The sequence below is a fragment of the Lutra lutra genome, chromosome 6 (genome assembly GCF_902655055.1).
Source record: "Lutra lutra chromosome 6, mLutLut1.2, whole genome shotgun sequence".
Taxonomy (NCBI): Eukaryota; Metazoa; Chordata; class Mammalia; order Carnivora; family Mustelidae; genus Lutra; species Lutra lutra.
This window is the reverse complement of record NC_062283.1, coordinates 59,162,690-59,406,482: the sequence shown is the minus strand read 5'-3', so window position 1 is coordinate 59,406,482 and position 243,793 is coordinate 59,162,690. Positions and strand designations below refer to the sequence as shown.

Below are 243,793 nucleotides of genomic sequence, written 5' to 3'. Positions count from 1 at the left end.
CCTTTCCCTCCGCCCCTCCCCCCACTTGCAGGCACTCTCTCTCTCAAATAAATAAATAAATCTTAAAAAGAAAAAAGTTGTATTTTTGCACATCTGTCTTGTGTTCTAAGAGTCATACCGAATTGCTTATTCCACAGTTTCATTGAGATACAATTGACATACCACACAATTCATCCATTTAAAGTGTAAGAGTCAATGGCTTTTCATATACCCACAGAGATGTATGACCATTACCACGACCAATTTGAAACATTTTTATGACCTCCGAAAGAAACCCTATGCCCCTGTAGCTGTCACTCATTCAAGCGTCTTACCCTTCCCCTCCCCCCACCCCAAGCCCTAGACAGTCATTAATCTGCTTTCTCTCTTTTCAGGTTTACCTTTCTGGATATTTCATATAAATGGAATCATGCAATACATAGCCTTTTCTATCTAGCATCTTCACTTGACATAACGTTTTCCAGATTCATCTATGTTGTAGCATTTACCAGTATTTCATTGCTTTTTAGACTGGAAAATGGAGGACTACAGACATGAAGAAGAACACGAGCTAGATTTCATTTCTGAGATTGCTCAGGCAGTCTGGTTTATGCTGGGGTGGCAAGTGTCAGTGTTTTTTGCTCACATGTGTAAATTTGTCTCGTGCAAATTTGGGGGAAAGGGTTCTTTCCTCTTCATTGACACTCATTGACCTCACTGACCCAGGCTGATACTTTTTGCTGCTGGCTCCCCCATCACAATATCAGAGAAAGAGAATACTAAAGATAATCTATATTTCTATGTCCATATTTCAACTTGGAATTGACACCCATCATGTCTACTTATAAATCATTGACCCAGACTAATCATATGACCCTGTGTAACTATCCAGGTCCTGGGAAATTTGGGGAAGCATCGGCCATCCAGCAGGCATTAAATATCTCTGTCACACAGAGCTCATCTCAGCCAGCGTTTTTCAGCGTGTGCTCTTTTGATCCCTGGGGCTCTGCAGAGGTGCACGTGTAATGGGTTTGACAATGAAGTACAGTCGGCTAACGCTGTGTTGGATTTATCAGCTTTTATCTGCCTTTTTATTGGGAGATCTACAAATCAATGTGTGGAACAATGAAGTTTTGCTGCCCAGGGAAGTTCTGTTCCATTTTTCTGTCTGCAGAGAATCGCTCCCTTAAACTGTCTCGCCCAGAGAGTTGTCCCCAGACACCAAACATCCTACAAGGGCACATAACGTTCTCCAGCTTGGATTTTAGCTTCTTAAGCAGTAAAACCAGATGTTAGGCTGATATCTCAAATTGTGTATCCTACACGTTTATTTTCGGTAACAACAATAGTACAAATCAAAAAGGAGAGTTTATATGCATTATGAAGCAAACACCACAACCTTTCCTTTAGGTCATTTATAGAATTCTTCCCATATTTCCAAATCACCTGAAGACAAATCTTAAACTAAGACTGTTTGGTATTTAGCTAGTACCTGCCTCTGCCAGAAGAAAAAAAAAATCCATATATCATCCTTACCCTATAGTCTATTGGGTCCCTAATGACCAATATTTTTGTCAAGGAAGGAGGTAGAAAACGCTAAAAAAAAAAAAAAAAAAAAGTCAGTTGCTGTCTCAATAGACAATGCATATTATTGGAACTTAGGATATTTTTTCCAATATTTGCATTAAATTCCCCTACCAAAAGATGCATTTTTATCAGATTTTTCCCCCTCGAAACAGTGAATGGCCCCCTCCCCCATCTGTGGGGGTCTCACTGTAGGCCAGTCAATTTGGAAGTTCTCATGAGGGTTCGGTGGGGGTGAAGAAGGAAGCTGAGGAGGAGGGAAGCTGGCACACAAGAGTCCTCTTCTTCCTCTACTGGAGATCTAGGCTACACCACAAGTTAGCCACGTCCTCCCTGGGAGCAAAAAGAGAACCCAGAGTGTGGGTTATGAGGACACCAAGGTCAAAATGCTGTTGCTCGTGGGTTGCATTTTGTCTTATGGAAGGATACAATGCTGTTTGGTATTATGAGGCCATATGTTGCAGCCAGAAGCCCTGGGTTCAAACCATGCCTCCAACACTTACTAGGCCTGTGATAGGGAGTTAGTCACTCAGTCTCTCCAAGCTCCATTTCTTTCATTTGTAAAATAGGAATGATCATAGAGATGAACTGAACACATTGGACTAAATGTGTTTTTGAGACTAAAGTCAATGGATGGACCGGTAAGCTTAGCCAAGTGAGCAGCATATTATAACAGCTCACGTGACAAAAGGTCTTACTGTTGGTTTCTAGAAAGTAATAGGCATTTTGTCAAGAAAACAGGTAGTTTATACAAGTTGTACCTGAGTCAGTAACACCCTTTAGCCATTGACTGAAATGGAGAACTATGGGGATGTTTATTAATCTTACATAAAACAAGACACTGTGCTGATGGAATTTGGGTGCTGTGGTCCACTCTCGTGGGGCTAGCAGAGGCAACCACCAGCTCCTGGACTGCTACACGAAGGAGCATGGGACCCAGAGCAGCATTTGTGGGGAAGGGTCTTCCTTTTTTTTAATTTAAGTATAATTGACACACAACATTACATTAGTTTCAAGCGTACAACATAGTGATTCAAGAGTCGGTATGTTATGTGGTACTCACCACCAGTATTAGTTAACCCATCCTGTTACATCACTCCTATAGTATCATTGATTGTGGTCCCTATACTGTGCCTTTCATCCCCATGATGTATCCCTTCCACAACTGAAAGCCTGTATCTCCCACTCCCCTTTACCCATTCTCCCCATCTCCCCACCCCCTCCCCTCTGGTAACCACCTGTTCATTCTCAGAGCAGCATTTCTGAGTACTGCTCAGTGTCCTCCATCAGAGCAAAATCTGTAGACAGAGCTCCACTTAGAAAGGTAAGCAACTGTGGGGGTTCTTTCCTGCCATGGTCTACGTGTTTGTGTCCCCAACAAATTCATATGGTACAATGCTAGTGTCCAAAGTTGATGGCATTAGGAGTGAGGACTTTGGGAGGTGATTAAGTCATGAGTAATCCTCATGAATGGAATTACTATTCTAGAAGAGAGCCCACAGAGATTCCTCACCCTTCCACCATATGTGGACACAGCTGGAAGGTGGTGGCTATGCAAAATACGATCACAGCTACATTCTGAACTCCATTCTCCTCACCTGACCGCCATGTCAGCTTCCCCTCGAGAGCTGTCACCCCACCCCTAACTGCTTGTCCTCTGAAATTTTAAATGAAACAGTCTGTCCTCTGGCCACAGCCTTCTGCCCTCACTGGTCTCTATTTGTCCCCACTAAACTGGTTCTTCAACTTCACAGGGAGCCCAGTTCCCCAGCTGTTTCTTCTTTTCAGCCTTCTTCTGCCTCCTCTTCCTTCCCTATCCACCTGATGCTCCTTAGGTTACTGTCCACCACACTTACCTCTCCTGCCACACATTCCTCCAATGGCCAAAGTCCCAATTTATATTAATTCTATTTTTCCAGCTGTCTTGCAGGCTAATGGAAGTTCCTCAAGAGCTCAAACACAAAACTGCCATGGCATTTCATCATGAAAATATCTCCCCTCCCCTCGATCCTGCCCCCACTTCTCCATTCCCTCACTCAAGAAAAAACTCACCTTCTACTTGACAGGGAAAATAAAATCTGTCAAATGAGAATTTGCTCCATTTCCAGCTACTGCCCCTACCCTGAGTCCTTCCTCCTTGCTTCTTTCAGAGTGAAATATGTCACCTTCCTGCCTCCTGTCTAGAGCTAATTCCTGTGTGTAGGATCTCCATCCCAGTTCCTCCCATCTCAGAGGTCTTGCACAAAAACTGTCTTCTCTATTCCCTATTATTTCAATGTATTTCTCTCTACAGGCTTCTTCCCATAAGCTCTGAAACATGCTAGTGTCTCCCCTGTATAAAAGAAAGGGAGGAAGGGAGAGAGAGAGAAGAGGAAGGAAGGAAGGCGTGGAGAGAGGTGAGGAGGGAGAGAGGGAGGGAAGGATGGAGGGAGGGAGGGAGGGAAATCCTTTCATGTCCCTTTCCAAACACCACTCTTCCTTTTCTCCCCTTCACAGGAAAACCCCTTCCATATTATGTCTGTGTCTCTGTTTCTCTCCTCCCATGCCTTCTTCAGCATACTGCTTGTGCAACAGCAAGTCTATTCTTCAACTGTGTTTACATGGGCTTCAGCTAGAAAAAGTACAACAACACCCACTATGACTTTGATAACCCGCCTCCTAAGATTGGGCTACAAGTTCAACATCTACCCAGATCTTGACAAGCGCTTGACCTCAGAGTACTTTCTGAAGGTCTATGGAAAGGATAAGGACTTGGCCATCTTGTGCTTCCATGGAAGGGCATGCCTTCCAGTTCATCAGCTGTGGGAGAGATTACTCTCACTTCCACTGTCAGATCACAGTGGTGTCTTCAAGCTCTGATTGCCCTTCAAGCACTACCATTACTGTGGTGATGGGCCAATAGATAGATGGACAGATCCCTAGGATTCCAGAGCAAGATCATGCCTTCTGCAGCTAAAAACTATTTATCATTTGAAAACCAGCTCCTGACATACTTCTCAGCCTCCAATGCCTGAACATGCCCAGTGAATATTTGACCAGAGCCGCACATCATGAACTGGGTATTGTTATATTTATCAAGTATATTATCAGGACAGCTCAGCAGCAATCCATTATATAATGAATATCGTACATTTGGGATCCAGTTGGAGTTACAGTCAGTTACATAAACAAGTCATCACCAGAAGTCAGTTACATAAACAGGTCATCACTTACCTCAGTTAGGCTGATGCAGCTCTCTCAATCCACACCTTTGGCCCATTGGGTATGACTAGCTGGCAGAGGAGAGAAAACATCTTGGGCCCAGATGACATACTGGTTGGCTTGATACGAGGGAGGAAACCGACATCTCCTGTGCTCAGCCACATTCAGGAGAGCCCCCAAAGGACAGTGGTGAGGGGAAATTCTCCCACTGGGCAGAGTTTTGAGCAGTATAGTTGGCCATGTCCTTTGTATGGAGGGAGAAATAGTCTGAGGTAAGAATGTATATAGACTCTTGGGCAATGGCAAGAGGTTTGGTTGGTTGATTAAGGCCTGAAACGAAATTTGGACAATGGCTGACAAGATGGAAACTCTTCCCAAAGCTGACACAGCTGTGGCCCCAGCTGAATGCCTGACCTACCAGAAGAGGGCAATACAGAGTTCTTACTACACCATGGCCAACGGAGAGAGACAGCCACTTTGAACTCTGTAGCCTGGACATAGCAGTGATTTAGATACCTAATATAAAATCTTAAGCTAGGGAAATAAATAGATATGGGACCTCCAAGTATATTTCTCTTACCATAGTTTTATTTTTACCATTTTTATCAAAGGTCAATGGATCTCCTGCGTCTGCATTCTTTTTTAAAGTACATCAACTTGTCAGCTAACATTTATCCTTACCAAGCAAGAATATGGAGATAAACACTAGCCCTGAGTGGCTGCAAATTCAGCTGAAATGCATATTATAGGCAAATATTGTGTTTCATTGTGGGCCTCAGCTGTTCAGGAAGACATGTCTGCCCGAAGAACACTCCCGCCATATTTAGCAGACCCTGCCAGGTCTTCTAAGCTGCTTCCTTCAGCCCCTCCCATCTCTAGACACCAAACCTGCTAAGCTAAGCTGTAAGCTGGTAGCTAGGCTTCAGAATCACTGTATTAGCCTGGAAGAGTTAATGCACTCCAGGGTACTTAATTTTCTCCTAGGGAGTCATCTGCTCATTGGTAGGAAATAGATGACTAAGCAATCATTATCAACTCTGCAGGATAATTCTAGCACAGGGGAGCAAAGAATCCAGAGGACAACATGCACACAAAGCTTATTTATTGTGAAATAAAGGAGGCAAGCAGCATTTTACTGAATATTAGAGGACAAATCATGACATCACTGAGCACTCTGTTACTAGTGTGGTATGTTTTTCCTGGGGCATGACAGGTTTTCTTTTCATGGTTTCACAATAAATATTTCAGACAGAAGTCCTAAGTAATACATTCAAATGCTTTTATTTGCCTTGACTTCACTTTACTTCTGTTTCTACCCACAAAAATATTACCTCTTCACCTATAATTACTAACGTCTTGAATCAAGAGTACTTTCACCTTCATTAAAATACAAATCAATATATCCATCAGCATACCTTTACTGAATAAACCTTATACAGAAGGTGTTGTCCTGGTGTAGTTGAGCACAGAAAGAGTGTAAGACATGCTCCCCATCTTCACAGGTCTTAGAAAGCTATCATTTTATTCATTGTTTCAGCACTAGTCTTGTTTACCATAAAAAATTATATTAATAGAACTTAAGAATTGCAATTGCTGGGGACCTGGGTGGCTCAGTGGGTTAAGCCTCTGCCTTTGGCTCGGGTCATGATCTCAGGGTCCTGGGATCAAGTCCCACATCGGGCTCTCTGCTTGCCAGGGAGCCTGCTTCCTCCTCTCTCTCTGCCTGCCTCTCTGCCTACTTGTGATCTCTGTCTGTCAAATAAATAAAATCTTAAAAAAAAACAACATTAAAAAAAAAAGAATTGAAATTGCCAGTTGAGAATCATATTGAGAAAACTAAAAAAATTTCCAGAGATTACTGTTTTAATATTTTTTTAGAATCTAGGACTTTTAGCCTTTTTCAAAATAGAAATTTAAGTATGTGGCCTTCATAGTTTACTAAGATTTTCATTCAAGTGGCACTGTTTCTATTTAAAGTTTAATACAGTTACGCATGAAACCAAATTGCAACTCCTGGGGAAATGCATCTTTTAAAAATCATTTAAACATCTTCTATAATCCCTGTATGCAGACCTCATATCGGTGAGAGTGATGTCAGATTCTTTGTCTACTCTTAAGTTACCAAACACACCTACCATTTAGACATGCTCTTGAACTAAATCCTAAAACAGTTAAGCAGTATATTTTAGCAGAGCTCAGGTCATGCTGCCAGGCTAGTGGATGGGGACAATCACTCTTCCAGAAGGCCCCGGCCCTCTTTAGACCCAACAGATGTCATTTTCTTTGTTTAAATTCAATTCGGCATTGTCCTTCTGGCTGTTGGACACCCACCAAATGGAGAGGACTCTAAAAGCAGAAATGTAGAAGAAATATAGAAATTAAGAGACATAAGGTTTTAGACCAAAGGTTTATTCAAGTGTAATTATCTCTAAAAGTACAAAGTCTAGGTTTAGAAGACCAGATGTGTTTGCTTTATGTGTCTTATAATGTCAAGAATCAATTTTAGCCTTCCATTGAAGGAACGGACATTTGCAACCTGTTCTATCAGCCTTGAGGGTGGGGGGAAATCAAGAACAGGGAAAAGACAATCAGTCCAATTTAAGTAATCAGTCTATTGTCAGGTTTGAATGCAATAGGACACAGAATGGGCTTCTTAACACGGAGATTCCTAGGGGCATTGACAGAATGAGGTGCAGGGTTGTCATGGACTCCTTGAAATAGCAACTGCAAATTTGTGGGTATGAAAAGTTACACACATTTCTAAAAAAGGGATCCATAGTTTTCGTGAGATTATCTAAGGACTCATGACCCCCCAAAAGGCAAAACAGAACAAAGCCAACCAACCAAACAAACAAAACTTCAATGTATTAGCAAAAATGTGCTTGCTTTTGCAGGAGAATTGAAGTTGGTCTTATAAATGCTCAAAATGAACAGCCCCTATTGTTAGCATCTGGACACTGCTGCGTAGTTGTGGATCTTGGAAAGCTCTATAGTATTTGTTTAGTGGTTGGTTCTTAATGAGAGTTAAAATTAATTTCCTAAGACCCTTTGAGATAAAATAAAACACTGGGCTCCAGAAAAATTAAAATTGTGGATTCTAGAATTTGATTTTTACTACTATGACAAGTATATTTCTTTGGGGAAGCTAATTTCCAAGCCCAGAGATGCCCCCATTCTTGACAAGAGTGTTCAGAACATGCTTTGGCAGCCCACCCCCTCCCATCTTCTACAAGAGCCTGGTAATTTGAAGGTCATTCCCTGTATTTTTTGATCACCTCATTTTACCTTATTAAAACAAATCCAATAATTGCATAATTTTAATTTATCTCTTTCTAGAATAAGAATTATGAAATGAAATGCCCTTTGAGATCATGAGAATTCATTTAGACATACTTTTTACAAAATGAAATAATATTTCTTTTTTTCCCTTTTGTGAGATATTTCTTTAAAAATGCTCTTAGTGGGGCACCTGGGTGGCTCAGTGGGTTAAGGCCTCTGCCTTCTGCTGGGGTTGTGATCCCAGGGTCCTGGGACCGAGCCCCGCCTCAGGCTCTCTGCTCCGAGGAGACCCTGTTTCCTCCTCTCTCTCTGCCTGCCTCTCTGTCTACTTGTGATTTCTGTCTGTCAAATAAACAAATAAAATCTTTAAAAAAATATGTTCTTAGTATGTCAAAACAGAAATAGAATGTGTGTAGCTCAGTATAATAAATATAACTAATAGAATTCTTAGCTAGGAAAAGAGAACTGGGCAAAATCTTGCCTAAGAAATTGGTCAAAATTACTGATTGCTGGAGTTAGGTTTACATGGTTTTGACAAATGTCATCCATCTAATCTGGTAAGGCATTTCTGTGTCCTCTCACTGGTGGGAAAATATTTGGATGGGGAATCAGTCCTGGGCAAAATTGTGACATCCAACTCAATGGACCAGGAACTGGTATTTTGTGAGTATATTCCTGGCCCTGATCTTCATTTTGATAATAAAACTATACTTGCTGAGAACCTTTGTGAAGGGTTTTTTGGTTTCCCTTTCATGGTAGGATTTTGAGGGCTCTTCATCGCTGGTAGTTAGTGTACTCAAAATAGAAGTGCAAAAGAAATCAGGAGAAAGTGCTGAAATGTGCATATTTATGAGTAATATAATATTGTCTGTGTCACTTAGGCACTTACATAATTTCTATTGAAATGTCACCCAAGAGTTTTATTTATCCCTCCATACATTAGCCTTATTATATCAAGAGTAAATCAAAGCACAACAGGCTATGGGAACAGCCCTGAAATTGCAATGCTTAATTTCTGAGCTTTATCCTCAGTTGAAACAGCACATTTTATCCAGAGTCTTCAAAATGACTTCCAAACATCTGGAATTGAATTGAACTTTCCCTGTTGCCTAGGACAGTGATCCTCAAAAGTGTTATTCAGACCAGCAGCATCAACAGCACTGGGAACTGGATAAAAATGCAAATTATTGGGGCGCCTGGGTGACTCAGTAGGTTAAAGCCTCTGCCTTCGGCTCAGGTCATGATCCCAGGGTCCTGGGATCGAGCCCCACATCGGGCTCTCTGCTCGGCAGGGAGCCTGCTTCCCTCTCTCTCTGCCTGCCTCTCTGCCTACTTGCGATCTCTGTCAAATAAATAAATAATATATTTTTAAAAATTGCAAATTATTGCCCCTCCCTAGATGTCCCTAGATCATGCACTCAAGGAGTGGGGGTCCAGTATTCTGATTCCAGGTGATTCTGATGTTTGCACGTGTTTGAAAGACACTAGTCTAGGAGAACAGACCTATAGGAACACAGAGGAGTTCAATGATTAGACAATTCAATTGTCAGTGGTAGGAGTAAGGTCACAGCCTTTTCATTCTTGCTTACTGTCTTTACTGTTGCTCACTGTCTGCTCTTTTCTTCCATGCTGTTGCTTCCCAAATGGACTAAGGCCTATGACTTGCCTCTAAAACTGATGGTTCCTTTTGGGACCCATAGACACACCTCTTTAGGGAAATAAGCCCAAAATCAAGGCCATGTCAATTTAGCACAAGAAACAATGTCAAAAATTGGTGAATTCACTGGGGACCTCCTTAACACTGTAAGTGGTGCGAGCACTGCTATTTGGTCCTGGTCTTGTGGTTCCATGGCATATAGGTCAGATCCAGAAATAAGGGAATTAAGGGGTATCTTCTCAGCCCAGTTCCATGTAAGACACCTGTTAAGATCAAGCCTACATAAGGAAATTAGCAGCTTATCTCTAGTAGTTAAAACCAAGGTGTTAGAATTTATACCAAAATTAAAAACTGTGATAATTAAAATCCTGAAAACACTTACCTGCTTTGGTAATGGATCTAGAAGACTACAGTCATATTTATAAAGTATTAAAATAATACATATTTGAATCTGTAACAGAGCAAACCACCTGAAAAGAAAATATGAAATTATCACTTGGTTGTGAAAGATACATAAATATCTACCAAGAGAGAATATCTAGAAAGCATGCATATTTCAGAGCAAGGATGCTCTTTTTCACTATAGGAACTTTTACCATTAAAAAGAATAAGGAAGAACTTATTCTTTTCTTTTATAATACTGTCTACTCCAGAGGGTAGCTGGGATAATTAAATTGCTTAAAAATGTATGTAAAATGCTTAGCCAGTGGAAGTGCTAACAAAAGAGAGTCCAGGTCTCTCTTCAAAGTTTCATATCAGTGCTTCCCATCATGGTAGCCACTAGCTACATGTGGTTATTTAAACTTAAATAAATTAAAATGAAACCAAATGAAAAATTTCAGTTCTTCAGTTGTACTAGCCATATTTTAAGTACTCAGTAGCCGTATGTGGCTACTGATCTCAATACTGGACAGTACATCTTTAGAACATTTTGCATGATCACGTGAAGTTCTATTGGACACTTGTCTGATCTAGACTCCTACTGCCCATTAGAAATTACTGCCTAAATGTTCATACGCAAATAACTACCCATAACTACCCCATCACTACCAAATTTCCCATAACTATCACATTTATTATTCCCTTTGTAACCCTTCACTCAGATGTCTCCAAACTTTTTGATCGTACACCCTGATAATGAAATATTTGAGCATACCCAACAATATACTGATACTCATTTACTTATAAAGTATATACACATACTACTGTAAAAATTTACTATATACTTTGCAAGACACAGACACACACAAAGAGAAACTAAAAATATAGAGAAGAATATAAATGGAATTCTGCTATTTTTTCTTGCATTTCAGTGGGTTGTTTTGAGCTCTCCTTGGGGTAGGCAATGCCTCGTGGGGGTCCTAGTTCTTAATGAATAGAATTGGTCCAACAGATCAGAAAATTTTAAGTCATCAGAGACTCAATCCTCTGCTTCACTTTCTATATCCAGTTAGGCACTAGGTCCTTTTGTTTTATCTTCTCAATACTACCTGATCTCTCTCCTTATCTCTAGTCTCTCCACAACTGCCTCAGTGAGGTTCTTCATGATTGGTCTCCTGGATTACTAAATTAGCTCAGCTTCCAGACTAATCTTCCTGTTTCCAGTCTCACTTCACTCTATTTTATCCTTCACTCTACCACTGGAGTGAACTTCCTAAAATGTAAAACTATCCTCATTTGACACAGTCACAGACATAATCTGTCAATGCTTCCTATTTTCTTCCAAATGCCATAGGAGAACATGGACAGCCTTTGAAAATATGCCGCCTCTCTATCTCCCCAACTTCCTCCCCACTGACTCCTCTTTGAAACCCATGCTCCAGCCATCCTGTATACCTAACATCTCCTGAATGGTAACACTCTCTGTTGCAGCTCAGTCTCCTCTGGAGGCATTCTCTGATCACTTGCTTCAACGACGAGGTATGCTTCCTCTCCACTTCTGCTTCTCCACTTCTCCCATGTACACACCTCAGCCATAGCATCTATTGCACTGAATTGCAATTGCTTATTAGCCATTTCTCTACTAGAGGAGGAACTGTATTGTTGGGACTTATCAGTGCAGAGTATTGTACTGGTGCCTAATCATGTTCTGAATGTAATGTAATGGAAGAATGAATGAATGGATAGACGATGGAAACAGATAGCTTCCATAAAACAAATTCAGTTTCCGGTCCTTTCCAGCTTTCTTTCTCTGTGCTTCAGTGGCACTTTACGTAGTCGTCCACCAATGTCATTACTTACAATCTGACTATATCCTACCATATTATAGTTAATTATTTGCACGCCCTATACCCTTATAAACTATTGTATTCACAAATGGTGGGAACCACTGTTCCACTGAATCCTCAATATTTATTGAATGACTGAATGATTATGAGTGATCTTATATTCATCTCAGATAATTACATTTGTTGCCTACTAGTATTCTTGAAACATCTTGACTATGTTTTACTTCAAATGAAATCCTGAGTACTCCAGCTATTGTTAAAACCCACTTGGATAACACATCACTTCTTCACAAATATTTATAATGTGAATTTGACCCTACTTACTTATATGGGCTAAAAACAATTTATTCTAAGAGACTATCAATGTCTGTTAGAGTAAAATATATACAATATTTACTCATTCGAATCAAAAAGCAATTCTAAGAAAAAGCAAGTCTGCTAATTTGTGTGCAGGCTCAGAATTTCTCACAACTAAATTTCTGTCAAACTCCTAACAAAATGGAACTTCCACTTCTGGCCATGTCCTGCCCTAAATAACTCAAAAACTGAGTAAGAAAGAAAAAAAAAAACAACTGAGCAAGACTTACAGTGTAGGATGGAAATTTCCAAGAGAAAAGAAATAAATGAGGTGAGTCCTGCAATCTACAACTCACCATCCCTGTCAGATTCCAGGTCACAGTGCAAGGAGGAAAAGCTCACACAGACCTGAGGGTCTCACCACATTAAAAAGACAGAGATCAAAGTTCAGGGAAGAATTTGGAAGAAAGAATAAAAGAGAGGAGAAAGTTTCACAGAGGCAGCAAGAGTGCTTCCGAGAACTACATAGGAGTCTCCTTGGGTATTTGGCTGAGTACTGATCTCAGCAAGTGAGAGAAAGCTACTGAGGTGGAGACAAAAGATGAAAAAGAAAGCTAAGGAGCCATAAGCTGAGTAATGCCCAGGGCTCCCACAAGTTATGGAAGCTTGTGTTCCCACATGCAAGAGTGGGAAGATCCTATAACAAAAACAATTGATTAGGTCTTTAAAAGGTTATGGCCTTGGAATTGGTATTATTTTATCTTAAAATTAAGTGTCACTCCTGCTTTACCTTAACAAAGCTTAATAACAAGTCTTCAAAACTTGTTTTTCTGAGCAACTAACTACATGCCACAGTAAAGCCTAAAACTAAAGGAATACAATAAAATTTAGTATCCATGACACTTAACATCTATGTCTTGAATTTATTAAAAAAATAATCATGCCTAGAAGAAGCAGGGAAATATGGCATGTAAGTAAGAGAAAAACCATTCAAAAAAAATAGATGCTGAAATGACAGATATTAGAGATAGCTAGTTAGATATAATCCAGATGTTCAAAAAGGAAGAAGCACAATGAAGAAAGAAATGGGAAAACTAAAAAAATCAGACTGAATTTATAGCAATGAAGAATATAGTCTCTTTGATGAAAATACACTGGATGGGATTTACAGAAGATAAGACACTGCAAAAGAAAAGATCATGGTACTTAATGGAACAATGGAAAATATCCAAAATGAAGTACATAGATTAAAAAGACTAGGGGCGCCTGGATGGCTCAGTGGTTAAAGCCTCTGCCTTTGGCTCAGGTCATGATCTCAGGGTCCTGGGATAGAGCCCTGCATCAGACTCCCTGCTCGGTGGGAAGCCTGCTTCCCGCCCCTGCTGCCTGCCTCTCTGCCTCCCTGTCTGTCAAATAAATAAATAAAATCTTTAAAAAAAATTAAAATTAAAAATAAAAAGACTAAAAAAAGAAATAAATGGAGTATAAGTAACCTATAAAATAATATCAAGGACTCTAGCATACATGTAATTTGGTGATGCAGATAGGTAGATAAGAAAAATATTTGAAGAAATAAAATAATAGCTGAAACATTTTAAAATTTGTTAAAACTATTAATTTACAGAGCTAAGAAGCACAATGAACTCAAAGCAAAAGAAATGTAAAGAAAACTATTCCAAGGCAAATCATAACTAAATTATTAAAAAAAGTGACAAAGGAAAAAATCTTAAAAGCCGTGGGGGAGGAGGAAGACAAAATAAATAAATAAGCAAATTAATTAATTAATTAAAATGATGATGGACTTCTCATCAGAAATTATGAAAGCCAGATGACAACAGAAAAACATCTTTGAAGATTTGAAAGAAAAAAAGGAAATATTGTTTTTTATAATAATACATGAGAAAGATGTCTCTCTCATGAGAGAGACCAGCCTTGATAATTTGGGGGGTAAATATTTAATTTCCTCTTTATAGATATGGAGCATAACATCTCATAGGAAAAAAAGATGATTGCCTTTGGGGGCTATGTGAAAGAGAGAAAGAGAGTGTTGAAATGGCCCTCAGTTATTCAGTAGAGAATTTGAAGAATACACATTTTGAACATATCTTAAGAGAGGGGCAGATGGTGTGCCATGCCCACGAAGGACTGTTTTGAAGAACTCAAGTCCAAAGGACAATGGTGGACAGTCATGCCGAAAGCCCCCAGTGTTGTTCTACACTCAGACTTGGAGAAATGCACTAATGGAGGAAGGTGATGGATATTGGAGTGAAAGCAAGTCCTTGGGGAAGGGATGAAGTGAAAAGGAGGGTGACTGCTCTGTGGCTATTTTGCAACAGATAAGCACAGCCCTGTTACAGGAGACAATGGTAGGAACAGGGGACTTCTGTGAAGTGCTTTTCTCTTGGGCTACGGTAAAAGAAGTATATATTTTTAAAGATTTTATTTATTTGAGAGAGAAAGAGAATGAGTAGGAGGGGCAGAAAGAGAGGGAGAGACAGAGTCTGCAGCTGACTCTGTGTTGAGCACAGAGTCCAACTTGGGTGTTATGAGACCTTGGGGAACTTGGGGCTCAATCCCACAACCCTGAGATCATGACCCAAGCCAAATCAAGACACTTAACTGACTGAGCCACCCAGGTGCCCCAGTAAAAGAAATATTTTATGTACAATTTTTTAAAAAAAATTTAGTTATTTATTTGAAAGAGAGAGAGGGAGAGAGCGTGAGTGGAGGGGGAGGAGCAGAGGAAGAGAGAGAGAATCTCAAGCAGACTCCTGGCTGAGCACAGAGCCCGATGTGGGCTCAATCTTACCACGCAGGAGATCATGACTTGAGTTGAAATGACACGTTGGATGCTTTACCGACTAAGCCACCCATGCGCCCCATGTGCAATTTTTTTTTTTAAGATTTTGTTTATTTATTTGACAGCAGAAATCACAAGTAGGCAGAGAGGCAGACAGAGAGGAGGGGAAGTAGGCTCCCTGCAGAGCAGAGAGCCCTATGCGGGCCGGGGCTCGATCCCAAGACCCTGGGATCACGACCCGAGGCAAAGGCAGAGGCTTTAACCCACTGAGCCACCCAGGAGCCCCCCCATGTGCAATTTTTATATTTTCTTGACTATACCACAAGCATACCTCATTTTACCATCTTTCACAGACACTGCTTCTTTTACAAATGGAAGGTTTGTGGCAACTCTGCACTGAGCAAGTCTATTGCTACCATGTTTCCAACAGCATGTGCTCACTTTGTGCCTGTCACATTTTGGTAATTTTCACAATATCTCAGACTTCTTCATTATTATTACACTCATTATGGTGATCTGTGACCAGTGATTACTACTTGCCAAAAGTTCAACATAGTTTATAGTTAGCATTTTTTTAGCCATAAAGTATTTTTAAAGTCAGGTATGTGCATTTTTTAGACATAATGCTATTGCGCACTTAATGAACCCCAGTGTAGCGTAAACATGATTTCTATGTGCACTGGGAAACCACAGATTTCATTTGACTCACTCTAATTGCTTTGTTGTGATGGTCTGAAATCAAACCTGTATAATTTTTTAAATGTGCAGTCAAGAGTGATGCACTTACATGGTCCTGTGAGACAGTGTCTTGAAGAATAAAGAGATAATAAAATAATAGGAGGTGTGAAGAGCCTCACTTTTCCTCTCTCTGCTGGAGACAGTGTGAAGGAAACAGCACCTCGTCTTCCATGAGGAGCTGGGACTGGAGCAAACATAGAACACTAAGGGTCAAATTTGGAAGAGACAACCAAGGGTGTGGATATAAGTCATAGGCCTTTCTTCCTCACCCCTCCTGGAACAGTGACAGTTATGGGGACAGTGAACTGTCACTTACGTTATGTACTAAGAGTTCTTATGATAAAATGAGATCTCCATTCATTTAACCATTCAATATTTATTGTCTTTCCATGCTTTATGCTCTTCTAAGTGCTGAAGTTAACAAAAGTTATTTCCATAAACAAACAAACAAAAACCCACTCATGGTTTCATTAAAATGCTTAAATTCTAATCTTAGAGTAGGCAGCAAATAAATAAACAAGGAATGCATATAGGAGGTACAAGAATAACTACTAAAATAATAAGTGAGACAAGATAAGGGAAAAGGGAATGATGGCCTGGGCTACAATGTTTCAGGTGAAGAGGTTCTCCAGGAAGAGGTGACATTTCAGCAGACACTGGAATGAAAGACGAGAATGCGCCATATGAATATCTGGATACAGAATTCCATGCAGAGGCAGTAGAAGGTGCACAAATCCAGAGGAAGAAGAATGAGGAACAACGAGGAGGCTAGTATTGCCAAAGATGAGCAAGTAGTGGGTTGGGGGTGGGTGCTGAGAGAAATACCCCGACAAGTAGAGAGACCATGGGGCATCCTGAAGACTACAGTTTATTCAGTGAGACGGGAAGCCATTGGATAGTTTTGAGCAAATACGATTTAGGTTTCAAAAGAATTATTCTGTCTGCTACACTGAAAATGAAACATAAGGTGATGTAGATGAAAGCCAGAAAACTGATTAGGAGGACTTTACAAATTTTTCAGACAATAGAAAGTGGTGACTTGGACCAGGATGGTAGACATAGTCATGAGTCAGAGTGAGAGACTGGATATCCCTTGGATGATGGGCTTTGCCTTATGGATGTGGAAGGCAAAGAGTCAAGAGTGAATTTCGGACCTAAAGAAATGTAAAGACACAGTTGCTCTTTACTTCAGCAATAGTGGGGACGGAAGGGAGAGCAGGTTGAGGAGCTGTCTTCTGGAGCTCAGTTTTGGACCTGTTAAGCATAGCTTGCTGTCCAGACATGCAGTGCAGACGCTGAGGGGAGGCTGGGTAAATGGGCCTGATGTTTAGGAGGGATTCAGTCAGGACTGGAGACATATGAGATATAAATACAGGGTCATCATTATGCAGAGGATTATTTACAGCCGTGGGACCGGAGAGCTCACTTAGGGAGTAAGTTAAATAGAAAAAAGAAAAGAAAAAAAAAAAAAAAACAACAAAACAAAAAGAAAACAACTAGAAATCTGACAAGAGAATTCTGGGACACTCCAAAATATGGAGGTCAGGAAGGTGAGAAAGATGAACAAAGCACACTGGGAAGGAGTAGCCAAAGTAGTAGAATAACAAAAAGAGAGTGGTATCTCCTAAAGCCCCATGAAGCCCTTATAGCAAATGGAAAATGTTGCAAGCACCAACATATGAAATTTGACATCAAAGTTCCCAGTGACTAAAATGACCAATTCTCAGTACTTAGCTCCCTTCCTGGAAGTAAATTAGATGAGATCCCTTCCTCAGATAATAGAGCTGACGTTTTGGGTCAGGAGAATAAGCTGGGACTTCCCAATATTCAATGCTTACCTGGCAGCCCTGAAGAAATACTGGCTAATTCTGCATTTGTGAATTACACATCAGTTTTACAGGTTCCACTTGATCCAAACAAATCCTGTTTTCTTGCCACTCTGGTTTTAGCCCTTCTCTGACACCAGTCTGCTAGAGAACAGTGCAGTGCTGTGAGCTGGGCCCCCTGGCATAGAGGGCCGTTGGCACTCGTTCTGTCCAGTCATTAGAGCAGAAGCACGGTGGCAGCCTAAGGATAATAAACACTCTGGAGGGCAGGGTGGCGGCCGCTCCAGGAAAGAAGGCTCTCAGGGCAGAGGGACAACCTGTTCCAAGGCACAGTCTCACAAGGGGCCCTGGAACATCGAGGGGTCAGTGAAGGCTTCACACCTTGCCCTCCAGGAGGTGAGGTGACGAGAGATGAAGGTGGCAGAGCAGGAGGACCCTGTTCATGAGGGTTTGAGTGACAAGGTTGGGTCTTTGATCCTGAATGTGCTGCAGACCTAGTGAATAAATTGTGCTTATTGAAAAATTTTACCTGTGTGTGGAAACACCGTCTCTTTAAGCATTATGACACATAGAAGGGCCTCGACATAGAGTTCCTCTATCACGCAGGAGAATGGAAACAAGACCGATGTTCACAGGCTATTTAAGAGTAAACATGTTAGCAATACTATATATGTTTTGATTAGAGATAATTAGAAAATATATTTATCAATTCATTAAAAGAGCTTCCCACTACAGTCCGTAAGGCATTTCCTTAACTAACTCGAGTCTTTAAAATTATAAAACTCCACTTCCCATTTGGTAAAATGATAATGGAGGTTTTTTTTTTTTTTTAAAGATTTTGTTTATTTATTTGACACAGAGAGAGAGATCACAAGTAGGCAGAGAGAGAGGCAGAGAGAAAGGAAGGGAAGCAGGCTCCCCACCTAGCAGAGAGCCCGATGTGGGGCTCGATCCCAGGACCCTGGGATCATGACCTGAGCTGAAGGCAGAGGCTTTAACCCACTGAGCCACCCAGGTGCCCCGATAATGGAGGTTTTGACCAATGCATACTGTGTATTAGAGAGGCGTTAATATTTTTCTTCTTTTATCTTTGAGTGTTAGGTTAGTTTAGTTATTAAGTTAGTATCAGTTATTAAAAGAGCATAAAGTTAATATATTTCATATTAGTTTTAGATATTTTGATTGATATCCTATTTAAAGGAAAGCTAAGGTGAATTAATAATACAGATAATGAATAATATGTACTAAAAATGGCATTTTTCTCTAAATCCAAATATTTGAATATTGTAGCAAAATTACCACAATTATTCACTAGTCTTTTTTTTCCACACTTGCAAAAAAGTGTTTTCCAGCCTTTACCATGTTATTGAATTTTGTTGGGTACCTAAAATATCAGATACTAACATATACATATCTGTGACATTAAGAGCTTTTTATGTCAAAGAAAATAGGCTTCATAAATTTGTATTTTTACACAAGCTAGCTGAGCTATGTTCATGTTAGGAATGTTTTCTTAATGCTCTTATGTCAAAACAGTGAAAATAATGAGGCATATTATTTACAACAGATTTATTTTTTACACTTACAAGGACAATATTACACATCTACAAATAAAGTTCATTAAAATATGAACATTTTGAAAATTCCTTAAATACTTCGTACTTGTGTGTTTTCCCTGTTTGTAGATAAATGTTCAGGGAGCACTACTACACAGGCCTTGAGGGCACAGAGTCTGACGAAACAGACCTCACGCCCGTAATGCACATGGAGAGACAGAAAGCGTGACGCTATGAGTAAAGGTAGAAACAAAAGGGCTGTGGAAATTTGGAGTCTGGAGAGAGTGCTGTGATCTGGAGCACCTGAGCTAGACCTTGATGGAAGGAAATGGGCCTTAACTAAGTAGACATGTTGAGTGTGGGCATTCGACACACAGCAGAGAGCACGAGCAAGTGAAGGAGCAGACACGGTCGTTGCGGGCAGCTGGTTTGACCTTCTGGGGTGGCGCCTCCCCATGTTCGGAAAGGTACAATCAGCATCAGATCATGGAGAGTCTGGAGTTCTAGACTGAGGAGCTTGGCCTGTAGACAGTGGTGCCAGAGTCTTAATGAGAGTGACAGTTGGAGTTGATTATTTGAGGACAATTAATCTGTGTGTGGTGAGTAAGATGGATTGAAAGAAGAGCCAACAGGGCATGGAAAAGGCTTGGGAAGCCTTAGTGTCACTTGATGGTGGTGCATGAAGACCTGGTTTAGGAGGTGGGACGTCATGGATGGCAAAAGAGAAGGAGGAGTAGAGGATCCACAGCAGGGCCCCATCTGACAGAAGCAGGGGTGCTAAAGGAATGATAAGATTACGGGAAATGAATGATTTTAGTTTAACGTCTTGATTTTGAGATTGTTCCCTCTCTTGCATTTGAAAAGAAAATCTCTTGCTCCTCCCCCCCGCCCCCCCCGCCCCCGAAGTCATTGCGGGCAATGCTAGTGTGGACTGGAAAACTGCCACGGTTGCCAGGAGCAGGGGCTCTGAAGTATATTCCTAGTTGCTACCAGCTGCGGCTTATGAAAATAGAATGATCTCGCCCTGGAATTCGGAGAAGGCAGCAGACAGACATACTTTCACAGGCATCCTTCATGGAAGCCTGGCTACTCCGCTTAAAGGGGAAGTATTTCCCCCACAACCTCATCCATCTTTGAAATCTTTTAGGAAAATGAAATCAGTTTGGTGGCAGGACGCAAAGATTCTGGCCCAGGGGTTATCAAACTTTCACCTGCGTCAGAGTCCCCTGGAAGGCTCGTTAAAACACCCATCACTGTGACCTGCTCCCAAAGTTTCTGATTCGGTAGGTCGGGGAAGGGCCAAATAATTTGCATTTTTTGCAAGTTTCCAGGTAGTGTTAACTATTGGTGGTCTGGGGAATCACACTTTAAGAAGCACTGATCTAGAAGAAGTTGACAAGGAGAAAGGGAAAAAAGAAATACGTTAAAATATGTAGTTTATCAACTTTTTTAGTTTCAGTACAAAATTCACAATGATAAAGACTGTCTCAGCTATACATGAAACACTTTTAACTGGGGAAGATGGTGAGGATGTAATCTGTAGAGTGAACAGGCAGATGCTTACACTGAATAAGGGGGAAACCCAGAATAAGGTAGGGAGGGGAGAAAGGGATAAAGATAAGTGGAAGAGAAGGACAAGAAGAAAGCCTGTGGAAAAGAGAAGAGAATGGGAATTATATAGGAGGGGAAAGAGGTGAGAAAGCTTGTAAGAAGACAAAGAGGGAAGGATGGGAGCATCTCTGTCCTGGACTTGGGACATTGTTCTCTATTTCGTCAAAGCAGAAGGGCACTTTCTCAAGATCCCTTTTTCAGAGTTGCTACTGGAGATCTTCCCACTACCCCTTCTAGAGGCGAAGCTCCAGAACAGATGAACTATGAGCTAGGAGGTTAGATACAGTGTTTCAAGTTTCCTTTTCAAGCAAAGGGCCAAGGAACAGTACTGACTTCAGTGAGGTTAAGTACTCACCAAATAGAAATGATCTCACGGTGTATTTTAAATTCCAGATTCCAGAAAAAAATTTAAGATGTGACATTTACTTTTGTTTTGTGATATACCCACAGTGAAGGAAACTCAGCCCCTCTGCAAAGGGCAAGATATTTAGAAAAGCAATTCATGGATATGGCTAAGCATGTTAACGCAATATTTCGTGGAATTCAATAAACCTTGAAAGAACACTTTCTCTTTTGAGGAAATTTATATGACTTAGGATGTTTTTGGTTGCAAGTGACAGAGAACTCACATCTGACTGGTTCTTATGTTGAAGGGAATGCACTGCTTTTTGTACCTGGAAAACTGAGAGCTGATGCTGGCCTTGGGCAGAGATCACTCCAGCAGCTCAGCGATGTTCCCAGGGAGGCAGTTTGCTCTGCTACCCTGTTCTACGGTACCAACTGCATCCTAACACTGCCTGCTTTTATTGTCTCAAAATAGACGTCAACAGTTTTGGGGGCCAAGTGCTTCTTTATTCACATCCCATAAGGAATGATTATGTTTGACCCATAAGTCTCAGCAGAAAGCTTGGTAGTTAATTGCACTGATTAAAACATACACCGACATTGAAGTAAATCACTGTGGGAAAGGAGGGCAGGGACAGGGATGGGATTTGTGGATGGGCTGAGGGAACAGGGCTCCACTCCTATGGAGTTGGGAGTGGAATTAGCACCCCCAAATCCCATGGATGCCCAAATGAAAGAGAGGGCTATTAGGAAGGGAAGAGAAGGCATTAGATGATGCGGAGACAAAAGCCCATGGGCAGTACGGCAACACCGTAAAGTTTTAATTCCGTCCTCATTTCCTAGGAATTAAACCCTCTTTCTGATCAGGTGGCTTCTAACTGGTTCAAAAGCAGTCACTGAGTTGGATGAGGGGAGAAAACCCATAATAAATAAATAAATAAATAAATAAGAGGTAGAGCAGTAGAAGATCCCCCCGCCACACACACACCCCGTCCAGGCAAGAGTGCCCTTTCTTCCTCTCCACAGATACAAACCCCGTCCTGCTATTCTGTGTTCCACGGAGGAGCTGGAGATCTAGTTTGTAAACAGAAGGAAAAGAGGGTCTTCTCTGACATGTTCTGCTCAGAAATGAACATGTTTTATTTTAGAAGCACTTTGGCCCAAGTATCAAAAGTGAGTCTTGAATTGCTTCTTCTGTTCTTGACACACTTAAATCTTAGCCTCATAATGAAGTGTCAAAAAGAAATGGCTGGGAAAGGAATGATTGCGATTTTGCCCATGGTTTCTGGGTTCCTTCCAGTAAGTCATTGCTCCTCAGTAAAGCCGTAAGAGAGAGAAGCGGGGCTAAAAATTCATAAAGGGTTCTGGCTGCCTGACTCCGTTTTGGGATTAACTACATCCACCCCTTCCCACCCTCACTCCTAACCCTTTTTTATAGGCCCCCCAGGACATGTGCAGAGCACAGTGAAAATGTTAAGAAACAATTAGATACATAAATACAGTTTGTTCAAGTCTACTTAACAACCAGAGTGGAGGGGATGCGTTTGTTTATGTAACAAATTCCTCAGAGTAAACTGAATTTGCAACTTCTCATGAAATCCATAGAGACTGAGTGTGCTCCTCAAAAATCAGCAATTCCTAAGTATACAAGTACTTCTCAAAGTACTGCAAGGCTATTTTACTGAATTAGGCACAGTTATTAAGATTGTATTATCGTTCAAATGCACAAGTAGAAGCAACAGTACGCACGGGTACATTGCATTCCATCCCATTCCTGTGAGTGCTTACTTTTCTTCCTCCCCTCAGACTTTGTAATCACTGTCCCTCACCCTCGGGAGGTATGCTTTCCTCTGGCTGCTTATTGATGATTCCCCTCTAGTCCCTAAAGCCTTTTCTAATCTCCTTCCTCAAAACTCCGAAGGTGGTTATTATGTATGTATGTCATCTGGCATTTCTCACCGGTCAGCTTATGGTGTTAAGAAGAGCTTGTTTCTCCAGGGGTGCCTGGGTGGCTCAGTGGGTTAAGCCTCTGCTTTCAGCTCAGATTATGATCTCAGGGTCCTGGGATCAAGTCCCACATCGGGCTCCCTGCTCAGCAGGGAGCCTGCTTCCTCCTCACTCTCTGCCTGCCTCTCTGCCTACTTGTGATCTCTGTCCGTCAAATAAATAAATAAAATCTTAAAAAAAAAAAAAAAGCTTGTTTCTCATGTTGCTCTGTCTCATTTCCCCAGCTACATTATAAATGACTCAAGAATGTTACGTGTCTTTGAATTTCCCCAGTGGTTCCTGAAGTGACTTAAGACTAAAACTTCCTTGAGGGAAGGCACTTCATCCCCTCTTTTGTTTTCCAAGGTAACTCCCAGAACCCTATTCTGCCAGAGAGCATACTCTCAATAAATATTTACTGAATGAACGAATAAACATACTAATATTAGGTGCTTCAGAGATACCTGTCAGGTTGAACACTACCACTACTACTGATCTACTATCAGCTGGACCTATGTTTGAACTAATTTTCCCATTGCTGGGTGATTTTCATTAGTAATTCATTAGTGATTCAAGACAAGACCGTGACTTGTACTAGTACTGCCCTAGGATATAAGAAGGACCCAAAGGCCCACAAAAAAAGTTGAGATCACACTTTCTACTCCTGAGGAATCCACGCTTCATTTCCACCTCTCAAGCTCTTACTACACCCTCTTCTTATCCAAGCAAGCTTTTGTAAGTGAGGTATCTTGCCAAAGATCAGGGCTATTGTTTTACACTGGAATGTAACCCATATCAATGACCACAGTGAGGCAGTCAACCAGGCATCCTCTTTCAGGGATGCGAAGCAAGGGAAATTAAGGCTGTTGGCTGGTGGGGTGGGGGAGGTGGGTTTGCAATAGAGCAAGCACATTCCTTTGTGCTGAGATCATCCACTCTCACATACCCACTCAACACGGGAAATCTCATTCTAGTCCTTCATCTAAATTCACAGTTTAAGAGAATGTCCACTGCAAGGCAACTCCTTATTCTACTTGCTACCATTGCTGAAGAAATCTGCTAGCTCTTGCTGCTTTTTCCTGTTTTTCTGCAAAACTACTGGACTTCTTTAGCAATAGAATTACTGGGAAGAGTTCCCTTCCTTCCTGTATCCAAGGGCTTCCCAGCAATGGGGAAGTACCTAACAAGGGGTTCTTCCTCCAAAACATATTTCCGGAATTCCCATTATTCGGAGCAAGAACAATATTCTTCCATTCTGATTTTTGGTTGGCAGCTGATAGCAGCACTGAATACTTATTTACTAAATTCAGCAAAACCTTCTGTGTTTATTAATGAGAGGGGTCCTCATAGTGCCTCAGTGGCCTGAACTCCAAGGGGTGACAGCTGCAAAGCCATAAGACTATGCCTTCATGATGAACTTTGATTGTCAGCTACTTTAAAGGCAATTTTCTCTGACTCACTAAGTGTTTGGTAGATGAGAAAATAAATTGGCTCTTAGTAGACAAATTTAGAATGGGTGCAATTTTCTGAGGATTATACTAAAGATCTGTGGGATTAAATTTCTAGTGAAAAGATCCATCTTGCTAGAACACTGTCCAAAAGGAGTCCTTCGCTTTCCTCAAAAATTCTGCTTTGTCTGTCTTTAGGAATAATGTGGGTTGGCTACTTAAAATTAATAACAGAAAAGTTAAGGACTTCTAAAAGCAGAAACAATAGAAAAACTAGACTATGGAGGTTTTATTTATTGTTACATTTATTCAACCTTCAGATTTGACCTATAGAATTTGGTTATAGGATTCATATTTTGCCACATCTCAGACTAAGTAGTTTTCAAAGGAAAATGTAACACCTCGTCCTCTAAACTTTCTCTTGCTCCTGATTTCTCTATTTCCACATCTTCCAGCCACCTACCTTCAAGCCACAGTCCTCCACAAATCCTTCCCTTTGATCAATCCCATTTCTAATTATTTTCCAAATCTGGTAGATCTTACCACCCCATGTCTCTCACATGGAATATAAGCATGATTATATAACCTAAGGCATGCCCACTCTAATCCTTTCTATAAAAAAACTTTTAATGACCCTGTTGTCATCATACAGCAGCAATCATAATATTTTGTTCTCATGAGGTATCCCATCAGAAGTTATGGTAGACATTCCCACAAAGACATTGCATAATACAACTGGCCAACCAAATGAAACGTGGACTCCTGGATCTCCCTGTAGTTTGATAATAAAGAAAAGGGGGATTAAGCCAAAGTTTTCCCCCTCAGAGCCATCATCTTTCTTAGACTTTCTGGATAAACGTGGCTCAGCTGTCTCACTGACCTTCCAGGACATTGGTACTTCCCGCTTCCAAATGCCACGAACTGGTCCAAGAAAACGTGCTTCTCTAAATTTGCCTTTTTCCAACGTTCCTGTGGGAAGAAAGCATTTTTTTTTTCTCCAAATCAGCCTTATATAAATAAGCTTAACTTTATTTCTCTAGGCTAAAAATGACTTTGTACAGCTAATCCTTGCATATAAAGTTGCAGGGCTGTTGGTAATTTTTTTCCAACCTGTTATTAATATCAGACACAATTGTGTTTTTGGAATGTGAACCAATAAATAAAAAGATTTAAAAAGAATCTTGTTAAGTGGTAAATGTAAATGATAAGGTAAATCAACCACAGAATTGACCTCAGAAAAGGAAGACTATTTATAATAAGGTCTCAGTCCCCATCACAGAATTGCCCTCGGTAATAAATTCAGTAAGTTACTGGCAGCCCTGCTTAGTGGAGGGAACTTGGGATGTGGAATGAATACATCTGGATGCCATTTTTTAAAAGTTTTACCTAAAGGCAGAGAATGGATTAAATGAACTCTTAAGATTCTGCTCAGCCCTGTAACTCCCCAGTTTTAAGCAACAGTAAAGCAGTTTTAAGTTGCCTTGTTTTTCTTTTGTTATACTCCTTGGAAACCAATAACAGGAGCAATGGCCTGATAATATAAGTCTTCTATCAGAACCAGACATATTTACTTTAATGTACGTTGCTGCTTTCAGGTCATTTATTTAAAATTGGTGAATTTTATTCCAAAAACTTTTCTATCTCATTTGTGTTGTACCACTCATATTATAAGTCTGATTCTTCCTTTATAGTCAGCTTGGTTGTTAGTTACCAGAGAATAGGGCTGTTTAATGATAGAGTGATAGTTAATCTATGAATTCATACTCCTGGCATAAAAGAAATTAAAATCAAAGGACAATGTATATTGAAAAAGATAACTTACAGGTTTGAACAATGCAGGTTCAGGAAAATATTTCGGATTTCTATGCAGCCAAAATGGAGACAACATCAACAAGTCACCAGAAGGAACAGTGTAATTCTACGATAGAAAAATCAGTTTTGAGTTATTTTTTGAAATCTGCTTTCAAGAGAGTTTGGGTCATTAAAAATAATGCTCCAACTATATTGTAGAGAAGACACATACATTTTATAATCAATGGTAAGAAAATCTAATTCTTTCCTGGAAAGATAATTTCTATTTCCCAATTTAGGCAATGGCTGTGTTCTAATTCTGATGATTAGTTACATTTGTCTATAAATTTGGTTACATAGGGGAAAAATATTAGATCAATGAGATAAATGAGAATTTTAGAAACTAGTATACGCCTGCTGTGGTGCAGCTTTTGATGTCTGAAATTGGGGTTTACAGCAAGTGCTTTTGGTGATGGGAGCCACAGTGGACTCCCAGGTTGTGGTTATGGAACAGAAAAATCTGAGACAGGACATTGGCCACAGTAGCACTGAGGATAGGGCAATGGGTGTTCTGTCCCTGCGACACTCATGATAGGGTCTGGGAAGAGGGAGTGGATTTTCTCAATCTCTCCCTCTTTTTTTTTTCCTCACTCCTGAAGCAACTGTTAGGGCAGAAAGAATACAAAGACAACTGGTTAGGAAGACATAGGGCAAAGCAAATGTTGTGCATTTCTTTGGTTGATTTTGTTTTTGGGATCCTGTGGCTGTGGGACTCAGGCTAAGCAGTGTGTTTCCTCAAGCAGGAGAGCCTGCATTGTCTTTCCCCATTTATGTTATTGGAGGTTTTCATGATATATAAATCACCCTTACATCATCATGTTCAGGAACCATAGGACAAAGAGCTCTCCCATGGGGTGTAACCACTAGATGGCTATCAACTTTACTGAGACAGAAATATTTTATTAGTAACTCCCACAGCCAATTATTGGAAGCCATGTATCTATTTAACCCTGCAGGATTTTGAAATGTCCTCAAGATATTTGCAAAACACTTACCTTATGAAACTAGAATATGAGCACCTTACAAATAAAAAATATGTCTTTTTATGGTAGCAGGAAGTGGTGTATGGGAAAGGGTCATCAATTTTTTTTTTATTATTAGAGGTGGGGGAGGGGCAGAAGGAAAGAGAATCTTAATTAAGCAGGCTCCATGCCCACCATAGAGCCTGACATGGGGCTCCATCTTACGACCCTGAGATCATGACCTGAGGCAAAACCAAGAGCTGGACACTTAAACAACTGAGCCACCCAGGCACCCAGGGGTGATCATTTTTTAACGAAAGAGAAGCCCCGTTGGCTTCTGTGGGGGCTGAATATTGCTTGAGGTTTGGCAATTGCAGTCCCAGGAGCACCGGAGAGAGCCCTCAAACTGGGAAGTGAGCGAGGATTATGCTGGTGCCATCCTTCCATTTTTGAAGTAGACGGAGACTTGTGAGATCCGAAGCCTGTTTCTTCTACCACTGCTGGAACTGAGAGGCTAGAGAGCTCATGGCTGACTCAGATCAGCTGCTGAGGGCCCAGATGTGTGTTTGGAGTGGGGCTGGGCACAGCCCTGGGACAGAGCTGCAGGCAGGCCAATGCGGGCCCTTCCCTTCCATACCAAATAGTCCCCTTTGGTGGCTGTTGACCCATAATTACAACTTGGAGACTGCTGGCTGCCACAGCCTACAACACAGGCTAGTAAAATCCTTCAAATGGGATCTCAGTAACAGAATTAACACTAGCCACATGGAGGAGACCAGAAAGAAGTTCCTGTCACAGCAGCAACTACCAGGGTGATGACTGGCATAAAGGGTCTGAGATAGAGCCCCAAGTCGGGCTCCACGCTCAGCATGGAATTGGCTTGAGATTCTCTCTCTCCCTCTCCTTCTGCCCTTCCCCCTGCTCACGTGTGCTCTCTATCAAAATGAATAAAATCTTGAAAAAAAAAAGTACAAACTTTTGCATAAGAAATGCTCATCAAAATTTTAGAAAATTCAGAAAAATAGAAAAAGCTAGAAAACAACCAGAGTGCTAACAACAAAAAACAATCATCTACTGGCTAGACTTCCCTCTACTTAACAGTTTAGTGTTTTGTTGTTATTGTTGTTAAATGTATTTTTATCATGCTGAATAGTTAATTTGTGAATCTCACTTGGTTCACCTAATTTTATAGCTGAAGTATTTTTTCCTTTGCATTGTAGACACATTGTGAAGTTTTATCTCCAATGTCTGTTTAATCTTTTACTGGGTAGATTAAACCGTAAATAATTTAATCATTCCCTAGGGTTCTTTTCTATAATAAATAATGCCATCCAAAGCATCTTCTTCTGCAAAGCCTTTTTCATATAAAATCTTTTAACAAAGATGTGCAAAAGATAAAGGGCATGGATATTTTCAACGCTGTTAATTCCTTTTGTGCAAATGTTCCTCAAATCTTGTGCCTAAACGTGTTTCTACCTATAATATATGAATGTCAATTTCTTTGCCCTCTTCTCTGCTAGTCTGACATTTTTTTTCCTAAAGATTTTATTTATTTATTTGACAGAGATCACAAGTAGGCAGAGAGGCAGGCAGAGAGAGAGGAAGGGAAGCAGGCTCCCTGCTGAGCAGAGAGCCCGATGGGGGGCTTGATCCCAGGACCCTGGGATCATGAACTGAGCTGAAGGTGGAGGCTTTAACCCACGGAGCCACCCAGGCGCCCCTAGTCTGACATTTTTTAATAGCTAATTTTTGGTTGCTGCAAACATTTTTATGTTTCTGTTGAGCATATTTCCATGTGAAGTTATTTTCTCCTATGAACTCTTGTGTTTATGTCCTGTCCTCATTAATCTATGTGAGATTCATGCTTTACTTATTGATCTGCAAGTTCTTTAAATATTAAAACTATTTACCCTTGTGTTGTACTTATATTAACATTTGTTCATAATTTTTGGTTTACATTTAACTTGGATTATGACTTTAAAAATACATGTTAAATTTTAATATGATACATTCAAATCTGTTCATCTTTGTGGTTTCATTGATGAATCCTAAGCCCTTTTCTCTTTAACATAGTGGTTCTCAAAGGTGGTCTAGAAACTTCTAGGAGTTCTCAAGACCTTTTCAGAGGCTTTGAGAGATCAAAAGTCATTCTTGGGTAAAAGACTCATTCAAAGTATAGGACAAACCAAAGGATTTTCATGTAAGTGAGTACAAAAAACTCACTAATATTTCAGATTGCAATAAACTTTTAAGACACTCCCACTGTTGGGAGCGGGCGCCTGGGTGGCTCAGTTGGTTAGGCGTCTTCCTTCAGCTCAGGTCATGATCCCAGGGTCCTGGAATGGAGTCCTGAGTTGGGCTCCCGGCTCAGTGGGGAATCTGATTCTCGCTCTCCCTCTGTCCCTCCTCCTGCTCGTGCTCTTTCTCTCTAGCTCTCTTTCTCAAACAAATAAATTAAATATTTAAAAAAGAGAGAGAGAAAGTCCCACTGTTGATATGGGAGAACAGCCATATCTGAAAAAGCTATTGTAATATCAATCCTTTTCTGGTAACATGTCTGTGTGAGGCTGGATTTTCTTCATTTCCATGAACGGAAATGATATATCACAACAGATTGATTCCAGGCACGTTTATGGGAACCCAGATGTCCTCTATTAGCAAGGCATTAGACAGATTTGCAAAAACTTAAAATGATGCTATTCTTCTACATTTTTTATGTTTTGGAAACTACAGTTATGTTTCATAGAACCATGCCATTTTTTTAACATGTAGTAAGTTCCTTGTTATTTTTTTATTTACCAAATAAACGTTATAATAATTTCTCAGCTTTAGTTTCTAATAAAGTTAATCTCAGTAGATATAATTCGCATAGATAAAACTCTTTGGGATTCTCAATTCTAAGCATACAAAGCAATGTTGAGAACAAAAATGCCACTTTTTAGCCAGTCATCCCAAAACACATATTGATCTCTTCCCCCTTAATTGACTTATAATGATTCATTTATCCTATATTATGTTCTTATGTACAAAAGGGTTTCCTTCTCTGTTATCTATCCAGTCCGTTATACTGATACTGAACATCTAGTCTGACACCAATATCATACCATTTTATTTTATTTCATACCATTTCAATTGTTGTAGTTTTATAACATGTTTTAATACCTTGAGAAGATAATTAATAGTCTTTAATCATTCATATTTTCCAATACTTCCTTGTTTATTCTTTTCTGGGCATTCTTGCAGATTAACTGTGTACGAAAAGTACAACACCTTGAAAAGAGAATACTAGTAGAAGTTTAAAAGTTTTGGAAAGATAATATAATAAAGAAAAAGGAGGAATAGAATAAGTCAAAGAAAGTAGGTAGTATTTGTCTGTTTTAATTTGTTCCAAAAATATAGAAGAGAATAAGTACAGAAGCAAAAATAAACAATGAGACCATGTTCAGACAATATCAAGAAAGAGCAGGAAGAGAGCGCCTGCAGCATTCCCAGCAAGAAACTCTGACCAGTTGTCCGATGGGGGAGAAAACATGAACCTCTGCCAATGCTTGACACAGATGACCTCATTTGAAATGTTTTTATAGTCCAAATTTCTGGGAACCCATTAATATGTTCAACAGACATTCCACCTGTTTTAGAAAATTTATGAAGGTTGAAAGGACCATGTTGTATGAATTTATACTAAGGAATTATTAATGCGTACCAGGATTTGACTATACAGATGCCTATCTTTGCACTGTTTATAAACAACTGGAAGCCACACACATTTAGGAATAGGGAACTGATTTAAAAATCAATACTATGTCCATGATTACATTGTTATGCTATAATTCAAAGTGGTGTAGATGTCTTTTATTGAAACAGAAAACTTTGGTGAACTACTATCAATATAAAAGCAGATTATGAGAAATTTAGCATAATATGGCCCCAACTGAATTTTTAAAATGTAGAGACTACAGGGGAAAAATCTGAAATTATGAGAATGCCAAATGTTCTTAGTGGTCATCAGACTTGTAAAATTTTAAGCCACCTTTATATCCTTCTTTTTACTTTTTTTTTAATAGATGGTTTCCTTCTTAAAAATAATTACTATAATTTATTTATGTAATAATTTTTTAAAAAGCTGTGCAGGTTGTCATTTTCGAAGTTAAAGCCTCAACTCTGCAGGGGAGAAGTTCACAGGGATTAGTGTACACTTCCTCGGAGGTAAGTTTGTATTTATTTCATTTATAAAAGAAATAGTAAGTACAGAAGACCCTGCTGCACCTTTTACAAATATTAAAAAGGTATTTTGAAAAATAAGGAAAGGAAGTTCTGGAGTATTCTTGGAAGATGGCATCCTGAACACATGTCTCTCGGTTGCCCATTCACTATGAGAGCCATCACAAGGGCTTAGAGTGAGCCTGGATCCATCTGGGTCTCATGTCCTCTAGGAAGAAACTGTGAGTGTGAGGAAGTGGAGGTAAGAGACTATGATCATTTTATAACTTTTCTAATTGCTTCAGACATCAATTACTTTTAATTAAAAATTTTTATTGGGAATCCATAATGTTGGAATTATGAAACAGTTCAGTTGTGTAAGAGAATTATATGCAGTGAATCATAAATGGCTTGTTGCCTCCACTACTAAAACACATTTCAAGAATAATCATTAAAAAAATTTACTATGCACAAAGATGCAAATAAATATCACATTAAAATAACCACAAAGGAAAACAATCTAAATTCTCAAGAGTTAGGCAATAATTAAATATTTAAGCTATCAATTCAGTGGCCTATTATAAAGCCACTGAAATAAATATTAAGACTCTGAATGCATGAAAAGGATAATAATGTTTAAAAAATATTTAAATCAAAGATTTATACTATGATGAAACATAGATTTCTGTACTGATGTCAAACAAGGAGCATGTCAAATAAATGATCACTGGGGTTGTACGGGCACAAGTATATATGTGTGTGCCTGGGTTTGAGGTTGGTTGTTTCTTTTGGTAAAGTTCTCGAATGAGTAAAATTACCTTAAAGAAAATACGACATGTTAATGGCCACAACAAATTCATAACCTGAGATCAAAAAGAGGAAATGAGAGAAAAAGAAAAGAGTTAGGGAAGAAGAGGAAAAACGTACTGCTGATTTTTCTCTTTCCAGTCTCTCTCTCTCTCTCTCTCTCACACACACACACACACACACACACACTACACACAAAGAAAAATAAAGAAAGCAAAAGAAGGAAGGATGGAAGGATAGAAGAATGGAATGAAGGAAGGAAGGAAGGAGAAAGAGAAAGAAAGTAGGGAGGGTAGAAGAGAAAAAAAGAAGTAAAGAAAGGAATCTGAGTGTTCACGAGAAAGGTGGCAAGACAAGCACAAAATATTTTTTAAGAGATTGTCATGATATAGAAACCAGACAAAACAGTGCAAAAGAAAGAAAGAAAAGGAAAGGAAAGGAAAGAAAAGAAAAGAAGTGAAAAGAAAGAAAAGAAAAAAAAAAGAAAGGAAAAGAAAACTATAGGCCACTATCTCTCATGAACTGAGATGCAAAAATATCCTTAACAAAATATTAGTAAAAACAAATTTAACAATGTATAAAAAGAACTATACATCATGATCAAATGAGATTTATTCCAGGGATGAAAGGATGACTCAATATTCAAAAATCAATAAATGAAATCCATCACAACATGCTAAAAAGAAAAAGCATATGATTATATCTACTGATGCAGAAAAAGTGCTAGACAGAATCCAATACCCATTCAAAATTAAAATTCTCAGCAAATTAGAAATAGAGGGCTATTTCCTCAACTTGATAAGAAGTATCTACCGGGGCACCTGGGTGGCTCAGTGGGTTAAAGCCTCTGCCTTCAGCTCAGGTCATGATCCCAGGGCCCTGGGATTGAGCCCCAGGTCTACGGGCTCTCTGCTCAGCAGGGAGCCTGCTTCCTCCTCTCTCTCTGCCTGCCTCTCTGCCTACCTGTGATCTCTGTCTGTCAAATAAATAAATAAAATCTTAAAAAAAAAAAAGAAGTATCTACCAAAAACCTATAGCTAACATCTAGTCTAATAGTGAAAGACTTACCTCTCAGATCGGGAACAAAGCAAGGATATCTGTTGTCACTACTATCATTCATATGTTGATATCATTCATATCATACATATGTTGAATGATAGTAGTGACAACATATGATTGAATGATAACATATGTTGAATGATAGTAGTGACAACAGATATCCTTGCTTTGGACTTTAGAGCCAGTGTAATAAGGCAAGAAAAAGAAATAAAAGAAGAAAAATATTCTCTACATAGAAACTCTCAAGGAATCTATAACAACAGTTGTAGGATTAATAAGTACGTTGAGTTTTGCAAAGTTGCAGATACCAGGGGTACACTTAAAAATCAGTTGCATTTCTAAAAACAGGTAATGTACAATTGAGAATCAAAAATTTTTAAAGTACCATTTAAAAAAGCTCCAAAATAACTGAAATATTTTGGTATAAATATAACAAAGCATGTATAGGATCTGTATACTTAAAATAACAAGTACTAGCAGATAAATAATGTCTGTAATTCAGCTAATTATCTGTTAGCCAGGATATAAATAAAGCTTAATAGAAGTTTAATAAAAATTATAGTATTATTCAGAGTAATAAACACATTCCTTGACTAAATTGCACCTGGTTGTTGGATAATATCTTCTCAAAGCATATCATTTTATACCCATATTTTTTAAAAAAGACATTTATTTATGAGAGAGTGTAAGTTAGGGCAGGGGTTGGGGAGGGACAGAAAGAGAAGGAGAGAAAGAATCTCCAGCACACTCCCCTCTGAGTGTGAAGCCCAATGTGCAGCTTGATCCCAAGACCCTGAGATCTTGAATGGAGTCGAAATCAAGAGTCAGATGCTTAACTGACTGCGCCACTCAGGCACCCCTTTTTATACTCATATTTTATTTAATAGATTATTTAAAAACAAAAATTGTTAAAATCCCACTAAAACTAAATACTGTGATTTATGTAAGATCTGTTAAATAAATAATGTCTCCTTTAGATGTAGCAAGTTGCAGTTTTTATAAAAATTGGATTTTTTGGTCTCTTTTGTGTTCTATTACTAAAAACTTTTCTTGATTTGAATCCAAGCACTCTCAAACTTTATGTAAAAAAGCTAGTAAGAGTTGAGGGCTGAGTAAATGTCATCTATCTGAATAATGCAGGCCTTATATCAAGCCAATCTGAAAAAAATATTTTGTTCTGCCTGATTTGCCAAATATTAAATTGAAAGTCAGCCACATGCACATATCTTTCATGGAGCACTTGAGAATTTTCTCCTACTTTGCTCAGAGAAAGGATCTCTCTCCTTCACTCAGCACTGATTGCTAATATCAGTTGCTATTATCCACAGCATTCCTGCTCTCTGTTTCCATAGCTGTTATCTGTGGCCTGAAACTACCTTCCAGATACCAAAAGAACTTTCTTCATACCCTTAATTCCTCAACCTCCTGTTGCTCAGGATTACTTATAGGCTGGTTCAGCAGACGATCTAGTCTACCTGTTTGATTTCTATAGGATTATACTAATTCTGATACGAAATTACCTAACCAGAATGATTATTAAAGGGTTATATTTTAGCTAAAATTATTGTCTACAGATAAATAGCCATATTAATAGATGCTGCTGCACAACTCTTACTAGTAACCTAGTCTAACATCATTAGTGCTTCGTGGAACTTAAGGAGTTATCTAATAATATATGGGCATTATATGTATTTTTTTCCTTAGAAAGTTGATTACTTTTTTCTCTTTTGATTGATTTTTAAAATTAAATTCAATTAATTAACATATAATGTACTATTGGCTTCAGAGGTAGAGTTCAGTGATTCATCAGTGTTCTATAATACGCAGTGCTTGTTCTTAAAACCAAAGCAAAGCTCACCAAAATTTTAACTGGCTTCAGCACTTTTCTGGTAATGACACCAGGGGCTCTTAAACGAATGGCTTCTAAAATACACCACTTGATTAGTGGGAGTTTCTTCAAGTCATCCTCAGATACTTTCATCTTATCTTTACCTGCAAAGAGAATTTCAAAAATTTTTTTTAAAAGGTGGACTTAAAGAAACCAGAAAGTGATTTCATGGAAGATCATCAACACAGGTTAGAACCTGCCTCCGACCACAACTGTTAGCATTGCCATTACTTTTTGCATACCAAGTTTAGTAACTGAGTGCCTCTTTTTTTTTGTTTTCCTCTTACCAAGATCAAATGTATGGGCCCCCCCAATTAACCCACTGATTACTTCAAGGTGATGGAATGGGATCCAACTTTGGTCTTCACCTTCCTATGGCTATCAAATGATTAAGATAAGGTCCATCAGAAAGGTGCTCAATTTTCACTCCTTTCATTCTTTCTTGTCCAAATTCTTCTTCTACTTAAGGAAATAGTGATAAAAGATTAGCATCAGAAGCATAAAGTAAAAAATCTGAGAAGCCATCTCCCTTACTACTTCTACCTCTTTCCCGAGGATTCATTTTTGGTGTTGTCTTTGATTTTTCAACCAGACATTTCAGAAGGCCCAAAAAGAACATGAGGAAAGGGACAATGAGGCACATGCATTACATCTGGAATAATGAGCTCTCCCTCTAAACATAGGTGCATCAAACTCTCTAATGTAATATGCATACCTCAGCTTATGTTTAGAATGAAGGCACCTATAAAAGGATTGGAGTGAATCTTTTCTTTTCTTTTCTTTCTTTTTTTTTTTTTTTAAAGATTTTACTTATTTATTTGCCGAGAGAGACAAAGTGAGAGAAGGAACACAAGCAGGGGGAATGGGAGAGGGAGAAGCAGGCTTCCCACTGTGCAGAGAGCCCAATGCGGGGCTCAATCCCAGGATCCTGAGATCATGGCCTGAGCCGAAGACAGATGCTTAACAACTGAGACACCCAGGCGCCCCCTGGGGTGAATCTTTTTATGACCCAAAATATGGTTAGGGTCTTTCAGCCCAATTAGATATTTCAGTTAATGGTATTTCAAATGAAATGCTTACATTTTTGAAAATTATTTAAAACAATTCAGCTTTCAATTTACTTTTGATAGCATTTGCTTTACAGAATTCAACAACATTGTCAGTTTAGTTAAGTCAACTTTCACATTTGCTTCCCAGCTGTATTGGGAAAGAATGGGTAACAGTGGAATGTAAGATCTCCAGCCATGTCTCTCTTAGACTCTGGATAAGGCTAGTTCTAAAGCAAGCCCAACCTGCAGGAGAGGTTGAGGTGGGTGCTGCTGGGAAATCTCATCTGTCAGTACTACAGAACTCCTGAGTAGTCAGAAGGAAATGTCTTTGGTTGGTGGAATCTGGGAACAAGGTTTTTTGAGCTATAGTTCTATTAGTACCCATGGGGCATCTATACATTCCATTCAACTTGACAGATTCTTGAGCACTGAATCAGGACTAGGAGTTGAGTTAGGCTTTACTAGGGTTACAATTCTTAAGGCATTCTTGCAATACACTTAGTCTACTGGGAGGTAAGAGACAAGCCCACAGTTAACTGGTATTCCATGCAAGCAAGGAAACTGTTCTGTGATGTGTAAAATATTCCAATATTTTTGTTATAATATAAAAGCAGGGAGGTTCATGTCCAACTAAAGGAAAAGCAAAAAACTCTCTGAATGTCTTCCTCTAAAGCTACAACTATTAATTCTTTGCAGAGAGTAGACCTTAGCAAATAAATATCGAGTTAAAAAATGGTCCAACTTCAAAATGGGGAGACGAATGAGTGGATATTCTAGGCAAAGAAAAGAGGAAGAGTAAAAGGAAGACTGTGGAAAGCTTGGATATGTTCAGAAAATGGCAATGCCTATAGAGGGCCTAGAAGGTGAGGTAAATGTGATGGAACAGTGACAGGTCCACTGAGGCCATTACAGGCCATCTTCAACGCCATTCTGGAAAATGTGGAGACCAGGAAATTTCAGGACTTCCTGTCTTGGGCCAAGAAAGGATGAAAACTTCACAATGAAACAGTGATACACAGCATTGTCCTTTTTTTTCCCCCTCTAAGATTTACTTATTTATTTGAGAGAGACAGAGACAGACAGACAGAGAGAGAGTGGCAAGAAGGGGCAAAGGGAAAGGGAGAGGTTGTCCCAAGCAGACTCTTCACTGAGCGCAGAGCCTGACACAGGGCTTGATCTCACAATCCTGAGATCATGACCTGAGTTGAAATGAAGAGCTGGACACTCAACCGACTGCACCATCCAGGCGCCCCCACAGCACTGTTCTTTATTTGAACAGAATTTGAACTTCCTTCTGCTCATTTGCTCAGATCTAAGTGACCTAATACTAAAAGGAGACAAATGACCTCCCGGACTTCTTGTTTAACCTTCACAGACAGTGTCTCACAAAACTGTTGCTTTTGCTTTCCCATAACAAGGATTGGAAAATCATAGGCATGCTTTCTGCATCTTCACAACCTAAATATAACAGTTTTTCCAAATTGTGTTCTATGAAAGAACATGTGCAAGATGTTAAATGTTTAAAGCAGGAAAAAGGTTTTATGGCCCACGAAATACCAGGAAATGTTAACATTCTATGGGTGATTCACTGAACACATTAGCATATTATAGGTTTTGAGAAATCCCATAGTAGAGACCGCTATTTATGCCAACATTCCCAAACTTTTAAAAACTCCCATTACTATACAAGCATCATCAATAGCTATTCAATGAGGACACAAAAGATCATTAGCTGTGTAATGTAATGGCTATAGGTCCTCTCTGACAATTCTTCAAAAACAAAAACAACCAAACCAACCCTGGTTTTCATTTGTCTGAGCATTAGCAGCACATACCATATGCCTGGGCGTGCCTGTGGCCAAATTCCCTAACAAACAGTTACTGTGAGCCAAAGGAATTATTACCATCAGAAAACTATCTTGATATGCCATGGAAAGCTAATGGCACCAAAATTTTACTTCTTCATACTTTTCTTGAAGTATCCCTGTACATTTTAAGCTAATTCAGAAAAAAATAATTTAGAAAATTTATGCTTGGAATGAGAAATTCTTCATTTGAAAAAAGGACTGAGGTTGTTGCATAGGCCAGAGATATCACTATTCAATCAAATGAACAACATTTATTTGGCATTTAGTGCAGAGAAAAATGTTAACTAAGCATCACAGGGATATAAGAAATTTAAGTTTGAAGACAATAAAAAGACAATAAATTCTCAAACTAAAGGAAAAGAAGGGTAAATGCTTTCCCCAGACAGTGTTAAAATGAGGAATTCTGAGGTTCTAATTTATGAGTTTATAAACGACATACAAATTTAGAGCACCGTCTAACATCTGTTAAGTGTTCAATACAAGTTGGTATCTATTACTGTTACCATTATTATTAGTGTGAATTTAGTACTGACTCTCTAGAAGATTCACTTTTGCTCCATAGCCGATAAAGAGATTCTTTCCCCTGAAACCTCAGTTAGGAGAGAAGCTACAGTCTGAGAATCTATCCAGTACTAACCAGAGACCGCATCTGAGGAAGTCTTTCCATCACTCACCCAGCAGACAGTTCGTGAGAACCTCTGAGCAGTGTCCAAGTGCTGCGGATGAAGACGAATGGAAGGGCCCTGGCTCTTAAGGAGTTCACAGTCTGATCAAGAAGCAAAGAACTAAAGATAGTAAACATGGGGTAAGTGTCCCTGCACTGAAGCATGCAATGTGCAGTAGGACACAGTGGTGACAGTGACCAGACTGGGGTTGGTGGGGAGGGGGGGGTTGCAAAGGAGAGATCAGAGAGGTTTCTCAGAAGAAGTAAAACCTGAACAAAGGATTGAATATGCCAAAACGAAGGACATGTTCACAGAAGAGGAATTCAGCTGGCTGGAATAGAGTTCAGGGCAGGAAGTCATTAGACCAAGTGACTTCAGTGCTCCACTGCAGTCCCAGGCTGCCCATACCGGCTAAAGCCAGAGCTAGGGACAGGTGGCTCCTTTATCCAACCTCTGAGTGTGACCTGGATGTGTCCCAGTTTCATTTCTGGGCTTTCTTCTCTCGTCTAGGCAGATTCTTTCTTTTGGGGATTCAAATAAATACCTTCTATAAAATACCATCAATGGGCTGGTTATATCAAGAATTTCACCTTCTGCCTATGATCACCTTTCTGAATTCCATCTTATTTTTATCCAATTGGCTTCTTGATAGCGCTGCTTGCAGGTCTAAAAGACATCTTGAAGCATGCTTTGGTTAATACAGAACTCTTCATTTTCTCCACTGAAATAAAGCTTTTCCTCCCTTGGTCTTGCTATCACTGAAAATGATGGTCAATACAGAATTCTTCATTTTCTCCACTGAAATAAAGCTTTTCCTCCCTTGGTCTTGCTATCACTGAAAATGGTAGCAAAATTTGTCTAGTTGCTCACATCCAACAATTATGGGAGTCATCCATAATTCATCCCTTCCCCCTTTACTCCCATTTAATTAATCACCAAAACCTCTTGTTCCTATCCACAAAATGGATCCTACCGCCATTCACATCACTCCATCTCCAGAGCTACCAGTCTTGTCCAAAGGCACCATCATTTCTCTGCTGCCCCAGGTGATAGCCACCATCACTCTCCCTGCTCCCACCTGGCTCTGCTATAATTCTTATGCAAATCAGACCAAGTCAGTACCCTGTGCAGATCCCATTAAGGGCTTCAATGCTATTTAGAATTAAATCCAAAGTTCTTACTTTGGCAAATGAGACCCCATCTAACCCTCTCATCTAGCACTGAATCCTGGGGCTGTGCGACCTTTATAAGTGATCCAACCTCTTTGTGCCCCAGTTTGCTCACCTACAAAATAGGAATAATTAAAGAATCTGCCTATATGGATGTTGTGAGTAAAGCTCTTACAGCTATGACTGGCACGTGGCCAAAACTCAGTAAATGCTACTGTCATCATTATTATTTCTTCTGCCTTATTCCAACTGTTTGAAAGGCTAGCTCCTTCTTATCCTTCAGACCTCTGTTAAAATATTTCCTCCCCAGGAAGCCCTTCCCTTAACAGCTAATGTCTTCCAAATCACTAGCATGCCATTTTGATTCCTTTAGAGCTCCTGTTAATATAGGAAATAATTTGGCTTATTGTTGACTGTTGGATATGAGTCCATGTTTTTCACAATCTTGTTCTTTCTATTTTTTGATGTATCCCTAGTATCTAGCACACTGTCTGGCACATGGTAGGCACTTGATATATTTTTATTGAATGAGTAAATAGATAAATGTCTAAAATAGTGGAGGGAGAAATCAATTAAGAAGTTTTTATTTTGTGAAACAACAATGGGAGGGATGCGGAAAAGTCAAATTTTGAGACAATTCTGAGAGAGAATGTGAGAATCTTCAAATATATAAGAATTTATTGAGAACTTGGTATATGCTAGACTAGTGGTTCTCAAGCATTAAGCATGCCTCAGCATGCCTCAGCATTTCCTGGGAGGCTTATTAAAACACAGCTCACAAGGCCCTACCCTCAAAGTTTTTGATTCAATAAGTCTGAAGTGGGGCTTAAGAATCTGCCTTTCTCGTAAGTTCTCAGGTGCTATGGAGGCTGCCGGCCCAGCAACCATACTTTAAGAACCATTGTCCTAGACTGAAAGAAGTAGAAGAAACGCTCAAATTTTATTAAATAATCTGGGTTTAAAATAGTTTTTATTACCAGTTTTTAACCCACTGAGCCACCCAGGCGCCCCAGTTTTTATTACCAGTTTTTAAATGATCTCTTTAACACAATGGAGGGAAATCTACTTAGTGGGCAAAAAATAAGATTTAAGTCAGAAATTCTGAGTGGATACACAGTTGACCCTTGACCAGTGCAGGGATTAGGGATACTGACTGCCTATTCTCCAGTCAAAAATCCATGTAATAACTTTTGACTCACCAACAATTTAACTACTAATAGCCTACTATTTTTTTTTTTTCTGAAGATTCATCCATTCATTTTCAAGACAGAGACAGAGCACCTGAGCACACATGTACACGAGATGGGGAAGGGGCAAAGAGAGAGGAAGAGAGAGAATCCGAAGCAGAATCCACATTGAGTGTGGAGCCCAACATGGGGCTTGATCTCACAACCTGGAGACCATGATCCCAGCCGAAATGAAGAGTTGGACGCTTAACTGAGTCAACCAGCCCCCCAGTAGCCTTCTATTGACTGGAAGCCTTATTGATAACATAAACCGTTGATTAACTTATGCTTTATATATTATATATATACACTATACTATATTCTTAGAACAACATAAGCCAGAGAAACGGAAATGTTATTAAGGAAATCATAAGGAAGAGAGAATACATTGACAATATTGTAGCGTATTTATGAATACCATAAGTTTACATCATCTGTTTATAAGGTAAATCATCTGTCAGTACCTATATCAATATTGTCCAATATATTTATTTAAAAAAAAACCTCATGTACAGTTCAAGCCAATGTTGCTTAAGGGTCAACTGTATTGACACCAAAAGTCACTAGCTTTTATTAATGTCAAAGTACAAGATGGCAAAGTAGTTTTATTTATTAAGAACCCTAAAACTAAATAATGTGATAATTAACTCTGACAAAACTTTTAATTGGCCCATATATCAGAAACGGTCCAAAATTTTATCATTTTTATAGCTACAAAGATGCTATCTTCGTCTTAACAAAAATGCCAATGCACCTTCTGGAGGTCATTGACTTGAGCTTACACATAGCCACATATTCATGTTCTGTTTTTCTTCTCCCTTATATAAGGCCACAGCCAAAGGCACAGGCTGGCCTGGCCAAATGCATCTTGCCATCTATTTTTGCAAATAAAGTTTTATTGGAGGACAGCAACACTCATTTGTTTATATATCGTCTAGGGCTGTTTTCACATTATAACGGCAGAGTGGAGTAGTGGTGACAGAGACCTTATGTTCCATAGAGCCTGAAAGAATTAGTATATGGAATAATATAGAAAAAGCTTGCCAATTCCTGACTAACAGGCATCAATTCCTGACTAACATGCTGGTTTGCTCCTCATTGTACTTCCTTTTGCTCAGAAGTCCAGATTAATTCTAGTACTATAAATTCTCTGTGATCTCTATTACACATATCTTTTATATAACTAAGTCAACTGGACAATGGTTAGCACAGAAAATATAAACTGTCTCTTAGGAAAAGAAATGTCTTTGTTTAAAATATACTGGGGTGCCTGGGTGTCTCAGTTGGTTAAGCATCTGCCTTCAGCTCAGGTCATGATCCCACAGTCCTGGGACTGAGCCCCCCATCAAGTTCCCTGCTCAGTGGAGAGCCTGTTTCTCCTTTTCCCTCTGTCTGCCACTTCCTCTGCTTGTCTGTCTCTCTGTCAAACAAATAAATAAAATCTTTAAAAAACATACTGTACTATATTGGCCTCTAAATCACATTCATAAACAGAGAGCACATGGACACAGTAATGTTAAGGACACCAATTTTCTGATACTTCCTTATTTACTCTTTTTTAAAATTGGTCTATGTAAGAAAAAACTGTGATTCAGTTCTCTTTCTCCACCTCCCTAATATAATGAACTTTTCCTCACTTTATAATTTGCCTCCCAGTCATCTTGATATTCATACTGGTGCATTTTCTCTGCAGTATAAAAATTTCTTGAGTGCCAAACAAAAGGACAAGTAGAGAACACATTGTACCGAAAGGAAAAGCCCTTGAAAGCAAAGTAAAGCAGACACAGAAAAGAAATACTGAAAGCAGGTCCTGTTTCATCTATTTGTCCACTAGCACACAAACCATACTGGCGTTTCCATGTTTGTTCACACGTCTATCTTAGAACTCAAAAGTGAGATGAGCATCAGACGACAAAGGCTGAATGTCCTTGGTGAGACAAAGGGAGAGTCCCTGGCAGGAATTGCTGGAATCTTCAAGGTAAGTAAGACAAGCCTAGAGACCTAAGAGAAGAGAAGGGACCCAGTTACACAGCACCTAACTGATTACCCAATAGGAGGCCAAGGAAAATTCTTTAGAGCAATGGCAGATAAGACTTTTTTTTCTTTAGATTTTATTTATTTATTTGACAGAGAGAGCGAGAGAGCACAAGCAGGGGTAGCAGCAGAAGGAGAGACAGAAGCAGGCTCCCCACTGAGCAGGGAGCCTGACGTGGGACTATATCCCAGGATCCTGGGATCATGACCTGAGCTGAAGGCAGATGCTTAACCATCTGGACCACCCAGGCACCCCAAGACAGACAAGACTTTTAAGAACGGAATATTCAACTTGATGTCAATACTCAATTTTAAGTTGTTTCTGGCTGCAACATACTTTTCTCTTCCCTTGTTCCATATTTTTAATATTTTGAAAAGTTTTCTAAAACATCGCCTTAAGTTAACACTTAGGGAAATAGAAATCTTGTGATGTCCAGTGAGGCAATGCAATACCAAAAAGGGGCAAAACATGCAGAAAGCAAAAGAGAGAAGGAAATGAGAAATCAGCAAAGGCAAAAGCCAGGAGTCAAGAGAAAGCTACATGATATACAAGCCTCCACCTCTTCTGCCTCCCCCATTCTTCCCTCCAAGGATTCCTAGAATGCTGGGAAGGGATTAGGACCAATTTCACTTTTATCTTGAAAACCAAGATGGCCCCAGTAAGTGAGGGCTCTCACAAAGGAAAGCTACAAATAAATCAGCGGTGATCTACATTTTAGATTTTAAATCTTTATTGAAAAACTTATTTTCTCTATAAAAATCTATTTAGAGAATCTGCATTGGACAATCTCTCTATTCTTTTTTTTTTTCTGTTTTACTGCAGCTACAGGATACAGAAAATAAATATTTTTCTACTTGATCAAGGATAGATGACTACCAAGGGCCAGGATTTGTGTTTAAAATCAGATCTCTACGACTCCAAAGTGACCTACCTATAATAAGACAGGCACAATTTCAGCCTAAAGTGTTTGGACTCCAAGAATAGTGAAGCTTCTGAGCTCCTTTAATAAATAAGTAAATAAGTAAGTAAGTAAATAAATAAATAAAATTAAGTATCCTTATTAAACTAATTGAATTATAAAATGCAAAAAGTGTTATGTATTATATAACAGAAACAAAGGTTTGTTTTGAGTTCAAAATAATATTTAAAGTCTTATATGATATATAAGTTGTTGAAAGAACTTTCTAGGTCCAAGAAGAAGGCACCCCTGCTCAGCGGGCTATATCAGACACTCAGATAGCTTTCATGTCCCTGTAAATGTTCCACTTGACCAGAAACACCCATTGCTTCAGTTGGCCAATGCCAAGCCACGTCTGGGCTCTATACTTATTATTTTCTTGTTTCTTTTCACTCTAAACAAGGTTGATAATGTGGCCCCAGCCAATATTTTCTATTTGTCTCTTCCTTGTTCTTTATTCTTTATCGTATAAAACTTTCCTGCCTCCCACTCCATTTTGCGAAAAGGAGACTGTCCATTTCATGAAGTGTTAAATAACCTTTGTTTTTATCAACTGAATTGTGTTATTTAATTTTTTTTCAAACAAAATGTATGAGAGATACAGAGTACTCTTGGAAAATAGATGTTCTGATAAAATATCTTTAGTTTTCACATCCCAGTGTGATGTTGGACAAACAAGGTATATTCTGAGACTAGACAAAGGAAAAGCAAAGGAAATATGCTAAGTTTTCAAACAACAACTTTAGGTTAAAGACTTTTCTTATTACAACTCTTAGAAATGTTTCTGTACCCATACTGTGCATATTTCAATGCACCTCTGTGGTTTGTTCTCCCAGCATTTTGACTCTAAAAATAGATGGCTCCATTGGAAGACTGCCAAGGTAATCATCAAAAGAGCTAGAGCCTAATGGAGAATGGGACCAGAACAGAAGACAACCAGGGAAGAAGCTATGGGTGACTGGGGGTAAAATTCAGAAACCATCTGTTTAAGTCTTGGCATAAATGCAATAAAGGTCAAACCACATCTTAGGTTATTTGAAACCAAACAAAAGAAAGGATGATTTTTTATTCAGAAACAATAAAACATTGCTAAAATATAGATGGTTTAGGGATTCCATAGGTATGGTGGCAAGCATGTTACAACACAATGCATCATATGTATTAATCATGTGTTATATACTGGAATTCTATTATGTTAGCTGGTAATTCACTCAACATAACATTTGCTTCCTATCTGTTATGTGCCAGCCCAAGCATAGGTGCTCTAACAGACAGGAGGAGAGTAATACTAATTTACAGACCATCTAAGGTCCCAAATACCTCAGACCACTTCATTGATTCCTCGTAACTACCTGCCAGCTATTAAGCCTCAGAGATAATGTGCCCCAGGAGACAAGCTTGAATGTGTCAGAGCTGCCTTCAAATCTCTGTCCCGGTTTACCGTGACCCACCACTTCCCTTAAGAGGAGAAAGAGAAGAAAGGAATGAGAAAGACACAGCCCTGAAGGACTTTGGACACCAGGACACAAAATACTATATTTTTATAAATGACAATAATATTAGCTTCACAAGAGAGGAGGCAAGCGCCAGGGATGCTCATCCCCACTTGCCTACGGCTGGGCTTTTGGCTAAGCCTCCATGCTTGAGTGGGACTCACCCAGGCAGAGAGAAAAGCAACTTAAATTCCAAAATTAATCATAAAACTATGATTTCTTGGACTTAAAAAAAGGAGCATGACTCAAATAGGATCACTGAAGTCAGTTGTTCTTTGTAGCTCCTCTGGTTCCTTAATATTCCAAGCTCCTTCTCCTTATACACACACACACACACACACACACACACACACACACACTCATGTGCACCTGGAAACAGTAAGTGACTAAGTATATAAAATATAAAAATTCTATATCTATAGCCCAGGAACAACATGACATAAAGATTTAACTAACAATTTTGGGGAAATAATCCCTGTTTGTATAGGAAAGAGGGGAACAGTAGGCATTTGCTGAGTCATTCAGACCTTTCAAGACATAATTCTGAGGAGTCTGAATCAGAAGGCGGGCTTGCAAAGTGCGGGGTGGATACTGAGGAGGCCCCGTGCTCCTCCACGGTGAAAAACAGGTGTGTTGACCACCCAGGGACCCATGGCAAGATGATGAAGAGCAGATTGTCAGCTCCCACTGAAATGCAGAATATATCCCTGCACATTCCACCATCTCTTCCTTTACTTTTGAAAGCATGGATTCCCAGTTCTGTTTGCTTTTCTATGCTGGGAGATTCTCACAAACCACTGCCTTTTCATAGTCATGGAGCAGCCTGCTTAAACTATCTGAAGCTCAGGTGTGTACGAAAGGTCACAGTACACATGAAGGACAATGAGCCTAGGATAGAAGGACATGAGGCAGAGGTTGAAAAATAAAGGAACTGATGTCATAACCTTGAGCAACGATTCCCACCAAAGTGTGACCAAGACATTTGCTTCCCAAATTTTATAATAATTTGTTTAAAAAGAAAAATCAAAGCTAGCATTTACTTTCGTCTTATTTAGGGAAATTATATAACAGCTTTGAAAGGAATATCACAGTTCTAAAACTTCTACTCGAAAATAATAAAGCACTGACATCAATTGCTGACAGAAAATAAGGGCAAGAAACTAGCTTTCTGGCATGTTTTCTCGACCAGGGACCTCAAGATAAGCTCCTGGGGGTAAAAAATCAGTTTTTAGAGAAAAGAGACAAAGCTAAAGAGAACTAATAAATAATTTACAATATTCCAGAGAAGGAAAGAAGTATCTTACATCTACTCCTTCACTTCAGGAATTTTAAAAACTTCATAGGATAAACAATGTTCAAAAATTCAATTTTTAGCCTCTAATTTATTCCAGCAGTATTTTCTTATTTTACAAAATTGCTGTTGTCTTCCCAGGAGAAACCTATATTCACTGGGAAAAGTTAGCACATCTCAAATAGAGCGAGTAAGAGTGGATAAAATGTCCTGAAATAGATAATACTATTTATAACAGGTTTTATATATCAGATGACCCTATAACAGTAACAGGTAGTAAGAATGTGCTAGTTACAGATTTCTGGAAATTTTTAGTGAGATGAAGATTTGTTTGTTGGCCTGTCTCCCAAATGGGGAAAGCAATCACTTTCTACATTTAAAAAGATGTATTGTGACCCCTGATTATTGGAAAGGAAAATTAATTTTTAATTTTGGATAAAGATTCCAATGACCTTTCCCATCTCCAAATATGTACCTCCCTCTATTCCTGAGGACTGAGAGACAGTGAGAGAAAGGCCTAGGACAGGCATAGACCAGAACTGAGAAACAAAGGGTAGCAAGGGTGGAGAGAAGAAATGATGAAAAGAATTAGTGAGTAAACAAAGTTACAGAACGAAGTTGTTTAAGCAAGAAGCAAATTTTGAGGTACTTAATTATTTTGCAAAGCAAGACCCAGATTTTCCCTAATGTGGTGGATTGTATTTGGGGCTAGACCTTTTCAGGTAGTATGAGCCACAAGAGCAGGCCCCACTGATATCAGTAGGACACGAGCACACCACAGCCAAATGTCTGTAAACAGAAAAAAAAAAAAAAAAATCAAGTTTAAATGAATTTCGGAGCAGATGTGAAAGGAATAAAAGAGAGTCAAGAGTGTGTTGAGAAACGGAAAGGCTGTTTTACTTTTAAGAAGATAGAGAGTGATGGAGAAAGGTCAGTGGGTAGTGGGGCCTGAGAAACAAATCAGGGGTTCCCTTGTGTGAGAGATCTGAGTTGAGGACCTATCTCACCATGACAGTCTTCCAATCTCTAGTCCTTCCTCCTCCCCTTTTCCTCTCCTACCTTCTTGCCTCTTTCTCCTCCGTCTGGGAGAAAGCTCAGATCCTTGTCCATGTAGTAGGGGGTGAATCTGGATTTATGGCATCTGAAGATATAGAATGGGAGTTTATTGAGGCTCCTAAAATCATTAGGGAATAAACATGATTTTATACACACATACACACACACAAAAAAGAAAAGAAAAAGATAATGAATTAAAGAAAATGTAGAAGAGCTCCCTCGAGGTCAGTTCTATCCCGTTGCCTCATTCAGTTATCTCAGAAACCTTTGGAATATGAAGAGAGAACTAGAGAGGGAGGTCCATGCAGAAAAGCTCCAGAAATGAGAAAACATATGCAAAAGATAAGATATTTCTACCCTTCTTGAAAATACAAGGCTTGCACTCCCATACCAAGTAAACGGTAAGCTTATTGCACTGAGACCCTGCAAAAATTTGATTTAAAAATCAGTATTCTATGTTATCTCTCCAATATTTCTTTGAGGAAAAAAAAAAAGTCTTTGGGTCTTTCTTTCTTGCCCATGTACCTTACTGTACATGTTCTGTGAGACAAAACTCTGTAAAACTTTGTAAAACAAAACTCTGTAAGATATTAAATTAATAGAAAAGAGCGAGATGAGAGTAGATGAAAGATTATGAAGTACATGGTAGCTACGAAGTTAGGTGTTTTTAGCTCACTGCTGTTTCCTATAAATTCTTGAGAGGTATAGTCTCTCCAGTGACTGCAGGTTTCTAGCTTTTTAAAAGAGCGAGTAAGAAAGAGAGAGCGTGATGTGGGGGTAGGCGCAGAGGGAGAGAGAGAATCCCAAATGGCTTCATGGCCAGCATAGAGCCTGATGTGTGGCTCTACCCCCACGAAGGTGAGATCCTGACCTCAACTTAATCAAAAGTCAGACCTCAAGCAATTGAGCCACCCAGGGGCCCCACAAATGTTGATAGTTTAAACTATTGCCTCAAGAATGTGAAACAGAATTTTAAAAATGGTTTTCTTCCTATAATTTTTTTTTTAGTCTTGAAAGAAAATATCATGAGTTTGCTTGTTGGTAAAAGGTAAATAAATAAGGGTTGTGCTCATCTGTTGTCTTTTCTGTACCAACTTTTGTTATAGAAGCTTCATAATACATTTTAATATCTGGTAGGACAAATCTAGTCTTACTAATTTATATTTCCACTAATTTTTCTTTTTAATTACATTTGTTTTTATTTATATTTTAAATAAAAAAATATTTAAGTCATTTAGTTAGTTCTCCCCACCCCAAAATCCATCGGAATTCTCACTAAAATTGATTAAATATATATTGACTTGAAAAGGGTTGGCATTTTCATGACATTAAACCTTTCTGTCCAGGAACATGTGTGCCTTTTCTCTTTATTTAGGTTGTTTGGTTTAAAACTATATCTTTATAAAACATGCTAACTCCTCTATATAGGTCATGTCCTAACCCAATTTCTTTATACAAGACAAATACCACTTAAATGAATAGGAAGGACAGATGTAAAATTAAATGGAAGGCTTTAAAAAAAACGAACAAACAGGCAGTTTAAGGCATTGGTAGTGGATACAGATGAGAAACCAAAGAAGCAGCTGAGAGACTGCCCAGAGATTGTGGGAATGTGAGCACTGGGGGGTTTCTGGGCATCACTAGAGGCTGGCAAACCACAGTTCACTCTCCCCTTACAGCCCCAGCTTCTTTTAAACTCTCAGTGATTTTGGAACTTCCAGCTCTGGTTCTTCTGATTTTTCTAGGGGTAGACATGACTTTTTGGCATCTGAGGGATTTAAGATGAAATTTTATTATAAAAAAAGCATGTTCCTATCATGGGGAAAGCCAGCCTCATGCATCCAGTCTTTGGACTCCAACTCAGCTGCCTAAAAAAGGGCCTTGGGCCTGGAGCGCTGATCACCAGGAAATATAGAGCCCACAAGGCCTATGCTGGTCTTACTGCCTTGTGTGGGACTATCCCTCCTTGTCTCAGGTGCAGTGAATGCTCCCTTATCTCGGCTTAAAGTGTGTGCATCTTATGGCATCTGGCCAACCCCACTCTTCTATCTGTCCTTCCAAGGGGAGAGGGCATAGCGTCCTTTCCACTGAGGCATAAGAGCGGTAAGCTGGGGGACCAACACCCACTCCCGAAGCTGAGTTTGCTGTCTCTTCTCTATGAAAAGGAAGTGTTCTTCCTTGCGGGGCTTCACTGCACTGTGTTTTTCCTAAAGACTCTGGTACCAAGCTGCAATGGGCAGAAGCTCTTAGAATCTTCCTCTGGGGTTGATAACCAGTTCAAGGCACTTGGGCTGACATCAGTTGAAACAGTATAAGCACTAACCTTTTAGAAGTAACCTCTGCTCAGTGACTTCAGTTTGGCATTTATAACCATAGACTGAGTCTCTTTGAAGGAGGTAGTGATAGCAATGGACTGAGAAAGATATCAAGGAGGGGCCCCTGGGGGGCTTAGTCACTTAAGCATCTGACTCTTGATCTCAGCTCAGGTCATATTCTCAGAGTCGTGAGATTAAGCCCCACGTCGGGTTCCATACTCTGTGGGGAATCTGCTTATCCCTCTCTCTCAGCTCCTCCCTGCTGCTCATGCTTTCTCTCTAAAATAAATAAATAAAATCTTAAAAAAGGAAAAAAAGAAAAGAAAGGCACCAAGGAATGCAATGTTGCTTAGAACAGGTTATTATTACTGATGGAAGATCAGGAGTTGATAACCCACAGACTGACCCTCCACCCCACCCTTTCTTCCAAGACACATGTATAATAATATCCCAAATCCCATTCTATCATTTTGAGAAAAGTTTAAGGTCATTACACCAAGTTATCCATATAAGATTCTCCTCTGAAAAAATAATACTTTGTGCTATTTTCAGAAATATTTCTTTCATATATTGAAAAGAGGTTATTGGTTTCTCTATTTATTGGAATATGAAATGAAGCCTGCTTTATAATTACAGTGACTTTTTCAAGGAATAAAGGACATAGTCCAATTGATAATAAACATGAGGGAGAGAGATTGCCTCCAGAAGACAACAATAGGCAGATAATAAAATGTTAAATATACTTTGACCTAGAGATACCCTTTATTTATTAACTCTACCTAATGATTCTGAATTTTTAGGTGTTCTCTGGAGACACGTCAACCCAACCTCAAGGCCTTTACCTAAGTATTTTCTAAAGGGGAAGAAAGATTATCAAAATGCCTGAATAATTACCTGACAGAACATGCTGAAAAAAGAGCCATGTCAGAATGAAAAATGTAGAGGATAAATAAAGCAGATGAACAGTGCCCACTGAGTGAGATAACAGAAGACTTAATAAAATGAGGAGCGCCACAGGACCTGTCTCCAAGCTTGTAAATTTGAACAGGATATCAAATGATCTATAGCTATCTGAGGGATCTCTCTTAGCTTGTGGAAGTGAGGCAGTAAAAGAATGACTTCACACATAATTTCCCGAGTTGTATCAGAAGACACACATCAGGTATGAAAGGCAAAAAATGCTGGCGGAAACATAGGCACCTGGGAAATCTCTCATGGGATAGAAATCTTAAGGGCATGTCTCACGCTGGCCTTCATGGCTCAGGTAGTGGATTGGAGAGTAACAAGTTGTGCATTCTAAAGGGACACCATCTTGTCTGTAAGGTCAAAGGCAAAAGAAGATAAGAAAATTCTATATTTAGAGTGGAATGGAACAGTTCCAGATGGAATGTCCTGCATTAATAAATTCTTCCTTAGGTAATCAATGTATGATCTTCAAGGCTGATGAATGAAAAGTAGTTTGTGAGAAGCTCCAGCATAACTGAATGTTTGCTGGGCCCCTTCAGTATTTAAAAAGCTGGACTAGCAAAGGAAAACAAGGCTATGCAAGAAATTTCCTGTATAATATTATAGCCTCCAAAACCTCCATGTTGAGTTCATAATGACAAGCAACCAGTGGGAGTGGAGAGAATTTTTTTTTAAGATTTTGTTTATTTATTTGATAGACAGAGATCACAAGTAGGCGGAGAGGCAGGCAGAAAGAGAGAGAGGAGGAAGCAGACTCCCTGCTGAGCAGAGAGCTCGATGGGGGGCTCGATCCCAGGATCCTGAGATCATGACCTGAGCCGAAGGCAGAGGCTTTAACCCACTGAGCCACCCAGGCGCCCCAGGAAAGAAATTTTTTAATAATTTTCCTCCGTTCATGAATCCATCGAAGTGTCCTTTACTCAGCTATTTAATCACTTTTCTCAATATTTTGGGCCACAGAGGGCTAGGAATCTATCACAGATGCAACTTTGGCTATCAACCACCAAGCCCTGGCAGGTTGCAGAGGGGATAAGGAAGTGAGCTTCTTCAGTTAGCTGGAGGGACTCAGGTCTTTGATATGCCAGGATGGAGTCCTCCAAGAATGTTGTTATTGGTTGGCAAGATGGTATTGACACATATTCAAGTGGAGAGAAGTCCTATACAAATTATAATATAGATAAGAAGTGACTATAGGTAGGATTTCAAGAATAAATGAAAATGTTTAAATGCAAGGAAGTAAAACTAGTTAAAAATAATACAAACTAATTAAAATAAAACTAATTAAAATAATACAAACAACATGGACTTTGCCTAGGACGTCACCATATGTTCTGAACTTCATTTCTCACTCTGCTAGTTTTTATCCTTGTTTATAATTGGGAGCAGAGACAGACTCTTTTCTCACCAATGTGTGGTGAGTGTAGCCATGTAAGTTAATGTCACCGTGTAATAGCATCTGGCCACTCGGACAGTGTCAATGTCAGTATGTCTCCAGTCAGGATTGCTGCTAAATCAGAACACAAGGGAACCAAAAACAATGGTTGGCAATGAGTAAATTTTCTCCTGTATACAGTCACACTGTTAGTGAGTGGCCTGATTGAACTCATGAATCAAGTTCCTGACTTAAATCCAATGGAAATTTGGTCATGTACCTTTTATGATGCACAAATGATAACTTTATATAAAACAGGGATCATTTCTACATAGATGCATTTCTATTAACTAATCTGGCTCCATGTAGGGACAGCTAGATGGCTCAGACAGTCAGGCAGCTGCCTTTGGCTCAGATCATGATCCCGGGGTCCTGATGGAGTCCCACATTGGGCTCTCTGCTCAGCAGGGAGTCTGCTTCTCCCTCTGCCTGCTGCTCCCCCTGCCTGTGCTCTTTCTCTCTCTAGCAAAAATAAAAAAATAATAATCTGGTTCCTTGTACATTAACATAAAATTCTATTAATTTTTTCCTTTAAATAAACACACAGTAAAACTGCATGAAAAAGGTGTTAATGCTCCCTTACATTAAAAAAAATAGGTTGGAAGGGCCAATACAACCAGCTAAAAACTTCAACTGCATTTTTGTTTTATTTTTAAGATAAAATGACCCTCTCCTGGTGGACAGACATTCACCATGGGAGTCCAGAATTAGAAAGGAAAATTGCTTTATAATAGTCTAAACAGGACCCAAATGTTAATGCCTGAGATTGCTTTTGCTCAGTTGCTCATAAATATGAGTATTTATGCTGGGTTGGTTAATCTTTTGTGATCCAGCAGTCCTTTAGTAGTTATCTTGAAAATACAAAGTATAATGATTCTAAAAATGCAAGAAGCATCTAAATATATATTCCTATACCTTAAGTAAAATAAAAAAGGGGAGAGAAGTAAACCATCATGGCAGGTTAATGGAATGACACTTAAATTAAAATGCAAATACTTAAAAAAAACCAAATATGGCATAATACGTGGTTTAATGTTAAAGTAAAAATATGAGGAACTTAATTTTCTTCTTAGAACAGTTCTATGGGTACACATTCACAGTTCTATGGGTACAATATATTGAGAATAGATAAAACCCTATAGGAAGAAAAGGAGCTTCAGAAAAAAACCCCTTCCCTTTCTTTATCAAAACACATATAAACTCTAAGTTTGTGACTTTTTCAATAAACAGAATAAAGAAGATGAGCATTTGTCTTTGGTCAATACAAAGGTGTATCAGTTAATTATTGTTCCATTTTTTAAAATTCATAGTTTATACAAGCATGAAGTTTCTTGAGAATGGTGAGAAGCCTTAACTGCACTTTGTCTGCTGGCGTGGAATCTGTTAGCAAGGGGTCACCTCACCTGGGAACAGGTAAGGGATGCATGTGTGTATGTACACAGATATACAGATATAAGGGTACATAGTTATATTTATGAATGTGTTTATATTTATAAAAAACTATTAATGTATTATATTTATACTATAAATGTATTATGAAAATACATTTATATAGTGATAGAATATGCTTATTTCCTATACTCACGTACATATGTGAAGGTATATACATACGCATACTGATTTTATTAGTTTGGTCAGTGTAATATTTGAATGCCATGTTTCAACAGACGCTTGCCTACCATCAAATCAAAAAGTGCCAGATTCTTGCTTTCTTTGCCACCCTTGAATGAGGATGTTACTATGAAGAAAAGGCTTTACCAGTCAGATCAACCAACCCAAGCTTCGCATCAAGCGTTAGTGATCTAAAGAAGTGTAGACTGCGCAAGTGTTCTGTGGCAGCAACTGTGATTTTTGCAGGATCAAGTTCCTGAGGACCCAGGGTCATTAGTGCCTTGTCCCTGTGGCCACGATGCACTTGGCATTCAGTGGCAAGGTTGCGCTTGCCACCCTAGCTCTGCAGCCTGATTTGGAGCATGACTTCAGGCTGTGTATCCTCCAAGCCTGGAACTCTGGCCCTCCCAGATATTCTGTGAACCCATAAATTGGTAATACATTTGGTTTTTCACTAAATCAGCTCTAGTTAGGTTCTGCAGCTGCCTCTAAGAAACCTTGCTGATAAATTATAGAAGGAGTAACCAAAGTGACTAATGTGGAGGAAAAAATAGAAATGAAAAAGTCAGCTATTGGGCAAGTGAATGGAAGCACAGCAGGGGAAGGGGAGTGATCTCCAGTGGTGGTAAGAGGGGCTCAGAAGAGGAAGAGAAGACACATCCACACATACACCTGGATTTTCTGCTGCAATCATCTTGCAGTAAATTTTTATTTTATTTTGTTTTTTTAAAGAAAGGGAGAGAGAGAGAGAGGACAGGGGGGTGGGTGGGGAAAGGGCAGAGAAAGAATCTTAAGCAAGCTCAGTGTGGGGCTTGATTTCACAACCCTGAGATCATGACCTGAGTCAAAATCAAGAGTTGAATGCTTAACCCACTAAGACACCCAGGTGTCCCACAGTGAAATACCCATCTATGGGGGCAGAAGGTCAGTGAAAATGGAAATCTGGAAGGTATGATTCCAGCAGGTTCTTGTGAGGATGGAAACTTGGAAGGACTAGGCATATGCATGTCAAGAAAAGAAGGGAAAATTGTTCACAGGAATGAAAGCCATGACCTCTCCTCTTTATATATTCCTAATATAGTAAATCAGATTGGTTCTCATTTGTTAGAAATATGCTCATGTTCTTCTCTGGACAAAATGACATGAAAATGCCACGAAAATGCCACTGATGTTGTTGATCTAAGAGAATTCTGTGAGAACACAGTGAGGCCCCGCCTGCAGTCTCTGACCCCAACCAGCTCTTCCTCTGCATACCTGCTTGTCTAACTCCTAACCATCTTCAAGTGCTTTCCTGGATCTTAACTACCATGAGACCCACTCTTATCTGGCTCTTGAATACTTCCACCTGTTTCCCTGCTCAGCAATGATTTCTTTCTATACAGTATTGTCACCATCTAATATTTTTAGGGTTTACTTATACATTACATTTATTTATTGTCTGTCTCCCCTACAAGAATGTAAGCACCAAAGGAGAAGGGATTGTTGTTTTTTTTGTGCACCCCAAACTCCTAAGATAGTTGTTGGCACATAATAGGAACTCAGTAAATATTTGTTCAGTGAATGATAGATAAGGCTAGAGTGAAATAAATAACAGGCAGGGTGACAGAGACAAGATTGTTGATGTGACAAAAAGTCTCCAAGGCCACATGAAGGCTTTAGATTTTATTCTAAGTGAGATATGAAGTCACTAGGTGTTGCTGAGTATGGACTACCTGGATCTGACAGATCAAGGGGGAAGAGCCAAGAGAACAGTTGAACTTACCAAGGGATTGTGATTAATGGAACAGAGTCTCAGAGGTGATTACCTAGTGATCCACATGTTCAGGTGGCCTTGGTCAGAAGAAGGCATAGGTACACAAAAAGTAAAGATGATTCTACACACAACCACAAACTAGCTATCTTTTATGGTGTTTATTATCAGTCACCACTTTTTGGGTGGGGTAAATTACATTCTCCTGACAACTATATTTGTTTTAGAAATTACCTTGGTTATGAACATGGTAGTCACATTTTCTGAACCAAGTATGAAGTAAATAGTTTAGAAAATACTTTTTCTCATCTACAAATTTATTTATGTATGGTCTTCTGAAGATATCCAAATTAAATCACGTTTAGTGTTACATTTACACTAAACAGCATGACAGAAAGAAAATGAAGAGAGTGTTAGAGGGTATTCAAGGGGCCACCTTACTTAGATTGTTACACTGATTGCAAAGGGGGATCAGACCATCAGGCTATAGTTTCAGTCTCAGGGGTATGAACGTTTAGTCCAGGAATATATATATATATATATATTTTAAGATTTTATTTATTCATTTGACAGACAGAGATCACAAGTAGGCAGAGAGGCAGGCAGAGTGAGAGGAAGGGAAGCAGGTTCCCTGCTGAGCAGAGAGCCCGATGCAGGGCTCGATCCCAGGACCCTGAAATCATGACCTGAGCCGAAGGCAGAGGCTTTAACCCACTGAGCCACCCAGGCGTCCCCAGGAATATATTCTGAATACACACGCAATGTAACTAGAGGTATGCTTTAGGAAGATTAATATGTTAGTGACTTGGAATTAAGCTGGAAACTGGACCTCACCATGTTAATTCAGACATTCTGAGTACAATTTTGAAATAAGAAGATTTGATATTTTGTATTATCAACTCCTGAGTCAGACCAACATTGGTTCAAATTGTAGTTCTATCACTTACTAGTTGTATGGTCTCGGTTAAGCTACCGAATAGGCACATCATTTTCCTCATGTTTAAAATACACATAAATAATAACATTTAGGAGGATGATTCAAGGATTAAGGAAGTCAATAAGAAAAGCACTTGGAACAGGGCCTGGGACTTACTAAGTGCTACCTAAGTGTTGGCTATTATTGTTGCTACTATTTCTACCTCTTAGGATAATATTAAACAGAAATATCTTCATGCTATATTTCTGCTGCATTCAGTCTTTTTAAAGGGATGGCCAGCCAATATAAAATAATTCAACTATTGCTGTCAACACTCAAGAAAACTATGGTATTTTAAATACATATGTATATATATCATTTTAGAGAGACTGAGAGAGAACATTCATGTGTACCCCTGAGAGAGGCAAGGGGCAGAGGGAGTTGGAGAGACAGAATCTCAAGCAGACTCCACGTTAAGTGTGGAGTCCAATGTGGGGCTTGATCTCACAGCCCTGAGATCACCACCTGAGCTGAAATCAAGAGTTGGAGGCTTAACTGGCTGAGCTATTCAAGCACCTGGAAAACTATATTTTGAAAAGCAATACTGACTAGTATTTCAAAGTAGAAAAATTCAGTCATAATAGTCACTGATTTCATGGCATGGCAAGATTATAAAATTTCATACAACTGATATGGTTATATTGGTTTTGGTCATGGCTAAAATTCATAAAATGATTACAATTTGAAAGACATGGTGGTATTTTATATTTACCATATTCTCCTAGTAACTCCATGAGATGGGCATTCTTATTTTGCCACTTGCCTGAAGAGGAAAAAACCTTAAAAAAATTGGTAACTTGAATAAGGAATTAACCAGTAGTAAGGACTCAGACTGGATTTGAATGCAGGCATTTGGACCCCCATATTTGCACTATGTTTTTGGGTTTATGACAGGCAACTGAAATATGTGGTGATCTACAAATTAAAATCTAAAACAAATGGCAAATTTCCAGGAATTATGCCCCAAAACTCTGTAACAGAGCAAAGTATTCTTTGCCAGATCCTCAATAATTTGATAATGTATATTTCACCCAGGATCAATGGATAAAATAAAATAATAATCAAGAAGATGATTTATAGAGTTCAAAACCCAGAGACATGTTAGCATTCATTATCATTCTTGTGGATTCTTGGATTTGAGACTACTGATTATCTCAAAACTTTAGGGGCAGAAACTTATCAAAAAGTTCTTTACATAAAATACTCGTTTCATCAAGCTGTCTAATGGGATAGGTCATAAAACTGCAAATGAAAGCTAAATTAAGACATTCATCTTTTAATATACATTCTCGTATTTGTTCATTAAATTTATTCAGAAAATACTTGTTGAGTAATGGGTTCCAGACAGCTGGGGATCCTGTAGAAACCGAGACAGACACTGTTCCTGCAGCTGGAGAGACTATGTTCTGATGAAGGAGGCAGAAGAGAGATCGATCAATAGATAGACTAATAAACAAAAAAATCATTCTTATGAAAGACATAGTGAGGTGAGTCAGAGAATCACCAAGAGCAGAGTGACTTCAGACAGGGTAAGCCTAAAAGACCTATCTGAGGAAACGACATTCAAGCTGACTGAAAGGTAAATAAAAACAAGGAAAAACGTTCCAAGCACAGAAATCCTACAGAATTCATCAAGAAGTGTGTATCTCTAAAGAAGCGATGTAAATATTCCTTTCTCCCCCCTAACATCTTTGGTAAACTTCTAAATCTGTTTTCATTTTTATAAAATGCACTTCCTTCATGAACTTCTATGACAGCAGGCACCATACACTCGTCCTCACAGCCCTGATATTTCATACGACGCCTTGACATAGCAAGTACTCAAAAAGATATTTGATGGACACCTAAATAAACAGGTGAATGAAGGGTTAACAATAAATCTGGAAGGTTTCCTAAACGAAAATTTAAAACTTATGGTTCAGGGTAAGGTTAACAGAAATGGCAGGGTAAGGACTCCAAAAAGTGCCTCTCTAAAAATCAATGAAAAATCTGATAAAATTTGTCAATATCAACTTTTTTCAGGACTTTAGGAATTAACCAAAGGCTTGCAGCAGTGCAGGGAGTGTTTATCCAAGAAAAACGGCTAAATCTTCGTAAGAAGAACAAACTTAATGACACCTTAACTTGCCCTATTCCCATCCCTCTCTCCGTAGCTCCACGGTAGCCTTGAAAACCAATAGCCTACAATCACCTTGCAAACCAGCAGCTCAGCAGTTACCAGATGGGGACAGAATAAGATTGGAATTCCTTCGAGACCTCATTCCTAGAGAATTCTCATTATTTGAGCTGTCTGGCTTATAAGACTGAGAGTCTCACTTATAAGACTATCTTTATCTGATCTGACTTGGAACTCACACAGTGGAAAAAGTCTTTCCCCCAGGGGTTTTGATTGGGAACCTTTAAGGATAATTAACTTTGCAGAGGCAATAGATAACAGCTTGGACAAGCAACAGGCAAACTAAAAAGATTAAAATGAAGAGCTAGGGAATGAGCTGTCCTAGGGGCTTTAAAAGGTCCAATGTATTCCTGGGAATATAAAAATGCATGTACTTGTGTAGGACTGCACCAATGCCCAGGGCCTCATTCAGGCTCAGGAAAAACCTAAGAAGGCTCTAAGGTCTGACCTATGGCTGACCTTGAGGTTCCACGCAAGTGGGAAGTGAAAGTTAAGGCAGTGTTACCAACTGCCTAGTTGAGTATTGAAGGCATGCTCCAACATGCAAACAAAATCCCAAACATGCAACATGGAGGTCTTATTCGTGCTTAGTGTAAAGAAATCTTTGTCCAACAATTAGCTGAACAGTAACCTAACCAAGCAGAAACATATGTAGAAACATATGATAGTAATACAAAATACAATATAATCATACAAAATTTCTGGAATTAGTTCATGAAAGTCAATAAACAAATACACAAACAAGGCTATGACAAGAAGCAACATCAATAAACCCTGAGGAAACAGGAGAATCTGATTTCCAGTGTTGCCACATTGTATTATTTAAAATGTCCAGTTATCAAAACAAAATGTAAGACATGCAATGGGAAATGTGCAATAATACATGGAACAAGAAAACATAGACCATACATAGGGGGAATAAAACAATCAGTAGAAACTAACCCTGAAAAAACTCAGATGTTAGACTTACTTTAAAAAAAGGGGGGGGGGTTGGGTGGCTCAGTGGGTTAAGCCATTGCCTTCAGCTCAGCTCAGCGTCCTGGGATTGAGCCCCACATCAGGCTCCCTGCTCAGCAGGGAGCCTGCTTCCCTTTCTCTCTCTCTGCCTGCCTCTCTGCCTACTTGTGATTTCTGTCAAATAAAGAAATAAAATCTTAAAAAAAAAGACTTTAAATAAGAGATTTTAAATATAGTCAAAGACTTTAAGAAAAATTGTGTTTAAAGAACAAAATAAAGAATACTGATAAAGAGATATAAATTATACATAATAAAGAGGAGGACAGAGAAACTTGAAATAGTGAATAGAAAAGTGATACCAAAAAAGAACATCCAAAAGAACAAACCAAAAGCTCAATCTTTTGAAAACGAAACTGACAATCCTTTAGCTATACTGACCAAGAAAAAAGAGAAGCCTTAAAATCAAGGCTGAGGGAGATGCTTTTCTAGTGATTTTCCAGAAATAAAAAAGATTGTGGGCAGTAAAATGAAGTTATATGTAACAAGTTAAATAACCTAGATGAAATGGACAAATTCCTTAAAAAAAAAAACTACAAAACTGACCAAGGAAAAACTGATAGTGTTACTAAATGTGAAACAATACAGATAAGGTTAGCATGGCCCCTGCATAAGGATGACATAGAAATTTGTGCAGTGTCCCTATTTTTCTGTGTCTGTAATGTACAGCAATAGTGACCAGTTAACAACACTGTATTATGCATTTGAAAGTTGATAAGAAAGTAGATCTTAGAAGTTTGCATCATAAGAAAAAAAATTATAACTTTGTGATAATGGATGTTGATTGTGGTGATCGCTTCATAGTATATGCATATATCAAGTCACTATATTCTGGGTGCCTGGGTGGCTCAGTGGGTTAAGCCTCTGCCTTTGGCTCAGGTCATGATCTCAGGGTCCTGGATCGAGCCCTGTATTGGGCTCTCTGCTCAGCAGGGAACCTGCTTCCCCGTCTTTCTCTCTGCCTGTCTCTCTGCCTACTTGTGATCTTTCTGTCAAATAAATAAATAAAATATTTTTTAAAAATCACTATATTGTACACCTAAAATTAATACAATGTTATGTGTCAGTTATATATCAATAAAAAAGAAGAAATATATAGCCTAAATAGACTTGTAACAAGTAGAGTGATTAAATTAATCAAAAATTTCTCACAAAGAAAATCTCAGCACCAGATAACTTCACTGGTAAAGCTATCATAGAGTTAAAGAATAATTAGCATCAATCCTTCAAAACTCTTCCAAAACATATGAGGAGTGAATACTTCTGAAGTCATTTTATAAAGCCAGAATTTTCCTGAGACCCAACCCAGACAAACACAAGAAAAGAAAACCACAGATCAATATCCCTTATTAAAATAGATGTAAAATTCCTAAAATTCCTTAATAAGACGCTAGCAAAATGAATCTGGCAACAAAAAAATGATATATGCTATATGGATATAAATACCTATATGTAACATGGATATTTTATTTCCATAAAAAATTGTATGTATTATACCACAAGACTAAGTAGGATTTATCCCAGGAATGCAAGGGAGATTCAACATGTGAAAATCAATTAATGTATAACATCATAAAAAAAAACTTCATCCTAAGTGAAAAAAAGCCAGACACAAAGGACCAGTGATTCAATAGCAGCTTTTACTCTGAGCCTTATAAGAAAGTTGAGCAATACACCTGGGATGGACTGTAGTAGTGAGTGAAGAGGCCATAGAGATGTGGAAAGGTATCCAAGTCACTAAGGACATCTCTAAGAAAGAAATGATCTTGCAGTGGTGAATATAAGAATGGAGAACTGCTATACTGAGTCAGATTCTTGTTCCATGAACTCTAATGTCCTTTCTCTGACAGGATCCTTTGTATGGGTGCATGGATATCTTCCTTAGTATCAACCTCCAAAGAGTGAGTGGTTTCCTCTCTCATCTAAATTCCTGAGCTCTACTACATCTTATACAGGAATTGATCTGAATTGCTTCCAAATAAAAACAGCAAAGAACATTTGATATTTTATGTAAATTGTTTTCAATTTTGCATGAGTCTTAAAAACCGAAAGCATACACACACATATATATGTATGCTTTCAGTGTGTATATATATATGTGTGTGTGTGTGTGTGTGTGTGTGTGTGTGTATTTATATATATATAAAATACACTGGTATCACTATTTGAAGGAGCATTTGTCAGTGGAAAACAATGCATTCTAAAAATAAACCAGAATGTAGAAAAAGAATAAAGGATTTGTCTTTCTCCATTGAACTGTGTTCAAGAGTTCAAGATTCAAGTATTATAGACATTTAGACGAATATAATACTTCTGTTGTAGCCTTTGGGTCAGACAGGCTCCCCACATTATCTCCACCATTCCGTAACTACTTCATGATTTCCTAAAGACCAGGATTTTGGAGAACCCTATATGAGGAGAGGACTCTAGTAAGGAAATGGTGAAGTCGGAAATGTGACAGTCAAGGACACATTCCCTTTTACTGTTTGTAGACATACAGGCCTGCGTATTTCCGTAACTTTGTAGAGGTAAGCTCCATAAAGGCAAGTAGTCTTCTCTTTTACTCACTAATGTGTCTCCAGAATCTAACATGTTACATGGTTTATACTTAGTGATTCTAATCCTCACTCTTTCTATATGACTTAAGGCTCAGAGACAGTATGGCGTAGATAGTCGATGTTGAACAAGCCAATTTGCTTTCTGGTTTGATTCAATAAGAAGCAGTAGAAAATAAAGAAAAAAATTTCAAATAAAACATTTTCAGCAACCATGAAGCAAGGGATTGCTGTTAATTTATATCCTACCTTTTGTAGGATATAATATACCTATTATATTGTTTTCTTCCAAATCATTTATCATTCTTTTTATATCAGAATATATAATTTGACATAGTAAGGTTTTTTAAAAAGATACTACTTCCCAACAGGTCAAATTATGCGTAAAATAAACAAGTAGTTGAGTGCAAGTAGCTTGAATAAGCATCCAAGCTTATTTCTGCTTTTTAAAACAGATGACAATTGAAGAGTACAAATCTGAACTAAAAAACGCAAGGTGGCAATCCCCACTTAACTGTTCTAACCCCCCAAAGCTCTAACTTTTAAAACAATTCCTTTGGTGACAAAACCTTACTTAAACATCTGTGTTATGTAATATATGCACTGTATTACTTTTTACAAAATCTAGAAAATCCTGAATTCCAAAAATAACTGAGGGGCCACGAGATTTGAAGAAAAAAGGCTTTGTCTATACATATACAGTAGAGAAATTGGGCAAATCACAATCTCTCTAGCACTTATTTCATGATTTGGAAAGTAAGGGAGTTAGACTAGATGCCCTCTAAAATAACCTGGACAGTAATTAAATTCTAGGAACCTACCTGATCAATTTATACCCTAAAACACACAACTTGTGTTCAATTTTGGATTACGTTCAATTTCTATAAAATTCTGGGCCTTTAGCTGTACCCATAACATGTGATAAGCACACATTAGATATCTCTTCAACCAGGTCAGTTCATTCAGGTTTAGTACCTGCTGTGCCAAACACAGAAGATATGCCTTCCAGAATGGTCTCGTGGACAGTGGGATGAGAGAGGACAAATGCAAGTGTCCAAAATGCAACCTTAAAAAAAGCAAAACAAAACAGAAAACATGTATCACACAATACAACCTCCTTTGAAAGTGAATAAAAGCATGCTTAATATTCGCCATAAACATTAGAAGAAACCAGGAAAATGTTTAAATTAAACTTAAAAGTATGTTAGTAAGGAGCATTTTTGGAAACAACTAGATTTTTTGAACAAGAGAGTTGTTATAGACTTCTGAGAGGTCAAATCTATACTTCTATTTTGTCACTATAGTTTAACTCTGTTGTTTTTATAGATTAAACTATCTTACTACAAAATGAGGCAGGATTCTTTTTTAGTAATACACATTATAAAATATTATATATGCATACATTAAATATTCAGAAACAGCAAATTATGACACTTAAAATGTTAATCCCAATGAAAATATTTTTTAAAATTTAATTTCCATGAAATAGATATGAATGAGCAAATCCTATGTTCTGCAAAAAAAAATGGCAATTTTCAATAAACCCAGAAAAATATACCTCAAATCCCATAAATTATGAGAGTACTCAATATGAAACATAATGGTCCTTTCCCCAGCTGAATGTTACTGAATGTATCATGCTTGCAAATTCTCTCTAGACCAAAGAAGATTATTTCACATCTTTCCTCATTGCGGTATTACAAGGTTAAAATTATACTGCCATATATCTCAAAAATTAACTTTCCACTAACTCAGGTAGATGTTTTTGCTTCTAATTTTAGACTACATAATAAAGGAAACTGTATAAAATTAATAAAAGAAGTTAGGGTTTCCCTTGCATCTTTTCTGTAAACATGTATAGTAAAAGAAATTTCAGCTAGGACAATCAGTCCTGAAAGACTCAGACAATATTTCACATTTAAAACACTTAAGTCTTTTTGTCTCGTTTGTGGGGCAACATTACATAATCCCAATACTCCCCTCTGTGGCCAAAAAAGGAAGAGCAACTATCTGAAGGGAAGCGGTCAAGTAAGCCAAATTCGTGGCTCAGTGGGTTAAGCCGCTGCCTTCGGCTCAGGTCATGATCTCAGGGTCCTGGGATCGAGCCCCGCGTCGGGCTCTCTGCTCAGCGGGGAGCCTGCTTCCTCCTCTCTCTCTGCCTGCCTCTCTGCCTGCTTGTGATCTCTCTCTGTCAAATAAATAAATAAAATCTAAAAAAAAAAAATGTTAAAAAAATAAAAAATAAAAATAAAAAAGTAAGCCAAATTCAATACTCCTCGTGGTTTCCCGCCCTGGGGCATGAAACCCGAGGGCCCTGTAAACAGGGTACTGTGTACATAGACAAAGTGAATGGGAAAGCCAAGGTCACCACCTTGCAGAGGTGACAGCCTCTTTCTGCGGCATGATTCAGATGACGGAAGACTTACCCTAGATCTCATCCAGTCCATTTTACAATAGAAGAAACATGCTCAGAGAGCTCACTTCTGTCTCCCCGCTAGGGCCCCTGCTACCATTGTCTACGGATGGAAGTGCTGAATTACTGGATTTAATTAATAACAACTCCATACTCACTTCGTCTTATTTAAAGGGTCAGAATTTGTAATGGGGGAAAAACAGCTTAGTGGATAGCACATAGATTTTCAGTTATACAAAAGAGGTGTTCAGAGTTATACCAAACAGTGCTTAGAGTTTTAGAGAGTCACAAAAATTGGGTAAAACTTATTTTATAATGAACACAAGGAATTCAACTAAATTATTCATGGCTGTACGAAGGTGCTGTTTATCATTTTTAAATTTGGTAAAAAACTCAATTACATTTAAAAAAAAAGAAAAGTCACATAAAAGACAGTAATGAGCAAATAAGAAATTTGCATATATTACGGAAACAAACAAGAATAAATGACCTCAGGATCTTTGCGCACGCCCAGTTAAAGACCACTCCCCAAAGTATCAATTAGTATTTTGCCAAAGGGTCAAGTCCATGGCAATGGCAGCTCAAAAAGGAGAAGGGCCACCTGGCTCACTGAACTTCAGAAGCAGCCACTGCAATGTTTTTGGGATAAGAATAAAGGTGGAAAGGGACAAGGAGGAAAGTCCAGCCCAGTAAGAGAACATGAAATAGGTATTCTCTTCAGCATCATTTATTGTTCCATTCAAAAGAGATTTAACAAATACTGATGGAGTCTCGATAGCAGGTCAGACAGTCTTCTACAATCATGGTAAACACAAACATGTACAAGATATCATTCCTGCCCAAAGAACTTTCACGTCTAGTTGGGGATACGAAATGCAGTCAGGAGGAAAAAGAGCTAAGGGTACAGGCAATGGGTGGGACAGACAACACAGACTGTGGGAGTCGAGGGTAAGGTGGGATGGGGTGGGGGGTCATGGTCAGTACTGAAAGGGTTCAGAAAGAGCTTGGGAGAAGCAATAACAATGATAAAATGTCAGCGGTGAGATTCATTTTGGGAAAATGGTCCACAAGATTTATTGGGCAGGGATTTCTTGGAAATTGGAAATGGTTTTCCCATACAAATGGTTTCGCAAATCATGGTTGGTATTTTGGGGCCAGTCTACCAAAGTTCACCTCGACCACAATGGAGCCTTCTGGTGATCTGTCCTGTCCCCAGCCTATCTCAAGTCTGAGCTCTGAGTTCCACGCCCCTTGAGGGAGAGCCCAGAATGGGAGAGAAGAGAACCTGACCTGGGCACCAAGAAAGGACAGGCCCCACCACTTATCCCAGTGGGGGGCTTTTGAGGGTTCTCTAGGCAGTGAGGGGAGATCACTGAAGCCAGACAGCAGTGGCCACTCCCACCCTGGGGCATTTGAGTGGTCCAGTTTTGGAAGACAGGGCAGTTTATTATTAATGCGTCACTGAAAGTAATGATTGAAACAACAGCCTTACTTTTCATAAAAGAAAGCTAACATTCAGTGAGCACCTTCTTTCTTCCAGGGACTGTCAGCCACTTTCCATATCTTAAAAATATCATGTTCATGACCATCCAATGAGGTAGATTACATTCACCCTATTTTATAGATGAGAACACTGAGACTCAGAGAGGTTAAGCACTTGACTCACTGTAACCCAGCACTGGGATTTGGCTTTTGCCCTGACTCTAAATAAAGCCTTTCAAGGGTTTTTGCTGCACACCAGCTGCCTCTTGGAGGTGCCACTGAGAGCCAGAAAGATGGAACTCTCACTAATCATCAGACACTCTCTTTCTGAAATTCATGATTTAAATCCTTTCAGGCTGGTGCCAGAAACCGATTCCAAAGAACTGACTTCCCCTGAGTCAGATCAATGGGGCTTTGTGTCCCCTTCTTCTGGAGGATCTCTCTAATGAGATCTTGAAAATGAATCCAGTGACAGGAAGGGCTGTTCTGTTCGGCTTAGGGAGATGTTCTGACATTCGCTTTTTAATTTTGCTATAAGCTTAATCAGTATCCAAGAAAACGACGCAAAGAGAAATCAAGGCATGATATCAGAAGTACATAAAGGAGGGGAAAAAGGATTAGATGATTTTTATTTGCCCATGCCAGATGAAGTACGTATGGTAGAGATGGCAGAATTTCTACTTCTGCTCTTTACTCAGTCAGTTTACAACCCATGAAAAGAAACTAGACTATCAGTACTTAAAAAGCCTTCACTAAGAGGAAGGAGACATAGGTGATACCTGAAATATCTCATTCCTATTTGTTAGAAGAAAAAAGAAAACGGAGATGGGTTGAATATTCCTGCTCAGTAGAAAACAGGTTACCCTTTAACTTCTCAAATAATATCAGAGCAGTTTAGGCTAATGTGAGATCCTCCCTGATGTGCATCAGACAAGAAGGGGCAGACATATCACACGGCTTTAATCTAGTTCATAACAGCTTTAGAAAGAAACAGTTAAAAAGGTTCTGCTTTCTTTAGTACTGTGAGTTCCAATGTCACTAGCTCTATTCATAGGGAAACTTACAGGACCAAGATGCCAGGAAACACAAACAGGAATGGCATGCAGGAGAATGAGTAGAGGGGAAGACAAAGAACTGATATTCACTGGGCACGAGCTGGGTTCATCTCACTGAATTCTCACAACCACCTTATAGAGAAAGGAGGGTTACCATTTATTAAGTACCCAAGTCCTAGGACCATACCGGTTGTATTACCCCTTTGTTACCCATAAAGAAAAGGCGGCTGAGGGTTTAAATTATCTCCATGAGATTCTATAGCTCTGGCGGGGGTTATCTTGATTCATGCCTAATTCTATCCCAGGCTATCCATTTACCTACTCTCTCCCCAATAAAATGACAGAGTTAAGACTTACTCATCTTTGCAGCGCCAATACTAAGCATGTTGCCTGACAAAGAAAGCTCTTTTTAAAAGCACCTGTTTAAAAGCAGGTGTTGTCACAACTGATCCCAAAGTGCAAGCTTTTCCCTTAGCCTGATACAAGCTTGCCTTGCAAAGGCAGAATTCACTTGATGTCTCTGCTCTGCCTCCTTTGTGATCTTAATAGATTTCATTAGGCATTCGGTTTTGTTTTTCTAGCTTACAACCAAATCCACTGTAGCCTTTTTCTTTCCCATAATAAAGAAGTGAAAAGACAAAAAAAAAAAAAAAAAAGAAGAAGAAGAAAAGAAAAGAGAATAACGAAGGGAAAAAACCGAAATTGCAGGAGACAGAAATATAACCCCTATTTTACTAATATACTTACAGGGACAGCATTGGACAGAGAAGCCCAAAGTAATAAGAGCCCATAACTGGGGCTCTCTTCTTCTTTTCTCTCCGTCTCTATGATATCCAGCATAGCCTGCATTAATGTCTGTTTAAAAGAAATACATCTTGTCAAACCACAGCTATATGACGAAGAATGGTGTTCGTAAACATAGACCACACATTTTTCCTTAATCTCAAATACATTATTTCTGTCTTTCCTAGGTTTGCAGCTTGAAGCATGCTAAAGGGTTTATGTAGTTACTGGTAGCATAGTAATTAGGAGTAGGCACTCTAGAGCACAATTGCTTTACTGCATTGGTTCAAACCATGGCTTCGTTTTTGTTTTTGATTTTTTTTTTCTTAAATACTTTATTTTTATCACAATTTCAAGTTTACAATAAAACTGAGAAGCAAGTACAAAGAATTCCCATATAGCTCTGATCCCTACACAGGCATAGTCTTCCCTACTTATCACTATCATTCAACAAAATGGTACTTTTTTTTTTTTTAAACCATGGAGCAAGGACCTTGACACATCACAATCACCTAAATCCTATAGTTTACCTTAGGTTTGACTCTTGGCATTGTAAAATCTTTAGGTTTGGACAAATGCATGGTGATATATATTTGCCATTATAATGTCATATAAATTATTTTCACTGCCCTAAAAATTCTCTGTGCTCTGCCAGTGTATCTCTCCTCCCTCCCCAACAACCACTGATCTTTTTCCTTTCTCCACATCTTGCCTTTTCCAGAATGTCATATAGTTGAAACCATACATTACATAATCTTAGATTGGCCTCTTTCACTTAGTAATACACATTTATGGTTCCTTCATGTCTTTTCATGGCTTGATGGCTCATTTCTATTTAGTGCTGAATAATATTCCATTCCCTAGATGTGGCACAGTTTATCTATTTACCTACTAAAAGGCATCTTGGTGGCTTCCAAGTTTTACAGTTATGAATAAAACTACTTTAAACATCCAAATGCAGGTTTTTGTGTGGACATAAGTTTTCGAAATCATTTGGGCAAATATTAAGGAGCACAATTGCTAGATTTTATGGCAAGAGTATGCTCTGTTTTGTACGAAACCACCAAAGTGTCTTCCAAAGTGTTCGTACCACTTTGCATTCCCATCAGCAATGAAGGAGAGTTCCTGTTGCTCCATGTCCTTGCCAGTATTTGGTGTTGCCAGTGTTTCTGATTCTGGCCAGAATGAGAGTAGTGGTGTCTCAGTGTTGTTTTCATTTGGATTTTCCCCAAGACACATGATGTGTAGTATCTTTTCATATGCTTCCATCTTCTCTCATGGATTATGTTTTTGATGTTTTATCTAAGTAGGCATCACCATACCTAAGGTCAACTAGGTTTTTTCCTACATTATCTTCTAGTAGTTTATAATTTTGCATTTTACACTTATATCTATGATTCATTTGAGAGAATTTTTGTGAATTGTATTAAAGTCTCTATCTAGACTGTTCTTTTTTAATTTTTTTTCCTTTTGCCTGGGGATGTCCAGTTGTTCCCGCACCTTTTGTTGAAGAGTCTATCTTTGTTTCACTATATTGCCTCTGGTTCTTTGTCAAACGTGTTGATTATATTTAAAAGGATCTATTTCTGGGCTCTCTATTCTGCTCCACTGATCTACTTGTCCATTCTTTCACCAATACCGCACTAGAACATTAATTACAGTAAATCTTGAAGTTGGGTAGTAGTGCTCTTTTGCAGAACTCTGTTCTTCTCCTTGAACGTTGTGTCGGCGATTCTGGGTCTTTTGCCTCTCCATATAAACTTTAGAATTAGTTTTTGATATCCATAAGATAAGTCACTGGGATTTTGATTGAGACTGCTTTGAATGTATTGGTCAAATTGGGAAGAACTGACATCTTGAGAATATTGAATCCTCCTACCCATGAACATAAAATAATCTACTTACTTAGTTCTTTGGTTTTGTTCATCAGCATTTTATAGCTTTCCTCATATAGAGCTTACATATCTTTAGTCAAGTTTATACCTAAAGATTTCATTTTGGGGGATACTGATGTTAATGGCATGTGTTTCTAATTTCATACTTCACTCATTCATGATTGGTACATGGGAAGGCAGTTACCTTTTGGATATTAACTTGTACTTTGCAACTTTGCTATTATTGTTTGTTAGCTTCAGTAGTTTTTTGTCTATTCTCTCGGATTTTCTATAAATATGATCATGACATCTGTGAACAAAGGCAGTTTTATATCTGCTTTCCCAATCTATGTAACTTTTATATCCTTTTTTGGTTTACTACATAGGACTTCCAGTACTATGTTGAAAAGAAGTGGTAAAGAGGACATACTCACTGTGAAATTCTGATGCCAATTTCTAATGTGTGTGTATATGTGGAGGGGGAATTCCAAACAGCAATAAAAACACTCAGGACACTATCTAGTTGAACTCAGTTCAACTCAATTCTGACACCATCTACCCAGAAATAACATGGGGTTCTACAGGTTAAGGATTTAGTCCTCTAAGACTATATCTTTTCCCCACCTCCCACCTGTCCTTCAGGTGCCAGTCACAGCCCAGGCTATTACCTGTACTTTGGGCCAATTGGCTACAGATTGGAGGTTCTAACAACCTCGTCCTTGGAATTCAGATGCCAGGTTCAAGTCTAGTTTGTTATCCGTACTTCTGACTGATTGCTCGTATAAATCAGAGGTTCCCACAACCCTTCCTCACATTCAATTAATTTGCTTATGGGGTTCACGCAAGTCAGAGAAACATTTTATTTACTGGATTATTATTATAGAAGGATATGATAAAGGATACAGACAGACATGCAGATAACCATACATATTGATTTCATTTATATATAAGCACACATTAAGTGTGTGTGTGTGTGTGTGTGTGTGTGTATCTGAATATATTGTTGCTATTATAATTTTAACAAATTGTTACCTGTTAGATCAATTAAGATTAAGGAAAATAAATTTCTATTTCACCTTTACTTATTTTTTCTTTGATGCTCTTCCCTTCTTTATATAGATCTAAGTTTCTGACCTATATTATTTTTCTTCTCTCTGAAGAACTTCCTTTAATACTTCTTGTAACTCTCTCATTTTTGCTAGTCTGAAAAAGCCTTTATTTCAACTTTACTTCTAAAGGATAATTTCACAGGGTGCAGAATTCCAGATTGATGGTTTTTCTTTTTTCTCACTCTACTCTCTTAATACTTCACTCTACTCTATTTTTGTTTTGCATAGTTTCTAAGGAGAAGTCAGAAAAAATTCTTATCTTTGTTCCTCTATAGATATGGTGTTTTCCCTTCTGGCTTCTTTAGGACTTTTTATCTTTGTTTTTTTAATAATTTAAAAATGATACTGTTTTTGGTGTTTACATGCTTGTTGTTCTCTGAACTTCCTGGATCTATGGTTTGGTGTCTGACATCAATTGTGGGAAAATTCTGTCATTATTGTGTCAAATACTTCTTCTGCTCCTTTCCCCCTTTCTTCTCCTTCTAGTATTCCCACTGTATGGATGCTATCCCTTTTATAGTTGTCCCATACTTCCTTAGTCTTTGGGTATTCTGTTCTACTTTTTTTTTTAGTCTTTGCTCTCTTTGTTTTTCAGTTCTGGGACATTCAACTGCTATATCCTCTAGAGATTCTTCCCTCAGCTCTGCCAGTCTACAAATAAGCCCATCAAAGGCATCCTTCATTTATGTTATAGTGTTTATTATATCTACTATTTAATCATTCTTAGGATTTCCATTTCTCTGCTTATATTATCTATCTGTTCTGCCATGCTGTCTACTTTATGTATTAGAGCCCTTGACATATTAAGCATAGCTGTTTTAAAGTCCCAGTCTGATAATTTTAGTATTGGTCTGTTCAGCCTTGTGCTTGTTGTTAGGATAGAGTGGCAAATTCCAAGATCCTTATATGTGGAACCAGAATCTGGCTTCGTTAGTCAAGACCCAGATAACCTTGGACAAGTTACTTTAAGCTCTGTGTCTCGATTTCATCATCGATAAAATGGTCATAACATGGTACCTACCTCATAGAATTGTTGTGAGAATTAAACCAGTTACTACCTATAAAGCGCTTGAAACAAAACTTAGTACATATTATCATTTTGACAATTAAAATAAACCTCTGTTTTTAGGAAAATGCAAGCAACACAGAAACACAGGTATCTGGAGCATTCCAGAGCAAAGCCTACCCCCATTTGCCATGAAGATTCTCAGCCTGTATACACCATGGAGAAAGCACTGCCAAGCCAGGAGATAGTATAAATACTACAATATGCAGAGAAGGGATATCTGACTGGAATGGTGCCAACTAAGATCAGGGCCCCATCCAAGTCCACCTATGGTGGTTCTCAGGTCATTACACAAATTCCATGGAAGCTTTATCTTCACTGGGAGGTTTCCCAGTCACACCTTTGTTAATGGTCATTCTCCATCGTGGGGAAGAGATTCAGATACATTTGCATTAAGTTACTCATGTACTTTGAATCTTAAATAACTCAAATTCAGGTGATAAAAATAATGGCAGCTAATGCCTAGTCCTTGCTTGCTAAGGCGAGTACTGCTTTAAGGGCTTTGCAAATGTTCAACCATTCAATCCTCAGTACAATTTGAAGAAGTAGATACTGTTATCTTCACCGTTTTACATTTGAGGAAACTGAAGCCACTTAAGTTAGGGAACTTGGCCAGGACAAATAGCTTGTCGGTGGTTGAGCTGGGATTCAAATGCTGGGAGCTTGGCCCCTGCTCCAGAGCCCACACTCTTAGCTACTGTGATATACTGCCCCATGAGAGATACAGCCCACAACTCCCATGGATTAGGGATTAAGAGAACTGTATTGTACCACTACTTAGTAGTTTTGCTTCAGATCTTGGGATACATGAAATAACTGTTAAATCACAATCAAAGAAAATACACAATGAGAGACTAGTACTATGACTTACAAAGGCATGTAATGTTTCCAAAGTGATTAACCACTCTAATCCTCTGTTTTCTGGTTTTAATAATCCCCAGTTTTCTGGGTATTAGAGCTACTGTGAAAAAATGAGTCATGAATTTGTGAAATGTGTAACACTATGCCTAGCACAGAGTAAGCTCCCCATAAATGTTAGTGATGTCTTATTGTTTTTGTAACAATGGGTTAGCAAAATTGCAAATTATTTAAGTATAAATTTTATTCAGTGCTAGTTTCTATCATACAACATAAATTAAAATAACACAAAGTTTATAGCGCATGGAAAATCCTATACATGGATTTCATTCTTTGGATGCTATCCTGTAGGTGAAATCTTAATTTTAAATGAAAATACTAGTTTAATACATATCTAGAATAACAAGGGAGAAACGACCACACTTGACGTTTATAATGTAATAGGATGTGTGTGTAATATTTCCAAAAAACAAAAACTTCTTCCAGTCTTCTGCTTAACTAGGCCATTGAAATCTACTTATACAGAAGACAATAGAATCTTTTATTTTCTTCTTAGACCACATTAAAAAAAAAATTGGGTACAGAACGCAAGCTCAGTGTGAACACTGCTGGAAAAAAACAGAAATTATACACACAAAAAATGAAAACTGCTCCTGAATGTTCAAACTGAGTTCTGCCCCCAAGTCTTAAACATTGGATTAGCTTCAGCAAAATGCAAAATCTGTCTTTATTCAAACAGAGAGTTAGAGTACCCATGATTAAAAATGCCTCATTTCTTCAGACTAGGAAAAAGAAATGCTGCTCTAGAAGTAATGTCAGTGGAGAGTTTTATCTGGGGCATTCAAAACCCTGTTTGCCAGGCCCACAGAGCACAGATTCATCTGGGCGCATCTTTTGTACACATGCCTCTTCACCCCTAAATCCTGGAAAATGATGCAAACAAAATGTGTTGGGTCTGTTTGTAAAGTAGAATCCTTAGCTAAAACACTGTTTATCAGTGTGGGGCATTCCAAAATAGCTTTCTATTCCCTTTATTCTGGTGGGAGATAACTAAACATTCAGACATCACTTTTTTTTCTGAAGTGATCTTCCCTTCCGGTGTTAAGCAGAGTTGCTTGTGGTAACACTTGCTGTAATAATGAAAGGCAAGCAAGTAAAAACACTTGGTATCATCTATAAGAAAGAAAAGGTCTGATTTGGGGGGCTCCTGGGTGGCTCACTAGGTTAAATGTCTGCCTTTGGCTCAGGTAATGATCTCCTGGTCCTGGGATTGAGCCCCATATCAGGCCCCCTGTTCAGTGGGGAGTCTGCTTCTCCCTCTCCCTCTGCCCCTCCCTCCTGCTTGTATGCACGTGCATGCTCTCTCCCTCTCAAATTAATAAGTAAAAATCTTCAAAAAAATAAAATAAAAGGTCTAATTTTTAATGATAAACACATGGTCTGAACTCTTATGTAGTCCTCACTACTCTCCAACTTCTTCACAAATATTAATTCACTTAATCCCCACATTCTATGAGCTAGGTGTAGAAACCGAGCCAAGAGACAAGATGCTATGTCCAAGGTCATGAGACTGGTGACTGAATTGGAGCCCATGTTCAGACCAAGTGAATCCCAGTCTCTGAAGGGGAGGGTGGGTCTGGAGAATTAGGTCATTTCCAAAAGCTCCCCGAGATTCTGATGAGCAGGCAGGGGTGAGAACTTGTCATTACACAAGCATCATAAACACCTGGAAGGGCTATGAAACCACAGACTCGGGGGCTCCATCCTAGAGGCTCTGATCGAGTCCTCCCCAGACGATGTTGGTACTGTTGGTCTAGGAACCACACCTGAAGGACCACAAATCTAGGACACTTGGGACAGTGGCTTCCAGTGCATTGCCTTTCAAATTATACCTCACTACCTCCTTTTATTTGAAGAGAGAAATAATTAGTGATAATGGCATCAAGAACAAAGTCTACTTTGTAGAACTCTGTTATCCTTATCTAATGTGCCATAAGTCCCAACTACTGCTGTTGACCTAACTATGTAATATATAAATCAATAAAAACCTCAGCACCTTGTTATATGCTGTTGTCTGTAGCCTTAGTTTTTTCTTATGTAGAAGACTATTATTACCTACCTCATTGTTACAAGGTTGTTTAATAGAATAATGTATGTAAAAATCCAACACAGTACTTGACACAAAATGTTACCTAAATAATCTCACGATTTTTGGCAAAAAAAAAAAAAATTATTTTAAAAATCATAGCTTATTACTGTTTTCCTCCCATATATTTTGGCAAAAACTCACTTTAGCAAAAAACTACTTACCATGGAATTATTTTTTACAGATTTGTATGTTTTCATATCTGTAATGGTTTTCTCAAAAAGTGCTAAAAGCCACTTTTTGGATTTTGACCAGTTTCTAGGCAAGAAAAAAAAGTACATAAATTAATTTGAAAGCACATCAGGAGTAATAGGTCATAGCATTAAAGGGGGTATATCTATGGAATTATAATTATTTCTCCAAATTTCTTCTTTAAGTTTCCTAGAATTTCATGCGAGGTCTACCTTCAGACTTATTAGATCACGAGGAAAATGGAGTGGGCAAGGCAGCCACATCTTAGTAGGGTTTTTGCAACAAATGTTTGAATCCCTATAGGATTGGCATTGAATAAAAAACAAAAACAAGCAAACAAAAACAGAGCCCATGACCTGATTATTCTACTTTTACTCTGGCTGTTAGCAGTGGCTGGAGGATGAGAAACTAGCACAAGGACCCAGTGCTGGCTTAAGCCAGGTAAAGCCAACTGGCTACAATCTTTTTCATACTTTCTGACCAGTCACCACTATAAACCAACTGCCAAGACATTTAAAAACTCATGTGTTATTTTGCATTCGAACCACTGAGCCAACTGTGAAAAATACATTTGGCCATACCTCCTTGTGCCTCAGGGAGAATAAGGTCAACCATGTCAGACTCTAAGACTGGTCATGCCTGATGATTTAGCAGGGTTCCAAAGTATAGCAATGAATGTGATCATAATAACAGTAAATAGGATAAAAGGCCTCAAAACAAACTCTTTGTTTCTTTCTCGTATCTTCTCTCTGGCTCTCTCTCTCTCCCTGTATCATTTTTGCTCCTCAAAATAAGGAAAAAAAAAAAAAAGGAAATAATGCACCTCTCTTCTTCAGTTCCTCCATCAAGTCACCCACACACCAAAAACAAATTCGTCTTAAAAAGTAGCTCCTGGGGGTGCCTGGGTGGCTCAGTGGGTTGAGCCTCTGCCTGCGGCTTGGGTCATGATCTCAGGGTCCTGGGATCGAGCCCCGCATTGGACTCTCTGCTCAGCGGGGAGCCTGCTTCCCGCCCCCCCCCCCCCCCCCGTCTCTGCCTGCCTCTCTGCCTACTTGTGAGCCCTTTCTGTCAAATAAACAAATAAAATCTTAAAAAAAAAAAAAAAAAGTAGCTCCTGTCTCTTCCTCGTAGATGCTGCTCTCTGTACTGAGAACAGGGAAATTGCTGGGAGGAGCTTGGTCAGTGAATTAATTGTAGGGAAGAGCTCCCTACCTTAGGAGACATTCTGGCATCTGGGACCCGTACTCAAAACCTTCATCATAAGCTTGAAAATGCTGATAGAACTCCCTGATTTTTCTCTCGTCTGTGGGAAACAAGCCTTTTTTAAAGAGTATATTCATTGTGACTGGATAAAGGAGATGCCTACAAAGAAAAACAGATAGAAAGAACCAATGACCAAAGAAGAAAGGCGAAAGAAACAAAAAAAAGGACATTATTTAATAGCTATATATTAGGGGTAGATAATAATATGCAACAGATTCTTTTGGGAAAGAATCAGTTTCAAAAGGTTTTAATATTTGTTTAACTGTGGTCAAGATAACTTAGGGGTAACTGAAATTTTGGTTCATTTATCTGAAGGTTTTAAAAGGCTTTCTAAGCAATCATTGTTAGATCCTGATAAACGTGAGATCATGTGTAGAAATAAATTGATTCAATATAATTTCAACAAGTTCTTATTTAGTAAATAATAGCAATAACTAAGATATAGTCCATGACTTTAGACAGCAGCAAAAGAGAGCCAAAAAATCAGGGCAACACTGGTTACCAAATTCCCAAGCTCTCATAGGATCCTACAGATTTAAACTACTACCCATTGGAGTATGATGCCTATCACCATAAGTGAATAAAAATAATTACTGTGGCATAATAAAGAAATGAATATCAAAGATTGTTAATACGACCTAGATTAGTAACACTAAGTACTGTTTGTTTCAGTTTTATTTGCAATCTCTTCTTCACTAGAAATTTTTCAGGATCTCCTTCCCCCCAAAGTTTCAAGATATCCAAGAATTTGCTTGGTTTCGTTGTAGATACTGGGCATGCTAAAAGTTTAATCAGTTGCTTGCCTTTTTTTGTTGTTGTTGTTTTCTTCTCTCTCTCTTTCTGGACCTCTAACAAAATATTAACTTTTTTATGAGTCTGAACTACTGAATCCTGCCTTCAGCATCCCAGTATCCCACTGAGATGGAAAGTGCTTAATAGGTAACTTCAATTGAACAAATCTCCTTACACACATGAAGAATTTTTCTCACAGCTCCTAAGCCCAGCCCTTACCTTTGCCAGAAAGCTTCAGAACATGGCTGAGGTCACTTGATTCCCTCCAGTGCCCTTCCCTGTCTCACCTGTCTCTCAGCATTCCCTCTAGGTAGGTATGTTCTACATGGCATGGAATGGCTGAGGAGAAATTACTGTAAATGTATTAAAATGATCATATTGGCTCACCTTAAAATCGGAGTGCTAATGAAAAATTGTCCATTAATTAAGATGTAAAAGATTAATAAAATCTCTTAAATGACCAGTTAGATCGACTTCATTAATCAACCATATAATTTTTAAAGTTCAGTGTGCAGGATTCCAAGTTTTTTATTCCAAAAAACCCCCCAAACCAAAATAACCAACAAGCTCGAACACTACTAATGCATGTACTTTACCTTACTAAGTTGTTCAGCTCCATTGTCCCATGAGTGCCCAAGTTCTCCAGTTGCTCATGTAATTCTTCAGTCAGTTGTCCGGTGAGTTGATACAGGTTGAAAGTCCCTAGTTTCCCTTTCATCATGATATAAAGTTTTTCATGCAGTGTTAAAAAAGTATTCTTTGGAATTGATGCTAAAAACAGAGAAAACTATTTTTAACAGAAGCAACAATTCCTTGAAGCAAACAGTCAATGTACCTCTACTATTACTTGGCCACAGGGACTGCAGCCAAAGCCTTCCCAGTACATAAAATTACCTCCTGCAAGTAAAAGGAGGTGAAGATTCAACCTACCCCATGAAACTGTAAGAGTCTGTAGGGAAATTCACGTTTGGGGGTGATCTACAAATGGGTGACTAGGAGGGCCTCTGGGAAACACAAATCTGGTGATTTTTATTTGCACGTTAAAAAGCTTTCATTGGCTTTCTGCATTTAACAAAGTTTACAAAAGGCCTTCTACCATCTTTCTAGTTTTCCAGTAACATTTCCAGGCCCTTCTCCCCCCAGATTTGTATGCCAGGTACAGTGTGGTATTTCCGTTATTTATATTCATATTTCCCAGCATTTTTATTAGATGTTCTAGCTGCGCAAAACACTCTCTCCTTGACCAGCCTCACCCCATCCCCACACACCCACAGCTACAAGCCACACGTTTCTCCTGCCAACTTCTATTTCTCCTTCAAGTGTCTACACTTCCTTACCCCATGAGTAGCTTTGGCTCCACTACTTCCTTTGTATTAGTGCTCATGTTTCTTCCATGATACACACATCCTGCTTGAGTTCGTCTAGCAAGAGTACGAGTTTTTAAACTCATTATTCTTTTATATTTTTCTTTAATCCCATTTTATTGTCTGTAAGGTAGCTTTTTCAAAAAATAGTTTTTAGTTTTCTATTTCATCAGCCTATTATGTATTTTATTATTAATTAAAAATAATGTTTCAATTTCCTGAGCATAGATCTTCTCTGTACTAGAGGAATAGGAAGCTGGCTCAAGAGCACATCTTAACATATTTTGTCTATTAAATAGAAATATTTAAACATCAAAGTCCCCAGAGGTGGCACATGTGAAAAAACTTGATCACTTCCATGCACACCTGATTGGTGAGTAAGTTGGTATGTTTTTCTGGAGGGATATGTGAACTTACAGATTCAGAGCCTTCAAACTTCAAAATATTTATTTTCTTTGATCTGGAATTCCATAGTTTAAGTACCGAGAAGCACTCAATAGTCAAAGAATTTAACCAACATGTTGTGATCTTCATGCGGGCAAGAAGAAACAACCATCATGTTCTTGGTCACTGGCAGCTTCTAAATTTTTTGTTGTTGTTTTTGTTTTTGTTTAATGGCAAGAGATGCATGAGAGGCTACATGAAGAGGAACCTAAGAAAGAAGCCAAAAAGGAAACCAAGAGAAAGAAGCTCATAGACAACAGAAGCAAGCACAGACATTACGGAAGCAGAGAAAAGAATGAGGCACCAAAACGAAACAGCTCCCCCTTCCTGGGAGGACGAGTGGCCTCAGGACCTCATATCTGCAGCCTGGGAAGAAATCAAGAGGGCAGTCACACCGGAAGCATGCTGAGAAGTACAATCCAGAAGTCTCTGAGGAGGGAGAGCAAAAGGCCACAGATTACACGAGGCCAAGCCCCACTTACCTTAATAGCCCTAGGAATGTGTCAGGAAATGCCACAGTAAAGGGTGCATTAAGCAGTAGAATTCTACTTTCAGTGAGCAGAGTAGCAACATGTGATCAAGCCAAGAGATATAGCCTGTGGAACATTGTCTACACAGCAGCAAAACAGAGTGAAGGACATCCTGGGAGCTGTAACAGGATACAGATTCCAAATATTTTCCAAAGTAAACAACAGTGGGGTAACCTCATCTCTTACCCACATCTAATTAAGACTTACGTGAGGCTGCCAATAATTTGTTTTTCAATGACCAAACTCATCAGATATTCTTTCTACCTTCTGTCCTGATTTTAAAGTATAAAATAAGGAAGGGGCCATCAACATTCTTGATAGAGGAGTGAGGATATGATTGTTAACAAAGCTACTCTTGGGCTCCAAAGTTGTATTTCAAACGAACTATCTGAAAATATTCTTTACCTGTACGATAGACGGGATTTTGCACTGCTAGCTCAAAATTTACTTCTTTGGATTTTAGAAACACATTAATTCCCTCTTCTTCGGTAACAAAGGTCATTCGGGTGCCCATAATGAAGACTGTAAATACTGGTCCATACTGAAAGATAACACAAATACAGATATTAATAAGGATTTCTAATAAGTTACTGCATCATGGGTTATGCAAGAACCCTAATGCTGAAGTTATAGCCAAGATAAAAATTATTATGATTATATATGTAATTAATTATAAATTTTGCTAGATTAAGACAAATCTAAATTAGACAAATCATAATTTATTCTATCCTAATACTTAACCTTCATTTTGATCATTGTTTGAAATTTCTTTTCTTATAGTATGACATAATAATTAGAAATAATTACTAAGGGGTGCCTGGGTGGCTCAGTGGGTTAAGCCTCTGCCTTCTGCTCAGTTCATGATCTCAGGGTCCTGGGATCAAGACCTGCATTGGGCTCTCTGATCAGCAGGGAGCCTCCTTCCCCCTCTCTCTCTGCCTGCCACTCTGCCTACTTGTGATCTCTGTCAAATAAATAAATAAAATCTTTTTAAAAAACAAAAGAATTACTTGAAATTATGTCAAACAGTGATATTTAAACATTGTTTTCCAGATATATCAGTATGCTTACGAGTAACCTCTAGCTCAGTTTTTTTTTTTTTTTTTAAGATTTTATTTATTTGTCAGAGAGAGGGGAGAGCGAGCGAGCAGAGGCAGACAGAATGGCAGGCAGAGGCAGAGGGAGAAGCAGGCTCCAAGCAAGGAGCCCGATGTGGGACTCGATCCCAGGACGCTGGGATCATGACCTGAGCCGAAGGCAGCTGCTTAACCAACTGAGCCACCCAGGCGTCCCTCTAGCTCAGTTTTGTCCAAGAAAAAGATTCAAAACAGCTGACTTAAATCTGTGGTCACTCAACGATGTCCTGCAATCCTGAAAAGTTTTCTAATGTGCTCACTTTCCAAAATTACTATTTCCCCTGGATACCTGCCCAACCCTTTCCACTCTGAGGTACCGTTCCTGCTTTGTAACTTATTAGGAAACTCGAGGCAATCAAGTAAGAGCACTCACAACTTTTCACCACCAAATCTTGCAAAGATACACATTTGTACCCATTCTCTATGCCTCCCCTCGGGTTAGTAGGAAGGTCCTGCCCCTGTAAAATGCAAGTGCTCCCTCACTTATGTTATGGATTCTACACTCTTACCTTCTCTTCATTCTACGTCAATGCTTCTGTCATCCACATCTTCAGTTCTGCCCTCTATCAGATCACTAGCAGCCTACAAACCTACACTAGCCCTGAGTTTGATTTCAGGAAGTCCATGATTTTGCTGGGAGCTTCACTACTGGGTGGAGACCGCCCTCCTAGGGCTAGCCAATTCTTGGAGAGAGCAGAGGGCTCAAGCTGCCAGAAACATACCTTTCACATGCAAACCAACCAATCCTGAGTCTCTGCCCATCTACTTCCTTATCTAATGCTCACACACCAATATTTTCTCTGCCTGAGATCATCCCAAGGCCAGTAGCCGGCAACCAGAAACCACACATATAGCCCAAAGCTGACCAGAATTATTCAAAGTAGCCAATCCTAAATTGTTTTCCCTGCCCTGCTTTGCCTTTCCTGAGGAAGCCCCAGTAAAGGCTCAGCCACAGACTTTTCTCTGGTATTATCTTGGGCCTCCTGATGGATACCAATGCTTTTCCCTGTGGTCCTGCATGGCCTACAGCAGCCCAGCCCCCCTTGTGGACACCCCTCAGACCCATGGGTATAATAAACATCTTCCTTCCAAACCCTCCTTCTTATTTCCTCCTGTGGCGGCACTGACTTTATAATACCACAATACATACCACATATACATTCTTGCAGCAATCACCCATACTTTCATACCCCATTATAGTTACTATAGTTACTATAAGTATTTCAAAATATTATGCTTGTCACTACCCCAATATTGCAATCATTTCTAGGCAACCCTGAAATGGCATGTGATCATTCCTACAACACACTGTTGGGTGCTATCAGGCAACTGTGGGCATGAAAAACATGAAGCCACCAAACAGTGAAGTCTCTTTTTCTTACACTGGTAATCCAATGGGGTTTTTTTTTTTTTTGAGAGTTTTTTTTGAGAATTCTGTTTATTAATTTATTTATTTGTGAGTTCTGCTTATTAATTTATTTATTTGAGACAGAGAATGAGAGAGAAAGAGAGCATGAGAGAGGGGAGGGTCAGAGGGAGAAGCAGACCCCCTGCTGGAAACCCAATGTGGGACTCTATCCTGGGACTTCTGGATCATGACCTGGCTTAACCACCTGAGTCACCCAGGTGCCCTGACTTTCCAGTATTCCTTATCTACAATTACTTGTTAATCAATATTTAGAAGAATATGAATAATTTCCATTGTTTTGTACAAATGAGAGTTCTTAACTTCCCATTAGGAAAGTGGCCCATGTAACACTTATAGGTACCCAGGCCACAGTGTAGAACAGCCAAGTTCAAACACATTGAAGAATTGACCTAACTACTGCTGCATGGTATTTAAAATAACTTACTGCAAAACTGCACTGTACAAATGATCATGTCTGATGTTATAAATTCTGTGGCAGTGGGGGTGTTTGTGTTTCTGTCTTATTTGCTTTGCTTTTGTTCTACTTCTTTGTGCAATGTCTGGATGTTATGAAGCAAAGGCCAGAGTACACAGTATATTGTAGTCGTGGTGCCTGTGTGTTTGTTCATGTACATTTTATTCTAAGATAATGATAGAGTAACATGCAGTTATAAGAAATAATACAGAACAAACCCATGTACACATTACTCTGTTTTCCCTAGTGTTAACAGACTGCAAAACTATTAAATGCTATCACAACCAGGCCACAGTGCACAAGTTAAGGTATAGAAAATATCCATCACCATGAAGATGCCTCAAGTTACCTTTTTATAGTCACACCCATTTTCCTCTCACCCCCACCTCTTCCATTACCCTTGACAACTACTAACCCGTTCTCTAGTTCTATAATGCTGAATTTCAGGAATGGTATACAAATAGAATCAAATCGTGTACAAATAGAAGAGGAAAAGATGAATAGTTTGGAAAGTGGAAACTTCGCGGGTTGGCTTTTTTTCACTTGGCATAAACCTCTGAGATCAACCCCGGTTGTGGTATGCATCAGTAATTCATTCCTTTACATTTCTGGTAGTATTCCACAGTATGGATGCACTACAGTGTGTTTAAACATGGTTGAAGGATCTTTGTGTTCTTTTCAGGTTGGGACCATTACAGATAAATTTGCTACAAACACTAATGCACAGGTTTTTGTGTGAATGCATGTTTTCATTTCTGGAGACTAAATGCCCAGAAGTGAAATTGCTGGGTCAGATGGCAGCTACATATTTCCTTGTTTAAAGAACTGCCCAAGCAATGGCCACGGTCACCAAACTATGGAAAGAACCAAGATGCCCTTCAACGGATGAATGGATAAGGAAGATGTGGTCCATATACACTATGGAGTATTATGCCTCCATTAGAAAGGATGAATACCCAACTTTTGTAGCAACATGGATGGGACTGGAAGAGATTATGCTGAGTGAATAAGTCAAGCAGAGAGAGTCAATTATCATATGGTTTCACTTATTTGTGGGGCATAAAAAATAGCATGGAGGACAAGGGGAGATGGAGAGGAGAAGGGAGTTGAGGGAAATTAGAAGGAGAGGTGAACCATGAGAGACTATGGACTCTGAAAAACAATCTGAGGGTTTTGAAGGGGCGGGGGGTGGGAGGTTGGGGGAACCACGTGATGGGTATTAGAGAGGGCACGGATTGCATGGAGCACTGGGTGTGGTGCAAAAACAATGAATACTGTTAAGCTGAAAAGAAATAAAAATAAAAAATGAATAAAAAATAAATAAAATAAAGAACTGCCCAAGTGCTTTCCAGAGTAGCTATACTATTTCCTCCAGTGATCCCGTTTCTCTCTATCCGTACTAGCATCTGAGTGCTGTCACTTTTTTTTATTGGGCCATTCTGATAGGTGTGTAGTCTTATCTCATTGTGGTATTCATTTGCATATCCTCAACTGGCTCATGAAATTGAACACTTTTCCATGTGTTTATTTGCCAGCTTTATGCTCTCTTCAGCAACTTGTTCATGTCATTTGCCATTTCTTTAGTTAACTTGTTGAGGGTTTTACATGTTGAGTGTGGAGAGTTCTTTATATATTCTAGATAGCAGTCTCTTGTTGGATATGTGGCTTGCAGATATTTTCTCTCCATCTATAGCTTGTCTTCCCAGTCTCCTAACAGGTTCTTTATTTCACAGAGCAAAAGCTTGTAATTTTCATGAGGTCCAATTTGTCAGGATTGTTTTTATGGATTTTTGGTGTCCAGTCTAAAAACTATTCTTCAGCCCCAGATTAAGAAGATATTCTCCTTATTTTTTTTTAAAGTTTTATAGTGTTACATTTAACATAAAAGTCAATGATCTGTTTTGAGTTAATTTTTATATATGATGCAAGACTTAGGTCAAGGTTCATTTTGTTTTTGTTTTGTTTTGGCTTATTGGTGTCTAACTGGTTCACTGCCATTTGTTGAAAAGGTTATCTTTATTTCAATAAATTACTTTTGCACATTTGTCTAAAATCAATTGGACATTTAGTGTGTGTATTTCTGGGTTCTCAACTCTTTTTCATTGATCCCTGTATCTATCCTTCCACTGGCATAATCTTGATTACTGTAGCTATATAATGAGTCTTGAAATTGAGTACAATGACTCTTCCCATTTTATTCTTTTAAGACTTGTTTTAGCTATTCTAGTTCATTTGCCTTTACATATACATTATTGAATAATCTTGTCTATATCTACCCTTTATCAGAAATTTGATAGAATTTGCATTAAACTTGTGTATCAATTTAGGGAGAATTGACATATTTACTATGTTGAGTTTTCCAATCCATGAACATGGTATGTTTCTCCATTAAGTTCTTCTTTTTATCAAGGTTTTCTAGTTTTCATCATGAAGTTCTATACACATTCTATTAGATTTTTACCTAAATATTTCTTTCTCTTTTTGAGTGACTATAAATGGTATTGTATTTTTAACTACTACTTGCAAATGCTCATTGTTAGTATGTTGCGATATAATTGTTTTTTTCCGTTGAGTTTATATTCTGTGACCTTGCTGAATTTACTGATTAACTTCAGGAGATTTGTTGTAGATTCCTTGAGATTTTCTAAGTAAACAATCACATCATCTGCAAATAGAGAAAGTATTATTTGTTCCTTTCCATATGATCTTTTTTCTTGCTTAATTGCATTCACCAGAACTTCCAGCATTATGTGGAATAAGCAGTAGACATTCTTACTTTGTTTCCAATCAGAGATGAACCATTTATTCTTTCACCATTAAGATTGAGGTTAACTGTAAAATTTTTGTAGATATTCTTTAACAAGTTCAAGATGACTCTATTACCATTCTGATAATTTTTGAAAATCATGAATGAGTGTGGGATTTTGTCAAATGCATTTCCTGTACAAATCAATATGTCTATGTGCCTTTTCTTCTCTCACCTGTTAATATGGTGGCTTGCACTAACTGATTTTCATATCTTGGACAAGTCTTAAATCCCTGGAAGAGACCCATGGAGTCATGGGATCTGTAATTCCTTTATATATTGCTGGATTTTATTTTTATCAGCAATTTTTATATTGCTGATACTTTGTTGAGGATTTTTGCATCTATATTCATAAAGAATACTGATCTGCAAATTTCTTATTTTGTACTGTCTTTATCTGGTTTGGTACGAGGATGATTCTAGCTTCATAAAATAAACTGGAACATGCTCCCTTCTTTTCTATTGTCTGGAGATTATTTATACAATTGATGTTAATTCTTCTTTAAACATTTGGCAAAATTTTCCAGTGAAATAATCTGGGCCTTAATATTTCTTTTTTGGGAGTTTTAAAATTATGAACAATTATTATCCCCAACAAATACAGGGCTATTCAAATTATCTATTTCATACTGAATAGTTGTAGTTTGCATTTTGGGGGGAATTAGGTCCATTTCATCTAAATTGTCATTTTTCTACATGTGGGGTTACATATAGTGTTCTTTTATTATCCTTTTGATGTCTGCAGTGCTATGCCCTATTTTATTCCCAACATTAATAATGGGTGTCTTTTTTTTCTTTTGCTTGTATGAGGTCTTCCAATGTTATTGATCTTTTCAAAGAATTGGCTCTTTCATTGATTTTCTCTATTTTTTTCTGTTTCCACTTACATTGATTTCTGTTAATATTTCCTTCATTTTTCTTGTTTGGGGTATGCTGTCCTCTTTTTTGGTGAGGAGGCTGACAGGGAAGCTTTGTTCATTTCACATTTATGCTCTTTTACAATGAAAATATTTAGTGACGGTAATTTCTCCATCAGCACTGCTTTAGCTGTGTCCCCAAATTCTGATAGGTTGGATTTTATTTTCTTTCAATTCAGCATAATTTTTTATTTCCCTTGAGAGTTTCCCCTTAAATCATAGATTATTTAGAAATATGTTGTTTGCTTCCAAGTGTTTGGTGAGTTTCCTGCTACTCAGTTCTAGTTTCATTCCACTGTAGTAAGAGAATACATTGTATGATTCAAATTCTTTTAAATTTTGTGAGGGTCTATGGCCCTGAGTATGGTCTATCTTGTCATGTCTCATGGGCACTTAAAGAGAATACATACCTGCTTTGTTAGGTAGAACATTCTATGTATATTCATTAGATCTTTTTTGGTTGGTGGTCTTTTATATTCTAGCTGATTTACTGTCTGTTCTACCCATTGTTCAGGTTGTTGAAACATCTAACTATAACTGTGGATTTGTCTGTGTCTTCTTTCAGTTCTATTTTTTTTAAAGATTTTATTTATTTATTTGACAGAGAGAGATCACAAGTAGGCAGAGAAGCAGGCAGAGAGAGAGAGAGAGAGGGAAGCAGGCTCCCTGCCAAGCAGAGAGCCCGATGTGGGACCCTGAGATCATGACCTGAGCCGAAGGCAGCGGCTTAACCCACTGAGCCACCCAGGCGCCCTCAGTTCTAGTTTTTGCTTCACATAGTTTACAGCTCTGTAATTTGGTGCATACACATTTAGAATTGCTAACTCTTTGTAGTATATTGACCCCTTTATCATTTTATAATGTTCCCCTCTGTCTCTGGTAATTTTCTTTGCTCTGAAGGTACTTTTTCTGCTATTAACATAGCCACTCCTACTTTCTTTCGATTAATGCTTGCATGATATATCTTTTTCTATAATTTTGTTTTTCACCTGCTTATCTCATTATATTTGAAGTGAGTTTCTATTATACATCACGTAATTGCATCATTTTAGATCCATTTTTCAAATATCTTTTAATAATTGTATTTATACCATTTATAGCTTAAATTATTGATATATTAGGGTTTAAGTTTCTGGTTTTTTTTTTTTTTTTTTCTGTTTATTCTCCCTGGTTTTTGTTTTGCTGTTTTATCTGCTTTCTTGTGTGTTACTTGAACATTGTTTAGAATTCCATTGACTTATCTATAGTATTCTTAAGTGGATCCTTTTGTGTAGAATTTTTTAGTGATTATTCCAGCTATTACGATATATATATACAACTTATCATAATTAATTTATATAGCCACTTTTTGAAGTTTTTTTAATTCATCATGGTTACCACAGTGTTATATTAGTTTCTGGTGTACAATGTAGTGATTCAACAATTCTATACATTACTCAGTAATCATGACTTTTTAATCCACTTATTTCATCCATTCCCCCACTCATCTCCCATCTGGTAACCATCAGTTTGTCCTCAATAGTTAAGAGTCTGTTTCTCAGTTTGTCTCTCTCTCTTTCCTTTTTTCCCCCCTTTGTTTGTTTTGTTTCTTAAATTCCACATATGAATGAAATCATATGGCATTTATGTTACTCTGACTGACTTATTTTGCCTAGTATTATACTCTTTTAGCTCCATTCATGTTGTGGCAGATGGCAAGATTTCATTCTTTTTTTATGGCTGAATAATATCTATATCTATATCTATATCTATATCTATATCTATATCCATCTATCTATCTATCTATCTATCTATCTATATGATTAGGCTCTTGATTGGCTATAGAAATACACACACATACACAAACACACACACATACACACACCATATCTTCTTTACCCATTCATCTGTGAATGGACACTTGGGAGGCTCCCATATCTTGGCTATTGTAAATAATACTGCAATAAACATTGTGCTGCATGCATCCCTTTGAATTAGTTTTTGTATTTTGGGGGTAAATAGCCCATAGTGCAATCATGGGATAATAAGGTAGTTCTATTTTTAACTTTTTAAGGAACCTCCATACTGTCTTCCACAATGGCTGCATAGTGTGGCTATTTTATCATTTCAAGTGAATCTCTCTTTATATCCTCTTATCCTCACCCATTTGTAATGTAATACATACATCTAGAACAATATCAAGCAGTGTAATAATTTCTGCTTCAGCCATGAAACAATTTAGAAACCATGAGAAGAAAAGTCTATTGCAGTTACATATCTTCTGTTTACTGTGTTCTTACTTCCTTCTTGATGTCCACATTCCTTCTTTCATTGGTCCCTTTCTGTTTAGAGAACTACTTCTGGTCATTTGTTTAGGATAGTAGGTATTCTGGCAGAAAATTCTCTTAGTTCTCCTTCAACTGAGAATGTCTTGACTCCTCCTTAATTCCCAAGGGATATTTTTGCTGGAGATAGGATTCTAGGTTGACAGTTCTTTTCTTTGAGCAATTGAAAATTGGTATCCATTTCTCCTAGTCTTCATGGTTTCTGATGAAGAATCCACTATCACTTCAGTTTCTTTCTCTACTATGATAAGGTTCTATTTGTCTTTTGCTGCTTTTGTGCTCACTTCGGCAGCACATATACTAAAATTTTCTTTTGCTGCTTTTAAAAATTATATTTGTCTTTAGTTTTTAGAAGTTTGTCTATCATTTGTCTTGCTGTGGACTTCCTTGGGTTTATCCTCTTTGAGATTAGCTTAGCTTTTCAAATATGTAGGTTCATGTCTGTTGCCACTTTTGGGAAATTTTCAGCCCTAATTTCTACCAATACTTTTTCAGACTCACCCTCTTCCTTGGACTCTGATGACATAAATGTTATGTCTTTTACAGTCCCTGAAGTTCTGCTCATTTTTAAGTCTATCTTCTCTGTTTTTCATATTGGGCAATTTTTATTGACCTATGTTGAAGTTCACTGATTCTTTTCACTCTTCTCCATTGTGCTATTGTATCCCTCCACTGAGGTTTCCTTTCTTTTTTCTTACTTTCTTTCTTTGTGTGTGTGTGTGAGTTATTGTATTTTTCAGTTCTAAAATTTCCATATGTTTCTTTCTTATATGTACTATTTCTTTATGGACTTCCCGTTTCTTTCCTGAGACTTTCTATTTTTTCATTTGTTTAAGGCATGAGTATAATTGCTTGTTGAAGCATTTTAATTTTGGCTACCTTAAGATCCTTGTAAGATAATTCTAATATCTGTTTCGTCTGTTGATTGTTTCTTCTTATTCAAGTTGAAATCTTCCTGGTTCCTGGTATCAGGAGTGATTTTCTACTAAAATCTGGATATCTTGTATATTATGTTATGACACTGCATTTTATTTAACTCATCATTTTTCCAGGCTTCCTTTGTCACTATTCTGACATGAGAAAGGGAATGCCACCATATTATTGCCAGGTAGGGGGATGGAAATTGAGGTTAATTACACAGCATGGAGAGAGGACTCCTTGTTACTGCTGGTTGAGGGTGAAAGCAAGTCTCCTTACTAGGTTCTCACTGTATCATTCTGGCTGGGAGAAGAAGGGATTCCTCATTATTGCTCCCACATGACCTTCACTGGCCTGGAAGTGAAAAGGTGTTAGAGGAGTAGCCTCCTTCTTGCTAAGTGGTGGTGAAATTCCTGACCCATCTTCTAAGGCTCATGGGGCACCACTCCAGTGAGTAGGAGGGGACTCCTTGTTATTGCTCAATGGTGATATAGTCTATGCTCCTGGTATGATCTCCATTAACCCTGCAGTGGGGATGGCCTCATTACTGCTAAATAGTACGGGAAGTCACGACCCTTCTCTAGGCCTATTTTGACACCACCCCTACTAGGAGGGGGAGGCTTACTTCATTACAGCCTGGCCAGGATTTAGAGCTAGACTCTTCACTTGGCACTTGCTGACTGAGGTGATGCCATAATTTTCTCCTATGATGTTTGCCTGGAGCAGTTACAGTCTAAAGGTTTTCTGTCTTGCTGAGTTGCTCCTTTCCTGGCCCTTTACCTAGATAGAGTAAGTTTGTCTTGAGGGTTATTTTTTTATCTGTGCTCAGGGGCATCTCCAGGTTGCTGGTTTTTCTAGAGCCCAATCTAGGTATGTGAAGCAGAAAAAAAATCAAGAAAACTCAGCCACATATTGTTCATCAGATCCTGTGGTCCTTAGCCTGTCTGCTTTTCTCTCTCTACCTTTTAGAATCTTATGTTTGTTTTATATATAGTGTTCAATTATGATTTAGCTGCACTTAGTGGAAGGAATAGGGGGAAGTACAACTACCCCATCTTTTCAGAAGCAAACATTCCTAACTCTTTTTTTTTTTTTTTAAATTCACAGAATACCTCTGAAAGCTATACAAGAGAATGGAAATATTCTTGTTGGAGGAGAAGATAGGCAGCCAGAGGACAGAGATGAGAGGAAGACCTTTCATTGTATATATGTTCATGGCTTTAGAATATGGACCCATCTGAAAAAACAAAACAAAACCCATTTTTTAAAGAAGAATGACTTCCAATTTTGGTAGTGATAATACGGCAATTCTTTCTGAATTGTTCCGCTTCTTTTCTGGAAATCATGCAAAGCCACAAAGAGGATGAAACACATGTACACTATAAACATATTAAGCTAGATAGTAAGAAGAAAATCTACTAACTACAACAGTGTGCCCTGGCACCTGATACCAACAGAACTCTCATTTCTGCCCTTAGAAGCTATCACGGCATGGTGGGAAAGAAAAAGGGCATGCACAGGGGGCTCAACAATGGAAAATCTTGGAAATATACACTCTGAGATATGAGAAGGAAATGTACAGAGTTGGAACCTCTATGAGATGGGCTAAGATAACCAGGCCATGGATACTGAGGTGGGGGCGGGTAGCAAAAGATAACACAGAAAGTGGGCTCCAGGAAGCACTATCTTCTAAAAGTAAAAAGTGTACTTGGGAAGGTGGGTCACCTCTTTTACTAGCAGCTGCTATTGAAGAAAGGCAGTGAGAGCTCATATCTGTAAAATTACATCCTAAAAGCAGAGGAGCTATAGGTGTACAGAGACACTCTATTTTCACTGTAGCAAGGGAGAGTAGAAGACTTAAGTCAAAAAACCTAGAAGGCAACTGCCTCCAAGCAAAACCTCCTGCTGACAGTTGGTCCGAGACAACTCAACTCCTTAAAATATAGTTAAACAAGGAAAAATTCAGCACTATAAGAAAAATTCTATGAAAAAGAAAGGAGAGCAGAGCTTCCTTATAGATGAAGTAACTCACCAAAAACTTTCTGCACTGGGTACATAAAACCTGTACTGCGAAAAGATTTCCATGGATAAAAAAAGAAAAAAACCCTTGTATGGCAAAATTATTTTCAGAATTTAAAAAATTAATGTAATAATTGCAACTACAAAGGAAATAAGCAAAAAACAAAAACAAAACAAAAACAAAAACAAAAAAACCCCATAAAACAAAAACTGTGGAAGAAGTCTCTAGACAATTGAGGGAAATTAGGAAATAAAGGAATGTAGGAAAGGAAGAAACAACAAAGATATTTCTGAATAAAAGATAACAATGACTGGGGTGTCTGGGTAGCTCAGTCAGTTAAGCACCCAACTGGGTTTCAGCTCAGGTCATGATCTCAAGGTCCTGGGATGGAGCCCTGCATCTGTTTGGGCTCCGCGCTCAGGGGCGAGTCTGATTCCCTCTCTCTTTCCCTCTCACTCTGCTCCACCCCTACTCATGTGTGTTTTCTCTCTCTCAAGTAAATGAATACATAAAATCATAAAAAAAAAAAAAAAAGGGAGAGATGGCAATGACAAGCACAAGGGGGACTACAACCCACAGGAAATAGAGTCTAAGGAAGAGAGAGTATAGAAATGTGGAAAAAAAAACATTAAATAGAAATAAAATATGTGAAAAGAATTTCAGGGGAAATGACAGCTATAGAAGATAGGTAAAAGAGATTGAAACTATGCATCACTGGATGTCTTTTGCAAACTCTAAATTTATTTATCCAGCTGCTTAACTCAGTATTCCCACTTGGATATCAACATCCCAAACTCCAACATATCTCAGCATATCTTTTTTTTTTCATTTTAAAAATTTTAATTGTTTTATTTTGTTTATTTTATTTATTTATTTATTTATTTTTATCAAACTCCAACATAGCTAAAGCTGAGCTTCTGATAACTTCTTTCCTTCCAGTAAATTCTTGTATTTGTGGCTGTTTCACTTGACAGCAACTCCCATTTTCTAGCTACTCAAGCCAAATTTCTTCGAGTCATCTTAGGCCCTTTTCATTCTTTTACACACCACATGCAGTTTCCAGTAAATCCTTCTGCTTCCACCTTCAAAATATATCCAGCCACTTCTCAAATTTCCATTGCCTTCACCATGGTTGAAACCACAATGGTCAAAACCACAATGGTCTCAAGTTTGAAATACTGTAAAAACCTTCAACTTATCTTCTTTCTTTAATTTTTGCATTCCTTTTTTTTTTTTAACAGGGCAGCCAAAGTGAGCCTTTAAGATTTAAATCAGAGTCCATCACGCCCGCCTCAGCTCAACACATTCAAAAGGTTTCCTATTACACTCTAAACCATAAATGCATTTATACTTTGAATCTGATAATTCATTCTGTGGATACATTTTCACACACAGAAATGACACTTGTTCCTACAATATTTATAACAGCAAAAATATGGGAAACAATGTCAATCATTAAGTCACTGTTTAGTTAAGCTACGATTCAGGGAACACTTTGTAGGTTTTTAAAACAAATGCAGATGCGTCTGTTTCTGTGCAACGAGGTAGAATCAGGTGAGATGAGGATTTCACTGGCAGCTAGGAAGAGATGGATGTGAACAGAGAATAAGTCCCTATTTATTTCTCTGGTGGCATCTGTGATTTCTGTATGGATTGAAGGTCAGGACTAAAATAGGCACCTTTGAAAAATCTGCAGCTAATATCAGGCTCAGTGGTGAAATACTGAACAATTTCCCCTAATAGTAGGGAAAAGACAAGCTTGTCTACTCTTACCACTTCTATTTAATAATATCCTAGAAATCCTACTGATTATCATAGAGGGAAAAGAAATAAAAAACATCAAGATTAGAAAAAAAGAAGTAAATTTATCTGTTTACAAGACATATTGCTTATGTATAAAAATCCTAAAGCATCTCTGAAGTAATTACTAGAAGCAATCAACTGAATTTAGCAAAGTCACAAGGTATAAAATTAATATACAGAAAACAAATTGTATTTTTTATGTCTCTACAGGATACGAGTGGAAAACCAAAAAAAAAAGCAATTTTATCTACAACAGCCTCAAAATATAAAATAATTAACAACCATAGTCATGACCACATCACAAAAATCACGGAACATTTCTGAAAGAAATTACATAGCTAAATAAATGGAGAGATACATAGCAGTCATATATTTGAAGACTTACTATTGTTATGAAGTCAATTCTCCCCCAATTTTTCGATAGAGTTAACAAACTTCCAATCATAATTCTAACAGTCTTTATGATAGATATTGACAAGCCAGTTCTAAAATTATAATAAAATGCAAACAATCTTGAATGGCAAGTCAATTACAGAGAAATACAGAGAACTTTCACTGCCTGATTTAAAGACTTACTATAAAACTAGAGTATTTAAGGGCGCCTGGGTGGCTCAGTGGGTTAAAGCCTCTGCCTTCGGCTCAGGTCATGGTCCCAGGGTCCTGGGATGGAGGCCCGCATGGGGCTCTCTGCTCAGCGGGGAGCCTGCTTCCTCCTCTCTCTCTCTGACTGCCTCACTGCCTACTTGTGATCTCTCTCTCTGTCAAATAAATAAATAAAAATCTTAAAAAAAAAAAAACTAGAGTATTTAAGGCAGTGTAGTATTAACAAAGGAGTGGGCATTTAAATCAATGGACTAGGATAGAAAGGCTAGAAATAGATCTACACAAAAATGGTCAATTAATTTTTGAAAAGCTACAAAGGTGATCAATGAAGAAAGGACAGACCTTCAGGATATGAAATTGGAACAACTGGACATCCAGATGGAAGAAATGAACCTCACCCCTTATTTTTTTTTTTTTTAAGATTTTATTTATTTATTTGACAGACAGAGATCACAAGCAGGCAGAGAGACAGGCAGAGAGAGAGAAGCAGGCTCACCGCTGAGCAGAGAGAACGGATGTGGGGCTCCATCCCAGGACCCTGGGATCATGACCTGAGCCAAAGGCAGAGGCTTTAACCCACTGAGCCACCCAGGCGCCCCATCACCCCTTACAAAAAAAATTTAACTCAAAAATGGATCGCAGACCTGAATGTAAAGTGGGAAAGTACAAACCTTTTAGAAGAAAACAGAATATTTTTGACCTTGCTTGACCTTCCGAAACAAGCTTGTAAAACTTGTAAAAACGTTTCTTAAAATTTATCAAAATCATGACTAAGGGAGGCTATGGGAGACAAAGAAATATTCCTTTAAAATATATAATTGTTCCTATATCAGACTCCCAATAATTATGGCACCTAGTGCGGGCCAGAATATGAGGAACTAGGCAATCCCCTACACTCAAAGGACAAGAAAAGGTGTATATTGTTACATTCTTTTGCAAGAATAACACAATAATATGAACAATTTAAGTGTTCATGTCATTGGACTAGGCAATTCCACTTTTAGGAATTTATTCTAAGGAAACAATTGGATAGGTGCCAAAAACACAACCACACAACACACGGGAATATACGTTGAAGAATTCATTGAAATAAAAGGAAAAAGTTGGCAGTAACTTACATACTATTTTTGAAAGATGAACTATATTTGAAAGCTATTTTAAGGACAAAAACATCTACTACAATATTACTAATCTCCTTAGTATGCAGTGAACATGGATCTCATCATCATCAAATAATACCAGCCGAAAATACAGTGCGGACTAAATCTGCAAAGACCAAGTTTGTAAGTAATTTTTACAGCAGCCTGGTGTTAACTTCAGTTCGGGTACTAATTTATTACCCGTTTTCATAAATTTAAATTAACCGTATTTCACTTCTTTCCGAATTATTCCAAGTGTTTAGTTAGTGTGGGTACCCTTAGAACTTTTAAACTACGATGAAGTATAACTAACATTTATAAATTAATATCGACGTCCAAAAAGGCAGCTGCAAGCTGATAAGAATCTATCCATAACCAATAAAAATCTATTTCTTTCGAAAAAACTTGCATAAGGTTAGCTGTTGATAGCTGAGGAATGAACGTCTGTGGACAGCAGGTATGTTCCCTGTGTTTTAATGTTGCATTTGAGAGCCAATAAAAGAAAATAAAAAAGAAAACATTACCTACTCCGGAAATCCACCTGCTAAGGCCACATACCTTGATTCTTGCTTTCTCTATAAATTCTAGAGGGGCTTTCCCAAACTCAAATCCAGCTCCAATCCAAGGAATCCATCCCCTTATGCACGGGGGTCCACGCAAATTCTTCCGCTGAAGGAATAATAAAAGAGCAATGCAACCCAGGATTATAATCACTGCTGGGGAAATTAGTTCCATGTTTTTGTCTAGCACCTTCCACAATCAAAGAAGGGAAAAGTCCTGCCGCCGTGGCACTTGCTCATTCCCTGTTGGGAGGGGGCACCTACCGGACCTCCCAACTTGTCTGCTACAACTTCCGCAGTTTGTTTGCCTTCCTAAGCGTAGCCTCCTTTCCCCGCCCCAATTTTTAGATGACTTCTGCATCATCGCTCCCTCCTCCCACCTCCGCTGGTCTTTCCAGACCCGGCCACGCTGGACCGAACGCAGGGGCTGGACCAAACTGGTGCGGGTGCGGAGGGGTGGAAGGCGGGAGAGAACTTGCTCTGTTGCCATGGAGACCTGGGCCGGCGGCGCCGAGGGAGCCTCGCTCGCAGCCAATCAGAGAATGGCGCCCAAGAGGCGCGCAGCCCGGCGGACTACATTTCCCAGAAGCTTCGTGGGCTTCGCGTTGTTGTTCTGCTCTCAGTCCTGTGGAGCTCTCCCGCCGGGGCTGCGAGGAAGGCTGTAGGTTTGCGAGGCCGCCTGGCTGAGCGGAGCGAGGGAAATGGTCCCCGCTCCGCCACTCGCCGGTTGAGGACGGGCCGCCCTGGCAGAGTGGCAGGCCAGCCGCGGCGCTGGGCGCCGGCCAGAAGGGGTGTACTGCCGTCCCGTCTTGCTGCTGAATGTCGCTTCCAGAGGATGAGGAGAGGCTTTTGCCGCTTGCCCAGAGATGGCCCCGAGCGAGCAAGTTCCTCCTGTCGGGCTGCGCGGCTACCGTGGCCGAGCTAGGTACCCGGCCGCCCCCGCCCGGGCCTCCCCCGCGACTCGTCGAGGTGCCGCGCTGGGGGTGGGGGTGAGGGCACCGGCGAGCGGTTTCGGCCCCCCCGGGGGGTGCGGCCCTCTGGGTTGCGCCCTCTGCTTGCACACCTGCTTGGCCCTTGTGGCAGGGCGGGGACAAGGCCGGCTTTGCGAGGAGGCGGCCCTGGAGGTCACTAAGGTCTTTTCCTTCCAATTTCGTCTCCCTCAGAGGTGTTGCTCTTGTGTCTGAATGTCTACGCTTGGAAGCTTCAAGAACCGTCCTTCCTCTCTAGGAATCATTTTCCCATCCGTGAGGATGACCTTTTAAAAACATGATCCACTCTTCATCTCTATTGAGATAATCTCTCTGCTTTCTATTCTTCCATAGCCTCACCACAGCCTTATCTTTTGTAGACTCGTAGGACTTACTAACCTGTCACTTATATGGAGCATCTTCTCGACATCTGCCAGTTTTCCTCCTTGAGCTTAATTCATCTGTACTGTGTCTGCGTCTCGGAGTCTGAGAAGTAGATAATATATAAATGCTAAATCCAAGGCGGGGCGCCCACTAATTGCAACATTGTTATAATTACCACAATTTTAGACTGTGGTGAAGGTGCTTCAAAGACTCAGCCTTGACCTTTCTTACAGGCGGGTGGGGAGACATGATGAGTCAGGCAGTTACCTTGTGCTACTTACTATAATGAAAGTATTAAATATCATAAGAACATAGAGGACAGCACAGTTACCTATGCATAAGCAAGTCAGAGAAAACTAGAGTCCACCTAGGGAGAATTTTGATGCCCTTGAGTGAGCAGGTGGTGTTCCTTCCAATGATTTTGTGAGCAGAGTGCCTGTGTGTTCCCTGTGAAGCCTTCACCGTGCGTTTTAAGATTACCCTTTCATTTTCTTGCCTGCTGAAAAACAAAACTAGCAACAGCTTTGGTGTGTATATCATCAGGAAATGTTACTTTGGGTTCTCATCTAAAATGAATTTGTTTTGTATTTCCAGCGCAGCCAGCACAGGACCTGTTGTTTTGCTCTTTGTGCTCCTCCCCTCTTGCCCTTTGGACCCACTATTTTTTCTCTTTCTCTTCTCTTAAAGTTGATGGGAAAATTTTTGTTACTCACTGTTTTTACTGAAATACAATTCTTCCACTTTAAAAAAAATTTTAAATCAGATTGCTGGATTGGATATTTATAACTTTTTTAAACCTGATTGTCCCCCCCCCCCCGCCCCCACCCCCCGTTGACCAATGGCAAAGAAACTTTACTTTTGTAAAGGTTTGTGGAGAATGGTGTGGGGGATGGGGATGGGAAGCTAGGAAATCAAAATATGGGTTGGTTTTGAGTACAAAACACTTTAGGATCAGAACCTGAAGCATTATTTAAGTAACCAGTAAGTAAACTAGAATTATTTTGAGAGGTATAACCCATGTTAATATAGAGGAACCTTAGGAATCTTAGATCTTTTCAAGGTTCATGTGTTAATAAAGCATTGTTAAAATTCTCTACATGCAAACTACTTCTGTTTTAGGGGAACTATCAGCAAGATATTTTTTCCAAAGACCAGTGGTAAGATTTAATATTCTCCTCCCCCTACTCTGTTTTCTCTTGGAAAAAGCATAACTATGATTTTATATCAGGCGGTGGTCATTGAAAAGACTCATGTAATGTCAATAACGTTCATGAACTTACCCGAATCTGGTTACTTCAGTTATTTGGGACATTATGAGTATAAAGTGAGGAGCTTGATCTTCCTAATGTGGTGGACCAGTTAGCTTCACTGTTTCAAGGAAAAATGTATTTTTGAATTCAATATCTTGAATTCAAAATATAATCATTAGAAAAAAACTTTTCGGGGCTCCTGGGTGGCTCAGTGGGCTTAAGCCTCTGCCTTCGGCTCGGGTCATGATCCCAGTGTCCTGGGATCAAGTCCCACATGGGGCTCTCTGCTAAGCAGGGGGCCTGCTTCCCCTCTCTCTCTGCCTGCCTCTCTGCCTACTTGTGATCTCTATCAAATAAATAAATAAAACTTAAAAAAAAAAAAAGAAAAAAACTTTTCAAGTATAATTGGTACTCATGAGGAGGCCACACGTAAAACTTTGTACTGGAAAAACAACTCAATCTGTGCCTTAATTGGAAAGTATATTGAGCATGCTGCCCTTGTATGAACTCCATTACATTACATTACATCTTCTATATCTCAAACTTCAGGTCAGTGAATATCACCCATGAAATTACATAATGCATCTTCACCTGCTTATATTTTGAACCTATCAGAAGTAGTACAGTATTCTAAAAGTCACATTGGGTCTTAATCATGGTTGCAGTCAAAGGAGCATCAGAGAATATGGAAATCTGAAATTATTCCCATTGAAAAACACAAATTAAGGACTAAAGTAGATTTTAGGCTGAAATTTCTGAGTAAAAAGAACACAAATCTTGTCACGTTTTTCCCCCTGATGATCTGGGGGTGAGGGTGCTCTGGGACAATGATTCTTAAATTTGGGCGTGCGCAAGAATCAAATGATTTCTAAACCCCCATCAACCTGCTCCGAATCCATAGGTATGGGACTAGGAAATAAGTTTTAATAATTTCTCTAGCTGATTCTGATGTACTCTAAAATTTGAGAACCACGGATCTTGTGGAGACTAAAATATTAGTCCCATGACTTTAGAATTTTGGAATTTTTGTTTGTTTCTCTGAATGTTATGGGTTTCCCCCTCATTTTGTTTTTTTTATCAGCAACCTTTCCCCTCGATCTCACAAAAACTCGGCTCCAAATGCAAGGAGAAGCTGCCCTTGCTCGGTTGGGAGACAGTGCAAGAGAATCTGCTCCCTATAGAGGCATGGTGCGCACAGCCCTAGGGATTGTTCAAGAAGAAGGCTTTCTAAAGCTTTGGCAAGGAGTGACACCTGCCATTTACAGACACATAGGTATTTATCTTGATTCCAGCTGGTAAGTTTGTTATGAGTTCTGTGTGTCATCTGCTTTTGTGTTTAGCTGTGCTCAAAATCTAGTGGGTTTTTTTTTCTTTCTGCTAATGTAATAAATGAATATATATTCTCTTGGGAAGAAATTTAACCACCAATTGTTATTAAGGAATGATTGCCTTAAATTTTTAGAAAAGCATATACAAGTATTTAGCGGTGAACTCTCGTGATGTCTATAATGTACTTCAAAATAATTAAGCAGAAAAATGAATCAAATGTGGCAAGAATGTTAGCAATGATACATCTCAAGGATACAGAGGGAATTATTTTCTCTACTTCTCTGCATGTTTGAAGAATTTTAAGAAAAAAATTAGTGATATTTTTTCTCCACTTCAGAAACTTTAAAACACAAAATGTAAGCTTTTCATGTTCTTTGAAAATGAAATATATTTGACTAAAATGCCAAATCTCACTAGTCTCTGTCCCATATACTACAGGACTAGGCAACTCTGAAAGAGAACAGGGATGACTGATCCAATTCTGGCAGTTGAGTGATTGCAGTGCAGCTTATTTTCACCTCTGTTTCCAAGGCTACCTCCCTACCTGTGTGGGCCTTTAGTCAGTCTTCAAGGGAAATAGTTGTCACTGTGCTACAGCCAGTGAGAATGCTTCAGATTTGCTTCTCAAGTGACTCTCACAAAGATAGTCGTTGTTGGGTTTTCTGCTTGTGGATAGGAGAACATAAACTTGGCTTCAAAGGAGGTAGGACAGGTGTGGCATTCTTCTCCTCTACGTTCATAATACTTCCACAAGTATGTAGGGACCCTTGACCAGAAAAGCATCCAGTACTAATACCAGCTTATGATTTTTAAAGCTTCAGTTCTTCAGGTGAGTAAGCTAGAGTGTTTTCATTAAGAGCTTTCCAGAAGTGTGTATAGAGACTGTTGTTTTGGTGATTTGTATATTTGTGAATATTTTAAAATATTTTATTAGACTTCCTGATATATCAAGAAAAATGCTCTCTATGAATACCATGTGCTGATTTTAATGATTTTTATTTTCCAATCTTTTTAAAAAAATATTTTCTCCTTTGCTTTCCATTATTGTTTTGAGTTTTACTTCTTTTCATTTGTATTTAGTTGAGCATTATAAATGGCTTTACAGTTAAGATTCATTTTGTAAGTTTGACAGCTGACTGAAAAAGTTACCTCAATATAATCAACTACCCAGTGAAGTTATGCATATTTATTAAATGAAAAATGCCTGCTGTGTACCAAGCTCTGTATTAGGGTACATAGAGTAATGAAAACACACAAAGCCTGCCCTGAAAAGCTCATGGTCTGATGGAAAGATGAGCAACAAAATCAAGTTAATCTCCAATTAATGTCATATTGGATGTATGCATGGATTGTTCTGGAGGAGGAGAGGAGAAGCATGGCAGGTGCAGTGGCAGTCTAGAACACTGGAGGTCGGAGAGCATGTTTTAGAAAACGTGTTCTTTGAATTAAGTCTTAGAGGACTAGGAGGAGTTACCCAAGCACAGAAGGGAGAATCCATTCAAGAAAGATAAGACAGCATATGAGAAGGCCTTAGGGGTAAGAAGGCATGCCACCTTTAGAGAAACATCAAGAAAAGCCAATGTGTTGTTCTCTCACGTGAGAGATATGTTGTTCTCTCATGCGAGAACAACACAGCTAGAGAGATGGACTGGCCCAGGTCAGAATGCCCTCTTGTTTTATTATGTCTAGCTGAATTCACCTTTTAAATGATCCATTCTACACAGTGTACTCCGGAGGCCGCATGGTCACTTACGAACATCTTCGTGAAGTTGTATTTGGCAAAAGTGAAGATAAGCATTATCCCCTTTGGTAAGTTTTGTTTTGAAAATAATATATACTATTGGTCCTAAAGGCTTTAATGTGTATCCATTAGATTTGTATAAAATTGTGTATTTGTACCAAAATTGCCTCAAGTTATAGGCTTAAAATAATTAATAATTACAATGTAAATCCAAATCAGTGAGCATTTACTGCACATTGTATACAAACATACATGTGTGTATGTATATGAAATTTTGCATATATATTAATATTTTAATATTAAAAGAATTCCTTTTTAAAAAAAGATTTTATTTACTTATTTGTCAGAGAGCAAGCAAGCGAGCACACAAGCAGGGCAGGGTGGCAGGCAGAGGGAGAAGCTGTCAGCGGTTATGAGATTCTCAAAGAGAAAAAACAGTGCTGTGTTCATCATTATGAGGGCCAGGCGCTCCTAGGCTGCTGATGTCGGTGGAGAGTGATACAAGTTCTATGGAAAACAATTTGCAGGGCCTATCAAATGCCATGTAAATGTTTAGATTTCTTAGTTAAAAGTTAAGCTGTCTAAATAAATTGTGATAGGTCCATAAAATAGAATGCTATAAAACCGTTTTTTAAAATGAGGCAGTTCTGAATGAACTGATAACTTTTGAGATACATTATTAGGAAAAATATATCTTAAAGGACATTATTAGGGAAAAATTAAGGTGTATACAACCTAGCATTCTACATTTGTGCTTTTTGTTTTTTTAAGATTTTATTTATTTATTTGAGAGAGAGAAGAGAGTGCAAGTGGGGTAAGAGGAAGGCAGAGGGAGAGGGAGAATCTCATGCTGACCCCAAGCCAATCATGGAGCCTGACATAGGGCTTGATCCAGGACCCCAAGATCACAACTCTGAGATCATGACCTGAGTAGAAGCCAAGAGCTGGTGGCTCAGTCTATAAACTGAAAATTAGTCAGTTGAGTCACCCCAGCGCCCCTACATTTGTGCTTTTAGAAAGGAGTATTTATACATATATGTTTGTGTGTACACAAACTATCAATTGTAACTTAGTGCTTAAGACTGTGTGGTTGGCACTCAGATTTCCTGCTGTTACATCTTGGCCATACCACTCACTGGTTGTGTGATTTGAACTGTCCTTCAACTGCTTTTATGCCTCAGTTTCCTTATCTGTAAAGAGGATTTAACGTAGTACTAATATCATAGGGTTGATATGAAAATTAGATGATGTTTTTAAAAACAGGGCCTGACATAATTGAATGCACTATTATTATGTGTGGGAAACAATAAGAAACTAGTAACTGTGATTGCTTCAGAGGAAGGGAACTGATAATAGGGAACCTTGTTATTCTATACCCATTTGTACCTCTTCAAATACCGTTTTAGAGTAAAAGGAAAGAAATTATCCCTTTTCTTCTAAGAAAAGGTAAAAGATGATCAGAGCCTGGTCTGAGACACAGGTAGCTGGCATGGAGAGGAGGGGATGGATTCAAAGCGTGTTCAAGTATAGTAGTCTAGACTTAATCACTGTTGGCTTTGGGAGGTGAGGAGAAGGAAGAGCCAAGGGGCAGAGAGAGTTTCTTCGATGAGAAGAAAGTTCTCAAGCCCCCTTTACTATGTAAAACTACTAAAATAATAGTTTACAAAATCTGACTGACCAGCTTTTGTCTGTTAGACTGATTACATCTATGCTCTTTTCAGTCCCCTGTGGTCAGAATTAAACTACAATTAAATGGTCAGTTCAGATATTTATAACTTTGAAGCAACTGCCCTTCCTTTGACTTTCAGGCCATAGAAGGCTCCTGAAACCAGATTTGAATTTCAACTCCTTTAACCCTCCCTTCAGTAAAAAGACAAACCATCTACTTTCCTCTGTGATTTGTATGTCCATTCTTTTCTTCACTTTGTCTTAAATCCCTAGTCAGGGGCCGGATCAGCTTGGTACTGTTCACTACAAAATTTGCAAAATTAACAGAAACTATTTTTTTTAAGATTTTAATTTAACAGAAACTATTAAAAAAATGTATCTCCTTTTGCAATTAGGAAATCAGTGATTGGAGGTATGATGGCTGGTGTTGTTGGCCAATTTTTAGCCAACCCAACTGATCTAGTGAAGGTTCAGATGCAAATGGAAGGAAAAAGGAAACTTGAAGGAAAACCTTTGCGGTAGGTTCTCCAATTAACTGATTCTGTTCCTTTACCCTATCTTAGTTTGAACATGTACCTACTGATTTATGCATTTTTGTAATCCAGCATTCAGTGAAGATATTAATTCTGACTCTTTCAACTTGGAAGATATATTCATTAAGAGAAGGGCTAACACGGATCTTTTCATTGCATGATAAGGTGCACGTGTTCTCTAGTAGAAAAATTATATGTGTGCATAGCTGTTTGCTGCTTTTCCCAGCCAAGTCAGCTAGACTTGTGTTGTTACAGCTTGATATAAAGAGTCTGATCACTAAAATTTGCAGTTTGTCTCAGTGTGAATCCCAGTTTTGCCGCTGTGGCTTAGTGTTGTAGAAGTCACTTAGCACTCCTACCCTCAGTCTCTTTATCTTTCGAAAGGGACTGTTCAGAAGGTTTGCGTGACAGACTGCATGGGCTCTTCCATGACTGAAAGCTTGGTTCTTTTCCCTTTAATCCCTGAAAGAGGGAGAACAGCAAGATTGACCTTGCAAGTTCTTCCCACTTCCTATCTAATCCCATTTCTCCTCTTTTCCCTAAGTTTAAGGAAGGTTTTTATTATGTCTTTGTGACACAAAATTCTCCTACTGCATTACTCTACATTATTGAAGTCTGCCTTTCTTCAAAGGACTTCATGTTGAATAATTTATTAAAACACCACTTAGCCTGGTTCTCTGGGAAAGGGGCAAAATCTTAGAGATTGATAGACGTCTCCCAGAAAAGAGGAAAAGTGCAGAACCTTTGGCTAAGTAAGAAGAGGTCTGTTCTTCTGAACACTGCAGGTCTGTGGCTGGGCCAGAGATGAAGGAGCGTTTTGAATCTCCTTTAGGAACCCACCAATGACACGGACCACTGCTCTTCACAGTGCTGCTCCTCTAGCTAGCTCAGTTTGAAGCTGAGGTTGGGCTTGGCAGTCCAGGCCCCCTTGAGCCCTCCAGACAGAGAGAACGCCCACCACAGAGGAGAAAAGGGTAACACTCTGACTTAACCAAGCAGTTTACAGAATCCCAGGACCCATTTTGTCATCTTGTAACACCTTCTAATTAATTACTAAGTAGCAGGAAGAAGTGATGTTTTCCAAGTTGACTACATGGAGAGAATCATCAGGATCCAGAAAAATCTGAGTTTTTAACTAATCCTGTCAGTTTCTCCCCTCCTTTTTCTCTGCTGTTGGAAATTATTGGTTTGATGTAGTAGTAAAAAACATTTCCTGCTGTTGTAAAGAACATCAACCTTGGGGTCTGACAACCCAGGATTCATATCCAGCCTTTACCACATTTTAGCTCTGACCCTAGTCAAGTTCCTTAACCTAGTTAACTTAGTTCCTTAACAAGTTCCTAAGACTCCAGTTTCCTCAGACGGAAATTGGAACATAAATTCACACTTCATAGAGTTTTCAGGAGTACAATTTATCTAATGTATATAAAAAGTCCTATGTTTAATAAGTACACAACAGATTTTGACTACAGTGACCATCATTTGTGAGTATAACTTCCCATGTAGCATTATAGCAATTTTGCATGCCTTATAAATATATCTTATTATCTTTTTGGTGAGACTTAGGGAATGTAGAGCCTAAATTAAAGCCACTCAGCTTGTAAGTGGTAAAGATGGCATTGGACTCCAGGTATTTCGGACTATATAAAACCCAGACTATTATTTTATAACAGGGGTTTCCAGATTTGATTCATGGGTCAGCACCATTTTTCACCTGTGTACAAAAAACCAAAACTGAACAAAATCAGGATAGGATAGTAAATTTTTATAAAACCCGAAATATTCAATTTTAAGAACTTTTATTATGAGATTGCCCTCCCCACTCTTTGGACTAAAAATGTCATTTCTTTTATGAGAATACGTGAGGATTGATTTCTTCAATTTCTAACAATTCTGGGTAATTAAGATGTTATTTTACTCCAAATCATAACAGCTATAGGTGAAGTTTATCCAGCTGCATTCCATAGGAAGGCATAGAATTTTCACATTTCGTTATTATTTTTCCTTTAGATTTCGTGGTGTGCATCATGCATTTGCAAAAATCTTATCTGAAGGAGGAATACGTGGGCTTTGGGCAGGCTGGGTACCCAATATACAAAGAGCCGCACTGGTGAATATGGGAGGTAATGGAAACTTTATTGAACTCTGAGAAGTCCTTACTGCCTTCATGATTGTAATGATAAGCACAGACATCAGGGAAAAGGAAAAACTTTATTTAATCATTTTTAGTAATCATTGGCAACAGTCTTCATTTATGTTTGAACAACTTAATTGAATATTTTCTCTAGAGTATTTTCACTTTTCTCCATGGTGATCTATGAAAAGGATTTCCTAAAATAAGCAAATTATGTCAATAAAGAGATAGTACTAAACTATTTCTAAGGTTTCCTCTCTACCCACACCCTCCTCCAAGATCCAAAACGGCACATATAACCATGTGACAATCATTAGATCCATAATGCCCAACTCTTTCCCCCAGCTTGCGCAGCAGGCATCCCGGACTGGAAACCTCAGTGCTTCCTTAACTCAACCTGTCCCTCACCTCCCATAGTCAGTCACTAACTGCTTCTGTCTTTTGTTTTATGGTTTTATTTATTTATTTTTCAGAGTGAAGGAGGGAGAGAGAGAGAGCACACAAGCAGGGGGAGTGGCAGGCAGAGTGGACAGAGGGAAAAGCAGGCTCTCCACTGAGCAGGGAGCTCAATGTGGGACTCCAACCCAGGATCCCAGGATCATGACCTGAGCCAAAGGCAGATGCTTAACTGACTGAGCCACCTAAGCACCCCTTGCTTCTGTCTTCTGTCTTCTTCTTCTTCTTTTTTAAAAGATTTTGTTTATTTGACAGACAGAGATCACAAGTAGGCAGAGAGGCAGGCAGAGAGAGAGAGAGAGGAGGAAGCACACTCTCCGCTGAGCAGAGAGCCTGATGTGGGGCTCGATCCCAGGACCCTGGGATCATGACCGGAACCAAAGGTGGAGGCTTTAACCCACGGAGTCACGCAGGCGCCCTTACTTCTGTCTTCTAAATATTTCTTGAAAGTGTACCCTCTCCAATACCTATCACCTTAGTATCCTTAAAACAACCATTTTTACAATTCCCACCATCATAGCCACAGCCATCAGGCTGGTCTCCTCCCCTGTCCTCATATTTATATCCAGTATCCAGGAGGATTTATCTAAAATAGAAATCTCAACATGTTACTGGGACTCTTAAAACCTTTTACTGGCTTCTCATCACTCACAGGAGAAAAGTGGAAGTTTTATAACATAATATAGAAGGTCTGCACAATCCAACCGGTGCCTTCAGGGAATTGAATAATTCATTGATTCAGGAGTAAAGAGTGAAACAGAGAATCATGAGCTAGAAGGTTCCATTGCCTGCACATACCAAACTGCTCTTCTCCTACTTTCTGTCCTCCTCCCTCTTCTTCTATTTAGTTTCCTTCTTGCAGATGTTTTAGTATTCTGCCAAAGTGTCTTTCTACCAAAGTGTCTTTCTACCGTGTATTTTTCCTGAAACCCACAACCACCCTTCCCTAGCCATGTTGTGTTAGATGCCTCTTTATGAATTTCTGTAGTTCCCGGTACTTAACTCTGTGATCACTTATACCTCATTACATTGCTTTCTACTGTGTGTCTATTTCCTCTGCTAGATTATGAGCCCCCTGAAGGCAAAGACATTTTATTTATCATCTCATGTAGTCAGTAAACATTTGATGAATGAGCTAATGAATGAAAAGATTATTTCTAAGACCCAACTTAAATGATTCTAGGAAATGAAGGGATGGCCTTTTTGAGGGTTATAGGAACATATCACTTAAATATCAAAGGAAGTAAGTCTGGTTTTTTAAATTTTGCTCTTTCAGTCCATCCATAGCTACAACATCATATTGGTGGCTATTTTAGTTATCAGGAATCTTTACTGATTGTAGTTTCTCAATTCAACGCTTCAAAATCTGTTGTAGCTCAGATTTCTCTTCCAGCTTCCAGCTATTTACTCAGCATATTTATTTGGGTTATCTTAAATATATCATGCTGTGTCCAAACCAAATTCATTTATCAAGCTACTTGCTCTCCATTCTTCCCAATCTCAAAAATATCATATTTTCTCACTTGAACAGGGCAGAAACCTAGGCAAGAGTTTCATCTCTTTCCTTTCACTTACTCCTGAAAACCAATCAGTCACCAAGTCCAACCACTTCTGTCTCCTAGCTGTATCTTGCATCCATCTACTTCTTTTCATCCCTGGAGCCACTCCTTTGTCCACGTATTTTTTATCTCCTCCTACTGGATCAATACAGAAGCCTCCAGACTGGTCTTTCCATATGTACCCCACGGCCATTTTGTCCCCCCGTGCATTGGAAACTGCTGTGACCAAGGTCATCACTCCATCAACTTAGTTAAAACATTCTAAATTAGTCAAATCTCATTTTCACCATCTCCAAAAATGGCAGCTCTGCCATTCAAATTGTTTAAGCTCAAAATTTTTTTTTTTAAGATTTTATTTATTATTGACAGAGATCATAAGCAGGCAAAGAGGCAGGCAGAGAGAGAGGAAGGGAAGCAGTCTCCCCGCTGCGGGGCTCGATCCCAGGACCCCAGGACCATGACCCAAGCCGAGGGCAGAGGTTTTAAACCACTGAGCCACCCAGGCACCCAAAGCTCAAAAATCTTGTAGTCATCTTTGATTCCTTTCTTTCCCTCTCTATTCGATTTGGTGATTCTGCCTTCAAAACATACCTAGAATCTGACCAGTGCTCCACAACTCCTTTTTCCAAACCATCATCATCTCTCATCAGAATAAATGCAATAGTCTCATCTCTAATCTGTCTTGTCTCCCTGTACTCCAGTCACAGCAGAACCACCAGAGTGTCATGTAAATAGTAACCCAGAGTCGTCGCTGCTATGCTCAAAACCCTCCCTTAAAGATCCCATCTTTAAAATTCATATATATCATTCTCCTCCACCTTCTGATATTCTTATCCCCTTTCTTTGCCTTATTTGTCTTTGGAGAGTTATAACTATCTGAAATGCTGTGGTTTATATATTTGCTTACTGTCTATCCCTCAACAAAGAATGAGGATTTTGTTCAGTTTATCCGTGGGTTTTTTCCCAGCACCTAGAATAATGCCTACTACCATATGGTAGACACTCACATATTTGGTGAGTGATCAAACACATCTATCCATTCTTGCTTCTTTACAATTCACTTCCTGTACTTCACTGTAGGTAGTCATTATAAAACTCCAAAGTTGTAATATATCACTGCCCCGTGTAAAACTCTTCAATAGCTCTTCATTGTCATTAGAAAAAAATATAAAAAGCTTAATGTAGAATAATGGTCAGGACCTTTTATTTATAAGTAATGGAATTTCATCTCAACTTACTTAGGATTAGAGAAGGAATTTATCATCTCAAATACTAAGAAGTCCAGGGTTTGAACTGATGGTAGGTGATAGCTGGATTCAAATGTTCAAACGATATAATTGAGTACCTGTCTCTCTTCCTCTTTTCCTCACCTTTCATCTGTTGGTTGCTTTCTCATGCTTGAGAATGATAATAGTATCTTTCATCCTTGTACACATTCCTACCCCAAACCTAATCTATTCTTTTTTTTTTTTCTTAAGAGTGTGTGTGTGTGTGAGCAGGAGAATGAGAGGGCCAGAAGGAGAGGGAAAGAGAGAGAGAATCTTTTTTTTTTTTTTTTTAGATTTTATTTATTTATTCCACAGAGAGAGAGATCACAAGCAGGCAGAGAAGCAGGCAGAGAGAGGGGGAAGCAGGCTCCCTGCTGAGCAGAGAGCCAGATGTGGGGCTCGATCCCAGGACCCTGAGATCATGACCTGAGCTGAAGGCAGAGGCTTAAACCACTGAGCCACCCAGGCGCCCCGTAGAGAGAATCTTAAGCAGGCTTCATGCTCAGCGTGGAACCCAACATAGGGCTCGATCTCATGACCCTGAGATCATGACCTGAGCCAAAATCAAGAGTCGGAGGCTTAATTGACTGAGACACCCAGGTGTCCTAAGTCTAACATATTATTAACATAAAAGACATTCATTGTCAAATGAATATTTCAGCCTCCTTTTTCTTTTTATTGCCAGATTTAACTACTTATGATACAGTGAAACACTATTTGGTACTGAACACTCCACTTGAGGACAATATCATGACTCATGGTTTATCAAGGTAAGTGATTATTTTAGTTTGAATTATTTTCTGTATCACTTTTCTTCCACATTTGGCACAAATTCTAACCTTTTATCTCCTGTGATGGAGAATCTAGTGATATTACCCTTAGAGAAATGTGATAGTACATTTAAAAAGAACAATTTTCTTCGAATTTTTTGCAGTTAAAATGGGGAAGAAAGAGACAAAATTGCACAATGTTTCATATTAAACCATCCCAAATATTTGCACCTTGATGGGACCCTCCTGGGGTCAGATTCTGTTGATCAATTCTGCAATTCAATTCCACAGTTAAGTTTGAGCATCTTTTATGATAAAGGCACCTGCAGGGCACTGCAGTGGGTACAAAGGGTAACCCCGGCTTCTTTCTAGGCAGCTGAGCAGGGAAAAAAAAAGACACATATGAAAACAATATCTAGGGGTGCCTGGGTGACTCACTCAATTAAGCATCTGCCTTTGGCTTAGGTCATGATCCCAGGCCTGGGATTTAGTCCTGTGTTGTCAGGCTCCCTGCTCAGGGTGGAGTCTGCTTTTCCCTTTCCTGCTCCCACTGTCCCTCCCCTGCTAGTGCTCTCTCTCCTTCTCTCTCTCTCAAATAACTAAATAAAATCTTTAAAAAACAAAAATAATGTATGGTAAATGCTGAAACAAAATGCCTAGTTACTGTACCATTCAGAAGAGGGAGGAAAAAAATAACCACTTGGGAAGGGCCTATAAAGGAGCTAGAATTAGGTGTTTTGAAAGGCTGTAGCTCTTGACAGAGACAGGAAGTAGAGCAGTCCAGGAAGCAGAAGCACCTTATCTCCTTGCAGCACAATTTCAAATTATCCATTAGAGTGAGTTACTTTATAGATGTATAGTGTTCTTAACCTTATAGTGATTTCATATAGCTTCTGATCTTGTGTCCAAATTCCAGAATGCTTTATGCTATTAGATGACCCCAAAAGTATATTAAGAGTGTTGAACCAATGAGATTTGGAGATATATAAATATAAGCAATTCCAATTCCAGATTCACCTTAACTTTATATTCCTAGAGTAGTTTTTCTTCATTCCTCCACTCTTTTTTTTTTTTTTTAAAGATTTTATTTATTTATTTGACAGAGAGATCACAAGCAGGCAGAGAGGCAGGCAGAGAGAGAGGAGGAAGCAGGCTCCCTGCTGAGCAGAGAGCCCGATGCGGGGCTCGATCCCAGGACTCTGAGATCATGACCTGAGCCGAAGGCAGTGGCTTAACCCACTGAGCCACCCAGGCGCCCCTCATTCCTCCACTCTTAAAATAAGTGTGATCTTTAGTGCTACTAGGGCAATCTTTTTATGTGTCTTTGCTTACCATTCTTTTCCATTCCAGATTCTCACCCAGGTGTGTTCACTAGCTACACCATACTTTCTGTAGCCAATAGTCTGACCTCCTTTTTCAGAGAAAACTGAGGATTTTGACCTCCTTCCACTTCTTATTTCTATCCTGATAAACATATATATATATATATATATATATTTGTGTCTATCCTTGCCATCTCTCCTGCACTATCTTTGTTCATGCTGTTCACTCTGCCTAGGAGACTTTTGTCTCCAGTTTCCACCCAGTAGAGTCACCTTGTAAGACTTCCTCATCTTTCAAGATGCTTCTCTGTTCTGGTGTTATGATCTACTCTAGGAACAAGATAGTCAGATCTGTCCTATAGTTCCACGTTGATATTACCACTCTCTTTCATTGTCTTTCCACCCAAATGGTCTTTCAAATACCACATCTAACCAAAGAATCCTGGATTTCCTGGCAGGTGTAAATCTGCCTAACATATACCAAACAGATCTGTCTTTTGTGGAAAAACAAGATTTCCAGCTGTATATATTTGTCCTAATGTGAAATAACTTAGTCTTATTCTTCTCTAATTCAGGTTTTAGGGAAATGAAATGATGGGCATTTGTTTCATTTTTTAGCTCTACCCACTGGATCAATTTTTTTAAATGGGTTGGTATGAATACATGTGTTACATGGGGCAACTCAAAAGTTGCTAACGATGAAGTCAAATTGAGTAGGTAAACGGTGCTATGTGGTATGGAAGTTCTGGATACTGTGTCCTAGAAGAAAATGAATGCTCCTGGAGGCTCAATGGGGATTGCAGCTGTACACCAGAGAGCTTCTTATGAGCCATCCAACACCTGGGAAAAAGGAATTTGATATAAAGAACAATAAAAACGGTATAAGCTCTGAACTGTGCACTTAAAAATGATTAAAATGGTAAATTGTATGTTGTGTCTGTTTTACCACAATTTCTAAAAATGGGGTAAATAAGAAGTCCTGGGGTAGGCCAGGAGCAATAAAGACAAGTGAGGATTTTAGTGAGGTGGGAAGGCAGGTGGCAAGGTATATTAATCAAGGAAGCAGAGGAAAGGTAGAGAGTTGAATTAATCGTCAGGAAATGATATAGAACAGGAAGACCAGGATAACCTTGTTTTTCTTTTTGAAATCATGAGGCTGTTGAGAGGTAAAACTGTGAGAAAGGTGAGTTTACTCTGTGTGAAGATGACCCATGAGCATGATTTACTTCATCCTTAAGAGGCTGGCTTTCTCTGAAACAGTGCTGATGGGAGTATCTGAAACTGGTCTTAGAGATAGCCGCTTGGCTGCCTGGAGAGATCAGGAGACTCACCAGTCACTTTCTGTCCGTTATCACTTTAGTTGTGTCCTCAGCTTCATCATGTTGTTAACAAGGAGCGATGAAGGTCAATAGTAAAAAGCAGCAATGTCCATTTCAGTGCAAAGAGCTTGGGCGAAATCAGTGTTCTTTTTATTGCTCTATCTTTTCCCATTGACTCTGGATACCATCTTCCTTGAGGCCTCCTGAATACATTATTTTCTTTTAGTATTTATTTTTTAAAGAAGATACACTATATCCTTAGGTGTTGGTTAAGAGGTTTCTGTGTGAAAATTTTAAGGTATATTAAAATCAGTGGTATTAAACTTTCAAAGAATAGAAACAAATAGGAAAGAATATTAAAAGAGCAGTAGTGTATACCTACTGGAATGTACGTGGTGAAACGAGCTCTTTCCACATAGACAATGACTTGTGTGGGCAGAGACCCAAGGATGTTATATGCACAGTTAGGTCTTTTGCTGTAATACGAAATAGGTTATATGGGTTTCTTCCCTTGAATTCAAGTATTTCTAAAGTAATTTTCTCCTTTGAATTATAAATCCTGACCTGAAAGTGGTGGACAGAGTCTGAGTACTTTCTGCTACCGCAGTTTAGAGTAAGAGAGAATACGAAGATTCCTAAGGTAGCTTCAACTTCCCTGCCATAGAGCTTTCAGAGACTTCAAAAGCCTTGACACAGAAATCAGTAGTCCTTGTCTTTGTGAGGTATTTGATGTTCCAGAAGATCTAAAAGTTTTCCACAGTTTTCCTTTCCAGTTTTGCATTAGCCAGACATAAGCTGTTATTCAGGCTGCCTTGATCCCAGTTTCTGTAGATTCAGCTGCTGGGAAGTGGGACTTCATACTCCTTGACTCAGGGCAACCACCCTTTTTCTCATCATAGGTCTTTCTTGTGGAAAAGTTTAAAGCAGCTCATGAGTTTTCAGTTTGTGGAAATTCATCCTCTGAATTGCCTTGCATACCCACAAGTATAATGAACTGCTAGTGATTTCTTAACTTTCTTTTTTTTCTTAAGATTTTATTTATTTATTTGACAGACAGAGATCACAAGTAGGCAGAGAGGCAGGCAGAGAAAGAGAGAGGAGGAAGCAGGCTCTCTGCTAGCAGAGAGCCTGATGCGGGGCTCGATCCCAGGACCCTGGGATCATGACCTGAGCCGAAGGCAGAGGCTTTAACCCACTGAGCCACCCAGGCGCCCCTGATTTCTTAACTTCTTAGTCACTCATTTATAGAATCGCGATTGACTCTGCCGTAGGTTGACCACAGAGAGCCATTTTGTCGCTTCGGAGGAATTGACAAGCCTTTTTCAAGAAGGAGCAAATAACATTGTTGGACAAAGGAAGAAGGGATAAACAGAAACTTATTAGACCTTATGCCTGAGCGTAGACTGAAGGAAAAACAGGAATTTTCCAATTAGACAGGGGTGCAGGCATAGAGGTATTGCATAGTACGGTAAATACAGAGCTACACTTAGTCATGTTGTTAAAGCAAAATGGGTGAAGAGAGATATGATCTTGGAATAATATGTATGACAACTAGTGTGTGAGCTAAATCAGGTAATAGGGAATGAGTCTTAGCTGCCTTTAAGTAGGGAAAAATGACATAATTGGATTTCTATTTTGATCCCTTAGGATGGGGAGAAGAAGGTAAGATTATATGCAAATGGAATAGCTTAGTGAAATGAGGCCTAAATAGTGGTCAAAGTGAATTTTTTGTTGGTTAAATATTAAGCAAATAAGGTGATTCCCCTGCCCAAGATCCTCTCAGTGACTTCTGTTCACATCTAGAATAAAATAGCCTTCAGTAGCCCTTCATGGGCTGATCTCTGCCTGCTTCTTCAGTCTTTCATCTGGCTGGACCCCTTCAGGATGCCTTGGCCATGTGGGCTGCTTTCTCTCTCTTCAGCCCACCTTGGCCATTTCTGCCTCAGGGCTTTTCCTGGGCTGTTCCTCTGGTGGGCAACATTCTTCCTCCATGTCTTTACATCCTTGCTCCACTCCACTCTGTTGTCACTCAAGAGCCTCTCCGCGATGGCCTGTCATCCACTTACTCCCTATCATGCTATCCAGTTTTATTTTGTTCGTAGCACTTACCGGAATTTTGAAATTATTCATTTCTTCTCTGCCTCTTCCCAAGTAAGGGCCTCAGGGACAGGCTTGTGTGTGTGTGTCCTCTTCACTGCCTAGAAGAGTGCCTGTCACCACCAGTAGGTGTTCAATGTCTATTTGTTGCCTGGACATTCTTTTTAATTTTTGTTTTTTCTATCTCTTTAATAATTTCATTAAGCATTGATTTTAAGCAAAAATAAGATTATTATAAAGAATAATACAATAATATAGTATTCCATTCTTTCTAAATATCAAATTTCCTTTTCTTGCAATTTAGAAATCACTATATTTATTATCCTTCAAATTCATTTATTTGTATTTATAGTTTATGTTCTGGACTGGTAGCTTCTATTCTGGGAACACCCGCTGATGTCATCAAAAGCCGAATAATGAATCAACCACGAGATAAACAAGGAAGGTAGATAGAAAGTCTTCACTCTCCATGTGTTCAAATGTCCTTAATAATAATGTTCCTTAAAGATGTTTCCTTGCATTTACTTTTGATAGAAATGTATCTGTGTGATCACGTGTTCAGCCAGCAAACTGTCTTTATGTAATTATCTGCTCTTTGTCTGATGGAAAAGTACTGTGCATTTGGGGATATAAGCTAATTTAATGATCATATTATTTAGACACAAGGTATTTATTGTGATTTTATTGTTTTTAAAGAGTTTATGAAAATATACTCTGCTGAGAATTTACAGAGCACTTTCTTCAGAAGCTTATGACTTACAGGTAACATGGAGAATTTGATTTGATATAAAACAGTATGTTCTCTCTGGAAGAGATCAGGTGGAGTGAATTCTAACTATAAGACTAAGGGTGGGATGAATCTGAAGAGTCAGCCTTAGACACCTAAAGAAATTCTCTTTAAACTCAAAAGAGATGATTTCTATATACTGAGCCACAAATATTACTTGTTCTAAATTAGCAGAAAATGTTTAAGTTTCCTTATAGTAAGTTTCCTTTATTTTTTAATTTATGATTTATTTATACACTATTTACACACAAGAAATTTAGCAGAACTGTCTTCTTTCCTTTTTAGGGGACTTTTGTATAAATCATCAACTGACTGTTTGATTCAGGCTGTTCAAGGAGAAGGATTCATGAGTCTATATAAAGGCTTTTTACCATCTTGGCTGAGAATGGTAACGTCAGGTTTTTCCTTCTTTTGTTTTTGTCTTCTTTGCACTTAAATTGCTTTTAATCTACAAATATTTTCCCCTTTCTCTTTCGGTTTTTAGCATGGCTCTGCCCCCAAACCACAATTCTTTCTCTCTTTTTTATATCTCTTTTTGTTTTCTTTTTACCTCTCCTCAGAGTCTTATTACCTTCCCAGATGGATTAAAGTAATACGATTCAGTTACTATTCAGAAATGAAAAGATTGACATTCTGTTGTTATAAAGTCAGTGGATAGGGTTTTCTGCAATGTAAAACCTTTAGTAGTCCATTTAGCCAAAGTATCGTAAGTTTTGAACAGGTATTAAGATTTTATACTAGATACTGTTCCTATGAAAATGTTGCTGTTTCAAACAAAATTTGTTACTTTGCTGGCACATGTTGCATTATCCATTAATACTCATTACCACAAAACTTAGTTTGGTAAGAAAGCATTATGTCATTTTTATTTGATCTGTATATTACTTTTTACTGAAGGTAAACTAAGATGTAGAATTAAATAGACTTAATCAGGTAACATAAGATACATAATAAAAATAAGGTACTCAAGTATTTTGATAGGTAGAACACATTTGAAAGACCGAACGAGTCATGGGTTTAGAAATTCCAATAATCAACGGTCTACACAATATAATAATATTAATTGAGCACCTATGCCACGCAAAGCCCTGTACCCAGTGCCTGGCTTTGGGATGAACAGAAGAGTCTCAACCCCTGTTGTAGTGCTGGAGCTTCTAGTTTGGTAAGGCCAGACACTGAATAAAAAACTAGAAGTGACGAGTGGTCGGGCAAAGTGCCTGGTGCTATGAAAATATATAGCAAGCACATATAGCCTAAGCTTGGAGATTAGGAGCAACTCTGTGGAGAATGGGCTCTAAAATTGAGTCTGAAGAATGAGTAGTATTTGCCAGGTAAGAAGAGCAGGAAAAAAAAAAAAAACGTTCTAGGTAGAGGGAACAGTTGGAGTGGACAGAAAACTTGATGAGTTCAGGGAATTGAAGGAAACCCACAGGCCAAGGCATGGAGACATGGAGGAAAGAGGCACAAGGTGAGGCCAGAGAGAGGTAGAGGCCAGTTTGGGAAGGGCTGTAAGACCCATAAGAGTGAAGGGCACCAGTTTGATGATGTGTGTGTTTTTAAAAATATAATTCCAGCTGCCATGTGGGTTGGGGAAAGGCCAGGAGTAGTAGTAGGTGAGACATAATGATAGCTTGCATGAAAGTATGACAGTGAGGACAGAAAAAGATAGATTCAAAAAATAATTTAGGGGAGGTAGCAAGGAGCTAGAAGTATGACTGGATGGGGAGGGGAAAATTGTCAGAGAAGACAAGGAATTTGGACTTCATTCCCAGATTCCCGACCTGAGCAACAGATGATGTAATTTCCTAACATGGGATCATTGGTAGGGAAGATCCTGTGGTAGAATAGCAAGCTTAGTTCTAAATTTGTTGAGTTTTGGGTATTCGTAGGACATCTAAGAACAGATTCTAGATGGCTCCTTCGTATGTTGATCTGGATCTTACAGAGCATATGGGGGTGGAGCTTTAGAGGTGAGCACCATCTGCATACAGAAAGGAATTGAAGTTCTGGGAATAAATGACAGCGCCAAGCAATAGTGGGTATCCGTAAACATGGAGTTAATAGCCAAAGCCCTTAGCAATATCTGATGCAAACGTGTACCCAAGTGTAAAACCTTACTTTGATCGTCTTGTTTATACCTTGAAATTATCTCAAATCTGTGGATATTTCTTAATGGAAAGGAAAATTTTGATTTGGCCTGCATATCGTACGTGCTGGTGGCACTAAGGAGTAAGATGTTTTGCATGAGAGCAGCTTATAAAAGGATGGAAAAGAAAGATATGTAAGTAGTTAGAATTACAGAAATAATAAAGCCAATATTATTATTATTATTATTATTTTAAAGATTTTATTTATTTATTTGACAGAAATCACAAGTAGACAGAGAAGCAGGCAGAAGGGGGTGGGGGAAGCAGGCTCCCTGCTGAGCAGAGAGCCCGTCTCGGGGCTCGATTCCAGGACTCTGGGATCATGACCTGAGCCGAAGGCAGAGGCTTAACCCACTGAGCCACCCAGGTGCCCCTAAAGCCAATATTATTAAATCACTTGGTATTAGCACCAACACTGTGCTAATCATTTTCATGGCTTACCTCACTGAACTCTCCCAACAATCTCTTCAGTAGCTTATTATCATATCTCTTTTATAGAGGAGGAACAAAAGCTTAAAGAGTCTAAATAACTCAGCCAGTTTAGCTGTTTACTACTTTATGAAGCCAGGGAATCAAACCCAGGATGTTTGACTCCAGAGGACATGGTCTTTGTGAGCAGGTTGTATTAAATGCTCTACTCGTGGTGAACAAAACATGGTGAGAACATGGGTAGTAAATAAAAGTTGGCTTTACCTGTTTAGGAAGTCACAAAGTCTTTCACAGAGATGATGTCTGATCTGAGCTTTGAAAGATCAGTCGGCATTTAACAAGAAAGGCACGAGGGAGCAATGTGAACACGGACATCAAGTCATGTGTGTACCCAGTAGGTTTGGACAACCGCAGAAAATTCAGTGTAGCTGGAGAACAGGTCCTCAGAGAGGATGTGGTGGGCAAAATTCTAGAGAAGAACTTAAGGACCAGGTTAAGAAGGACCTTATGGGAGCAAGTTTAATGGTTTAGGTGGAACCTGTAGTAGGCAAGCAGCTGTTTAATAGTGGGAGCAAGGTACTAAGGTTTGTTTGGGTACAGGATTACTTTGGCGGCAATGTAGAAGATACACTGAAAGCTAGAACCCAAGAAAGGAAGTTTTGGCAGTAATCTAATGTGAAGATGCTTATAAAAATGGAGAGAAGGCAGATTCTAGGGCCATTTATGGTTAACTCAACAGGATTTAGTAATTGACTCTGTGTAGCTGATGGGGGAGGGAAGGGAGGAAATGGGACTTTCATATTTCTAGTGTGGGAGACTATAAGGATGGTGAGACCATTGTTGGAAAACAGAATCAAAGTCAAGAGGTTTGAGGACAGGGAGAATAAGACAAAGGAATACTGAGACAATTTGACCCATTCTCTTTATGCATGAGACTCAGGAAGTATAAGTGAGGGAAAAAAAGAGAGTACTTCATGTATGATAGACACTGTGCTAAGCTGTTTACACATATTTTTTTGTTTTTAAGTCTTGTAAGAGCCCAGTAAAACAGGTGGTGTTATCCTCATTTTTCAGATGAGAAAACCATGGCTCCAAGTATAAGAAATTTGCTCAAGTTCATACAGCCAGTGTGTGGCAGAGCTGGGAACAGACCACAGGTCTGTTGAGTTCTAAACCCATGCTCCTAACTAATACAATGCACAGAATGTCTTGAGATCCTGCGGCTAGCTATAAAAGTTGTCAGGGGAAAGGGACAGTGTGTAGTGATAAAGAGATGTTGCTAGAGAAAGGCTGGCTAACCACCAAAGGTCGCCAGGGTGGCACTGCCTTGTTGATGTGCCACAGTGCATGACCATGACCTTAAAAACTGACTCATGGGCACTTCCAAGTAAACTGGCCTTGCAAATACAGATTTCACCCTCAACTGAACTCACTGAAACTGATGATCAGACCACAGCATTGGCTCATTCACATTGAGAAACACCCTTGGCTAGTGATCCAGATGCTGAAATCCTCTCAACAGTGTGCTTCCTCCTAAATTCAAGCCATCTGTGAAGGCAAGTTATAATCAGAAGGTTGCTTACTACACCCGGAATAATAACAGGAAGAGCTTATTCGTAATCTTAGTATTTAAGAATATCCAAGAACCCTTAATGTTCAGCCCCACAGTAAAAGACATGGAGAAGGACTCTTGTTTTTCCAGCGGTTATGGCAACAGGCAGACCAAAGCAGACAACACGGAGTCATACACTTGCATTATTTATTTACAGCGGTCTAACTATGCTAGGGAAGAAAAAAACATAGAGGCTCAGTATATGCCATTCGTATACTACCCCGTTATTGGCTGTATGATCTCCCTGTTTAACTTCTATTCATAACCCAGCTAAACTCAACCCCAGTCCCTCCCACTAGGTAAGGGTAGCGAGACCTTGCTTTGCTCACTCACTGATTAATATTTACTTCATTTGCCTACAGAAGCCTGACCACCCGAGTAGCTAGGAATGATTACATAATCCACTCTTAGCTGAGACCTCTATTCCTTGATCTGATGGCAGTTATATCACTGGCTCACTTCATTTTTCATATTCTTTATTTTGTCCATGTCTCCCATATGGTTAACTAACCAACATGTGTTCTCCTAAATCCACTGGTAAAGTCTCAGTCTCCCAATATAACACACTCAATATTTCCAAACACAGGACATAAATATTGCTTCACAAACTCTCTAACCAAATACATTTTATATTCTAATTGCTCAAGCTTCTTTTTTGACTCTAGTTGGACAGTTTCTCTCTGATCAATATTATGTATCATCTGTGAACCAAACCAGACAGGACCTGGATCCAAAATACCCCTCCTCTGATGATACTTCCAGTGTCTCCTCTACTACTTCCTTCTTTGTCTTTGATGTTTTTATCTTCCTTTGTTGAAAAGCCTTCATGCCCTGATAATTCCTTTTGATGTGGTTATACCTTTATTCAAGTTAGTCAAGTCTTTCTGAGCTGGAAATTCTTTTCCCTATTTTATATGAAATTTTATAACCATTTTGTAATACATCAGGTGTTGAGCTTCTGATCTAACTCTCAAAGGATAATCTTTCATCTTCACTTGCAAGTTCTTAACTGACTCCTTGTCACGCTTTACAATCTACACACAGAGGAGCCTAGCCTAGAATTCAGGCATGCGGAGTCCCAGCCTCTTAGCGGGGAAGGGTTCAGTAGAAGGAACCCTGGAATGCAAGCCAGAAGTCTGTTCTTTAGCTCCACACATGTTGATGGCTTTTTGATTGCTAAGCCTTAGTGTCCTCATCTGTAAAATAGGGGTATTATTACCTTTCCTTTCTATTGTAAAGTGTTCAGAGAAATCTATGAGAAATAAGACATGAAAATACTTTGTTAATTATAAAGTGCTCTATAAAGGTGAAATACCAAAATATTTGTTTTCAGCCTAAGTGGATTCAAAATGACTTTGTCATTCAGAGATGTATATGCATAAATGTAGAATATTCATAATCACTTTGAAATATGCACTAACTTCTTTGGTTAATCTTTCAGACCCCTTGGTCACTGGTGTTCTGGCTTACTTATGAAAAAATCAGAGAGATGAGTGGAGTCAGTCCATTTTAAGCCCTTAAAGATGCAGCCCTTAAAGATACAGTGTTCAGTATCATTGAAATGTGGGCATCTACAACACACACCCCTATTATTTCTACCTCTTTAGGAAGACACCTTACTCCACAAAGACTGTGATTTATAGGGGCAGCACTTTATTTTTCTCTGGAAACCCAAGTTCTCTTTGACTCCTCTTTTTGTTCAAGAGCAATCTGGTTGGATTACACAAGGCCACCCAATGAGACCTCGCACAGAATTTTCAAGAAGATTTGAATCCTGAGCACTCATCTTACGAGAGAAGATTTGACCTTTGAGATGCTCTTCTATGCTGAGGAGCCTACGTAGAGAGGTGCCAAAAGGGAGACAGCATCTCAGACCTGAAGTAGACAACAGGAATCTGGAAGAACACATACATACATGGTGATTCAGAAATATATTTAAACTGTTGTCAGTATTTTCAATGGAAATTTGATGATTCCTTTTTCTGTTGTTAAAGTGCACATACTGTAAATTAAAGGGAGGTGAATGAAAATTCATGAATAAACATTTTGAATTTCCCTAGTAGTGAAGGAAGTTAATGTACCTTTTCTTGCCAAGAGGATGAAAAACATCAAGTTGAGATGATGTTTGGATTTCCAGGAGAGAAGCTTCTTTCTGTCAGTGTCCCTTCTTTGGTTAGGTCTGTATTATTGGCTAGCACTCCACTGCACATGCTAAGGACTTCCTGACAGCCACATGAGTCTTGATGAACACCAAGTAGAGTGTTTGCTTTGTTACATACGCTGTTGCAACTAGAGTTTGCCGGTAGCCTCCAAGAAGCCTGATATATAAAAAATGCTGCTTGTTTGATTAAAGCTTAGGTGGGTAGGTCCTTTTCATAAAGCAACCTGTTATTATCAGCCTTTCCGTGGCATTTCCAAAGCAGGGCTGAGATGAGGTCAGCCACTTTGGACAGCCATCCTTTCTCATCTCCTTCCCTAACACTAAGGGCCAGAGAGAGAGAGGGAGCAAACTCAGAAATCACACTGAAGCTGTCCTATCCTGAATCTTACCCAGTTTTGACAAAGTTTCCTGACTAAATAGTGATAAGTATAAACTGCCTCTGGTGTACATTTATGTCTTCAATCATCGAATCAAATCCATTTTCTTATTTTAGAAAGGTGAGAGATTTCTTCAGATTGACCTGTATGCCACCTGTTCCCCCAACCTCAGCCAGTGGGCATTTCTGGAGGGATGGATAGAGTTGTGGGTAGAGGCTGTAACTGCCAATGTAGGAAAGCTCAAAAAGCTTAGACCCAAGAAACATCTTCAGTTAACCAGAGTTTGTTATGGACATAGATGATGTTGAACAAAAAAAGTTTACACGTGCCCTGTGGTTGCACTACTGTATAATCACTGCCATTTAAAAGGGGAGTTATACTTTAGAATATATTTTAATGTGATGTACTAATATGCAGTGGCTTGTTGTTTTTCTATGGAATTTTCAGAATGTGGAGTTCAACCAAAATCTGTTGGTGGTCTACTTTTCCATTCCATCTGTCAATCTGTATGAATTGAGTTGTTAAATATATTTAAAATAATATTATGTATTTAAATCCCCACATGTTCTGCATTGGGACCACTTTTGGGAACTCTTTGGGTTTTCATGTTTTATAACCTTTAAAATTAAGTAAAGATTGGATCAAAATATACCAGCTGGACCACAAAAAAATTTATTTAGCTTTATTCTTCAAGGGGCATGGGGTGAAAACACTGCTTTTAATTACTGAGACTGTTCCTTGATATCTGGATTCAACATGAATAATTGGAATTTTTTAACCTGAAGTGACTCCTTGGGATCATCTGGTTTAACCCTCTCATTTTACATGTTATGAAACAGAGGCCCAGAGAGGTAGAGCTGCTTATGCTCATAGGTTACTTCATAGCAGAGCCTGGATAAAAATATAGACTTCCTAACTATTATTATTATTAGTTGGACTTATTATATATGAATTAGGTACATAGTCAATACTTTATGTTTTCTTCACAACAACCCAGTCCAGTGCTCTTGAATCTTCCAAAACCAGATTTTTCTCTATAGCATTTTTCTGTCTTACACATTTTAAATAAATTTGAATTGTCTTCAACACAAATTTTAGAATGGAGTCACCACACCTTAGCTTGAACCTGAAGAACCTCCACCATCTGGTCAAATCCTTTATATCTAACACATATGTCTCTTCACATTTCATATTTTTCCAGTGAAGTCATATCCATTAATGTGTCTTGGAATTTTGATCTGTCTTTGCCAACTTAAAATCATCTTGATCCTCTTCAAAATAATCCACAATAAATAAAAAGGAGTAAAATTTTCAGTAATTTTGTATCCATACTAAAAGACTTACCATTTCAATCTCACTTGTTGATTATAATACTACCAAATATAGTATTTATCCTCACTAACGAATACCTAGCATTTAAGTTGGTTTTGCTTAGCTTCCACATTTTTCTCTTCTGAATGATTTTTTCTCATTGAAAAATAGTTATTTTTAGTTATATACAATTGTTTTTATATGTATAAGGGAATTAACATACCTATCTAAATAGAGATAACCTATCTTAAATGTGCTTTTAGTAAGGAATAAAGAGTCTATCAAATGCTCCATGTCCCAGTTCATTATAAGCTGCTAATGGTAAGACCATGTCTTATTTTTATATAAATCTTTACTCTCATTAGTAGCATTTCTTTGCTGTTAGGTACTCAACAAAAATTAATTACAATTATATATAACAAGTCAATTTTGTCTTCATTATTTCGAGAATCTATCATAGACCAGTCTGAAATTTATTTCACTTTGCTAAGGAAAAAAAGGAAATAATTCAGGGAGATTTTAAATGTAAAAAAAAAAAAAAGCTGTTCTGTCTTCACCTTTTTAAGCACAACCATTTATTTACATCTGAATTAGTTTATATGTTCCTCTTGTTAATGAAAACAGATTCCTTCAGAACCTCCCCTGGGGGTAAAAATGTGTATTTTATTTTAATACATGATGCTTAAAAAATTGAGGGGAGGTAATTAATTCTCTTCCCTGCAGTTAAACCAGAACGCTTTAAAAATGATTACCAAACAAATATATATTATTATTAAATGCCTGGTAATGTGGAGGACAGATCGAACATGAATTCTAATTAATCCATCTAATTCTATCTGTCTAAATTCTACTTAATTCGGGTTCTACTTATGACAAAGTAGCATAAGTATTAGCAAGTCCTTCCATTTCTCTTGATTTCCATTTCTTTGATGAAATGACTGAACTCTAGAATCCTCTAGAATCTTAACTTGCATATCCTTGAAGGTGGGCATTATATTGATGTCATGGGGAAAGAAAAGAGGATTTAAAAAAAATCTGTGGGGATTTGCTTTTTCCTGGATTTGATTAACTTCTCATATTTGAAACTCAGTTAAGGTTTATGCAGGCCTTCAAGTATAATACAAACTTTTTTTTTTTTTTAAAGATTTTATTTATTTGACAGACAGAGATCACAAGTAGGCAGAGAGAGAGAGGAAGGGAAGCAGGCTCCCCGCTGAGCAGAGAGCCCGATATGGGGCTCGATCCCAGGACCCTGGGATCATGACCTGAGCCGAAGGCAGCGGCTTTAACCCACTGAGCCACCCAGGCGCCCCTAATACAAACTTTTTAATATGGGTGGCCTGTCTCACAAGAAAGTCCTCATGGAGTAGCAGCGTCCTCTTGGTTCAGACAACTCTGGACATGTGACTAAGTTCTTACCTTCAACAACTCCTCATATACAATAAAAACGAAAATTTTTAATACCACACCCAGGACCTTCTCATTCTGACTCCAAGCCATGTTCCTACTCTTTGCATTTCACTACATACCTGCACTCAACCTCCTTGCAAATGCAGTGCTCCACTTTTTTCTCTGGGGATGCTCTTCACTTGGCTGCTTCTCCTGCAGTGTTCCTGTGGTACTCCCCACCTAACTCTGCTCCCATCAATACCCGCCCCCCATTCATGCTCATTTTTGGGTTAAAGCCTACCTTAGTATCTAGAATGATCTCAGAAGACTTCCACATTTTCAACCCCTCTGTGCTCCTACTGCTTTCCCTACTGAGGATATGTGTCTGTATATATGGATTTATGCCTGCTTCTCCTATACAGAATGAATTGCTTGCAAGCAAGGACCTTGTCATACATCTGTTTCCCTTAAAACTTCAAACAGAAGCCACTCAGGAGGTATTTGTTGCATTCAGAGATTTTTTTTAGGGGGTGGAGAGAGAAAAACATTTCTGCACACATGATAAAGTCCTATGTTGTTTTTCTCCTACCTTCAGAATAATTATGCTGGGTTAGTAACGTGTGATTTCATGAGCTTCTTACCGTAATAACTGCTTAACTGCATTTTCAAAAGATCATGTGTGTTTAACATATGTAATTGTTATAATGTTAGGAAGTATACCACAGTTTAATAGCTATTCCACAAAAAAATTGAGAATGTAATAGGTTAATACAAAATATCTGGTTAATAATTAATAATGTGACCAGTTTATATTATTCTTCCTTTTACAGTGTGTATGAAAGTTACATCACTATTTTGGCCTTCATTGGTAGCATACAAATGCACATTTACCCACTCAATTGTTTTATTATTTCTGAATTGTGAAGAGTACGTGATTATTTTTCTCTCCCCGTACTTTACCCCCAACAGGCTGCTGTGATTGTCAACAGCAGCAAGAGCCACTTTGAAGGTTTGATAAAAGCAGATGAAGATGCTTAAAGATGTCTGTTTGCTGAAAATATCTGGTAACAGGAATATATGTGAGTAAATATAGTGCATTATCCTGATTTTTAAAATAAATCTTTAAGAATGCCTGATTGGTTGTGAAAGGTTTTGTTTTGTCCTGGTATGGTTTCATCCTGATGTATTTTTAAGTGAAAATGGTCATAACCACTGTAGAGATAATTTTTAAGCCTTAATCTTTACTTTTCACAATTGAAATAGAAACTGACTTAATTTAGATATCAGATTTTAAACCTTTACATTAGCAAAAAAAGAATCCTTATGCCTTGTCAATATAAATTCATTAATTTATAATAACTCCATCTCTGCATTTAATCCAGTTCTATTAATCTAGTTCTGCTGTGACTAAAAAAGATATTGACAACTGGTAATTACGGTGATGGGCATCTCCCTGACTGAGCATAGAGGAGGAAGATAACACCGGAATTCCTTGAAACACTGAAGAATCATTCTTTTTGAATACCAAATTCTACTTTGATTTCCATAATACTATTCCCTCCTCTTGCTATTTTTCAGTCTCTGTTGGCCATTTCTTTGCTGCATTGTACTTAAATTTTGGTTCTTTGAGGTTCTGTTCTTGGCCCTTTTGTCCCTTTTCACTCTCTTTCTCTAGGAAGGGTCCCGCAGTTCTGTGACTTCAGCTACTACACTTAAACACTGGTAATTCCCAAACATTCACCATTGCTCAGTAAATGGTAGATGTTGCCATTATCTGTGTTTTTGGCCCTTACACAGTTCTCAGGCTTTAGGCATGTTTTCTCAATTGTCAACTATATACCTCCTCCAGGATGGCCATAGTCCTTGTGAGCTGACATTTCCCAATATTACAAAAAATATTGCACAAATTTTGTACAAATATCATACAAGCTTCTATATCAATATTGTACAAAAATATTTGTACAAAAAATATTGTACAAATCCTTCCTCCCTGCCCTTTAAAATCTGGTCCTGCTCCGGGATTCTCTGTTGCACTACAAACTCACTAATGCAGCCAAGAAACCTCAGGACAGCCTTGACTTCTCATTCGTTTTTTTGTTTGTTTTTTTACTTATCGTCCAAAATGCTTAAACCCATTTATAAAAAAAGACAACTACAGACCAATGTCTCTTAGGAACACAGATGCAAAAAAATTCATGAGTACTACTTTATACCCATTTGGATGGCTATTAACAACAACAACAACAACAACAGAAAATAACAAGCATTGGTGAGAATATGGAGAAATTGGAACCCTTGGGCATTGCTGGTAAGAATGTAAAATACTGCAGCTACTATATAAAACAGTATAGGGTTTTTAAATGTAACATTATCATGTGACCCAGCTGTCCACTTTTAGGTAAACAGGCTAGGAACTGAAAGCAAGGACTTAGACAGATAGTTGTATACCAATGTCATTTTTCAGCATTTTTCACGTAACCAAAAGGTAGAAATCCAAATGCCCATAGATAGACCAAAGTATGAACAGATAAACAAAATGTGGTGTATGCATATGTATATGTGTATATATATTTATATACATACACACACAGATAATAGAATATTATTCTGCCTTAAAAAGCATGGGAATTCTGAGACACGCTAGAACATGGATCAATCTTGAAAACAATATTCTGAGTGAAATAAGACACAAATAGACACATATTGTATGATCCTAGTATATGAGACAACTAGAATAACCAAATTAATAGAAACAAAAAGTAGAACACTTTCTATGGGCTGGAATAGGGGAGAATGAGAAGTCAGTGTCTTATAGGTACAAAGTTGGGGGTGATGGAAAGGTTCTAGAGATGGTTGGTGGTAGCAGGAGCTTAATCTTCACGTGCAGTAGTCTGATTTTTTAAGTTCCATGTCCAGCAGCAGAGCAATACAGAGCAAGTAAAGCTATCTCTCCCAGACACGGAAGAAGTGGGACATTGGAAATATCTGGGAAGATGGGAGGAACAGGCTCTCAGCCCATAATGGCTGAATGATATGCCCAGATTATCCAGGGCCCTGAGCCATGGAAGGAGGTTGAGGGACAAGTTTGATATAAAACAAGTCATTTACTCTGTCTACAATCCTGTGGTCTCTGTAAGTTTGGTTATATTGCTTGAGCTGATATAGAGGATTGAAATTTCCATTATTCCATGGGATGATCAAACAAGTCCAGATGATAATAAAACCATTTTATAATGAACAGCTTCCTTTTACCATAAATGACACAGTGCCAGATAATCTACTTATTCTCTTGTTAAACATTTATTGCATGTTGATTAAAAGTCCCATATTGTGCTAGACACTGAGAATATTAAAATAAATGAGAGGAGTTCTTGCCTTCAAGAAATTCATGTTCTGGTAGAAGGAGAAATAGTAAACCATTGCATGATATGATCAATGTATATTATAAACACTAAATGTAACAGAAGTTTGTAAAAGGCAGGGGATAATCAATTCCACCTGGGTGAATAGTAGGGGAAGAGGACTTAAGAGCTAGATCTTGCTAGATGGTTTTAAATCAAATGTTTGTTTTTCTTCTATCATGAGTATAAAGCATTAATTAAAGAAGATCTGGAAAATGAAACGAAACTGAATTTTCAAGGATGAGTTTATCAGGTTAAAAATCTAACTTTTTAAAGAAATGATTCTTTTATTTATTCAGTCAGTAAGTATTTATTGCCTCAGTCCCATGATAGGTTCCAGGAATGCTCAAAGACAACTGCCATTAAAAAGTAAGCACAGGGGGCACCTGGGTGGCTCAGTGGGTTAAGCCGCTGCCTTCGGCTCAGGTCATGATCTCAGGGTCCTGGAATCGAGTTCCGCATCGGGCTCTCTGCTCGGCAGGGAGCCTGCTTCCCTCTCTCTCTCTCTCTCTCTCTCTGCCTGCCTCTCTGTCTACTTGTGATCTCTCTCTGTCAAATAAATAAATAAAATAAAATAAAATAAAATAAAAAAGTAAGCACAGGGGGCACCTGGGTGGCTCAGTGGGTTAAAGCCTCTGCCTTCGGCTCGGGTCATGGTCCCAGGGTCCTGGGATCGAGCCCGGCATCAGGCTCTCTGCTCAGTGGGGAACCTGCTTCCTCCTCTCTCTCTGCCTGCCTCTCTGCCTACTTGTGATCTCTGTCTGTCAAATAAATACATAAAATCTTAGAAAAAAATAAAAAATAAATAAAAACCCAGGCTTCTTCATATTAAAAAAAAAAAAAAAAAAAAAAGTAAGCACAGGAGAGGCTCCTGGCTGGCTCAGTCTGGTAGAGCATGTGCCTTTTTATTTTTTTAAAATTTATTTATTTATTTGACTGAGAGAGAGAGAGAACACAAACGGGAGTGGGAGAGGGAGAAGCAGCCTTCCTGCTGAGCAGGGAGTCCCATGCGGGGCTCGATCCCAGGACATTGGGATCATGACCTGAGCCAAAGGCAGATGCCTAACAACTGAGCACCCAGGCGCCCAGAGCATGTGCCTCTTGATCTTAAAGCCCTGAGTTCAAGCCTCATGATATATAGAGCTTGTAATCAATCAACAAACAATCAATCAACCCATCCTTTAACAAAGATAAAAGTAAGCACAGGAGGCTTTGGACGTAAGGTTACATCTACCCTGAATAGATAGAAAGTGCTGCGATTTACACTGGTAAACCAGGATTATATAAAACACTGTCTTGATTTTATCTACATTGTATTTGATATTTCAGAATGTGAAGGAGTGACACGAGACACTCCCACAAATGTGTCGGACTTTGCAAATGAACAGAAATCTACTATAGACAGATTTCTGGGAGCTCCTCACAGTTTGCCTGCAGGTTCCCCTTCCCCTCCCTCCCCCTGGAGGATTACCCTGGTTAAGATTTAGGTGGGGGAAGAGAACAAGAGTCCAGCCAACAGATCCTCTGCCATGGCGGCCAAGAGTACCAAGTCAGGTTTCTTCCCGTTCCTCTAGACCTCCTTTTGTAAGTCCGGTTATGCGCCAGCTCTGTGAGGAAAAGAACAAATGCGTACAAATTTGGGAAGCTAGAACTAGGCAAACAAAACAGCAGGGAAACTCAGACCAGTAACTGTGGAAAAGGGAGATCGAACAGTCTCCAAGTACACCCATACTTTATTGTAACGCTCGCAACAGCTCTATCAGTTCAAGTGCGGGAAGGGGTTCATGGACGAGGGTGAGCAGCTTGCTGGGCTCAGAACACGGAATGTGCACAAGCCACCATTCGCGCCGTTCCGCCTCAGCCCGGATGGGAGCGCGGGGCCCCTCAGGGTTCGGGCCCTAACGCCCAGGCGCGTGCCATGGGCGCCTCCAGGTTTCCTCCCGGTTCCTCCCCAGCCCAGCACGGCGCGGGGCACCAGGCCTGGCTCAGTCCTACGCCAGCGGCCCGCACAGCGAGCGGCTCAGGGGCGCATCCGGAGCCCCGCCCTTGGCCAGGCCTTCCCTCCGCCGCGGAAGGAGCCCTGAGCAGCAGGCTGGGTTCCGACGCTGCCCCGCGTGACCCGCGGAACTGCCCTCGAAGCCCCTCCCGCCCGGGCTCGCCTCCGCCTCCGCCCCCGCGGCCCGGGGTCCAGCTTCCTGCGCCGCGCCGGCCCGCCGACCCCCTCCCGCGCCCGGAATCCGGGAGCGCGCGCTGCAAATGCCTCCGCGGCGCGACGGTGGGCCGTTGGTCCCGCCGCCGGTCCTACCAGTCGGCGCGAGTCCGGGGGCCGCGGCGTCGGGCAGGTCGCCGAGGGGGCGACTCGCCGGGCGTCTTCCCCGGTCGCTCTGTGCCCGGAGCCCGGGTCTGCGGGGCCGTCCAGCCGAGGGTGCGGGCGCGGGGGCGCCGGCGGGCCTGACGCGCCGCCCTGACCGCTCGGGGGTCGACGGCCCCGAGGCGCCGCCGAGATGTGCTCCACGCCCGGGCTGCCCACGCCGGGGGCGTCGCTGGTTCTGCGGGTGTCGTTCGTGGACGTGCACCCTGAGGTGATCCCCGTGCAGCTCTGGGGGCTGGTGGGCCAGCGGCGGGAGGAGTACCAGCGGCTGAGCCGGGAGATTCAGGAAGCGGCGGCCACGCGCGGCCCGTGGGCGCTGGGCGGCGTCTCGGCCTCACCGGGCGAGCTGTGCCTGGTGCAGGTGGGGCTCCTGTGGCACCGCTGCCGCGTGGTCAGCCAGCAGGCGCAGGAGAGCCGCGTCTTCTTGCTCGACGAGGGCCGCACCATCACGGCGGGCGCGGGCTCCCTGGCGCCGGGGCGCAGCGAGTTCTTCCACCTGCCGTCGGAGGTGCTGGGCTGCGTGCTGGCCGGCCTAGTGCCGGCGGGCGGCGGCGGCGGGGGCGGCGGCGAGCCCCAGCACTGGCCGTCCAGTGCCGTGGACTTCCTCAGCAGCCTGCAGGGCAAGCAGGTGCACGGGCGGGTGCTGGACGTGCTGCTGCTCCATCGCGTGGTCCTTTTGGAGGTTCCCGGGCTGTTCCAGCAGATGCAGGAGCTCGGGCTGGCGCGGCAGGTGCCTGACAGCCTCTTCCGCTCTCTGCTCAAGCGCTACCTAACGGCGGCCACTGCCGGCCTGGGCTCCGCGGCCCCGGTCCTCCCGCGGGTCCCTCCGAAGCAGGAGCAGCCTGGCCTGGATTACTTCTACCCGCGGCTGCAGCTGGGCGTGACAGAGCCCGTGGTGGTGACCCAGGTATGTCACCCCCACCGCATCCACTGCCAGCTCCGGAGCCTCTCGCAGGAGATCCACCGCCTGTCCGAGAGCATGGCCCAGAGCTACCGGGGTTCCACAGGGACCGGGGATGAGAACTCTACCAGTGCCATCTGGGAAGAGAGGGAGGAGAGCCCAGACAAGCCTGGCTCTCCGTGCGCATCCTGTGGGTTGGACGGACATTGGTACAGAGCGCTCTTGCTTGAGACTTTTCGGCCCCAGCGCTGTGCCCAGGTGCTCCACGTGGACTATGGAAGGAAGGAGTTAGTGAGCTGCAGCAGCCTCCGCTACTTGCTGCCTGAGTATTTCCGAATGCCCGTGGTGACCTACCCTTGCGCTTTGTATGGACTCTGGGACGGTGGGCGAGGCTGGTCTCGGTCCCAGGTCGGTGACCTGAAGGCCCTGATACTGGGCCAGGCAGTGAACGCAAAGATTGAATTTTACTGTTCCTTTGAGCACGTTTATTATGTCACCCTGTATGGAGAAGATGGGATCAATCTGAATTGTGTGTTCGGAGTCCAGTCCTGTTGCTTGGCCGACGGGTTCCTTCAGAGCCAGGGAATGGAGGAGGAGGAGGAAGAGCAAGAAACAGCTTTTCAGTCTCAGTCTCCTGCTGAAGAAGTGGATGAGGAGATTTCACTCCCAGCCTTAAGATCGATCAGGTTAAAGATCAACGCCTTCTACGACGCCCAGGTGGAGTTTGTTACAACTCCTTCCGAGTTTTGGATTCGGCTGAGGAAACATAAAGGCACTTTCAGCAAGCTGATGAGAAGAATGTGCAGTTTCTATTCCTCCGCCAGTAAGCTAGATGGAGTAGTTTTGAAACCGGAACCCGATGACCTTTGCTGTGTCAAATGGAAAGAAAACGGCTATTACCGGGCCATAGTCACCCAATTAGACCACAAGAGTGTGGATGTGTTTCTAGTTGACCGTGGCAGTTCGGAAAATGTGGATTGGTATGACGTGAGGATGCTGCTTCCCCAGTTTCGGCGGCTGCCCATACTGGCTCTGAGGTGTACGCTAGCAGATATTTGGCCCTTAGGGGAAAGTTGGAGCCAGGAGGCCATTTCCTTTTTTAAGAAGACTGTGCTCCACAAAGAATTAGTTATCCATGTCCTTGATAAGCAGGATAATCAATATGTTATTGAGATTCTTGATGAATCAAGAACAGGGGAAGAAAACATTAGTAAGGTAATTGCTCAAGCTGGTTTTGCCAAGTATCAGGAATTTGAAACCAAGGAAAAGATTCCTGGAAATGCCTACTCTCCAGGGCATGTTTCAAGCCACTTTACCAGTGAGAATAACAAAATATCTCCTGCCAAAAAGGCAGAAGTAGAAGAGAAAGCCAAGAGGGACAATCAAACTGCATCTGTTTCAGAAATTTTGACCGAAACAACGGTCATTACAGATATTCCAGTTGGACTAGTTATGCCAGAAAAAGAGAAGAGAGTATCTGTTTATTCTTCTCTTATAAAGAATTTCTTGGAAATTAAGCCAGGCTCTTCTTGTAAAGGAGAGCTGAAAGTTGGAAGCACGGTAGAAGTCAAGGTGTCTTATGTTGAAAGCCCTGGGTACTTCTGGTGCCAGCTGACCAGGAACACCCAAGGGTTTAAAACTTTGATGTGTAATATCCAGGACTACTGCAAGACGACAGCTACTTCCTATGGGGGTACCACCCCCGCTTGTCTGGCAAAACGAACAGTAAATGGAAAATGGTCCAGAGCTGTGATTCGTGGGGTACAATCTGCAGAGCATGTCAAAGTCATGTTCGTAGATTACGGAGACAAAGAAATGGTATCTGTAAAGAATATTTACTCAATTAGTGAAGAGTTTCTCAAGGTTAAAGCCCAGGCTTTTCGGTGCAGTCTTTACAATTTAATTCAACCGACTGGTCAAAATCCTTTTGCTTGGGATGAAAAGGCAATACAGGCTTTTAGTGAATTTGTAGACAATGCCTGGGAAGAGAATCTCGAATTGAAATGCACGATATTTGCTTTGGCTTCAGTACAAGATGAAGAACTGTTTAATGTCGTGGATTTGCTCACACCTTTTCAGAGTGCCTGCCATTTTTTGGTAGAAAAGAGACTCGCAAGACCAGTTAAACTTCAGAAGCCTCTGGAGTCCTCTGTTCAGCTACATTCTTACTACTATTCGACACATGATATGAAAATTGGAAGTGAAGAATCCGTGTATATAACACATGTTGACGACCCTTGGACATTTTATTGCCAACTGGGAAGAAATGCGAGTATTTTAGAACAGTTGTCCTGTAATATTACACAATTAAGTAAAGTTTTATTGAATTTGCAAACAACTCCCTTGATTCCTGGAACCTTGTGTCTTGCCAAGTATACTGATGGAAATTGGTATCGAGGGATAATAATAGAAAAAGAACCAAATAAAGTCTTTTTTGTGGATTTTGGAAACATATGTATGGTAACAAACGATGATCTGCTTCCAATACCAACTGATGCATATGATGTCTTACTTTTGCCCATGCAAGCTGTGAAATGTTCATTATCTGACATTCCCGATCATATACCAGAAGAAATTACAGCATGGTTTCGGGAGACTGTTTTAGATAAGTCATTGCAGGCTTTGGTTGTAGCAAAAGATCCAGATGGAAGACTGATTATAGAACTCTATGATGACAGTATTCAAATTAATGCTAATATTAATGAGAAGTCAGGGCTACTTGGCTACAAAGGTGGGACCAGAAAAAAAGAAAGTGTAGCACTCCTTGCTACAACTGAAACTTTTGAAATAAAGAAGGAAAATATGAAATTGTCACCTATACAGTATGTAAGTAAATCCACAGAGAACAAATTATGTAGTATGGAGATCTTGGGAGAATCCTACAAATCTAAGATCAGCTCATCATGTAAGGAAACCAAGCTTTTACGAAGTTCAACAAAGGCAAACTTAGTCACTCAGTATCAGGATTCCGTAGGAAATCAAGATAATCAAGTGTGTCTGGTAACACCAGAAAAGAAAGAAGAAGGTTTTGCTGAGCCACCTTTGAAAGCGAAAAAACTAGAAGCTACTCCTTCAGAGAGAAACATAGAAGAGTCCTATAACAAAGATTTGCCTCTAAAATTTTCTGACTTCCCCCAGAAGATTATAATGCCTGGCTTTAAAACAGCTGTGTATGTTTCTCATATAAATAACCTTTTAGACTTTTATGTTCAACTAACAGAAGACGAAGCTGAAATCACTCTTCTTTCAGAGAGATTAAATGATGCTAGAACAAGGCCCAAATACTACTCAGGTCCACCTTTGCAGAGAGGAGATGTAATCTGTGCCATCTTTCCGGAAGACAATTTATGGTATCGAGCTGTGGTCAAGGAACAACAACCCAATGACCTTCTCTCTGTACAATTTATAGATTATGGCAACGTTTCTGTGGTTCATACTAACAAGGTAGGAAAGCTTGACCTTATGAATGCAGTGTTACCAGGATTGGGCATTCATTGCTCCTTGAGGGGACTTTGGGTCCCTGAGATTTTAAAATGTAAGGAAATGATGCATTACTTTTCCCAAAGGACGGATGAGGCTCAAATAAGATGTGAATTTGTTAAATTTCAAGACAGATGGGAAGTTATTCTTGCAGATGAACATGGGATCATAGCAGAAGATATGATTAGCAGATATGCTTTCAATGAAAAATCTCAAGTAAGACTTTCTGATCAAATAATTAAAAGTGCCTGTTCAAAGTCTGTCAACAAAACCGACACTGACACTTCACTGTTTCTCAACTGGTATAATCCAACGATGAGGATGATAAGAGCTTATGCCACCGTGATAGATGGACCTGAGTATTTTTGGTGTCAGTTTGCTGATACTGAGAAACTTCAGTATTTAGAAGTAGAAGTACAAACGGCTGGAGAACAGGTAACAGATTGGCGAAGTTGTGTCCCATGCCCTCATATTGGAGATCCTTGCATAGTGAGATATAGAGAAGATGGGCATTATTATCGGGCACTTATCACCAATATTTGTGAGGATTATCTTGTATCCGTCAGACTTGTAGACTTTGGAAACATTGAAGACTGTGTGGACCCTAAAGCACTCTGGAACATTCCTTCTGAACTTTTGGTGGTCCCCATGCAAGCCTTTCCATGTTGCCTTTCAGGATTTAACATTTCAGAAGGTGTGTGCCCTCAAGAGGGAAATGACTACTTTTACGAAATAATAACAGAAGATGTGTTGGAGATAACAATATTAGAAATCAAAAGGGATGTTTGTAATATCCCTTTGGCAGTTGTTGACTTGAAAAGCAAAGGTGAGAGTATTAATGAGAAAATGAAGAAATATTCTAAGGTTGGTATTAGTAGCAGTGATCTGCCCTATGAAAAAAAAGACCCAGAAACAAAGGGAGCCCTTGGGTCCCTCAGTCCTGAGGTTAGACTTAAGAAACCAAGTAGTAAAGCTGGACAAGAGAAAACCCCATATGTGGAACCATCCACAGATGAGCTCTCTGAAAAAGTTGAAAAAGGCTTGAAAATTCTCGAAACCAAACCAAGTAAATTCTATGACCCTGACACCGATAACATTTTTGAAGCTTTTGAAAACTCAGGCAAAGATAAAATTGGCCCCGAGTTACTGGAAGGTAAAATACAATGCCATCTGGTTGACAAGGCAAAGTTTGATGATAAATACCTCATGGCAGGATTTAACGTGTTACTACCCCAGGCGAGCGAAACAAAGGAGATGTTAGAAATGAACTCCCTTGAGGTGACCCTTTCCCCTGAGGATGAATCCAAAGAGTTCCTGGAACTGGAATCCATTGAGTTACAGCATTCTCTCGTTGGGGACGAAGACAAAGAAGAGCTAGGCCTGGTGCCTCCAATAGTGCCGCTATCCCAGGGCTGTGACCCAGAACCCACCCTGCAGCCATTTACGATGCAGCTTTCCCTCAGCTGTGACTCTGAGAAACAGCCAGAACTTGAATTACCCACAGCCCAGCTGTGTCTGGATGACAAAATAAACACTTTGTCGCTAAGAGTTGGTCAAATGGCCCAGGAACCCACATGTGTGGAAGACACAAGAGAGCCAAGTTGCGTGGAGTGTTTCCACGACCAGCATGGGCCACCATTGCACCTACACGCAAAGGATTGCCATCCCAACACGCAGATTGAAACCAATATATATAAAGAAGAGTTTACAGAGTATCACAACAGGGATGCCATTTCACCATTGACTTTGTTCTCTGAAGAAGAATCCAGAGCGGGAAGGAAGCACCATAATGCTTTACAAGACCATGTCTCAGGTAGGTGATTTCTCTTTATTTAACTTGGTGTCTTTCAAAAGTATTTATTTATCTTAAAGATAATGATAATTTTTTTGGTCTTATTTTTTTTTTAAATTAGTTTGGGGATAGGGGGAAGGTTAGAACCTGAAAAGAAAATCAGATCTGGATTTCATAAGGGCGTCTTAAATGGGGGGGGATGAAGTTGTGAAATCCATGTAGGAGCCCGCCGGATGAAATGCTGAATTGTTACTACTGTGTTTACAAGTAGATTGCCTAAAATCGGTGTCTCCAAAAAGCAATTATGTTTAAAATGTAAGCAAGTACGCTCCAAAATCAAGAGTTTATGTTTTTTTGTAGGTCTTAAAAAAACAGGGTGCATTTGTTAAGCACTATTGTGGGCATGAATTGATAGGGATCAAGTTTGCAGTTTTCAAATTTAACTGTTTTGCTTTATGCATATAGCTTGCCGTTGATTTAGAAACCCCTAAACAAACACTAGATTTAGGGAGCTTATATTAACCGGACAAGAGAACAGCCATGAGTAAATATTGGAGAATATTTTTTTTTCATTAACTTTTTCATGAATTACATTTACTGATATTTTCCTGGCTCCTTAATAAGATTTAAAAGTTACATGAAACGGCTAACTTTGAGGGTTTTTTAAATGGTCAATGTCAGACTTTGCATAAGTACATTTTTATATTGTTAAATTTGAACCATCATATAAAAGAGAGAAAACAGTGGTCTAGAGAGAATGGAAATTACCATAATCCCACCATTGATAAGGCTGCAGAGCACTTGCTTGCTGTCCTCTTTCACCGTGTCTGTGTGTGTCCGTTTATGTAGGGTTTTAAAAACTAAACCAAAATCACATTATCATAGTGTCGAATCCTGCCTTTTAATCCCTTAAATATGCTTTCAAAATATTTTAATTCTATGGTATGCCTCCATGGATATACTGTGATTTATTTAAGTATCACCGTAGATTTTTAGTCCTCATCGCCACATTTTAATAACAAGAAGTGATAGCTTTATGATAAGAATGTCTGCTAACTTGTAATATGCTTGCTGCTTCGCTAAAGAAGTGGTGGTTGTAACTGCTGACCTCACCACATGTAGCCACAATAACCAACTTTTGAGAGAGAGAGTTTCAAAGTCAGGAATCTGATTCACATCCTTTAAAACACCACATCACATCGTGGGGGTGTTTTTTTGGAGAGCGGTAAGGAATTCTATTGGGAAGGGGTACTGGAAGAATTTAAAGTGAAATCCAGGAAGAGAGACAGACTCAGACCATACATGATGCTGATTATATGGTAAGTGCAGATTAAGGAAATGCTCTAATAGTGTATCTAACTTGAAGGGATTAAGAGGTATGCATTGAGGCTTTATTCAATTTGGCAGCTCAACTGGAGAAAACCTACACTCTGAAAGGATTTACTGTTGGATCTGCATGTGTTGTGTGGTCAAGTCTAAGAAACACATGGTCTAAATGTGAGATTCTGGAAATCACTGAAGAAGGCACAAGGGTAAGTGAAGTGGAGGTCTTTATCTCCAAATATACTAGGTGACTGCTAAGGAAATGTTACTGAAATTTGCCAGACTAGAAAATGCAATTGAATAGACATTTACTGGATCATTCCCCCTGATAATTTGGTGCCCTCCAAAAGTCATTTCAAAGTTCAGATAGAAGCATCCTAGAAAGAAACCGTCTTAGGCTCTTTCTCCTCCCTTACTTCTGAAGTCCTATCAGTCACCAAATTCTACACTTTCCACTTCTTGTTGCTTAGTTTTAAACTTTTTTATGCGGAATGCCACTGCCTTGGCAAGCAAGTCCCTTGTTTTACAAGTAGATTACTCTATTATCCCTCAATCTGGTTTATTTCTAGTCTTCCTTCAGCTGATTCTCCGTACTGCCAGTGTGAAGTCTGTCACATGCAAATCTGAGTAGGGCATTCCTGTGTGTAACAGTTGCTGGGGCTTTCCAGGTCCTAGTGCTCCTCCTGTGATCTGAAGACCAACCGTATCAGAATCACTTGCTGTGTTTCTTCGATTGGAGACCCCTAGACCTTGCCCTGGCTGGCTGATTCAGGATTTCTAGGGGTAGGACCAGGAATGTACATTCTTATGCCATTAAAATTTGAGAACCACTGGTCTAGGGTAGAAAAGTCAAGCTCATTAACAAGGGTCTTATGAAAAACTGGAATCCTCTAGGGTTGAGTGTCCATATTCATCTCCAGTCTTATGTGTTTTTTTTAAGATTTTATTTTTATTTATTTATTTGTCAGACAGAAATCACAAGTATGCAGAGAGGCAGGCAGAGAGAGGAAGGGAAGCAGGCTCCCTGCGGAGCAGAGAGCCCGATGCGGGACTCGATTCCAGGACCCTGAGATCATGACCTGAGCTGAAGGCATGATTTTAACCCACTGAGCCACCCAGGTGCCCCTCCAGTCTTATGTTTGTGTTTTATTACCTTATATTAGATGGACATCAAATTGCTTGATTTCTCTTACGTATACTATTCCGCTTGGCTTCTTTGCTCTATTTAATAATCCAGTTCTGTTCACTTGTATTCTATCCTCCTTCCAAACTGGTTAATTTTCACTTGTTTTTGAAAGAGTTTCATTTTGCGATGCCTCTTCTGTGAAGCATTCACTAGCATTATTTTCTGAGTCTCTCCATCTTGGGGCACCCAAGGCAGGTAATCATCAGCCTTGGGCTCAGGTCATGATCTGAGGGTCCTGGGATCCAGTCCTGCATTGGGCTCTCTACTCAGAGGGGAGTCTGCTTCTCCCTCTCTCTCTGCCCCTCATTCCTGTTCATTCCATCTCTGGTGCTCTCTCAAACAAAAAAATAAATAAAATCTTAAAAATAAATAAATAAATCTCTCCATCTTTTCACCCCCCCCCCAAATACCTGGGCTTGATACCTGTATTATATTCCTATTCTTCCTGCTGCAGAAGTCTGTACTTCCTATATTGTATTGTAACGCTCTGCTTGTAGGTCTGTTTCTCCACAAAATTTTGAACTTCTTGAGATCTCATTTTTAACCATCTTTGATCTCTAGGCATAGATACACAATATGTTAATTGAATGGAAGTTCTGTAGAGTTGAAACGTAATATTGAAGTTTAATAAGATTATTTTCATTGCCTTTTGAGGTATTTCATTTGAAGAAGGATTGCTGTGGTCCATAGATCACAGTTTTTGGAAACTCCCAGTTTTTATTAATTTCTCTTTCTCTTGCAGGTTATGAACATTTCAACTGGTACGGAGGAGATAGTGAACCCTGAGAATGTCTGGAATGGCATACCCAAATTGGATAAGGGTCCATTTGAGGTATGGAATTATATAAATATTAATTCATGAGAACATTGTCCTTCATTTTGAAAGGTGACTTAAGCTATTTCCAAAGCCCTTGTGTTTGGGAATAATGGAGAAAAAAAGTACTAATATGGGGATACCAACAATGAAAAACAATAGTAACAAAATCAATGATTCTGAACTTTATGCCAGGTAACCCTTTGGGCAAACTAGTTATTACTGTTTTACTCTTTGGGGTTTTGAAGGGATTTTAAAAATGATGAAATAGATCCATTCAAGACAAAGAGGTTGATCAATTTTGTTTTCTTTCATGATTTCTTTTTCTGTTTATATGGAATGTAAATATATCATCTGTGTATTTTGAGCATAGTTGATTTAATTCTGCATATAGCTTTATACTCTATGTTCTTCATTTAAAATTATATGGTGGGTAGTTTCCATGCCATTATAATATCTGGGCATTTGAGTTTATTCTGTTTGGAGTTTATTGAAGTGCTTCATTTAAAATTGGCGTCTAATAGTTCCAGTACCTGATCATCTCAGGACTTGCCATTTAATGATTGGCTTGAAAAATGATGAACTTTTCCTGGTTCTTTGTATGTTGAGTAATTCTGGATTATGCCCAGAGTGTCTTGAATATTTTGTTGTAAAACTTTGGATCCTTTTAAAATCTTCTAGAAAATATTGAATTTTTTTTTAGCATGTGATCAACTGTTAGGTTCATACCACAATTCTGTCTCTCCTGAGTTTGTTGGTTCCAGTGTCAGTTTACTTTAAAAAAAAATTTTTTTTTAAAGATTTTATTTATTCATTTGTTGGGGGTGGGGAAGAACACAAGCAGAGGGAGAAGCAGTCTCCCTGATGAGCAGGGATTCCCAATGTGGGACTCAATCTCAGGACCCTGGGATCATGACCTGAGCAAAAGGCAGATGCTTAACTGACTGAGCCACCCAGGAATTCCTACCTTTTTTTTTTTTTTTAAGATTTTATTTATTTATTTTACAGAGAGCAAGCATGAGTTTGGGGGAGGGATAAAGGGAGAAGGAGAGCTAGACTCCCTGCTGAGCAGGGAGCCCAACACAGGGGCTTGATAGAGATCATGACCTGAGCCGAAGGCAGACACTTAACTGACTGAGTCACCCAGGCCCCCTCTTTCCAGAATTTTTAGCTGTAATGAGAGTGAGAGAGAGGCTGTAGTTGGTTCATTCTACCTTGGCTGCAACCAGAAGGCCATAGCTGCATAATATGATATGACATGAATGGTCAGTCACTTGTTAAATCATTTCTCCTAGTGGTGCACATCGAGGTCATTTGAAATGTTCCACTATGAAAAATCACTGGACATCTCTACCTTCTTATATTAATTCCATGTTTTTGTTTACTTGTCGAAAATAACAACTTGTTTCATTTATGTTACATCAGCAGTTACTAAAACTTTCTTTTACATTCTGATCTTTACCATTCATTAATTTTCAAGCATCCACGGCCACAGATAGATACATACAAAATTCTGTTTGGATAAACTACCCTATACCTGCCAAATAGAAGATAACCATTTAAGACAACTTAAAGCGTTCATAAAATAGTATAGATATATAGATATAACTCTGGCCTTACATGGTTATTAATGAGATTGGAATGATTCTTTCCTCAAATTCGAAGAAACTTACATATGTTTCTACAAATGAGCTGTGTTCCCTTAAAAAGTAGATATTGTGAGGTATTAAATTATGTATGACTTTTCTGGTGATATGTCAAGGCACTGTGATCTGGGAGTCTTTCTGATTACATTTTTTTTTTAAAGAAATTTTTCTCAGCTGAGTGATGTCATTTCACTGTAAGAATGTCTCATGAATTGATTTCTGTATAGGCCTCACATACACATACGGTGCTATTATTTGTTGAAAGGAATACAGGAGAAATATCCCTCTTCATTAAGTCTTTAATAAAGGGTCTGTGGCTTGCTCACCATGGATAATGTGTTCAAATAGTAGCTCTTTGAAAAAAACACCAGAGTTGTGAGTTTGGGAGCTAAAAATTAGAAAGTGATACTTTTCCCAGTGTGGGATGTTCCAGAGAAGTGAGTACTGGAAAGATAAAACATGTACTTGGATGATTCTTCACTGTAAAATCAGATTGTCATACTTTTAAAAGGATATGTTTTTCATTGTTTACATTTTTCTGATTTATCTATGGTCCCCTTTCTGATTTTAATCATTTTGTTTCTGTAACAAAAAGTTGATAGTACTCCAAAGGTTCTTTTTGTAGGGCTATATTCCAAACCGGGGGAAAAGATCTTTTACTTTGTGTCATCGGATGATACTACAGTCGAAAGTCACTTGTGTTTTTATTTTTATTTATTATTATTTTTTTAAAGATTTTACTTATTTATTTGACAGAGATCACAAGTAGGCAGAGAGGCAGGTGGGGGTAGAGGGAAGCAGGCTCCCTGCTGAGCAGAGAGTCCGATGAGGGGCTCAATCCCAAGACCCTGGGATCATGACCTGAGCCGAAGGCAGAGGCTTTAACCCACTGAGCCACCCAGGTGCCCCCTAACTTGTGTTTTAAAAGACAATAACTTTTATCACCTGCTTGCTAAGTCTGAAAGATACCATTATCCTGAATCCTCAAATAAAAATGGTCTATCAGTTTCCTTAGATGTCAGTAGTAGAAAAAAAACCACAGCTCTTTAGTTAAAAATATTAAATATGCTTCTGAGGATAAATAACCAAGAAGAGGATTTCATGAAATGTCATAAGAAAACTTTATTTGTTGATTGAATTCATCTTGAAAATTACATTGTGAATTTGATAAATTTATATTTTAAAGGACTTTTAAGAATTTTCTCAGTGTGTATTAGCTCATACATTTGAATGATCTTTGTATGTGAAAAGATGTCTTGGAATTTCTTTCTGGGTTTTTAGCTTAGCTCATAAGATTCGGTTTGTTGGAAGTTACTAGTTATTGCATGATCTTGTTCATAAGCAGCACACTGGTTCTTAGCATCGAGGTACACTGAGAAATCAGCTCTGGGAGGCTCTAGTATTATTTGAAACATTCATACTAAGGAAAGAGAACAAAGGGCTTATTTGGTTATCAGCTTGGCTAACATCATTCTAGCAAAATATAAAATATGCCGATTTTATAATTTTTTAGAGAAACTTTGATAATAGTAGAGTGTGAGAACCAAAATACTAAAAGAAAAAAAGAAAGACAAACAAGGACAATCTCCATGGGATTATTTCTCCATAGAATAGTTCTCACCATTTTGAGAGGACATTCAGTTTGTTGTGGGAGCACTATGTAAATAATTATCTTGTTTCTTTCTTTTTCAACTTGAAGGTTTTGGGTTTTTTTTTTTTTTTTCCCTCTTTCTCTCTCTCTCTCTTTTTCTTTTCTTCCAGAAAAGGGGTCTGGAGGTGATCTAGATTTAACAGTGGATCCACAGATGTGGCTAGTCCGCCGGTCAGGAGCTGCTATTCCACCAGTGGCATCTCACCAGGCCACCAGAGCATTCGAGCACATCGAGAGCATGTAGTTCCAAGAAGCTGCCATTTTTGAAACCTCTGATATGCATGGAAAACCAAATCGATCTCATTGTGACTAGGCAGTATACTTATAGTGGGGTTGCTGTGTATATGGATCTGGGATCTTCTCCCTTTAAATGTGTTATATTCTTAATCAGTTAGGAGAATTTATTTTGCTAAACAGTTGGCTAACGCATTACTCAGATTTCAAAAAAAAAAAAAAAAAAAAAACCCACCCCAAACCCTATTTTTGTTTCTTTTGAATATAGTGTTTAAATCAAAATAGAAAATTATAGGTTTATGACAAGTATATCCTCTGATGTTACTTTGGGGGATGGGTTTGTTAGCAGGAACTCCTCCCAATGTTTTGTTTTGTTTCTGAAGCTTTACCTTGTCTGTCTAGTCAAACATTTGACTAATACTCTGTTTGATTTTGGAAGTATTCTAATATGACCCAAGATTTGAATAAAGTTTCTCCTGAAAGGTGTGGTGGTTTCATTTTATTAAAAAGGAAATACGATTCTGGAACATCTGTGGTTGTGGATTATCTGTAGTAAGGGAATCACAGTTCTAGAAATGGGGGAAAGCAGTAATCGTCAATATTAGCTCTTACAGCTCAGTCCCTCAGTTGGTGCTTTAAATGCATGTCTCATTTAATTTTCAACTGCAAGGGGCATACCAATATTATCCATAGTTTACAGGTGAGAAAATTAACGCTTTTTAGAGAAGTTACGTTAACTTACCTAGGTCGAAGAGCTGGAGAGTCTCAGAAACCTGATCAAACCCAGACCCAACCAACTTCAAAGCCCACTCTGTTAAAACAGGGTTTGTATAGGTGGTGGTACAGATCCAGTTGTAGGACACTCTTAGCTGTATGCTGCTAACGAGATAGGTGACCTGCACAGGTTATACAAGGTCTTTGAGACTCTATCTTCCTCATCTGTCAAATGGGGATGATAAAACCTTTCTCAAAGTGCCTTTAAGACTGGAAATAGTATTCTTTTCTCTGCAAAACCAGTGTGTGCACTGGGTCATTATTATATTTTTAAATTTTAACTCACTAAGTCTTCTCCATGGTTATATTCTCCTTTAGCATCTGCATGGCCCACTGATAAAGGATTTTTTTAAAAATGCTACTTAATGAGACATCAGGACAATTGGAAGGGTTATCATTTCCAAAATGAGTAAGGAGGTTTGCTTTGTGCAGGTAGGGGAAAGAGGCACATCTGAAACATAATCAGACTCCCAAAGCCTCATGGGGGAGCAGTGAGAACTAAGGACATTGAAAGGTGGGTACAGTTTCAATAAGTAGAGAGGTGAGGGTTTTGCAGTAAACATAGTTGAGGTAGAAAGCCTACTGCTTGTCCCTGGGATAAGAGGAGACAAGTTGGGTTCACACCTACAGGTGATGCAGCTACAGATTAGTGGCAGAAAAGGTCTGAGAAGATACCTTAGGGCCAGATTATAGAAAGCCTTCAGTTTCATGCTAAGGAGTTTATTTAACACCTTAAAATTTTTTTTAAATCAGAATGGCTATAGGATAGAAGTCAGATTTCTCAAAATGAGCGTTTTTGCTCTGTAAAACACTTAAGATAGCCTGAAGTATCACATCAAAATACATGGTCACTTATTAACGGAGCAAAAGGGGTGGGGATGGAGTGGTTAACCAGGCTCTCTGTGAAACTGAGTATCCCTGTTCACACAGGCTTGAACACGTGTGGAGAATTCACAGGAACCAGACCACCACTAAGCCAAAATATACTTGACTCATGAGTGTCACACGCTTTTATATTCCTCGGGAAACAAAACCCATTTCCCTTGACTCCCAGATATATAAGCAAGTTTTGAGCTTTTTACCTCCATGTGCAGACCTACCTCGGGGATATATGGGTTCAGTTCCAAACCACTACAATGAAGTTAGTCAATGACTTTTGTTGGTCTCCCAGTACGTATGAAAGTTATGTTTACACTGCAGTGTAGTCTATTAAACGTGCAATTGCATTATCTAAACAAAGCGATATACATACTTGATTAAAAAAAATACCTACTTAATTGCTAAACAAAAATCCTAACCATCACCTAAACTTTCAGTGAGTCATATCTTTTTGCTGGTGGAGGGTCTCTCTTCTGTGTTGATGGCTGCTGACTGATCAAGGGGGACGGTTGCTGAAGGCTGGAGTGGCTGTGGCAATTTAAAAAAATACGACAACAGTGGGGGCACCTGGGTGGCTCAGTTGGTTAAGCGTCCTGGGATCCAGCCCACATTGGGCTCCCTGCTCAGCAGGAAGCCTGCTTCTCCCTCTCCTGCTCCCCCTGCTTGTGTTTCCTCTCTTACTGCCTCTCTCTGTCCAAATCTTTAAAAAAATAAAAATCAAAACAATAAAAAAAGACAAGTTTGCCCCTTCAATGGACTCCTCCTTCCATGAAGTTTCTCTTGCATGCCCTTTGACAGCATTTTATTCACTCCAAATTGGAGTCAGTCCTCTCATGCCCTGCTGCTGCTTTCTCTGTGAAGGGTAACTCCTATTGTAAATCCTTTGTGGTCATCCCAACAACCTTCACAGCATCTCCACCAGGGGCCGACTCCACCTCAAGAAACCACTTTCTTTGGTCATCCATAAGCAGCCATTCTCAGCCACTCACGTCTTATCAAGAGATTGCAGCAACTCAGTCCCCTCTTCAGGCCCCAATTTGAATTCAAGTTCTCTGTTTCCACCCCATCTGCTGTTACTTCCTCCACTCAACTCTCGAACCTTCAGTTTGTAAGAAATGCAATAAATTGCAAAGCCCACTAAAGCAACATATGCCTGTGTTGGGCTATTCTGCTTCCACAACTTCGTACAGAATTAAAGAACATCGGAGTAATTGGAAAAAATCAACCAGTTAAAAGTACTCTGAATGTTTCCTTTGTTACCTTCGCAGCCTTCCAGTGAATAATGTGTTGTAACCGGAATCCCTGGCCTGTCTTATGCACCTTCCTTGAGTAGGTAGAATCCACCCGAGATAAACCATTAAGTAAAGGCAAACAAATTATAAACTCTCTTTCATCCATCTTAATCTGCTGCCTTTGCCTTGTCTCCAATATCCTTATCCTTGGCCAGGCCCCGTTTAGTTACCATATTGAAATTGTTGAGTATCCCTAATCTTGTGGTGAAACAATGCTTTTACCATTTGCTTGATCTAATTTTTCTTCCCATGACCAAAAGTCAAAGGGAAGTGCTTCCAAATTCTACCTAGAATACCACATTGCTAAAACTCAATTCTACTCACAATTTAAAAAAAGATGCATGAAAACCTGTATTGTATTTTTTCCGTATTGTATTTTTAAGGAGTGTTATGTCACTGCAACACGTTTTCATTAGCACTGTGCCCGTTTTGATATACTTGTCCACTAAAGTAATGTAAAAGTCATTAAGTTTGACACTAAAAGAGCATCATCTTACTAAAACCAAAATTTAGACTGGCATGGTTCTAATATACATCTGTCTTTACATTTCAAGAAAAAAAAAATCCTAGTCCAAGCTTCAATCACTTTTATGGTATAGTCTACATTTTACAATATGAGTTATTTGAGAAAATACATTAAAATCATACACACACACACACACACACACACACAGTTTTAGACCGTTTTTAAACAAGACTTTTAAAAAAAGTGCCTTTAAATGCTATTGCTCTGTTTCTGCAGGGTTCTGTAGACTGACATCGTGGCTGGTTATGTTAATGTTGGTCCCTGGAATAAGATTAGCATCTTTTCCTTCAATCAAAGAATCCCACTGATCAAAATCTTTCTGCAGTCCTGTAAAATAGAAATGGTAATATATTAGCCTAGTAAACTTTTTGAGAGCATAAAACAGCTCAGTGCCTCTAGGTGGCAGCATAGTCTCACTAATGACATGATTACAGCCCTGGCCGCTGCTTCTGTGTAAGTGATGGAGCTAGGCACCTGCAGATCAGCCAGGACCCTCAGCATGGAAGTCCACCAAGTGCGCCCAGAAGAACTATTCCCTTTAACAGGTAGACTTGCTGTCTGTGATACAGAGCATGCAAGCAGCAGAATTAAATTTCTCACGCTTCTGTTTGCAAACTGATTTACTGCCCTATTACATTACAAACCAACTGGAGACAGTTAAAATAGGACTAAGGCTGGATTAAGAGAGTTTTGTCCTAAGGATCACCTGGTTTATGTCATGAAATACTCTTAGTTTCTTACCTAAGTGCTTTTGTAAAAATGCTAATGAAGCTTTGTTGTAAAGACCAAGTGCTACATTTGAATCTATATCTCCTTTTAAGGTGAATATGTATCCAATTATTTTGCCAGTTGCAAATGTGAAATCAGCAAAATTTTGATGGACTGAACCCCTGAAAGAGAAAGGAGAGTTATAAATCACATAGTTTGATAAACTTATTTCTGTAGTTAGGGTGCAGGAAGGATACTGGCCTCGCTGACTATGTACTGAAAAACCAAGGAAATAAAACCTGTAGATTCGATCTCTTTAGTTGTATTTGTAGGTCACAGGGTGCACATATAGGGAACTTAGAGTATATATTGATCTTCCCTTTTAGGTAAACAAAGATTCCAGTCTTCAGCGGCATCTTGGCTTTAGAAGAAATGATTCCAGCTTTTTCTTTCTTTCTTTCTTTCTCTTTTTTTTTTTTTGAGCTGATGCAACGTATTATGTTTTGCAGGGACTGTGTACTCAGAGCCAGAAGCCTATTATATTTGCTTACCAACACCACCTAACTTCATATCTATTTGATGCTAGTCAAAGCACACTGCACAGAAGCCTGGGATAAAGTAGATTTAAGGGGAAAAAAAAAAAAACCTTTTCCTTTTATTATTTAAGCTGGAAGTATCTTATAGGTATCATTTATGCTGCTCCTTAAATCCACCAACAGCCTAACATCAAGTAGAATGGCCTTTTCCTTGGTGCAGTCGTTTTCTACAGCCTCTCAGACATTTGACACTTTCTTGCAGGTTTGTGTTTTTTTCTTTGTTTCCCTGACCATCTCTTTCTTGTTTGTACCTTCTCTTCTTCCCCTAACCACTCTGTTCTCCACTGGCTCTTCACATACATAGAGGCATTTCCCAAGATTCTGTTCTCAAATCAGTTTTAACCCCCTTGGTGGTCTTATCTGCACAGGTTTCATGTATAATATGCAAATTCTATATTTTCCCAGTGTGTGGCCAGACATCTCTACCCAGATTTCCCGAGCTCAAGCTAAGAGATTATAAGAATACATCTTTCCAGCACCCCCTCCCCTACCGTGCCCCCCTTCCTCTTTATTTTATTCCGGTTTATAAGCCAACCACCACTCCTAGTTATCTATACTTGAACCAGAGCCATCTGCCTCCCGCTCCTTCTTCCCTGCTTTCAATCACTACATGAATGTCAGAAGCACAAAGAAGCTAGAAACGGGGTCAGGAGCAGAAGCCCAGATGCTGCCAACAGTGGTGGAATGGCCTCAGGAGGAGACCATGGTGGGAGAGAGGGAGCGAGCGGTCAAAACAATGGGAGGAAGGGCGAAGAGTAGGGTTGTAGTACCCCTGGGGGGAGAAACAGGGATGTCCCCAAGGTCAAGTTCGAATGGATACAGAGAGCAGGGTCCAGGTGGCAAATAGCCTGCAGGGTCTTTTATGTCCTTGGTAGGGCGAGCTCCACAATGCTGGTGGGGGTTTGGGGAGCTAGCCTACAGGAATCAAAGTGCACCTGGAAGTAAGCATGAACTATGAAATATGAGCTATTATTTCCAGGTTCCTAGCAGAGAAAGGAAGAAAAAAAAAATAAGGTAGAGTAAGAGCCTAGTAAAGAAGTGGAGTTGAGGAAGGCTAGGCATTCTGCATTATTTCTGCTTTAAAATTAAATAGACTTGCCCATCCACATACTGAAGTCCTTAGCTCACGTGAAGCTAAACTGAGGTCTTTAACTAAACTTCCTAGACCCTCCTCACTATCTAAAGTCTCTTGATCCTTCTAGACCAATTCTACTCTCTTGTCTTCCAAGCAGCCTGTCCTGAACACCTCAGGCGGAAAAGCCTCCATTCTCTGACCCCATAGTGTTTACTGCCTACATGGTTTGTGTTTCTTTCCCACCCCCTCTTCTTGTCTTCTTTGAAATAAGCCAGGTTTCAGAAGAGGGATGAACCCTACCTTGTAACATCACGTTGTGAGTTCAAAACTCTCCTGGGGTTTCTTTTTCACACCCATTATACCAGCATATCGCTGATGCTTAAAGGCATCCCATTATAGCTTTGGGGGAATTTACAAATCCATATTCTTTTGAAACAGGTACACACTGCAGATCTCAACAGATGCTCTCCCTTTTTTCCCCAAAGAGTTCCTAGTCTAGCCTGTTGATGGAATACTTCTCCCTACCCCAGCTCCCAAATGCATAAGCCTGCTCTTGTATCCTAATGCAAATTTTAATTATCAGTATAGGAAGGACTTACATTAACACATTTCAAAACATTTGCATTTTAAAAAAGAACAAGCATAAATGCACTTAGACCCTGAAATTATCTCATATTCTCCCTCATGGAAAGTCTAAACAATGCATTTAACGACTCTATCATGCCTACCAAATGGTATCTTTTGGTGTATATCCAAGTTTCAAGTTTCTATTTCAGATGATGAAATAAATCACTTATTAATACTCACCTGATTGTAATCATTTTTCTTTCTTTGCCAGGTGAGTAGCACTTTTCCATTTTTTCAATATTAGCAGGATATTGGAACCGTTCCGAGTTGATAAAAAAGAGGGGCTGAGGAATTCTGGAAAATATTTCATCATCCAGTGGAGCCATCCAAGCATCCAGGGCAATCCCACATCTGCAGGAGTTAGGGGACAATGACAAAAGAAGGCTGGTGACACGCTGACGGACATGTGGAATTTCTAATGACGTTAGGATTAATGGGCATACACCATCCTGGTTTACTGTGGGTTATCTCACTGGTATTATACCTCAGTGTGGGAAGGGAATATGATGAGCTTTATTAAGGTAGCAGACTTGGAATTACATAATCATTTTCTTTGGGAGACATTTAGGAATTGTGACCTTAAAAAGATAAGAGTATCTTTAAAATGTTTTATCATTTTTGTTACATTGCTTTCAAAATAAACTTTTCAGTAAGAATTTCTCCAAAACGATGGGGTGTCTGAAGGCATACAATATATGCATTATTGCTCCCATGTTTCCAGGCCTTCTGGACACCCTGCAGTCCATTTACTGTGCCTTTTTCACAATTAACTGTTGGACCAGTTGCTTTATAGGTAGAGGTACTTCACCTGGATAAGTGTCTGGAGGTTGAAGAAAAACATACAAGGTATATCATTTGAAAATGTAACTTGCGTCTTAAAAGTACGTTTATCCTGGGGTGCCTTGGGTGGCTCCGTGGGTTAAAGCCTTTGCCTTTGGCTCAGGTCATGATCCCAGGGTCCTGGGATTGAGCCCCGCATAGGGCTCTCTGCTCTGCAGGGAACCTGCTTCCCCCCTCTCTCTGCCTGCCTCTCTGCCTACTTGTGATCTCTGTCAAGTAAATAAATAAAATCTTAAAAAAAAAAAGTAAGTTTATCCTATGTTTCTGGACCTTTTGGACACTCCACTTTATGTGCTAAATGGGCAAAAGAAGAGAATTCCCTTATAGAAACTGATTTTAAAAATTTGTGAGATGAAGTTTCACCAAGGGTCCTATCCATTTTCTAGATGGTTGGCTCTTCATGAGTTCATCCAGTCTGTGATGCCATGGTTCAAGAAAGAAGGTATTTTTTTAAGTTATAAGACTGGGACCTGGTCCTGACTCTCACCCAAACAACTATAATTTAAGACCTCTATCCATTTTTTTTTTAAAAAGATTTTATGTATTTTTATTTTTTATTTTTTTAAATTACCATCTAATTTATTATTTGTTTCAGGGGTACAGGTCTGTGATTCATCAGTTTTACAGAATTCATAGCACTCACCATAGCACATGCTCTCTCCAATATCCACCACACAGCCATCCCGTCCCTTTCCACCTCCCTCCCCTCCAGCAACCCTCAGTTTGTTTCCTGAGATTAAGAGACTCTTATGGGGTGGTTGGGTGATGGACATTGGGGAGGGTATGTGCTATGGTGAGTGCTGTGAAATGTGTAAGCCTGATGATTCACAGACCTGTACCTCTGGGGCAAATAACACATTATATGTTAATAAAAATAATTTAAAAAAATTTTTGTAAGCACTTTCTAAAAATATATATCAAATACTGTTCTTAATGATGTGATTCAAAAATATTCCCATTTAAATTCCAAATAAAAGAAGAATGTTCATTAAAAAAAAAAAAAAAAGAGTCCCATGGTCTGTCTCCCTCTCTGGTTTCATGCCATTTCATCTTTCCTCTCTTCCCCCATGATCCTCTGCCTTGTTCCTCAAATTCCACATTATCAGTGAAATCATAAGATAACTACCTTTGTCTGACTTATTTCATCTAGCATAATACCCTCTAGGGTGTTATGTGAAATAATTATGTGAAATATTAAGTGAAATAATATTTTATTTATTTGTTTGTGTGTTTAATTTATTTGCAAGACAGCCAGTGGAGGGAGGAGCAGAGGAGGAGGGAAAGGAAGAGAGAAAGAATTTCAAGCAGACACCACACTGAGTGCAGAGCCCAACCTGGTCTAGTTCTTAAGATCCTGAGCTCATGACCTGAGCTGAAACCAAGAGTCAGACGCTTAACTGCCTTAGCCACCCAGGCACTCCAAGACCTCTATCGATCTTAAAGATGGAAAAAAAAAATCAATTTAAAAATGCCTGGCATAGGGGCGCCTGGGTGGCTCAGTGGGTTAAGCCGCTGCCTTCGGCTCAGGTCATGATCCCAGGTTCTGGGTTCGAGCCCCACATCGGGCTTTCTGCTCAGCGGGAGGCCTGCTTCCTCCTCTCTCTCTCTGCCTGCCTATCTGCCTACTTGTGATTTCTCTCTGTCAAATAAATAAATAAAATCTTTAAAAAAAAAAATGCCTGGCATATTGGGGAAATCTAGAAATACTGTAATACACTACTGATGTCACAACCATTATGTCATAGATTTTATACACACACACACACACACACACACACATATATATATATATGGATAGATTTTATATATATATATATATATATATACATATACACATATACATATATATGTGGATAGATTTCCAATCTATGTGGATACATAGATTTCCAATATATGTGGATACATTTTCATATGTATATGTATATGTATATATATGTATATGTATATATATGGATAGATTTCCAAGTGAAAATATTAAGCCCTTAAGCAAATATATAAGAATGATGAGGGAAAATATATAGTAGAGGGGAAAGCTTTTAGTAGCAAGTGAGGTAGATGGTTTCTGTCTGGGAAAATTCATAGAGTACTTTATGGAGGCAAAAGAACAGACTTATAAACCCTGGAGGATCCTTTCCTCATTAAGAATTTGATAAATGGGGCGCCTGGGTGGTTCAGTGGGTTAAAGCCTCTGCCTTCGTCTGAGGTCATGATCCCACGTCCTGGGATCAAGCCCCACAACAGGCTCTCTGCTCAGCGGGGAGCCTGCTTCCTCCTCTCTCTCTGCCTGCCTCTCTGCCTACTTGTGATCTCTGTCTGTCAAATAAATAATAAAATCTTTTTAAAAAAAAGAATTTGATAAAAATTCTCTCTCACATGGGTTATAGCTTTCTGTCTACCAATAACTTAGTTTTCTTTCTCTTCCTTCTCTTACCTGAATCTCTGGTCTTCACTAAGAGTCTGAACAACAGTGGCTCCACCAAAAGAGTGTCCAATTACTGCTATTTTATCCCTGTCGATAGAGTCCTGTATGAAATAGCACGATATATATTCATCATTGTCTCACAGGCGGTTAGAATAGAACGGTTTTTCACATTCTAAAATTTGTGTTCACTGCATGGGCATGGTTAAGTACTTTGATCTTTTGTATAAGAAATGCATACACACATACACTCACATCCACTCACACACACACACACACACACACGTATACATACACATACATACGCATGGACGTACACTGGCATATATATACACAAATCTACATGTTGGGCATTCGTAGAAGTTCAAAGTAAACTAGGCAAAGTTCCTAGGCACCCACACTTGAAACACTGACATCATTGCTGACTTCTGCCTCTCCCCACTCCACATTTAATTCATGTGTTCATTCCCTGCGTATCTATCGTGCACCTGCTCTATGCCAGGCACCGTAGGCCACTTTCAATGAGCTCCCAGTCTACCAGTGGAAGACCAGGTACAGGTACATGATGCAGATACAACAGCGTTCAACAGGGTGGTGCCAAGGAGCACATGTGACAGATAGCTCAGCAGCCCAGGAGTGGCAGTGGGGTCCAAGAAAGCTTCCTGAGGAAGGTGATGCCTGACTTGGAGAGTAAGCAAGACTCAGGGAGAAGAATGTGTCAGGCCAAGAGGACAGCATGTACAAAAGCACGGAGGCAGGAGAGGAAGGGGCGGGCTAAGGGACAACAAACTCTTCACTGACTCAGGAGAACAGACCATCATCTTCTGCCTGAACTGAAGTACTTCTTGTTCCTTCTATCCCATCCTCCATCTCCCATGCACAATTTCGGGTCTTTGTTCATGTGGTCCACTTCGACAGTCTTCTACCCCCTCTCAATAGTCTGTTGAAAACTTCTGACCACCACTGCAGGATCAAGCTCAAAAATATGCAAGAACCATCCAGAAATTTAACTACTTCCACTGGACGTGTTGAGTTGAACCAGAGAATTTGCTCTTTTTGTTGGCTGTTGGCAATTTCATATCTTATGCAACCTAATGCATTCCTCATAACTGTAATACTTCGTGTATCTTTTTTTTTTTTTTAATTTGCAGCCCTCTGTCATATCAAGCCTTGCATTACAGCATAAAAGCAGATGAAGAGGAACAATGAAGAATGACAGGACAAGGGACATGGCTTTTTCTTAAGCTCACCTTCAATTGCTCCACATCAAACTCTAAATCTAAGACATTCTTCACTGGCCTTCCACGATCAATGTCCAGAATCAAATCAAGAACTTGGGAACACTCCTTTGCTCTTTTCTGTACCTAAGATGATGATTAGAAAAAGGAAATGACAAAGTAAAAAGCTGTGGCACTTATTTTAGAGTCTGTGTAGGCGTTGCATGTGGGAAACCTGGCTGATTGCTTCTACACTGGAAATGTCTAAGTGATTAGTGACTGGAACATGACCAGTGTCATGACGTGGGCTCCAGCTTTGCAGGTTATAGTTGAATCCAAATCCTAGCTCTGGTGCTTACCTGCTGTATGACCTCAGATGAGGTACACAACCTCTCTGAGCTTCCATTTGTTGTATGGCAATACCTACCTCGGTGAAATGTGGGTGGGATTACATGCAAGGACATATATATGAAACACCCACTGCAAAACCTGGCACAGAGGTGAAAGCCAGTGTGCTCTCACCTCATCTTCCACACACTCTTGTGAAAAAGATGCTGTTATTATTCATTATGTTGTAGCAGATCAAACAAAGAGGTCAAACAGAATAAGTAACTTGTCCGAGATCAGCCCACCCTGAAGTGACAGCATCAGCATTCAAACACAGATCTTACTACTTATTCCATATTGCATCTGTCTTTAATATTGCCTTGGAAGGGAGGATCTTTGTCAATTTCTTTTCTAGCATGTCTGAGATTCTAAAATGAGAAGTTCTATTGCAAAAGATTTCTGAATATGTACTGTCTTCTCTCAGGATATGTATGTTTGTCTTTGTTTTTACTATCATCCAGACTTTTCATTAAGGGAACTGTGTCTCTCAGAGAATCTTCTGACAGATCTTTGGGAAATGGGAAACAGGAGAGCGAGGAGCTCCCCTGGTAGCACATAAATGACATGAGCAAGCCTTAACCCATTTGCTTATACTTTTTAGTCTCCAGGCCCCCTCCCCTCCGGCTGCCACGTACCTGCTCACTTCGTACAGACATCTCCTCCTCCTCTGTTTTGAGGCTTTGGAGATAGAGCCAAGACTTGTTTCCTATTTCTGCAGCATACTGGTCTTGGAAATAGTAAGTCGCGGAGGCTGATCCATCTCTACAATCAAACAGAGTCAATGCCTTACCCTCGCTCTTCCTCTCCTTCCTCTCCTCCCATGCTCCCCATCCCCACCTTCCCTCTGATCTTTCTGACTTCCCAGTCTTCTTCCACTCTGTTTGTTTTCATATCAAAAAGGCCCCCAAGAAAACGTCTTTGCTACAGGTCAAGTCCACCCTTTCCATCTTCTAATTCTAGGAGGTCAGCTGGAGACTCCTGCTGGAAACCAAATCCCAGGACTGCCACTTACCCACTGTGTGGTTTGGGGCGAATTACTGACCTTTTCCAGCTTCATTGACCTCTTCTTTCAAACAGTGATGACAGTAACCATTTCGAAGGGTTCTTACAAAGACTAAATGATGGTGTACGAACAGGGCACACAATAAACACCAGAAATGCTAGCTGCTTTTTAACTCTTAATAGTTTAACCCAGTCTCCTTTTTTTGTTTTCCTTCATCATGTAACCACAGTTGACAATTTCACTGATTTTTTTTTATAAATCTTTTCTGAAAATTAGAGCCCAGGTGACCTACCTGTGTTCCACAGCAGCAACTATGAACCCATGGGATGCCAGATCAATGCCAATAGCAGAATAAATTGTTCTTCAAAACAAAAGGAGGAAAGCATTAAACTACCAGCCACGCCTGGGGGGGGGTCCGCTAATAAACCTGGGAACATGGAGCCATTATACCCCTGTAATAATGCCTGGGGTGTAAACCAGATAGCTGTGGTTCTCAAAGCTCTGGCCCTCAGGGTATTTTTGACAACATCTGGAGGTATCTTCATTATCATGATGGGCAGAGGGTGCTACTGGCCTCTAGTGGGTAGAGAGATAGTGCTAAACATCCTAGAGCACACAGGACCACCCTCCACTGTAAGAAATTATTTCCTGCAAAACTTTTGTAGTCCTGGGTGCCTGGGTGGCTTGGTTGGTTAGGCCACTGCCTTCGGCTCGGGTCATGATTCCAGAGTCCCAGGATCGAGTCCTGCATTGGGCTCCCGGCTCTGCGGGGAGCCTTCTTCTCCCTCTGACATTCTCCCCTCTCATCTCTCACTCTCTCTCTCTTTCAAATAAATAAGTAAAATCTTAAAAACAAACAAACAAACAACACAAAACGACAACAAATGTCGATAGTCCCAAGATTGAGAAACCCTGATGCAGTGATTCTAAATATCGCTTTTGAGAGTTCTGAGCTTTAATCTTGGCCCTACCACTTATCAGCTATATGACTTTAGATAATTACATTCCTTGTCGGCACCTGTACAATGGGACTAATAATGCCTTTGCTTTAGAACAGTTGTAAAGTTTTCTCAAGACAGAGTATGTAGGAAGGCAATGCAGTGTGGTGCTTAGGAGAATGGGACCTGCAGTCCGATCCCTGTGTTTGGTCCACTACTGATGAGCTGTCTGCCGTGGGGAAGTCACTGACCCTTCCTCTGTAATGGCAGGGTACTTGGTGGGATTACTGTAAAGGATCAAGTAAGTTAATACATTTTCAGTGCTTGTAACTATGTCTAAAACAGGGTAAAGACTGAACACATGTCAACTCTTATTAAAATGACTGGACACAAAGAATCATGTGCTAAGCAACTGCATTCATACCCCCTTTCCCTTCTTCTCTCTGCACAGTCTTCTCATATGCACTCAGTAGGAAAGGGCAGTAGAGAACCAAAGGGAGGTAGTAGGAACTCTGTCTTCTACTGTTAAAAAAACACAACCTACTTAGGGAGGGATCAACAAACCTTCTCTTGTCAAAGGCTGGGATATAAATATTTCCAGCTTGGTGGGCAATACAGTATCTGTCGCAGCTACTCAACTCTGCTGTCATAGCACCAGAGTAGCCACAGGCAATGTAAAAGCTGGAATGAATGTGACTGTGTTTCAATAAAACTTTATTTATAGAAACAGGGAGCAGGCTGGAATTGCCAACCACTGGTCAAGTAGAAATTAAATAACTAGGTGGACAACGATTAAAGTACCAAAGATAATTTCTTTTGATTTATCTATTTATTTACTTATTGAGAGATAGAAAGAGAGAGAGCATGAGCAGAGGGAGGGACAGAGGGAAAGGGAGAGGGAGAGAATCTCAAGCAGACTCCCTGCTGAGTATGGAGCCTGCTATGGGACTCGATCTCATGACCCTGAGATCATAACCTGAGCTGAAATCAAGAGTCACATGCTTAACCCACTGAGCCATCCAGGTGCTCCCTGAAGAGAATTTCTTATTGCAGATACTCCCTAACTTCTTGCCAGCTAAAATCCACCGATTTCTGTAAGTCTTTCTAATCCTCTGAGGTAGAAGAAGGATAGGCAGCTGAAAGGATGGAAGAGGAGAGGGAGTGGAGGTCATGAAAATGTGCCACTCAGAGGTCATGCCACAGAGAGCATAGCTGATTAAAGACCCCACCAAGCCCCTTCCCCTCTAGATCTATCAGCACCAGCTAAGCTTCCTGTGAGCAGAACCCAGTGACTGGGCAGTGTGGGCACTAATGTAGGCCCATTCTGGTGAGAATTGTTGATGAGCAACTTCCAGTCAAGCATTCCCTCAGTTGGCCTGGTCCCATGTCTCTCTGAAGTGTGCTGTAATCTGAGACTCTGTACCCAATCTCACCATTCCACATCTCCTTCCCATGTGTCCAAGCTGCATCATGATCTGAAGGTTCTCCCTATCTTTTCCTGCTCCGTTCCCTCTATCCTTCATAGACATTTCTCTCAATAAAAGTCTTTTACAGGTAATCCAATCTTAGTGTCAAGTTCTCAGAAGGCCTAACCCAGGGCATGGTTTTGAGACTGTAAATATTACAACATAGAAGGGCGACAGCCAAAAATGTAAATCCTTCTCTTCTTGTCATGAGGCTAGTCCCCATGAGCTGGAAGGAAGGAAGAAACTACTTGACAAGATAGGCCTGGACTGATGAACAGACCACAGCCGAAGGTTGAGGAACCCCAATTCCTCCAAGACAGGACCCAGTGTGATATTCTAAAATCTGTTCTTCTTTTGGGGGGGTGGGGTGGGATGCATTCGGTCATTGGTCCTTCAGAATTCAAATTGTTCAGCCTTTCAAACATTACCGGAATGCTCCAAGACCATGAGAAAAAACAATTAGTGGATATTTTTCCCCAGTCCTCAGAGGGGAGTTCCAGTCTGCGGGAGTTGTCATTGAACCTAGACAACAATGAGAGATGACAATTAGTGTTTTCTCTGACTTGAATGTTCCTGGTTAATTTAACTTACATCTTCTTAGTGCAAATCCTGACCCACAGAATTCATACTTATGTTTTTAATGTACTACTAGTCAATTCATTAAAAGGTCTGTTACTAGATACCTACCGACCAAGGACCTGAAGCATGTAGTTTTTCTCAAGACCATAAAATCATTAATCATCTGTTCTCACTGCTAGCTCTGTGCTTAAAATAAGACAGTCTCCTACTTACAGGTGTATTCAGGAAGGCTATTCCTTAGTGCCAAGCCCAGGTGTTGGCAAAACTTCAAAGGGAATATTCTGAAACCAAAATGAACTGCAGGAGCATTACACTGAGAAACAGAATCTTCAAATCAGGGACTCCTTTCCTTCTAATTTGGTTCTGATCAAGAGGAACACACACACTTCATACTCAGATGTGGTCTTGAATGCAGCTCCACTACTTACAACTGACCTTGAACAAGTTCCAAGAACTCTTGAGTTTCCCATTCCTCTTTCATAAAATGGAGCAAATGGTATCTTATAGGGCTTTTGTGAGAATGGTATCTAAGTAGGACATATATGCAAAGCACTCATCTCGTGACATTAGTAAGTGGCTCAAAACATGGAAGATACTGTCTTCCCTTCCTTCACTTCTCAACTGCTCTTGTCATTGCTACCCTAAGTGATTTGTGTTCCATTTTCTCCTTTATTAGACAGAGCTGCAGTCATGAAGACTGGATGTGATGATTGCTTTGGAAGTGATTTGTAACTTATTCAGCACCATATAGAGGTGTAGCTACATTTCCATCATTTCTGTTGTAGAGGGGTTTTTAAGAGAACTCCACGGAGAAGTTTAAAATAAATGCCGGAAGTTGTAGGTAGTTTTGAGTGGGAAGTTTGAAGACATGGTTAACCCTGGCCCAACAGTAGTGTCTGAGCAAACAGATAAGGAAACATCTATATTAGTGATAGGTAGACAAACGAAGTCATGAATGCCCAGCAGGTTGTCTTGGTGAGAGAACCTGGTACTTGGGGATGGGCGATGGGAATGAGGATGGAGTCCCCTTGCTTACCATAGGGGAGAAATTGGCTTTCCCTTTCCTACAAAGCATCCAGGGCACGGGGCATGACAGCCAGTCTGCTTCTTACTCACCAGATAACTGCTCCTCCACAGTATGTGAGCAGGAAAATTAAAGACCAGCCAGAGACAGATATTACAGGCTGTTGGAAAATCTGACGCTTTAACTCTCTCCATCTCCCCCCATATATGTAGAACAAAGCAAATGAGAACCCTTGATTCTCTGATGGTTATCTGGGCTTTTAAGAAACACTTCGTCCTCTGAAGAGAAGTTTAGACTGGAGAAAATCTACTTTGATCTTTGCCTGAAACTTCTGCTGTTTTCCAGCTTTTCTTATATTCTGGAGCCTACAAAGCAGGATCAATGGGAATCTTACCAAAAAATAAGCTTAGCATTTTGCCCATAAGCCAATGTGTTCCAAGATATTTACTAAGACCAAAAAAATATTCTTTGTTTGGGATCCAAAGGGTGTCAGAGTGGGGTTCCTCCTCTTGGGATGGATAATATAAACGCAAGAAAGTACCCTGTAGAGGAAAGAAATTAACATACTTTTAGTGAGGTTCCTTCTCCATTATGTTCCAATAGCTATTTTGCACATTTAGTTAGTGAAGACCCAAATACTTCTGTTGTTCACAGAGAGGTCCAGAAAAAAAAATTTAAGCTGCTGTGGTGACTGAACAAAGTCAGTATGCTTTCTGAGTGAAAAGAAAGCATAAGCATGTTGGTTTCAACCATGATGGATGGAGAAAATAAAGAGAATTTATAGATAAATTGGTCAGATGACAGCAACAAACTAACTTGTGAAAGGCTTCCAATGGGACAAGATAAATGGCAACGTGAGTTGTTCTCAGGGGAGGGCAAGGACAGGTTTCAAATCATTTTAGTGGGCAATACTAACAGTCAATATTAGATTATAAGGCTAAGTGGTATTAATCAAAGCATTACCTTCTTAGTATAATCAAACATCAAGTCTCTACAACCAACAGAGTAAGATCCATTTCCTTTGGGGATTTTAGATTGGCCAACGCTTGCAGCAGCCATCAGAGCTTGTATTTTATTGGCCCATGCTGAAAAAAAGGTAAATATTATCTCGCTGTCCTTCATTACACACCAGACTTTATTATGCAAAAGGAAATTCCAAGGGAATGAAGTCACACCCCTTAGTTTCTGGCCTCCTTCATTTCTTTACCCAACTAGTAAAACACACAAATAATTATTAAGGGCCCGATGTAAGCAAAGTATTTTGTGGGGATACAAGAGCAAGGTGGACACACCCCTTTCCCTAAGGTACTTAAGGCTATCACCTCCTAATACTTTCAGCCTTGCCCTTAGCTTCTGCTCTGATTCAGATCATGTCAAAGACCATTTCCCCGATCTGTTTTTCTCAAACATGAACCTTGGAGCTTGGACAGGCAGGCTCTTTAGCCTTAACCCAATTCTACTGAGTCAGAAAAGCTCTGCTTATTAAAGTTTGAAAAATACTAGGCAAACAAACAAACAAACAAGCAAACAGCACTAGGCTGAGGTACCAGACCACCTGGTTGGACACACGGGTCAACAACTGATAGTTCAAAGGTAAGGAGGGAGTTCCAAGAAAAGCAGGAGATGAATGGACCTGGGGCATTAGAGCTAGCTGATCCTAGTTAGGATCCCAGCTAGACTTCTGATGCTGTGATGCTCTGGCCTAGGCAATTTACTCCCCTCTCTGATCCTCCTCTGTGAAGTGGGGCAAAGAGCACTTGACTGGCTGCAGGACAGTTGTATTAAGAATAAAGTGCTGATGAAAGTCAAGGGCCTAGCACAGCATACAACACATCATCAGCAGACAACTGGTATTGTGTGTTCCTTACCTAGAATTAGCTAACTCTGACTACCCAAATTTAAGCCCTCAGGGGAGTGTTAGCAGATCTAAACTATATCATACCCTTTTCCCTCTGGGCATATTCAAAATCCAAGGTGTTTCCTCAGACATCAAAACAAAACAAAAAACAACTTCACCTGTAAGGTGAACATTTTCAGTCCTATTTAGAAAGGCACTTTCTTTCCTGTTTAAAATGTTCTACCAAGCCATGCTCTGTGGTGTAACGGGGAGACATTAATCCATAGGGAGATACCACATGTGACTCCCTCCTTGAGAAGCAGCCCTGTTCTGCTGTGACCCCACCCACATCAGCCATGATGGGATGGTACTGGACTTGAAGGGGAGGACTCTGGCTCACAAAGTTTGAGGAAGAGTCCCAGAGAGCCCACAGCTGCCTTGGAGGTGCCACCTCTGGAAGTAAGAGTTTAGTTCTAGAGTCATGGAAGGGTTCTGAGTCAAACAAGGTTTCTCTTATGAGATCTCCATTCCACATAGACTCGGGGAACTTTTCTCGGTCACTGGGGAAGACCCAGGTTCTCTAAAACCTGCCCTCCCACAAAGTCTCCTCACTCAACCTTCAGGAGCCACAGGTCAAGGTGAGGCTATATGGCTGTCTAGTCTGAGACACTTGACCCCTCGGGAGACCTAGAGCTGACCTGGGTTGGGGTGTAAGTCTACAGAGCCCCTGTGGCTGTTTGGTGCTGGCAGGGGATGGGGGGTGGTTTGTAGGAAAGTTTCATCAGCCTGCAGCTAATCCAGTCACGGTCCTGGATTTCCTGTTCTCGAACCATCTGTTAGATCAGGGCTCATCTTGAAGGATGAGGCAGGAGGAGGCTTGTCAGGTAGAACTGGGCCACCCTCTAGAGGATACAGTTTGTGGTTGAGAATTTATACATGTCACGTCCTATTTTTCTTCAACCTTTGTTTAAGAGGAGCATTGGAACCGATTCAGGGCTATGAATCTTGTTACACATTTCTGGTGGGGTTCATTTGTCAAGTATTCCTGATACCCATTCCTGGGATTTGAGATGAATCGTACACATGCTAGGAATATGGTATTTCCTTACAGAGCTTCATATCCTCCACTCACAAAAAGGATATCTTTAGCCCATACTTCACCTGCATAACCCTACTTTCTATATATTCATTTGGTTAGAAGAATACAAACAATCATCCATTACTTTAACCCTTTATTCAATAAATGATTTCTAGTAATTTACAAAATATTTTTGCATTCATTTTTGAGCACTGAGAATGGGGCACTGGGTTCAAGGGTGAGGTTATAAAGATGAATAAAGTAGTGTCTGTTTCCCCAAGTTTCTGCCCGTCCAATGCCAGCTTTCCAATGATTTTCAACAATGAAGGGGATATAAAACGTGTTTTGAAATTCCCACGCTGTACCAATAAAAAGTACATGATGTAAAGGTCTCTTCACTGATAATCCTCTCACAGTGTAAGATGCTCCTTGTTTCCAGTCCTTTGAAAAGGTAATGGGAAAACTAATTTAACTAGGCTGGAAGCTCCTTGAGCTTGTCCACAAACTCACTGTCTTAGTCACCAGTGCCTCAGCTTCCTGGTACGTGTTGTTGAATGAGTGAACCTGTGAGATATTACACCATTCCCCATGCAGATGTGGACACAACATATGGTCCTTCCTAGGGATGCCTTTATGTTCCTAGCTATGAAACAGGGCAATATTTATCAGGCACAGGATGACGAAAGCTTTTTGTAAATGTTACAATAAGGAGTCACCCGTCAAACCTGAATAGCTAGATCCAGAGTGACCAGGCATGGGGCCAGACACTATGACACAATTCAGAAGCCACCTACATGGTTCACCTGAGGGGAAGCTGGCTACAGAAGATGATGCAGCACAATGCTCTGGGATTTGCAGGCATTCCCAAAGCTCTTTGCAGTCAAGGTCCTTCTTAGTGAAGGCACATGTCCTTGTCTAGAAATGGCTGCCTCACTCAGGCCACCTCTTCTGGGCTTGACTCAACCTCTGCCTCTTCTTCTTCCCTCCCACTACAAGGTAAGAACGAGCAAGAGATCCACGTCCATTCTCACCCAGAGCTCTTCAGCTTGTCCCTTCCTCTCCTTGTGATGACAATGGAAACACTGTTCCCCTCTGAGCCCCAAGACCCTAACCTGCCATTTTCTCATCTCCTCCCCATACGAACCAGAACTAAACCTGTTGATCAAGACAACTGCCTGTCCTTCCCCTTCCACAGGAGCAGGTTTTGCGGTTGCCTCTGAGGGAACCGCAAGGGGTTGTGTCACTGCACCTGCGTGGGGGTGGGTTACGGTGGTGAGAGAGACAAGGGGCTGGGTTGAGGAAGTTTTCTACAGTGGTCGTGAGCTGAGTTTCTGGTTTGCCTGAAAAATGCCTCACTTGGTTCTTTCCTGCTGTCATGACGTTTAAGAAGACGGGAGCTTCTTCAGTTTCGGTTGGAGTGAGGAGAAAGGGAGGCTTTGTTCCGTGCCCCAAAACACAAGGTCTCCATAAGCCTCTTTGTAATTAACCTTAGTTAAAAGTCCACACGTGCAACTGAACTGCTCTGGGGTCAGTCGAGTCTGGCAACGGGTCAGTTGCTCAAGCCCTTTAACAAAGAGACCTCTTACCTGATGATCTAATTTGGGCAACAGGATTTAGGTCTTGCCAGTCAATAGGATGGACCAGTGCGAGGCAGCTGCAGAGGCAGAAAAGCGCATGCACTTTGGGTGGTAACATCTTGGAAGCTGAGCAGCGGTTTCAGCTTAACTTTCTTCAAGGCAGGTTATTAAAAGGAAAAAAAAAACATGCAATAAAGAGGACTTAAATAGGCTGAGAAATCAGTGCGATTAAGGTACGAGCAACATGACTTCATATATATTGTTAAGGGAGGAAGGCACCTGGAAACAATGCAATACGCACTGTCTGAGCTGGGTTTGTTTTTTTGTTTGTTTGTTTTTTGTTTTTAAATATTTTATTTATTTATTTGACAGAGAGAGATCCCCAAATAGGCAGACAAGTAGGCAGAGAGAGAGGAGGGGAAGCAGGCTCCCCGCTGAGCAGAGAGCCCGATGCGGGGCTTGATCCCAGAACCCTGGGATCACAACCTGAGCCAAAGGCAGAGGCTTTAACCCACTGAGCCACCCAGGCGCCCCTGAGTTCCTGCTTTTAACCACAACACACCAACTTTGGGTAGCCCTGATTTCTCTTGCCCCTAGAATGATAATCTTCTGAAGTTAATGAATACACGACTCTTTCGATGATGCTCTTGTGTTCAGGAACTTCCTGGATTGAAAAGAGGGTTTAATAAAGAGCTAGAAATTGTTCTCTAAAGAGATGAGCATCTGTCTCATTGTTCTTGCCCTAATTGCTATGTGAAGCCACATGCCAGAACCCTTGGAAACCGCAGAGTACTGTATATGAATCCAAAGAAACAGCTACTGAGTTTTCCAAATAAGCAACAGAAGTTGAACCGAGGCTCTCTGCTCACCAGCCTCCAGCACCCCCCTGCTGTTGGACCGTCACAAATGGGTTTCCCATCCAATAACATCATCCACAGAAAGTATTTACAGGGACACGAGGCTTGAGAAAATTCCACCTGTGGTGCTCACAGCCCATAACTAAATAAGAGGCGTGTCATTCGGCCATTTGGAAAATCACGGGGCACGAAGATGAGGAAAAATGAAGGCAAAGCGAAACACATAGGAAGGTCAACAGAGATTTTTTAGGAATATCACACTAATGCAAAGGAAGTTAGCTTGGTCACAGCTCCTCAGTGATTGTGACCGATCCCTGTAATAACCTCAGGAAGAGTTAGAGACAGCCAATTGTTGGGGGGCTTCCCCAAGTCTTCGAGCAGGACTGGGGTGCTCTGCCCTCCCCCTGCTTCCCGACAGACCTGTGCCGCTGCCATCGCCTGCAGTCCTCAGAGCGAAGCAGGGCAGAATTAAGGCCCGGTGAAATGGCACTCGGAGTTCCACCTTGACCTCATGCAAGCCACAGTGGCTCTCAGGGAACCTTTATTCATAAGTGCCTGGGGCACCTGGGTGGCTCAGTTAGTTAAGCGTCCCACTCTTGATTTCCGGCTCAGGTTGTGATCTCAGGGTCTTGAGATCGAGACCCAGTGGGGCTCCAAGGCTACTGGAGATTCTCTCTCTTCCTCTGCATCCCCACCTCCCTCAGCGCCACCGCCCCCCCCCCACCCCCGCTCAAGCTCAAATGCTCTAAAAAAAAAAAAAAAAAGAAGAAGCATACTGACTTATTCCTGAGTCCTACCCCAGACCTACTGACTCAGAACCTTTAGGCATGTCTGGACCTTAGTTCCTGAGGGGTCCCCACACAGCCACGCCCAGAATATAGTATTTGGAAACTGCTGCAACGGAATGAAAAGAGTACTATTTATTTATTACTTTTATTTATTTATTATTTTTCTTTATCTGAGTAAACTCTAGTCCCAATGTGGGGCTTGCACTCCTGACCCTGAGATCAAGAGTTATCTGCTCTTCCAACTGAGCCTCCCAGGAGCCCAGAGAGTACTATTCGTTTAGAGGGTCTTGCCAGCCTATCATGCATGCTGTCTGATCTCGCCCTCAAAGTAGTAACCCTCTAAATAATTTAATAATTGGGACGCCTGGGTGGCTCAGTTGATTAAGCGGCTGCCTTCGGCTCAGGTCATGATCCCAGCGTCCTGGGATCGAGTCCCACATTGGGCTCCTTGCTCGGCAGGGAGCCTGCTTCTCCCTCTGTCTCTGCCTGCCACTCTGTCTGCATGTGCTCGCTCTTGCTCTCTCTCTCTCTCTGACAAATAAATAAATAAAATCTTTAAAATAAATAAATAAATAATTTAATAATTTAATAACTGGCAGCCTCATTTCTTCATTCACTTGTTCATGTCTTCACGTACTCAATATTCAGAATGCCAATGTGTCGGTCCATGCTTGGGATTAAAAGATTTCTAAAATGTTTTTTTTTTTTAAAAGATTTTTAAAACAGATGTGATTTTTAGCTTTAAAATTCCAGTGGGATGAGATGAGAGCCTTTCAAACAATGGTGATGAATGCTGTAACAGATTCTTTACAAAACGTGGTGGGAATAAAGCTCTAGTGGACATAACAGAGAAGCAGATACAGAGAAGCGCCCTGCATTTTTCATTTTGGGGGAAGAAGAGCAATGGAGGACAGGCTACGGCTCCTGCCTGAAGTCATAGGGTCACCATCTGCAGGCAGGACTGGAGGGCAGGCCTTGTTTCTTTGACCCCCGTGGACCAAGTGATCAAAGGACCCAAACCGGATCCCTCTCCTTCCTCCACCTTCCCAGAGCCACAGAAGGCACTGCCTTCCACTGCTGCCTCAGGCCAGTGTGCTCTGTTGGAGGTGGGGGGGAGACTGTGCCAAGACTGTCCCCCATTGGTGGCAAAGCAACAAGGTCCAAAGCCATGGACAGTCTTCACCACAGTTTCCCTACAGTCAAGAAAGGAGGCCTTCTCTGGGCCTGGCTCCTCAACGGCACCAGAGAAGAAGGGGCTTTCCTACCCCAGAGAGCAGAGGGTCCTGGGTCTGGGTAGTCAAGCCATGGAGCCACCAGCCACATGGAAGGCTGCCCCCTCCGCTCTGCCGGCGTTCTGTACAGGTCTCCACATGGGCATTCTGTGCCTCTGCCACGAGGCTCTGTAGACAGAACTGCTTCACCCAGTGGCCTGGGAGCTGCTTCAGGGCAGAGATTGGTCTCACAGGTCACTTACTATTATAACTTAACAAAGGGCCCAGTAGAGAGCAAGCACTTGGAGATATTTCTTGAATGAGGAGGAAGGATTCTATCCTCTTTTTGGTGTGGGCTACCAGGTAGCCCAGAAACACATGCCCCAATGATTTCACACCAGGGGTGACTTCTCCACACACTGAAGTGGGTAGGGGTCAATGACCTGGGCTTCAGGGCCTAGAGCCCAACTGCCTGGGTGTGAACTGTCATCTTGATGCTAGCAGTGTGACCCCCTGCAAACTACGGAGTCCTTCTGAGCCTATTTCCTTATCTGTAAAATGGGGCCAAGGATAAGGACAACCCAAGGTTAAATGATGAATATATGCAAAACAGTGTTTTTGCATGTAGGTAAATGCAAAGGTTAGCATATTCATTTTGCATTGCAACCGGCCTGCCTTGCCCCTAGGTAAGTAGTTGCTTAATAAATGTTAAGGAAGTAAGAGCTAGTGCATCAATCAAGACCTTGAGATAGGAACAGGAAGGCATCCTTGACCATCATCCCCTTTGTCCATAGGTGGTTCTGCTAAATAGGTCTAATGGGATTCATTAAGGGCTCTAACAACCCCTGAACACTGTAATTAGCATGGCTTCTCCATTTCTTGGGGAACTCTGTATTCACTGGCCTTCTCTTCTGTAGCCTGCTAGGCCCCTCCTAAGGTCTGGGGTACCTCTTGTCCTCTACCCCCTCCTTCTCAAGACTTAAGAAATGTTCCTCCTTTCAGCTCCTTACTTGGCTTCTCAAGATAACAGCTCTCTAGATTAACAAGCTGCTAAGAGGTTCTGGTCTGCTCATGAGGCTTTCCTCATCAACTTCTGAATAATAGCCCTTTCTTTTAGCCAAGGTCTCCTGGGGACATGCTATCAAAGCCCCCTGAAAATTTAAAGGGAAGAATCATATACTTTCAGGAAGAAATGCTTTGGAGAGAAAAAAAAAAAAAGACCTTTCAAAGTCCTTCAAGTCCGATCCTGTGGGCAGTAACCCACCCTGGTTTCCCTGGCCCGCTCTGGCCACCCAGCTTCCCACCAGCATGAGTGAGGCTGCACTCTACCTGCACAGCCCTGCAGTGAAGAGATAGTCTATAAACCATGAGTCTGAATTATTCAGAGTATAAGTTGTGATGTAACTTCTGTGTTTGAGAGAGCTAGGTAATAGACCATACTTAAGGGATGCAAACGGTTCTCTTCTGGAGATGCAATTTCTTCTCATCATTAAAAACAAAAGTGGGGGGGCCACTTGGGTGGCTTAAGGAGTTGGGTGTCTGTCTTTGACTCAGGTCATGATCTCAGGACCCTGGGATCGAGTCCTCCATCAGCCTCCTTGCTCAGTGCGGAGCCTGCTTCTCCCTCTGCCTCTGCCCCTCCCCCTGCCTGTGCACCCTTTCTCTCTCTGACAAATAAATAAATAAAATAAAAAAAAATAACAATAATGGGAAAATTGTTCTTTTTTGAAACCACTTTTTTTTCCCTCTATGTCTGGGACAGTAGAAGCCAGTCCTCTTTCAGGAGTTTTAACAGTGAAACAGGCAATTCTGGACAAGAAGCCCTTTTAAAATTAAACTAGTGATGTTATACAGAAAGCTGTAGAAGTAATAGGAAAGAGGATCTTGATATCAGATTTTCAATCAGGTTTACAAGGTCTAAAAGCCTGAATGAGAATGCCTTGGACCTGGGGGAGGACTTGATGAAGCATGCTTCTGGAAGCATCCACCAATGTTCCTGATTAACATATCACAGGCATCTGGGAAGAGACTCAAGGATTGGTTTTCCAGTGTCTCAACTTGCTGGCTTTGGTTTTTGTCTGCTTGAATATTAGCAGAAACTCCTAAAGATAAACAAAGAAGTATTTTGACTGCAACTCAGAGCTTCTGAATCCGAAACTTGATTCCTGGTTTAGTTAAGAAATTTAAAAAGGTGAAGTGAGGTTTAAGTGACTGTCCTTGAGCACCTACTATGTGCCAATGCTGTCTAGCAGTGTATGTAATGTCATTGCTAGTCCTCACAACAAGGAGTAGAGTTAGGCAGGTACCACTGATGTGGGAAACAGAGGCAGAAGAAAAAATTATTAAATTTCCTTACCTGCTGATAAGCTGTTGAAACAGGCAGAGTGACATTCCTCTAGGAATTTTCTACCTTAAGGCTTTGCTAAGGGCAAAGGGCAATCCTAGCCTGACTGACTCCTACCCCCACCAGGATCCTGTAAATCTATTTTAACAATTCCTTTGGAAACTTTATCTCTAAACCCTCTAAGATAGTGTTGACAATCATTTCTAAGCATATGGCCCACTGATATACATCTAAAGGGTCTCACAACAAAGATTTTACTACTGGTAATGAATAACCTTTTTCCAAACAATAGCTAGCTCCTCAAGGTCCTGGAAAACTTGCTTCCAAAATTCCTTACACCATCCCTGACCCCCCTCCCTCCCAATTTACAAACACATAATGGACCATTCCTCACAGCCCCAGGGCAGCAGCTTTTTCTGCCAACTGGTCCTGTCCCTGTGCTTTAATAAACCACCATTTTGCACCAAAGATGTCTCAAGAATTCTTTCTTTGGTCATTGGCTCTGGCCCTCACCCTACCGAACCTCACTTATATTCTAAAACTTCATTACTGTTACCCCCATTTTACAGTTAGGAACACTGAGGCTCGAAGTGATTTGCTGACTCAAATGACTAGTGGGTTTTGGAGGCTTGATCAACAAGCCCTGCTCTTGTAGGTAAACGAGTCGAAACTATCAGTATCATATGCTCTTGTTTTCACTTAGTGATGTACGTTTATACACAAGTAGAAAAAAAAGTCTAGATGAATATAAAGCTAGAATGTTCTCAGTGGTTATATTTAAGTGGTAGGATTCTAGCCTTCTTTATAACATGCACTTTGCTAATTTGTCAACAAGGAACATGCACAGCATGAAAAGGAAGAAAAATGAAACAACAAAACCCTAGCTCTTTCCTTGAGCAACAAAATTTAAGCTGAACCCTTAGAGATTTTTGGCCCAATTCAGAGATAATGTTTTTTTAATTTTTTAAAAAAGATTTGTATTTATTGATTTGATAGAGATCACAAGTAGGCAGAGAGGCAGGCGGCGGGCGGTGGGGGTGGGGAGGGTTGCGGGGAGAAGCAGGTTCCCCACTGAGCAGAGAGCCCAAGGTGGGTCTGGATCCCAGGACTCTGGGATCATGACCTGAGCCGAAGGCAGAGGCTTTAACCCACTGAGCCACCTAGGCGCCCCCAGAGATAATATTGATCTGAGGCTTTGTTTTGAAGCAATAATTTTAGGAGAAAGGTGTGCTTCATTTCATTTTGAAAGTCTGGAGCAGAGGCGCCTGGCTGGCTCAGTCAATTAAGCAGCTGCCTTCAGCTTGGGTCATGATCCTGGAGACCTGGGATTGAGCCCCGAGTCAGGGAGCCTGCTTCTCCCTCTGCCCCTCACCTTGCTTGTGAACTCTCTCTCTCTCGCTCGTTCGCTTTCTCTCTCAAATAAATAAATAAAGTCTTAAAAAGAAAATCTGGGGTAGGTATTTTTTCTGGAAAAAAAAAAAAGATCAGTGGTTTGTGGCTATTACAATTTCAAATTAGCACCCATGAGCCAGGCATTGCGCTAGGCTTTTTTTTTTTTTTTTAATTAACATATAATGTATTATTTGCCCCAGGGATACAGGTCTGTGAATCATCGGTCTTACACAATGCACAGGCTTTAAAGATAGTTTCAGTGTGTCCGGGGATGGGGAGAAGAGGGAGGTTTGAGCCATTGGGTGACAAACAAAAGAGAATAATATGCTTCAAAGATGCCTGGTTTTGTGCTCCAGACAAAGATAAACATAGGGCACCTGGGTGGCAGAGTCTGTCAAGTGTTCAAATCCCGGTTTCTGCTTGGGTCATGATCTCAAGTGTTCTGAGATCGAGCCCCCCACGTAGGGCTCTGTGCTGAGTATGGTCTGCTTCAGATTCTCTCTCTCCCTCTCCCACTGTCCCTCCAGTCATGCTCTCTCTCTCTCCAAAAAACTAGATAATTTCTTTTTTAAAGATGAATATAACCTATCCCAGTTCTGGTGAAACCACAAGACACCAATTAATCTAATCCCCTTGTTTTATACACAGGGAAACTGAGGCCCCCAAAGGGGGGGGGTGCAAAAAAAAAAAAAAAAAACTTGCCTGGAACCACACAGCAAGTCAGTGGTCAAATTGGGATCAAAACACCTTGTCCCCTGGTCATGAGGTCATCAGGTTTGCGACAGTGGCGAGCCCAACACTGGACGGCAGGTGCACTTGGGCTTTTGTGGAAAACATGGGATCGGGCCAAGCTCTGGACAAGGACAAGAGGAAAGGCCTGGGCCTGTAATCAGAAGATCAGCTCAGCCAATCACTGCATCTTGGAAACCTAAATGTCCTAGCTGATGAAGGGGAATGAACACTACCAGTGTCGTAAGGCTGATGAGGTGAGGGAACAGGCCAGCACCACCCCAAACATGCCAGCTCTCAGTACATGTCTCTTTCCCCTTCTTGACCAGGAATCAGCTTAGATCCTTTAGGAGCAAAATATACTAGATTCTAGAGACTACGTTCTGAGAAAGAAAAGAGCCCATGACCTGAAAGTTGGTGGTTTTACCCTGCTGAGTCGCCCAGGCAGCATGGGTAGCATGGGCTTCCCATGCCGCCATGTCCCTCATCCTCTCCGCACTGACAGGTGGGACCAGGTCATTCTTTCTCCTGGAACTGTCCTTAATAGTTAGCAGCAACCCTGGACTCGAGGCACCAGAAGCCAGTAGCAGCATCATCCCCCCGGGCTTGTGACAAACACAAATGTCTCCAGACTTTGCCAAGTGTCCCCTGGTGGGGGAGGGTAGGCTGCTGGAGCTGCCCTTGGTGGAGAATCACTGGGCTACCCAAAGAACAAGTGGGCACGGCAGGAAGAGCCTTCCCTTATCTAGGAGATGGGACAAAACCACAAGCTCAACGCTGAATGGAGTTGAAAACCATCTATTTTAGGAGAAATAAGTATGACTATGAGCCTCCTTGCTAAGCAGGTAGGTTTCTCTAATAGCCTATGGAGGGTCTGTCCTATATAGGTTTAGGTCTACTAAGACATGTGAATTCTTCATTAATGCACTCAACTTGTGATAGGTATGCACCACACACTTCCTTTTCATCGTATTCCCCCCTGTAATCTAGTTGGGGGTCTCCTGCCATGATGTCCTGGATGGTTTCCTCAGCCAGAAGCACCTGCCCACCACAACGCCCACATACTTGGTCCTCTGTAATGGTGTGTACTTTCCCCCTGTGCTGTCTCATCATACCGCAGCAGCCTAGACACCTCACCATCCACTGACCCATCCACCCATCCAAACATTTAGTAAGTACCCCGTGTGCCAAGCACCAGGTGCTAAGTGTATGGCTGCCTCCTACAATAAGCATCCTGCACCTTCTGAAGAGAAGCAGTACGGCAAGGACTCCAAAACTAGGAAATTTCAGTCTTGATAAATGTACTTAGAACACTGCAATCAAAAAAATCTGTAAATGAATTATTCTAACTATATCCATGGGTTTTATGCTCTTTTGGCTTTGTGTAGTCTTTGTCTCGAATGACACGTGAGGGATGGGGACGGGATCGTGTTTGCAGCATTGTAGCTTCTAGGGTCTTCTCCCTGCTTAGGTTAAGTGCTGAGGAGGCATGGAGAGAGCCAGGGATTTTTAAAAATGCAGTTTGGGGCTTGAGATGTTTTGATAAATGTGGGTTGAGTGTGGACACAATTTAAGGGCCTACTTAGCCAGAGTAAGCCATTTTGTTGTTTATGCAGTAAACTTAGATTGACCCTGTCCCCCCAGAGAAACTTACTTAGAAACAAGTCTGGGAAACCAGTAAAATATGACTGACCAACCCCTATATACCAGGACGTGTCAGGTTAGGGGGAGGTAACAGAGCCCAGAATACAAGGATGAGTCAAGCCAGGTGGAGACATCCAATCAGGAAAACACCTCCCTAACCACCCAAGAATGTGGGCTCTGCCTTTTGGGCGCCAATTCTGACCAGAGTGATAGGCTAGTTCAAATAGCTACTATGGGTGAATTGTAATTCAATTGGCCACCTGTGTGTGGCCAGGCTCAACCACATGGCCTTTGCTCTATAAAAGTTAGTTTGTGAGGCTGGGAGGGGTCACCTCTTTGTAAGAGATGGCCCTGGCCAGTCAGTTTGATTCTCGATGCTTGGTGTGAAATAAAACTTTGATTGACCTTCGCTTTGTATCATTCTCGCTCCTTTGACCATGGACCCAACATTGGGGGCTCGTCTGGGATCAAATGACGAGACCTGAGCCAGCATCAGAATTTCTGGAAAAAGACTCCCGAGGTAAGATCTTGAGACCTTGTTCTTGAGATCTTGTCTGTCTGTCTGTCTGGGTGTGGAGCTCCAGGGTAAAGCCCACCGAGGAGAAGCTGGATGCAGCACTGCTCCCCAGGGCTGGAGTGGATGCAGGGATGCCCCATCCCTCCGGGGGAGGGTCGCCAGGGGGTACGGGCCCTCCCAGGCAGTCAGGGGACTGAGAAAATCCCCACCAGCGGTGTCTATAGGGGACCGAGAAAATCCCTTCCAGAGGCAGGTTGCATTTTTGAGTTGGGATTATATCTTGCATACCTTTGGGCTTGACATCTGGTCGAAGAAGGGCCGCTGGGACTGTGGTTGTCTTTGTCTTGTCTTTTTTGTTGTCTGTTGTGTTGTTTGTTGTGCTTAAAGAAATGGGGCAAGCAGAGAGTAAGGGGACTCTGACTTTCATCTCTCCTAACAGATGTGGGGCTTCTCCCTTGCTCATTTCTTGCGTTAATGGCTATAACTGGAGTCAACTGGGGTTGGTCTAACTCGAGACAGAGACTTTGAGGAATATTCCCAAGCAGCTGCCGTAACTTCCTTTGTTTCGGGGAACTTCCTTGCCCTCTCTGGCCCGACGTGGACTGCCTGGCCCCTCCCCCTTGCTGGCGGGAAAGCATGGCATCTGCTGCTCTGTCAGAGCTGATGAGCTCTAAAAATGGGAATCCTTTCTCTGCCTCCTGGCAGCACTTTGTTTCTTCTGTCTCCCCTTCTCCGGTTTCTGCACCAACGTGCGTGCAGCCTGCATGACCAGCCTCTAGATCATGCACTGTGGCTCCTTCTCTCTTCACTGTCAAGGAGCAAGAAGAGCAGCCCCTGGACCTAACACCCCCCACTCCAGATCCTCCCACCCGTGTCTCAGGTAAACATTCAAAGTGCAGTGGGCCCAGGTGGAATGTAAATCAGTATTGGAACTAAATTAAGTTTGTTGGTTTAATTAAGATATACATGTCTTTTAAGTTATCAGCAGTAAATGTGAAACTTCAAAGTTTACTGAAGGTCAAATAAGCTCGTGTTATTTGTTAAAATTTGTTAGCAAAGAAATTACTAAACTGATGGTAAATTGTCTGCTCAAAGTTTTATTTTTTTATTTTTTATTATTTTTAAAAAATATTTATTTATTTGACAGAGAGAGAGAGAGATCACAAGTAGGCAGAGAGGCAGGCAGAGAGAGAGGGGGGAAGCAGGCTCCCTGCTGAGCAGAGAGCCCCATGCGGGGCTCGATCCCAGGACCCTGAGATCATGACCTGAGCTGAAGGCAGAGGCTTAACCCACTGAGCCACCCAGGTGCCCCTGTCTCAAAGTTTTAATGGGTAATTGTTGAAGTAGCTTTCAAAGTCTTTGGTAACCTGAAATTTTAAAGTTTTGCTTGGATGACAAACGGAATTAGGTTATGGACATCTAGGTCTTAACCAAACAGGATAAAATGCTAAGTCATTAATTACTGGATGTAGGTTTGTGCTTTTGACTTCTTACTGCAAAGAAAATAAGAATACTTAAATCTGTTGGTAAACATGTTTTGTGCTTAACTGATTCATAAATTGGCATCTAAAAAATTCTGTTGTAACAGTTCACAATTGGTTTATATTTAGCCTTCACTAGAGATTAAGGTATTTCTAAGAGTACAAAATTCTGCTAACTGTAAGACTGATGGAAATAAGGGAAACAACTCTGTGGAAAAGTAGATGATATGTAAGAAATATTTAAGGAATGGAAATGCATTTTATTAAAGATAAAAGGTAATTTTGTCCTAAATGAAATAATTGTTTGGAAGGAAATGGCTTGGGACAAAACCTGAAGGCAAAGAAAAGTTGTAGAAGGTTTGTGAAGGGAAATCTTCAGAAAAGAAATTTTAGGTATGGTCAGGACGGACTAAGAAAAAAGGAGAAAAGACCAGATGCTGATCCTGTTTAAATAAGAAAAAAAGAAAACAGCCCCCAAGGTGATTTAGCACTCTCCTGACATACCCCCACATAGATTATACTGCCAAGTGAAAGAACCATTTGGCCTTGAGAGATTGAAAAAGTAGCCCGGCCTTGAGAGACTGGGAAAACCCAGAGGGGGTTGTCCAACATGTTTGAATCTGAAGAGTGCCTGACTGTGTTTATCTGTCTGTATGGCTCCGTAGCTTTGGCTATAGAGTCTGAGTGGGCCGCACCCTGAGTCTTGTGGGGTGTCATATGGCGTAACGGTCATCTACTCCACAGAATAGCCTGGTCTGGGGCTTATACGGACAGACCTTAGCTAAGATGCTCCTAATTTCCCGCGAGGGACGTGAGCAGGACAGCATCTGAAAGATCCCCCTCCCTTTGTCTGTGACATCGTTCACGATGGGAGGGAAACCCAGAAAACTTACTATCTTAAGACTGCATGCTTAAGAATAAAAAGGAAAGACACTGGTATAGAAAAACTGGTTTTCTCTCTGTTTAAAAGGGCAAAGTTTTCTTAGGTTAATTGATCTGTTATGGTTTTCTCTTTGCATGCCCAGAAAACCCAGTTTCTATGTTTTGTTTTATCAGGTGTTTAACATCCTTAATTATATTTAGGCATGTGTTTTAAAACTTTCTAAGGTTTTAGCAAATGTTGACAAGATTTAAATCGTAAATGAGATCTCTTTGACTCAAAAGGCTTTTCCTTGATATGCTAAGTTACTCATGAAATACTGCTAAACCAATGATAAACCTTGGGTTACATTTGGGTAAGTGCTGTAACTACTCTAAGGGTTTTATACATTTCCTAAAGTTTTAGTGTTTTGATAGGGTCATCACCTGGTAATTTAACCATATCTATTCTGAGTTTTTGTCATTTGTAATTGTTTTAATTCTCTTGTAAGATGAATTCCGCCCTAAAGGAAATTCATACGGGAGACTTTCAGGACAAATACAGGTCTTTGATATGTTAAAATCCCAGAACTGAAATGGGTAAGAATTTACAGAAGTAAAAGCTGCATTCGGACTAAACCAGAATTAACAACATGGGATTAGATGAACTGAAGGAAATTGTAATGTTGTGTCTCTTAATGTTTTGTTTTATTTTAAACATGACTGGTTCTGTAATGTTTGCTCTTCCAGACTAGGGAAACTTTTTTCTTAAGATGTCTGTGACTTACAGAAATGTAAAAATATTTATTTGCAAACAAATCAAAGCATTCAACTTTTCTATCTGAACTCTCTGAAAATCAAAAGGTGTCAGTAAGTATTCTTTCCTCCATGGCCATCAGTCATTTGCATAAGTTCAATAAGAATCCGTTCTCCTTGTAACAGGACACCATTGGAAACACTGGTTATTTTACCCAGGCTTTGACTGGAATGTCATATTTGAAAAGACTCAGATATGATAAGATGGCTTAAAGGAACTAAGGTTGACTTTATAAAACCTGGAACCATAAAGCCCCTTGGAACTGCTGGCCTGATACCTTGCTTACAGAGTTCCCAGCAGCCTCACCAGGTGAGTAAAGAATGTCACTTCCTGGCAGGATACTTTGGGAACCTCAGAAAGAGGAATTTGCCCAAATCGACAGGTACTGCAGGCATATCTGATGGCAAGTACATGGCTTGGCTTCTGGCCTGGAGAGGCTACTAAAAGTTCAACCTAGAGATTCCTTATAAGAAGTTCCAGCAAAGCAGATTCTAGAAGATCTATATGATTATTCACTGTTCTTGCTGAGTTTATGTAAATAATTAGGCCAAGTTTGTTAAAACTGGACTTGTTTTTCAAATAAATTAGTCCTGATTTGGCCATCTCTGGAAATGAGAGAAAAATTATGTTTTAATAACACGCCTTTATGGATGTTAAATTCTAGATTTGGTTGTCTTTAAATGTTTGTTTACCTAAGCTAGACAACTTGAGGTAAACTTCAGAGGAAGATTTAAAATATTTACAAAAATGGGTTAAACTAGACTATGAAGGGGACTGGGCTGAGAGTAGAACAGAAAAGTTAATTCTGCCTCAAAGACTAGGAAGAAATTAGTAAGCCAAATACATCAGGGCACTCATTTGGGGACACGCAAGCTTAAGGAGCTTATGGGCAAGGAGTTTCAGGTTTCTAAATTATGGCGTATGACTAAGGATGTGGTTGATAGATGTGCTCAATGTCAGGCGGTAAATGTGGGAAGACCTAGAATGGGAAGAGGGAAGAGAAAAAGAGGTAAGGAGTCATGAATTTATTGGGAAATGGATTTTACAGAGATGAAACTGGGAAAATATAGACACAAGTACATGTTAGTTTTTGTGGATACCTTTTCAGGCTGGGTAGAGGCTTTTTCTGCCAAACATGAGATGGCAGAAGTGGTAGCCATAAACAAAAAACAAAACAAACAAACAAACAAACAAACAAACAAAAACTACTAGAAGTTTGGGTTACCTCTTGCGATTGGGTCAAATAATGGCCCTGCATTTGTGAGTTCAGTCTCACAGGCATTGGCCAAGGCCGTGGGCACTAACTGAAAACTACATTGTGCCTACCAGCGCCAGAGTTCTGGGCAAGTAGAGAGAATGAACCGGACTCTTAAAGAGACATTGACAAAGCTAATTCTGGAGACTGGCGGTGGATGCGTGGATCTCCTTCCTTTCACCCTCCTCAGGGCATGATGTACACCCTACTTAAACAAGGTGACCCCATTTGAAATAATATTAGGGAGACCCCCTCTGCTCTGCCCTCAGCTATAAGAGGTTGCCCTAGCAGAAATGACTGATCAGTCTGTACTCCAGTCACTGCAGGCATTATAGTCTGTCTAGCCCATGCAGGGATCCGAACTGCCCACACTGAGACGGAGATGGAGCTGGAATCACATCCTTACCAACCCGGGGACTTGGTTTGGATACACCACCACCAAGTGGAAAACTTGGGGCCTCGCTGGAAGGGACCTTTACTGTCATCCTGACCACCCCCCCACCCCGGGCAGTGAAAATAGAAGGCATCTGGGCCTGGATTAACGTGGGTCACATCAAACAATACAAGGAGGAGGACGCCCCCCAGAAATGGAAGCCACAGCTGATGGACCCTGCTGACCATGGACTAAAGCTAAGACTCAAAAGACTATGAGTTCATTGTTGCTCCTATTGTTACCTGTTTATGTAAGAGCTTCTAAGTCACCTCATAAGACAGAAAAGTATAGGTGGGAAATTAAACAAACGGAATTAGGAGAAGTGGAAAAGGTTATACAAAGCAGTGAATGGCTAACTCATCAGCCAACTGTGCAATTTAATGTAACCTTATGCCAATTGGCACCCATTAACCTCTGTTTAAATGCCTTACAGTTTCACATGTGCCCTAACACTGGGCCTCCCCAATGTGGTGGGGGGAAGGGCCTGGGGACCCACCAGAGTACTATTGTGCACAATAGGGATGCTATAAAAGTTTGTTCAACTGGTCTCCATGGACGACTTCCCTAAAATCAGCAGTTGCAGGCCCCCTGGTTTTATAATTACTAATGTTACTTTTTGGCCCTTGCATTATAAACGCCCTAATGTCATTTGTACAAAAAAATTAGAGTGATAAAAATGTTAATCGTACATGCTCAATATAACCCCTTACAACAGAAGAACATAGAACTGGCTGAAAAGTCAAGGATTTGACTAATCTCCAAAGAAAAGGGGGGAATGTAAGGGCCTGCTTAGCCAGAGTAAGCCATTTCGTTGTTTATGCAGTAAACTTAGATTGACCCTGTCCCCCCAGAGAAACTTACTTAGAAACAAGTCTGGGAAACCAGTAAAAATATGACTGACCAGCCCCTGATAACAGAGCCCATATACCAGGACGTGTCAGGTCAGGGGGAGGTAACAGAGCCCAGAATACAAGGATGAGTCAAGCCAGGTGGAGACATCCAATCAGGAAAACACCTCCCTAACCACCCAAGAATGTGGGCTCTGCCTTTTGGGCGCCAATTCTGACCAGAGTGATAGGCTAGTTCAAATAGCTACTATGGGTGAATTGTAATTCAATTGGCCACCTGTGTGTGGCCAGGCTCAACCACATGGCCTTTGCTCTATAAAAGTTAGTCTGTGAGGCTGGGAGGGGTCACCTCTTTGTAAGAGATGGCCCTGGCCAGTCAGTTTGATTCTCGATGCTTGGTGTGAAATAAAGCTTTGATTGACCTTCGCTTTGTATCAGTCTCGCTCCTTTGACCATGGACCCAACACACAAAGGCAGATGGTTGACTCCAGGGGGTACGTGATGCCTGAAGGCGTGGAAAGCCCTCCCAGGAGAGGTCACCCTCCCAGGAGAGGTCACACAGGAGCTGACACTAGTGGAAGGAGGATCCTTAGCAGACTGACCTGAGTCAATGGGGAGAAGGAGGGCATTTCACCCAGAGGAGGCTGTAAGTGAAGACGTGGGAATCAGGGAGGTAGAGGAGACATTAGAAGGTTGGAGGCAAGATCAGGGGGGCCAGAACATAGAGAGACCCTTCCAGGCCGTACATCTGAGCATGGACGTCTGTCCCACAGGCAGTGACATTTCCTACCTAACCCAGCACTGCAGGCCCTTCTCCTGGCTGGTGTCCAGTGAACATGGGCTGAGCTAGCAGAGGAATGACTTTGGCCCCGCAGAAGGCCTAGTGTGTCCTTAGCCCGACCACGTGTGGATGTGTGTGTGTGTGTGTGTGTGTGTGTGTGTGCGCATCCGGGGTTTACAGAGGATGTCAAGTACAGGGGGCTAGAGCCTCAGCACAGCCACTGAACGCGGCTGGGCCCCTAGGCCACACTTTAGTCTTCCTGTGTCCCAGTGACCTCAGGACAGCCCCTTCCTTCCTCCTTAGCTCACCTCACCCATTAGGTGAAAGTGTTCACTCCTTGAAAGGAGGCACTCTCCTTCCTGCTGCCCTCCTGTTCTTTACAACTGAAGATGGAAACAGCTCCTTCTCTAAGGAAAGCAGAAACACCAGGAGGGCGCTCCCTCAGAAGCCTTTCTCTCTGCCTTGAATTTAATTCCAGACCACAGCTCACCCTCTCCTCTCTGCGACCAGCTCTCTGTCTCAGGCTCTGGCCTCGCTCCTCCTCAGTCAAGGGGACCTGATCTCCTTGATGGTGACTCCCCCCAGTGTCTCCTCAGCACCCCAAACCAGTCTCACTCCACACCTTCACGTGTCGGTTAATTTATGTGTCACTTTTCAACACTGAAACAGCTTGTCCGTCTTCTTTCCCTAAATAGGTTGAAGCTGCTCCTGGGAATGGTCCAATACCTTTCACCTTTTCAAATGTCTCACAGTCCTATGTGCTTCCACAACACATCTGCATGGGTTCGAATCCATTTCTCTGGGTTGATTTCTCAGGTAAAGCTGTTTGGCTGTTTCATGCTATTATATTACAAGCGATCACCAATCTTCTATAGAAGTGTTACACATTTTGGGGCGCCTGGGTGGCTCAGTGGGTTAAGCCGCTGCCTTCAGCTCAGGTCATGATCTCAGGGTACTGGGATCGAGTCCCGAATCGGGCTCTCTGCTCAGCAGGGAGCCTGCTTCCCTCTCTCTCTCTCTCTCTCTCTCTGCCTGCCTCTCTGTCTACTTGTGATCTCTCTCTGTCAAATAAACAAATAAAATCTTAAAAAAAAAAAAAGAAGTGTTACACATTTTACATCAATATGACCAAACATTTCCCACATTAATAAAATGAAAACAGTGCTTCTTGCTTTTCTGAACAAGGGACTACTATCAATGGCTACTAGTCCCTGGCTTTCTCGGACACTGGCTTCTTTAAACTTCCGATGGCCACTGAGATGTCTGGGAGGGTGACTAAGGGAGGCCTCTGAATCCCAACACAGAGGGAGAATTCATAAGATGTCTGTTCTTCTTCTAGGTTCTCCTTCTACAGAAAAGGACTTTCTACTCAACCTCGGGATTTGAGTTAGCTGGAACAGTATTTACGTTTGCAAATGAGGGCTCAGATAAGTATAATATTGACTTTGGACACTTACAACTGGAGAATCCAAGGGGAGGACACTGAAATGTTTTGTACAGCAATGTTACTAATCACAATGTTTGAAGGTTCATTACTGACACCAGCAGCCAAAGCATTTTGATGGAGAAACACGTACCTGACCGGACAGATCAATAATTGGTAAACAAAATCTGGGGAACATGGACTTACATATTTTTGAACTCTGTAAAATTTACCAAAGTGTACTTGGGTGCTGTAGTGGGGATATAGATAGATACCCTGACCTTTGGAAGGCAATTTGGCAAGCCTTAAATGGTCCATATCCTTTCACCTTCTCACTTTATTTCTAAGATCAGCACACACAAAAAGTCATACTCACAGGGAAGAAAAATCCTAAAAATATAATGCACTATTGGTGTTTGTTCCAGTTCTATTTATGGGAGCCAACACACACATACACACACACACACACACAACCCTACAGAACCTCAAACATTCAGGGAATAACATCAATGGGATTTTATTCAGTTATTAACAAGATATTTACAAAACAAATTCATTATGACTTAAAAAACAGTTTGCTATGCAATTCTAACTGAAAATAGATTATAGAATTTTGCTGTGTAAAAATTCACCCTAAAAGACTATTAATTTAATAAGGGTGACAGAATTATGGTGGTTTTCCCATAATGTTTCACATTTTCTGTTACACCCAAACATACAGCCTTACTTCTAGTAAATAATTTTGAAAGAATATTTAAGAGAGCTCGTATGACCATGGAGAGTGTTTATGTTTAATATTAAGTAAAATGTTATGTAGAGAATGAAGAGGATTATCTATGATCTCAGATACGTAAAAGATGAAGAAGAAGGAGTGTGTGTATTGGGGGCAACCGTAAGAACAAGAAGAGATATGTTTCTTCAAAATATATAAAATAGATAAAGGAAATAACAAATATTTACAAAGTTCCCCCTCTCTGAAGAGTTTGTAGTTAGAAATGAAAGGTAATTTTTAATCCTTCCTTCTACTTTTCTCTTTTCCAGTATTTTAAGTCGATGAGAATATTTACTTTAAAAAATCAATACTCTTTCAAATAAAAGAGCATTTCCTTCGATCTTGACCCCTTGATCACTAGCTAGAATATCATCCTGGCAGATAAATAAGACCTTTAAAGAGCGCTCAGAGAACACATTCTGTTACCGTCCCTTTAAAAGTTGATCCCTTCTGGGGGCATCTGGCTGGCTACAGTCAGTAGAGCTCAGTAGAGCTCGTGACTCTTGATCTCAGGGTCGTCAGTTCAAGCCCCACATTGGGGGCAGAGATGACTTTATATAAAAGTTGATACTGTCTTTTCTTCTGTGTACTAATGTCTATCCTTCAAGCCTCAGTTTCCTACTAGCTCTTCAAATCTCAGCCGAGATCTCTATATAATATCATGACCTCCGCTAACGCTGTTTCCCTGTCACTAGTAAATTCTCATCAGGCATCATCCCCCCCCTCCTTTTTTTTTTTTTTAAGAATTTATTTATTTGACAGACAGAGTGAGAAAAGGAGAGAGAGCACAAGCAGGGGGAGCAGCAGAAGGAGAGGGGGAAGCAGGCTCCCTGCTCAGCAGGGTAAACGATGTGGGGATTGATCCTAGGACCCTGAGATCATGACCTGAGCTGAAGGCAGAGGCTTAACCCACTGAGCCATCCAGGTGCCCCAGGGCATCATTTCCGTTTTTGAAACAAAAGACAAACCAAAACAGTAGGCAAAATGTCCACTCTTGAATCCAGATTTTCTGTCAAGAGCTGATGAGTAAATCCGTGTCAATCCCAATCCTGTCAGGAGATTAGGGTCTGTGCTTACTTCTCCTGTTCTTGGTAAAGAGAAAAGAAACGGCTCTTTCATATGCACCAGGACTCTGTTCCTCAAATTCTTTTGGATGAACTTTTGGAATGGGAGTATATGGCTGGCGGAACAACGACACTCTCTCCCCAAATTTCCACATCTTAATTTCCAGAACATTACACAGCAAAGAGGAATCAAGATTACAGATGGAATTAAGGTAGGTAATCAGCTGACTTGAAAACAGATTATCCTGGACCATCCAGGTGTGCCCAATGTAATCAAGGGTCTTTAAAAGTGGAAGAGGGTGGCCATAGAGAGTCCTATGATGCAAGACTGTGTGCCATCTTGCATGGTCCTCGAGTGCAAGGCGAAACTAATGACCAAGAGCCTGGGGTTCAGCACAGTGGACATTCTAGTCCCCAGCAGTTCACCAGGTTCTCTGAGTGCCTCTGTGGAGCCCTGTGATGCACAGGCAGGTTGGCCGCTGCCCTGGGTGTGGAAGTGCCTGACAAGAGGAAGAGCCCAATCCCAGGGATGCTCCTGGCCTGTGGCTCCTTCATCCCGTCATCAGCACGCACCTGTGCCTGTGTGAGGTGGTCAGAGACCATCAGGGAGGGGAAAAGGGAGTGGGGGTTAGCTCCAATGGGAGAACTGGTTGGATTGGACCTTCTGGAGCTTTGCCAGCTGTTGTCACCATCACCGTTATTAAAACTACTCAGAGTACAAATTCACAGCATAACTGGTGGTAAGCACTTAGTTCTTCCATCATATTTGGAGAGCTAACACCTCTTAGCCCTGACACATATGGACAGGTCAGGTCCCTGGCCATATAGTGGAACATTTCTCAGGTCCACCACCCCCTGCCATCTCATGCTGCTGGCAGCTGGTAGGCTGAGACCAGGGGTGCTGCAAGACATCCTACAGTGCAGTGCATAAGATAGACACTACAACATAAACGCCTGGCCCAAAAGGTCAGTAATGCTGAGGTTCAAGAACCCTGGTCTAAAGGGAGACTGGGGAGACTATATCTTTTTTTAATAAGGAAGAAATATTTATTTCATTCTGAAACCAGCATTAGGGAGGTGGACCCCTGGTCAGTACAAGGAAGAACTTATTTTTTGTTTTTTAATTTTTAAAAGAGATTTTATTTATTTATTTGACAGAGAGAGAGGGAGCGCGAGAGAGGGAACACAAGCAGGGGCAGAGGGAGAAGCAAGCTTCCTGCTGAGCAGGGACCCTGGGATCATGAGCTGAGCTGAAGGCAGACGCTTAATGACTGAGCCACCAAGGCGCCCCAAGGAAGAACTTTCTAATAATCAGGCTGTTGTGAGGTAGACCTCTGTGGGGAGAGTGCTCTGTCACAAGAAGGGTTCAAGCACCACTACAAGTTCTTGCCTCATCCTTGCTAATATTGCAACTCAGAAAGAGAAAAGAGAGTACCTGCTCTATTCATATTACGTTCTCCCTCCCATATTAGCTAAGAGAATCAAAACTTCACCTGAACATTATCTCAAATGTCCAACTTCCCAAGCGACTTCTGCAAAAGTGTGTGAAGCCTCTTACCTCAGGCATAGTCGATACAACTCTTGTGTAATCATTTCACAACCTAAGAAAAGACATAGGGTCCAAAAAGCAGAGTAAGAAGCAGTTCCCTGTTGTGACAGTAACTGAATGAAAGAGACACTGATAAGCCGAAATCCTCAACAGCTGCAAACAAAATAAAATTAATTGATTCCACTCCCATTTTGGAAATGGAAACTCATCTGCAACCAGTTTCCCAACATTTGGTGTCCTCTATAGCTTTAAGGCCGTAAATATTCAAAGTTCCCCAAGACCACAGGACAGTTTGCTGACTGACATCCTGGAAGGCAAGACTTAACTTTCACACCAGGGAAACCACCTCTCTCTGAACTCTGAATTGTAAGGGCTTTCACAACTGGAAGTTTCTTCAAAAGGACAACCACAGAACAATAACCAGACTGATGAGGGAACAAGGCAACAGGGCCATATGAGGAGCTGCTCAAGGAACCAGGGGTCTTGGCTCTGGGAAGCCCCAGATGGCACATAAGAGCTCCAGTTCTACAGAAAAAGGGCACGAATGGGAACCCAGAGCATAGGACCCTGTAGCGGGAGCTTTTCGGACAATTATGCTATTCTAGCAGAGGAGCAATTGAAAAGGTCTGGGGACTCCCAAAAAGGATCCTGAAAAAGGGATTCCTGCAATGTATGAGGGTAGAAGCGGGATGGATGGGCAGGACTCTTTAGCCTTAAACCTGAACTTTCAGATCCAAAGCCTGTGAGGGCCAGCCAGGTAACTCAAATGAGCTAACCAGGACATTAGTAACAGACAAAACAGTGGTGGGGACTGTGGCAAAGGAGACCATCCAGAGAGGAACACCGCATGCTGTTCTAGCAGGTGTTACCATGTTCCCTCTCTCTCTGCCTGCCTCTCTGACTACTTGTGATCTCTGTCAAATAAATAAATAAAATCTTAAAAAAAATCTCCTGATTTTTAAAGGGTAGCAGCCAATTCAATATTTCAAAACATAAATCAAAGAGGATCATTAGGCGCCTCTAGGAGAAACCATAGCCTCTCCCTAAACGATGCCCCGACCACTCCCAATCCTAAGGGTCTATACAGATCCCATAATCCCTTGTCATATTTTGTCTGCCGTCTGAATCACCAGACGGGCCACTTCAAGCCGAAATCGGATGCTCTGGCTGGTAAATCATTAATGGGGTCTGGCAAGGGAAGGTAACCAGGAGCCCAACGAGTCACCAAGAGCCCAGTCCTCCACTGCACACCGCGTAAATGAGGAAGGACCTCTATTTTCTTCCACACAGACACATCTCCTCCCCATCAGCGCACGTCAAAATGAGGCAGGAAAGAGAAACAGGGTTGCCTCATTGCCGTGGTTAGTCGTCCTGACCCTGAGAAGGTCAACTGTACCCTCCAGGGTAAACAACTTCAACACTCTTCCCTGGCCCTCTAAAATTTCGTCAGTGATCAACCGGGGAAAGTTCAAGAGTCCCCTGTGAGAGAGAATGCTTCATTAAGGGAAACAGCCCTATTCAACTCTGGTTCATAGCCCTCTCCAGAAATTCTGCTGCCACGTATAGATTTTCACTTATCAACAGATCTTTGCACTCAGATATCTGCACATGGCTGTATCCAGGACAAAGGCAAATGTGCTAACTTTCTTCTGAATTTTTATTCCAGTTCCCAGACTCAGATAGTCTTATCTGGGATTCTACCTAATCACAATCAGCTCCCCAGAGTAAGCCAGCTAAGACTGTAGCATTATTTCCCTCCATTCTAGGGTGGTGTGTTTTGTGGGTAACTCTTAGTTAGGTTTTCCAACCTTCTGGGCAGATCGAAATATGTTTTATGTACAAGAAACATAATTTGTTGGAAAGAATAAACTGAGTCAAAAGAATTACTTTTATTATAAAATTATTATAAAATTTTTGAAAATGAAGCACAGGAAATTCAAAGTCACACACCATTAGCAAATAATAGTAATAATGTCTTACATTACCCTTAAGAGCATAATGACTAGCTTATTTCTTTTTACCAGAGGAGTGGACCAGGTGTAGCAATGTCATCATAGCTAGGTAGATGGGACATGTGAGAGAGAAGCATAAAGGAATTTCCTACTCTACCTCCCGAAGCAGCTTCTACCCACCCACTTCTACCACGGTCTGCTGGGTCACCATGATCAACCCAGGGCAGGTCTCCTTACAGCTCTTCTCCTCCTGTGACCCACTCTTCACACTGCACCCACAGTGACCTCTGAAGCAATCTATCACGTCACGCCTCTGCCTTTGGCTTCCCACTGCACTTCAAGTCCAGACGGCGAACCTTGGCCTATGGGGCTCTGCATGACCTGGCCCCCAGCCTTCAACCTCACTCCATCAGCCGCACTGCCCTCCCACTATGCCTGGAACACACTGAGCTTGGTGTCAGGACTGTGTGATTGTGGGTCTCTGCACCAGAACAATCTGTCAGTATTCTGGGGGCTCATCTCAAGGTCATCCCTCAGAAAGATGTCACATTAGGGGGCGCCTGGGTGGCTCAGTGGGTTAAGCATCTGCCTTTGGCTCAGGTCGTGATCCCTGGAATTGAGCCCCATGTTGGGCTCCCTGATTGGCGCGAAGTCGCTTCTCCTTCTCCCTCTGCCCCTCCTCCCTGCTCTTGCTCTCTCTCTCTCTCAAATAAATAAATAAAATCTTAAAAAAGGGAGGGAGAAAAGAAAGATAGCTCTCTCCTTAAAACCCAGTCTAAGGGCCACCTGGGTGGCTCAGTTGGTTAAAGCATCTCACACTTGGTTTCGAATCAGGTCATGAATTTGGGATTGTGGGATTGAGCCTGGCTCAGTGTGGATGGAGTCGGCTTGTCCCTCTCCCTCTGTTCCTTCCCCTGCTTGCTCTCATGCGCTCTCTCTCTCAAATAAATAAATAAAATCTAGAAAAAAATAAAACCCAATCTAAGAAGCTGGGGCCTTCCAACTTGTCCATCTCTCTCTCTCTCTCTCTCTCTCACACACACACACACACACACACACACACACACGCACACACACACATCACAGTACTCTACCACGGCCGTTTCCTTTTCTCCAAAACATCTAGTAATATCTGAATTTGCCTTGCTCATCCCTCGATTCTAGAACAGGGAGTCCATAAGGACAGAGACCATATCTGTCTTATTCACTGCATTGTACTCAGTGCCATGCACATAGTAGGTGTTCAATAAGTATCTCTTGAAGTCAGTGAAGGAATGAACAAAACTATCCCATTTAATCCAATCAATATTGATTCTTAATAGCAGGCTTTTTCTTTCTCCTCAACTGCTAAGTTGGTTTGTTTTTTTTTTAAACTACAAACCTATATATATATATTAGACTGTTTCGTGTGTTCTGAGTCATACCTGCAAATAGCAGGTTTTTTCTTTCTCCTCAACTGCTAAGTGTTTTTTTTGTTTTTTTTTTAACTACAAGCCTATATATATTAGACTGTTTCGTGTGTTCTGAGTCATACCTGCAAAACAGAGCAAGTGAGAGTGAAGGTACGTAACAGGTGCCTGGCTTCATAGAAAGAGACGGTACAAATCTGCTGCCCATTCCTTCAAAATACAGAGATTCCTCAGAATTCTGGGACAGCGTGATTTTACAACTAGATGTTCCCCTCTAGGGGCTCTTCACTCAATACTTTCTCTTCAGTGCTTCACTTTCGTGGAAATTTCTCAGTGTCTCAAGAGGACACTCTAGCCAATTATCCGATGAGGCTTCAGAAGAACCAAGGTATACATAACCTGATGATCACCTTCCTTTCCAGGAAATACCCATTTTCTGGGGTGTCCCTGAAAGGAACACAGATTCCTAAACTCCAGCTGACATTCCTAAGAGACCCCACTCCTGCAGTTTCCTTACTGCTCTGTGATAAGAGTCTCAAACAGGATGGGAATGTGTATTAGCCGGGAAACCTCACTGGGTCGGGAATGCAAATCCCTCACCACTGGCGTTCAAAGGGCACAGACATCCAATGGACAGGAAATGAGGAAACAGCTGCCCAGGGAGGGGTCTGTTTTCGGGAAAGCCTTTGGGTGCTGGGCATGCCCTTATCACACCTCAGAAGGGATTTCCCAACCGTAAAATGAGTGATTGAACCAGATTAATATCCCTCACAACTCCTGGGTGTCAGCCTTGAGCACAGAGGGCCCAGTTCCGCCAAGAGCATCACCATGCCTCCACAGCAGCGACTCCTGTGCGAATGTCTGGGGAAGGGAATGAACACTCAGGGTCCACGTGCAATGTGTGCAAGCTGGAAAATGCCAAGGGGGTGGGATCTCTCACCAGCTTCTAGGGGACCACCAGAATTCCCTCTGTGAGGTAAGCCGCTGGGATGCCAGCAGCTCACCTGCGCTTGTGGTGGCCCATACTTAATGCCTGGGTCCCTGAGTGGCATGGGAGCCCACGATTTTGTCCTGAGCCTTGTGCGACTGTCAACGCTTTATGGAATACACTTACCAGCTCCTACTTAACATACCAGGCTCTCAGCTCAGGGTTCTCACTTGGGTCAAAGGTAATTTACACAAGACTGGTGTGTTCACACAAAGCTCTCCTAAACCTGAGCTTCTGTGTCCTTCAAAAAAACCCCCTGCAAGGCCCTTTTCTGATTCCCACACAGGTCTGCGGCGTCCTTCCTCATCACCTCTGCAGCAACCCCAAGAACCGCAGGTCTCAATGCAAGCCTGACCTCTTTTAGTTTGGGGAGCTAGAAACTTCCACCACAAACTCCCGAGTGTGATGGGGGAAGACAAGGTTCTCTGAGGCCTGATCTGTCTTTCTGTAAGTAAGCTTCCCTTTTACTCCAGATAGAGCAGGATCTTATCTGAGCCTTGGTGGGGGAGCTCTGAGATGTGCGGCGCAGGCGAGCACAACAGAGAGAGTGCTCTGTTTTTGTAATTCTGTTCCTACAACAGCTGCTCTGAACTGGGCTCCGGAAAATGCAGTGTTCCGCAGAGAGGCGTTCCTTGTTTTGTCCCAGCGGAGATCTAGAGATAAGAAATCTCCGTGCGTTCCCTGCTCCCCTGACCTGATTCCCTCTCGGTACCGAATTCTTAGGTTGCCTCCCCAGGCCTTCCCAAGGTTGCCTCCTCCGGAAAAGATTTGAAAAGAACTGGGTTCGAATTCCGTCACCCTCCCCGCAAAGATCCCAGCGCTGTCGCGAGGGGGCAGGGGTCCGACTCGCTTCCCCTGCCCCTGGCAGGAGGTGGTGCGGTTCCCGTCCCCTCTAGCCCCCCCCCTCCCCCGCGCCCGTGGCCTTGGCCGCTCTAGGGTCGCCGTCCTCCCGCGCCGCGCAGCCCCAGCCCGAGCCCAGCGCGCCCCCCGAACCTCTGCGGCCTCCCGCCTCGCCCCGCGCTGCCTCCTCACCCGGGTGAGCTGCTTGCCAGAACCAGGGCCCCCCCACCGGAGCGTGCGGACCCCGACTGCTGCTAGCCGCCAGCGCTGCGGGCTTCTGCCAGCCGCAGTCCCCGCGGGCGCGCGGCGGGTGGGTGGGCTGCGAGTCTGCTGGGCGCTCCAAGTCCGCCCTGGCGCCGCGGGAGGAGGGACGGGGAGGAGCGTGTGGCCGCCGGCCTCCGCAGGCAGAGGCACTCCGGCACCGGCTCGCTCAGGCGCACCCAGCACCCTCCCCAGCCGTGGTCCCGCAACCCGCACCCTCCGGATAATTTAACACGCCCAGGGGTGGACCTCAACGTGCTTGGGGCTGTTGCTGTGCCTCCCGATTTCTCTTCTCAGACTCCTTTCGGATCAGATCTGCTCCCTGCTTCCCTCGACATCAAGCCAACCTGGTCTGTCCTACCAACTTTCCAGTTACCCCGCTTCCCCGTGTAATCTGAAATACGGGTGTCCAGTCCCCAGTTCCGTGCCCGGTGCGTTAGATCCCGACTAAGAAATGCGTGCTCTGGGCCCGGGGCTGGAAGGCTGGAGGGCTGTGTCAGTTTCATTTCTGCGTGGAGGGGCTGGGGAGGGTGATCAGAAGGACATTATGACGGGAAATGCGGGAAGAAGGGGCAATTTCGTAACTCAGTTTAATCCAGTTCCTTGGGGTTTAACTGAAATTCCCTCCTTCGTTTTCCAACGCTTTCTCCTCGATCCACTTTCTCGTTAAAACGTATTCATTTAAAGCTTCATTTAGAGACTCCAGGAAAACAGTTGGAAATTCATGGACAGCCTTAGGAGAGTTCTGTATTTTATTAAATAGTGGTTTTTGGGTTTTAGTGAGGTGACGTACCTGCAGATGAAATTTATTTTACTTTTATTCTGAGGACTCTGTGGTAACAGGGCACGGATTAGAGCTCATTTCTCGCACTTAGTGGCATGACTTGCACCAGTTTTTTTTTTTTTTTTAATCCTTTCTGCTTCTCAGTTTCGTCATCAGTAAAATGGAGCTAATCAAAATACAAGAGTCAGAGGCTGAAATGCTAGGACAGAGCGGGCACCTGGGGGAACATTCAGGCTGTTATCTTACTATCAGTGTCTTTAAAGAAGCAGTGACTTATCTAAACCTAACCATAGGGAAATTTTAAATAAAACTGCATCAGCTTAATGACATTTCCCTGTACTTCCTGTGATATTAATGTAATATGAATACTAATGCAAAAGGGTACATTTGCCCTACTTAAGAGATCTCTAAGGACCTCCTCTTTTTGACCTTAAGACCAAATGAAGAAGCTGGAGCCTCAACATCACACCTATCAAGGTGACGGGCTTTGGAAGCAGGTCTAGAAGGCAGGTAGGATATATTTTGCTGGTTTCTTTCAATGCCAGCTCTATGCTTTCCCCATCAAAATCAGACCAGATTCTCGATGGAAAGACAATGGTGGCAGTTAGCAGGTTAGTGCCCGGAGAAAATACCCAGGTAGGGTTGCCAGATTTAGCAAAAAACAAAACAAAACAAAACAAAACAAAACAAAAAAACACCAAAACAGGATACCCAGTTAAAATTGAATTTCAGATAAACAACAAAAAGCTAATATATATATGTATATATATATAACATATAAATATATTACATATAAATGTATATAAATATATTACATATAAATGTTTATATAAATATAAATATAGATATATATATATAATATATATGTAAGTATATTCCATTCAATATTTGGGACATACTTATACTAAAAATCTTTCATTGCTTATCTGAAGTTCAAATTTAATTGGGCATCCTTTTTTTTTTCTTTTACCTGGCAAACCCAGTCTGGTGAAATTAATAAAGAATGGGGCCTCACATTCCAAAAGAATGGCAAATTTTCAAGGACATACTGATTAAAAAGTGGATCTGATGTGGATTTCATTTTAATATTATGTAGTAAATGGGAAAAAATTGTGTACTTGTTTTTATAAGTTGATTCTTTGTTGAGCTATTTCTTATTTTTCACTCCTGTTTCCATCAACATAGCAGTGTTTATGTACCTCTTCAATATAAGCAAAAGTGATGACTCTCCCCTCAATCAAGATATTGGATTAAATGGTAATAATGTGCTTAGTAGTATTTTCAAATAGTGTTTATTAAGGCCCAACCTTATGTTACTTACTACTTCCAACTGTGACCTGCAAGCTAAGAAAATCACAATACAGAGTGCTATCCAATCAGATAAGCACAGGACTGTGAAAATTCAGAGGAGTGAGTTGTTAATTATCCTTGGAAAGGGTTGAAGTCGGCGATCCAAGAAAAATGAGGCTCCAACACAGATGAACTGAACAAGGGAATTCCAGGTTGATAACTAGGCCTAGCCTGGAAGCCAACTCATCCTGATAAAAATAATAAACTGGAGGAGAAAAATGGGATTCAATAAAACTGAAAGTATGATTGGGAACTTGGAAAGCCCTGAGGTTCTTAGATGGTGATGAATGCGAACAAAAAATTAAAACATTAAGTTAATTAAATTTAAAATTTAGTAAGTTAAAAGTAGGAACTCCAAGGGAAGAAATGCCCAGAAAAGGCATACTACTAGGGTGACACAGCTTATAATAGACTGATTTTGAACTGCTGAGTGGTAGCTAAACACAGAGACTACATTTATTTTTTTTTAAGATTTTATTTATTTATTTATTTGACAGAGATCACAAGTAGGCAGAGAGGCAGGCAGAGAGAGAAGGAAGCAGATTCCCCACGGAACAGAGAGCCCTATGCGGGGCTTGGTTCCAGGACCCTGAGATCATGACCCGAGCCGAAGGTGGAGGTCTAACCCACTGAGCCACTCAGGTGCCCCCAGAGACTACATTTAAGCTAGAAATCCAAAAATATACCTCTCTGAATGACCCAGAGAAGAGAGTGTAATCAGAGTGCTCCACTAGACCATAAGGAACAATATTCACATAATATCATAGTGGGAACATTGCTCATTGGTTTTCAACTTTTAGAATCACCTTATAAACAAGCCAAAGTAGAATTAGCCATGATTATACAAAAGAATGAAAATATGATTAATTTTTTTCAATGTGAAAATAAAGGTAGGCAGGTAGAAGGAAGTAGAAGTGGGGAGCAGGGTGGACAGTAGGTTGGGTTACTAAAGGTCTCATTTTAGAAAACTGAGAGTCAAGGGATACTAAGCTGGTAGGACGAAGAAAATGCATAGTAACGCATAGTAGTTCTGCAGAGGGGAGAGCAGCAGAGGGCCTGAATATACAGATACAATTCTATCAGGAGGCTCAGGCAAGAGAAGAGATAGGGCCAGTGGGTTTGTGAAATAAATGCTCACTTTCCTACTAGCAATTAGATAGCCAGTTCCTAAGATGATACACCAAGAAATAATAGTCTAGCATATTCTTTTGGAAACACATGGAGGTCACCAGAATTCCAACAAGAAAAATTGTTAAGAGTGATGATCTTGGGGGAACCTGACTGTGGTTGGTGTGGGCTGAGGTGGGAGGGCCTGGCTTTTCTGTTTTAGTATTTCAGAACAATTTAACTATTTGAAGTATGTGCATGATTAGAGTGATTAAGTATTTACAACTTCTGAAGAATAGGAATTTGTGAAAAGGAAAGCTTCCCCAAGAGAGTGGCATGTGTGAATGAGTAGGAGGTCACCTGGAAGAAAGAGGGCAAGAGCGTGTGGAGTGCTGGAACAGAATGTGGAACTACATGAGCAAAGGCACAGGGACCTAAACGTGAATGATAGTTCTTGGGAACTTGACATTTAGCCGTCAGCAAGCCTCAGGTGTATAGATAGGATGGCACAGAAGAGAAGGATGACAAAGTTAGTTGGCACAACTAAGAGTCTTCTGAGTGATGCAATGGAGTTTAGACTGTGAGCTCCTTAAGCATGGGGTCTGTGTCATTTTTATTCCCCTGCATCCAATATGGAGCCTAGCACACAGTTGTTGCCACCCCAACCCCCCAAAATGTTTTCTAAATGAATGCAAAATATCTTAGGGGCAATGGGAAACCATTGCTTACATCTGTAAGCAGTAGCATTACTGGTTTCTGGACGACAATTTTGAACTGAAAAAAGATGCATTGAGATTGGAGGAAACTGAAAAGAGGGGCTGAATTAGGAGGCTCTGGGGTGAAAGGTCACGATGATATAACTAGGACAGTGACAGTGGGAACTGAGATAAGAAGACCCACTTATGAGATATCAGCAAGGGGTGAAGGAGACAGCAGAGGGATTAGTCCACAATGGCCCTGAAATTTCCAGCTGGGGAAACCAGGTAGGTGATGGAACCATTAATTGAGAAAAGAAAGTTGGGGAAAGCAACAGGTTGGAAAAGTGAGACAATAAACACAATTCTGAATACACTGAGTTTGAAAGACCTGGGGTTGATGTTTTTAAATTGGGAGTCATGAACCATTGTACTTGATGAGTTGAGACAAATTTTGTTTTAGAGTTAACTAGGCTCCAGGGGCTTGAACTCACAACCCTGAGATCAAGACCTGAGCTGAGATCACGAGTAGGATCCTTAACTGACTGAGCCACCCAGGTGCCCTGACACATATATTTTTAATGAAATGGAACATGATAGATTTTAAAGTATTTCACGTGCAGTAAAGTTAAGTGTTGTCTCCCAGAAGCTCTGTTTTCACTGTACACATACATAGGTAACTGACACAGAATGTGTTTTCTACCGTGTGTCAAAAAAATGTTTGAAAGCCTTTGCCCTGGGACACGAGGCCAAACAAGTGGTGGGTGGAGTTGACTTATTCCTGCTCAGAAGCTGTCTGTGCACATTTCTTTCCAGCTCTGTATTCAGTGACTTCACACTGGTAGCTTGAAATCAGCCAGAGGGAGGTTTCATGCCACAGAAATCAGCAAATGCTATAAAATGAGCTTTTCTTTCCCTACAGTGAGCTAGCACATCTGGGTAGAACCATCTTCTGGGCCGTTGGTTACGCAGGTCTGAAGCTCAGTCTTGGGCTCTGGGCAGAAGTCATTTATTTGGAAGTGAAAATGTTGGGAACGCATGAGATTAGCCGTTGAGGGTTTGCAGAGGAAGCAGAGGTAGAAGACAGAATTCTGAAGAACATCACAGTCATGGACAGGAGGAGGAAGAGGAATTATGGAATGAAACTGAGAGAGGTTAGTCAAAGTGAGGATAGGGAATGGGAGAGAGAAGCTCTGCAGAAGTCAATAGAGAAAAGAGGTTTTAGAAGGTACATATCACCAACACTGTTGATTAGATAGAAGGAATGAAGACCGAAGGAAGGGTCGGGAGGCTCAGTAATAAGGAAGGCGTGGCAACCGCTAAAACTAATTGCATCGTAATAGAGGGGTGAAGGCAGAGGGTCAGTAAAGAGAAGAAGTGGAGGGGCGCCTGGGTGGCTCAGTGGGTTAAGCCGCTGCCTTCGGCTCAGGTCATGATCTCAGGGTCCTGGGATCGAGTCCTGCATCGGGCTCTCTGCTCAGCAAGAAGCCTGCTTCCCTCTCTCTCTCTGCCTGCCTCTCTGTCTACTTGTGATCTCTCTCTGTCAAATAAATAAATAAAATCTTAAAAAAAAAAAAAAAAAGAGAAGAAGTGGAGATACAAGGACAGGGAGTGTAGCCCACCTTTAAGATATCTGATGGAGAATCAAAGGAGAGAGATAGGGCTGTAGCTTGGGTGAGAGGGCTTGAGCAGAGTGACAATCTGGGGACTGTTCCTGGGCCCTGCCTGAGGGTGCTTGAAACTTTCTGAGCCTCCTGCAGCCGGAATTCCCTCCTTAATCATGGAGTCAGTTGGTCTGGTCCTGTGTGTCCCCAGTGATGTTTGCTGTTCCAGGAACGAGGCCGTAGATGCTTATCTGTCTTAGAAAACTGGAGAGCGGACTGGCCATAGGCAAAGAAATTAAGGGAACTGATGGCCATTTGAAAGAAGATTTTTTTCGTAGTTAAGATGTCATAATACTTTCCTGTTAAAAATCTAAACAAAACAAAGTAACAACACTGAAAGGGGGGGTCCTAACCTGATTAAGTAATTACTGAACATTTGGTCCATATCTTCCAGATATAGTGCAATAATTAAAAGGGCTGAGTCAGACAGGCCTGGGCTTGAACCCAGCTCTAACTTTCCTAGCTCTAAAAGCCTTTGGCAAGTTACATAGCCTTTTAACCCCTCAGCTTTCTAATCTGCACAATAGAAATAATAATAGCACTTGTATCAGAGGGCTGCACTAAGAACTAAAAGGGATGATTCACGTAAGTTGCTTAGAACAATGTTTGGCAAACAGAGCGAGTCACTGAAATGTATCTATTTATGTATATACACAGACACACACATTTATACATCTGCACGCATATGGGAAAGAGAATTCATGTATCAGTATACACATACATACGTGACATGAATAACCAGGAGGAACTGAAAAACATTGGTGACTTGAGTGGGTTGGAAGAAACTACCCTGTGGCAGAGTGACAGAAGTGGAAAGGTACAATGTCATGGTCAGAGGAAGGAGTTTGAAGCACAAGACTGCAGAGGTAAAGCACTCACTTCTAGAAGACGACAGGTCCCAAATGGTCATGTCTCTGAAGTTCTAAAGGATCTTTTACTCAATATTTTAGCCAATTCCAGGACTCATTATCCAATGCCAGGCTAAGCCTTCCTTCTTCTTTGGCAGTGTCTACATAGCCTTTGTAGACTCGGTTTACTTAAAGACCCTGAAACTGATGATATCACCAGTGACTTGTTTGTATGTGTTCAGTAGTTGGGCTAGATGATCTGGCTTGTCAAACTGGTCTTCAGGACATTTTTTCTTGCCCAAGTCATTGATAACCTTACTAACCCTCAATCAAGATGTAGGAAGCATTGTGCTACATCCAGGACTCCCAGGTTACTGTTAGTGACACTGTGCTTCAGGGTGACCTGGTTTGTTTTTGTTTTTTAAGATTTTATTTATATATAGAGAGAGAGACCACAAGTAGGCAGAGAGGCAGGCAGAGAAAGAGGGGGAAGCAGGCTCCCTGCTGAGCAGAGAGCCCAATGTGGGGCTCAATCCCAGGACCCTGAGATCATGACCTGAGTCGAAGGCACAGGCTTAACCCACTGAGCTACCCAGGTGCCCCGTGACCTGGCTTTATTATCCAGTGGCCAAGTTATGTGAGCCTACAGACACGGTGTCAGCAACACCCTCCTTCCCATTCCTGCCATCACTATGTTAATCAACGTCCTCAGAAGCTCTACCCTTGACAATTACAAAATGTTTCTTTTGTTTACATAAGTCACACATGCTCATTATATGAAAAAAAATTTTTTTTAAGATTTTATTTATTTATTTGAGAGAGAGAGAGAGAGAGAAGCAGAACCTCCACTGAGCAGGGACCCCGATGTGGGGCTGGATCCCAGGACCCTGGGATCATGACCTGAGCCGAAGGCAGACACTTAACCAACTGAGCCACCAAGGCATCCCCGGAAAAATGTTTTTTGTTTTTTTTTTTTTTTTTTTTTTTTTAGATTTTATTTATTTGACAGAGAGAGATCACAAGTAGATGGAGAGGCAGGCAGAGAGAGAGAGAGAGGGAAGCAGGCTCCCTGCCGAGCAGAGAGCCCGATGCGGGACTCAATCCCAGGACCCCGAGATTGTGACCTGAGCCGAAGGCAGCGGCTTAACCCACTGAGCCACCCAGGTGCCCCGGAAAAATGGTTTTTAATACCAATTTGGTTTATATCCCATTAACCATTTCTCTACACAAGCAAGAACATACATATACCAAATTATTGGTCATTTTGTAAGATCCTATTTTAATTTAGCAGCATATTCCTAATATCCTAATATTTTACCAAACCAACAGATACACATCGGTAGTATCAGTTTAAGAGACTACATAATATTTTCCCTTACTGAAATTTGAGTTACTTACTAGAAATTTGGGTTATTCATCATTTTTAGTTTTTGAAATAGCACTTCAGCGATGATCCTTACATTTTAACCCTTGTGCCTATTTTTAATTATTTCTTTGTGATAGATCCCTGGAAATGGATTTCCTGAATCGCTGTGTATGCATTTTTATGGCTTTCTAAGTCTTTCTGTGCACACATTACAACTCCTCGTGGCAAACTGTCTAAAAATGTGGACTTAAGATTATTTGCCTTCCCCACTCAGACACTGCCAATGTTTCCTGTTGTACATGGGGAGAAGTGAAGTCCAGATATCCTGACAGGGCAAGCATGGCTCTCCAGGATCTGGCCTCCTTTTCACCTAGGTCTTCTGTGTTTAACCCACTTTACATGCAGCCATTCTGGACTCCATGTTGGGGCCTCCCATTTGCTGGTAGAATTTCTACTTTATTGGCCCAGATCCTGGCAGGAAGCATGTGGCATCCTCGACCTGGATGACTTGATGAGTGTTGGATCAGGGACTATTTAGTGAGGTGAAAGTAAGATTTCAGAAACCCTGAAAAGCACAGTGCAGTGCCTTGAAATGTCTGGACAGGAGATGCTAGGTTGAAGGACTGACGGGCACCAAAGATCCCCTCTTTGACTAGGAGGCTCCGTGAAAGCTCCTACAGGATTGACATAGACAGAAGGGAACACATGATTTGGCAGCCACAATCGGAACCTGACACTCACCTCCACAGTTTCAGATATAGGAACCCTGGAACCTCCCTGACATCTGGCTCCAACAGTAACACTGTCAGGAGCTGAGTCTGACCAGCTCTCACATTCAGCCCTCCACCAGCAGTAGACAGATCTGGCCTGAGTATGCTTAAGTCTTCTGAGCCTCAGTTTCTTCCTGGGCAAACTATATTCCAAACTTGATATTAAGACTGATGAGGAATGAGTGCCTGGGTGGCTCAATCAGTTAAGCATCTGCCTTTAGCTCAGGTTGTGTTCTTAGGGTCCTGGGATCGAGCCTCACATTAGGCTCCTTGTTCAGTGGGGAGCTGGCTTCTCCCTCTCCTTCTGCCTTTGTGCTCTCTCTTTCTCTCTCAAATAAATAAATAAAATATTGATGAGTAATGTCCCTAAAACATGAGGGCGATACCTAATGCACAAAGGCATTCAATAAATATCTCATTCCTTATCCTTCCCAGGTGCCACGTCACCATTCTGTCTACCTCATTGTATCACCTCCTTCACAACTATTGGTTTGAGGACAAAGTCTCTATGGGTCTGTTATTATTATCTTCTTTCGAATTGGGGGAAGGTAGAAGAAAATAAAATTGCAGTGTCCTGAGCAGGGGGCAACAGTAAGCAGTAAATATGAAAGGGAATGACAAAACAGCCCAGCCCACCCTTGAACTTGTGGTCACCGTGCATCTACCCTGGTTAGGGTGAGAGAGATGATAAGCCATGTACTGAAACACAGTAGCAGTGTGACTTGAATTAAATAACAGGATGTCAACGGGTCCCAACATTCTCATCTCTAAAATGAATTTTTGAATCATGATTTCTAGAATCTCTCCCAGATCTAAAATTGTTTTTTTTTTAAAGATTTTATTTATTTATTTGACAGACAGAGAGGCAGGCAGAGAGAGAGACTGGGGGAAGCAGGCTCCCCGTTGAGCAGAGAGCCCAATGCGGGGCTCGATCCCAGGACCCTGAGATCATAACCTGAGCCAAAGGCAGAGGCTTTAACCCACTGAGCCACCCAGGTGTCCCTAAAAATGGTTTCTATGGACAAGATACTCCATGGAGGTCACCTCAGTCAGAAATGTTAGTCTCAGTGTCTGAGCCGGGGTGAACAAAGACCAATAGCTAGGCCACAGGTATTGCCCAGTGGTCTCTGCCACCCCTCACAATATGAGCAAGAGACCTTTGAGGGTAGATTTTTGACATTAACCCCAGATGGAAGTTATTCATTCAGTCACAATCTGAAAAAATTAAAATGTCGATACAAATGGCACACAAGCTTTATAAAAGTAAGACCAAGATAAATCCTCATCTTACAAAAATATTATTTGTATAATACAAGAATTATATCCCTGCTAATGGGATACTGAATTTGCATGGTAAATGCTTTTCAATATTCTGTCTTTTACTTTGGACTCTCTTCTCAAAGAAGAAAGGAACACCAGTGCCTTGTTCTCCAGAGGCCCAACACAGTGTCTGGCAGATATAAGGCATTCAATAAATACATGTGGGGAGAAAGGTACCAGAGAAAGGGAAGGGGAAAGAAAATAGAGAGAAGAGAGAAAGGGGAGGGGGAGGAAGAGGAGCTGGGGGGAGAAGCGGAGGAGGGGGAAGTAGGAGGAAGAGGGAGTAGGAGGAAGGGGGAGGAGGGGGAAGGGGAGGAAGAAGGGGGAGGAGGAGGAAGGAGGGAGGTGGGGGGAGAAGGAGGAGGAAAAGGGGAAGAAGAAGGAAGAGAAGGAAGGAAGGATAGGAGGGAGGCAAGAGGAAGGCCGGAAGAAGTCCTCTTAGACCAGCATCATCATAAAGATACGTGATGCTAGAATAAGGAATCAAAAAGAAGAGACAAGGAGAAAGGACCTGAAGATTTTCTCCCTCCCTCCCTTTCTTCCTCTACCCTGTTCCAGACGCTGTATAAATTATTTCAGTTACTCACCTTCCATTGCCTTATAAGAAAAGTGTTAAAACCTCATTTTATTGGTGAGAAATAAGAGTTTCAGCAAAGTTAAGGGACTTCCAAGATCTCACCCCTGGGTCTGAAAGTGAGGAGCCCCATTGTCTCCACCACCCCATCGTGGTTACCAAGCAGCTTATCTCCCTCACAGTCCCCTGTGGACTGGCAATCTTCCCCCCTCCCCACAACCCAATTTTCATGCATTTTGATCAAATGCTATTTGGAGAGAAGCTGTCAAGGACCAGAAACAGACTGGGAATGCTGGCCAGATTGGGTGGAGTCAGAGCGGCAGCCCCCCTCCTTCACCAGCGGGCACCCCTCTCCGGAAGCTGACATTGATTGGCAAGCTTTAATGAGGAAGGAGGGGCCAGTTTCCATGGCGTGAACACAACAGAGTTCTGACCCTTAAGACGCCTGCCAGTGCTGAGCACCTCAGATTTCAAACAAGATAGTAAGTATTTTTATATTATCCTGCCTTCAGATGTTTACTACTTATTACAGATCATTCATGTTTATCGACACTTCTATCTACTACTAGTTTTTTACATTTAGACACCTGTACCAGAAAGACAGACTTTCACATATACTTAATGAAATATATGAAGATTTAGGTGAAGGAAAATTTGCAAAATTTCAGTAGTCAGTTGTAGGTTAGTCAATTGGGTGTTTTTTTTTTTTTTACAAATAATTTTTTTAAGGAAATCTCTAATACTATTATTTATTTTTAAAACAGCTTTATTGAGATATAATCCACATACGATACAATTCATTTAGTTATAATACACAATTTAGTGACTTTTAATATATTCCAAGTTATGAAAGCACCACTCTCCACTGTCTAATTTTAGAACATTTCATCGCCCCGCAAAGAAATCCAATCCAATCACTGGGAGTTGCTTCCTATCCCCACCGCATTCCAGTTCTAGGCAACCAATACTCTACTCTCTGTATCTATGGATTTGCCTGTTCTGGACGTTTCACATAAATGCAGTTATGCTATATGGGGTCTCTTGCGCCTTGCTTCTTTCATTTTGCATGTTTCCAAGGTTCCACTATATTGCAGCAGGTGTCAGTACTTTGTTGGTGTTTTAGTGTAAGATAATAGCATATGTGTGAGCTCCCACACTTTATTCATGCATGCATCCACTAATGGACATTTAGGTTGTTTCCACTTTTTGGCTATTATGAGTTATGCTGCTTGTAAACATTTATATGCACATTTATATGCACATTTATAAACCTTTATTTTCATTTCTTTTAGGTATATATCTAAGTGTGGAGTTACAGGTCATATAACTCTATGTCTAACTTTTTTTTTCAAGATTTTATTTATTTATTGGACAGACAGAGATCACAAGTAGGCAGAGAGGCAAGCAGAGAGAGAGAGAAGACAGCAGGCTCCCCACCGAGCAGAAAGCCCTATGTGGGACTCAATCCCAGGACTCTGAGATTATGACCTGAGTGTTAACTTTTTGAAGTACTACCAGAGCAGTTTCTCCATTTTATATTCCTACCACGTGTATGAGGGGTTCAACTTCTCTGCATCCTCACCGACCCTCATATTGTCTCTCTTTTTGATTACAGCTATCTCGGAGGGTGTGAGCCGTGTGTCAGTGTGGCTTTGATTTGCATTTCCTTCATGACTAATGAGGTTGTGCATCTTTTCACATGCTTATTATTTGGGACGTATTTCTGTGAGCACATTATTTTGGAGAAACTTCTGTTTATATTCCTTGGCCATTTTTTTTTTAAAAAGATTTTATTTATTTATTTGACAGAGAGAAATCACAAGTAGGCAGAGAGGCAGGCAGAGAGAGAAGAGGAAGCAGACTCCCTGCTGAGCAGAAAGCCCGATGTGGGGCTTGAACCCAGGACCTGGGATCATGACCTGAGCCAAAGGCAGCGGCTTAACCCACTGAGCCACCCAGGCGCCCCTCCTTGGCCATTTTTAATTGAGCTATTGTTTTATTGTTGAATTGTAAGAGTTCTGTATGTATTCTGGATGCAAGTCTCTTATCAGATATATAATTTGCAAGTATTTTCTCCCATCCTGTAGTTGCTTTCATACTTTTTCAAAGGTACTGTTTACAGAAAAAAAGAAGTTCTTAATTTTGGTGAAATCCAGCTTATTTGTTTATTTTTTCTTTTGTGGCATATGTTTTTGTTGTCGTAACTATGGACCAGTGCCTAATGCTATGTGATGATTTACTCCGTGTTTTCTTCTAAGAATTTTGTTTAAGGTCTTATGTTTAGGTCTGTAATCCATTTTTTAAAATGGAATCCAATTTTTAAAAAATTTTATGTATGTATGTACTTACTTATTTAAGACACACACAGAGAGAGAACAGATAGGGAAGGAGCAGAGGGAGAGGGACAAGTGGACTCAACACTGAGCACAGAGCCTGATGCAGGGTACGATCCCAGGACCCTGAGATCAGGACCTGAGCTGAAACCAAGAGTGGGACGCTCATTCAGTTGAGCCACCCAGGCACCTGTAGGTCTGTAATCCATTTTTTTTTTAAAGATTTTATTTATTTATTTGACAGACAGAGATCACAAGTAGGCAGAGAGGCAGGCAGAGAGAGAGAGAGGAGGAAGCAGGCTCCCCACGGAGCAGAGAGCCCGATGTGGGGCTCGATCCTAGGACCTTGGGATCATGACCTGAGCCGAAGGCAGAGGCTTAACCCACTGAGCCACCCAGGCGCCCCTCTGTAATCCATTTTAAGTTAAGTTTTGTATATGGCCTGAGGGAAAGGATTGACTTCATTCTTGTGCATGTGACTATCCAATGGCGTCAGTACCATTTGGAAAGATAATTTTTCCTCATTGACTTTTCCTGGCACCTTCACTGAAAACCAATGGACCATAAATGTAAGCATTTATTTCTGGACTCTCAAGTCTATCCCATTCCTCTCATATATCTATCTTAATGCCATATGTACGTACCACAAGTACAATGAATGTACTTCATTCCTATCACACGCTGATTACTGTAGCTCTGAAGTCCGTTTAGAAATCAGGAAGTCTGAGTCCTCCTACTTTGTTCTTTTTTTTTATTTATTTAAACTTTATTTTATTTTTTTCAGTGCTCCAAGATTCATTGTTCGTTGTTTTGCAAGATTGTTTTGCCTATTCTGAGTCCCTTGCGTTTATTTCCATATGGGTTTTTAGGATTGGTTTGGTGTGAACTCAAGTGTGAAACAAATGGGCTGATTTTAGCGTAAACCTGCTCAAAGGTTTGTGTGAAAGGCAAGCAAGCAGGGGCTTCAAGACACTGACTCTAGAACCGGTTTGGCTTTATGTGACAGCTGCAGGTTAGAAATCTGCTAGTACTTCTGCTTACTATTTAACATTCATCCAATGCTCCAGTATAAGAATTTTCTACCAAAACAAATCAGCCAAAAAGACCAAGTGCATCCCATGTCGTCTTCTGTTACCTAGCATGGACCGAGTGCTTGCTTCATGCAAAAAAGCATGTTCTTGTCTGATACAGTTAAAGATTCTGAAGCACTTCAGCTGAGGCCCAGGCCTCCATTTTTTTTTTTTTTTTTTTAAACCCACCAGTAACTCTCATGTAGTTCTTCAGAGAAGAACAGCAGCTACATCCTTACTGACTCTCCCTTACCTCAGGTCTCCCCACTGCCTTAGAGCCTGAGAGACATGGCTATTCAGTGTGGTCTATAAACTGGGGGTTGTGGTAGGGACTTGTCATAAATGATGATCTCAGGCCTCATCTTAGACCAGAATCTGCATTTTACCAATATCCCAGATACTTTATATGGACCAGAGGTTGGTAAACTATGGTCTACAGGCCAAGTGTGGCTCATGGTCACCTCCTATGATGGTGGCCTTCTGTGGGCTTTCCCTGTGAGCTTTGGAGAGCCAACTGCTCCCTCCTCTGCTCCTAGCACTTGTCTGCTGAGCCCAAAGCTGTGCCTAGCCTCTGCCCAGGGCCCTGCTGGTCACCACCTACATTTTGGGAACTATGCTGTTGGCAATTTCTGGTCACTGAGCAGTAGAGTTAATTCAACCAAGTCACCTTGCCTCCCTCGAGCTTTTAGCTTGAAATGGTTGGGCTCTTGGAAAGGAGAAACAGTATGCTGGGATCTGGGTGCCACTGAGGTGGAAGGAGAATGACCACCCTACCAGCCAGACCCCTCCCCCTAGAGCTGTTTGCCTTGCCCCCTGAGAACATCTCCAGCTGAGGGCTACTGAGCACAAAGCATGCTCACCCACCACCCCCACCCCTTCTTCTCCCAGGATGGCCCACCCTTGGCTGGAATTTTTCTCTTATTTCATAATAGTTATGTAATGTTACATAATAGTCTTGTTTCTTGCCTCTTGGCCTGATTTTGGCTAAAAAATTTTGTAACCAGCCCTTTACAGGAAACATTTATTTATCCTTGGTCTGTACATCAGAGTTGGAGCTGCTTGCCCTTTGCCTCCCCCGTAGATACGCTGTGCCTGAGTTGGATCTTCCCCCACTGCCAGTGCCTAAGATGACTCTTACTCACCCCTTCTGGACCCAGCTTAGGTCACTTTCAGAAAAAGGGTGCCTTTTACTTCCTAGTCCTGGGGAATGGTCCTTTCCCTCTCTCCCCAGGCACTGCCATCAGAACACCTCAGAGATAGCATGTTAACTGAGTTATATACTTCTATCTCACTCTAGGGGTGTCCTCATATTTCAGTGACATCAGTAGGTCTGATATGAGGCTCAAGAATTCTAATTTCTAGTCAAATCCAGGGTGGTGCTGCTGCTGGGCCACGGTGTGTCTGGCTGACTCCAAACTCTTCTTGAGATCTCAACTTGCTGGGGTCAGAGAGACATTCCTCCTGGCCCCCCTTATTCTTTTCTTCTGCCCAAGCCCCTTATTTTATGTTTTTTAAAAAATTTTTTGTCTATATTTTTTAATCTATATTTTATTTTATGTTTATGTCAGTAATTCTCAAACGTTTGGTTTTAGGATTCCTTTACACTCTTTTTTTTTTTTTTTAAAGATTTTATTTATTTATTTGTCATAGAGAGAGAAGCGAGAGTGAGCACAGGCAGACAGAGTGGCAGGCAGAGGCAGAGGGAGAGGGAGAAGCAGGCTCCCCGCCAAGCAAGGAGCCCGATGTGGGACTCGATCCCAGGACGCCGGGATCATGACCTGAGCCGAAGGCAGCTGCTTAACCAACTGAGCCACCGAGGCGTCCCTCCTTTACACTCTTAAAAACTACTGAGAACCCAGAAAGCTTATGTTTATATGGATTACAGTTATCAATATTTAATTTATTAGAAATTAATACTGAGAAAAAATTTAAATGTTTATTACATCACTTAAAAATCATAATAAGCATGATATACAGTAACATGAATGATATTTTTATGAAAAATGATATATTTTCTAAGGCAAAAGAAGTGAGAACAGCATCTTTATTACGCATGTATGTAAATATGCGTGTCTGTAGTCGAATTTCTTTACTATGTGGTTCAATAGGAGACAGCTGGATTCTTAGGTCTTCTGCATTCAATTTGTTGTTTTCGTTGAAATACAGAAAGAAGGGGCACCTGGGCGGCACAGTCAGTTAAGCCTTTGTCTTTGGCTCAAGTTATAATCCCAGGATCCTGGATGGAGCCCCATGTAGGCTCTCTGCTCAGCAGGAAGCCTGCTTTTCCCTCTCCTGCCTGTGGCTTCCCCTGCTTGTGTTCTCTCTCTCTCTCTCTCTCTGTCAAATAAATAAATAAATAAAATCTTAAAAAAAAAAAAAAAGAAATATAGAAAGAAAATCTGGTTCCACACATATATAAAATTGGAAAAGGGTAAAGTATCTTATAACCTTTCCAGATAACTGTGGATATTTGTCTTGGATACTACACCAAAGCTGGATGGGGGTCATGCTTTACAACTAAGTTGGAATCTGAAACAATCTCAGTGTACTTTTCATACTTCTCACTTAAATCCATTGTCCTATCTTGAATGGGTCTCTTTACCCAGGCATGATTTTTGTAACATCATATGCTTATCGTTTGTTCACAGAGTTATGCAGACTTTCCATATGTTGACACATTTCGTTATACAATATTTTAAAATCATTTTTATTAAGTCATGTAATCAAGGGTTAACATTTATTCAAAAAAATAACTCTCACTACTTTAGTGTCTTTATTGAAACTAGCTGCTTTTTTTCTTTCTTTTTTTTTTTTTTGGACTCTCTGCTGGTGAATGTCATGACTGCTAATCTAGTTCGGTGTCATTGCCACTGCCTTGCTTTGTGCTAAGGTACCAGCTGCTTTCTACATTGCTGCTTTTGAACTATCAGGATGAATGTCAGCACAGTGAACAAGGCCAATGACATTTTAAAATTATAATGAAAATAGTTTTGACCTCATGGTTCTTCTGAACGAGTCAGGATTCCTAAGCCTCTGTAGACTATAGTTTGAGAATTGTTGGTTTATGTCTTAATGTAAAAAAATTTGTAGGCATTTTGTTTGCATGTTTACATCTTGTCCATCTGAATTGGTGTGCCAATAGTATTAAATTTCTGTGGAGTACCTGCTCTGTGTTCAGTCAGTACATTTTTCACATGGATTGTCCTTGGATCCTGACAACAACTCTGGCAAATTATACCCATGCTATAGATGAAAAAGGTAACACACAGAATTACACAACTGATTCAGAACCATACTACTAGCACTTTGGAATAGAAGTAGGGAATAGCACTGAAAAGTATTTTGAGGCCAAATAGAAAATCCCAGCCCTTGAGCTCATCCTGTATTCCTGTAGGCAGAGGGGAGCCATTGACAGTTCTTCGCAGGGGACTGGCATATACTAACCACAGTGGCTGAAATCCGAATGCACCCTCAGTAGAACACACACACATGCAAATTTGTGAGGTAAGAAAGGAAGTAAATGATAAGGAATCCTATGGAATCACTTACTGGGAATAAAGAATTGTTGAGAATTTCCTAAGCGGTATGTTTTTCCCACAGTTGTTTTTGTCATGGAATTGACCAAAATGTCAGACATGACAAAGCTCCACCAGGCTGTGGCTTCAGGGGACTACAATTTAGTGAGAAAGATTTTGAAAAAAGGTCTCTGTGACCCAAACTACAAGGATGTGGACTGGAATGACCGAACCCCCCTTCACTGGGCGGCAATCAAAGGTGAGTGGGCACTGCCTGGGTAGAGTCCATCCCCTTGAGTCCACCGTTCATGGAGTTACCAGTCAGTAGCCTGTGTAGGTAGAGGAAAGGGCATCACTTGAGAGCTAAATGGAGCATATCAACCCTGGCCCCACCACTTACTGGTTGTAGCAACTTAAGCAACTTATTTAATATCTCTAGGCTTTAATTTATTCACCTACATAATGGGAACAGTGATTACCTGGGAGTCTTATGGTGATGATTCAGTAAGATGATGGGTGCACGGTGCCAGCTCATAGTTTGCTCTCAAGTAATATTACTGCTCTGCCCTCTTGACCTCCAACAGGGAAGGTAGGACAGGGACTCTGTCTTGTTCATTGCTGTATCCTCCATGCCTCACATGGCTCAGTTACAGAACTGGAGGAGGGTAGTGTGCAAAAATTCAGCCATTGGGCTTGTCAAGCCCTTCAGCAATAGAATACCATTGAAGAACATTAAGGAAGACAGTGTTACAGTCAACTTTGCTTTTAAAAAACCTGTTTTGATTTCTGTATGAAGAATAGATTGGCAGGAAGCAAGACTGGCTTCAGAGAAATCAGTTGGGAGAATTTTGCAGAAATTTGAGCACAAAGTGAGGGTAGTTATACTAAAGAAGCTTTTAGTGAACATTTGCTGTGTGCTGGGTAGCATGGTGTGCAGCCTTTGGTTGTGGTTTCCTTTGGACTTCAAAAGAACTTGGGGAGGTGAGTCATAACACTTTTTACTTACAAATGAGGAAACCTGAGCCTCAGACCTCTGTTTCTTGTCTGGGATTCCACACTTAGCAAGTGGTACTTACTGGGAGGTATGAGTCCACACCTATTGGACCCCAAACTGTGTGTTTTTAATCTGCGCTAGCTATAAAGTAAGTGGGACTTAAAATATTTTTTATTGAGGTATAATTGATATACAACATATCAGTTTCAGGTATACAACATAATTAAATTTTTGTAGATATTATGAAATGACACCACAACTTCACTTTAAGTGAAGTTAAAATCCATCACCACATGTAGTTATAAAAAAAGTTGTAGTTTTTTTTTTTTTTACAAAAAATTTCTTGTGATAACTTTTAAGATCTCTTAGCAGCTATCAAATATGCAAGACAGGATTACTAACTACAGTCACCCTGCTGTACATTGCATCCCCAGGACTGATTTATTTTATAACTGATGTTTGTACCCTTTGATCCCTGTGCCCATTTCTTCAACCCCTCCCCCTCCCCCACCTCTTGTTCACTGTACCTGTGATCTTGGTGTCCCTTTGTTTTTTTAGATTCCACATATAAGTGAGATCATATAATATTTCTCTTTCTCTATCTGGCTTACTTCATTTAGCCTAACACCCTCAAGTTCCATCCATATTGTTGCAAAATACTTGCTTTTGAATCACCCCTGAAACTGCCAAAAGTGCAATGAGCCCTACCAGTGCCCACATGGGCTTGTGTAGGGTGATTCGGGGAAGCAAGATTCCTAGGAAGGGCCTGTGGGAATGGATGGGGAAAGGGAGTGCCCTGGAGGGAGTAGAGGGAATCTTTGCAGAGCCCAGAACTCTGGAGGGAGCAAGGTTCATGAGTTGAGGGTGGAGCACTGAGTCCTCAGTAAGAGAGGGAGAAGGAGGAGGGGAGGATGCTAGGAGACTGGAAGGGTCCCAAAGCAAATGTCATCCCTTCTTTTATCCTATCTAGGCCATCTCTGGCCTCATTGGGGCAGAGACATTTTAATCTCAACCTCCTCCTGTTTCTTCTTGCTACATCTAAGGGCACATGGAGGTGATGCAGGTCCTTCTAGAACATGGAGCCAGGCCCTGCCTGGTAACTGATGTGGGCTGGAACGCAGCTCATTTTGCAGCTGAGTCAGGCCATGTGAATGTGCTCAAAGTTCTCCATGGACTGCATGCCCCCATCGATGCCCCCGACTTCTTTGGAGACACGCCAAAGAGGATTGCACAGATCTACGGGCAGACCGCCTGTGTGGCCTTCCTGGAGAAGTAAGTTTCATTTATTTCCTGTTAGAGAAATGACAGAGAAAGAGGAGCCTGGAGTCAAGGTCTTTGCCAACTCAGTGGTCTGTGGTCCATGAAAATGAAAGAAGCAAATTCAGCCCACTGTCGTTTGAGTTGTTTTTATTTCTTTTCCCCGAAATGACTAGTTTGGGTGGAAACTATATTGTTTTAGATGATGTGAAATCTACTATTTTTATATGATGCTAAAATTACAATTATCATGACACATATTTACAATAATTTTAACAATATATAACTTAAAATTATTGCTTTAGATTATACAAAAATTATCTCAGATAAGAGAGGTGGGACACAAGCTTGAAATGGGTCATGGTACAAGATTCATGGAGCCCCTTCAGATTCTTGAAAGGTATTCCAATTATCTGTGTGACCTTGGGTATTTTTAAGTCACCTTGCTGATCCTCAGGTTTCTCATATCAAAAATGAAGCTGGTGAATTAGGCTCTCAGCGGTAAGGGCCCTTCTACCTTTTAAAACTTCTATTCATCTACGAATCTTCTACTCATACAGTCACCAAAGATCATGAATTTTCTAGCAGTTGTTAATTTTTTCTCTCACCCACTGCATTCAAATAGAATTAAATATCAATTATTTACTTGACAGGTACAGCATTGGGAGGGATGGAATTGGGAAATTTATAATCTGGTTGAGTTAATAGGTAATTCATATAAGAGGCAGTAAAGTAATTGAATGAGGGCAGAGTTGCTTGAAAACCAAAATAAGATCCATAGCAAATCTATCTATAGGGCCGCTCAGGGTGGGAAGGGGGAATGACTGTATAATGCCCTTGTAAGAATTTGCAAATGAAGTTATCTTCTGGAAGTTAAACTATTAAAAGAGTTGCTTATGATGAGATTAGATATCTGTAGGAGTAACCCAAGAGACCTTCTCTTAACAGTGATGTCTGCATTAAAAATTTTCAAAATCAGGAGTGCCTGGGTGGCTCAGTTGGTTAAGAGCCTGCCTTTGGCTCGGGTTATGGTCCTGGGGTCCTGGAATCAAGCCCCATGTCAGTCTCCCTGCTCAGCGGGAAGCCTGCTTTTCCCTCTCCCTCCACCAGCTGCTCCCCCTGCTTGTGCTCTGTCTCTGTCAAGTAAACAAATAAAATCTTTAAAAAAATATTCCAAAGCATAATCAAGTTGATTTGGGGGGTAAAAGAAGGAGAACCTTGAGTCCTAACTTGAAGACTCTTCTCCCTAATCCTGCACCATCTCCTACGTTCAGTGACCTCCAACCATTGTGGACCTCAGCACCTACAACACTGTTCTCTGAACTTCTAAAAACTCTAACATATCACTCTGCAACCATAGCTCCCTCTCTTCATTTTGCCGGTTCCTGGATCACCACACAGCTATTTACTTGCAGACCTCTTCTCATTCAACTTCTTTCCCTCCCAATTGATCCCAGACTGAAGGTTTCACGATTTTCCATCTGTCTGCCAATGGGACACCATGATACACCACCTCTTCCCCTCTCTTTGCAGGATTCTTAAATTTTCAACCCTTCATCCTCCCGTACCATGTGACCCAGAATTCCCAGCCTTGTCTCAGTCTCCGTCTTCTCCGTGCCTGTGCTTGATCTGGGAAAGAAAAGCCCACAAATAATTTCATAGGTACCGCCAGAAGTTCTGGGATTTCTATCTTCAGCTGAGCCCTCGGAACAGTTTGGTGATCTGTCTCCCTGTCCTGCTCCTTTGCTGACAGTTCACATCCGCATCTCCCCAGCCTGTCCCTCAGAAAGTGGGCTTTCTACTGCATAGAGAGTATTGAAGTCAAGGGTTTATACATTTAAACCTCTTCCTTCATGTTGTCCCTCCTTATGGACCCTGACCCAAACCTTTATCTCTCCTACAACGTCATCATCCCTGTATTCTTTGTTGCATCTTTTATTCTCCTGTATTTTTAGCTTTTTTCTATTCCTTCCCCCTCAGTCCTCTGTGGCCTTTGAACATGTTCAAATAGATCTTATTGAACAAACACACAAATATTTAGAGGTCCTTCTACTGTCTGCTGTTTCTTCTTCCTGCATTTTTTTTTTTAAGATTTATTTCTTTATTTGAGAGGGGAGGGGAAGGTGCAGAGGGAGGAGGAAAGAGAGTCTTACGGAGACTGCACGCTGAGCATGGGGGCCTACATGGGGCTGGATCTCTTCCTGCATTTCTGTGCTACTTAAATGTCAATCTATGTGATTAAATGTTAATCTATGTGGGTGTCTTCCTCACCCACCTTTGCATTTCTTTTCCGTGTTGTACGGAATCAGCGCTCATCCAGGGAAATCTCTGTTGCTAAATCAATGGCCTCTTCCCAACTCCCATCTTCCCTGCACTTATTTTGATATCTGGTTACTCTTCTCTTTTGGCATGTCTCTTTGAAAAACTCGTTCTCTTCTCTGGTGCTGTTCTCTCCTATTTCTCCTTCACCTGTCTCATCATTTCTTCTCATGATTTTCTTGAGCTCCTATTCTCGCATGCCTGAAAGAGGCTGAAATTCCTCAGGATCCTGTCCTTGGCTGTCCTCGGTTGACTCTTTCTGCAAAAATCCCAACCCCTCCCTGGTGATTAGTGGGTGGACGAGGGTGACACATGATCCCAGCACAACTGAAGCGGAGGAGGAGTGGTTCTCCAAAGAGTGGGGGGTTGTCAGTATGAGGAAAAGTGGGCAGGCAGAGCTGAGCAGACAAAAACAACAAAGGTCAGCCACATCACGCGAAAGTCATTTCTAGTGATTGTCATCTTCCAAGAGGAACTTCTTTTTCAACAGTTTACAGGGTTCAGAGAGAAGGGATCCTGATTAAGGAAAAATTAATCTGGACCTTGAAAGACAGCTAAGATCTGACTAATGAAGGAGGGAGAAAGATTCTTGATTTGGAGTGAAGGCATCAAGTTGGAAATGTGCATAGGGTGTGTGGATGTGTGAGGACGTGCAGAGATAGTGGGGGGACAAGGACCAGGAGGAATTTCCTAATGCCTCTTGTTGCAAGCAGGGGGGCTCCTGGGCTAGGGTGATGAAGAGAAAGGATATAAGAGAACTTCAGAAGAAGCCTAGATAGTATTTGACCCTTTTCCGAGTAAATCTCTCTTTCAACAAATATTTTTGAGCCCTACCATGCAGATGGCTTTGAACCAGTTGCTAAAAAGGATTTAGAGTTGAATCAGAGACAGAGCTGGACATTAAGTTCCCAAGAGAGGAGATCCTTGTTTACAGAAATAGCATAAATACAGGTTAGAAAGTGGCGAAGGTGGAAAGAACAGGGCGGAGGAGCTATTCTATATGGTCTAAATAAAGAGCGGTCACTTCTAGCTTGTTGAAGGGATGCGGACTGAGGGGCAAACAGGTTTGCTCTCTTCTCATTGAACCGTGCTTTTTGCACTTTACTTCAGACCATACTTTCGTATGTTTCCCCTTGTCCATGTGTATATGATGATTGATTCACCTATTTCCATATTATCTATTCTATTGTTCCATATCTATCATCTGTCCGTATAGATCATCTCGCTATTCTTTCCACAAATCCATCTACACATACCATACATATGTGATTACGAGTCCTTTTTATTTCTTTTGTATATATTTCCATACTTTAAAATCTTACACGACAAACAGACATGGTTTTATAATCAGGATAAAATACAATGGGAATAGAAATGAAGGAAAGCCGCCTCCTGCTAAGATTCTGGAGGCTCTGTACATGTGAATGCTTTAGAATTAGCAGCCCCTTCCTCAGGCTAAGTGCCTGTCCTTGATTCTATGAATGTCCCACTCAGGGGCTTGCCACTTTCCTCCGTGTCACAGTCATGTCCTTAGTGTCTGAGGCATCCTACAGGTGCACTGGGAGATGCTGGAGCTCGGCCTCCTTCCTTCTCTCCTGGACTGCTGTCGTGGCCAGCCTGGGTGCAGAGGGTGGGAAGAGGGGCCCATGCTGCAGAGGGGACAGGCTCTCCTGGCCAGCCGGGAGCTGAGAGCCACCATCTTCTCCCTCTCCAGGGCTGAGCCCGAGTGCCAGGACCACCGGCGCACCGCCAGGCAGAAAGGGCTGCCTCTGGACCAGCAGGATGAAGACTGGGATGCCAAGAAAAGGGAGCTGGAGTTGTCTCTCCCTTCCTCGAATCGAAACACTGATAAGAAAATGAATAAAACAATTCGAGCCCCCACCAGGCCTGGCCATATGAAGGAGAGACGGGAGTGAGAAGGACAGCATCCTCGGCGTCTCTACCATGCAGGTCGGCTGCGGGGGACTGTCCCTGGACCAGAATAGGAGTTGTGAGACCTGTACCGTCATTATGTGATGTTACTTAGAGACCGTTACCCAGATGACTTCTTTTGGTAGCTCAGCACTTGCCATTGGATCTGAAGCCTTGCTGGGTGTTCTCTGCTGGAGCAGCTGCCTCCCTGCTGAGGCGCACTGTCCCCAGGAATTGCAAGGAACGGCCGACTGTTCGCTGCTTGTACGTGGTCACCAGTAATTTGCCCTGTCAGCATCCTCTGGCCCTGCTGTGTTGTTACAGAATTTCAGGAGGCAATGAAAGCACTCTCCCTAAGGGAACCTGATTGTTGAGATGGAAAACAAACAAAAAAGTAGTAGTAAAATCTCAGAAATTTCCTACCTACTCAGTATAGTTTATCGGTGACAAATACGATTTGTTGTCCCATAAACGAAGCAAAGAGGTGAACAAAGGTAGCTCCCAGCTTCCAGCTATGGCTTTCCTGTGTGGGGTGGAGGACCACAATCCTAGAGCGGTCATTTCTACCAATGATCACTTCCCCATAGGAAGAGAGATCCGGGCGATAGACCAACTTGGTGAGCGAGAACTGGGAGCACAGACGAGGATTCGTTCCATGTAACAAACGAGGGGTAGCATTGAAAACTAGGACGTGTGATTCCGTCTTTACTGTTTGGTTTGTGTGTTAGGAAATCTCAGTACAGATCAGGTTATTTCCAGTTAAAATGTCACATCCAACCTGAGATGTGTTCTACATGTGAAATACGTATCAGATTTTGAATACTTAGAACAAAAAAGGTAAAGTGGTTCATTAACAATATTATTGATTATGGGTTGAAATGATCATATTTTGGATAAAATATGTCACTGGCAGGAATTTTGCTATCTTTCTCTCCACTTTTTAAAATACGTGGCTGCTAGAGTGTTTAAAATTACATGGCTGGCTTGCTTTGTTTTTGTTTTGTTTTGTTTTGTTTTGTTCTGTTCTGTTTTGGGGGGGGTTGTTTGTTTGTTTGGCCTATCAGATAGTTCTGCAGTAGAAACCAGAAAATATTTAGAGCCTCCACCAGGCAGCTGGGCTGATAAACTCCAGTTAATAGTTTTTCTACCTAAATCAATGTCTTTGGGCACCTAACATCCTCATTACACATTCAATTAATGCTTATGTTAATACAGGCCATGCTTGGTTTGAATTCTCTGAAATGAATAAATGCTTGAACCTCTGGTAGGAAAGTCGTACAGCTACGGAGGATACCTTTTCTAGTGTTTGTATCCATCCTGAGCATCAATCCCCTTTCTCTTTGCTCAGCAAGTCCCAGAGGTGTTTCCTGCTTGCCGTGCTCCTGTTGGTCCTCAACCGGGGTACGAACTTTGGAAGACACCTGACTCAAGCTGGACCACTCAGATTCTTCTCCTGGGAGCCAGCTGTTTCTGGCGTCTGAGACTAGGCTCTGGTACAGGGAGGTCTCCGCCTCTATCCTGACCTGCCCCACATTGCCCTTGACAGCTGTGCAGAGTCCATCCTCTCTCAAAGTTCACACTTCCCCCTCCTGCTAGCCGCAGCTCATGCAGAGGCTTGCAGTTGGAGAGGGGGTGGGCGTGGGGTGGAAAAAAACCCAGGCTGCAACACAGAGCACTCCCAAGTTGAAGAAAGGCCTGTCGTTTCCCCCTTCATCCTGAGACCCAGTCTTCGCAGGGGTCTACCCCCCCCAATGAGCCCCTCCCTCACTGGCCCTCATTCACCTCACTAAGCCCCGTCCATCTCAGAGCACTCAACCACATCCAAAAGTCCCCTCTCCACAATTTCCCCTCCACCCTCAGCCCTAGCAACATCCTCAGAAAGGCATAGACAGGGCCTATGACTGAGCCGGGCTGGGGGTGGAGAGGTGGGAGCAGGATTGGGTTCTGCACTTCCCCTCTTGCCTGGGCCTTCCTGGGCTCCCTACCTCCCTGTGTAGCCTCAGGAGCAGAAGGGTCTCTATTCCCACCTCTGCCCTCATCACTGCTTCTGGTTCCTGAGCTACTCACAGCAGGTCTTCCTCTGGAAGAATATGTCCGCCTAAGTGCCAGCTACCATGCACTGGGCTGAAAAAACAGCAGGGAAATCTCGCCTAAAGATCGGACATGGTGGGTGGCAGTTTTGCTTGGTGTGGTCAGGCACCCATTTCGGAGGAACATTGATGACCAGAGCTCGTGGGCCAGGAGCTGGGAAGGGAGGAACTGGGAAACCCTGGGGCTGAGCCTGCCGCCCAGGCCTGGCCCCTCAGCCTTGGCAGGCTCCTTGGAGGAGAATTAATAGAAGCAGGAGCAGTATATACAGGTGGGTGTTTTAATAGCCAGGACTCCCACAATGAAACTGGCTGCTCTGGAGGTGTCCAAATGAAGGTGGGTGAGCACATTTTGGGGATACACAAGACTACCCACAGGAGTAGGCTGGACTCGGGAATTTCTGTGGCCTCCCTCAGATTTCACATCCCCACCTGGATAATTAAATTTTTTTTTAAAAGAGGAAAAAATGTTAAAGGATTCTTCTCCTAGTAACTTGAAAAGGAATCATGAGAGGATAGACCAGTAGCATATAACTTCAGAAGCATGGAGTGGCTCATTCCACACGGGGCTGAGGAAGTGTCAGAAGGGGCTCCACAGAGAGAGAAGACTGAGGTAAAAGATGGCGGATGTAGGGAGGGAGGGGTGGGGGGAGGTGGAGACACGCACGCACATGCACAGCTTTCTAGTTTCCAGTTCTGGTTCTGTACTCAGGAAATCTGTGAAATACTACTTTCATAATAGTATTTCCTCTTTTGCTTACAGCATATTGAATTGATTTCCCCCAGCAGTCTTTTCTAATAAGTACCATATTTTATGAACATGGCCTTATGAGTCAAATGGGCTTGGGTTTATAACTTCCTCCATGAAATAGGCAAAATAATCCTTCCTTCCTGGGACTGCAGTGGGGATGAGATGAGATATGTGGACTAACACTGCCCTTGGCCCTCTGTAAAAGGTCCATGTGATGGTTATGTTGTTACTATAGGAGTAGGCTCAGTTTTCTCCTAAGAATCCTGAAGGGGGCCAGAAATAATATCCTGTATGGGTCCCATGAGCCTCTCCATCGTCCAGTCCATAAATATGCCCTGTCTAGTTTCATGGCGTGGGTCGTAATCTGTCTTCCATTGGCTGGACAACCCTGGACCAAGCTGTTAGGTGTTCTCAGGGTCCTTTACTGGGGTCATACCCCCATGGACTCCCGCTGTCCTTGCTAAGTCCTCCTTTCATTGTTCGTTTCATGGAGGCATTGGGAAGAGAAAGAGATTATGTGTAGTAAATGAGATCAACAGGAAGAGGACGCTATGAAGAAATTATTGCAGTGCAGATTCTGCACTAAGTATATATTACATCTAATCTTCACTACTCACCTGGGAGGCAGGTCTTCCTATCCCCCAGTGACGTCACAAACTGCAATTCTGTGAGATGATGTGACTCGCTCTAGGCCACCAGGCTAACGCTTCTTTAGCCCTGAAAGCCTGCCTGGATTAGAACGAGTCCCAACCCTTCGGGCTGTGGGATCATGGTCAGGTTGCTCAACGGCTCTAGATTCCTCACATGTAACCTGAATTTTAGCTGAGTTCTCAACAATTCTGAGATTTTGAGACAGAAGACACATACTTCTTCAACATCCCCCACTTTACTTTTTTATTTTTTTAAGATTTATTTTTTTTTCGGGGGGAGGGGCAGAGGGAGAGGAGAATGTCAAGCAGACTCCCTGCCATGCACAGAGACCCACATGTGGCTTGATTCCACCACCCTGAGATCATGACCTGAGCTGAAACCAAGAGTCTGACATTCAACTGACTGAGCCACCCAGGCATCCCTCAACATTCTCCATTTTAAATAACCCCTTAGCAATGCTTACTCTCTTCTATCTTCTGTGTTTTCAGAACCATGACCCGCTGAGGTGCTTGCTAAAGGCAAAGGAAATGCAGAATGGGTAGTGTAAGTAGGTAGTAACCAATACCAGCTGTGAGCCTGAGATCAGTTATTGAGACAAGGACTGGGATTCTCACGTGTCTTCCTTCTTAGTTTGTTATGAACATTTTTGTTGTGTATGTGTGTACGTGTGTGTGCATGCACACGTGTGTGTGAATGCGAAATCCTACAGGCACTTGGGAAAATATTTTGTCAATTTCTTATATAGTTAAATATACACCAGCAGCTGCACTCCTAGGTATGCACCCAAGTGGAATAAAACTTATGTTCATATAAAATCTGTGTGTAAGTATCTATAACTGTTCTATTCCAAATTGCCAGAAATTATGGGAACGATCTAAATGTCCTTCACGGGTTTGTGGGTAAACAAACTCGGTCCATTAGTACCATGAAATGTGTATTACTTAGTAATAAAAGGGAACAGACTGATACACACAACGACATGCATGAGTCCCAAATGCATTATGCTAAATGGAAGAAGGCCAGACTCAAAGGCCTGCTTGTTATTTTTTTTAAGATTTTATTTATTTATTTGACAGAGAAAGAGAGATCACAAGTAGGTATAAGAAAGGCAGGCAGAGAGAGAGGGGGAAGCAGGCTCCCCGCTGAGCAGCTGAGCAGAGAGCCCGATGCAACGTGGGGCTCAATCCCAGGACCGTGAGATCATGACCTGAGCTGAAGGCAGAGGCTTAACCCTCGGAGCCACCCAGGTGCCCTCAAAGGCCTGTTTAAATAATTTATGGGACAATTTAGAAAAGACACAGGTAGGACAAAAAACAAAGTGGTTGCCAGGGACTGGAGATAGAGGGGAAGACTGTCTCTGAAGAGGCACAGGTCAGTTTTTAGGGTGATGTAACTGTTTCATGTTTTGATAGTTGTAGTTGTGTGATTATAGGATACCCTAAAAAGTATAAACATTCCTGTATGTAAATTATGCCTTGCTTTTTTTTTTTTTTTGTAGGAGGAAGGAATTAATGTTTACCTAACTCATACACTGAGATAAAGCCTTGCAAAATACCAGGAGGTCCATGAGAGTGGGTGGCGGGGGGGTGGGGACGGGAAGGGAATATACCTCAGAAATTCTTAGAGAAATTCTTTGGAAATACTAAGAGTTCAATGAATTCCTTAACTGGCTGTGCATCAGAATCAGCTTTGGGATTTAAAAAAAAAATACATGGATTTTGCTTTAGAATCTCTAATTCAGTAAGTCATGGTTAGGTCCCAGGAATTTCTAGTTCTTCAATATTCACTAAATTATTGAGAAGCCCATCTAGGTTTAGAACTCCTGAGACAGAATTGCTAATGTCCTTTCCAAACTAAGCATTCCTATGACTGCATAGAATTTCAGATGTGTGTAAACTTTGCCAGGGGAGGAAAAAGCTATCTTTACTTTTACTAATACCAATACTTAGCATTTCCTTCAACTGTGAGTTTGGGTGACAAAATTCAAATATTAGCAGTTTCTATGACTTTCCTGCACACAGACATCTCATATATTTTCATTCATTATTAACATCATTTTATAAATCATGGCATTTCAAATTACGAAATATCTCAATGACATTTCAGGTATCTTAAAATAACATTAACACTCGTGATTAGTTGGAAATTATGGTAACTTTTGGAATTATCCCTGTGTCTAGCCACTTAATACAATAATACACATATTATATCATAAACTACTATTCTAAATTTTGATAACTGCATTTAAATAAAATTAGTTTCTTTTATTACCTTCTGCATTTTATTTTCTTCATTTAAAAACATTTTTTCTAGAAAAGGTCCAGTGCTTCACCAGATGGCCAGAGGGGCTCATGGCACAAAACACTTCCGCACTTTGATGGTAAGTCTTCCTGATTTGATTTATGATGGTTCCCATAACTGTAGACACACCCGTATTTAAATGAAAGCAGAGGGGAAGACTGGCCTAAAATACAAATAGCGACTGGGTCTTGGGTCATCTTAGGTATTTCTGGTGAACAACGCCCTTCTGCTCAGTCAGATTGGCAAGGGAATTTGTTTACTCGTTCGAGCCAAGTTGACGGGTTGAGGGTTATAAGCCTGGGTCTTGAGAGGTGCCGAACTATGGGATCCATCCCATATCACATGAGCGTCCATACTCACATGTAAGCACCTGATGGAACTTCTTGCCTTATTTCAAGAACACGAAAACAAAACAAAGAAATAAATAAAACTCAGTCAAGGTTGTAAACTGAGTTCAGAGGCACAGATCTGTAAAAGCAGTAGATATTATGGAATACATACAAGTACCCCCCCCCACACACACGTGTAAACATATGCACAAAATCAAACTGTAAATATTAAACTTTAGGGAAAAAGGGTCACATCATTTAGATGTTCTCTTTTAAGTTACCGTATTTAAAGTTCTGGTCATAACAGGGGTGCCTCGGTGGCTCAGTCAGTTGAGCATCTGCCTTTGGCTCAGGTCACAATCCCAGGGTCCTAGGATGGAGTCCCATGTCAGATTCCCTGCTCAGTGGGGAGACTGCTTCTCCCTCTGCCTCTGTTCCTGCCCCTGCTCGCATGTGCAGGAGCTCTCTCTCTCAGAAAAATAAATAAAATCTTAAAAAAAAAATGTTCTGGTCATAACAGAGTGAATAAGCCCTGAGGTGTTTTTGTTGTTGTTGTTGTTGCTCCTGTTTCATTTGGCTATAAAAGATGTTAATTTCCTTCAGAAAAAACATCCCCAGTGGAAATTAACAAAGATTGGTTGAAGGGAAGGCGTAACACCCATGTTTGCAAAAGTACCATATAAGAGGACATGAGAACGTAAGGCTAAAAGTCTAGGCTTTAGCCTGAGAGAGATGGACCAGTGCTTCCCAGTGAAGCAACACTGAGCCAGCTACTTCCCTTCCTGAGCCCGATTGTCCATTCATAGGGCAGGATCCTGCCTGCCACGCTGGCTCCTGAAATGATTGAATGGTATGGGACCAGGGAGAAAAGAGTGAGAAAATTTGATGGGAGAAGGCGCTCTCAAAATTAATCAAAACCAAAGGATTCCATAGAAAATAAGATCGATCCATGGAGGAAGAGAGGGATAGAGGGCTAGGTGTCTCAATGTGCAGCAAAGGAAGCCGTGAGAGCTCGTAGGAAACCGGTAGAAGAGTGTTTACTGTAAAATTCTTTCAATTTTTTTCATGTGCTTAAAAGTTTTCTAAATACAGGGTTGGGGGGTGAAATCTAGAGGCTTTTCTAGAGCCTTTGGAAAAGTCGGTGGTGCCCCTGAGCCCAGGAAATGAGGGAAAATGGCCTCAACATTCTGCTGTGTAGTTGGGACTCAGGACCTGGTATAGAGAAGACATGTTTGGGCAAGCCCAAGTAATTCTGTCTCTAAGCACTTTGAACTTGGGTAGTTCGGCTAGCTGGCCTCATCATCCTTTTCATTGTCTACAAATAGTGAAAATTATGCCTGTTTCTGAAGACTGAATGCAAATGTACCTGGTATCTCTGATTAGGCAAATGATTAGGAAATCAGAATTAGTACTATTCTTATTATTACTCTTATTATCAGAGTAAAAAAAAAAAAAAAACCCTGAAAATTCATCTAACCCTTCATTTAACAGATGCACAAGCAGATGCTCAGAAGGGAAAACCGATTTCCCCCAAGTCACAGGCTGATTAATCATAGAACCAGAATCTGAATTCAGATCTTCTGTGCTCCAGCCCAGGAATCTGTCTCTCGAATCACTCTTTCTCCTGAGACTTGTTTCTTCTATCTTATAAAATGACATGAACCAACTCCATGGCAATCAGGTGTCATCAAAAATTCCTATGCAAAAGAGCAAATGCCCAGTAAGAGACAACCCAAGGCTGGAGGGTGGGGGTGATGTCCCCCCCAGTAAGAGACAACCCAAGGCTGGAGGGTGGGGGTGGTGTTCCCTCCCCATCTGGCTTTGCTGATCTGCCTCAATCCTTAGGCAGTCCCAGATTCCACAGGATCAAGAGACTTTGGGGGCAGCCTGCTTTGTGCTATCCAGGGACGTTGGAGCCGAAAAGCAGCATGGTTGTTCAGTCTGGGCACTGTGGCCTGGTGTCATGGCATGTCGCACCTTCACAGGGATAGCAGCAGCCAGGCCCCGCCCCCCGCCCCCCACCCCGGCAAGTCATTCCTTGTCCCATCTCATCTGGCCAGACCAGAGCAAAGAAGCAGCTCCTCCTGGAATATGACTGGGGTCCTAAGCTTGCCTGTTCCCACACAGGCTTCCCCATGTTGGGCTAGAGAACTCCAAATTCTTGTTGCATTTGCAGAAGGGAAATCAGGGAACTTCTGTACCCTTGCAACCACATGACTGTTTAGCAACTTTACACCAAGGGTTCAGAAATTGGAGAAAACAGCTTCTACGGTCTGAATCATTTTCCCATCTCTGGCCTGTTCACACCGGGACATTTTTCTGGCCTTATCTAACACATGCACACATTGTGCTAGTCTTTGAGAAAATTCATCTTCAAAGATTTCTTTTTTATTGTTCAGTATGGGAAATCTCACGGCTCTATGATTCTGGGCTTCCTTCTCAGTTGCCATGAAACTCAACGATGGCAGACCCTGAAGAACTTAAAGTAGCAAAATACGTTCCATGGAGAAGTCAGAGTGGCATAGGAAATCCTGAAACGTGAAGTCTGAATATTACTGCTTTTAGGAAAACGTTAAGCTACACAAGATTTTGGGGTGTCTTTCCTGCCATCAGGAAAATCTCTGGAGCTGGCTGGCAATGAGCCAGTAGACACTAGATGCATTCCTTGAAAAATAAATTATTGAAGTATAAATTAACACTCCATAGCCATGGCTCTCATTTCAAGTGTACCATTCAGCAGTTTTTAGTTAACTTAGAGTTGTGCAACTATCACCCCAATCCAATTTTAAATCATTTCCCTCACACCAAAGAGATTCTGCCTGCCCCTTAGGCAGGCACTCCCCATTCCCACTCCCAGTCCCTGGCAAGCACCAATCTGCTTTCTTTCTCTGTAGATATCTTTTTTCTAGAAATTGCATAGAAATGGGTGGAAGGGTTCTTAAGGGCAGATAATTGTATCTCTATTACTCATAAATTCAATCGACCACTTAGCAATATATATCATACATGCTAGTTGCTTGTCCTAAAGTGAGTGAAACAGACTAGTTCCTGTCCAGCTAGGAAGGCAGGAAGTTAAACAACTAAAACCAGGGAAGGTGATGGTCTGTAAAAGGGGAGGACAGGTGCTCTCTGGGAAAGCTTATCCGGAGCTCATAAAGTAGCCTGGAGAAGTCCTGGGAGGCCTCTTGGAGAAAGCGGCATATGAATGAAAAATGGAAGGGTAGGCTGGAGGTAAGCAGGAGAGTTGGGAGAGAACTCTGCAGGCCAGCTGTGGAGGATATGAGTTGAGGCTGAACGACCAAAGCAGGTTTGACAAGGCTGAAATACAATGTATGTGAAAGAGCAAGGAAGGCCGGGAGACATGGTAACCATGAGGGGTGGTCTTGGAGGGGGCGTAAAGCCAGGTCACAATTGGCCATGGTGTGACACTTGGCTGGTGTTCTGAAGTCAATGAAAGACCTCTGAGGACCTTTAGATAGGGTTGGGTGTGACCTGGCAAATGAATGGAAGCAGGGCAAGAATTCAGACTGGAAGACCAGCTAAGAAAGTGCTGAAATTATCCAAGCAAGAGATGCCACTGGGAGGCAGCATTGCCATGTGGTTAAAAGCTCTGGATTTTTCCAAAGAAGACATACAGTTGGGCAACAGTTACTGGGGTTGCAGGGAGAGAAGTAATAAGGAATTGGCTTACACAATTACAAAAGCTGACAAATCCAAAGAGCCAATGTTCCAGTTCAAGTCCAAAAGGTGACAGGCTATTGTTGTCCCAGGAAACGTGGATACCTCAGTTAAAAGTCCATCAGGCAGGAGAATTCTCTCTTACTTGGGGAGAGTCAGCCTTTTCTTCTATTCACCTTCAACTGATTGGATGAGGCCCACCCACATTATAGGAGGCAATCTGTTTACTCAGTCTATCAATTTAAATGTTAATCTCATTCAATAATATCTTCACAACTCTTAATCTCACAAAACAAACTGAGGGTTGCGGGGAGGGGGGGTGGTTATGGACATTGGGGAGGGTATGTGCTATGGTCAGTGCTGTGAAGTGTGTAAACCTGGCAATTCACAGACCTGTACCCTTGGGGATAAAAATACATTATATGTCTACAAAAAAAATTAAAAAAAAATCAACTTACAAATGTAAAAATAATAATAATAATAGTAATAATACCCTCACAGAAAAACCCAGAATAATGTTTTACCAAATACCTGGGCACGTCATGGTCCAGTCAAACTGATACATAAAATTAACCATTGTCCAAGGAAAAGGGGTAGGTAGGGGTGACATTTTATAAAGGGGACTCACGGAAGCTATCTCCAAGGAGAGGCCAATTGAACAGTGACTTAAATGAAGTAAAAACAAGAAGCTCTGGGGGCGCGTCCTTCCAGGTGGAGGGAGTAAGAAGTATCTAGGTCCAGTGCAGAATATCTGAGCTAGGGTGAGAAGCTGCTACGGCAGGAGCAGGGAGCCAGTGGGGGGATGCCTCAGGGGAGGGGCTGAGTTTGCAGAGGTGGTCAGCAGCAGGTTCCTGTGAACCTTGTGGGCCCCAGTGAAAATTGGGCATTTCATTTTAAGGGTCACAGAAAACTATTGAGGAGTTCTAAGCACATCTCTTGGCTATTGTGCAGAGAATAGTTTGCAGAGGGGCGAGGGTGGAAGCCAGGCCACGAGCCACTTGAGTTTATCGCCGTAATCAGGCTAGAGATGATGCTGATGTAGGCTGTGGTGAAGTCTGTGAGAAGCAGCTGGATTGTGGCCATATTTGGAGGGAGAGCAGAGGACCCGCTGGGAGAGTGAATAGACACATTCATAGACACATTAATGGAAAACTGACAAATGCTCAGGATGCAATTGGGATGGCTGCCCCATCAACCCTTTGCACAGACCTCGACTGTGCTTAATGACAATCCACTTTTCACATAGGGAATCCTTTTGCTGGGGTGGCCTCTGTCAGCTGATTCCTTTTCTGAATGGCTATAGATGTGCTCACTGGAAAGTGAGCTCTTGCTTTATTCTGGAAAGTTGCTCTTGCTTTATTCATCACTATATGCTTCTGTCTGTTCACCAGGAGAGGTCGCCCTGCACGTGCAGCCTTCACTCTATCTTGGCTGCTCAGCTCTGCATTGTGAGAGCTTCTTGGCTCAGTATCATAGACTTGTTTGCTTGGTTTTGTCTTGTTTTTCCGAAACACTCTAATGTCATTGAGGTATAATTTATACAGGACCAATGCACAAAGCTTAGTGAACAGTTTAATGTGTATCTATGAAATCTACACCAGAAACAGGATTAGAACATTCCCATTGCCCAAGAAAGTTTCCCCATGGTCACTTCCATTCTGTCTGTGTCCCTGTCCCCGCGAACCTGTTCTGGTATCTGTCACCATAAAGTAGTTTGGCATATTCAATTCATATACAGAAATCACTAGGATGTCTTATTTCGTGGACCAATTCTTCTATTCAGTGTGATGTATTTGAGATTTCTCCATGTCATCGATTGCGTTGGCAGCTTGTTCCCTGGATGAATATAGCATAATTTGCTTATTAATTAACCACTTGGTGGCCATTTGAGTGGCTTCCAGTTTGAGCTCATTATAATTCACAACAGCCAAGATACAAAAGTAACCTGAATGTCCGCTGACAGATGAATGGATAAAGAAGATGTGGTGTATACACATAAGGGAATATTATTAAGCCTTACAAAGGTAGGAGATCATGTGATACGGGACAACACAGCTGAATCTGGAGGACACTATGCTACATAAAATAAGCCATCACAGAAGGACAAATATTGCATGATTCCACCACTCATATGAGGTATCGAAACTAGGCAAAGAAACAGAGCATAGCATGGTGGCTGCCAGGAGCTGGGGAGGGGGCAGAAATTGCTATTCAATGGGAAAAGAGTTGCAGTTACACATGATGAGTAAGTTCTAGAGATCTCCCGGACAGCATTGTGCCTGTGGTTACCTATACTTTTTTTTTACACTTAAAATTTTGCTAAAAGCATAGATCTGATGTTAAATATTTTTACTACAATAAAAAAAAAAAAAACTGCAGTGAACGCTGGGTACACGACTTTTTATTGACACACATTTTCATTTCTCTTTGGTGAATACTCCAGAATGGAATTGCTTGGTCACAGGGAAGGTGTATGTTAAATTTTTATTAGAGTTTTGTTCAGTTTAGCCTTCATGTGTGGGAAGGCCCACGGGACATCCTCTTAAGAACTTTCCTCATCAGACCTTAGAAGGGAAATGATCCATGGGGATAAAGATACAAAAGCTGATGAAGGGGAAGAGAGGAAGACCATGATAATGGTGGTGTTTTTGGATTTCTATGTATTAATGTATTAAATTCTTTCTATGTATTAATTTATTAAATTCTTACAACAACCTGAGAGGTAGGTATTATTTGTTCTCATCTTTCAGTTAAAGAAACTGAGGCTAGGAAATATGAATCAGTGTTCTCAAGGTCACTTAAACCCAAATTGAAAACACCCATGTTTTTCAACTAATTATACTACCTCCTATATAAGGATTTCCGGGGACATCATCTTTCACAAGGATGCCCTGACCATCCTTCTGGTGGCTACTGTGTCTCTGATGGGACTTTCTGAGTTCTTTTTGAGTCAACTTTGCTTGGCAGCTGCTCTCTGGTGTTGGAAGTGCTGACCTTGTCTGCTGGCCTGACAAGGTCCCTTTGACTAGTTTGTTTGCCCTCTTCTGACCCCTTCCAGTTGGTCTCCCCACTCTTCCCCTTTCTCCTCCCTTACCCTAACCATCACGCCCCACCCCTTCATCATCACCACACTTCTGCCATCAAACCCCATTATAATTTACCGAGGGGGGGCACCTGGGTGGCTCAGTGGGTTAAGGCCTCTGCCTTCAGCTCAGGTCATGATCCCAGGGTCCTGGGATCGAGCCCCGCATCGGGCTCTCTGCTCGGCAGGGAGCCTGCTTCCTCCTCTCTCTGCCTGCCTCCTCTACCTGCTTGTGATTTCTGTCTGTCAAATAAATAAATACAATCCTTAAAAAAAAAAAAATTTACCGAGGGCCCGTAAACATGCACCTTGAGTCCACTTCTCTCAATGGTTGGAAGACTCTCTCCCCCAAAACTGCTTACTGGCTCTCCAAAATATTTTGTTGTTTTGTGAAGAATTGTGCCCAGAATAATTTTTATAATGAAAGTGTTTGACTCAGTGTCCTTATTTTGGTAAAGCCACCATGTAACATAAGAAATAAGATGCTGCCTTCTAACAATACATTCAGGTAATCATTTTCATAGTCTCATATACTCTAAATTAATCTCCATAAAACCCTCTGAGGTAGATCAAGAAGAATTAAATGGGAAACACAGCCATTAAGTAGGAACTTGGCTAAGGAATGGGGATTCTCTATAGTTTTGAATAGAACCTCAAGTCCAACTTCATACAAATTTCATATACTTCAGAACTCCAACATCATGGGTAAAATCACACACTCAACCCATTTGTGGAGACACTTAAAATTGAAATCCATCTGGGCTGCCTGGGTGGCTCAGTGGGTTAAAGCCTCTGCCTTCAGCTCGGGTCGTGATCCCAGGGTCCTGGGATCGAGCCCCGCATCGGGCTCTCTGCTCATCAGGGAGCCTGTTTCCCTTCCTCTCTCTCTGCCTACCTGTGATCTCAGTCTGTCAAATAAATAAAATATTTTTTAAAAATTGAAATCCATCTGTACTAAAAATTATGTTTTGAAATATCTCAATGAGTTATAGGCAAAGTTTAAATTATTCATAATTCTGTGCTCACCAGAATTTCCCCGAAATTTAAGAGATGATTTCTGCGAAGTCAAAGCTCTGATGTTCAACTTGGTAGAAAGTGGGTGCCCCCTTGTGGCCTATAGAACAGCAAAGAAAGATTTCAGTCATGAAGTTCTAAACAGTCTAAACACAATGAACGTCCCTCACCAGAGTGCACACTGAATCACAAAAAGTAAATAAAACCTTGAAAGTGGGTGGTTGTCATAGAATCTTAGAATGTTGGCATAACCTTAGATGTTGAGGTGTAACATCGTTTTTCAGAAAAGGAAACCAAAGCTCAAAGAATTTAAATGACTTGTCCTCACACCATAAAACGTTACACCATGAGGTGCTGACAAGAATTGAAGACCTCTCTCATGATCTCAGGGTCCTGGGATCGAGTCCCATATCAGGCTCTCTGCTAGGCAGGGAGCCTACTTCCTCCTCTCTCTCTCTCTATACTTGTCATCTCTCTCTCTGTCAAATAAATAAAAATCTTAAAAAAAAAAAAAGAATTGAAGACCTCTCATGAAAACAGCAATCTTACACTGATCAACCACATAGATGTGTGTCAAGAGAAACACACATTTATAGTAGGGCATATAAAAACATGTATTAATATCCGACTGTTCTGAGTTCTTTAAACAGGCTTGAGGTTTCCCACCCCACATAGAGTGAATTCGTGGGGAGGCAGGTTAGGGGGATGAAGCAGTCGTGGAAGGGACTTCCATTCCCCCTGAGGTGGGATGCTGGGGGCGGGGGTGTCTTGGGATGGGTGTGAAGTGGATAGTTTTGAGAGCTGGTTATGAGGGTGAATCCACAGACTGACTGAGATTAATTGCTGGGGGAGGGGAAAGGGAGGGATGGTGCCTAAGTTTCCGGTTTGGGGCCATTGGGTGGATGGTAGGAAACAAAAGAGCAAGAGCAGGCTTAAGTGGATGGTGGCTTGAAATGGAGGCCAAGAAAGTTAATGGCAGGGTCGTCTACATGTTTCTGTAGGATTAAGCCACACAAAATCTTCTGTGAGCGTGTGTGTCCTTGTGGATATGTAACTGATAACAAAGGGATTAGAGAAAGTCTGTGACTGGCTTGCAAGTGTTGATGAAATTTAAAAAAAAAGTCAAGGGTATGATGGAGAGCTTGTTCTCTTATTTTTCTCAATGAAATTTCTTTATACCCTAGTTTCAAAATGAAATTGTAATAGAATTCAATAGCTCTAAATTCCATTAGGATTATGTTTAGTTTTAATTGTGATCATTTATTGGGTCACGCCTCCATGTTTGACGTTTGTAACATTGCGGCCTTAGAGAGCAGCTGATTAGGCCCAGTTGGTCTTCTTTTCCACAGTCTTGATACTTAGAGGCAGTATTCTGAACATTTCAGGTGGGCTATAACTTTGGAGAGGGGCGACGTGTCTGATTCCTTTCTTACAATATTTGCTTTCTAGGGATTCCAGAATATTATAGGAGGCTCCAAAAAGATGGAGAAGACTTTGGTCCACTAGACAAAGATTGCTTAATGGTAGATATTCAGGAACTGAGAAACCTGATGAAGGACATATCTTGGGGCTTAGAAGGGCTGAATACAGTGTCTCAAATCACTCTTGAAATCATCACCATCTTCCCCTCTTAGAGCGAAGCGGTTAAAGCAGATAGAACATGGACCGTGGCATCAGACAGAGCTGAATTTGAGAGCTGGTTATGGCTTCCTATGTAGCCTTGTACAAATTTTTCACCTTTCTTGGTCAAAATTTTCTCATCAATAACATAGGTGATAGTGATGACACCCATGTTCTATTAGCTTTGGGGGCTGCTATAACCAAACACCCAGACTGGGGAGCTTAAATTACAGAAATTTGTTTTCTCCCAGTTCTGGAGGCTGGGAAGGCCAAGATCAAGGTGCTGGCAAATTTGGTTTCTTGTGAGAGTGCTCTTCCTAGACTGTGCATGGTTAATTTCTTGCTCTCTCTGCATGTGACCCCACCTCGATGCTTGCATTCAGAGAAAGAACGAGTGCCTCCCTGATGTCTCTTCTAAAGATCAGGGCCCCACCCTTAGGATTTCACCTGACCTTAATTGCTTCTTTGGAGGCTCCATCTCCAAACACAGCCACACTGGGGCTAGGGCTTTGACTTTAAGGGCCGTGGGGGTGGACACGCACATTCAGTCCATAGCATAGATCCAAGGGCTTGAGTGAAGATCAAGTGAAGTAATGATATTGAAAACTGGCTCTGTTCTGGTTGTGACACACCGATAACACAAGCTGACTTCTTTTGCTCCTCAAGAGATCTGTCATAGCTGTGTTCCAACCTCTTAGCTCATTTGAAGGATTTACTACAGGAAACACGTTTTGCCACTCCTGCTGAATGTACTATTACTTGTATCATAGCATCTAACAGAGAATGGAAGAATGGACCTTGCTTTGTTCATGTTATTTGTCCTAATATTCCTCACTTTGTGTTGCCTTTTGTAAGCCACAAAACCATTGTGCAATTATTTTGTTTTCCCCTTTTTCTTTCCTTAAAAAAAAAAAACCACCCAAAACAACAGCTACTAACTTTGGGCTCTGTTCCTTTCTTTGGGTGTAAATTTGATTGTTGATTTAAGATTTTATTGCTTTAGGTAGGCCTTTATCACTGTGAACTTCCCTCTTAAAACTGCTTTTGCTGTATCCCATAGATTTTGGTTGTATTTACATTTTCTTTCTTTTTTAAAAAAATTGCTTTCTAGTCATTTTTTCCAAAGGGATCTGTAAGAGTAGTTCAAAACAATGCCTCCTTACTTAAAAACCAAGTTCTGAATAGTCTTTTGTGCTTGCTTTACAACCCAAGCCTGTGATAATAATTGCTGGGCATTTTCAGAGTTTTTTAAGCCTTGGTAGTTTTTTAGCAGTATCCCTATGCAGCATGATGGACTGCTTTAGCAACCTTTGCGTGCTAATAGTGGAATTTTTGGCAGCTAACAAATGAAAACTTGTGACTCGGCACTCCATAGGATTTTCTTTCCTTCCTTTTTTTAGAGAGAAAGAGAAAGAATGCAGGGGAAGAAGAGAGAGAATCTTAAGCTGGGGGACATGGACCTTGATCTCACAGTCCCAGGATCATGACCTGAGACAAAATCAAGAGTGAGTTGCTTACCTAACTGAGCCCCCCAGGCACCCCAGGATTCCATAGGATTTTCATAACACATACAATTGAGAATCATTTTTCAATTGTTAACATCCCATGATAATCAACTCATATATGGCATTAAACGTTTTTCATGTGTAGTTTTAATTGGAATGTTCAACTGAAAGTCTCGTATTTAGTTCATCATTTAACCTTTGGTATAGGAAAGAATGGTTCTAACAGTATTTGCTGTAATTTGATGATATTAAATAATATTGACTGCATTGAACCATATCTGGGTGTTGTAAACTTTGTTTTAAAGGTTTTCATTTTAATTCCAGTTAGTTAATATACAGTGTCAAATTAGTTTCAGGTGTTCAATATAATGATATATATATATATATATTTCCATTTTCACTTGTCTTAAGGTATTTTTTTTATTTCACCTCTGATTTCTTCATTAACCTGTTGATTGCTCAGTAGCATGTTGTTTAATCACATATTTGTGATTTTTCCCCCATTTTCTCTAGTCGTTGATTTCTTATTTCATATCACTGTGGTTGGAAAAGATGCTCCATATGATTTCAGTCTTTTTAAATTTATTGAGACTTGTACTGCGGCCTAACATGTGAGCTATGCTGGAGAACCTTACATATGCACTTGAGAAGAATGTGTATTCTGCTGCTTTGGGATGGAATAATCTGTATTTTATTAAATCCATCTATTCTAATGTATCATTTATGGCCAATGTTCCCTTATTGATTCTCTAGATGATCTATCCATTGATATAAGTGGAGTAGTAAGGTCCTCTATGATTATTCTATTATTGTCACTTTCTCCCCCTTTACATCTGTTAATATTTGCTTTATATGTTGAGGTACTTCTATGATAGGTGCATAAGCACTTACAAATATATCCCTTGTTACATGGACCCCTTTATCATTGTATAATGCCCTTCTATGTCTTTTTTACAGTCTATGTTTTAAAGTCTATTTTTTTGGATATAAGTATAGTTTCCATAGCTTTCTTTTCATTTCCATTTGCGCAGAACATCTTTTTTCCATCCCTTCACTTTTAGTTTGTGTGTGTCCTTACAGCTCAAGTGCATCTCTTATAGGCAGCATATACATGGATCTTGAAATTTTGTCTGCTAATTCAGCCATTCAGTCATTCTCTGTCTTTTGATCAGAGAATTTAGTGCATTTACAGGGAAAATAATTATTGATAGGTATGTACTTACTGCCATTTTGTTCTTTGTTTTTTGCTTGTTTTGCAGTTTCTCTCTGTTCTGTTCTTCTCTTGTTCTCTTGTGATTTGATGATTTCTTTAGTGTAAGGCTTAGATTCCTTTCTTCTTATCTTTTGTGTATCTACGATAGGTTTTTGTTTTATAGTTATCATGAGGCTTGCATTCTATGTATATGGCGGTCTATTTTAAGTTGATAGTGATTTAAGTTTAAATGCATTTTAAAACTCCACATTTTTAATCCCTCACTTTATGTTTTTGATGTTGCATTTTACATCTTTATTTTTTTGTATCCTTTTGCTGATTATTGTAAAGTTAGTTATACTACTTTTGTCTTTTAACCTTCATTCTAGCTTTATAAGTGATTAATCCATTACTTTTTCTGTATATTTACCTTCCCCAGTGAAATTTATACTTTCATATGTTTTCTTACTACTAATTAATGTCTCTCCTTTTCAACTTAAAGAAGTCCCTTTAACATTTCTTGTAAGGCCAGTTTAATGATAATAAACTCCTTTAGTTTTTGCTTATCTGGAAAGCTCTATCTTTTCTTCAATTCCAAATAATAATCTTTCCAAGTAGAGTATTCTCAGTTGGAAGTTTTTCCGTTTCGGCACTTTGAGTACATCCTACCACTCCCTCTGCCCTGCAAAGTCTCTGCTGAAAATTCTGCTGACAGTCTTATGGGGGCTGCTTTGTGTGTAATAAGCTTTTATCTCTTGCTGCTTTTAAGATTCTCTGTTTAATTTTTAACATTTTTAAAAGATTTTTTATTTCTTTATTTAACAGAGAGAGAGAGATCACAAGTAGGCAGAGAGGCAGGCAGAGAGAAAGGAGGAGTAGGCTTCTTGCTGAGCAGAGAGCCTGATGTGGGGCTGACCTGAGCCGAAGGTAGAGGCCTTAATCCACTAAGCCACCCAGACGCCCCTAATTTTTAACATTTTAATTGTAATGTGTCCTGATGTGAATTGTTTTGGGTTCATCTTATTTGGAACTTTCTGGTATTCCTGGATCTGGACGTCTGTTTCCTTCCCCAAGTGAGGGAGGTTTTCAGGAATTATTTCTTCATATAAACTTTCTATCCCTTTCTCTCTCTCTTCTCCTTCCATGAACCCTATAATGCAAATGTTTTTCTGCTTGACATTTTCCTATAGGACTCTACGCCATCTTCACTGTTTTGAAATCTTTTTGTCATTCCGCTGCTCTGTTTGGGTGAGTTCCACTGCCTTGCTTTCTAGGTAATGTATCCTTTCTCTGCTTCATCCATCTGCTATTACACATTTCTAGTGTAGTTTTTGGTTTGATTATGGTATTCTTCAGTTCTGCATCTTCTGCTTGCTACTTTCTTATATTTTCTATCTCAGTTGAAGTTTTCACCATATTCATCCATTTTTCTTTCAAGTGCAGTAAACATTTTTATGACCGTTGCTTTAAAATCTTTATCAGATAAATTGCTAATATCTGTTGCATTATGGCTTTTTCCTGAGGTTTCATCTAATTCTTTCATTTGGAACATATTCTTCTGTTTCCTCGTTTTGTTATTCTCTCTGTGTTTATCCCTATTTATTAAGCAAAATAGCTATGTCTCTCATTCTTCAAGGAGTGGCCTTATAGAGGAGATGAGACTTATCTTTCAACTTTGCCCTAGCTCTTGGTTGTGTCTTAAACCTTTGGATTGTCTAAGCAGCTTGATCTATTCTTGATAGGTCCCAGTTGCTGAGGATGTGCCAAGACCTAATTTTTCCAAGGGAGGGGGCAAGGTGTATCTCAGTCAGCACCTAGTTTCAGGTTGATTGGAAGCCAGACCTTAGCAGAAGATTTGAAGTATGCAAATATATACAGTCCAGTGGGACTGCAGTAGTAACCCCTGCTGGCCTCCAGACCAGAGATCTGGGTACATCCCCCAGGGGGAAAAGCTCCTTTCTAGGAGATGCCAGGAGCTGTGGCAAGACCAAGGGAGAACACAAACATGGCATGTCCCAGCCTATATTCCCTGACAGCTCCTCCATAACCTCTAGATATCTGGAAATCCTGAATTTGACCTCTTGGGCTGAAGCTCTAAGACAAGTATAGAGGCCTTTCTCATAGAAAAGGAGGTATGTTTTTAGTCTGCTGCTTATGTAGTGCCCTGGAGGGTGTTAGCCTGACAAAAACTCTCTCTCTAATTATAGTTACAGTCCCTTGGGGCCCAGGAACACATGCCTCCTTGATGCCCAGAGCCAGGCAATCAAGAAGCATCCTCTGTGTGGGCTGTGCGTGCTCACCACCTCTAGCAAGGTTGTGGGAGCTTGCAGGGCTGGGGCTCACCCACCAGCACTATTAAGGTAGAGGGACAGCAGAAAAATGACTCCTGCCAGTGCCCCATCCCTGGAGAGAGTATCAGCAGGACTCTGCTCCTCTGGAAGATGCTTTAAGATAGTAAATAAATCTCCTTCACATATAGTCTGGGTGCCTGTCAAAGGGCTGCTTTCGCACTGGGATCCAGGGTGGGTGAGTCTGTGCACAAACACCTTCAGAAATGTATCTCCTGAACATGAGTCCCCCTTGGTCTTCAAAGTCAGACATTTCGGGGCAGGGGGCGCATCCCTCCACTGAAGGTCCCAAGGGTTGGGGGGTCTGATGTGGGGCATGAATCCCTCAATTCTCAGGGAGAAGCTCTGAATTTGTGAGACCCCTCCTGATTGTGGGTTGCCACATGGTGGGTGGGGTTTTGGATGAGAGTCTCTGTCACTCTTACCCATCTGGACGTAGCCCTTTTACTGTTTGTTGTGAGGAGCTGTTCCACTGGTTTTCAAGTCTTTTTCAGAGAGAATTGATCCATATGTAGTTGTAGATTCATGGTGTCTACAGGAGAAGATGAGTTCAAAATCTTCCTGTGCTGCCTTAAAAAGTCTTATCCTGTGTCCCTCTTAAAGTTAATTCTGCATTCTTACGGTTTTGGCTGAAGGAGTTCAAACCACCTTTACCTTTGGGACATGCTCTCAGAGGGTGGGGAAATTAGGGATCATTTTAAAATTACATTCTTTTAAAAAAAACAAAACAGCTTAATACATTTGATTCACAATTCCACTTACTGGAATTTGTTCTAAGGCAATAACCTAAAGTACATACAATTGCAAATGCAAAGGTATTTACTGTAGCATGGGCTGTGATAAACAAAATCCGTTGAAAATAACCTCTCTATCCACAACACAGACCTGGTAGGTTAAATCCAGTATGTCCATTCAGTGGAATTATATGTAGCCCCTGAAAAGCATGTTGTTAAAAAATATCTGCTGGCACGGGGAAACATTTATAAGCCAGGCTATGAATGTAATATATCTAGCATTTGTATGGAAAAAAAAAAAAAAGAAAGCATGGAGAAAATTCTAGGACAGATACCAAGATGCTAGCAATGATTATTTTGGGTGGTGGGATTAAGGTTAACATTTTCCTATAGTGTTTTTGAGTTTTTGATTTTTTTTTTAATTTTTTTTTTCAGCATAACAGTATTCATTATTTTTGCACCACACCCAGTGCTCCATGCAATCCGTGCCCTCTACAATACCCACCACCTGGTGCCCCCAACCTCCCACCCCCCACCCCTTCAAAATTCTCAGATCGTTTTTCAGAGTCCATAGTCTCTCATGGTTCATCTCCCCTTCCAATTTCCCTCAACTCCCTTCTCCTCTCCATCTCCCCTTGTCCTACATGCTATTTGTTATGCTCCACAAATAAGTGAAACCATATGATAATTGACTCTCTCTGCTTGACTTTTTTCACTCAGCATAATCTCTTCCAGTCCCGTCCATGTTGCTACAAAACTTGGGGATTCATCCTTTCTTTCTTTCTTTTTTTTTTTTTTAACAGCTTTATAAACATATATTTTTATCCCCAGGGGTACAGGTCTGCGAATCGCCAGGTTTACACACTTCACAACACTCACCATAGCACATACCCTCCCCGATATCCATAACCCCACCCCCTCTCCCAACCCCCTCCCTCCATCAACCCTCAGTTTGTTTTGTGAGATTAAGAGTCACTTATGGTTTGTCTCCCTCCCAATCCCATCTTGTTTCATTTACTCTTCTCCTACCCCCTCGACCCCCCATGTTGCATCTCCTCTCCCTCATATCAGGGAGATCATATGATAGTTGTCTTTCTCCGATTGACTTATTTCGCTAAGCATGATACCCTCTAGTTCCATCCACGTCGTCGCAAATGGCAAGATTTCATTTCTTTTGATGGCTGCATAGTATTCCATTGTGTATATATACCACATCTTCTTTATCCATTCGTCTGTAGATGGACATCTAGGTTCTTTCCATAGTTTGGCTATTGTAGACATTGCTGCTATAAACATTCGGGTGCACGTGCCCCTTCGGATCACTACGTTTGTATCTTTAGGGTAAATACCCAGCAGTGCAATTGCAGGGTCATAGGGTAGTTCTATTTTCAACATTTTGAGGAACCTCCATGCTGTTTTCCAGAGTGGTTGCACCAGCTTGCATTCCCACCAACAGTGTAGGAGGGTTCCCCTTTCTCCGCATCCTCGCCAGCATCTGTCATTTCCTGACTTGTTAATTTTAGCCATTCTGACTGGTGTGAGGTGATATCTCATGGTGGTTTTGATTTGTATTTCCCTGATGCCGAGTGATATGGAGCACTTTTTCATGTGTCTGTTGGCCATCTGGATGTCTTCTTTGCAGAAATGTCTGTTCATGTCCTCTGCCCATTTCCTGATTGGATTATTTGTTCTTTGGGTGTTGAGTTTGCTAAGTTCTTTATAGATTTTGGACACTAGCCCTTTATCTGATATGTCATTTGCAAATATCTTCTCCCATTCTGTCAGTTGTCTTTTGGTTTTGTTCACTGTTTCCTTTGCTGTGCAAAAGCTTTTGATCTTGATAAAATCCCAAAAGTTCATTTTTGCCCTTGCTTCCCTTGCCTTTGGTGATGTTCCTAGGAAGATGTTGCTGCGGCTGAGGTCGAAGAGGTTGCTGCCTGTGTTCTCCTCGAGGATTTTGATGGATTCCTTTCTCACATTGAGATCCTTCATCCATTTTGAGTCTATTTTCGTGTGTGGTGTAAGGAAATGATCCAATTTCATTTTTCTGCATGTGGCTGTCCAATTTTCCCAACACCATTTATTGAAGAGGCTGTCTTTTTTCCATTGGACATTCTTTCCTGCTTTGTCGAAGATGAGTTGACCATAGAGTCGAGGGTCCATTTCTGGGCTCTCTATTCTGTTCCATTGATCTATGTGTCTGTTTTTGTGCCAGTACCATGCTGTCTTGATGATGACAGCTTTGTAATAGAGCTTGAAGTCCGGAATTGTGATGCCACCAACTTTGGCTTTCTTTTTCAATATTCCTTTGGCTATTCGAGGTCTTTTCTGGTTCCATATAAATTTTAGGATTATTTGTTCCATTTCTTTGAAAAAAATGGATGGTACTTTGATAGGAATTGCATTAAATGTGTAGATTGCTTTAGGTAGCATAGACATTTTCACAATATTTATTCTTCCAATCCAGGAGCATGGAACATTTTTCCATTTCTTTGTGTCTTCCTCAATTTCTTTCATGAGTACTTTATAGTTTTCTGAGTATAGATTCTTAGTCTCTTTGGTTAGGTTTATTCCTAGGTATCTTATAGTTTTGGGTGCAATTGTAAATGGGATGGACTCCTTAATTTCTCTTTCTTCTGTCTTGTTGTTGGTGTAGAGAAATGCAACTGATTTCTGTGCATTGATTTTATATCCTGACACTTTACTGAATTCCTGTACAAGTTCTAGCAGTTTTGGAGTGGAGTCTTTTGGGTTTTCCACATAGAGTATCATATCATCTGCAAAGAGTGATAGTTTGACTTCTTCTTTGCCGATTTGGATGCCTTTAATTTCCTTTTGTTGTCTGATTGCTGAGGCTAGGACTTCTAGTACTATGTTGAATAGCAGTGGTGATAACGGACATCCCTGCCGTGTTCCTGACCTTAGCGGAAAAGCTTTCAGTTTTTCTCCATTGAGAATGATATTTGCGGTGGGTTTTTCATAGATGGCTTTGATAATATTGAGGTATGTGCCGTCTATCCCTACACTTTGAAGAGTTTTGATCAGGAAGGGATGCTGTACTTTGTCAAATGCTTTTTCAGCATCTATGGAGAGTATCATATGGTTCTTGTTCTTTCTTTTATTAATGTGTTGTATCACATTGATTGATTTGCGGATGTTGAACCAGCCTTGCAGCCTTGGAATAAATCCCACTTGGTCGTGGTGAATAATCCTTTTAACGTACTGTTGAATCCTATTGGCTAGTATTTTGGCGAGAATTTTTGCATCTGTGTTCATCAAGGATATTGGTCTGTAGTTCTCTTTTTTGATGGGATCCTTGTCTGGTTTTGGGATCAAGGTGATGCTGGCCTCATAAAATGAGTTTGGAAGTTTTCCTTCTATTGCTATTTTTTGGAACAGTTTCAGGAGAATAGGAATTAGTTCTTCTTTAAATGTTTGGTAGAATTCCCCCGGGAAGCCGTCTGGCCCTGGGCTTTTGTTTGTTTGGAGATTTTTGATGACTGTTTCAATCTCCTTACTGGTTATGGGTCTGTTGAGGCTTTCTATTTCTTCCTGGTTCAGTTGTGGTAGTTTATATGTCTCTAGGAATGCATCCATTTCTTCCAGATTGTCAAATTTGTTGGCGTAGAGTTGCTCATAGTATGTTCTTATAATTGTCTGTATTTCTTTGGTGTTCGTTGTGATCTCTCCTCTTTCATTCATGATTTTATTTATTTGGGTCCTCTCTCTTTTCTTTTTGATAAGTCTGGCCAGGGGTTTATCAATCTTATTAATTCTTTCAAAGAACCAGCTCCTAGTTTCGTTGATTTGTTCTATTGTTTTTTTGGTTTCTATTTCATTGATTTCTGCTCTGATCTTTATGATTTCTCTTCTCCTGCTGGGTTTAGGGTTTCTTTCTTGTTCTTTCTCCAGCTCCTTTAGGTGTAGGGTTAGGTTGTGTACCTGAGACCTTTCTTGTTTCTTGAGAAAGGCTTGTACCGCTATATATTTTCCTCTCAGGACTGCCTTTGTTGTGTCCCACAGATTCTGAACTGTTGTGTTTTCATTATCATTTGTTTCCATAAATTTTTTCAATTCTTCTTTGATTTCCTGGTTGACCCATTCATTCTTTAGAAGGATGCTGTTTAGTGTCCATGTATTTGGGTTCTTTCCAAATTTCCTCTTGTTATTGAGTTCTAGCTTTAGAGCATTGTGGTCTGAAAATATGCAGGGAATGATCCCAATCTTTTGATACCGGTTGAGACTTGATTTAGGACCAAGAATGTGATCTATTCTGGAGAACGTTCCATGTGCACTAGAGAAGAATGTGTATTCTGTTGCTTTGGGATGAAATGTTCTGAATATATCTGTGATGTCCATCTGGTCCAGTGTGTCATGTAAGGCCTTGATTTCCTTGTTGATCTTTTGCTTGGATGATCTGTCCATTTCAGTGAGGGGAGTGTTAAAATCCCCTACTATTATTATATTCTTGTCGATGTGTTTCTTTGATTTTGTTATTAATTGGTTTATATAGTTGGCTGCTCCCACATTAGGGGCATAGATATTTAAAATTGTTAGATCTTCTTGTTGGACAGTTCCTTTGAGTATGATATAGTGTCCTTCCTCATCTCTTATTATAATCTTTGGCTTAAAATCTAATTGATCTGATATAAGGATTGCCACTCCTGCTTTCTTCTGATGTCCATTAGCATGGTAAATTCTTTTCCACCCCCTCACTTTAAACCTGGAGGTGTCTTCGGGTGTAAGATGAGTTTCTTATAGGCAACATATAGATGGGTTTTGTTTTTTTATCCATTCTGATACCCTGTGTCTTTTGATTGGGGCATTTAGCCCATTAACATTCAGGGTAAGTTTTGAGAGATATGAATTTAGTGCCATTGTATTGCCTGTAAGGTGACTGTTATTGTATATTGTCTCTGTTTCTTTCTGATCTACTACTTTTAGGGTCTCTCTTTGCTTAGAGGACCCCTTTCAACATTTCCTGTAGAGCTGGTTTGGTATTTGCAAATTCTTTCAGTTTTTGTTTGTCCTGGAAGCTTTTAATCTCTCCGTCTATTTTCAATGATAGCCTAGCTGGATATAGTATTCTTGGCTGCATGTTTTTCTCATTTAGTACTCTGAATATATCATGCCAGCTCTTTCTGGCCTGCCAGGTCTCTGTGGATAAGTCTGCTGCCAATCTAATATTTTTACCATTGTACGTTACAGACTTCTTTTCCCGGGCTGCTTTCAGGATCTTTTCTTTGTCACTAAGACTTGTCAATTTTACTATTAGGTGACGGGGTGTAGACCTATTCTTATTGATTTTGAGGGGGGTTCTCTGAACCTCCTGGATTTTGATGCTTGTTCCCTTTGCCATATTGGGGAAATTCTCTCCAATAATTCTCTCCAATATACCTTCTGCTCCCCTCTCTGTTTCCTCTTCTTCTGGAATCCCAATTATTCTAATGTTGTTTCGTCTTATGGTGTCACTTATCTCTCGAATTCTCCCCTCGTGGTCCAGTAGCTGTTTGTCCCTCTTTTGCTCAGCTTCTTTATTCTGTGTCATTTGGTCTTTTATATCGCTAATTCTTTCTTCTGCCTCATTTATCCTAGCAGTGAGAGCCTCCATTTTTGATTGCACCTCATTAATAGCTTTTTTGATTTCAACTTGGTTAGATTTTAGTTCTTTTATTTCTCCAGAAAGGGCTTTTATATCTCCCGAGAGGGTTGCTTTAATATCTTCCATGCCTTTTTCAAGCCCGGCTAGAACCTTGAGAATCATCATTCTGAACTCTATATCTGACATATTACCAATGTCTGTATTGATTAGGTCCCTAGCCTTTGGTATTGCCTCTTGTTCTTTTTTTTGTTGTGAATTTTTCCGCCTTGTCATTTTGTCCAGATAAGAGTTTATGAAGGAGCAAGTAAAATACTAAAAGGGTGGCAACAACCCCCGGACAATATGCTTTAGCCAAATCAGAAGAGATCCTGAATTGTGAGGGGGGAGAAAGGGGATAAAAAGGGGTTCAGAAAGAAAGAAAAGAAAAAAAAACTATTAAAAAAAAGAAAGCCGATAAAGAGAAAATATAAAAAGAGGAAAAAAAATATATATATTAGATAAACTATTTAAAAAACGTTAAAAAAAGAAAACGGTAAAAGTTAAAAAAAATTTAGCAGAAGAAGAGAAAAAGAAAAAAAAATTGAAAAAGAAAAAAAAATTAAATTAACTGCAAGGCTAAAAAATCATGGGGAGAAAGCCATGAGTTCCGTGCTTTGCTTTCTTCTCCTCTGGAATTCCGCCGCTCTCCTTGGTAGGTGAACTTGGTCCTGGCTGGGTTTCCCGTAGATCTTCTGGGGGAGGGGCCCGTTGTAGTGATTCTCAAGCGTCTTTGCCCCAGGCGGAGTTGCACCGCCCTTACCCGGGGCCGCGCTGAGTCATCCGTTCGGGTTCGCTTTCGGGAGCTTTTGTTCCCTGAGCGCTTTCCGTAGAGTCCGGAGGACGGGAATAAAGATGGCGGCCTCCCGGTCTCCGGCCCGGAGGAGCCGAGAGCCCGGGGCCCCACTCCTCAGTGCGCCCTCAGAGAACAGCGCCAAATGACTCCCGTCACCCTGGCCTCCGGCCGCGCTCCGAGCTGACCGAGCCTGCGACCGGTTCAAGGCAACCCTGAGCTGAGAGTCACTCCTCGGCTCTGTCTCTGCAGCCGGCTTCCCCGTTCTAATACCGGTAAGCTCTGCGACACTGAGACACCCCCGATCCTTCTGCGACCCTGCGGGACCTGAGGCCGCGCTTACCCCGCCTGGGCTTCACCCCAGTTAAGCCTCTGGAGCGATGTCCCTCAGCGGAACACACTTTTAAAAGTCCTGATTTTGCTCCGTTGCTCTGCTGCTCGCCGGGAGCCGGCCCCTCCCCCCGCGGTCTATCTTCCCGTCGCTTTGGATTCACTTCTCCGCCAGTCCTACCTTGCAGAAAGTGGTTGATTTTCTGTTTCTGGAATTGCTGTTCTTCTTCTCTTCAATCTCCCGTTGGATTTGTAGGTGTTTGCAATCTTTAGATAAGCTATTTAGCTGATCTCCCGCTACCCGAAGTAGTCTCAGCCTGCTACTTCTCCGCCATCTTGACTCCTCCCCGTGTTTTTGAGTTTTTTATATTGAATATCTACTAAGTTTATAAAATAAACTATTAATTAATTTTCTAACTATCAATTAAGTTTATAAGAAAACTGAATGAACATTATTATTATTTTTTTTAATAAATATGTAAGGAAATGATATTTAATTCAGGAGAGGTACTCATTCTTTTTTTTTTTTTTAAGATTTTATTTATTTGTCAGAGGGAGAGAGGAGAGAGAGCGAGCACAGGCAGACAGAATGGCAGGCAGAGGCAGAGGGA

At 40.8% G+C, this 243,793-nt stretch overlaps 5 protein-coding genes and 1 non-coding gene across 26 annotated transcripts; 4 read left to right on the top strand and 2 right to left on the bottom strand.

The window, feature by feature from the left end:
* Nucleotides 1–5,849: 5,849 nt before the first annotated feature.
* On the bottom strand, nucleotides 5,850–96,831 carry LOC125103191 (24-hydroxycholesterol 7-alpha-hydroxylase). Of its 4 annotated transcripts, none has more exons than XM_047735052.1 (13): nucleotides 96,768–96,831; nucleotides 96,386–96,496; nucleotides 80,684–80,819; nucleotides 78,537–78,711; nucleotides 77,098–77,247; nucleotides 75,858–75,951; nucleotides 68,605–68,712; nucleotides 63,883–63,973; nucleotides 35,273–35,406; nucleotides 26,358–26,453; nucleotides 25,416–25,504; nucleotides 10,083–10,170; nucleotides 5,850–7,110 (listed from the first exon to the last, which is right to left on the bottom strand). In XM_047735052.1, the coding sequence occupies exons 3-13, from the start codon at nucleotides 80,790–80,792 to the stop codon at nucleotides 7,039–7,041; spliced, it is 1,206 nt and encodes a 401-aa protein (XP_047591008.1). In that variant the 5' UTR covers nucleotides 80,793–80,819; nucleotides 96,386–96,496; nucleotides 96,768–96,831; the 3' UTR covers nucleotides 5,850–7,038. The 4 variants fall into 4 exon arrangements, with proteins under 4 accessions (XP_047591008.1, XP_047591009.1, XP_047591007.1 ...); XM_047735053.1 differs by having other exon boundaries at nucleotides 96,652–96,770; XM_047735051.1 differs by lacking the exon at nucleotides 96,768–96,831 and having other exon boundaries at nucleotides 96,386–96,724.
* On the top strand, nucleotides 60,894–61,003 carry LOC125103393 (U6 spliceosomal RNA). The gene has a single exon (XR_007128394.1). It is a non-coding gene; the product is annotated as a U6 spliceosomal RNA (small nuclear RNA).
* A 175-nt stretch (nucleotides 96,832–97,006) lies between the features above and the next one.
* On the top strand, nucleotides 97,007–122,219 carry SLC25A27 (solute carrier family 25 member 27). Of its 11 annotated transcripts, XM_047735062.1 has the most exons (10): nucleotides 97,007–97,312; nucleotides 98,859–98,896; nucleotides 100,071–100,262; nucleotides 102,043–102,127; nucleotides 104,123–104,245; nucleotides 106,271–106,383; nucleotides 110,363–110,447; nucleotides 115,538–115,630; nucleotides 116,258–116,360; nucleotides 121,602–121,950. In XM_047735062.1, exons 1-10 carry the CDS (start codon nucleotides 97,254–97,256, stop codon nucleotides 121,671–121,673), a joined length of 963 nt encoding a protein of 320 aa, XP_047591018.1. In that variant the 5' UTR covers nucleotides 97,007–97,253; the 3' UTR covers nucleotides 121,674–121,950. The 11 variants fall into 11 exon arrangements, with proteins under 11 accessions (XP_047591018.1, XP_047591017.1, XP_047591024.1 ...); XM_047735061.1 differs by lacking the exon at nucleotides 98,859–98,896 and having other exon boundaries at nucleotides 97,007–97,356; XM_047735064.1 differs by lacking the exon at nucleotides 98,859–98,896 and having other exon boundaries at nucleotides 97,009–97,312; nucleotides 121,865–122,219.
* Nucleotides 122,220–131,224: 9,005 nt separating this feature from the next.
* TDRD6 (tudor domain containing 6) lies at nucleotides 131,225–144,683 on the top strand. Of its 2 annotated transcripts, none has more exons than XM_047735050.1 (4): nucleotides 131,225–137,364; nucleotides 138,751–138,875; nucleotides 140,595–140,684; nucleotides 144,074–144,683. In XM_047735050.1, the coding sequence occupies exons 1-4, from the start codon at nucleotides 131,304–131,306 to the stop codon at nucleotides 144,095–144,097; spliced, it is 6,300 nt and encodes a 2,099-aa protein (XP_047591006.1). In that variant the 5' UTR covers nucleotides 131,225–131,303; the 3' UTR covers nucleotides 144,098–144,683. The 2 variants fall into 2 exon arrangements, with proteins under 2 accessions (XP_047591006.1, XP_047591005.1); XM_047735049.1 differs by having other exon boundaries at nucleotides 144,012–144,683.
* Nucleotides 144,684–147,712: 3,029 nt separating this feature from the next.
* PLA2G7 (phospholipase A2 group VII) lies at nucleotides 147,713–191,436 on the bottom strand. Of its 4 annotated transcripts, XM_047735057.1 has the most exons (13): nucleotides 191,187–191,436; nucleotides 185,149–185,158; nucleotides 165,049–165,192; nucleotides 161,511–161,632; nucleotides 160,942–161,089; nucleotides 159,373–159,466; nucleotides 156,833–156,901; nucleotides 156,173–156,299; nucleotides 155,184–155,297; nucleotides 153,946–154,037; nucleotides 150,855–151,025; nucleotides 148,410–148,558; nucleotides 147,713–147,995 (listed from the first exon to the last, which is right to left on the bottom strand). In XM_047735057.1, the coding sequence occupies exons 3-13, from the start codon at nucleotides 165,155–165,157 to the stop codon at nucleotides 147,865–147,867; spliced, it is 1,326 nt and encodes a 441-aa protein (XP_047591013.1). In that variant the 5' UTR covers nucleotides 165,158–165,192; nucleotides 185,149–185,158; nucleotides 191,187–191,436; the 3' UTR covers nucleotides 147,713–147,864. The 4 variants fall into 4 exon arrangements, with proteins under 4 accessions (XP_047591013.1, XP_047591011.1, XP_047591014.1 ...); XM_047735055.1 differs by lacking the exon at nucleotides 185,149–185,158 and having other exon boundaries at nucleotides 165,049–165,191; nucleotides 191,184–191,436; XM_047735058.1 differs by lacking the exons at nucleotides 185,149–185,158; nucleotides 191,187–191,436 and adding an exon at nucleotides 172,334–172,352 and having other exon boundaries at nucleotides 165,049–165,191.
* On the top strand, nucleotides 190,490–215,507 carry ANKRD66 (ankyrin repeat domain 66). Of its 4 annotated transcripts, XM_047735074.1 has the most exons (5): nucleotides 190,490–190,598; nucleotides 191,996–191,999; nucleotides 208,734–208,907; nucleotides 210,686–210,914; nucleotides 214,933–215,507. In XM_047735074.1, the coding sequence occupies exons 3-5, from the start codon at nucleotides 208,745–208,747 to the stop codon at nucleotides 215,132–215,134; spliced, it is 594 nt and encodes a 197-aa protein (XP_047591030.1). In that variant the 5' UTR covers nucleotides 190,490–190,598; nucleotides 191,996–191,999; nucleotides 208,734–208,744; the 3' UTR covers nucleotides 215,135–215,507. The 4 variants fall into 4 exon arrangements, with proteins under 4 accessions (XP_047591030.1, XP_047591028.1, XP_047591029.1 ...); XM_047735072.1 differs by lacking the exons at nucleotides 190,490–190,598; nucleotides 191,996–191,999 and adding an exon at nucleotides 193,228–193,293; XM_047735073.1 differs by lacking the exons at nucleotides 190,490–190,598; nucleotides 191,996–191,999 and adding an exon at nucleotides 202,171–202,212.
* Nucleotides 215,508–243,793: the final 28,286 nt, after the last annotated feature.

Coding starts and splice junctions, on each gene's coding strand:
- LOC125103191 (XM_047735051.1), bottom strand. CDS start 96,562: ATGGAACTAATTTCCCCAGCAGTGATTATAATCCTGGGTTGCATTGCT. Junction 75,952..77,097: donor ATGCCAGAATGTCTCCTAAG/GTAGGGAGCTCT, acceptor TTTCTTGCCTAG/AAACTGGTCAAAATCCAAAA. Junction 7,111..10,082: donor TAGATCCATTACCAAAGCAG/GTAAGTGTTTTC, acceptor TTCTGCTTTTAG/AGTCCTCTCCATTTGGTGGG.
- SLC25A27 (XM_047735060.1), top strand. CDS start 97,207: ATGTCGCTTCCAGAGGATGAGGAGAGGCTTTTGCCGCTTGCCCAGAGA. Junction 100,263..102,042: donor TGCCATTTACAGACACATAG/GTATTTATCTTG, acceptor CATTCTACACAG/TGTACTCCGGAGGCCGCATG. Junction 110,448..115,537: donor ATGACTCATGGTTTATCAAG/GTAAGTGATTAT, acceptor TTGTATTTATAG/TTTATGTTCTGGACTGGTAG.
- TDRD6 (XM_047735049.1), top strand. CDS start 131,304: ATGTGCTCCACGCCCGGGCTGCCCACGCCGGGGGCGTCGCTGGTTCTG. Junction 137,365..138,750: donor TTTACAAGACCATGTCTCAG/GTAGGTGATTTC, acceptor TCAATTTGGCAG/CTCAACTGGAGAAAACCTAC. Junction 138,876..140,594: donor TCACTGAAGAAGGCACAAGG/GTAAGTGAAGTG, acceptor TTTCTCTTGCAG/GTTATGAACATTTCAACTGG.
- PLA2G7 (XM_047735055.1), bottom strand. CDS start 165,157: ATGTTACCACCCAAAGTGCATGCGCTTTTCTGCCTCTGCAGCTGCCTC. Junction 156,300..156,832: donor GTTGCTGCTGTGGAACACAG/GTAGGTCACCTG, acceptor GTTTGATTGTAG/AGATGGATCAGCCTCCGCGA. Junction 148,559..150,854: donor AGAAAAATGATTACAATCAG/GTGAGTATTAAT, acceptor TTTCTCTTTCAG/GGGTTCAGTCCATCAAAATT.
- ANKRD66 (XM_047735072.1), top strand. CDS start 193,230: ATGTACCTCTTCAATATAAGCAAAAGTGATGACTCTCCCCTCAATCAA. Junction 208,908..210,685: donor TCACTGGGCGGCAATCAAAG/GTGAGTGGGCAC, acceptor GCTACATCTAAG/GGCACATGGAGGTGATGCAG. Junction 210,915..214,932: donor TGTGTGGCCTTCCTGGAGAA/GTAAGTTTCATT, acceptor CTCCCTCTCCAG/GGCTGAGCCCGAGTGCCAGG.